Consider the following 288,358-nt stretch of genomic DNA (forward strand, 5'->3'; position numbering starts at 1 on the left):
TGCCGTTAAAGGCACAGCTACAGTGGCTGATTGAGAAGTTGGTAATCCTAATTTTGACATTCCAAATATGTTCCAAGGCTCCTGGCCTTGGTTACTGGAAACTGGTTAAAAGATTGAAAGGTAAAGTTCATGGAAAGGGTGGAGGCTATGGGTCCTGACCTCTGCATATGAGCTTGCTGCTGCTCTGCAGGCCCAGCTTTTTGACTCAAACTGTAGTACCCCATTTATAGATCTGGAAGTCAAATATTGAATATCCTGATATTAACGCCACTTTCAAAATGATGCAAACTGAAAAGCACATTCTGGAAATGGGAGAGGATGGAAGCAACCCATGTGCAGCACAACACATCCTATGCATATTTAGTCACAAAGAAATCCAACTGTGTTCAATGGGCTTGCTCACTAGAAAGTGTGTTTAGGATTACGGCCACAGTCCCCTATTGAACAGGACACAAACGTAAAAGCCTTTGGTTAATTAAAAAGTAAGGGTGACAGTATGATGTTCAAAATACTTGCGGTTTCTTTGTGGCAATGACTTAATGATATCTGAATTGTTAGGGTTGAGAGTAGACATGCCAACACACATGATTATGAGCACGTGTGTACATATGCCTGTAGTTCTTATGTGAACATACAGCATCAACAGGCACATGCACATACACACAGACATACACTGGGCCACTTCCTCTTGCCTTTTCCAATCCTTTTGATCTTTTCTCAGTGCTTCAATACACAGCTGTCATTTAGAGGGTTTTAAATGTCACTGTCAGTGCAGTGCCCTCCCAGATCTGGAGGAGATTAAGCAGCAAATACTGAATGTTAAGGATGACGTGTGCAGCGCACAGGCAAAGCAGCCCAAACTGTGCTATGCTTTGGAATTCTTTTATTAATTTTTTTAAAGCAAACCTTTTACGCTAACAGTCAGGAAGCTAATGTTATATGACGAGTTTCTACACTATTCTGGCTTCTTTCTGCATGGGTAGAATGCAGATGCCTATATCCAGGGGGGGAAAAAACCTTTCCAGATTTGAGAACATGGGCACATAGGGAAAAGTAGTCCTGTATTCGAGGGAAGAGGGCCAGGTTGATTTAAAGCAGAGATGGGCAACAACTTCTACAGTCTCAAAGGCTACTCTGTTCTCCAGACTGTGGTCTTAGGGGCTTGGCATGTCGGCTTCTTAATTAAGTTGGCACCACCTATCAGTAAGGGCTTCACCATTGAGTACATGTACTCAGGCCCAGTGTCACATACAAACATGTATATTTACACATTATATTCAAAATCCCAAATAGAAATGTAACCCAAAAAGTTTGGAATCTTCATTTCTTACAACTGGAAAACATTTTTGGTAGAGTCACCAGGGGACTGAAAAATTGCTTAGGGGGTTCAAGAAAGGGGGGGTATTTTCTGGAAAAGCTAGATGGATTTTACGTTCTTCATGGGTATTTTTGCCCTAATGTTGGAATAATCTTTGGATGACTGATCACGTTTTCACAGGGGATTTTAAGCAGCCCTATTTCTGACAGGCTGTCTATACTGAATTGTAAAGGGATGTGTGTATGTGTGGTGCTGATGGGTGAGAGCAAAGGCAGATCTAGAATGGTGCCCAGGGAGAAGCAGATCTGAAAAAGCAACAAACTATTATGCTCTTTTACAGAGGAAAAAGAAATAGAAGGACCATGAACCACTTGGCTGTTACAGCGTTTCCAATGTCAGGAAAAGTTCCAGCTTCAGATGTCATAGAAGAGTGGATACTCTACATAAACAGCAACCATTCATATGAGGCCAGATTTCTCCCTCATATGTTATGGGATGCATTGTAGGTATCCACTCAATCTGTATGTTTAAAACAGCCCCAAGAACCAGGAGAGCCCCTGGGTTTGTCCAAGCATTGCTGGATAGACTGGAAATAGATCAGCCTTCCATGTCCACCAGATATGTTGGGCTACAAATCCCATCATCCCCAATAAGCATTGTCAATGGGAGTTGTAGTCCAACGCATCTGGAGAGCATTAGGTTCTAATGGAGAAAGCTACATTAGACCACCTAGGAAGAGGTATATGTGGGCATGGAGTGGGCATGTAGACTACTTGGGGACCATTTTGGTGTGTTCAAAGACACAAAATGCAGAAAGCGAGTGGAGGAATCAGAGGTTATGAGAGGTACTCACTATCTATGTATCACTGGCATTGGATTGTGATTCAGATACCATTTCTTTTGATCCAAAAATACATGGGGAAATAAACATGCAAGGTAAGGTAAGGTCTTTTTAAAAAGAGAGGGAGAGGAAGGAATGATTTTATAACACAAGTAACTAGATAATGGTTGTATTACCCTCTCAAGGAGCAGACAGGAATGCAGAAAAAAAAAAAAAGAATGGAATAAATGGAGGGGGCAGTAAGTCAGGTCAGATTGTAAAGCGAGGCTCAGGAAGGCGACAGTTTGAACAGGTGACAGTTTGAAAAGGTTTACAAGGCAGAACAGGGAGGAAATCTGTACTGCAAACCATAGTCTAGGAAGACATCCTGTCCATGGTTTGTGAATTGGTGTGCTCTCTTTTGCTCTTCACTGCTTCATAATACAAACTACAGGAGGCAACTGGTTGGGAAGGCAGGTATAGCTATGGTGCAGGTGAGGAGGTATTGCTACTTCCCTGTCAGCAACAGGGTTTCCAAATAATGCTGATGAGTACAGGATCAGGACATGATTTTTATTGAAACTTAAGTGAGTGTGCTTTGTGTAGCTTGCTGAGGCCTGCAGATACAGGAGCAGGGTTCAGGGGGCTCAAGGCAGAGGGCCACCAACCAGAGAAGGGAGTAGGTCCAGCCCTACCGTTAGGCAGAGTGAGGCAGCTGGCTCTGGGAGGGAGGGGGGAGCAGCAGGGGTGCTGGAGAACAGAGCTGCATGTGCCAGGTGGCCTGTCCTGCACATTCGAAGCCAAACTGCTGCCGTGAGGTGCGGTGAAGGACACTGTCCCCTCATCACTCTATTAAAGTAAGACTCAACTGCCCATCCAAACAGCTTCTGTAAGTAGAATGGGGGCAGCTTGTTCTTCACTTCAGGCAGCCAAATGCCTCCTGACTGGCCTGGAAGAGCCACAGAGAAAGCTGCCACCCTCCTCTAGAGGTAGCCGCTAGCTGGTTCTATTGCCCAATCCAGGAGGAAGGGGTCATAGCTCAATGGTAGAGGACAGGTTCTGCATGCAGAAGGTGCCAAGTCTGAACCCTGGCATCTCCAGATAGAGTTGGAAAAAATCCTTCCTGAAACCCTGGAGAGCTGCTGCCAGTCAGTGTTGACTGCACTGGGCAATATGGACCCATGGTCTGACTTACTATAAGGCAGTTTCCTATGTTCCTATGAGGGAAGAAACAAAACATTTCTACTGTGGCAGCTCAGAACTATTTTTAAAGCTCTTCTTTAGTCACGGCTTGGTCGCAAGGAAGGGCCTCCTTACATGCATGAAGCAAGGGCGCCAGGAAATGGGCAAGGCTGGAGAACCACATATAAAAGGCAGAGGAGGGGGAGAAGCGGAGGAGGAAGGAGCGTGTAGCTTTGCCCAAGCAGAAAGGGAACCAGCAGTCAAGAAGGAGGTGGGAGGAGTAATTTTCTCCTTTCTCCAGCTGAAACCAAAAGTGCTTGCGCGCATGCGCGCGCGCACAAACACACACCACCACCTCCACCACCACACACACACCACCTCAGAACAGGTAACTTTACCCTGTTTGCTTACCCACCACCACTGCCGATGTGACCTTTGGTGTGTCCACCCCCAAGATAGAAGCCTGGGCAGGTGGGCGGGGGTTGGTGTGGTTATCTGAATATCTCCAGAGACAAACCTTCCCCTTCCAACCTTAGCATTTTGAACAGAATTACCATGCTGGGCCAAGGTATAAATGAGAAACAATCAAGGAACCGAAAGAGTTTCCAGAGTTAAAGACTGCAAGTGCAAGGTAGAGGAGCCACTGACATATTGCACCCCCACAGGGAGCAATTACTCCTGTCTAGCTAGGCCCTGACCATTTCTCATGGAGGGGCTCCGTTTTCCCTTCCATTATGGTGCAGCCAGGGAGGGGTAGAGATAAACCCCCCCCCCCCACACACACACACACACAAATAGAAGAGGCACAATCATCAGAGTGGCTAGGGAGCTGGGGTCACTCGGCATCATTCCCCATCAGAAGCAGAATCCGTTCAGCTCCCCAGCAAACCCCTAGTGAAAGGCAATCAGGCTCACCGCCGCCCAGCTAATTCTGAGGGTATAAAAGCAGTAATGAAATTCACGGCAGGATTAGCCTCTCCATCCAATGGGCCGGCGCAGCGGTGACATCGCTTGCTTCTCGCCCGAATGTAACACACCAATCTAATTTACGTCGTGTAGCGAGCGGGAATGAAATGTTCATAAAGAATGGCTGCATCTTGTCACCTTAACTGCGGCCCCGGGCTCTGAGGCATCTGTCAGGCAGAGGAGAGCCGAGAAAGCAGGGCCTGCTTTGTTGAGCAGGGGCCTAGAGAAGGGAGGGCAGGAATCTCTGCCCTTTATAGAACTACTAGGGGGTGAGTGGATGCAAAGATTCATCACAGGGGATGAAGAGGGGTGTATGGATGGACAGGCAAGTGAAAGGTGTCTGTGTATATGTCGGTACATGGAAATGGCCTCTTCTTTGCTAGCACATGTGATATGAGGGCAGGACAGTTCACACAACCACTAGGAATGTGGCCAGATGCTCCCCCTCCCCCACCTGACTGCATCATACTTATAGCAAACAAGTCATGTGAATCATTCATCATGATTTTGCACTCCACACCGACACTTGATAAGTTCCAAACATCTGGAAGATTTGAGCTGGCATGAAAAATGGTGCTTTGTGCTTGTGTCAAGTGATTCAGAAAACCTGCTTGCCATAACTGGGAAGTAAAAAAAGGCGGGCGGGGGGGGGGGGTGGAGAGATGTGCAGTAAAATAAAAGAGCCCAGACATGTGCAGAGTAAGTAGTCTTGTGAACTGGATGTGAGTCTGAATCACTGAGACAAGTCACAGAAGCTGATGTGGTGTGTGAATATGCGTAAATATTAAGTACTGTGTGTGTAATGTTCCAGTGCAAACCCAGAGAAACAACTAAGCACAGGAGGAGTAGGAGGAGTTGTTGTTGTTGCCTGGAGAAATGTGTTGTCCCCAACATTCCAAATATGGGAAATAGGTAACTACTTACCATCTCAGCACTGCTTTAAAAGGTAACTACTTAACTACTTTAAATAGGTAACTACTTACCATCTCAGCACTGCTTTAAAAGGTAACTACTTAACTACTTTAAATAGGTAACTACTTACCATCTCAGCACTGCTTTAAAAGGTAACTACTTAACTACTTTAAATAGGTAACTACTTACCATCTCAGCACTGCTTTAAAAGGTAACTACTTAACTACTTTAAATAGGTAACTACTTACCATCTCAGCACTGCTTTAAAAGGTAACTACTTAACTACTTTAAATAGGTAACTACTTACCATCTCAGCACTGCTTTAAAAGGTAACTACTTAACTACTTTAAATAGGTAACTACTTACCATCTCAGCACTGCTTTAAAAGGTAACTACTTAACTACTTTAAATAGGGAACTACTTACCATCTCAGCACTGCTTTAAAAGGTAACTACTTAACTACTTTAAATAGGGAACTACTTACCATCTCAGCACTGCTTTAAAAGGTAACTACTTAACTACTTTAAATAGGGAACTACTTACCATCTCAGCACTGCTTTAAAAGCTCTGCTCAAACTATGCAGGAAACTGACCACCTGTAGATTTTGGCTACTTGGCAAGACGGGCATTGCCACCCCCACTTGTCTGTGGGGGCATGGTAAAGTTTAGCTCAGAGGTTGGTAATCACCGGGGCTTGGAGGGTCTCATTGCCCCCCTGGCGTCCTGCGGAAGCCGCGGTCCTCCCCTGCTGCTGCCAAAGTGGCTGCAAGTTTTGTTTTCCAGCTGAATCAGGCTCCCAGCAGCCTGATCTGCCAAAAAGCTGTTTGGCAGACTCCTGGGAGCCCCACTTTCCAGAGAGAGAGCATGTGAGGGGAGCCATTCCCATGCGCCCCGTTTCTCTACAGAAACAGCAATTCTGCTGAGAAGCAGGGCATGAGGGAAGCACATGAGATGTGTTCAGACAGTGGCCAAGAGGTATGTGGTTGTCCATCTTCATCCTCTGACGATGTATAGTGGTGTAGTTTTTAGACTCCAGACTTAATGGTCTTATGGTGGAGGGAGGGTGCTCCTTAGATGGTATTACTTCGCTTACTTCAAAATGCGATAAGCCAGTGCTTTAGAGAGCTCTCTTGCTGCTGGAATGGGGCCCTGGAACAGTGGAGGCTGGTGGCTCTTATGTCAGTGGAGCAATCACTCTGCTCTGGGTTTCAGTCTAATGAGCCATTCAAAGTGCTGAAATCAGAACCACCACACTCCACTTTGTCTGCCCCAAAGTCCAGTCCTGATGAACCACCAACTGGGAAGGAATTTCCTCTAAGGAACAGTGGTGAACTACTCATCCCAAATCAGTGAGAAATAAGGGTGCCGTACTGGTACCACAAGTGAGGCAGGAGACAGCAGATATGGAACCTTGCATACACCAACCTGAAATCCTCTTTGGAATGAAGGCACAGTTTAACTTTTAAAAAACACACATACATAAATACATAAAATAAATAAATCTGTCTATTCCAGCAGGGCAGGAATGGGCTGTACTGGAGAACAGATACTAATGGAGCTGTGCATGTTAGTTATCAATTCTCAAACAGGCTCTAGCCCTCCATTGACAAAGATCTGTAAAAAAGACAAACTCCATGTTAGGCATAATTAGAAAAGGAATTGAGAATAAAACTACCAGTATCATACTGCCCCTATACAAATCTATGGTGCGGCCCCACTTGGAATACTGTGTCGAATTCTGGTCACCACACCTAAAAGAAAAATATTGCAGAGCTGGGAAAAGTGCAGAAAAGGGCAACTAAAATAATCAAGGGGCTGGAGCATCTCCCCTATGAGAGAAGGTTACAACAGCTGGGATTGTTTAGCTTGGAAAAAAGGAGGGTAAGGGGAGACATGATAGAGGTCTACAAAATTATGCATGGTGTGGAGAATGTGGAGAGGGAGACATTTTTTCCCTCTTTCAAAATACTAGAACCCGGGGTCATCCTATGAAGTTGATTGGTAGGAGATTCAGGACAGATAAAAGTACTTCTTCACACAGCACATAGTTAAACTATGGAATTCACTACCATAGGATGTAGTGATGGCCACCAATTTGGATGTCTTTAATCAGGGGCTGGACAAATTCCTGGAGGAAAAGGCTATCAATGGCTACTAGTCCTGATAACTATGTGCTACCTCCAGTACCAGAGGCAGTGAGCCTATATACACCAGTTGCTGGGGAACATGGGTGAGAGGGTGCTGTTGTGCTCATGCTTGAGGATTCCCGGCCAACAGCTGGTTGACCACTCTGTGTGAACAGAAGGCTGGACTAGATGGATCCTTGGTCTGATTCAGCATAGCTCTTCTTATGTCCTTATCTGTGAGGACACTACAATTGAATCACTTTTCATTCCAATGAAATATCCTTGTAGAGAGTTCACTTCCACAGTGGCATAATGGGACATGATGGGATTGCAGGAAGAAACATTTGCCTGCATTTTGTAGTACGTGTCATTCCCTGACTGTGTGCTTGCATTGTGGTCTGTGCATGTTGTGGATGTGTCTGCCTTTCCGGTTCTACCCTTTTGCCCTCTGGCTCACTCCTGCAGCCTCCAGTATATTTCCTTGCTGTTAATTTCCCCGGATCCAAATGGCTTGCAGCCTGCTGTGGGATGGGAGTTTCTCTTCCCTGACTCTTCAGTCAGAAAGTTTGCAGCAGTAAAATAGCCCTTCCCGTCGTGTTAGGAGTAATAGCATTTTGGTGTCCGGAGGCGAGTTGGCAAGACAACAATAAACTTTATTAAGAGCAGGAGATTAAATTCTGCGGTGCTTAATTGAAATAGCATGAGTGAGCTGAGAGGGGGTGGAGAAGGGTCCTGCTAAGTTCCTCTAAAAACCCTCACCCACCGCCTCATCACCTCCATGGGAGGCCAAGTTGCAAAACGCAAGTCTAAGAGAAGGCGATTGAGACATTCTATATGTCTAGTGGGTTTGGGCCTGTTGCGATAGCTTGTTGCCTGAATTATTAAATCCAGTGCAGTTCGTCGACAGGCAAATGTATACAGAAGGAAGACATACCCCTCAGGTGTCTCCTAGGGGCAGCTGCATCTCAATCCTGGTGGTTTCAGAACCTATGATTGCATATTTAAAGTGTTATAAACATTTTAATAGTAGCAAAGTGCTTTACAATTATTACTCCATTCATCCTCACAACATTAGTGTCAACACTGAGGCCCATTTTAGCCACTGCAAGTAAGGGGGCTAGATGCAGTGGAGGAGAAGGCTCCTGTACCTTTAAAATTTGTGTAGCAGCATAGGACATTTTGAGCAGACTTGGCTTTTCTCACCTCTGCACCACAACCTGCACCTGCCAACGTTCCCTCTTCTGCCCAGCCATTACATCTGATCTTCCCTCATAGCTGAATATTCCCCAAAGCCCTTTTCAATGATGATAACACATTATCCCTCCTGCATTTAACAGATTTTACCACTTAAAAAGAAATCTGAGTAGATGCAAGGCTGTATCCATGGGGGAGCCTGAGGGAGAGCAGCCCCCCTAAGGTATATTCCTTCCATTCCCCTTCCCTGAATTTTCAGCTGTCATTAAAAAGCAGAAGCCAGTTTCTAGCCCTCTTATTCTACAGAGGTATGAGGAAAAAATGTGCAGGTGCTATTCCACTGAACATCTCAATAGATTTGCTCCTGGCTTCTGGGTGTTTTTGCTGTTGTTTTTGAGCAGTGAGTGCAAAGTCACTGCCATAATTGATGGATACATGGCAATTATTGATTGATTGTATTAAAAGTTTTCATTAATTAATTCTAAACATATCAGACTACTTATATTTAGATGCCTGCTGTTCAAATTAATTTACACTGCCCTTCTCAGTGTACACAAGCCACTGACTAGGGCTGTGCTATATATGTGCTTTCCAGCAAATGTTGTATAGGGAAGAAATGCACAGCTTTCAAAGAATTAGAATAAAATAAAACTGAAGGGTCATGCAATGGCTGCAGGAAAGAGAACTTCGCTGCTATTTGCCTTTGCCTAACTGTGCAATCCTATGAAGGTTTTCTCAGAACTAAGTCCCACTGAGTTCAATGAGGCTCACACATAAGTAAATGTGTATAGGATTACAGCTTTTATTATTGAATTGTATAGTGAAGTGCATTCCCCTCAAAAAAACTTTTATTATTATTTGAATTCAGAAAAATACTTGCTACTGAAGTAGATTTTACTCTGGTGGGTGCAGTTATTTCTTTCTTCTTGATGTTTTTCCTTGATTTGTTTTTATTGGATGAGTTGTAATGTTTTAATTTTAAGTTTCTGATTTTATCTGTATTTTATTGTTAGCCACCTTGAACACTATTTTTAGTAAAAAGGCAGGGTATAAATCCAGTCATCAAATATTTGAATGATACACCTCAAATGGAAAACAATGAGCATATATATTGTACACAAAGTTGTGCAGAAAGGACCTAAATCTTCAATACTCCCATTTTTCAGACTGGAAACTGAGGTTGGAAGATTGATGCTGAACTGCAGAAGGTCATGTGAGGCAGACATTTATGTTTCATTTCTGTTCTGTTCACTTTTTAATTGGGCCTTCAGGATAGGACCGGATATATGCACATAAAATATGTTTTTTAAAAATAAAATAGGTCAGTCACTCCCTCAACTGTAAAGGACAATTGTCTCTATAGCTCTTTATGTAATAATAAGTACCTGAATTTTCTTATTTCCCTCTTCCTTTGCGTATCATACCTATTAGACCATAAGCCATTCTTTTAAATTGGCAGCCACCTTGAAAGCCAGCTTTCAGCACTGGAAGAAAGGTGGTATAATATAAAAGTAGTAAGTAAATAAATAAAATAATACCCCAACTGCCTGCCACATTTTGTTTGTTTTGGATTGTATTTGTCTTTGTTCTTCCAAGAGTGCCAGACCTGGATTGCAGGTCCTTCAGAGTGCAATCCTATGTGTGTTAAGACAGAAAAAAAGTCCTACAGCTCCCACCATTCCCCAGTCAGCATTGCTAGTTGGGGACTGTTGGGAGTTGTAGGACCTTTTTCTGTCTAAAAAGGCATCAGATTGTGCCCTTAGCAACAGAAACCATGTCTTTTATGTAAAGTTGTGTTACTAGCTCTTAGTTCTAGCCAACTCAGAAGGACAATGAATGCTGTTCAAACCTGAGTCTTCAACTGATATATTCCCATCCATCTGGACAACTGAATTAAGACTCACCATCATGGCTTTTCCTCCCTTCTGCTTCCAAATCCCTTTCCTTGTGTCGTCTATCTTTTTAGGTTGTGAGTCTGAGAGCAGTGATGGTCTGACTGTTGATTCTTGGAAGCACTCAGGGAGTCTTTTGGCTGAAAAGTGGGATATAAATGCTTTGAATAAATATCCGTGAGGTTTTGAGCCAAGGTTACCCAGACTCAAAGGCAAACTCTAGTTTCCACTAGACTCACCCTGACTCCCATTATTTTTTGAGGTTTCATTCCTCCGCCTCTGTTGTTCATCACAGCACATTTCTGACCTGGTAAATTTTCATCTGTCTCCTCTTTCCACAGTCTGGCACATCTCCTCCTCATTGCTTTTTGATGACACATCTTGTACAGCCCCTAATAAGTAGAGGAGGTGTTTTTACATTCTTGATGTCATTCCTACGCAATAGCAGCTTTGTGCCTGAAAAATTAGGTAGATGCTATAAGCTTGGATGTAGTATTTCAAATTAATTAATTACGCCTTCCATTAACAGTGAAATACATTTTAAAGCCAGGCTTTCTTGTGTTGCTTCATGTTAATAGATGAATGGACCATTTCATGTTTTTAAAAAATGCATTTCTGGTACATTTATTTTGCTTTTTAGCTTTCATGCATTTGCACAGTCAAAATTCTAAATTTCGCATGAGGATTACATCCACACTAGAAAAGTTATCTGTTGGAACTTTTTATTTCAGCAACTGAGTTTATTTCAAGTGTAAATTGTTTAAATTTTAAATGTAAGCCCTTCATCCTGAATTAGATGCAATTTGTTCCCAAACATGTTTACTGAGAACTAAGTTGCACAGAGTTTAATAGGACTTACTTCCTAGTAAGTAGGTCTAGGTGGACTATAACAGTATTTGGAAGTGGTTCCACACAGATCAGTAGGGAACTTATTCTCAAGTTATTCCTTCAGGATGAGGGTGTGTCACTTCCCATGTGGCCTTGTAAAGACCTGGATACACTCAGGTGAGTCGTCATGCCAATAGGTACATGAAGATACATCTAATTTTGATTTATTTTTTTAAAACCTCCACCACTAATTCTTTTTGCTGTGCAAGTGAGAGAAAAGCAAACCCATCACAGAAGCTAGAAGTCCCAGTAAGATAGACCTACCTTGCAAGAACAAGCAAATTCTGCTGCAGTTGCACCTGTTTCTGGGGTATTGTTGTTGTTCAGTCGCTCAGTCGTGTCCGACTCTTCGTGACCCCATGGACCATAGCACGCCAGGCCTTCCTGTCCTGCGCTCTCTCCCGGAGCGTGCTCAAGTTCATATTCATTGCATCCGTGATGCTATCTAGCCATCTCATCCTCTGTCGTCCCCTTCTCCTTTTGCCCTCAGTCCTTCCCAGCATCAGGGTCTTTTCCAGGGAGTTTTCTCTTCGCATTAGGTGGCCAAAATATTGGAGCTTCAGCTTCATTATCTGTCCTTCCAATGAGCACTCAGGGTTGATTTCCTTTAGGATGGGCTGATTTGACCTCCTTGCAGTCCAGGGGACTCGTAAGAGTCTTCTCCAGCACCACAGTTCGAAAGCATCAATTCTTCGGCACTCAGCCTTCCTTATAGTCCAGCTCTCACAGCCATACATTACTACTGGGAAAACCATAGCTTTGATTAGACGGACCTTTGTTGGCAAGGTGATGTCTCTGCTTCTTACTATGCTGTCTAGGTTGGCCATAGCTTTCCTCCCAAGGAGCAAGCGTCTTTTAATTTCATGGCTACAGTCACCGTCTGCGGTGATCTTGGAGCCCAAGAAAGTAAAATCTGTCACTGCTTCCATTTCTTCCCCTTCTATATGCCAGGAAGTGATGGGGCCAGATGCCATGATCTTCGTTTTTTTAATGTTGAGTTTCAAACCAGCTTTTGCACTCTCCTCTTTCACCCTCAACAAGAGGCTCTTGAGATCCTCTTCGCTTTCTGCCATTAGGGTGGTATCGTCTGCATATCGGAGGTTGTTGATAATTCTCCCAGCAATCTTAATTCCGACCTCTGATTCATCCAACCCGGCATTTCTCATGATGTACTCTGCATATAAGTTAAATAAGCAGGGTGACAATATGCAGCCTTGTCGTACTCCTTTCCCAATTTTGAACCAATCGGTTGTTCCATGTCTGGTTCTTACTGTTGCTTCTTGACCCTCGTACAGGTTTCTCAGGAGACAGGTAAGGTGGTCTGGTACTCCCATCACTTTAAGAATTTGCCACAGTTTGTTGTGATCCACACAATCAAAGGCTTTAGCATAGTCAATGAAACAGAAATAGACATTTTTCTGGAATTCTCTTGCTTTCTCCATGATGCAGCGAATGTTGGCGATTTGATCTCTAGTTCCTCTGCCTCTTCTAAACCCAGCTTGTACTTCCGGTAGTTCTCGGTTCACATACTGCTGAAGCCTAGCTTGTAGGATTTTGAGCATCACCTTGCTGGCATGTGAAATGAGCGCAATTGTGCGGTAGTTTGAACACTCTTTGGCGTTGCCCTTCTTTGGAATTGGAATGTAAACTGACCTTTTCCAGTCTTGTGGCCACTGTTGAGTGTTCCAGATTTGTTGGCATATTGAATGCAGCACTTTAACAGCATCATCTTTTAGGATTTTAAATAGCTCAGCTGGAATACTGTCATCTCCACTAGCTTTGTTGTTACTAATGCTTCCTAAGGCCCACTTGACTTCACTCTCCAGGATGTCCGGCTCAAGTTCAGTGACCGCACTATCATGGCTATCAGGGACATTCAGATCTTTCCTGTATAGTTCTTCTGTGTATTCTTGCCACCTCTTCTTAATCTCATCGGCTTCTGTTAGGTCCCTGCCTTCTTTGTCCTTTATCATGCCCGTCTTTGCACAAAACGTTCCCTTGAGATCTCCAATTTTCTTGAAGAGATCTCTAGTCTTTCCCATTCTGTTGTTTTCCTCGATTTCTTTGCATTGTTCATTTAAGAAGGCCTTCTTGTCTCTCCTTGCTATTCTCTGGAACTCTGCATTCAGTTGGGTATATCTTCCCCTTTCTCCCTTGCTTTTCGCTTCCCTTCTTTCCTCAGCTACTTGTAAAGCCTCATCAGACAGCCACTTTGCTTCCTTGCATTTCTTTTTCTTGGGGATGGATTTCGTTGCTGCCTCCTGAACAATGTTACGGACCTCCGTCCATAGTTCCTCAGGCACTCTGTCTATCAGGTCTAATCCCTGAAATCTATTCCTCACCTCCACTGTATATTCATCAGGGATATGATTTAGGTCATACCTGAATGGTTTAGTGGTTTTCCCGACGTTCTTCAATTTAAGCCGAAATTTTGCAATAAGAAGTTCATGATCTGAGCCACAGTCAGCTCCAGGTCTTGTTTTTACTGACTGTATGGAGCTTCTCCATCTTTGGCTGCAAAGGACATAATCAATCTGATTTCGATATTGACCATCTGGTGACGTCCATGTGTAGAGTCGCCTCTTGTGCTGTTGGAAAAGAGTGTTTGCTATGATCAGCATGTTCTCTCGGCAAAACTCTATTAGCTTTTGTCCTGCTTCATTTTGTACACCAAGGCCATGCCTGCCTGTTATCCCGGTGATTTCTTGACTTCCTACTTTAGCATTCCAATCCCCTATGATGAAGAGGACATCTTTTTTTGGTGTTAGTTCTAGAAGGTGTTGTAGTTCTTCATAGAACCGATCAACCTCAGCTTCTTCGGCCTCAGTGGTTGGGGCATAGACTTGAATTACTGTGATGTTGAATGGTTTGCCTTGGATTCGTACTGAGATCATTCTATCATTTTTAAGATTGTACCCCAGTACTGCTTTTCCCACCCTTTTGTTGACTATGAGTGCTACTCCATTTCTTCTAAGGGATTCTTGCCCACAATAGTAGATATGATGGTCACCTGAATTAAATTCGCCCATGCCTGTCCATTTTAGTTCGCTGATTCCCAAGATGTCGATGTTCAATCTTGCCATCTCATGTTTGACCACCTCCAGCTTACCTTGATTCATTGATCTGACATTCCAGGTTCCTAAACAATATTGTTCTTTACAGCATCGGATTTTCTTTTCACCATCAGACACATCCACAGCTGAGTGTCTTTTCGGGTTTGGTCCAGCCGCTTCACTCTTTCTGGCGCTACTTGGAAATACCCTCTGCTCTTCCCCAGTAGCATATTGGACACCTTCCGACCTGAGGGGCTCATCTTCCGGCATCATCTCTTTTAGCCTTGTGATACGTTCCATGGGGTTTTCTTGGCAAGAATACTGGAGTGGGTTGCCATTTCCTTCTCCAGTGGACCACATTTTGTCAGAACTCTCTGCCATGACCTGTCCGTCTTGGGTGGCCCTGCACGGCATAGCTTATGGCTTCACTGAGTTACGCAAGCCCCTTCGCCACAACAAGGCAGTGATCCATGAAGGGGTTCTGGGGTATAAGGGCTATTTAAAGCAGCCTGCTGCCACTAGCAGAGGGCCACTGCCTCTAGGTCACCACCAACGGGGAGTGTCCCTTTGCCTGGAGAATGAGTGTGGTCCCCTGTGGTACTAGGTTTCAGCCAGGTTTTGATAAGAGAGAAAAACCTGGGAGGGAACAGTGGGCTTCTCCACATGGGTCCTGTGATTGAGATTGGTTACTCATGGAAGTTTTTGGGTCCTTTATATGACGCCATCAATTCTCTCATGGTTTCCAACCATTTCCGCGGCTTAATTTGAAACAGAAATAATATGCTAATAAAAAGAAGCAGTTTGATTTGGTTTGAATTTGTCTGTGTAAAGAGGAAGTGGCACTATAACAACAGTGCCATCTAGTGGCTGTATAATGAAACATATAGAACTCACAGATAAAAGGGAAAGAGGGTCGAGGGAAGCGCATGTAAAGGGCCTATCTTAATCTCGCAAAGAATCCAGAAGCAGAAGCCCCGGTAAAATCGCAGGATAAAAAGCCTCTGTGTGGAGAAGCCCGGTGTCAAGGGATGTATTGGAGGAGGTAGCTTTTTTCCTCTCTGTTTCTGTAGGCTCCTGTGAGAGTGGAGTGGTAGATGGAAACTGAGGTTCAAAGTTAGGATGAGTTTTTCCCTCTGTCTGTTACTTGAAGCTTCTGTAAGAAGGGAGCTTGGGTTGGGAAAAAGGGAATCATATGCTCTTGTTAAGCAATGATAATGCTTAGGTTGCAATTGGATCTCTTCTTGGATCTTTGGGTTGTTGTTTTCTTGTTCTCTGCTCTCTGTCTTATTATTGCAGCCTTATGAATAGTGAGCCTTGCTAAGAAGTATGCCTTACGAAAGGGGATTTTTGGAGGTGGCCACCACAAGGATGGTGGGCAGAGCATGGAATGACAAAGGCAGGCATATTGGCCATTAAATGAGAACTGGGTATGACTGGGTGATGTTCTCCCTACCTTCCAGTTTGTCTGACTACTACCGGGGTGGGGGGATCTGCATGGAAACGGAATGAGAACCACTTTCTGGTTATATCCGGATTCTCTTGAAATTGCTTTGATCCGTCAGGGGCACACGACGCAGGAAAAGCGGAGTATACAGCACCTAGAAACTTGCTTTCACGGGTCACATGAAAGTGCTTCCCATTCCATCTGGGCAGAGTAGAACTGAACATCATCAACCCTATCAACCCTGCTCAGCGAATAAGAAAGATTTGTTCCCTGCCCCTGTCCATGCTCCCCCCTGTGTGTGTGTGTGTGAGGAGGAGGAGGCAGCTTTCCTCTAGAAACAAGAGTTTGGGGCTGGGGAAGCAGGGGCTAGCAGAGGGAGGCAACTCCAGCCATTTCCCTGCATGCAGAACATCTGTCCCTGGACTAGCTATTCATAATATGTTGTGCACAATAAAGAATACACAGACGGGAAGGCGAGGGGGTGGCCAGTGCTGGGAGCTCCGCGCACACTTTAGTTCTGTGCGGCTCAGTCCTATGTGTGTGTCTACTCAGAAGTAAACCTCACACCATTCAAAGGAGGCAGCGTGACCGTGTTTTGCAGCCGTGAAGTGTCATCCTGTGCCTTTTTACTTGGGAGCAAGTCCCACTGTATTCAGCAGGACTTACTGTCTGGGAAGAGCACAGAGGACTGCAGCCTTGCTCTGCCTGCATTCCCTTTCCATGGCCCTCCCACCCAATAAACTGCCTCTCCTCCTTGGTAAGAGGTGTGGCTCAGCAAATGAGAGAAGCTTGTTTCCCACTTCTGTCCAGGATCCTCCCCGCTACTGCACTCTGAAATAAGGCTACATACTGTGAATCAGAAAAGCAATTACTGTTCAGTTCTGAAGGCTAGAAACCCTTGAAGTGCCCCTCAGGGAATGAGAAAGGCTTCTTTCCCGCCCCTGTCCAGGCTCCCTCCTGCTACTGTGATCTGAAATAAAGCTACAGTCAGGGCCAGAAATATTGGAACAAGGATAACTGCTTTGGTAGTTGGCCTCTGTACACCATCACATTGAAGTTGAAAGGAAACACACCCAGATGAGAGTGAAGTCAGGACTTCCAGCTGTAATGCAAGGAGTGTGACAAAAGTGGGGCACTAAGCATTCAGGAAGTACAGCCAGTGGCATACACACACACCCATCATTGGTGGCTCATAAGTAATGGAACAAACCAACATCATGTCAAACTTCAGGATTGCCTTTAATACCTGGATAAAAATCCTTTGCAGTCAATGACTGCCTGAAGTCTGGAACCCATGGACATAACCAAATGCTGAGTTTCTTCCCTCAAGATGCTTTGCCAGGCCTTTACTGCAGCTGCCTGCAGCTGCTGCTTGTTTGTGGGTCTTTCTGCCTTCAGTCTTGTCTTCAGTAAGTGAAAAGCATGCTCTGCTGGGTTGAGATCAGGTGACTGACTTGGCCATTGAAGAACATCCCACTTCTTTGCCTTGAGAAACTCTTGGGTAGCTTCTGCTGTATGTTTTGGGTCATTATCCATCTGCAATATGAAGCGGCGCCCCATCGGTTTGGCAGCATTCAGCTGAATCTGAGCAGAAAGTATAGCCCTATACACTTCAGAATTCATCCTGCTGCTTTTCTCAGCAGTCAGGTCATCAATAAACACAAGTGACCCGGTTCCATTGGCAGCCATACATGCCCATGCCATAACACTGCCTCCACCATGTTTGACAGATGATGTGGTATGCTTTGGATCATGAGCTGTTCCTTTCCTTCTCCATACTTTTCTCTTCCCATCATTCTGGTACAAGTTAATCTTGGTTTCATCAGTCCAAAGAATCTTATTCCAGAACTGAGCAGGCTTTTTTAGGTGTTTGCTGGCAAAGGCTAATCTGGCCTGTCTGTTCTTGAGTGTTACCAGTGGTTTGCACCTTGTTGTGAAGCCTCTGTATTTACATTCATAAAGCTTTCTCTTGACTGTAGATGTTGACAATGACATGCCTACCTCCACAAGAGCATTCTGACCTGGCTAGATTTTGTGAAAGGATTCCTCTTCACCATGAGCAGAATTCTGTGGTCATCCACTTTAGTTGTCTTCTGTGGTCTTCCAGGCCTTTTGCTGTTGCTGAGCTTGCCAGTTAATTCCTTCTTTTTCAGGATGTTCCATACTGTTGTATTGGCCACTCCCACTGTTTTTGCTATCTCTCTGATGGGTTTATTTTGTTTCCTCAGCCTAATGATGGCCTCCTTCACTCACATGGACACCTCTTTGGACCTCATGTTGGGCGTTCCAGTGAACAGCTACCAAATGCAAATGCAACACTCAGAACCACCTCCAGGCCTTTTATCTGCTTGATTGGTCATGGAGGACCCAGGAAACAGGCCACACTTGGCCATGCAGCTGCTTCTCAGCCATTCATTCCATTACTTATGAGCCACCAACGATGGGTGTGTGTGTATGCCACTGGCTGTCCTTCCTGAATGGTTAGTGCCCCACTTTTGTCAAACCCCTTGAATTACAGCTGAAAGTCCTGACTTCGCTCCCATCTGGGTGTGTTTCCTTTCAACTTCAATGTGGTGGTGTACAAAGGCCAACTGCCAAAACAGTTATCCTTGTTCCAATATTTCTGGCCCTAAATGTACAAACTGTGAATTGGGAAAGCTACTACTGCGCAATTGTGAAGGCTAGAAACAGCGCTGTAGTGCTTTTATGAATTGGAAAGGTAGGCTAGTTATTCTGACTGGTGAGAACAACTACTTCGCTATCCTTACTCCTTGAAAATGCGCAACTGTGGTATTCTGAATGGGATACACAGTCTGCAGACTGTGCGCCCTACTGCCAATGGGGAAAAAGAGTGAATGGGGGGGCTGCCCCACCCCTTGACCACATCACTGCCATGTCACAGCCACGTCACAGAGGCACACCCAGGATTTAATGCAGGGGAACGGGACATGCTTCAGCGGAACCGCCTGGGAGCCACTTTAAGTAAAAAATACGGACTAAAAGAACTTTCTCAGAATGCAGTTTTGCAAGAGGGAAGCTGCTGGTTGACTGCAGATTGGCAACAGCATCATCTGTTGCAAACAACCCTGATGTGCTCTCCCTCTGCATTAAATTGGCCATGTGGATTGGCTCCTGATCTAAAGATGGTGCTCTTCAATACCAGGTCAGTAAATGGGAAGACTGTGGCCATCCAGGATTTGAACTTGGATGAGAGTACTACAGAGACTGGGTTGGAAGAAGCGAGTGTGGCAAATTTGTCCTGGCTCTGTCTATCAGACGCAGTCCTGTCCCTGCTGATGGAACCAGGAAGGCTTCTTGGTTTTCCAGGTAACTTGGGGCAATTAAGCAGCAGGGGCAATGAATAGAGCAGCCATGGAGGAAAATGCAGGGCAAAGCTGACCAGACACAGGTTATGCTGTGGCAATTATGGCAGCAAAGAAATTGTACTTTTCTGCGACCATTGCATCCTCACAGAGTCATTAAGTGGAGCTATTGCAAGATCTGAATTGTCTGTTACATCAAGGACTGGTGAAGTTGAGGAAGGAGACTTGGCTCCCCACTATGACATCTTTGCTAGACACCTTGCAGATAAAGTCACTTGCATCTGCTCTGACTTGGTTTCCATGACTGTAGCAGACACTACTTGATGTACCTTTGGCTCCTTTTTACCTTTTTTGCAATGGATACTTTCAATTTGTACAGGCTGAGGATATGGACATGATTCTCGCTACTGTGAGACCTAGCATGTGTGTGCTTGGCCCTTGCCATTCCTGGCTGATGAAGGAGCTCTTTGGACTATTGGTCAGAGTTTCTTCCACCACTGTTATAAACTTGGGCTGGTCCTTGAAAAGGGGCAATATCTTGCAATACATTCCTGCTTTTGAGTTGTTTACTGCTAGAGTATATTATTTTGGATGATGTGCTTTCTTTTGATGCAGCTGTTTAAGTCCCAGTCAGAAAGAAGCGTGATAACCCTAAGTGGGTCTTCTGATCCCTAGTTGTAACTTGTTTGAGACTGGGGCTCTGATGTCATTGGTTACTGAGCAATAGCATATTCTATACTCTGTACATGAAGTATGTACGAGCAATCCTATTGTTCTGTGTGCTGGGATACAGACCTGATCTATCAGGGACACAGAATGGTAAATGCATCTGTAGAGGAAAGGGTAATGCCACCCAGGTGGCTGTTTTGAAGCCATTGTTAAAGAAATCTTCTCTGGATGCCAGCTTATTGGATAATTTCCAACCAGTCTCCAGTTTGCTATCTGGGGGCAGGGGACTTGAGCATGTGGTGGCATCTTAGCTCCAATTGTTCTTGGATGAAATGGATTATATAGACCCATTTCTATCTGGCTTTAGGCCTGGGTTTGGGACTGAGACAGCTTTGGTGGCCCTGGTGGATAATCTATACCGGGAGCTAGATAGGGAGAGTATATACCCTTGACTTGCCTGCCCCTGCACTAAGGCTGTAACAGCTTCTTTGACAGATGGCTGTCGAAGTTATCTGACATAACTGACAGATATAGGTTGCCCATAGTAAACTTAGAACAAAGTAGTTGTTTACAAATGGGATTACCTTTCAAAACACACTCATATTCTTATATTAACAGTACATTTTACCAATATTTTACCTCAGACTTTGATTCGCCACAATGACCTTGAAAGCCCTAAATGGCTTAGGACCAGGATACCTTAGGGATGCCCTCCTCTCATACTCTGTGCCCTGAGTGCTGAAAGAGATGCCCTTTTCTATATCCTAACTATGGTGGAGGCTGAGTTAATGGGGATAAGAGAAAGGGCCTTCTTTGTGGCTGCACTTAAACTATGGAACACTCTGACCCAAGAGGTTCAGTCCCCCCCCCCCCCCGCTCCTTACGGTGTTTTGCCGGATGGCAAAAACCTTCCTATTTAGGCCAATTTGTTTTATTGGATTGAGGTTTTTATCCAGTACATTTTATCTGCTGTGCCTATCTCTGCTTTTATTATATTGTTTTCTGTGTGTGTGCTTGTAATTTTATTATTGTATTTTATGGTTGGGTTTAATTGTTTTAGCCGCCTTGAGTGGTGCGTAAGCACCAAAACAGTAGGATATAAATTCTTGTATAAATAAATAAAATTCTGGGATTTAACACAGCTGGGTCTTCTCTTGGTGGTATATATGTGTAGGATCTCTTATTTTTACATATCTTCAGACACAGATATGATTCATAAGGGAGCACTTGCATGATTACAACAATTAATGTGAGACATTGTCAAGCAATGTATGAGGATAGTACATGTATTAGAAAGCGAATCCCTTTCAACTCAACGGGATTTATTTCCAAGAAAAAATGCTTAGAATTGGGCTGTCAGTGTCCTTGTGCTGCCACAGTATTGTTAGTCCTCCACCTTGCTCCAGCACAGCTCTGATGTTGCATCTGTTCAAAGGACACAGATAGTGCTGTTACGACTTCTTGCATAGCTCAGAAGTGGGCGATGGACAAGCATGGGAGGGATGTAGGAATGGTGACATCCATAATGCCTGGATTGGGACTCTTTCTTGCAACAGTGCAACATGCAAAATATGAATATTAAAACACAATTCTGTTCTCAATCAATAGAACAAACATGCACAAGTGCCAACAATATGACAAATAGCAGTCACACAGTCCAAACGTATCACAGATGTGTCAAAGACACGTTAGATCTCCCCAAACAGGAGAGATGGTATCAGTTCCCAGAAAGTACTAGGGAAACACAAAAGGCTTGTGGCAAATGCATTAGTCACAACTCCTATAATTGTGCAGGGAAACCCAGCACACAGTGAACAATAGGATTGCTCGTACATACTTCATGTACAGAGTATAGAATATGCTATTGCTCAGTAGCCAATGACATCAGAGCCCCAGTCACAAAAAATTTGCAACTGGTGATCAGAAGACCCACTTAGGGTTACCACGTTTCTTTCTGACTGGGACTTAAACAGCTGCATCAAAAGAAAGCACGTCATCTAAAATAATACGCTCTAGCAGTAAACAACTCAAAAGCAGGAATGTATTGCAAGATATTGCCCCTTTTCAAGGACCAGCCCAAGTTTATAACAGTGGTGGAAGAAACTCTGACCAATAGTCCAAAGGGCATCAATAAATGACTTGTTTCAATCCTTGACATGCTTCAGAACTTTGAAGCAAATCAAGGATTGAATCCTAGACTGTGCCTCAGGAGCCCTATGCCCCCTTACCTGGGAATAAGCTCCACTGAACACAAGGGGGCATTCTTCCAAGAAAACATACACAAGATCAGGGTACACAACACATACCTGGTTTTGAGAATGTTGCTGCTCCTGCTGGAATATTATTTATATAGTAGCTTCAGTAGTAAAGAAGATGGACCTGCACTCAGTGGAAGGAGAGTGCATGAGCAGGTTGTGTCCTTCCCAGAGGCTGGCCTCTGTGGGAAACAGGATGCTGGATATATTGGATTTGGTTTTGGAAGAGTGGTGAGGAGTCAGGTGTGAACTTACACAGAGTCATATGCGGTGTCTAGTAGCATATGCATACTTATTTGGTAGAGTAGTTGGCAACTATTATGAAATTAGAGTTAGTTTGTATGGCTTTACAGTGAAGGTCAGCACTTTTTGCTACTAACAAAGTTAGATAATACACAGTAGCTGTCTTGAACAGTATGTACTTTTCTTGTTGATAAGAATGCTCCTTTCTCTGCTGTGAGAAACTTTATTTCCTGCCAAGAAATTAAGCCTCGCCCTTTCTCCTCCTTGCTGAAGGGAGGGAAGTGTGTGTGTGCCTGTGACAGTCTAACTTAGTGAAACAAGCCCTATAAAATCCTGGGCAAATTGGCCTCTTACCTCTTCTTGTCTGAGAGGAAAGATGTACCACCTGTTCAGATAAACATCCCCCCCCCACCCCCGGACAATGCCTGTTACTTCTAAGGAACCTGAGTAATTGCAACAGCGAGTTGAGGGGCATGTGTAAGCTTTTCTTTGCTTTTATTATCTTCATCCATTTTCCATCAATAACCTGGATCATTCTTTCACACAAATGGACTTGAGTCATATTGGTATCTTCGAATCTGTTTGGTGAGGGTCCTGAGTGGATCAGGCTCCAGATTTAAGACACTGGACTAGGCAGACCTTTTGTCTAATCCAGCAGGGGTCTTTTTGTGGACTTATGGAGGTTGTGGTAGGGATACAGGCACCCAAGGAGAGACAGTACACTCTGCTGTGGCACCCCAGTTGTGGCATGAGCTCCCTAGAGAGGTTAGCCTGGCTCCTACGCTGTACTCTTTCCTGCAGCAGGTGAAGGCCTTTTTATTTTCCCAGGAATTTTAGCATTCTAGTCTTTTAGCTCTGCTGTTTTAAACTTGTTACTGTATTTTAAATCTCTGCATTGCTGCTAGGTTTTATGCTGGTTGTACTTTTATACTGTAGTTTTAATGCTTTTATATTGTATATTGTTTTTATGCTGTACTTGTGGTTTTAATGTTGTGAACCGCCCCGAGAACTTCGGCTATTGGGTGGTATAGAAATGTAATAAATAAATAAATAAGTAAACAAACAAACAAACAAATAAAACACTCATCATAACCCCTTCCAGCTGCAAATAAACTGTCAGCGCTGTTATCATGCATCCCTTCTACAGCACCTAGAAGTCCTTCTGTAACTCCTTCCTGAGGGATGCCTGCCTTGACTCCTCTAATAGCTTTCCACTATAGGCAAAAACTTTTCTTTTTAGGGCCAGAAGATGATCAACTCTGCTTGTAGTTTTTACTCTGCTGTAGGGTTTTCAGTGACGATGTTTAATTCTGAAGCTGTCTCTGTCTGGCTCTTTTACTTAGTGGTCTTTTTATCGTTCATGTTTTATTTTGCTAGGTTTTTAACTTTGCTTTTAGTTGCAATGTTGTAATTTTTTTGATATAGTTGTTGTAATTGAATTGTTAGCTACTTTGGAATTTTAAAGGAAATATGGGATGCAAATGTTTTAAATATATAAATATCCTGAAAATATCTTCCCCCATCCACTTTTTCTTCTGTACTCAGCATGAGAAAGAGGGTCAAACCCAATACTTGAAGGTTGATTGGAAAATGAAAACTAACCGAAATCATAGAATTGGTCCCACCACAATGTATATCTTTTGTACACTGATTATAACCATTTTAACTCTGAAGAAAGTTCAATTGATTTCAGTAAGACTTATTCCCAACTTAGTGTGCATAGAGCTGCAACCCACATCCCCCAATCTCATATTTTTGGATCTGAAAAAAGGAACATCCCATGGCATCCCAACCTCCACCAGAGACCAAAAGATAGATGGAATTACTTTGTAGTTAGCCAGTATTTGCTGAGCAAACCCAGAATGGTAGTTAATATGTAAGCCAAGAGTATTTACAGGAGATCTCAGCGTCTGTAACTTAAAGCATTAGCGAAGCAAATTGGAATTGCCTTCTGGAGGCTGTTGTTATAAATTACAGGCCCAGCATCTGCCCACATCTGCAATGTCTAGACAGTTTGTATCAAAGACAAGAGTAAGTAAGGGGGTGAAATTGGATTGGGGAGAGGGGCTAGATCTGCCAGTTGATCACATACTCAAAACTACAACCTGACTCCCCATAGAACATTCACTTTCCATCTGAAATTAAGATCTCTCCCTGTTCTTGCCTGGTGAGATCTAAGTCATGTCCACCATCGCAGGTAGGTGCAGAGGAAGGTTAAGACTGGTCTCAGAGCCTGAAAAGTGATACTGAAATTTTTTGATCCAAACTGCTCAATGTAGGCCCCAACACAGTACCAGCCTCTACAATCTTCAGTCCTCAAGCACAGTCACGTTGCCCAGAATATCTACTCAGTTTTTGAAAAGCTCTCCCCATCAGAAGGTGCCACTGTCTCTTTTTCTTCCTCCTTCTCCTCCTATTACTAATATTATTGATTATTCTCTAATTATCTCAGGGTGGTGTATATTTTACCTACTATTCTGTGAGATAGGCTAGGGCAAGAGAGAATGACTAGCCCAGGGTCACAGCTGAGTGGGGATTTACCCAGAGCTATGCAGCCAAAGTCCAAAACTCCAGCCCAGACTTACCCAAAATGATGCCTACCAGCATGCCCAATGATGGGAGTTACAGTCCAACACATTTGGAGGGCACCAGGTTGGGGAAGGCCACTACACCACACAGGCTCTCAATATGCTCTCATCTGCTGCTACCTTCCCTTCTGCCTAACACTGCCACCTCCTTTCTCAACAGCTAGGCCAGCTCAGTATGGGATTAGCCACCTCTGTATGGCTCTTGGCTGATAGCTGAGGCTGTAGGAAGGTCATCCATTCATAGTTCAGCATCTTCAGAAGCACAGTGCCAAACGAAGTGACTGACATTTAGTTTCCAAGCATTTGTAAACACTTTGCTGGATTTTGATGAGGCCAGGCAAGTTTTAGTCCTTCCTTTCTTTCTCCTGGCCCCTGTACTTCATTCAGATCAAAGAGGCCAAGCCCAGTCAGTGAGTGAGAGGGAGAGACTATATTGTTTTAACAGTTCCTAGCACAAACCTTCTCATTTATATGTAAAGTAGCCATTAGTCATAGCTCCGTTCCCTCAGACTGCCTGATGTACAATCACATTTTGCAGTGGATGAATCTTTCCACACAGCTGCTCTGCTATGAATAATCCGTCACTGGGCCCATAAATCAGAAAAAAATCATGCACCTCCTTTGCCTGATCCTTACACAAAGTCATATATTTTACATGAGGACAAGCTAAATATTCATGAAGCTTTAAAAAGCCTCTTCTGGCTCTAAGGGACTTGTTGGGGTTGTTTTTGTGCTGTTGGACTGAGCTGGCATGCCCCCCACCCTGTGTGCTCCAGTTTAAAATAAAGCAAAGTATTTTACCCCTTTCTGCCATTTCCATCCCATTTTATCTGTTCCCATTTGTTTTTCCAAGTATTAAATACTGTGCAATATTTTTATATCCTATCAAAGTGTTACCCTATGTTGGACCCACACCCTCACTTGACACCTAGGGCCACCACCTGTTCTTTGCACCTGCTGTCCTTATTGGGTACCAGTCCTTCAATCCCAATATAAATATTTCTATACAATACTGCCCATTATCATTAACTCACAATGTAAAAAAAAAAGTGGCAAGTGAATGTAGAAAAAGTGTTAAATGTTAAAGCAGGGGTGTGGAACCTGAGGCCCAGAGACCAAATCTGGCCCCCCAGGGGTTCTTGAGTTGGTCACACACCCTTCCCTGGCCCCACCCATTTTCCCTCAACTACAGATCATTTGGGGGTTTCCAGGTTTTGTGCCGTTTTTCCCCATTCTTAAAGGTTGAAATGCCTCCCCTGAGGCTTACTTACTGGCAGCAAGAGCTTTCAGCTACAGTATGCTGGCATTTTTTGTATTTTGTGCTCTAGCCGTTTTACCTCCCCCCCCCCCAACTCTTTGCCTTCTGCCGTGCTCACCACTGGAATATAGCCCCCAAGAGCTTCTTCAAAACTGAATGTGGCCCTCAGGCAGAAATAGGTTCGTGACCCCTGTGTTAAAGTATCCTTTGTGGTGCATTGTGGGAGAGAAACATGGCTGCCCCCACTGTCTTACTTTATGGCAGTGGGAACTGCAGTATTTCCCTTCATGCACCATAAAGGAGGCAACATTGTGATATTTCAATGCATCCATATTCAGACGCGTTGTGGATGAAAATTGTCCTGTATTGGGGGAAGCCACCACAAATGACTGCTAAAACTGTACCCCTTCCTGAAAGTTCTTAGATTTAGCCTGCTGCCAAATGTGCAGAAAATGTCTCATTATCATGGTAGCTTGAGAATGAGGCTGTGAAAGTGAGGCACTTTCAGGTCAGCCCTAAATTTCCCTTTTCCTCTTCTCCCCTCCTGGGCTGAGCAAGCATTGGACATGGCAACCGTTCCTTATCTCTGGTCCTGGCATAATATGAGTATAGGATTACTCTGTAAATCCCTTTGACATCAAAGATTTAAACAGCTTAACTGTACTCGGAATTGCGGCTCTGGTTAATCTTCACACTGGAATAAATGGAACTTAAAAGTCCTTTATTTTGACTGTATAGTGCCCATGGAGTTTCACTGAGTTTCAAATGAGAGGGATGGATAGAAAGGTTTAAATCATAGTAATACCTAGCATTTATCTAGTACTTTTCAGGGTTCAAAGTGCCTCACATACATTATCTCAGTAATCTTTGCAACAACACTGAAATGCAGGTGTATGCGTGCATTCATAGGGCATGGGTGTCAAACATCTTCCAGCCCCAAGGCCAAATTCAATTCTGGAGAAGCTTTCCCATGTCACATTCCAGTGGTGGGTGGCGCAAAAGGGGCAGGAGCAAAGGAAAAGGGGGAGGGGGCAAATTACCAAAAATACCAGCTTATTTTAGCTGGAAGCTCTTACTGACAGTAACTAAGCCTTAGGAGAGGCATTTCAACCTTTTTAGAATGGGGAAAAAACTGTACAAAAGCCAAGAAACCACCAGATTATTGGTAGTCAGGGGAAAGGGGGTGGGGCCAGGAGAAGTGGGTGTGGCCATCTGGGGAGCCTTGGGGGGCTGGACTGGATCCCCAGGTGGGCCAGATTCGGCCCCTGGGGGTGACTTTGTGAGTGGTGTGCCTAAAGCCACCTAGTGAGTTTATTTGAACTAGGGACTTCCTGGGGTTTACAGCTCAACTGCTTAGCCTCTCCGTCTTCATTGTATTAGCTTTCAAGGATTCTAGGACAGGCAGATTTTGGAGATGGGGCTGTAAAAGCTCAACCAAAATGTATCAGACTGCAAGAGCTGTACAAAGTTGGCAATATAATTGAAAAATAGGATTCAAGGAGCTATGATAAAACTGAGCCACCTCCTTACACTCTGTTTTGCGCCTCCATTATCTATTCATGACACCAATATTTAAACTTTGAGGCCATCGTAATTTCATAACCTCCGTGCCATGAGAAGCCATTCAATCTTCTCCTTTTAACCCATTCTGTTTACACTTCTCCCTTAGTTTGCATTTTCTTCTTCTTTCTATTTCTTTATTTTGTTTCTTAGAAGTTACATGCCCACCCCCACCCCCACCCCTACTCAGATCACCCACATTATGAAATAATTTGCCTTCTTCGTAACTCACAAAGCCCTATATTTTATGTTTAGCACTGACTACATATGCACAATAATTAACTCTGCCCCCTCACTATAAGCATTGCAAGAAACTATCTTATTATCGAGTTCTTCCTCCTCACTCTACTCCCTTTATTTCTCATTTCAGTCTGGAAAGAATTGACCCAAGGAGCTGCCTATAAGGATGGTAATAAGTCTGAATGCATGCAGATGGTAGGTCTGCAAATTTAATTTAAAATTACCCTTATTATTATTTAAAATATTATAATTCAGGCAGTAATACCCAAAGGAACTCAAATGATGGAAGTTCCCCAATGTTTCCAGGGTTAATCTTACAATTTTCTGAAAGGTTCACTGTGACCAGACATGTAAAAACAGAAGGCAAAATGAGGTAGAGAAATACATATTGTAAGTTTTTTAATGAAAGAGCTACTTACTGATCCCCAAGTCTTCGCTTAAAATCAAGTGGGAACTGTTCCTTGTTGAATTAATTATTGCCAATGTCTATTAGTACTGAATGTACCCCAGGGATGACAATGGCCGATAAAGTTTTGGAGGCACTGAGTGATATCCTATTGCAAAAATTATCAAGATGATGACATTACATGGATTTCTCCTGGGATGATCATAGAAGTGCAAGGGTCGCCTTCTCTTTCAGCACTAAAATATAGGCTTCTCTTGAGTTGCCCAGATGATTGAAAAATGGATGGCTAAATTAACCATATGTTTATAATGAAGACATCTAGAAAGTTTCCCAGTGTACAAAGGCCTCTGTGCATGTGTAACCTCTGTGTGGGTCTCCTGTGGAGCTTATTTGGAATAAAACTTGTAATGATTTGAACTGAACATTCTTTAGTTAGAACCACACATAAAACATTATTGCAATTTCCCACTTATTGCCCACTACAGTTAAATCCACAAGTCATCTATTAACACAGGAACAATGCAACCAATAGTCCCTATTAGTCCAAAAAGAAAGATGCAATTCTTGCTTGCAAACTTTGAAGTCAGCCAGTCCAAATCTTCCTCTGGTTTACCAAGGTGCTGGACAATTCGGTTATTCCTCTTCATTCCAAATTAGTTCCAAATAACAGGCCAACAAGAGCAAATGGCAACTTACACATTGCAGCTTGAAGGTCATAGGCATTATACAAGGTGATAAGAGCCCATAATTATTATTCAGCTACTGAGCAGGATAAACTGACTCTTCCTTCTAGCTCTTCCCTGATTGATGACTCCACCCCTGCCAGGCTAAACCAACCAGTTCAGATTTCACATGCCCATATAAAATGCACACAATAGGTAACTGACACATTAAAAGAAAAAATTAACAAAGCTGCAGTCAGAAATAATACTCACCCAATCCCAGTGGTTTTAAAACCATATTCCTAGAACCCTGAGATCCTTTGGAGCTTGTGAGGAGTTTGTCAATGAGAAGATCAGAAATGGTGGACACACTAATCTGAGAAACAGCTTGCCTACTGCTGTGGAACTTCCCCTGCTATGCAAAAGAGCTGGGGAGCATTGAGTCTGTTGTAGGATGCACTCTCAGAGCTGGATCCAATGCTCACATGACAGGACTTCTCTGTCCTCCCCATGCATGCCCCAATCTGCTCTGGAGCATCCCACAACCTTCTGGAGCAGATCTGGGAGTGCGGGGGGGGGGGGTGGCTCACAGGAGGGAGGGGGAAATCCCTTCTGCCAGTGGTTCCCTCTCACTGGTGGAATGACACCCTTGGATGCAAGCCTCAGTTCACACTGGGTGACAGTAAGGCCCAACAAGCCTAGCCATTTTTTGACTTGAACTGAGAACAACCTGCAATGCGGCATGGGGTGTGTGTTCCTCTTGGCAGATGTTTAACATGGGAAGAGTTCCCTGAAGGTAGACAGTTTTAAAATCACTGAGCTGCTGTAAAATAGCTTAAAAATATGCCTTACAACTGTCAGGTTGCCCCTGTTGCCCACTGAATCCTCCAATAGCCAGAATCAACACTCAGACAAAAGGGCTGCTTTCCAAGGCTTTAATTCCATTTAACCCAATGAAGCTTGCAGATGCTAATTGCCTCAGACTCAGAGGAACTACAAAGGAACAGCCAACTAGGGGTTTCTAAAGGTTAGGATGTCAGTTGTTCTCCATTTGGGAAAAACACGGCAACTCTCTGAACTTAAGGGGTGGGAGGGGAAGTTCTCCCCCTCTCTCGTGGGGCCTCGGGGCACAGCTGTTGATGTTGAGCCAATTGGGCTGAGCATCTAAGCTCGGCTCCTGCAATTAATTAATTAATTATATTTATATCCCGCCTTTTTCCCAATACTGGGACTCAAGGCGGCCTTACAACGTTAAAACTTCTACAATTAAAACCTATGAATAGAAATATGAATACAACTGTACAAAAGTTAAAAATATAATTAAATCATCAATATTAAAATTGTAAAAACATTAAAACATTAAAAGACAACCACCACAACAAAAATATCCATACGTCACATTTTCACAGGTCCAGACTAGTTATCCCCAAAGGCCTGCTGGAACAAAAAAGTTTTTGCATGCCTACGAAAACATATCAAGGAGGGTGCCACTCTTGCCTCCCTGGGAAGGGAGTTCCAGAGCCTTGGGGCAGCCACCGAGAAGGCCCTCTCCTGCATTCCCACCAGGTGTGCCTGTGATGGTAGCAGGATGGTGAGAAGAGCTTCCCCTGAAGATCTTAGGGCACGAGTAGGCTCATAGGGGAGAATACGGTCTTTCAGATAACCTGGACCCGAGCTGTATAGGGTTTATAGGACATAACCAGCACTTTGAATTGTGCCTGGAAATGGACTAGGAGCCAGTGAAGCTGTTTTAACAGGGGAGTTGTATGCTTCCTGTAACCAGCCCCAGTCAGCAGACTGGCCGCGGCTCTTTGAACCAGCTGAAGTTTCCAAACACTCTTCTGAGGCAGCCCCACGTAGAGTGCATTACAGTAATCCAAATGGGATGTAACTAAGGCATGTGTCACTGTGGCCAAGTCAGACATCTCAAGGAACGGGCGCAGCTGGTGCACTAGCTTTAACTGTGCAGATGCACTCCTGGCCACCGCTGAAACCTGGGCATCCAGGCTCAGGGCTGAATCCAGAAGTATACCCAAGCTGCAAACCTGTGTCTTCAGGGGGAGTGTAACCCCATCTAGCACAAGCTGTATCCCTATTCCCTGATCTACCTTTCAACTGCCCAGGAGCAGCACTGTCTTGTCTGGATTAAGCTTCAATTTGTTTGGCCTCATCCAGTCCATTACTGCCGACAGACACCGGTTCAGCACCCCAACAGTTTCCTTGGAATTAGATGGAAAGGAAAAGTAGAGTTGGGTGTCATCAGCATACTGGTGACACCGAACCCCAAAACTCCAGACAACCTCCCCCAGTGGTTTCATGTATATGTTAAATAGCACGGGGGACAAAACAGAACCCTGAGGAACTCCACAAGCCAATGGCCAGGGAGTTGAACAGGAGTCCCCCAGCACCACCTTCTGGGTCCGCCCCTCCAAGAAGAAATGGAGCCACTGTAAAACAGTGCCTCCAAGTCCCATCCCAGCGAGGCGGCCCAGAAGGATATCATGGTCGATGGTATCGAAAGCCGCTGAGAGGTCCAGCAGAACCAACAGGGACACACTCCCCCTCCTGTCTAGTTCCCGGCGTAGCTCATCCACCAAGGTGACCAAACCTGTTTCTGTCCCATAACTGGGTCTGAAGCCAGATTGAAATGGATCTAGATAATCTGTCTCATCCAGGAATCTCGGGAGTTGGGAGGCCACCACGCGCTCCAATATCTTGCCCAGAAATGGAATATTAGAGACTGGCGGATAATTATCCAATATAGCGGGATTCAGGGAGGGCTTTTTTTTAACAAAGGTCTCACCACTGCCTCCTTCAAGCAGGCTGGAACTCTGCCTTGCCTAAGGGAGGCATTAACCACTCTCCTTACCCACTCGGCCAGTCCACCTCTGGCTGCTTTTATGAGCCAGGAAGGGCAAGGATCTAGAACACATGTGGTGGCTCTCACCTCTCCCAGGATCCTGTCCACATCTCAGGCTGTACAAATTGAAAAGTATCCAACAACATTGGACAAGCAGGGGCCAAAGTTACATCCACTGGGTCTGTAGCACCTATAGCGTCCAAGTCAGAGCGGATCCGAGCGATTTTGTCTGCAAAGTGCTGAGCAAATTGTTCACAGCGGGCTATCGAGGGGTTTAAATTATCCTCTTGCAGGCTAGCGTGTAAAAGACCCCTAACCACTCGAAACAGCTATGCTGGACGGCTCTTTGCAGACGCAATAGTGGCAGAAAAAAATATTTTCTTTGTGCCCGTATTGCCACAGAGTAGGCCTTCAAATAGGCTCTCGGCCGTGTTCAATCAGATTCACTCCGAGTTTTCTGCCAGCGTCGCTCCAGTCGTCTTCTCACTCATTTCATCACTGCCAGCTCCCTAGAAAACCAGGGTGCTGGTGCAGCTCCACTTCATCAGAGAGGACGCTCAGGAGCAATTGTGTCCATGGCCCTGGTCATTTCTCCATTTCAGAGACTGGCCAGGGCTTTGACAGAATTGCCTGCCAAGGCAACAGGAAAATCCCCAAGAGCCACCAGGAAACTATTCGGATCCATCAGCCTCCTGGGGTGGTCCATCTTAATCAGCCCTCCACCCCTGCAGAGGTTCCGAGTGCCAGCAAGTCTAAACCCCACCAGGTAGTGATCTGTCCATGACAATGGAACTATGGAGAGTTCCTCCACTCTCAGATCACTATCACCCCATCCAGCACAGAAAACGAGGTCCAGAGTGTGCCCAGCAGCATGGGTGGGGCCAGATACCTTCTGGGACAGATCCATGGTTGTCATGGTGGACATGAAGTCCTGAGCCGCTCCCAACAGGGCAGCCTCAGCATGGATGTTGAAATCCCCCAGCACAATAAGCCGAGGGGTCTCCAACACAAACCCCGAGACTACCCCGGCTAGCTCAGGAAGGGAGACTGTTGAGCAGCAGGGTGGATGGTACACCAACAGAATCCCTATTCTGTCTTGGGCACCCACCTGCAATCTCTCTCTTGTGCCTGCGCCTCATGTCTAAAAGCTCAAGTTGTCCCTCCCTTTCCATGCCTGGGTCACTGTCACTCCCAGGAATGTGAGCAGGGGGGGTTCCCCTTCCAGCTGCACCTCTGAAGTCTGAGAGAGTTCCTCTCCCATGAATTGTATCTCCTCCTCAGAATCTGAGCTGCCTTGGGACTCTATGGGCTCAGATACAACCCTGACAGCAACTTCCCTTTAGTCAATTAATTGGGATTCTCTGACAGGGAAAGCAAGAGGCTCCAGACATGCAGGCCTGTAACGGAAAATACTCTTGGTTTTGGCTGCCCAAAGATAAATATAGGGATAGATGATCTCTAAGGTTACCATGACCCAGAGCATGTCCCAGATCATGTAGGGCTTTTTAATTAAATTTTTATAATTTCACCCCAGAAATGAATTTATCATAAATCTTTCATGTCTGTTTATACAACACAGATTTTTCTGTTTCCCAGTCATTGCAGATGCGTCCCCAGATTAATCCAAGGATGCCTCTGTCTTGTCACAGATGTTCCATGTGATCATTTCAGCACTAGAATACCTTAATTGTTCCTGGCCAGACAGTTACAGCTGCTTCTAGATAGTGTGGCAGATATTCCACTCCTCTGGGGAAGCAGCAGGTGTTCCTACCTGGGGCCTGAAATTCTTAAGAGGACATTGAGAAGGAGGGAGCACTCAGTAAAGTTTTTGTGTAGTGTATGTGTCATAAGTAGGGATGGGAGAACATGTGATTTTTGTGAGCTCACTGAGGTTTCTCATTTCTCCTCGAAGCTCATTTTGCCTCATTCGCGTTCCCAAGCACAAGCATCCTTTCCTCCCCCTTTTCTTTTCAATTTGGGAAAAATGCACATTTTTGTTTGGGGAAAACATGCATTTCTTCCCATAGGCTAAAGGGTGAAAATGTGGATTTGGGAGGGAAATGTGCATGTGCGCACACTTGCACATGTACATTTTTGGAAGTGCACAGTTGCGCACTTTGGGACACAAACACAATGCTCAGGAAAATTTCCTGCTTGCATTCACATTCTGGGTTGACATATTCCTATTATTTTTGACTGGCACAAAATTCTCACATGGCTTTAGTAATAAGAAAAGCTTCTTCAGAGTTTTTTAAATCATGGTATCTTTACATAGCAATTTCTTAGTATTCAAAGTGCCTCATATACATTATGCAATTAACTTTATACTAATCAGTAACCAGTAAGGTAGATCAGTATTATTATTTCCATTATGCAGCTGGAAGACTGAGGCTGAGAGACAAGGGCTTGTCTAAGTGAGATCCAGTCAGACCCTTATGCATACTGTATAGTTAGGTGAATATAGCTCTCCCACAAATGTCTTTCTACTAGTGGAAGGGTTTCCATTGGGGTAGGGGTGGCAATTGGCAGCAGAACAATCCCATTTATGGGAAGGAGTGGGGAAGATGCAAAGGGTGATGAGGTCATGCTCTTAAACACTATGCTAGCTCTCAGTTAATTTAATTTTGCTAATACTAATTATTAGGACCAAAATGCCACAAAAGATTGTGCAAGCTTTTGAGTTCTCCACAAGTCTTCATCAGGATAGATGGTACAAAATGCAGAGGATGGGGGAAGAAGCAGAAAAGTCCAAAACTTAGACCAGATGTGAACTTGAAAGCTTGCACAATCTTTTGCAGCATTTTGGTTGCTCCTAATAAAGGCATTGCCCAACTGTGGATTTTGGATTTTTTTCCTCATGTGTGGCTATTTTTGTTTTTTTATATAAATTAACAATTGGTCTTCAAAAATAGTCCACTGCTACAAGGCTCATTAAAAAGATTGAGTCTTGGATTGACAAGGCCATATATTTTGAGGATCACAGTGATAATCACTTAAAACAGATTAACCACATTGTAAGAATTTTGGAAGGCGCTGTTATTTAACATTTTTATCCAACAGAGTGCATTAAAGTTTGTCTTGTTCATTGTCAGAACCTTTTGCAGTATTGTCATTCTTATTCTAATCTGGCAGATGGGCTGAGGGTGAAAGATAGGAACCTGCCCAAGGCCAGTCAATTAGTACATGCCTGTGCTGAGATTTGAATCCACATTCTTCAGATCAGTCTTCCTATCAGCTCCAGCTAGCATGGCCAAACATCTAGAGGGCACCAGGTTGGGGAAGTCTGCTCTAGATGCACCTGCCAGATGAAACAAAGCATGAAGTATGGGTACCTGCATTTGCATACATTCATCCCTTGTTCTCTTGCTCCTGCCATTCCTGATTGTTCAGTTACATGACTTTCCCTTCCTTCCCCCTCCTCTGTTGTTTCTCCCACTGTTGAAATTTAAATTGTAATCCCCTCAGGACAGGGACATGCATGTGTGTTTTTTATGCTGTTCTGTCAAGTGCCATCTACAATGCTAGTCCAAAATTAACAATAATACTAGTACTATCAATTAAAAACTCATACAAAATCCAGTATTCTGGATGGTCTCCTTCATGGATCACTGCCTTTTTGTGGCGAAGGGGCTTGCATAACTCAGTGAAGCCATAAGCTATGCCATGCATGGCCACCCAAGAAGGACAGGTCATGGCAGAGAGTTCTGACAAAATGTGGTCCACTGGAGAAGGAAATGGCAACCCACTCCAGTATTCCTGCCAAGAAAACCCCATGGAACGTATCACAAGGCTAAAAGATATGACGCCGGAAGATGAGCCCCTCAGGTCAGAAGGTGTCCAATATACTACTGGGGAAGAGCAGAGGTTATTTCCAAGTAGCGCCAGAAAGAGTGTAGCAGCTGGGCCAAAGCCGAAAGGACACTCAGCTGTGGATGTGTCTGGTGGTGAAAAGAAAGTCCGATGCTGTAAAGAACAATATTGTTTAGGAACCTGGAATGTCAGATCAATGAATCAAGGTAAGCTGGAGGTGGTCAAACATGACATCTTGGGAATCAGTGAACTAAAATGGACAAGCATGAGCGAATGTAATTCAGGTGACCACCATATCTACTACTGTGAGCAAGAATCCCTTAGAAGAAATGGAGTAGCACTCATAGTCAACAAAAGGGTGGGAAAAGCAGTACTGGGGTACAATCTGAAAAACGATAGAATGATCTCAGTACGAATACGAGGCAAACCATTCAACATCACAGTAATTCAAGTCTATGCCCCAACCACTGAGGCTGAAGAAACTGAGGGTGATCGGTTCTATGAAGACCTACAACACCTTCTAGAACTAACACCAAAAAAAGATGTCCATTTCATCATAGGGGCTTGAAATGCTAAAGTAGGAAGTCAAGAAATAACCGGGATAACAGGCAAGCATGGCCTTGGTTGTACAAAATGCGGCAGGACAAAGGCTAATAGAGCTTTGCCAAGAGAACACGCTGATCATAGCAAACACTCTTTTCCAACAGCACAAGAGGCGACTGTACACATGGACATCACCAGATAGTCAATATCGAAATCAGATTGATTGTGTCCTTTGCAGCCAAAGATGGAGAAGCTCTATACAGTCAGTCAAAACAAGACCTGGAGCAGACTGTGGCTCAGATCATGAACTTCTTATTGCAAAATTTCGGCTTAAATTGAAGAACGTAGGGAAAACCACTAAACCATTCAGGTATGACTTAAATCATATCCCTTATGAATATACAATGGAGGTAATGAATAGATTTAAGGGATTAGACCTGATAGACAGAGTGCCTGAGGAACTATGGACGGAGGTCCGTAACATTGTTCAGGAGGCAGCAACGAAATCCATCCCCAAGAAAAAGAAATGCAAGGAAGCAAAGTGGCTGTCTGATGAGCCTTTACAAGTAGCTGAGGAAAGAAGGGAAGCAAAAAGCAAGGGAGAAAGGGGAAGATATATCCACCTGAATGCAGATTTCCAGAGAATAGCAAGGAGAGACAAGAAGGCCTTCTTAAATGAACAATGCAAAGAAATCGAAGAAAACAATAGAATGGGAAAGACTAGAGATCTTTTCAAGAAAATCGGAGATCTCAAGGGAATATTTTGTGCAAAGACGGGCATAATACAGGGCAAAGAAGGCAGGGACCTGACAGAAGCAGATGAGATTAAGAAGAGGTGGCAAGAATACACAGAAGAACTATACAGGAAAGATCTTAATGTCCCTGATAGCCATGATAGTGCAGTCACTGAACTTGAGCCGGACATCCTAGAGAGTGAAGTCAAGTGGGCCTTAGGAAGCATTACTAACAACAAAGCTAGCGGAGATGACAGTATTCCAGCTGAGCTATTTAAAATCCTAAAAGATGATGCTGTTAAGTGCTGCACTCCATATGCCAACAAATTTGGAACACAAGACTGGAAAAGGTCAGTTTACATTCCAATTCCAAAGAAGGGCAACACCAAAGAGTGTTCAAACTACCATACAATTGCGCTCATTTCACATGCCAGCAAGGTGATGCTCAAAATCCTACAAGCTAGGCTTCAGCAGTATGTGAACCGAGAACTACCGCAAGTACAAGCTGGGTTTCGAAGAGGCAGAGGAACTAGAGATCAAATCGCCAACATTCGCTGGATCATGGAGAAAGCAAAAGAATTCCAGCAAAACGTCTATTGCTGCTTCCTTGACTACGCTAAAGCCTTTGACTGTATGGATCACAACAAACTGTGGCAAATTCTTAAAGTGATGGGAGTACCAGACCACCTTACCTGTCTCCTGAGAAACCTGTACAAGGGTCAAGAAGCAACTGTAAGAACCAGACATGGAACAACCGACTGGTTCAAAATTGGGAAAGGAGTAGGACAAGGCTGTATATTGTCGCCCGGCTTATTTAACTTATATGCAGAGTACATCATGAGAAAAACCGGGTTGGATGAATCACAGGTCAGAATTAAGATTGCCGGGAGAATTATCAACAACCTCAGATACGCAGACAATACCACCCTAATGGCAGAAAGCGAAGAGGATCTCAAGAGCCTCTTGCTGAGGGTGAAAGTGGAGAGTGCAAAAGCTGGTTTAAAACTCAACATGCCTTGCTCCTTGCAATCCTGAAAACAAAAAGTGCCATTTTTTCCTAGCTGGATGAATGCCATGATTTACTGAATGAGAATTTCAAAGGCACCAAACCCAAAAATGTTCTGAGGGGCTTAGGCTGGAATGCTAGTACACACATTTACCTGGAAGTAAGCCCAATTAACTGAATGGGACTTGCTTCTAGCATATATGTATAGGATTGTGCTGTTAGTCTCAGCTATCTCTGGTCTCGAGTGTTTAGCATCAAGTAATACGGTGCTTCAAAGGAACTGCCCAACATTTGTTAATTAATATGGGACATATTAATAAATGTGTTTTATAAATTTAAATATGTTTTGTGTTGTCTCAGTGTGTCACAAATTACTGATTATAAGAACATGGGCACAGGCAGGCTAAACATTTTTGTGGACTACATTTCTGTATGCTTATTTATAAAGTTGCCTTAGTTTATATGGGTTTACATGGCAATCCTCACGGGAAGCTCCAGACTTTGCGCCCCCCCCAGCAACATGCCCTTGGTGGGCCCCCATCTTCACTCTCATCACCCCTCCCACCCTACTCCTCTCTCCTGCAGTGAAGCACATCTTCCCAGCTGCACCACCCCGAGAGGTAGAGAAGGTCAGAGAGGGCAAGAGCTGCTCCTTCCAGCCGCCTCCACCAAGCTGGAGCAAGCAACTAAGCAGCAGTTGTTGTAGTTTATTCGTTCAGTCGCTTCCGACTCTTTGTGACTTCATAGACCAGCCCACGCCAGAGCTTCCTGTCAGCCGTCACCACAGCTTCCTGTCAGCTGTCAGCTCCCCCAAAGTTGAGTCCGTCACCTCCAGAATATCATCCATCCATCTTGCCCTTGGTCGGCCCCTCTTCCTTTTGCCTTCCAGTTTCCCTAGCATCAGCATCTTCTCCAGGGTATCCTGTCTTCTCATTATGTGGCCGAAGTACATCAGTTTTGCCTTTAATATCATTCCCTCAAGTGAGCAGTCTGGCTTTATTTTTCCTGGAGTATGGACTGGTTGGATCTTCTTGCAGTCCAAGGCACTCTCAGAATTTTCCTCCAACACCACAGTTCAAAAGCATCTATCTTCCTTTGCTCAGCCTTCCTTATGGTCCAGCTCTCGCAGCCATAGGTTACTATGGGGAATACCATTTGTTGTCAGTGTGATGTCTCAGCTCTTAACTATTTTATCAAGATTTGTCATTGCTGTCCTCCCAAGAAGTAAACGTCTTCTGATTTCCTGGCTGCAGTCAGCATCTGCAGTCATCTTTGCGCCTAGAAATACAAAGCCTGTCGCTGCCTCCACATTTTCTCCCTCTGTTGGTTGCCATAATCTTGTGGGGTTTTTTTTACGTTTAACTGCAACCCAGCTTTTGCACTTTCTTCTTTCACCTTTGTCATAAGGTTCCTCAGCTCCTCCTCGCTTTCAGCCATCAAAGTGGTATCATCTGCATCTCTGAGATTGTTAATGTTTCTTCCAGTGATTTTAATTCCAGCCTTGGATTCATCAAGCCCAGCACGTCGCATGAGGTGTTCTGTGTACAGGTAGGGTGAGAGTATACAACCCTGCCGTACTCCTTTCCCAATCTTAAACCACTCCGTTGTTCTGTGGTCTGTTCTTACTGTTGCTACTTGGTAGTTATACAGATTCCTCAGGAGGCAGACAAGATGACTTGGTATCCCCATACCACCAAGAACTTGCCACAGTTTGTTACAATCTACATAGTCAAAGGCTTTAGAATAGTCAATATAAAAAAATAGATGTTTTTCTGAACCTCGCTGGCTTTCTCCATTATCCAGCAGATATTGGCAATTTGGTCTCTAGTTCCTCTGTCTTTTCTAAACCCAGCTTGTATATCTGGCAATTCTCGTTCCATGAATTGCTGGGGTCTGCCTTGCAGGATCTTGAGCATTACCTTACTGGCATGTGAAATAAGTGCCGCTGTTCGATAGTTTGAACATTCTTTAGTGTTTCCCTTTTTTGGTATGGGGATGTAAGTTGATTGTGGCTACAAGTAACATCAGCTGCCATCTCTTCTCTCTCCCTGGAAGGCACAGCAGGCTGGATGTACCCTGCCATGCCATGGAGAGGGAGAGAGCTAATGAGCAAATGCAGCGACTCCTGCTCCTTGCAACTGCCTCTGTTGCTCATTTGTCCAAGTGGCCTGCAAGGAACCCTTATCTCTACTGTTGCACTGAGTGGTACATTAGTTGGCATTGGGAGCAGCAGGCCCCAATCCTCCGCACTGCACTACTCAGAGGGAAAGGGTGACTGAGCAGGTAAGAGCGCTGCAAGGAATAGATGGCAACCCTGTGCTACCCAGGAGAATGGTGACTGGTGGCAGAGGCTGCTCCTTGCCCCCATCTCTTGCTTGCTTGCCTGCAGAAGGCACAGCCACCTCCTCGCTCTAAGTGGCAGTGCTGGGTCCAATCACCACCACCTCTCAGCCGACAGGTGAGTAGAGGTGGCTACACTGCCACTTGTCTGCTTTGATGGGAGGGAGTGGAGGTGTTGCTTTTGCATCTTCATGGAGGATAAAACTATCAAATGGTTACTAGTCACGATGGCTATACATTAACTCTAGTACTGGAGGCCGTATGCCTCTCAATATCAGTTGCTTGGGAATATGAGTGGGAGGGTGCTATTGCATGCATGTCCGGCTTGCGGGCTTCCTATAGGCATCTGGTTGGCCTCTGCAGGAACAGAATGCTGGACTAGCTATGCCATTGGTTTGATCCAGCAGGGGTCTTCTTATGCCACTGCAGGCAGTGCTACAACACATTGAATCTCCACGTGAGGGGGCCCAAATCTTTAAGGGGGCCCTCCTACCAGCAGTCATGGGCATGTTGCTCTGTAGTGGGTTGGTGCTGGTGGGTCCTCCTGAGGTGCTTAAGCCTCAGCAGCTGTCAGAAAGGGCTAGCCTCAGCCTCTGACACCAGCATGAGTTATGTGTAGTATAGGGATGTACGAAAGTCACTTACCTGGTCCCGCAGCTCGCTTCGCGGTGGGGGGGAGGCGCTTTGGTTCTCCCCCCGAAGCTCAGGCCGGGGGGGGAGGCGCCCCTCCTCGCCCGGCCGAAATTCAGGCTGGGGAGAAGCGCCCCATATCCCCGGCCGCGAAATACAAAAGTAAATGTAAAAAACAAACAAACCACACACGTGATAGGCTACGTAACGATTTACGTAGCCTATCATGGCTAGATTTCCAAAGTCAGCCATGATAGGCTACGTAAATCGTTACGTAGCCTATCACGGGTGACTTTGGGGAAAAAAAAAAGCGTGTACGCAAATGGCGGCGCCCATGGGCGCCATTTGCGTTCCTTATTTGGGCCCGGATAGTCTACGTAAAGATTTACGTAGACTACGGCGAAAATAAGGACAACGCAAATAGCGTTGCCCTTATTTTAGCTGTAGTCTACGTAAATCTTTATGTAGACTACCCGGGCCCAAATAAGGAACGCAAATGGCGGCGCCCATGGGCGCCGCCATTTGCGTACATGCTTTTTTTTTTCCTAAGTCACCCGTGATAGGCTACGTAACGATTTAGACTTTGGAAATCTAGCCGTGATAGGCTACGTAAATCGTTACGTAGCCTATCACATGTGTGTGTGCTTTTTTTTTACTTTTACTTTGTAATGGCGGTGGCGGCAACCGGTCGGAAGACCAGCCGCCGCCCCCGCTCCCACCGAAACGCCGCCGGGACCTGCCACTGAGAGGGACATTTGAGGGAGGTAAGTCCCATCCTGGGGGGTGGGGGGGTGGCGGAGAATTTCACCACCAATTTCAGGGGGCCAAATGCGTTGGCATTCGGCCTCCCCGAGATTCGTGGAGAAATTCTCCGCCATCCCTAGTAGCGGAGCGGAGCCAGGGCTCACAAAGATGCAACCCTGGCACTTTTTATTAGCAGGGATGCTGATCTCATCTGCCCACACCCATATTCTATGTTCCCTCTGAACACAGCTGCCTCACAGTTGCTGGGGTGTGGGGGTGGGTGGGTTCTAATTTTCCCAGCAACAATATATTGTCCCCTGTTGTAATGCAAAGTATTTTGGGGTGCCTTGATCTTGAATGGGAAATTAAGACCCATTAGCTTTACAACAGACCTGCTCCTACTAGAGATGAAAACTGCTAGAACTGGTTTGTTGATATGGATCAACACAGCTGCCTGCATTTTTGGACTCTCCCTAGGGGCGTGGTTATGGAGATTACCTTAATGAGCACCTTCCAAATTTACCACTACACGACTGGTTACGTGCATATTTATATGATCCAGAAACCTGCAATTTTCCACGTCTAAAATCACGGCAACATCCGAATAAGCCCTAATATTCTTTTGGATAGCCAGCTACAAGCCTGAGCTTACGTTCCCGTACTAGCAGCTGCTGAGACTACTCCTTGCTTTGCCCGAAACTAAATAGCCCAGGGAGGCCCTGTTGGAAACTACGGCTTCCATCAGCCCTTTCTCCCTCAAGACAGGAGGAGCAGGAGTGAAACCCGCCGCGCCGCCCCGCCCCGCCCCTTAATCTAGCCCCACTCAACCTTTTCGAACATACTGCCGCTTTCCATCAGCCCCTACTCGCGCCGCTTCACGAGAGGCGACGGGCGCAGCGTCTCCCCTTTCGCAGGGTTTATTGGGAATTGTAGTCCGTTATGTCCTCTTGGACACTTCTCGGGAGAACGACCCGGGACTACATTTCCCATTTACCTGAGCCGGAGGAAAACGAAGGTTTCCCGTCTGACTCTGCGCCGGCTGCGGCCTTGCACTGAGGGAGAGAGAGGTGGGGGGTGGCCTAGGCCCCGGCTGATGCCCGGAGCTGGCGGGGGAACAGCAGCAGAGGCGGAGCGGGGGGGCTATGGACCCCGCCGAGGCGGTGGTGCAGGAGAAGGCCCTCAAGTTCATGGTGAGGAGGGAACGAGTGGCGAGGGGAACGGCCGGCGCGGGGCGGGGGGAGAGTTGGCGATGGCTGCTGCTGGTAGTTGTGCGAGGAGGAGGAGGAGGAGGAGGAGGGCGGGGGGATTACCGGGAGGGAAGCTGTGGCGAGAGGGAGAGACTGTGTGGGATCACCGGCCCCTCTGACAGCCCTAGGGTATCTGCGAGATGAGTTTAGGTAACTGGGAGGCATAGGTTTTGAGAGCTGAGGGTTCTGCGGCGTGGGGAGGAAAGTAGGGTAGGGAAGCCCTACATTTCCCGGTCGGTTGTTTCAGGACTCTCGAAAGTGTGCTCGTCTGTTACAGTGGGTTTGATTTGGAAAGAGGGGATGTCTTTTAAAACAAGGGAATTGGTACCTCTGGTGTGCGGCTTTATGATGAGGCTGGAAGGCCGGGTTTTTGAGGAGGAGCAGAACGATTTTGGTGCTTGGGAACACATCGAAGGAAGGCTGAAGAAGGCCTAAGTAGAAGGACTAATGGAAGAGGTGACGAGATTTAGGAAAGACTGGCATTTCTGAGAGGGGTGGTGGTAGGTGGACACCTAAATACAGTTAAAGAGGCATGTGTGTGTTTGTTTTCAAGGTGGAGCTTGGTAGCAAAGTTAACAATGGTATTGGGGATTCTTGAAGGATGCAGGTCTTTTCTTTGGGTCAGAGTAGTATACAGTGGGCTCCTGGGACATAGTGGGAAGGACCCAAAAAGCCTGCAGTTCCCAAAATGAACCATTCCATGGAGGCTTTTTGTTATGAAGGTAGAATGCTGAGATCTGTAATAACTGCTCTATTGGGCACTATAGAGTATTTGAAAAGTTATGTTGCACTATAGGTGGGCCTGTTTATGGGAGGGATTTCAAGCTAACTCTGTTGCCACTCTGTGCAATTGAAGGGTGACCAAGCATTACAATCTTAAGGCTGATAGGTTTATACTAAGGTTAGGTGATTGTTTGGCTGCACTTAAACAGTGTGAACTATTCTCTATAGCGAAGAATTCCCTTGTGTAAGTGATATATTTCCTTATTTTATTGTGGTGTCTTTTGATTACAAAGGCAGGAGCAAGTGCCTCTTCCACTCTGCATGGGTCAGGGTGTCTTTCCAGAGATCATTTACCCCCTGTAACCCCAATTAAGCCACATGGCCCAACTTGTCACCCTGGTCATGTCTTGTAACTGCAGGCATCTCTGAATAGAAACAGTAACACAAGGGTCAGAAAGGAAGTATGAGGTCATCAGACTGTCACAGGCCTAGGGGTTGGTAGCTAGCTAGAGTTTTACTGCTTTGTCAAGTTACAACACTGAGGATGGAAAACTAGAAAAAGTTCCAGCTAAGCTGTTTTTGCTATTAATATGCATGTGTGTACTGTCATAGTGTACACATGGTAAAAAGGTACCACATGGGGAATTTATTTGGAGAATTTATTCATTATTCAAATTTATATACCATTTCCCACGAAGTATCAAAGTGGTGAACATAAAATACAGTGGCATAAAACAATGATAAATATAACGATAAAAACAACACAATACAAATTAATCAGCAATAAAACCACACACTCTACTGTGTGCTACAAACCATAGCTGGTTGGGTCGCAATTCAGGGAAAGCCTGTGTAAAGAGATGAGTTTTAAGAAGACGCCTGAACATCAGAATTGTGGAGGCCTGTCTAATGTCAGTTGGTAAAATTTTCCAGAGAGTGGGTGCTGCAATGCTAAATGCCTTCCTGCAAGTGCTCCTGAGATGAACCTCAGGAGCATGTGGCACCCTCAGAAGTGCTCAGTAGTCTAGCACATGTGCATACATATTTTTTTGCTCTGTATAGCTTTTCCCCTTGGAGACCCATGGAGGTGGCCAACACCATATTGTACGATGCATTTGGGAAGACTGTGTATGTGGTCTCTCTCACAATTGTGTGCAAACCATCAACTCCAGGTAGAACTGAAACTTCTCCCTCTCAGTTGAACAATTGCTTGCCCCACATGAGCATCTGTAGGGCCACTCTACCTAACTGTTAGGTAGGCAGTCTAAGGGTGAAGCACAGGATATCAGCAGCTCCCATCATAGATGGGCCAGGAAACATTTTGTGCACATCTGTTCCTCAGTGAAATACTTCTTTTCTCTTAAGCTCTCTTAAGGGGGAGGAATTCAGCAAACCCTCTGAGATTTGAAACCCTAAGTGCAAGAATGTTTTTATATAAAAAGATGGCACAGTTCACAAGTGCCCACTGAATCAATTGCATTTGCTGTGGGAAGGAGGGACTTCTATGTGATCTGGCAGTATGTTGAAAAACTTCTGGGAGGAACTGGAGTTTCTGTGATTAATATAATTTTCTCTGCCATTTGTTCTAAAAATTAAAACTTTAAGTATTTTCTTATTTGTTGACAATAGTTGATCAATGTAATGATAAAACAAAAGTTAACTTAATTAATATTAAACTCATTTAACAAGCTTATTCTCCACACATAATTCCCTTTCCCCTTTTGGTCCTTGACAGGGAAGCATTTGGTTGCTCACCATAGAGACTCTCTGATCCATGCTATGCCACCATTGCAGTTCAGTGATGTGAGTTGCCACACGTGGCAGGCCTCACCAGTGGAACAGTGTTCATGTGATTGGATTTAAAGGGGCTGTGATGTGGCTGCTTGTTGCCTGATTCCACCTGTTGTTAACATTTGCTGCTAATAATCATTGGTAAAAGCACTACCAGAACTGCAGGCTGCAAAGGGTTAACTCCTCCAACAGAAGGCAAGGATAGCAGAATGTGATTTCCCATAGGGGTGGGAAAGGTTTCAGTTCCTTGTTTCTCCCTTCTACAAAAGAGAAGGCTCTCTTTGCTCTTCCCAAGTTCTAGCTGGGAGCACAGCCAATGTTTTCCTTGTTCCCCACAAACAGCAGACTTTTCCTTCTCTCCCTCATCCTAATGCTCCTATCTAAGTGGAGGATGAGGTTTTTTTTTCTTCTTCCTGTCCGTGCTGGATGCCTGTGAACACAAGAAGTGGTGATTGGGGCCACCCTGACCCTTCCCATCTCTCCCCCCCCTCTCCCCATTTACTTCTGATCATTGGGGAAGAAAAGCGTCAATGGTATTCCATTGGTGGAACAAAAAATCAGCAATCAAAGATGTTGTGACCACCTTTGCCAACCAACCACAGCAAGCAAGTGGAGGAGGGGGACATATTCCTCCAACTTTCAGCTTATGATATTGATTATAGTCCAGGCAATATGGAAAGAACAGGTGCAGACGGTGGCATATCCATGGACATCGTCTCAGTCAGCCACTGACTGGGACCACAAGTGATGGCATTCAGCGGGAATGTGTGAGTGTGTTGGGAGTACTCTTATTGTTTCCCCTGCCAATCCCCACTTCTCCCCAGGGCATTCCCACACAGTCTCCCAGGGCTCTGGGAACATAAATGCTTGACTTCTCTTTGGTGAATAAACCCCTTCTTACCAACCACCCCCAACTGTAGACCTGATGACACCTTTGAGTTGGCCCCTTTCAGAGGAGGAAGACAAGTTTGATTAATGCAGTCAAGATGCAGAAGAATCCCACTGAGAACTGGGAAGGGAGAAAGGGGAGCTACTTGAATGGGTTACTCCCCTTGCCCTCCCCAGTGCACTGGCTATTTAAATCTGACTGCTTCCCTGTCATCATCCTGTCCGAAGTGGTTCATTTAATTCAGTTGAGGAATACTGGGTCTGGTGACCCCCAGGGCACTAATCCTGATGTCAACCCCCAGGGATAATCTGAGGTGTTTTCCAAGGCTACTCAGAGATGTTAAGTGATATTCTCCAGAAGAAGTGGGATGATCCACCCAGAGGACCCAGCAATTGAATCCCCCAAAGTCTATATACTTCCCTCTGATATTACGGCCAGCCTAAAAATTACAGTTGATGCCCCAGGGGCTGCGCTAATATCTGTGTTGGTGCCCAAAAGTAGTGAGGAAGCTCTAGTGAATTCTGGAGAAAGGAAGAACAAACCCATTTTGTGTAGAATTCATCAGACATTATCAGATCTGTCATATTTGTCATGGCCAATTCCATCTTGGCAAGAGCTTCTGTGCTAGGGGCGTAATATTTGCTCCCTAAAGCTCCTTCAGGTGCCAAACACCTTAGGAAAGGAGGACTCAACAGGTCAGCCAGGGAGGCAGAATTCATTGGCCAACTCCTCCAAGAATCTCTTGAAGTTCTTGCAAAGACTATTGTATCTGTGCTTGTAGTCTATAAGAAGTTGTGGTTGAAACACTGGGATATTGACCAGAGATTAATTTCAAAACTCTTTGGTGAATTTCTTATTCAGTCCTGGTCAAAACCAAAGATTAAAAGATAGCCTTCTCTACTGCCCCCCAAAAGAAGGCAGCACAATAATAATAATAATAATAAATTCTTATTTTTGTCCCCTGACTATACTATTGAGTTGATTTCCTTTCCAAGAGACAAAGTTCTTTCCCGCCCACAGAGGTTTTGGTACCTGGAAGTACTTTTGGACACAGCCCCACAGAGGATCCAAGTGTCCTTGGAGAAACAAGGCAACATTCTGTCATCTACATGTGGAATCCTGGCAAACACACCTCACCAATACAAGAGTCTCAAGATGGGGTCAGCTGGCCCAAGGCCTGTGGTCCATTGAGGACATAGATCATCTGATCAGTTGGTTAGCTGAGGACAGCCAGACTTGCCTTCCAGGAATCTGACAGCATGCAAGTGGAGGCATGCTGTGTTCTTTCTTGAGCAGAGGAAAATCTCTTATGCACTGCAGTGGAATTTATCTGGGGCTTGCAGAACCATCTGGTGGGTAAGCTGAATTGGAAGATCTTGGACCTGGGCGAATGGGCTCCTCAAGCACAAAGGTTTTCCAGCTGCTCACCTTCCTGTGGAGTATGCTAATTTTTGACTTGTTTACAACTAAATTCAATGCCTAAACTGCTCATTTTTCTCTGGGTTCCAAGTACAGGACACAGATGCATTAATGCAACAGATGCATTATTGGTCAAGTGGCCACATGGGCTCCTCTATATTTTTCCTCCCATCCCTTTTCAAGCAGATGTTACACAAAGAGAGAGCCCTGCAGGCAGAAATAATAATAGTGGTTCCTTTCTGGGCAGGTAGAACAGATGCCATAGGCCACTGGGGTAAAACAATAACTTCCACCGATTTGTCATTGGCTGAAGATTCTCTCCCATAAGGTAGATAACAGAATTTGCTGTAGTCATGATTTCTTATGACACACAATAATTGTAACTTTGTCCCCTCCCATTGCATGCAGAGACCCACAAATGTTCTCGTACCTTCTGGGCGCTAACTCTCATGGAATGAGTTCAGTTCCAGCCTTTTGTAAAACTGACACTGCTCTTGGGAATATATGATCTCCTGAAAACATCCTAGTGACAGTCTCTTGTAATAAACTACTAACCAACAGGGTGAATTTAGTCAGCATGGATGAACTTCTTTTAGAATCTAAGGGCAGTAGCTGATGGTACACTATAGAAAATAACAGTGACCAAGGGCATCATTTGTCTGGAATAGCCCCACCAACACACTTTATGAACTTATACAGAAATTACTAAGAATTGTTGGGAAAAGAATATATCTTGTCTTGCCGAGGCCTCTGGTGTTGCTGCCACTTATTATGCAGGTTAAACATTTTAAGTTAACAGAAAAGGCTCTTTTTGGCCTTTCCGGATTGCCTTCCCAGTGTCTCATGGCCTTCAACAAACTGGGTCTACGTGAGCCACACTGCTCCCCAAATCACCCTCCAAATTTATTGCATGGCTCTAGTTCATTGGTATAAATAATAGGTCCATCTAGGTATTCCGTAGACTGGTAATGTTTGTTGCGAAGTGTTCGCTAGCAAATATGTTCACATAATCCTCAGCAATTACTGTAGGCCAACCTCCAATCTAAAGCACCTTAGATAACAGGGCTATATTTGTTCCTTATCTTGTCAGTGAAGGATATCCCATTTGAAGAGTTTCTCAGTGCTGGATTATGTAAAATGCAGCCGTATACATTTAGAATAATCTGTAATTTTGGGATATATGTTTCTTGAATAATGGGATATTTTTGTGAGTTGAAGGAAGGGAAGCTGGTGTTTGTGGTATAAGGGTTGATAGCTAGGTAAGTTATATTGGCCTACATTTTTAAGCTGCTGTGTTTAATGTGAGTTTAATGGAGATGTATTTTTAAAAATGACCATTGTGCACATTCATTGGACACTGTGAAGAATGTACAGAAATGAATAGCACCAACAGGGGATTTTGCATATTGGCCAACATGCATAGACTTTCCTGATCAGTATACATATTTTCCTCTTGGGGGCTATGCACATTCATTGTTCAGTGTGTATAATCACATGGTCCAACATGACTTGCATAACCTCCATAAAGACCAAACAGTGCATCCAATTCCATCCTTTTAATATGTGCACATTTTCCACAATGCCCAGTGAAAGTGCACCATAGCCAGTTTTCATGCATATTCTCTGTTCAACTTACATTAATTCCAACATACTCATTTTATGGCTGGCTGATCATGCATTTTATATGTCAGATTCATTTTTACATAATTCTGCCTTGTTTTCCCAAATTCCCTTTTAAAATTTCAACGTGCATTTAAGATATCTTATTCAGTTTAAAATATCCTCTGCATTCTCAATCAGTTGCTAAAGCTCTGGAAGTCTGAACAACAGGAGATGAATTAGAGGCAGGGCACTGTCTGATTCTGGGGTTCATGAACTGCTTATCTGGTCTAGTTCCGGGGTCCTTACATCTGTTAGTGCTGTTAGGAAAAATTGTGTATAGTTTTCTTTGTAGTGTACTGTTTACCTAACTTTGTAGAGATTATTTTAGATTTTTAAAATAGAAAGTATTATGTAAAAGACAAAGGCAATAAGAACTGGTTAAGCCAATGCACTTCAGCGTAGTGGTTTGGTGCCCCCTTCACTGTGTGACATTCTAAAATACGGCAGAAAAAAATCCTCCATCTTTTTCATATTATAAACACTAATGCCCAAATCGGGATCTTTCTTTCAGTGGGACTGTGAAAGGATTATGTGTATATCAGTTGCTTTAAAATATGTTGGTGTTGTTGTGTTTGCGTGTACAAATGATGGATGCTTGTCAACTTAGAACAGCAGCCTTCACTATGTGGGTTGTGAACACAGTCTGTGGGTTGCATGGTGTATACTACTGATATATAGCAATCAAATGTTCTGTTTTGAAGTCTTTAACTTAGAAAATCCACAAAACCTAAGATAATTCTCTAAATTGGCTTTGGACTCTGTTTCAGCCATTTGCAAGCATACTATGGATGAGTTTAATAAGCAATGTATATATTTGAATAAACTACTAAAATTGCAGATAACAGTCTTTAAAAACACGATAGAATAGCCTTGGCTGGGACTTTGATTAAATATCATCTAAACTACACTGCATATGCCTGCATCAAAAAAAAAGGTTTTTTTTTTCCCCTGAGTAGCTTCAAATGGTTCTGTTAAATGTAGGAATGTTCTGATGATTATCTTTTTAATTAAAATGAGAAATCTTTGTTTAAAGTGGCATTCTTTTTTTACGGCCTCTTACAGTCTCTGTAACAATCATTTCTTAAGTCTGAACGTTTTTAATTCCAGGAATCCATTTATATAAAACTATGTTTAGACTTAATTAAAGAACAATTTCTTACAAAGCTTGTAAATAGCCAGAAAAAAAGGGGACAAAAAATAAAACTGACATTCACACTTAACAAACTGATTCTTACAAGGTATGTAATATGCTATAAAAATACAATAAAGCCCCTTTTATAAGAGTTCATATTTTCTGATCCTTGTTTTCAAAGGTATTTAAGAAAGATATCAAGGTTCTTTGAAGCAACATCTGTTTTCATGAATGGACTACCAACCACTTCAGTTTCATCTAATTACCAGTGCATGGAGCTAAACCTTTTTAGTTTAGACTTCTAATTAAATACCTTTGCAACTCACTTCTAACTCTCCCCCCACTTTTCTTGTGATGCTTTTAATTTGGCATGTTTGAATGTCCTACTTTTTTGTGTGCAGAAAATTGATGCTGTGAGTATGGGAATGGGAAGCCACTGTGCCATCCCTCCTTTTCTCACCCAAATTATATGTACTTTCTGAACTTGAATTTTATAAGACATTATTCTAAAGCACTTTGGGAAAGTTAACTTTCAACAGAGATGAAAATCCTGAGCAGTTTTTGGCTGAATGATCTCTTTTTTGTATCTGCTATTGCTGAGTGTGCCTTCTCTTTTTTCCTCCAGATAGCGTCAGTAGAGGTGACTGTGCTAGTGCAAGTTACAGAATATGCCATGTTCTCTTGGCCCCACTTTCTTTCAGACAGGGAAAGCTAGAAAAATCTGGCAGTCTGAGCTGATCTTTAGTAAGTCAGCCGGGAGGCTAACATGTTGATCCTACAGATGTTGTATCTGTGAGCATGATTCAGTGAATTAAATTAGTAGCTTTGGGGGTCGGCATGTAACACACTTGTGCAATGGAAGTGAGGCAAGTCCATCCTGCCTATCAATTACTAATACTGCATGAGTAGGATTATGCCAGTGTAGCTTGCTCTGTGATGGTTTTTAGAATGGAATGCAAGTTGTCTTTGGTCTTTCCTAATTCTGACCCTCCTTGACCAATTTCTGCACTCAGTAATGGCTTTGAGCTCTGCCACTAAACTACATCTGACAGTGGTTGACCTACACTGTTGTGCTATCTTGACATCTATGAGTCAGCTCATAGAGTAGGTCAGCCTTCCCCACCTTGGTGCCCTCCAGATGTTTTGGAACTCAATTCCCATCAGTCCTACCTAGCATAGCCAGTGGTCAGGAATGCTGGGAGTTATAGTAAAAAACATCTGAAGGGAAAGGCTGGAGTAGATACAGCTTCATAAAGAGCCATTGAGCTAGCCTTGTAAATAAGGCCACAATAGGTATTAGTTCAGTTTTTTTACTAGCCTGCTTATTATCCATGAGAGGGGCTAGCAGATGGAGCCCTCCAGCCCTCCTTTGCCATCTCATATGAGTAAAAAGCAAGCCAGCAAACATTTTTGCAGGCTTGATTTCTATGCTATCCTGCACAGAAACCAGGGAGCTGCCAGAGGAAGGGATGTACTGCTTTGACTGTCCCTCCCTCCCTCTGGCAGCATGCAGCCTATTCACTTGCATATAATTCATTGTCATCTGTGATGGTAAAGTACAAGGCTGGCTTAAGCTATATAACAATTCTAAGCTGATCAAATAGGTTGCTTTGGCATAGTCAAGACATGCTGCGTTGAGCATGTAGTTCCGTCCATATAGACAACATCTGGCTTGTTCCTATGACCTTTTTGAAGGATACTATTTTACAGAGTAAAGCAGTCTTTTACTTGTTTAATGTTTTACTTCCAAGGGAATTCCAGACCTGTTTTCTAATTCATTATTCACCCCAAGCTTTTGGGAACTAGTGGGCTGTAAATATAAATGTAAACAGTTGGGTTAGAATAAATATCACACGCTTTTGCAGTTTGTTTTTCAAATACCTAATGAACATATGTTACTGTGTACTTAATAAAGAACAAAACAGTTTCTTTGGAAAGTCAACATAAACAGCCGCCTTGACCCATGTCCCTGTATGTGCTCTTGTACACATAGATCTCTTGTAGATATAATGGGTGTTGGTGGTCCTGTTTATTGCATGCATGCAAACTTTGCTCCCTCCATTGCAGTGGAAGGGAAGTTCTCCAGGGCAAGAGAGCTCCATAAATGATGAATCAATCCTTCTGTGCTGTCAAGAGATTACTGAAGTCATCAAGAGATGTGCACTTTGCACTAATTGATGCCATACCATTGATGTAGGTTATTAGCCGACCTGGGCTTTTAATGAGGAAGGGCGAGATAGAAATCAAATTTAAAAAAATGGCATGATAGCCTTTTTTCCTTTTATTTTTTTAAGAAAGGGGCAGTATGATTAAAATGTATACCCCTTTAAATCAGTGAATTTATATCAGTTAAGCAATGAGTGCTTTTGAGTCCTCATTATAGGTTGAGTCCTCATTATAGGTTTACAAACTTTCACTCTTCTTCAGTTACTTTAGGAGCAGTACAGGGTTCGTGCACTTCCAAGTTAACAGTGTTTTGTTTTAGCTTTTAGTTTTGTTTGCTTCATTAAATATATGCAATTAGTAAAAGCAAATGGTAAATTTGCTAACGCATCACTGAAGTATTAGTTTCATGGACTTAGAAAAGTGGAATTTGGTGCTCCATGCCCTCTCTCTTAGCATGTCTACTATAGGCTCTTGGAAGAATAGGTTGACCTTAATATTTGCTTTCCACTAAATCGCCACCTTGCAGCAGTTATTTTCTACTGTATAAAAAGTTTAATTTCACGCCCTGATTAGTGCTAGTATATGCAGGTGGATATTTATTTTATGTGGCTAAACTGGTCTTCCTTGGCAAATTACTCACCAGCCAGAAGCTCTAAAATTCCTCATGAGTAGTTAGTGCTAAATTATAGTTCTTGTTAGTAGAGTAAATCAAAACAATACTAGATGCTAACCTTTTGACTAGGTAAGGAGTTATGGGAAGATAGAGATAAGAGAAATGCAGTGCAAGGTTTGACTGGGGTGATGTGAAGGTAAGTGAGTTCTGTGTGTGTATGAATAAAAAGACTGGAACACAAAGTCTACATTTCTTAGATACCATGGCATAGATGCTGGGAGGTCAAAAACCCTTACCTGATGTTAAATGGCATGTGTGTGCTAGGAAACATTGCACATTAATTCCCAGGTTGTGGGAGGGAAATCATTTTGGGTTTTTTTTATGAGAAGCAGCAGATGTATGTGTGAGTCATTCATGATTGAATTGAAAACCTGTGGAAGAACTCTTCCAGTCTTTTATTCCTAGATGTCCCCATCGTAGCATTTTAGTTTACATCATTATGTTTTAAAATCACAATGTGTGTGCATGTTAGGAGGAGGATGAGGGGAGGATGCTTGTTATAGATTACTGCAGAGTTAACTTGCAGATATTAGTGTTATAAGCATCATGATGTTGTACTGTTGATGGAGCTGGTTTCTGGCCTCACTTGCAAGTGCTGTCATACTGACAGTATTTCCTTAGTTTTGTTAATCTTCTAATTTGTTGTCTAAATCTCTTTGCACACTATCTTTTCTTTTAATTGGGTCTTCCTTAAAACTGCTTCTTATGTGGTTTGCCTTTACATTTTCATTGCTCTCTGCTTATCTATAAGTACAGTTGATCCATGCCCTCTGTGGTAAAATAGACTTTGTAGGTCTTGATTCAAGCATTTGTTGAAGGCAATCCTTTCAAAATGTTTCTTGTAAACATTTCTGAACGCTTCAGATCTTAATATGGTGTCTTTCTAATGCATAACTTGCAGAACCAGGGCCCTTTTGATCTGTGTAGTATGAGAGACACTGTCCTAAACAATTTCTGGCCCATTGGTAGAGTTAAGATGCACCAGTTTCTGAAACCTTTAGTAAGTGAGAGTGATGGGACATTTCTAATCCTATAGATCAGGGTGAGTTGAGGCAGCTACCTTATGGGAGACTTGTGAGCCAGTTCTCACGATTTTGAAGACATGGGTCACACCTCTGTCGGCCACACCTGTGTAAATAAAGATATAGGAAAATGTAATGTGAGAAATCTATATAGAGTTTCCTTCAAAGACCCCATGAGAGAGAGAGGTGCAGCGCAGGATTTATATTTCAGCTGTGCAGGTCAGTCAATAGAAGGGTTCTTAGTGGTTGCCTATTTTCAAGCCAGAAGTAATTGACATTCCTGCATTACACTGAGATGTATTCAGATATTTTTCAGGACTGTTCCCATGATCGTACAAATCATGAGAAGTGTCTTCCAAACTGAAGCTCGATGTACAGCTTTCGGCAGTATTGGCAACTACCACCTGGCTACTATAACAGCTTAAAAAGAACGTGGATGCTATCCCTTCTTTGTAGACAGGGAAGAAGAATTATAGGAAGATGCCAATATTTACACAGAGCCATCCAGTAAATTGATAGTGGGAGTATGATTGTACTTGCTTTTCTACCATTCTTCTGTTCCTTTAAGAATGTTTTGGTTAATTTTACAATTGGCTGCCCACCTGTTATAACATTTTATCATTAAACAAAATTAATTTTAAAAATGGTCTGGAGCTGTCTCCTTTTAATGGGATCTGAGTTTCTTTAGTCCTATAATCTGCCTCATGAGGCTTGTCTGTCTTCTAGGAAGTGCAGCATTGCATCATTAAAATATCACCCCCTGCTGAGAGAAACATCAGTCCTATTCACTAAATGGAAATGTGGAAGCAGTGACAAGTGTTTCTAAAAACTGTATTAAAAATTCATTTATTCTTAGCTAAGCATTTAGCTAAGAATAAATGAATTTACCAAATAGGGGATTATAATAAATTACAGTGTTCTTGTTGTTAACAAATACGACTGTCTAAAGGACTGCATAAAAATAATAAATATTCTGCCGTCTCAGCAGTAGTTCTGGGGTACCAAAAGGGATTTGATTTCTGTCGTTTCAGAACTGAGTGGCTTGAAGCAGAGTAGCTGGATGGGAATAGGCATATACCCTTAAAGAATTATGTTATCAAGCTCACATTGCCATGCTAACATGGCATTGTTCACCTAAGGCAGGATATTTTTCATAATCTGTAGCCCCCTGACACTCATATGAATAATACTGGAGGCTTAATGCCAGCCACGTTTTTGTTGTTGGTGTTCTGTGTCCCATGCCAGTTTTGGCCCATAATTTTCCCAGCTGGCTTTATTTATCCTTTCTTATGAGAGTGGAGAGGCAGATATTTAAGAACCTTTCTTGCACAGAAAGCCTTATACTTGCTTGCTACTTAATTAGCACTTGTTTATGACATAGCCTCTGATTTGATTTTTAAAACAAATTGCACAGTAAAGAAGCTGATATTTAAACTGTATGGTAACCGCGGCTCCAGCTGTGATTCAAATATTGTAAGCCTTCAGGGGTTGTATTAGGCTTAGAAAATAGGAACTGAGGCCTGTAATTTAATGTCTGTCTTTCAAAGGCTGCATTTGGTGGTGGTGTTTTTTAGGGGAGAAAATAAATGCATTCCATAGAATTTAAAATATTGACTCATTCTGAGAAAACAGCCTTTTCAGACCTCACTAGAGACTACTCGGATCCATTAAGTTAACAATGGAAGAAGGGGTAAAGGAAAGTAATAAAGCAAAAAGTCAGTTAAAGATTGCAGGGGAAAGATGACCAGTATGAAATTGGAATGTGCTAAAGGCTTTAGTACATTGTGGGAGGCAGACTGTTGAGAAGGCAGCCCTAGAAGTAGGTAACATATTAAAAGCAGTGTTTGGGTTGCAGTGCATTACCGAATTGGAGTTTGACAAGTGTTAGGTTGGGTAATGCACTGAGTGGTAGTGGAGTTCCCACTTAATGGCGCTGGAGATTATACTTGCAAAACCTCTATGGAATGGTTGCATCCAGGTTTTTGTATACAACAAAAGCATTATGTTGGCTGTTGTTAGCACAAGTTCTCTGAAAGCTGACATGAGAGCTATACATATATGGCAAAGCTCACAAGCATGATCTGTATCATTAAAATATATGCTTGAGAGATTGTTGGCCAGGTTAACAGAGTTAGGATGACAGGATTTTAAAGCACCATCAGTGAGCAGAATGTGTCTTGGGTCAGAGCATCTCCTTTAAAATGGTTGCTTGGGACTTGGGTTCTAACGTAGCCCTGAAAATTTGCAAGTTGAAATAATGGAATGTGGTGTAAAATCTCTGTCCATTCACCCCACTTCCTTTAAGTGAAGTTAGTACTAGAAATGTGTGTTTTACTGTTTCCGTTGACAATGTAGCTATGGTACAGTCTCTCTAATGTATTTTTGATGCTTGTAAATATTTAGTGTACAAAAATATATATATCAAAAGTTAGAGTCAATGGTACATATTCTGAAACTATCAGCCTATGGGAAGGTAGTCAGCGTGAGCCAATATGGTGTAGTGGTTAGAGTGTTGGACTGGGGAGACCACTCAGTCATGAAACTTAGTGCGTGACATTGGGCCAGTCACTGACTCTCAGCCTAACCTAACTCACAGGGTTGTTGTGAGGATAAGCAGGGTCAGCCCTGGTTGGTACTTGGCTGGGAGACTGCCTGGGAATCAGGCTTCTTGCACTGAGCAGGGGGTTGGACTCGATGGTCTTGTAGGCCCTTTCCAATGCTATGACACCGTCTTGGGCTCCTTAGAGGAAAAGGCAATATATAAATGTAACAAATAAATAAAAATGAAGGTGGAATTTATTTAGTTTAAAATGTTCATCGAGCTGATATTATTTGTGGCTCTGTCATAATTGATGACTCTTGCATTCTGAGGAGCTGTGATGCTGTAGAATGCAGGGCAAAGCCTTTAAAATAAGAGCTGTCAGCTGCTGCTGCTGGGGCTGTGGCTCAGTGATAGATCACACGCTTTCCATGCAGAAGGTCCCAGGTTTAAACCCTGACATCTCCAGATAGAGCTTGAAACCCTGGAGAGCTGCTGCCAGTCAGTGTGGACAATACTGGGCTAGATGGACCAATGGTCTGACTCGGCGTAAGGCAGCTTCCGATGTTCCTATGTTAAGAGAACATAGCTATAATAAAGCGAATTATATAGTGCTTTTCTTAGGGGCTTAAAGCACTTCACATACATTAAATCAGAAACCCTCACAACTATCCTGTGAAGTAGGTCATGTTAATGATCCCCATATTACATATATGGATCTGAAGCTGGAAGAGTGCAGTCCACCAAGTGACTTTATGGCTGAGGTGACATTTGAAGGGAGCTTGGAGCTCATTCTCTAAAGCAGGGACTTTCAAATGTCTGTCTTCAGTGAATCTTTTTACCTTGGCCAGCCTGCTGCATAACCTCTGTGCATTGTAGAAGATTCTGGGGCATATTCCAGCATTTACAGTCAGTTCACATAGAGCAATAGCTAGACCTGTTGGGCTTTATTGTTGCCCTGCACAAGCTGAGAGTGTGCAAAAGTTGAGACTGGAACAAGCCTAATCCTCTGGTGGCTGTGCATTGCAGGGGAAGGTCACTAGATATGGGGAAAGCTGCTTTTTATGGACAGCCTTTTTCACAAAAAGGCTGTAAAGAATGGGAGTTGCCTCATCCCCACAGAGTTGCTTGTCCTCCCCCCACCCTTCCAGCATCTGATCAGGAAGAGTTCAGACTGTCTCACTGTGAGCTTGCCAAATGAAGCTGTATGTGGATAAAGTTAATTGGATGGACACGGCAGTCGCTTGTAACACAAGAGATTCCCCTTAAGTACCGTGCATGTAGCCACCCTAATCTAGGGTGTATTAATTCTAAAAAGTACTGGACTGACTTTGGTACCATGACATGTGCTGCAAATTGGAATTCCACATCCCGGAACCTGAAGAACATATTCAGCATTGCCAAATCTACTGCACAGCAGCTGGAACTTTCCTTCTATCCCAATTGTGAACAGGTTGTCTTGACATTAGATGGGCTGCACCAGATACTACAGTATTGAAAGCCCTGGCATTTTTTACCACTGTGGTATTTTTATGTTTCTTATCTCAACGTTGTTTTCTCTGCCAGTGCTCTTGTTCTTAGGGCTGTGTGTTAGTGGAGGATTTTGGAAGAAGTGGGTCCAGAGAATGACCTGAACGTGCCTCGTAGGTAATTGCGTGTAATATAGTTCAGTCCTGACCATAAGCAGGCCCAGGCTTCACAAGTCTCTGGGTAGGAGATTTCCAGGAAAACCCAAGTATGCTTCTTTGCTCTTTGGAAGAAGAATGGGATGCAAGTGTAACACAGAATTAGTAGAGTGAATTGGACAAGATGGTGATTTATCATTGAGGGTTTTCCAGGTCACACTCTGAATTGGCTCTTGCTATTCCTGGTAGTAAGCAGTAAGCTTGCTGTCATATGTTATTACGTAACTAAATTTGTGTTTTTGTCTGGCAGGTGTATCTTCACCCCATGTCTGTTTGCAGTATACTACACCTTAACTACAGAGCTGCTCTCACAGGTCTATAATAAGTGGGATGGTCATGGGTTGCATTCTTCTATCACCTGGCCTGGAAAAAATGTCAGAACACCTAAGTACTAGCATCAATCTTGCACAGGTCTGTCACAATATTCCCAATTCCTAGGTACAGGTATCGCATTTTAGGGCCCTGGGCAACTTGACCTTCAGCATTTTTTAAAAACAGCTACTAAGGGATTCTCAAACAGTCTTAATGGGCCTTTAAATTGGTTCTGTGAAAAGCAGAAGGCTGCTTCAGTGTGTCCTTTGTGAATGTAAATGGACAAGCAGTTCGCTGCTGAGTTTGTTATAATTATGATGACCTGGATCAGAACTTCAGTCCCAAATAAGACAAGACAAAAAGTATATTGGGAGGTTCTCATGTTTCCCTTAAAATTCCTGTCTATCTTTTTAAGGCTTTAAGAACTACAGTTCTATTGGTTGATTCTTTAGAGATGGTTACCTAAGTAGAGGCCTTTGTGAGTTGGACTAGATGTTCTTCATAATTCTTCTGTGCCTACAGTTCTATTATTCTAAGTTACCTGGAGTAATAAGCTACCTGCAGTTTCTCTGAGGAATCAATTATTATATGTGTGGCTGAGGATGTGTTTGGTGTTTGCTATCACCTGGGAAAAATGATTAGGTTAGCAAGGTCGCAATGTAAAAGGAGGTCTCTTATGTCTATTCTCTCCTAGCCCAGAATACACATGCCTAAAGATGGATTCCAACTTACATCTTCTGGATACCAAGCATGGCTAAAGCAGGTTGGACTGTATTACTGTTTCTCATCTCTTGTGAGAGTTTGCACCAGAATTTTGTGCTTGTTTCATTAGTAAAGTATACATAAAGTTCAACATCCCCATGGTGCTGTGTAATCAAATACCCACTACATCTATATATTTGTGTGTGTTGTACGTCTGCATGTTGTATGCATCTTCTCTTTGCACTTCTCATGAGTAAAAGTTCAAACAAGGATCATCAGAAGGGAGAGTGGGACAATGTGTAGAAAGATCTGCAGCAACAACTCAAATTGCTGAATTAAAATTAGCCTTCAAGTGTGAAGGTCTGTGGTAGTGGTAATAACGGGGAGGCCATTGGGTTAATACACAGGAGGCTTGCATCTAAAGCCTAATTCAGATTTGATTGGGTAAAACAAGTGTGGACATTTGCTCGCATCCCATAACAATCCTGCAGTTTGACACAATCTGACACTATTGGGAGTCCCTGCTCAGACGTGGTCTGGCGCTATATTACTTTGGTGATTATTAAAGGCCAAGCTTTAGATGTTTCGGCAGCCTAGCTCTAGCAATTGCTGTCAGCATCTCAAAACAAATCTGGTATAACAATTCTCCCCAAAGAATCTTGTTCTAAACTTTGCATGTATGACTCATGCACGTTCACGACATATATGTATCTTTGTCGGGAAAGGCAACATTCTCAAAGTAGAGATGTAAAGTTGCTCCATTGTAGGAATCTGGAATGATTCTCATGGCACTGAAAAATGAAATGCAGATAAGTTGCATCCTCTTGTTGTAGCAACTATGGTTGTGAAGGTAATGGTAGAATGCAAGTCTGTCTGGTCCTCTGAGCCTAATGAAACAAATGAATAAAGAACCCTTGGATTAAGTGAGAAGAAAGAAAATAATGAAACTGAAACGTCTTAGTTTTAAGTGGAAGGACAGAGCCTTGTATGGGAGTGGGGGATCTCAAGCCTATCCTGATTGGTTGAGTAATGTGTGTGCAAGCAGGAACAGCCGACAGAGCACCCATTTATTTTATGCACAAAATCTACTGGATTGTTATGGGGAGATCAGTCAAAGGATTGCGAGGTTCCTTCCTCTTAAGAAATTACCCTAGGAAACATTATATTAGGACCCAAGTGACATCTCCACACTGTTTCTAATGTACAAGGCTGTTTGCAATGAAAGCTCAGATGAGGGATGCCGCAACCTACTTCTATGCAATAGAAGGCAAGTTTATTGATCAGTAGGTTATGTTTTTCTTTTTCTGTTCCGGAGCTGGGCTAGCAGAACTGCTAAGAAATGGATTGTATTGTAAGTGGTTCAGTTTCTCTGTTTCCAAGGCTGCTTTTGCGCCTCCCACCTTAAATCAGTACAACTATACCTTAAGCTGCTCGTTAATGTTCATGTTAACTAAAGCACCCCGTCGCCTTTGCATTTGCTGACATAATCGCACAACCTGCCTGGGCAGTATTGTATTGATAGATATGAGTGGGTGGCATTGACTCTCCCTGTTCTCTATCAAGGTATGTTAGGAACTTATTCATTTCCATCCCTGTATGTAATACTTTGCCAATGTGGATGAATCAGCTGCTTGCCAAAAACTTAAACTTAGACATTTCCCCTTTAAAAATGTACTCCCTGTATACTGTGGATTCTGTGATAGTAAACATTTGTTAATATCTTAATAGTGCTTAATACAATGTTTAATGCACAGTTTAGAACTTAACATGTTATTTTCCTATTTCTTCCTTGGTGTTGAGCCAGCAGAGGCAGTGACTCATGTACTTTCACCAGGTATTAAATGCAATTTTACTGGGGGATTATTTTTCCATGTAGAGAGATAGTTACACCCTTAGGACTTGCACAGTGTTCTTGTATTGATTCAAAATGGGGGAGCAAATAGGGCTGAGCTGAAACTGAAGTATTTCAGGAACATTTTTAGTAGTGTTGAAATGTTCCCCTGCTCCTCCAACTATTTTTCAGCAGTGCCTGGAAAAATGTTCACCTATTCATGTTATGTTGCCTTCGCCTGTGTGCCCCTTTCTCCGAAAATTGGCTTTGTTTGCCTTCAGTGATGTTGTGATGTAGTCAAATATGTTTGGCTACACAGCATTTTGTTATCCTGTTCACAATCCCTGGTTGGTGGGATCACTCATGTGAATAATCCAGGAAGAAGAAAGAAGCAGTAACAAAGGGGAGGGTAAGGGAAACAGTGGCAACAAACAAGACTGAAAAGGGGTCAGTATTCTCACAATTAAATAATTTTTCTGGCTATATTTCTCTCCCCCCAACTGATGTTTTTGGCTCACAAATTGAAACTAGGAAATATTCAACACAGCCCTAGGAGAAAAAAAAAAAACTGTTGCTTGTAGCATTGGCTCTGGTAATTCAACTTCTAACACAGTTTTATTGCACTAGCAGCATTTACCAGGTTAAATGGTTATAGCACTAACATCAAGTGTTCAGGATAACAAAACCTGGGGCAGATTTGTAAGTGAATTGCTAAACTATGCACTGTGAATAACAGACTAGGTACATCACTCTCTACCTTTGAAAAGCTTAATTTTAAATGAAAAGAAATCATCCAACTTTGAGCCCCTTGGGTGATGTTTCAGCTCTAGAGTAGACTAAAGTTAGAATAATGTTAGATAGATGCATATTATTGTTTATTGTAATTCATCTCACAGTATAGAATTTATTAGCATTTATTTTGTAGCCTTGACTAATCTTTTAGCAGCTGAAAAACCTGGTTTGTGTGCAAACTCCAGTGTTGCCCCAGTAGACTCTTCCATTGGCAGTGGTGTTTCCCCTTTGTATTGTACACTATAGATTTGGGCCTGGCTTACAGAGAATGCATAAAGTGCCCTAGTAAAAGTGTATTCATGTGATCTTAAAGCAATTTAGCCTGAAGGGACATGAGGCAGCCAGCTTGCTGAAGCTATGTAGGTCTGGATCTGGGCAGTGCTTGGAGGGGAGACCACCTGAGAACCACATGTAGCCACCTTGAGTTCCATGATGGAAGAAAGGTGGGTATAAATGTATTAAAATAAATAAATACATACATTTATGTTACAGATAAGATGGAAGAAGATGGATTTCTGCAAGGCCGGACACATGCTGTAAATATCGATAAAACTGGCCATTTCTTAAAAAAACCAAGTACGCTAAATCTGCGTAAATTCAGCTATTTAAATTGGGGATGACAACTAAACCTGTCCAGGGTCACCTTTTTAATATCATTACCCTCTGCCCTTTATAGTGGGCTTTTACAGTCACACTTGCTGGGCTAGAGAAGAGAATGTTTGTGACCAGAGAGACATGTTAGCTGTGAGAAATAGCTTTCAAATAATGTTAAGGCATAATTTTTTCTCTGTTTCTTATGAGCACATCTTTTGAGAGAAATGAGCACCTTCTTATTACAACCTTGATCTTGATATAATCTTCTACCTTCAAAGCATTGTTTCAATCAGCCACTAACATACCATATCCAGGATGCTGGTATCATTTTTTCTGATGTCATTTTTTTTATAGATAGCTTCCAAAAGGAAAGGTTTGCTTATGTATTTTTAATAGGCAATACTACAGATGCCTGGTTTTGGCTTGTTTTTTTTCGCCTGCTCATTTAAGGATCTAATTTCTCAAGTTGAGTTCAGAAGTCACAGGCTCAATTCAGACATCATAACAAACTGTGCTTAAAGAACCTTAACTATGCTTTTCTGTGATGTCTGAATGGACAATTTGGCATTGACCAGCAAAACAGCATTTGAAACCATGGTTTGAAGTGGGTTCGCAAACCATGGTTTGTACCAACTATGGTTTGTCATGACGCCTGAATTGACAAATCTCAGTCACAGCCATTGCTGCACTTCCAGAGGCTGCTACACCATAGAAAAGGAAGTGAACTTATGAACCTGAGAGGATGGAGAATGAAATTAGGCTCTCAGCTTAAAACCATGGTTTTCTATTGTACGCTTGGAACTTCCTACTATGATTTGGGTTCTGAAGTACGGTTAATGCAAACCATGCTTTGAATGTGATGTGTATAAGCTCCTTATTGGCAGGCATTTCAACCTAAACCACATTTTACACAGACAGGCAATCTAAAGTAAAAATTGGGTGTGTAGCTTGTTGGATCCCAGCTAATGAAAAATGTAGGTTATAAAACTTCACAAACGAATAAAAAGTAACTATCATGTAATGTAACATTACTTCCTGAAATGACCATATTTTGGTAAATGAAGGCTAAGAAATACTTGGAATAGGCCAGCAATTTCATCCAAAGTGCTATGCCTATATTATCCCCCCACCCCCTCCACACACACATTTTGTGCGAATAGGCACTTAACAGCATTGGTTGCAAATAAATGTATAGAATTATAATAGGTGGAGATGGAGCAGACAAATAACCAATGAGGTTCCTGCTTCTTGCCGGTGTAGCATTATTCTGTGCAGTATATTTTCTAGAACATTAAAATTAGTCTGAAATAAATAGCTGAAAACTGCAGTCTTGCAGCAGAATTAAAGGCAACTTAAATGAAGAAAAAGGCAGTCAAAATGACATCCTCATTGCAGCCTCTCCTTTATCTAAACGGAATATTGTGATGTTTTTAGCCTTTGCCCTGTTTCAGTAGAACTTTGGCTCCTTAAAGAATCCCAGACTAAGAGAAGATTGTGCGCTAGAGTACTCTCAACAGTGTGTTTAATCAGGGAAAATCACCGTTTTCACTTTAAAGTTGTGAGGAAATGCACTACAAGGAAGTCTAGCTGAACTGACCAAATTTTTACACCCTGCCATCTCAGGCTGAAGTCTTGTCTAAAAAGCACTGAGAACATGGAGTTCTCAGAATTTAATAAGAATTCTCTGTCAGGCTTTAAGAATTCACCTGCAGCTGTGCTCCTTCTCTCTTTCGCTCTGTTGTGTTTCCCACTCTCACATTTTAGATTGTAAGCTCCTGGGGCAGGAACCTGTTTCTCGTCTCTTGCTTATGAAATTGTGAAGCTCCATGATGGCAGTCTTTGACCTGGTTTACACGTAACAACAAGCCACTGTGGGTTAATATACCCACAGGGCCTTTTAAGTAATAAAGTGGCATTAGCCGTTACAATGGACATGTTTCCCCCAACCTTCTAATTAGGGATGGGTGAATCTGTCAGTTTCGGTTCCATTCAGTTTCTCATTTTTTGGACCTTAAATTTGGTTCAGCTCAATCCTGCACCAGTGTACGAATTTTAACTTTTTAACAATTTCTATGTGTTTTTGTGCTCACTTCTCTTAATATATGCATTTTTATGTACATTTCCCCAAATTTATACATTTTTGTGCGCACTTTGCTAATGTATGCATTTTTGCAAATGATTTACCCTATAATAATGCACCTGAGTCTGAATTAAAACACGCACACAGGTAAATCCTTTTTTATAACACTTGTGTGTTATGTTCTCTGTTGTATACATTTTTTGTACACTTTTCCATAAAGTATGGATTTTTGTGTGCACTTACTGTGATGTTTGCATTTTTTTTGTGTAGAGAATTGCATTGCTAAAGTTGGGAAAGTGTGAATTTTGGTGTGCAACTCTGTTCCAGTTTGCTCATTAGTTTGGCAGATGCAAATTTTGTAAATTTGCATAATATGGATAATATAAAAATACGGATAGAAATAATTTCCTGCCCACCCTCTAATAGCCTTCAAAAATTATAGAAGTAATCATTTGGTCTAGATCTTTGTAATCTCTTTGCCAATTTTTTAATTGGGTAAGTTTCCAGAAATATATTGGTGTTTCTCGGGTATATATAACTCTGCTATAGCTGATAGGTCTGTTCTCACAATATACCTTTTTAAAAGGCAAATTATTTACACAATTCACTGGAATGGCTCTTGTGCCACTATTATTTGGTGTATGCTTCTACTTATGTTCTTAGTTTGCATAGTGTCCGTTGCACTAACTTAAAATCCAAGGAAGAATATGTTCATTGCAGAGTTTAGTACCGCATTTGGTGATGCCTCCTCCACAAATCTAAACTATTTGCTTTATTTTATCTCTGTATGACTAATTGTTCATTTAGCAAAATGATTCCTGGGTGGTGGCCTGATACCCACCAGAGCTTTCCAGAATCTTCACAGAGAATCACCAAACTGGTTGGAATTTGTTTGGACCCACTTTAATCTAGGTTCTCAATCAATGTAGGGACTCAGATTGCCAAAGGTGGTGGTTGTTTTTTAGGTGATGCTGGTGGACAACCTTCACCAGCCAGTGGTCAGGGGGACTGTGACCTTCTTGATTCTCTGTACCTCTCAGCAATGCTTGATACTACCAAATATGGTATCCTTCTGGGCTACCTGCCAGGACTGCCGTCAGTGTCACTACATTACTCTGGTTTACTCATTCCAGAAAGTGTTACTAAGAGTTTCTGTGGGGTAGTAATCTCCTATGCTCTATAACATCTACATAAAACCACTGGAAGAAGTTGTTTTGGGTTTTGTAATGCTGATGATGCTCAGCTTTATTTCTTTTTCTCCTTGAAACCCAGTGAGGGAATGGATGACCTGAGCAAGTACGTGGAGTTTGAGTTGGATGGGATGATGGCAAATAAACTGAAGCTCTGTCCAGATAAGATGTAATTGTTGATGGTAGCTGTTCTTGTTGACTTGGTGGTAGGAGAATGGCCTTTCGTGGACAAGGTAACACCCCCCTAAGGAGTGGATCAACAGTTGGGAGTTCTCCTAGACCAAGCATTCCTGACTCTCAGGTAGCATCTATGGATAAGAATTCCTTTTAACACTTTACCTGGATTGCAAATTGTTCCTGGGGCTCAGAGATCTTTTCACTGTAGTACATGCCAATAATTTCCAGATTGGACTAGTTGTGTAAAGCACTGCTTTTAAAGACTGTTCAAAAATTTCATTTGGTTCACAATATGGTGCTCAGGGTTTTAACAAAAACTGGGTGGGTGGAGAACATAATATAGGGGCTCAAAGCACTGCACTGGCATCAAGGTAGTGTGTGGGCACAATTCGAAGTGTTGTTTTTGTCAGTTGAAAACCCTAAATCGGGTAGCCAACCTGGCGCCTTCCAGATGTTTAGGACCACAACTCCCATCACCCCCAGCCAGCAGGCCCAATGGTCATGGATGGTGGGAGTTGTAGTCCAAAACATCTGGAGGGTTCCAGTTTGCATACCCCTGCCCTAAACAGAATAGGTTCAGGGTGGCAGAAATCATGGAAGGGAGAGGCCCTGTTCTAAATGCCTCTACCATCAGAGAGGCCAGGCAGGTAGCTACAAAGAATAGAACCTTTTCCAAGTGGTGTCCCCTCTGTGGAATGCCTTGCCATTTTTCAGAGGCTGGTGAAGATGCCTGTCTATGCACAGGCCTGTATAGTATGAAATGTTTGCTAGACAGTAGCTGCTGTTGCTTGATATATTTATTATTCATTCTTACTGTGTCTTATGTAAGCTACCTTGAGAACAAGCAGATTCCTAAGGGATGGAGGTGAAAGCCACACTGTTAAATTACCCAAAGTCTTTGAGCCACTTCTCATTCCACAAGGGGATAAAGTGACTAAGGAAATTTCAAAGGATTCAAGTATCTGAATGGAACTTAAACCATGCTGCACTGGAGCAAGAAGGAGGGGTAATGAAATGGTTAAATAATGTCTCGGAATAAGGAAGTGTGGGTCGGTTTTTTGACTCTGATGTTGGCTTGCTGGGTGACCTCCAGAAAAGCAATTAACCTTTATCCTTCTATAAAGGGAAAGGCAGTTATAATAATAATATAGGCACCCTGTTGGTACCACAAAGACCAGTATGGAATAAAAAGGAATTATTTGTAAAAAGACTAGATAGGAATACTCTTTTTCTGTTTAGCATTGTTCATTTACATTTTGGGAGCTGTATTTTATTAAAATGTACTCTGTGTTTTTTAACCAGTGAAGAGTTAAAAGCTGATCATGAGAAGGATCCCACATTACATCACAGAAGCTTTATAGAGTATAGACAATGTGTCTAGGGTGATGGTTATATAACATAAAGGGCCAAAATGAGTGTGTGATTTCTTGGTAAGGGCAAAGGAAACAGTAAAGCTGCACAATTCTGGTGGGTTCCATTGATAAAAAGTTTAAGAACACTGTCTTAGCTACCTGTTGATAAATTCCATTAAGAAAAAACTGTCCTTGTTTTCTGCACCAGATCCTATTTGCTTTCTCTGTACCCATATATTAACATTGCAGTTGGCTGCAAATCTGTCTCTTCTCAAGGTTCTGAAGTATCTCATTCTCGTAATTCTAGATATTTGCTTCTAAATCTCTTTATTTCCTGTCTAGATCTAACATTTTAAAGAAATATTTCCGAATTCTAACCACAACAGCGACCAGGCACCTGGGATTTTTTTTCAGGCCTGGTTACTTTTTATAGCATTACTCCTGTTAACACTGATGATACTGTAATTTGATTTTGTGTTCTCTTCAGATATAATTAACATTTCTTAAAACAGGAAAATCAGACACACCATATCATCCAGGTAACTAAAGAATTGACTCCGGTTATGCTGAAGGTTTAGACGATTTCCACCGTGCATTCAGCGTTATTTAATAACAAAGCGTCACCACTGTATTTTTACCCTTCTATTTTGGAGCTGTAATTTTAGGATCATTGACTTGTTGTTTGTGTTAAGGAATATCTTCTTCAGGTTTCCTAAATTGTACCATGTAAAGCTTTTATTTCTATATTTGTTTATTTGTTTGTTTATTTATTGTGATATTTCTGTTCCTCCTTTCTGAAGCAAACCAAGGTGATTTACAAAAAACACACGAGATAAAACATTCAAATAACAACATGACTTAATTCATTTTCATGTTATACAGATTCTAAGTTGTTGTTGTTGTTTATTCGGTCAGTCACTTCCGACTCTTCGTGACTTCATGGACCAGCCCACGCCAGAGCTTCCTGTCGGCCGTTGCCACCCCCAGCTCTTCCAAGGTCGAGTCCGTCACCTCCAGAATATCATCCCTCCATCTTGCCCTTAGTCGGCCCCTCTTCCTTTTGCCTTCCACTTTCCCTAGCATCAGCATCTTCTCCAGGGTATCCTGTCTTCTCATGATGTGGCCAAAGTACTTCAGTTTTGCCTTTAACATCCTTCCCTCCAGTGAGCAGTCTGGCCTTATTTCCTGGAGTATGGACTGGTTGGATCTTCTTGCAGTCCAAGGCACTCTCAGAATTTTCCTCCAGCACCACAGTTCAAAAGCATCTATCTTCCTTCGCTCAGCCTTCCTTATGGTCCAGCTCTCGCAGCCATAGGTTACTACAGGGAATACCATTGCTTTAACTATGCAGACCTTTGTTGTCAGTGTGATGTCTCTGCTCTTCACTATTTTATCAAGATTTGTCATTGCTCTCCTCCCAAGAAGTAAACGTCTTCTGATTTCCTGGCTGCAGTCAGCATCTGCAGTCATCTTTGTGCCTAGAAAGACTAAGTTTGTCACTGCCTCCACATTTTCTCCCTCTATTTGCCAGTTATCAATCAAGCTGGTTGCCATAATCTTGGTTTTTTTGAGGTTTAACTGCAACCCAGCTTTTGCGCTTTCTTCTTTCACCTTCGTCATAAGGTTCCTCAGCTCCTCCTTGCTTTCAGCCATCGAAGTGGTATCATCTGCATATCTGAGACTGTTAATGTTTCTTCCAACGATTTTAACTCCAGCCTTGGATTCATCAAGCCCAGCACATCGCATGATGTGTTCTGTGTACAGGTTGAATAGGTAGGGTGAGAGTATACAACCCTGCCGTACTCCTTTCCCAATCTTCAACCAGTCCGTTGTTCCGTGGTCTGTTCTTACCGTTGCTACTTGGTCATTATACAGATTCCTCAGGAGGCAGACAAGATGACTTGGTATCCCCATACCACCAGGAACTTGCCACAGTTTGTTATGATCCACATAGTCAAAGGCTTTAGAATAGCCAATAAAACAGAAATAGAGGTTTTTCTGAAACTCGCTGGCTTTCTCCATTATCCAGCAGATATTGTCAATTTGGTCTCTAGTTCCTCTGCCTTTTCTAAACCCAGCTTGTACATCTGGCAATTCTCGTTCCATGAATTGCTGGAGTCTACCTTGCAGGATCTTGAGCATTACCTTACTGGCATGTGAAATAAGTGCCACTGTTCAGTAGTTTGAACATTCTTTGGTGCTTCCCTTTTTTGGTATGGGGAAATAAGTTGATTTTTTCCAATCTGGTGGGCATTCTTGTGTTTTCCAAATTTGCTGGCATATGGCATGTATCACCTTGACAGCATCATCTTGCAAGATTTTAAACATAAGGCCCAATTCATCCTCACTGTTCAGGATGTCTGGCTCTGGCTCACTGACCAAGATTCTAAGTAGCATGCCTTTTTTTAATTGCACCTTTTTCACACTGTGGAATTGTGACTACAATCCTGCCTGCAAATTTACACATTTATCATTGTACTTAAAGCACAATCCTGTACCTGTTTATTCAGGAATAAGTCTCATGAGGCAGGTTTGCACAATTAGGGAAGGAAAATAAGACACTGTGACTCATTTTCCTGGTCTGTGTGTGCTGGTCACATGCTGCCTCGTTACCATAATTACCCTCGCCGGGCACTGTTTGTCATGTCTGAACCCAGCGAGGGTGGGTGGTGGCAGTGGTTTACAAACCACCCTGGAACCCTAGAACAAGCTGTAGATTCCAAGGTGGTTTGTAAACCACCCTCACTGGGTTTAGATGACAAAAGCCATGCCTGACAAAGATAATTATGCTAATTAGGCAGCATACATGCAGGGCAGGAAAATAAGTCACGTGGCTTATTTTCCTTCCCCAATTGTGCAAACCCAGTCACTGTGTTCAGTGGGATTTACTCCCTACTAAGTGTGTTTAGGATTGGATTACATAATTATATGTGTGTAATCGTTGTTCCTGTACAACTAAGGGGTGGATTATAGCCCACTGTTATAAAACAAGGTGCTCTTGAAAGGTAGGTGTGTGTGTGTGTGTGTGTGTGTGTGTCTTTGTTTCCCTGTGAAGCTTCACAAATGGGGACACAAGTCAGACCTCAGTATAATTTACTAAGGGCGCAATCCTAACTAGACAGGCGACTTGGAGGTGACTGCCTATCCAAAGCAAGACAGGAGAAGCATGGGACTATAACTCCCTCTGCGCCTTTCCTTCCCTGCTTTTTCTACTAGACAGCTGTTTTCCCTGCTTTTTCTGCTAGACAGCTGCTGGGGGGGGCGAGCGGGAGAGGAGGCTGCCGTACAACACATAGGATGTATTGTACATGCAGATCGGCTCTCCCTGCCCTGGAACGCCTCCAGCCCTGCCCCCTTTTAGCCCCTCCGTGCTCCTCTTCCGAGCGCGAGGATGGGGCTTCTCTGCACTGCCTCTGAGGCAGCGTAGAAGTGAGGGAGGTCAGTTTTCCGCAAACCAACCTTGGAGCGCGGGCTCCAAGGTCGGTGCCCGGAAAACAGCATATCCTATGGCCGTCTAGCCACTGTCTAGTGGCCATAGGATTGCTCCCTAGATGATATATTGAAACATCAGACACATAACAGAGATGCTGAAAGAATCCAGAATAATTACTAATTTGTTAAACTAAGACTGGCAGGTTAACTTTCTCTATCAAGACAAAGCCCTGTCATGGCTTATCTCCCCCTACCCCCACAGAGAGATGATAAAAAGAAAGAAAATTCAAGGTCAAGTTGTAGTATTATTAGAGTTTGGATAAGCAGTCTGGGCTCTATGTTTAGGAAAGTGAATAATAATAATATTTATTTATACTCCGCCTTTTTCCCAGTACTGGGACACAAGGTGGCTTACAAAAATTAAAACATATACAGTTAAAACATATGAAAATATACAAAAGTTAAAATATAAATTAAACAACAATTAAAATTATATTAAAACATTAAAACAGCATTTTAAAACAGCATTTTAGCAGCTTACCCCCAGGTTCCAACTACGTCCCAACACCCTGCTGGAACAAGAATGTTTTAGCCTGTCTCTGGAAACACATCAAAGAGGGAGCCATCCTAGCCTCCCTGGGAAGGGTGTTCCACAGTTGTGGGGCAGCCACTGAGAAGGCCTTCTCCCACGCTCCCACCAAACATGCCAGTGACAGTGGTGGGACTGAGAGAAGGGCCTCTGCAGAAGATCTCAGGACATGGGCGGGTTCATAAGGGAGGATACGGTCTTTCAGATAACCTGGACCGGAGCTGTATAGGGCTTTATAGGTCATAGGCAGCACTTTGAATTGTGTCCAGAAACAGACTGGAAGCCAGTGAGGCTGTTTTAACAAGGGAGTTCTATGCTCCCTGTAACCAGCCCCAGTCAACAGTCTGGCAGCAGCTCTTTGAACCAACTCCAGTTTCTGAACACTCTTCAAAGGTAGCCCCACGTAGAGCGCATTGCAGTAATCCAAACGGGATGTAACTAAGGCATGTGTCACTGTGGCCAGATCAGACATCTCCAGGGGCGGGCGCAGTTGGTGCACTAGTTTTAACTGTGCAGAAGCACTCCTGGCTACCACTGAAACCTGAGCATCCAGGCTTAGGGCTGAATCCAGGAGCACCCCCAAACTGCGGACGTGAGTCTTCAGGGGGAGTGTAACCCCATCCAACACAGGCTGAATCCCTATTCCCTCATCTGCCTTTTGACTGACCAGGAGCGCCTCTGTCTTGTCTGGATTAAGTTTCAATTTGTTCTCCCTCATCCAGTCCATTACTGATGCCAAACGCTGGTTAAGGACAGAAAGAGCATCCCTGGAATCTGGTGGAAAGGAGTGTTAGAGCTGGGCAGCATCAGCATATTGGTGGCACCAAATAAAGTGCTGGCAAAATAAATGTCAGGTGATATAATGCTGTTTAGGTCAGGCATTTTGCATGACTTTTTGTGTGGCAGGCAGAGTTCTTTAATGGTACCTGACAAAGAGAAAAGCCTGGATGTCATTAACATCATTTTGCATGTTATTGAGGTTAAAAAATAAACTGTACTTAATTGTGAGAAAATGTCTTGAATGCCACTATGGTGACTGAGAGAAACTTTTCCCTGGAACTCACAGTAAAAATGGAAATTACCATGAGTGGCGAATGGTAATGTCATATATATGCTACTGTGTTAGAATCAAAATGCATTGTGAATTTGGAACCTATCCCATTTAGGATGCTTCACTTCAGAGTGCAAACCAAGGTCGAAAGTGCTGCAGGAAGAAATATGTAGACTTCAGCATGAGAGAGGCTGGAAAATATTGGATTGTGTTCCTTAAAGGATGGAGGGGGAGAGTGAGCAAGCAAGAGGGCGAGAGAGGTGAGAAGGAGTCTGCAGAATGAGGTAGTACATTACCCAAAAGGAAAATGTAAAACTAAAGAGAGTGCACAGAGCAGATACTTCAGAATGAACCAAAGAGGCCACTGTTTAATTTAGAATGAAGTGCTGTAATATAAAGCAGTTCTTGAATTTTGTTGCATTCTGGACCACTGTTCTGGTTTTCTTGTTATTTGAGAAATCCACTTTTAGCTACCATGTCTGGGGTTACTAAAATGCTTTTAAATTAAAACTCCACTCCATTCTAATGCAAATGTATTCTATACTGCAATCAAAAGACTGAACTATTTGAATGAAAGGAAAGGTGAGGCATTACTAGGCTGTAGATAGGTAGTGCTCATGCTCCTTGTGCGGACTGGTTGTTAAAACAAACACATTAGATGAGGTAGCCACCCTGTCTTTGGACTCTACTATTTCTTACTGCAGGTGTTGTGGTATCACAAGATTGAATGCTCCTCCTTAGAAGAAAAAGAGTCCTACACATAGAAACCTAGATGTCAGTGAGAAGAGTTCTAGCCTAACCTTCTCTATCTTCTTCCAGTCTTCTATATGCCAGAATATATTTATTTTTATAGATACGTATGTTCAGACATGTGAGTCCCCCACCTTCATCCTGAAGTGGTATAGGCCAAAAACTTAGTTTCCACTTCATCTGTTATTTAAGAACTATCCTTCACTGAAATATTTTGTGACAACTGGGTCTTGCCCAGGCAATTCATTTGCTCCAAACTGGGATCAGCTGTTTGCTTTGTAGGATTCAGGATGGTGTCCTATGGTGATGGTGCACACCCTTTTGCTTGGAGTGTGGGACAGGGGAATGGAGACTTCATCTGCCTCTGCTCTTGGTTGTAGATGTTCTGGGATTTTTGGCACACCTTCCCTCCCCCCCACCCCTTCCCCAAATCTCCTTTTGCTTTCTAGAGGTTGATGCCTCTTTGGGTCCAAATGGTGCCAAGGAAAATGAAATAATTAATTAAATCAAATGGCAGGAACAGAGAACTGCTTGGTGTGGGGCAAGAGGACAGGAGGGGTAAATACCTTGTGGTGCCATTAACTTTCTTCCTTGGCAGGAAACTCCACACTCATTGCTGTTTGCATTCTTTGTTTTGCTTTAACTATATATATCTCTGTAGCTGAGCGGGGTGCAAGGAGGAGCTTTTGTCAGTCATTTCCCCAGTGATAAACAATGCAGTAGTTATTTGTGGAGCTGTCAATGCAGCCATGAGTATTTGAAGCATGCAGCTTGTCCAGTAGTTTTGAGTAGGGCCTATTGAGCTTTCTTGGCACTTGGGCAGTAAATGAAGGTGTCCTATTGGGTCACTTCTCTGATTTACACACTTGTGTTTCTATTGAAATACCAGAGGCCTTTTGTTTGAGTTTGTGAATAAGCTTCTTTCAGACACCAGTACCAGTTTAAAGCCTCTGCTTTCCTTGGGCAGAAAGCAAGAACAGGAATGGCATTTTCCCTCCCTATATGGTCTTTTAAAGACGATAAATGTTGCTTTCTTTAAACAAAAAAAGACAAGAAAAACCAACAACTATGGAGGTAAATATCAGTCTTGCTGCATACAATACATGACAAGAATTCTAAATGATTGTATCAAACCTGAGAGTTTACTATTAATTAGTTTACTACCACATTATCAGTGATACAATGGAGCAGTGTTACCCAGTTTACAGACACATGCATTTGTACTTACCATGGGCTTTCAGGCATTCCTGTGTAATTATTTCCAAGTAATGATCTGACTTATAAACTGTGGGTGTCTCACAGCATAGGCAGGATTCAGCTTTAAGGATTGCCCCACAGATTGTAACTGATTTGCATATGGATGTAAAATGTTTTTGTGTGTATCTATGTACATAGTGCTTTATAGACACAGGACAGGTCCCTACCCCAAAGGACTTGTATTCTAAAACTTAACACATGGGAGGTAACAGAGGAAGGAAAGGGAAATGGAGGCAAAGGTAAACAGAGGAAGCATATGCAATTATTACAGTTACACACACTTAGCATTGGTTACAGTAGGGTATTAGCAACAAAGAGTTCTTGCAGTATCTTAAAGTCTAACACAGGGTTGGAACCTCCAGCCTATGAAGCCTCCTTGTATTCCTCCAAGCCACATCCCCTGGAGGAACCTCTGCTGTTCTCCCTGATCAGAGACACTGGAAGGGATTCCTCTGCATACTGCTAGCATGGGGGAGCGAGGCATGGGGGAATCACAGACTGGCGATAATGACAGGGACGTGAGCAGTGAGGAACTTGGCTGGCACCGGGAGGAACTTCTCCTCCCAGCACCAGTTGAGTCTGTTCACATGCCACGCCCCTCCAAGTACTTGCCTACAATGTGCCTTCCCCCCCTGGGGAAGACACTGTGCAGGCAAAGCAGCCCCAACTCAGGCAATAGCTAGAGCACTCTTCCAGCTGCTGCCTCACTTTCCTAAGCTGGCACTTGCTTTTCTCCAGCTGGGGCTTTGTTTGGGGACCGGATGATGGCAGGGGCTTGATCATGGCGTATGGTCACGCTCCTTCATGCCATCTGGCCTGCTGGGTGGGTGAGGGGACATTGCCTTACCCCCACCCCAAAATGTTTCCCACTTTTGATCTAACAGATTTATTATGGCATAGTCTTACATGGACTAGATGACATTTCCTGAGATGTATTAAGTGTTATCCTCAGTTAACACGTAGGTGTAGTGAGAGAAATTGTGAACTGTGGGGCCAAATGGCAATGAAATTCAACAAGTACACACTATGAAAGTTCACTTATGTAAACTATTAGAACTCGTTCCAATACAGAAAAACTTCACAGGAAAGGAGGTTTTTGAGGAAGGAGTTGAAGTAAGGGGTAGGGGCCTTACAGAAGCAATCTGAGAGGCAATTCCAGATATCAGAGTTAGTAAGGGAGAAAGGGCAGGGTCATTTGAGGGAGCAAGAAACCTTCAGATGTCTGAGGGTGGTATAACTCAATGAGTAAAGGTAGGAAAGTGTTGGGATATAACAGCAGAGAGATGATGAAGGGCAGGGGCAATAGAGAGTTCCGAAAATAAGGACAAGAAGCTAGAACAGGTCCTGGGAGTGGTCAGGAGGCCAGTATAGGGATTTAAGTGATGTCCTGTCATCAGAGTGGTGAATAATTTTGGCAACAGAGTACTAGACAGATATGAGCGAATCAAGATGACAAAATGGAATCAAGGCAAGAGATGACCAGGCTGTGGACAGTTTTTTTGGTGAGGGTAAAGAGAGGAAAGGCCATATTTCCATGTAAAGGGAGAAGAAACATGACTCTTGCAATTGGCTGAAATGGGGGCAAGGGGCAAGAGGAATCAAAGAGAAAATCAAGGCTTCGTGCCTTTTTAACTGATTGGATGGTGATGTTGTCAGTAGATAAGGAGAATTAATGAGGAGGGAAGGACTTGGGAGGACAGATGAGAAGTTCACACTTGGATGAATTGAGCTTGAGATAATGACGAAACAAATATTAGAGAGGCTCTTCAATGGAGGATTGGATGGAGGAAGAACCTTCTGGGATAGAGAGGTAGAACTAGCTGTCATCAGCAAACGTATTGGTTAGGGGTGGGGGACATGGGGCCCTCCAGATTATGTTGGACTGCAGCTCCCATCAGCCAGCATAGCCAATGGCGAGGGGTGGTGGGAACTTCAGTCTAACAACATTTGGAGGGCCACACGTTCCCCATCCCTGATATAAGTAGTACTGAAAGCCACATATGTGATAAACTTACCCATGGATAGTGTATTTATAGAGAATAGTCAAGGGCCAAGAACAATGCCTAGAGAGACCCCAACAGAGAGGGAAAACAGAGGAAGAGTTTCTCTTTATAGAAATATTGAAAGAATGACTACACAGATAGGAAGAAAGCCAAGTGAGAACAGAATCATGGAGGGCAGTGATGGGCAGGTGTGTGTGTGTGTGTGTGTGTGTGTGTGTTTGTTGCCCACTTATAATGAATTTCATCTAAAGCTTATTCAGATGGCATTTGTCACCTTTTAAATGAAAAACTGCATACTGGCAAGTGTTAGGCTAGAGAGGAGAGGGGATGGGATGGGGAGAAGGCCTGGATCATGTCCTCCTAAGCAGAGGGCAGAAAACAGGTATGCAGCTGGGCACAGACCTGAGCCAATTGTTGCCCTTAGAAATTTCTTGCTTGTATTTCTGTTCCACTTAAAGGCACCCTTTGCCTATTATATGAAAGGGCTTCTCTTCCCTGTGACAAGGACAAGTTATCAAACAACTGCCATAATAACAACTGCTCCTTTGAAATTTTTACACATCTCTTTTCTTTCCCCCTTCTTTTGTTTAGATAAAAATGCTGCTGAGATGGAGATTGATTATGCAAGATCATAAGACAGTAATCTCTCAATTTTTATTATTATTTATTTATTTCTTTTCTATACCGCCCAATAGCCGAAGCTCTCTGGGCGGTTCACAAAAATTAAAACCAAACAACACACAATAAAACAATTTAAAATATATAGAACATTAAAACCACAATATAACAATACAACCACAGTAAAACCTAGCAGCAGTACAGGAGTTTAAAATACAGATTTAAACAGCAAAGATAAAAATTTAGAAAGCTAAAATGCTAAAATGCCTGGGAAAATAAAAAGGTCTTCACCTGGCCCCGAAAGGAGTACAATGTAGGCACCAGGCAAACCTCACTAGGGAGCTCATTCCAGAGCCGGGGTGCCACAACAGAAAAAGCCCTCCTCCTAATAGCCACCTGCCTCACTTCCTTTGGCAGGGGCTCACGGAGAAGGGCCGCTGATGATGATCTTAAGGTCTGGGCAGGCACATATGGGAGGAGGCGATCCTTCAGGTAACCTGGCCCCAAGCCGTTAAGGGCTTTAAATGTTAACACCAGCACTTTGAATCGGGCCCGGAAATTTCTTGTCTATCCAGCTGTGGGTCAGCATTTCATCAATTTGGCCAATAAATACTGCAGGGTTATTGTACTAAAATCCCTTCAGTGGTAAAATCAAGTTTATTTAACCTGCAATTGATTGAAAACTAGTGAAAACTAGATGCAACTTTAGAAGAAGTTCTGGTGGTCTTGCACAGGAGTGGATAGACTTGTGAGATCTACTTAATTTTTTTAGTAGAACATCAAGATCCACCAACTGGAGCCTGGTGCAAAAGACATACATTTAGGATTAAAGAATTTTGAGCCCAGGAATTTGTTTAGGTACCAGAACTGAATGGAGATCAGTCCTTTCACAAAATCTCCACTCCTTGGTACCCCCCCCCCCCCGTATTTAGGCTGGGAGAGAGTCATGTTGTTATTATTAAACAATTTAGATTCAGAAATCCTTATTGATCTATTGCAAATCACCCAGAGATCTACCAATAGATCCTAATCTACCATCTGCCCACATCTGAACTCTTGCATATCTTCAGACTGAATAGCAAGAAGAGAAATCTTGCTAATGAATATCTAAATGAGGCTGGCTGAACTACAGGGCTGCACCAGGTTCTTTTCAATCTCCTCACTAATTCAATCTTTTTTTCCCTTTCCTTTTGTATGCACTGTGACCTTTCTACCCTTCTGCTTATGCTGTATAACTCACTGCATGCTGAATAGTGACCGCATGAGAAAAGATAGCAGTAGAATTGGAGATTGCTTAGATCATGGCTGAAAGTATCAATCAATTAACTGGTGCTGTGAATGGATTCATTTGTGCTCCTTAGAAAAGTATGCCGTGTGTTGAGTGTAGATGGCATCTATGTGAATTTATTCAAGCAATTACTTTTGAGGCAGTTTTTCAAAGAGTACAGTTAGCAGAAACTAGTACCTTCATTAAATATAGTTTAAAATATTAACTGAGTTGAGATAGTTGACTGGTGTAGATGTAAAGCTGGTTATCACTTAGCCATGGTCAAGCAATCAGTATTGGGCTTTGGAATTTGTTCCCTTGCATAAGTCTGCAGAATCACAGAGTTGGAGAGGGCCTTCTAGGCCACTGAGTCATCCCATCCTTCCCCCACTGACCAGAACCCATAATATCTGGAGAAATATTAATCATGTTTACTGCTAACCAGGATTTGAAGCCAGTTCCTAATCCTGGTTAGGAATGAACTTTGGTTAGTGTTAACCATGGTTAATTTAGTTGTAGACATGAAAATGATTAGCTATGATTAAGACAGGTGGGGGAAGGCTAAGGTGAATTTGTACTAAAGAGAAGAGGAAGCACACAGTGGTTAAAGTATTGGCCCTATAAATACCTGCACTTTGTTAACTGGTTAAAAAGCAAGTAAATTTAATCCACGTAAACAGCTTTCCCTAACCTGATGGTGTCAAATGTTTAGGACACCAACTCCCATCAGCCCAAGCCAGCATGACCATTGGTCAAGAATGCTGGGAATTGTAGTCTAAAACATCTAGAGAGCACCAGGTTGAGGAAAGCTGCACTAAAAGCATTGAGTTGACTTCCTAGCATTGGAACAGTCTTGCAAACAACGGTATAAAATGTTGATGAGATATGTAATTGGCATAGTGTGTGGTGTGGTGTGTTTCCTCTCCCTCCCCCCTCCCCTCTTTCTGTTTTTCTAAGGGGAGCATACAGGTCAGTAATGTATGGGTGTGTGGAAGCTACTCCAGTCTCTTACAGTCAACTATAAATTTTCTGAGAACATAATGTCAGCCTCAGAAGTTCCTGTAATCTGTGCCATCCTGTTTCATACAGCCCCATCTCATAGTTGTCCTTTCTCTGCAGTGCTCTATGCCCCGGTCTCTGTGGCTGGGCTGCTCCAGCCTGGTGGACAGCATGCCCTCGCTGCGATGCCTCTATAACCCAGGGACTGGCGCACTCACAGCTTTCCAGGTACTCTCTCACTCTGTCTCTCTCTGGGTGTGTCTGCTGCTTGTGCTTGCTTTCATTAACTCTTATATTATTATTATTAGAATTATTACTATTATTTGCTCCATGGTTGTGCTTCCTTCATATCATTCAAACTATTAGATACCATTTTCATCTTGCACAGATGTAGAGTTGACCTCTAATGCAGAAAAATAATTGATTCAGGTGCAATTGGATACTTTTTGTTCAAGCCCAGCAAGAATGCTTGGCCAAAAAGGCAATACCAACCATCCTTTCAAACTTTGAACTGGATGTACTAATAGTAGCTGCCCTTGTTTTACTATTCTATATTTGGAGTGGGAGGTAGGGTATTTATTTGATGATTAAATTGGGACACCAGTATGCTGAGATTTGGTGCCTTGCATTTAATCCAGTTGAGCTTCTGCCTTGTTGCTGCTACTATGTGCTTGTTCTTTTCTCAGCTAGCCACATGAAAAAGTGGTAACATTGTGGAAGAAAATAGGGAGCAGGTAGAAAAAGGAAGAGGCATGAAGTGGTGTTTTAATTTCCGCCTTTTCTCTTCCCCTCCCCCAGTGAGTACTTCTGGGAGTGGGCTTTTGACCTCTTTGAGCCTGAGGCTCATGGGGGTCCTCACTAGAGCCCCCCAAAAGCCTATAATAGCAGTTTGACCTTTATTTTATTTGCATTTTATTATTCTGATAACTGCAGTTCTGAGCTTTATTTATAGCATTACTAAAACACTGAACAAATAGCTGACGAAGAGTGTGAACTTTGTATCAAGTTTTAAGATCCAGCCATTGATCTGGGCAGAGAAGTGGATTCTACAGATGGAGGCCAGGTTGTCCTGCTGGTTATGACATGTGTATGGCCTGGTTCACACGCAACAACAGCAGAGGTGTTTTGTTTTTTTTTTTAAACCCTGGGCTGTTGTGAACAAGCCGATGTGTTAATTCCCACTGCAGGGACTAGCAAGACAACCAGGGGCCTATGACTTGTTCACTCAGTCATTATCAGATAGATTAGAGTATAAGAGCAATGATTCCATTTTGTTAAAAATAATCCACTAACTGAATTGTCTTTGGTCCCAACCTATAAATAAAACCCACTTAGTACCTTTCTTTCTTGCTTATTTATTTCAAAGAATTTGAATCCTGCTTTCCTATCCAAAGATACTCAAAGTGGCTAACACAGGGCTGGTCCAAGATTTTTGCTGCCTGAGGCAAAGGACAAGATGGTGTGTCCTCCCACCTCCATTTTGCATGCAGAAACTGCCAGCCAGACTGACAATTGAATCTTTCTTACCGGGGGCAACAGGCTAGCTTTGGAGGTGCAAGGCAGGCCTTGTATGGTACACACAGTTCTGTCATCCAATACCTCACCGCCACTCCCTGCCCTCCAGCATCTGCCTGAGGCAGCCGCCTCAATCTGTTTAATGGTAGGGCCAGTCCTGTAACAATAGAATAAAATACACAATCTCATCAGATGTACTCTCTCACTAAAGCAACCCCCATAACAGAATAATAACATATTATACAAACAGCAACAGGATACTACCATGCATTGGTTTCAGAATCATACATTAAAACACAGTTTCAGATCAGCAGACATAAGTGCCAAAAAGGCAATGGAACAGCAGTTTTCACTACCTGCTGAAAGGCAAGCAGTGCTGGGAGTTAAGCTGACTTTCATCAGGAGAGTATTTCCACAACCACAGCACCACAACTGAAAAGGTTCTCTCTCTCCTACTCTCTTATGTCCAGTTCTGGGAACCCATATATAAGGGATGTGTTACACAGGTGATTCTGTTGGAATTTATTGGAATGTTGGCAGCCATTTTTTGTCTAGGGTTAAAAGCTCCCAGCCCAAGTCTTTTAGGGTTGAAGCTTTATGGACAGAGCCAGACAGACTGCAGGCAAAGAGCCTGCAGGACAAGGTGTGTTGTACATAAGAGCAAGCGTTTATTAAGTGAGATTCTCATGGAGAAACAAGAACTGCACATTTCCAGACTGACCATATTTATGTCCTGCTAGTGGGCTTTGACACTCATTGGAGTTCTACAAGGCTCTATGTGTCAGCGGCAGGTACGGCCTCATAGACATTTCTTTCTGCTCAAGACTGATAAATGAGTGTCCTCCTAGGTGAACAGTGTTTGTTACAGGGAACTGCCCATCCAAGAAGCCCATGTTAGAAAAGAATTGTGTGTGCAACTCATGAGTGATGGAAGTTTTTTTCCCCGCATTCATTGTTACAAAGCATTAAGTGAAGTTTTGTCTCTGAAAAACAGCCAATTTTGCCACATCATTGAACCACTTTTGCCAAAGTCCATGGCCTTCATTTATCTCAAGCCTTTTTAGTTATGCCATCTTTAATATTTAATTAATAGGGCAAAATGATATCCTGGTCTAAGTTCCACAATCCCAACTCGCCCTTTTGCAACCACTGAAATAGAGATGTGTGTGAAATAATATAATGGTGACTATTTAAGGTTAGCTATAAGGAGGATGTAGGAGAAGCTGAATGTAAGCAGTCGAGAAGGCCTGAGTGACTATATGCAGGCAGGCCCACAAGAAAAATAGGTGTGGTGTGTTGGGTCAGAACAATAAATAATCCTGTGGAAACAGCCGCCCAGGGTACCAGCATCTGGGGAAACCTCATGGAATAGCTGTTCCAACATGCTCCTGAGGTTCATGAATCATTGTGACAGTCAGCTGGATACATCCATAGGTTTGTGGCCAAGAATCTATGATTTGACTTAATTTTGAATCTGGCTTCTTGCCTTGAGTGATGTGAAAATAGTGCTGACGCATCTTAGATCATTCTACAGCAGTTCTGCTAGTTGAGCTAGTATTTGGAGTTGATGGACTCCGTAAGGTGCCCTCTCAGTCATTCAGGCATCTGGCACAACTTTAGAAGATAGAAGGAAGAGGATCCTTGTTCGTATTCAGAAATACAGGCTACATTTTAAAATTCTTCATATATTCCTGCTTTGATTTGCACAGACAGAGGGAATCCTAAGGTATTTTATGTCTCTGAATTTTAGTTTGGGAAAAGTGCTTGATAGCATATGAGAATTGCCTGTCCACTAAAACTGGTAATACATTTTTCTATAAGCAATTTTTGGATTGTTTGTTTTGCTGACAAAACTAGGGTATTTTTTTAATCTCCAAAGATGGCTTTTGCAAGCTAGGTGTGTATGCATTGTTTATAACAGCAGTATGTTCTGGTTAAGTAGAAAATCTGCTTATATAGAGTGGATATTAAGAAGCTACTGTCCACTTTGGAAAAACAGAGAGATTCTAGGCTGTAGCAAAACAGAACTACTGATAACACTTAAAACACAACTAATGACTGGTTGCTTCAAATCTCTGAAGAGGATGTTACTCCCACATGTCTTCTATCACAAGTATTGGTTAAATATACATCTGTTCACATATACTCGACAGATGTGGAAATGTAAGGATCTTGGGCAGTGGCATGGCATGCACACAGTTCAATTCGCTCAAGAAACGTAAGCGTAAAGAATATAAATTTTATTTTACCAAAAGTGATTATAGAAAGAAAGGATTGGTTAGATCACCACCCTTAGTTGTCGACCAGCAGCTTATTCCCTTATGGTTCCTAATAGCAGCAAAAGAGCAAGAGAATATGGAGGTGGAAAATTATGGTTTGCCAAATAAAGATTGGCGATGGGGCTTGGGTAATGGTAGAGCAGCACTTGGAGGCCTATATGCAGCAGCGTAAACAGGGAATACAGCAAGGATTAGAGCAGACAGCTATAAAGCAGCCTTCCCCAGCCTGGTGCTTCCTGGTTAGGAAAGGCTAGATTTAGAGCAATAGCAGGAGAAAGAGAGAGAAGGAAAGTCAGAGCACATATATTTATCTGTTTCAGAGGAGGGGGGAAACACAGGCCTTCACTTCCTGGTTATTCACCATTACTTGAAGATTCACCAAGGGCTGATCATTAATTCTCAATAGATTTTTCATCCCAGTCTAGAAAACAACAGCACATACTATGTAGAGAGAGGCTACAAATATGAGGACAAGGAACCGATGGTAGGCAAAGCCATTACAAGGAATCCCAGAACCCTAAACAGTGCAGAAGTCACTTGCAAAGTTAGAGCTTCAGTTGGAGGGCAGTGAAGTAAGGCTTCTCCGAAATCTTAACTAAACCAAAGAAAATAACAAACATGGAAAATAGGCAAGGGTACCGGGAAGAGGAGATAAGGGAGATATGCTTACTAGGTGGGGAGTGGACTGGACCCATATGAAACAGTGTACAAGCAGAGCACATTCGACCCAGCTCTGAAACTCCTGTGTCCACCAAGTTTAGATATTCTTCCTTTCCTTGCGAGAAGTCAGAAAGGTATGCACAGCTATTATGACAAATGGCTAGCATGCCTAGGAGACCCTGGGAAGATCACAAGTCAGTGCAACAGAGGATCTGTGTATGCTAGGTCCTGTAATCACATTGTGGGGCTGGACTCAAGGGTAGCTATAGCATACAAGCAAATGAGGTCATGACTCTGGGCATACTTGGGTTGGAGTCAAACAAAAAATTCAATAGCTTGGTTCCTGGAGCGAATGGAAACCTTCCTTAGATTCCTGGTTTTATTACTTTATTTAATTTGGGCTGGCCAGTCTAGTGGTGCCTTAACCCAGCCTTCCCAACCTGGTGCTCTCCAGATGTTTTGGACTACAGTGACCAGCATCCCTGATCATTGGCCAGGGTGGCTGTGGCTGTTGGGAGTTAAAGTCCAAAACTTTCAGAGGGCACTAGGTTGGGGAAGGCTGCTTTAATCTAATGATTAAAGCAGACAATCTGGAGGTGCAGACATTTCAGGACTGGAGGATATTTCCTGTCAGGGCTTCAGATTGGCTTGTTCAAGTCATCATAGGGACATAGGAAGGTGCCTTATACTGAGTCAGACCATTGGTCAATTTAGCCCAGTACTGTTGACATGACTGCCAGCAGTGACTCTCCAGGGTTTGAGGCAGGAGTTTTTCCAGCCCTACCTGGAGGTGCCAGGGACTGAACCTAGGACCTTCTGTATGCAAAGCATGTGCTCTACCACTGAGCTATGTCCCCTTTCTAAACATAGGAAGCTGCCTTATGCCAGGTCAGACTATTTGTCCCTCTAGCCGGTATTTTGTACCACCAGCAGCTCTTCATCCTCTTAGGCAGAGGTCTTTCACATCACCTAATACTTGATCCTTTTTTAAGTGGAGATGCCAGGGATTGACCTTGAGACTTTCTGTACATAAAGAGTGGGGTTACTGTGATGGTGACTTGGCAGCAAAGAAAGCATCTGCATATGTCTGGAGTTGTCATGCTTTGCATATTCATATGAGGGCACTTCCTATTAGTTCAGTTACAGTAGAGGTAGTATCTTCTGGCATCTTTTGTGCCTGGCTTACATGAGTCTCTTGCTCAAACAGCTCTCTGAAACAACGTAGATACTTTAAACAAGATGATAGGGTGATGCCCCAAAATAACGTGAGAAAGCCTTCATGACTGAACTTCTCCGTAACAGGGAGGTGAAATCCACAGAGCTCCTTGTGCTGTACTATCTGCAACACACTCTAGCAGTCTATTGAAAATGTAGACTAGAGGTTTTCCTTATGTCAAGAATTGATCCCAGTCTATGATTTTGTAGTTACTGCCCTCACTATGAGTAATGGGAACTCTACTCCCAGTGTAGAGCTATCTGCCATCCACATTGTAACCTTAATGTGGTACTTATTTATTTCATTTCTATGCTGCCCAATAGCCAAAGCTCTCTGGGCAGATCACAAAAATTAAAACCAAACGGCACACAATAAAACAATATAAAATATATAGAACATTAAAACCACAATATAACAATACAACCACAATACAATCTAGCAGCATTGCAGGAATTTAAAATACAGATTTAAAACAGCAAAGCTAAAAGTCTAGAAAGCTAAAATGCTAAAATGCCTGGGAAAATAAAAAGGTCTTTTCACCTGGCGCCGGAAGGAATACAGTGTAGGTGCCAGGCGAACTTAAAAGTTTTGAGTTAACATCCTGACTTATTCTTGAGTAAAAGGTGTGCTTTTACTTGGCAGAGGTGGGGTGGGTGCCATCTGCTAGAAATGCCTGAGGTGGAGTCTTGTTTCTCTTGTCTTAACTTGAATATGGGTAGTGGGCTGAAATGTGTTTGAGAGATTGAGGCTTCTTTATCTCCTCACCCCATCATACACAAGTTTATCTTGCTCTCTTAAACATATGGATTTTAAATACCTTAGCAAATTTTCTCTCATTAGGTTAGGCATTTTCCATAATAAGTTTGAAATACATGGAGAAGAATATCAATAGACTTTGCTTATAGCACTGAAGAAGATACAAACTCTGGGGCTACTTAGTCCCCGGTGACTGTCAAGTTATTTACTTTGTTGCCATAATGTTGTTGTTCAGTAGTTCAGTCGTGTCTGACTCTTCATGACCCCATGGACCATAGCACGCCAGGCCTTTCTGTCCTGCGCTCTCTCCCGGAGTGTGCTCAAGTCCATATTCATTGCATCGGTGATGCTATCTAGCCATCTCATCCTCTGCCGTCCCCTTCTCCTTTGGCCTTCAATCTTTCCCAGCATTTTTTCCAGTGAGTTTTCTCTTCGCATTAGGTGGCCAAAATATTTGAGCTTCAGTATCTGTCCTTCCAATGAGCAGTCAGGTTGATTGACTGATTTGACCTCCTTGCAGTCCAGGGGACTTGTAAGAGTCTTCTCCAGCACCGCAGTTCAAAAGCATCGATTCTTCAGCACTCAGCCTTCCTTATAGTCCAGCTCTCACAGCCATACGTTGCTACTGGGAAAACCATAGCTTTGATTATACGAACCTTTATCGGCTAGGTGATGTCTCTGCTTCTTACTATGCTGTCTAGGTTTGCCATAGCTTTCCTCCCAAGGAAGTATTGCCACAGTACTTGATTGAAAAATGCTGTTTTCAGAGCAGTGTTTACTATGTATCCTCCTGAAGAGCAAAGGAACCCTTTTCTCCTTTAATGAACTTGCTCTAGCAGTGAACATTCAAGTGGCAGTTTCCTGTTGCTTTCTCTTGTACATTTTTACAGTAAGAAAATAGCTGTTGACTTGGTAGTGTCACAGGCTAATCAGCATGGTCTGTTGTTTATATTTCTGGGGCTCCAATAATGGGGAAGCATCTTCTGAAGAAATTATTTAGTGAGTCAGCTGTTCCATTAGTACAGAATGTTTTCTGCCAATAATTGGAAGTAAGGTGTACTCAGCTGTTAGAAGATCCATTGGTACGTAGAAGGATTGGTTATATTTGTCTGAAACCCATACAGTATTGCCAACTCTGGTTCTGCTCCAGTGGTTTTGGTAAAGCACCTTCAGGTTATTTGCAGAGAGATTATAAAACCAAATCCTAATTTGGGGGGCTAGCAGCCAAAGCCCATGGCTTCAGCCCCCTAGCCGGTTTGTCCCCCATTTATGAATGTACTTAGGTGGCTCCCAACTGTTTACAAGACAGCAGAGGTGAGATCTTTGATTGACAAGTTAGAAATGCATTCGATCATTCCCTCTGCCAGTCTCTGGTTCATGCTGTTAAAAATGTCAGCTTCTCCAAGTTTGAATGGCAGCCTGAGGGCCTCCAAAGCTTTTTGTTTTCTGAGATGGAAACACAAATTGGATGTGTGCCTGAGCGCGCCATCCTGGGCTGTAATTTCATCTTTTAGCTAAGAACCACAAGGTACATGAACAAAGCACCCTGTAAACAATAATACTGGAGAAAAAAATAAACAAGGTCGTGTTTCTGGTACGTTGATCCACCCGTGTCCTGACCTCTATCACGTTGAACATCTCCTCTCTGATTGCTGCTCCCTCTGGCATTTCAATGAGAGGGAGAGGCTGACAAAAGGGGATTTACCAAGATTTAAAGTTGCAGTGGTGTTGCTCGTTCCTTGTATTGGCTATGAAATATTGAACTGCCATTGTGTGACACTCAGTTTTAAGCAATGGTCCTCATTTGAAAGAGATAGTGTTCAGCTGTGAGATTCTCTCTTTTCTTCTCCCTCCCCTCCAAAAAAACCCTCCCCACTCTGCCTCCCTCACTGATAAAGACTAAAAGTAGCAACTGTGAAGGGCAGATATGAAAAGAAATCAGCAGTTTGATATTCGCACCTAAACACATCTGTAGCGGATAAAGATTAGCTGTACAAGAATTTATAGACTAAAATAAGTGAATACATTGCCTGAGGGAATCTGTAGCTGAGATGGGTGTGCTATTCTATTTAAAGAATAAGAAAAAGGGGAAGGTTTAAATCCTGTATCTTCACCCTCTCTGAAATGCACTAGGCAGACATGTGACACACATGAAATATATGTTCCAAGCGAGTAGTTATTTAGCACTTCCATGACAAAATCAGAGATGTTACTTCCTGCCTGCCTTCCTGTTCAGTTTTCGCTTCTGCCTATATGACAATTGAACAAGTGCAAGAAATCCCATGGTGTCTGTTGGCATAACATATGGTATGACACAAGAAACACTGAGTTATAGAAAGTGTCCTATAACACCTGTGTTTGTGTTGAGGATGCTGAAAACGCAAAGGATCTTACAAAAACTGTTGTTCTCCCTTATTGCTGCACTGACCTTGACATTCTTTATACTTATAACCGAGAGTTCCACGTTTTCCATCATCCCATTGCAAGGAAAGCTTTTGTATAATTCACTCTTGCTAAGTTAATGGGTCTAAGGTTAGATAAACTGTTCTTTGGGATCAGGAGGGGACCATAATTGTCTCTGGCTCATCCAGTGTTTCAAAGAACACACCATATTATCAAAGTTGTTGTAAGGTATGTCTTTTTGAAATGTATAAATTAGTTGGAATGAATAGTCTCAAAGGATTTTACATACTCTTTTAACCTCTACCCCACCCTCCACTTAGCATGTCCCTGAAGGCATCTCACATGTTTAGCACTTGAACAGTAATGATACAAATTTGGCACTAAACTGATAAAAATGGGCCTGTTCTCTACCTCACTCAGGTATTATGTTGCCACATATGATAATCATTAAGGTACAGATGGATCAAAATCAATGGCTTCTCCAACAGCATAACCCCACCTTCAACTCTGCATTAATGCCAGTGTTATGTAATAGGCATTGTTCTTTCAGAGGAACTGTATTCCAAGGTCTTGCCAGTAGTGGACCCTGATCATCTTTTGCTAAAGGGGAACCTCCTATCTCCACCAAGTGTGGATTTTCTTCCTTTCCTTGCTAGAAGTCAGAAAGGTATGCATAGCTATTATGACAAATGACATATGTAGTGCCAACAGGATGGGATACAGGTACCCTTAAAGCTAGCTCCAAGTTCTTGAGGATTGTGAACATCTGCTTAGAGGTATTGCAAAGCTCCACGATGCACTAATTGAATTACTCTTTTTCTGGAGTTGCAGACTGCACTAATTGAATTAGAACCAGCTATTGTGCACTTGCATGTGCGTGTGTGTCTTTGAAATTAGCAAAACCAAAGCGGGGTGGGGGCGGGGGAAGGAAGAGACAGACATGAGGAGAAATCATGCGTACTGTGCTGCTCCCTAATGGTTGTTTGTGGTACTGTGTCACTGCCAGAAAGAGAGGATCTGGTCCTTAATTTTAAGAAGAATCAAGGTTAGTGATTCCAGCACAAGTTTTTAAATGACAGGCTTCAGTAATGAGAGAGCAGGTATTCATGACTGAACCAGTTATTGTTGTTTTTTAAACCTTGTCTATAAAATGTAGCCTCACAAAATATACTTTCTGAGGCAGTAGATTGTGTTACTTAGGCAAATATTTTCCCACTGAAATACTCACAGTTCCTTGTTTCATAGGAAGAAGTAGGCTTTGGCATGTGCCTTGTGGAAAGCTCCTGTTGAATACAGGTGTAGGCGAACCCCTGAGGACAGTCTGTGATGACTTTGCTAAAGACATTGCTTATAATGCAAGCATAGCTTTTGTTTTTCTCTTATGAAGCAGCAGCTAATTCAAATATTTAACTTTATCAAAATGTTCCAAGTTTGTGGTAAAACTTAAATCTTCTTGCCTTTTAAATGGGTGTTGGCCATAGTTTTAGTGAATCATAGAGAACAGACATTCTGTCTCATTCCAAACAAGTGCAGACAGATTTGGATGAAACAGTAGCTTTCATCTTGCAGCAGGGATTTAGGTGTCAACAGTCCACTTCATAGAATACTTCCCTGAGCTCATCAGCCTCCCAATATAGTTACATTTGTCCTATTAATAGGCTGTCATCTTCGAAGCTGTTGGTTTTGATATAAAAATAGCTAAATGTATGTATGCATTTACTTAAGACAATTGAGTAATTGCAGTGAGAAATGGGGAAACTGCTAATTCCCACAATGCTATTTCTTAGATTAATGGTTCTTGCAAAATAATTTCTCAAGGATCTAATAGAGGCATTGCAACAGTAAAGGTTCATTTCTAAAAGTTTTACATTTCCAAATATACTAGAATAATTTACTATTATTCTGAGTATCATAAGTATAAAGCAGGGGCGCACAACCTTTTTGGCCCTGAGGGTCACATTGGGTGGTACCAGTGGGGCCACACATACTTATACACTCACATATGCACATACACAAATGTGCATGTGTGAGGATACGCATACACACAAAAGACTGGGTTCCTCTTGCTAGGACTAGCAAGGGGAACCCTCTACAATCTCTGATGAGAGATTGGAGCTAAGGGAAGGAATCTTCTTGCTAGTGCTAGCTATGGATTCCCTTTCTAGCACTTGTGTGAAAAACCCCAAGTAGTGTCATGGTGATTTTTTGGGTGGTGGTGGGAGAGGGACTGATGGGCTGCCAGAAACTGCTTGGTGTGCTGGACTTTTTGCAGTTGTAGTATAATGCATTGTAGATCTACAACCCTTGTTGTGTTCGCCACTAGATTGGCAACTAAAAATGTGAAGTTGCATTTTTCCAAGCTGTTGTGAGGTAAAACAGTTGAAGTGGAGGTTATCCTGGTTTAGGTATTCGTTCAGGAGGAATTTTAGGCATTTATTATATGGGATGATTTAGGATTACAATAACTCTTCAGACCTGCAGTGGGCTTGTTCACATTCTAACCCTAAACACAATTACTTGAAAATAACTTCGACTCAGTTCAATAGAACTTTCTTTCTGCTGAAGTTTACCTAGGGCTGCAATACTAGACTTGATAGACTGGGCTGTACCACTTCAGACTGTACGTGGGGGCTCTCATGACTGTTCCTTCCTATCCCTTTACATAGGAAACAAGTATGTATGTTTGCAGTGGGGCTGTTTGCATGTAGCAATGGCAAACCGTGGGTTAATTAACCCACGATTTGCCACAGTGCGTACCGGGCAAGTTCCACAGCCTTTTTGAACCTACAGTTAGTAGTTAAGTTAACAGTGGGTTATTTAACCCATGATTAACCGATAGTGTCTGGGTTTGGATGTCACGTAGTAACCCCATATTGGCCTGATTGGGGGTTGAATATTTAAAATGCTGCAGAACGTGCCTGACACATGCCATGGCAAATTGTGGGTTAATCCACGAATTGCAGCCATCATGTACAAAATGGGTCTATGTGTGTGGTGGAATTTTTGTATGGGAGAGCATTCAATCATTTGAGCTGCACTTCCATTCTGAAGTGGTGCAACATAGTCACAGGCTTACCAGCTCAGTGAGAACTAGGCCCTCTTCATACTAACATGGGTGTAAACACCATTAAAATCAGCACAACTTGACTTCCAGATAAACATGTATAGAACTGTGTGATTAGAGAACTGCCAGACGTCTGTTTTAAAGCTGCAATTTTAGATGTATGGGATTCCCCCCCTCTTTAAATTTGAATACATTTCTGTTATCTTAATTTTCAGCATCCAAATGTTGTTTTAGGTGGATACAATTTTTTTCTTCACATGTTGTGTCAACAGCTATGGTCTTCAGGTTGCCGTATGCATAGGGCTTTGTGGAAGAGAACTCTCCTGAATGAACACCTGTGTGTCACTAAGCTGAAATGGCAATTTACCAAGCCCAAGTAATAGCAAGAAGCAGTTTTAAAAAGAAAGGGGTGGAGAGTTATTTGTAGTGTTATCCTTCAAGCATACAATTTTTTAAAGATCCTGTGGAACCACAGGTGAAATATGAGTTGTAAACTTGCAGCACCTTACTACTTTGTCATTTAGCAGAATAACAGATTAGCATTTGGCATAGGTATCCTTCATTAATTTCAGTAAAACATTATTTTCGTATGAGAACTCACTGCCTCCTGCTGGTTAGAGTTTATAGAAACTGGAGTCTTTTTTTCCCTTTTCCTTTTTGTAGCAAGTCCAAGTCGCCTTAATGCCTGTAGGGGAGTGTTAAGTTGTAAGTGGCAAAGAATCCATTTCATACACTGTGCAAAAGGCTTTTTAAAATAATCTATTTCTGAACCTAAATTGTCCTGGGACCAGCTCTTGATATAAAAATTCATAGAAACCTTTTTTTTCTTCCTGAGTGTGGTAACTCCTTGCCTTAGTGCTGTAGCGTTAGAATTCACATTGGCCAGGTTGTTCTGTAAATTAAACACTGACAGCTCCCCTCCGGGGAACAGCCAATGTATTTATGATGATGTGCTGATTACACAAAATACACTGCAAGCAGAAAACAGCTGCAGAGAACAAACCTCTTAAAAGAATACAATTACAAATAGCACCCTTAGTATTTCTAGTGGCGAGGGTAAAATACAGCATGTTAATGTAAGGGGTTTTTTTAATCTGGCTTTGCAAAAGATGGGAGATCTGAAGGGGAAAAAATCTTAAAGTACAATTCGATGTGCATGTAGTTCCAGTGCAGCTTGCATGTGTTACCTATTCCCAGTGGGTGTTTGTGTTTGTGTGTTGCCTGTGTCACACTTTTTCCTTTAGATTTCTAACTAGTCCAGGGTAGCTCCTAGATGAAGCTCAGTTATTGGTTCTGTACCTATTTTATGTGCCCTTGATTCCAGGTGGAGGTTAAAATGCCAGTGGTTGGTTTGTACAGTGGAGTATAGTTTAATTATAATTGCTGTTACCAGAGGCATTTGAAAGATCAAGGTGCCCTTTAACCTTGAGTTAAGATGATGGTGAATAGTGAATTGGCTGAGTAAATATTTAATCTCCCTGTGCCTTCCCCTATGACTGCTAGTAAGAGCAACTGTTGCAAAGGCAAAGTGCTCACCTAGATGGAACTATTGCTGGCCTTAGACATCTTGAGTTTTAGCTTTAGGGCAAAAAGAAGCCACCTCATGCTCTGGACTAGAACTAATTTTATTGCACATATGCGCATGCACAGATGAGATGCAGGAAAATGGCATCCACTCAGGAATTTTCTGTCTACAGGAGTGCTTTACATTGCCTCATTGTAGGACCTGTCTGAGCATTATTAATGTTCTGAGCACTCCACAAACTGACGCTGATAAGCAGTACATGAAATTGTACCACAAATAAGTATGTTCATATTTCTGAAATGGTTCTAGGACATAGCCAACTTTGTATCTGTTATGCTCTTTCCATCTCCTTCTCTTTTTTTGTATGTATGTGCACTGGCAATGTAACAAATATGTGCCTTCTACAGCAGCGGTCCCCAACCTTTTTGGCACCAGGGACTGGTCTTGTGGAAGACAATTTTTCCATGGACCGGGGTGGTGGTGGTTTCGCTGGCGGACTTCCGGCTGCTGGGACGCAAATGGTGTCCGCGTAGTGGACGCCATTTGCATCCCAGCGGCCGGAAGTCCGCCAGCGGCTGGAGCCGGCCGACAGCTCCAAAGATGTGGAGTGGAGCTGGCCGGGGCAGGCAAGGATTCTGGGGGCAGGGACGGATCACCTCCCCCCCCCCACGGACCCAAGGTAAGGGGGTTTTGCACACCCCTACTGCGGCCTGGTCGCTAACAGGCCACAGACTGGTACCGGTCCGCAGCCCGGGGGTGGGGGACCCCTGTTCTACAGGATTAATGAGTAAACAGGGCTATGTACCTGGTACAAGATTAACAAGTAAACAAGGCTAGGCCCATTCTGGACCCAGTTTTAGTCATGTGAAAAGGCACCCTGAGTTACTACTGACCAAGAATTTTAAAAGACTAACACCTATTGTGACATGAGGCTACAGCCTACTTCAGCTGCATAAAGCTCCCTGGCCACTGCATGCATCTGATCACATAGGCTGAAGCCTACAAAAGCTCATCTCACATTTCATTAGAGGCATTCAGTGTCCAGGAAGCTTTATGCATTTGAAGTAAGCTATAGCCTACAACAGCCTTTCCCAACCTGTTGCCCTCCAGATGTGTTGGACTACAACTCCCCGCACCCCCCAGCAAGTATGGCTGGTGGATGCTGGCAGTTGTAGTCCAACGTATCTGGAGGGCAACAGGTTGGGGAAGGCTGGCCTACAAAATTTATGCCACAGTAAATGTATGTATCCTTAAGGTGCTGCACAATTATTTTGTTATTTTCGTGGCAACCAACTAACTTGGCCACTTTTCTGGAATTTTCACATTTCAAGATGCTCAGCTGAAGCAGCCCTATGAAAGACTGTTACCATTCCTGAGAATGTTAAAGTTAAGAGATGATAGAATACGAAAAATAAACACATCTGAAAAGGGTGAGGCTGGTTCAGCTGAGGTTACCATGATGAAATGTCAAATCCACGGTGGAGATGAAACCTCCATCCAGGGGAGAGGGATCTCCTTGAAGTCCTCTCGGAAGTCACATGAGTCATTGATGAGTTGTTTAGCTGAATTAAGGTTCAGAGCAGGCTTCCCCAACCTGGTGTCCTCCAGATGTGTTAGACTACAACTCCCACCATCCCCAGCCAGCACATCTGGAAGGCACCAGGTTGTGGGAAGCTGGTGTAGTGACTCAAGATAAAACATTTCCAGAAATGTTGAAGCAGTGTACATTTGAGAGGGAAAAATAATGCCATAATGTGTTTTGCAAGTAAGAACGGGACATGATTCATGTATAACTTAGGTAGCACATTATTTACATTATTTAGGGTTTTTAAAAACTCAAACTATTACAGTCTGAGTGTTAAAGAGAGCTGCCAGCTCCTGCACTGTTACGGTACCTAAGTAAATGTTTTTGCCATTTAGAAAATAGAAAAAAATATTGAAAGTTGAAAATAAAAACCATCAACACTGTGATAAACAGAACAGAAGGTTATGCATATCCATTTTTAGAAACAGAATATAGACCTCAGCATCATCTTGCAGAAGTGAGGGAAAATCATGTTCATAGAGAAGTTCAGAAAATGAATACAATTAACAAACTATATTAAATTAATATTTAGTCAAATTTTAACAATATTGTTACAGCAATAGTACCAGATTTTTAGAAATAATGTATGATCACACAGCAAGAGTCATATTAACTGCAGACAAAATTAACCTCCATGAACAAGTGTGTCATTTAGACAAGAAATAATGGGTTGTATCCAATGGTAGCTTTGCTTTAGCAGAAAACACTTCTGCTCATGCAAACTGGGGCACCCAATTTTCTCCATTCCCCCCCCCTGCACCTACTGAAGCCCTAAGCCTCATATCCCATTCTGTTCCAGAGGATTCCCCCAATCCTCAGGAGCAGGTTGTTGTGGAGTGGATGGGTAAGTGGATAGGGAAGAAGACTGCAAAAATCAGGTGCTCCCACTCATGTAACTTGGAAATGCTTTCCGCTAAGACAAAGCTACCACTGGATACAAACAAATAGAAACAGTGACATAGCTCAAGTTTCTTCTCTAATTAGAATCCATTCCATGCAGGAAATATGCACAGCTTCTGATTATAAACCCATAGGAGTTTTGTCTGTTTTCAAATTGTCCAAATTGTAATTAGGCTGCCAAAAATTGGGTGGGGTAAATACAACTTCTTTTCCTGAATTTTTATGGGTCTTTATCTCTATTAAGGCTACACCACAGTGACTATAGCCCTGCTCCTTTCCCCCCTGATCTCAATAATGAGTTGTACATCCTTGCTAAAATCTGATCTGTTTTAAGACTGAGGTTTTCTCAAATTATTTGGCATGTGCCTTTTGATTTAATGCCAATGAAGACAAGAGGCATAAGTTCCCATCTCACCCAATATGTTAGTTGCTCATATGCGGGTGCTGTAAGATAATGAAGTGACTGTACTAAGGCGTAAGAGATTCTGCATCCTTGTTTCATTGTCAGACCATCATCTATAAAACTTTTGTTGAGCTCTATTTTTCTACTTGGAAATGTAGGGAAACATGCCTGAATTCCATAGCATGCATTTTTAAAAACATTCAACTAAGATATCAGTACTGTTGTGTTCTGATCAGAAATATTTCTGTCTCCCTGAAACAAAACCAAAAAACCCCTTGTTTTCCCATCTATGTATCTCAAGTGAGTTGTAATGAGCTCATATTGGTCTCTTCATTTTCCAAGACTATTTTGATCCTTCTGAGTTTGTCTTGCTCTGATATTTATCTCATGTGGCAAACTAAGAGTCTTGCATAATCACCCCACTTTAATCAATAGAATAATTGATAAACCAGCTAAGATTTAAACTGATTATCTCCCCAGTGGAACTCCCCAGGGGGTCTGGGGCTCTCTAAATTTTTGACGTGTGTTTTGCACCTTGTGTATGAAGTGTGGTTTGAATTATCTGTTTTTATTTGCTTAATGATGGGAGGGTGTTAAAGTCAAATGTTTAATTAACCCAGCAATGGGCTGCGCTGTCTCTTACACACACACCCAGCTGATTGAGATCTTTCACAGAGAATACTGAATAGGAAGGATAATGTGGCACTCAGACGGAAGATTGCTTTTTCAATCCATTTGCTGGGTCACTGCTTTGAACGTCTTATTGGATGAAAGGCATTCAGCCCAAGGGGAAAAAAAGCCCAGCATTTAAGTACATTTTGTTTCTCTCCTGGTCCCCTCCCCACCCAGAAGTTAACTAAAACAGATATGTTGTAGGTTTAATAGGCCATTCATGTCCAAGCAAGAGAGTGTGAATAGTGGCTTTCAATACACCCTGGCTTAAAGCTATACACTTTCCTTTAGAAACCAAAAATCTGAATGGCCTTGAGGTACAGGAACAAGAGCTGGGCACATATTCCTGCCTTCCATGTTGCAGTTGTGTGATGGATCCAAAGAGAGACTAACATTCCCTGTCCCAGTCAGTGAGGAAATGTCTGTTGCTTTTGGAGCCCTTACTGAATATATTCTGTTCTAAAGTCAGAGTTTTGTTAATTAAAAGCCCAATTTATAGGGAATGTATAAGGTGGGGTTTGCCACAGTGAAATGTTAGATGGATAAACATCAATTCCTAGTCCAGGAATTATACATTCTAAGTTGGCACCATTGTCCTACTCACATGGAATCTTGTTCCATGCTGGGTGAAGTATATTAGATTTTTCCATAACTATTATTTTTCTTTGGAGTTGTTCGTATGCTGCAGCCTGTGGAAAGGTATGTTCTGCAGTCACTTTGTGTATGTGTGTGAGCATGTGCAATCTTGTGTCTGCTTCCATAGTAATCTTTGCCACATCCTCCAAGCACAATTAATTAGTAGTCTGCTGTCTTGGTACCTGGGCATGGAAGTCATCTGTCCCCTTAACCTAGCCAAGCAACCTCCCTCGATCACTCCACAATGGAGTGTAGTGGAGGGTAGAGCAAAAGGTCTATTCTCTGATGATGTGAGGTGGCTTTCCCTGCAGTCCAGGTTTTTTCACCCTTAATAGCAAATCCTCCAGTAAGTCTTAAATTACTGTGGAATATTCCACACTATTCTAAAACTTCTCATGTGGTTGTAAAAGGATATGCATAAACCTGTCACGATAGATACTCTTCCGAGTGGGATAAGGGTTGAATTTTGCTGTGAAACAGTAGTATATGGGTTCTGCCCTTACTTTCAGCAGCAAAACTGATTTCTAGACTGTAAGCCACAAAAGGTTGTTCATAAATGAACCATGCTAGTTGATGGCCTGACTTCCGTATGTTTGGTGCAGAAAGAGGATAAATGTGGTTCAGTGGCAAAAAGGGATGAATGGGATTGTTGGAGGGAGGAGATAGGACCACCCCAAGTCTGTCACACCTTTTGGACCATAATAACTTGAGAAATGGGGGCGGGGTAGCAATAGTTGAAAGCCATAGAGTGAGTGTTTATGTTTTGGTACTGAGGACAGCATTTCATAAGCCAATTTTCTGGTGTGGTTCAGATAGAAAGGAACTGAGGTTGTGGGTCAGCCAGGAAACCCTCAAAAGGAACTTGCAGCATAGTGATCTGAAGAGCTGAGCCATCCAAGGGCAGTTATTTCCATCAGGAAGCCCTAAAACAGAGCTGATCCCAGAAGTACGGCGTACCAGGAGCTGGGCAAAGATGGACATTGAATTAGCAAAGGCTGCTTTGGGGCATCTGTGTTTGGGTCATGAAGTTCATGCACTTCCACCTCTCAGTTCTGCCCAGTTTTATGTTTGTGTCCTCATTCTTGCTGACAGAATTGCCCCAGCTTCAAAGAGTTGCCTTGGCTCAGGCGCATTATTGCCCATCGATCTGAAGGTGATCTTTTAGGAATGGGGGTGGGATTGGAACATAAGAGAGGGAAGCAGGTTTGTATTGGGAATGTGCTGTATGTTCCATAGTCATAAGAAACTAAAGATGGTACAAGATGTAGGCACTTAGCCAAAGGAATGCTGGATATGTTTTACAGGGGGAGAACAGGAGTCCACCTAATTTAATGTGCTGGATTTGACATCATGGTTCTGTTAGAGATACTGGAGTAGAAGTTAGAAAGTACTATTTGGGAGAGATGACACAGAATGTGTAGTGAAACTAGCCAACCTCATAATCCATTTATCAAGTGCCTGCAGTTCCCATGCAGATGAACCCATAATAAATACTGAGAAGAGAAAGTGAATCTGTGTCTAGAGAATTTTAATATATAAAAAGTTTTTAGAATTCCTTCCCAGATGCCTCTTGTTAGTGCTAGAAATACGTTTTTACACCCCTATTGGCATATCACTATAGGTTCATAACCTGGCTTTGTTTTTTTCCCACCAAGAGGGTGTTCTGGGAAACAACAGGAATGCAACTCAATTTAAACTTCATCAGTACTCAGAAAAGACTTGAATTACACTGGAGAGAGGAGAATGAAAGTGTCTAACTCTTATGTTGGAATCCAGCATTTTGAAAGTATTTTGTGCTCAAACAAAAAACATGAAAGTGAGCGAACAAGCAAATAATAGTTCCAATTGCATGTGTTCTGGCTCCCCCCCCTTTTATTTTTTCTTTTGATGTACTGCTGTTTCAAATTAAAACTAAGCCCACAAATTGGACTTTACACACTTTTGGCACATCAGCTGAAACTGGATTCAGCAGTGACGGATTTAAAGGGGAACTTGAAAGAATGGCACAGCAGGGGAGAAAATGTAAGTGTAGACAATAGGAAACTCAGGTTTAGATGGCAGCTTTACTTTTAGTCACCTTTCAAAAAAGTACAACCGTACTAACAAAACCATCTTAAAAAAATCCTTTGTTTGGTCTGGTGGTTTACCTATCATATGATTCTAAAACTTCATAGTAAATACACTTTCAGGTATAAAAAGGTCTAGAAAGCAAACAAAATTAAATATTTGAAAAGGATTCTAAAACACTGTTCATTTTGAAAACCCAAATATGACTTCTCAAGGTCCTTAAGATGTCTGTAGTTTTAATCTAACCTCTTGTTAGGAAAAATGAAGAAACAGCTCTGCCTAATGCAGATGTCTGAGATACAAAAATAACCATATGTCCTGATTAGGAGAAGCAAATCTTTGCTTAATATGTGGAAAATTATTTTCAAAGACTCTCTGGATATATACTTGGGTAAATAAGATGCTGCTGAAATGAATTTAAAAGGTCATTGGCTAGCTAGCTTGCAAGGTTTGAAAACTTGAATATTTTAAAATGTCCCACTTTTGTTTCCTTCTAAATTCCTAGAAAAGAAATATCAAACAGGACTTGCTTCCTGAAGAGACTATATTTATTACGCACCTTCTTGCTTACAAAATCATATTGTATTTTTTCTAGTTTCATCTGTAATTTGGATCCTTAGAATTTATCATTTCCACACACATGGAAACTTTTAGATACTCAAGTGTAGAATAATGAAGTCTTCCAATTATTTCACCTGCAGTCTTTTCAAGAAATGTAACAACTAGGTATGAACTAGAAGTGACTTGATTGACTGTGCTCTGGGTTTTTTTGTGAAGTTTTGATATCCTGCTCTATAACAGTGAAGCATGCTCATGTGGCATTTCTTAATATGCTTCAAAATAAGAAATAAATGGTATTGACTTCCTAAAATATCTGTGATTTCAATGTGGTAAGAAAAGCATTGTACAGTCAGTCTCTCTCTCTCTCTCTCTCTCTCTCTCTGTCTCACTTACACACACACACACACACACACACACACACCCCACCCTCAGATACTAATAGTTGATTTGGTTCTCAAAAGCTTGTCTTTAAAAGCTCATAAGTAAGATTCAATGAGCAGCTATATCCCTTCTTTAGTAGCTACCTCCTGTAACAGTGAATCAGATGGATAGGGAGAGCTGTAAAATTTGTTACATACCCATGCGCTCTCCTTAATTATAATGAAAACTGGAGCCAAATTAGTCTAAAGTATAAGCTTCTTACAAATAATGCCTTTATTTACATGAAGCCCCTTGTGTTGTTGTTGTTTATTCGGTCAGTCGCTTCTGACTCTTCGTGACTTCATGGACCAGCCCACGCCAGAGCTTCCTGTTGGCTAAGAAATACAGGAAGCATCTCAAGTTTTTTCAGTAATGTGTTTGAGTAATTTGTAAGCAGATTTTTTTTAGCAGAAATTTGGACACAGTTGCTGTGATTCATAACACCATGTCCTCCTTATTGGAGGATAATCCTCATTAGTAAAGCCACTCTGTATGGCTTGATTGAATCCTTTGGTTTGTTTCTATTTGACCTTGCCTCCTGATTCTTCTCTTCAAATCCCTAGCTTCGCAAAGACTGTGTTTTAATCATAAGTACTGAATTCCTCTTGGGATGGCAGAAGGAAGTCTACTAAATGGTTTAATTGGGTGTTGAGCCCATAAGTTTTGTAATGAAGTTTACATACTCTTTCACATAAGCTGTGTCAGTTTTCAGACTAGTACTTTTTGAAATAGCTGAGATTTATAAACTGCCGAATTGCATTTATGAAATCGGGATGCTGATGGTCCCTTTACAGTAGCAGGGCTCTTGGACTCATCTATCACTTACAAAGGTTATTGGAAAGGGACTATAGGAGTTTTACTCTCCTGCAACCATTAGACTGGCATTTATTTCCCTCTTCCTCTTTTAGCCATACTAGGGAAGAGTCACAGAGTAATTCAAATTAAATTTTCCAGCCCCCTCCTGCTCACCCTTTGTGCAGCCCCAGAAGGATGCTGAAATTCAACTTAGACACAACAGTCTCTCTCTTGGAAGATTGGGGACCCAAATTTGAGCCTATCAAAGTGTCTGGGATGTTGTGTTTGACCTTTAGATTGTCCTTGGGCTACTTATGAAATTAGTTGTGAACTGACTGCTGCTGCTGTGTCTCAGTTTTGTAGACCAGAAGTGTTCATGTCAAGCTATATTCAATTAATCCTTTCCAGTGCACTTCATTCCACCACCACCCCATATCCTTTTCTTTGAACTAATGTGTATCTATACGTGTTGGTTTGCATAAGTCCTACTTGTTTGCAAGAGATTTGTTTGTCACCAGGAGCTCTACTAAAATAGAGACTGCACATGACAAGACATTTGTAACAGGTTTTTGCCCACAAAAGTGGCATGTATTTTCCTTATTGGATGCTGGATTTAAAGTCAATAGCATGTTTTAAAGACCAGTTCTGCACAAATTCTGGCCTCTGGGATAATGACAAGTGTTTTGCCTGCATAAACAATATATATTTTTCCCTTTTGAGGTCCCCACACACCTAGTTTCCCTCAAGCTCATCATCTCTGTCAGGTTAATCAATAGGCACCGTATGGCAGAGGGTCAGTAATCAGTGTCATCATGCCTTTAAATCGTGTTGAAAATTTGCTTAAAGCCTGGGCCAATTAACATCGAGATGATGAATGGATGGGTAGATGGGAAGAGCCTTGTGCTTGGGGGCTTTGTGCAGAGGAGATGCTCAGCTGTTGAGCAGCCGACACCAGCGAATAAAATCAGCCATTCAAGTGAGCTCAGTCCACCCACTCTTAATGATAATGTCAATCTAGCAAAATATATACACATTGGAGTTGTCATGAGTTCATAAATCAAAGGAGTTTGTCAAAGGCATTCAGATTAACGAGGCAGCAGCAATAACAAGTCAAATTTGCATAGAGAATTGCCCGAATCTCAGTAAATTATGATCCTGTTTTTCATTTGATTATTTGCTAATGTCTCAAGAGGGAGAATGATTATATTAGCATGCAAAATCTACTCCAGAAGTAGGAATTGGAGGTACAGCCGACCAGCACACGATGACAATTAATCAGTTTCTGCATACTAGCATCAACGCACAAGGCCCAGAAATGAACTCCTTTTATTATTATTTCTCCTTGCTACCGATCCAAATGGTTCAGCTTGACAGCGACTTTATATTGCTTTAACAGTGTTCTGAATTGTGCCTGCAGGCAAGACATAGTTATGCAGCTATAACCAACCTATCCATCTGCCAACCAGATTGGAATTCTCCTATCCAAAGCTTCCATTAACCCCCACTGACAGCTCCAAACAGGATTAAGGATTTGAAAGCATAAAAAGGGCTCTCTTCATAGACATGGTTCTTCTCTTACACACAAACATGCACAGATAGACATTTGGAAAAAATGCTGCATCTGTATGGCTTTATAATTAGTGTTGGCAAGCACAGTCCCCTTCTCCTCCTACCATCAGAAAAAACCTAAGCACCTCCCCAGTTGGTGTGGTTATTGTGATCCCTGCTGTAAGATAAGAGGGAGTCTTAAAGGTGGTTCTCTTCAAATGATAGACTTTTGGAATGCTGCCATCCATCCATTACATCTGATTCCAGCATTTATTTGAATGGGTTCTGTGTGAGAAATTCTCAGTATCATAATTCAGATACTTCAGTGTAACTGCAGGGACTCTGAGGAATGGGTGGGTTTCATGTGGCATCAATATTAAGACATGGTGTATTGGGTGCTTGGGGTGGTTACATGCCATGCCAAGTGCATTCTGTTAATTACATGGTGAAGTCTTCTAACACAAATGAGATTTGTCAAGGATCTGTCATGATGGTTACTGTCTATGAATAGAGGTCTCAAAAGCATGCTTCCCTTATGTCCCCACTGGAAAACAGAAGCTGTCTTTACCTCACTGCTGATGGTTAAAATATTGCTTATCTATTGAGATAACACTGAAGATCTCAAATCCCATTCATATGTTTAGCTTTCCTGGAATTTTCTGGTGGTTTCTCATCTTTAATTCTGTAATCTGTTCTAGAATGGGGGTTAAAAGCATTGCACAAGATTTCCATGGAAAGAGTCTGTGGAAGCTCACATTTCCTTCCCACTTTCCTTATGGCTATGTTACATGTCCAAAACTTTTATGTAGCGGGCATTTTTCATCTGGGAGTTTTGTCTTCCATACCCCACCCACATCATCATTGTCTTCCTGTGAAGCATTTAGTGATCATGGGATAATTCCAAGCACTACCTGCTAACTGATACCATGTGGGTTGAGCTCAAGGTGTTGGGTTTCTGCTGCCAGTCTGAAAAAGTGCAAGATGTAGAGGACAATTAAAGGAGCACATACCATGAGGTAAATTGGTCTTAAAAAAGATTGGATGATTCATAGTAACCTGTGTTCCATAGATCAGGGGTAGGCAAAAGGTAGATTGGAATCTACTGGTAGATCTCTGGGTGACTTCTGGTAGATCAACAAGAGTTTCCAGCTCCTAATGTTTTAACAATAGCAACAACAAATTTACTTTTTCTACCTAAGTGAAGAAAGCTGAAATGAAGAAAACTTAAGAGTAACTCAGGATGTGCTCAGAGCACCCTGCTTTTTAGTTCTAAATGTATGTCTTTTGCAGCTGGCTCTGACTGGTGGATTTTGAGGTTTTAGTTTTTAAAAAAGTAGATCCAACTGAAGTCTTCATCTATGGCAGGGTGAGCAAATACATGCAAGATCTGCTTGAGAGAGAGATTCCTTATATTACAATATGAGCCTGCTTGCTGTTTCTTCCTTTAGTAAGCACATTTGTCAACGGAGAGCAGCCTCATTCAGTGGTAAAATTAAATTCATCGGCCTGGTTCGCGCACAACAGCAACCCAGGGTTGTTTAAAAAAAACAAACAAAAACCCTGGGTTTTCATGAACGAACCAGTTCCTGCAGCTTGATCATTTCCCTTTGGCTCTTTGAACCAGTGAGAGCAGCTAAACCACTAAGAGACCATCTGAACTCAGAACTCTTGCTTGTCTCTCCTCCAACAAGTGAGAGTTGGAACCCAGGGTTAAATCCAGGGTTTGTTTGGACTGGTCCAGTTAAGAGCTGTGTGGGTTTTCATCCACATCGGATGTCTTATTTCCTTGATGCACACTTTTTCCTTGCTGCTAGGTACTGTAGTCACCATGTTTGAATTTCATGCAAAGCACCCCTTTATGCAGATTAGAAGGCAATAACAGTTCCTAATTTTTGCTCTTAAGAACACATCTTCTTGCTGAAGCAGACATCCAGCCCTGGGCCCCAAAGAGAGCTGTGGGAACTCAAGGAACAGTTGAGGAGCGATACCTACCAGATGTACATATCTGTTGTACTTCTAAGATGCATAGGGGAGATAAAAGATGCCTACCATTGAGGAGATTCTTTTGGTCTATTGGAATCCAGCTCAAAACGACAGGTAGCATCAAAGATGTGAGTTCATGTTCTTTCTAGCTCAGGTCTTAACTTCATGCAAAAAGTGTGATTTTGTTCACTGGGTTTATAAATATCTTAAAAAACCACTGCACCACTGCAAATAAAGTCCAGCAATATACCATATTTTGTGTGTGGATGGCATTGTGACTGAGGATGGGTTACGTCAGCTCTTCAAACTGGTCCATTGTTGTTAAGCCCACATTGCTGGTAGGGGGAAGGAGTAGTGTAAGACACCACTATCATTTAGTCCACTGCTGTTATCCAGTCTGCTGGTGTGTTAGTTCTTTTTAGGGAAGTGTAGTTGCAGAGTTATGAAGTTAAGGATTATATAACAACGTAGGGGGAAGAAGAGAGATTTATGTTGCAGTTCTGTGCACACTTACCTGAGAATTGTATTGAATGGATAAGGACTTTTTTTCAAAGTAGACATGTATAGGATTGTGGTGTAAGGCTGCAGTCTTGTACACACTTACCTGGGACAAAGCCCCATAGAAATTGATAGCTGTTACTTCTGAGTAGAAGTATATAGTGTTGCACTGTTAATAAAGTTTCTTTGAGTTGTTGATCATGCAGAAGATAGAGGCATATGAGAACCTAGAGGAGGTCTTTTGTAAATTTTTAATATGAGCCATAGGAGTTGGTATCAGACTTCAGTAATTATCTTCCTCCCTAGGGTCTCTATAAGATAAATTTCCGAGTACTGGATGCATCTTGTCTCTGGTGGACATGCATGTAAATGTGTGCACACAAGGCACCATGCAATGCACAGATGGCCATTTTACACACTACAGAGGCTTCTTTTGAACTGTTAAAAATATTGTGTACAACAATTACATTTTTTCAAGTTGAACTAATTTTTTATTTTATTTTATTACATTTATAATGTTTTCCTCCATGAGTTAAAAGTCTCCTCATTTTGATCCTTGCAACAAACTTGAGAGGTAGTGACTGGCCGAAGGTCATTCAATGAGCCATGGGGGGAGGGGGGCATTGCTAGTCCACCTCAAGTAGGAAAATGTCTTAGGCCATCCCCACCCATGCATGTCATCTTCTCCTGTTCTTTTTGACTGTCATGTCTGAATGAGGCAGTCAGTGTCTTTTTCTGTAGTGTGCATGTGAGTTTCTATGTTTGTTTCCTCTGTCTGTGTGCTGTATACTGTAAAAGGGGATGTGATAAATGGGAACTTATTTTGTAGTTGTGTTCTCTACCTTGGACAAGGTATTAATCTTTTGCCTCCAAGAAAGCATGGAAGATGATTTCCACTAAGATATGTAGTTCGAAAGCAAGAAATTGCAAGTAGATAAATAGGTACCGCCTCGGCGGGAAAGGTAACAGCGTTCCGTGCACCTCGGTGTTCAGTCATGCTGGCCACATGACCATGGAAGTGTCTTCGGACAACTCTGGCTCTTCGGCTTAGAAACAGGGATGAGCACCGCACCCTAGAGTCGGACACGACTGGTTGGGGACACCTTTACCTTTTATGTAGTTTTAAAGAAGTGATTTTTGCATTGCAAAATAAAATAGCTTTCTTTGCCTGTGTTTGTGTACACACAACTGTTGTATGAGTTCAGTGTTGGGGGCGGAGTAGGGGACCCATTACAACCTACTAGCCCCAGAGCCCATCTTGGCTTTCATCCAGACCTGGGGATTGGCCATGGTGCAGATTATGTTTCAAAGATGTTCTAAAGCTTGTTGTCCACCTGAAAACAAAATTTCTAGTTTCTAAGCGATTGGTTCCAACTTTGCTGCTTCTTAAGGAGCATAATGTTTTCCAGTTTCTCAGCCTTTGCCAAGCGTAACTTAACTTGCTGACAAAAGTGCATGAGCAGCTCTCCTCTTTAATAGTCTGCTGTGTTGGTGCAGTAGAATGGGGCGACAGCAAGCTGTGAGCCACCATATGCACTTGGCAGTCATTGTCTGGTCTTTGTTCAGCCAACCTCTTAGTCTTGCCACCTATAAAGATAATGAATAAAACAAAGGCTTCAAATTAGCTGTTTAGTTTCAAGAAAGAAATTGGTAAACTTGAAGCATGTTGGGACAGGCAACATAAAGGCAGTAGAATTCCATGGCTTTTGGTAATGTGTTTAACCTGGAAGGAAGGCTAAGGAGTAAAGTAGAGGATAGAGTTCCAAAAATAAATTGTTTTTCTAGGTGCTGCCACTTGTAATATTCAGTTACCAACCTACTGTGTATCTACTTGCTTTGCATCCTTATGGCCTCACTTGTTTTTCTCATTCAGTATTTCCCCCATATTGTACTTGAGTTTGTCCTTTGTTGTCAGTTACCCTACTTCCTGTCTCAGATCCTTCCTTAGAAATGTACTCTGAAAGTAGAACAACCAAGACCATGGGTGGTAATGTGTGCTGTTGTCGGCCCCTTCCTATTCAGACTCCCTTCATGGTGGAAATGGGGATCTTTCTGTAAATATAACTCCTATGACATCTATTCAGAGTGTTACCAGCTCATCTCTGATTCCCAGAAATGGTGGTTCCTTGGACCCCCAGATATGTTCAGACTTCAAGTCCCACCATACCCAGCCAATAGGACCAGTGATTGCGTATAATGAGAGTTGTAGTCCGACATCCGGGGACTCAAGGCTGGGCTAAAATGTCTGAACGCTCATGGTGCAGTTCTACTAGTGAAGTAGCATGGGTCTAGCTCTGTGCACTACCCTAGTGGGAGACTATCTGAGAAACATATATAAGCCACTCTGATCATTTTCTAGGAAGAGTAGGAGTGCAACTAATACTAATGAACTGTGTACTGCCTCCCAACATTATTTAGATCAATCACACTTTCTGACGGGAGGATTTTGAGGGGAGTGGTGGGTGTGGTGACAATGACAGCATCATAGAAAGTGTCATAGAATTGGGAAAGGACCTCTGCCTGAGATCTTGGGGAGATGATACCAGTCAGAGTGGACAGTACGGAGCTAAAGGACCAGTGGTCTGACCCAGTATAAGATAGGTGCTCCTGTAGCATCATGGTAGCTAGTTGATGATCAAAGGTTACACTGAGCACATGAACAGGTTAACTAAATGAAAGTTTGTATTTATTTATTGTAACACCATCCTAATGCTAACAGTATACCACTAGTATTGTTATAACTTGTCAGGATGTATATCAACAATTACAGTAATTATTAGCAGTAGTATCACTACTGTGATGCACTGGGATGTGCTTAAGAAGCTATTTACTGTACAGCATGGGTGTCTGTTCGATTAAATGCAAGTCCAAAGCCTCATTGAGGGTGTGAAACTAGTAACACGGTTCCTTGGGTTCTGGCTCTGTATGTGTCCCATGATGAGAGAGAGTTGTCTTTCACCTCCCCATCATTGTTGCTTTCAAACATGTATCACTGTGGTATCCTTGCTAATGAATACAGAATAATATATTTCTGGTACCTGAATGTTTGGATTAGCTATAGGTCCTTCCAGTATAGGATGGCCACGTTGTAATAACAATTAGTTAAAAATGCATAGTCGTAATCTCAGTCTGTTAAAGCCTGGTATTGTCAGGCAGTAATAATTCCAGTGTATTGAACCCTGGTATTGTCAGGAGCCAACCACTTAGAGATATTTTAAGATACGGTCAGTGGTATATAAATCTATTAAACAAATAAATAAATCCCAATTTAGTTGTGTAGAAGAGTCAAGATCCAGCATTGTGAACTGCTAGATCACATGCTGGTAATACAACATTTCAGACTTTGCAGTATTTTGAAAGTTGTTTAATTCTATGGGCAACTGTCAATTATATCTGGGATCCATTTATAGTGCCAGACAGTCATTCTGACTGAACTACCCAAATGTGTGTCAGGCAAAACAAAAATTATGCACCACTCTTTAACAAGAAATTTAGTCTTAAAAAAAAGAGGGGAGTGAAATCTCCTAGATAATGCTGCTGGAAGTATCAGGATTTCCCCCCCTTTTTCTTTTTTTTTTTTTGCTTTCTCAGATCCATGTTGGAAAAAAAATAATACCTGAATTGATGTTTTCTCCCCCCCCCCCCGCACACCTCTGTCCTCTGCATAGAATTCCTCTGACAGAGAAGATTGTAGCAATGATGAGCCTCCCAGGAAGATCATTCCCGAGAAGAATGCACTCAGGCAGGTATGCAGTTGATTTAGGGCTGCAAGACCCACCCAGCCCCTTTACTTGAAATATCTAGAGAGATCTAGCCTCATTTGGAACCTAGAAAGATACAAAACATATAAAAACATTACTTTTCTCTTTCTTTTGTTAAAATATATTTTACTGGAAAAGTATGCATACTTTCAAGTTTTACAGCACTGTTTGGAAATGTACCCTCGGGGGCTGATTCATATTTTCTAGAGCAGCATGGGAGCTGCTACCCTGTGAATCCTATCCTGTTTTAGTAATGTCTTTAAAGAGGACTCTTGTGGGTCAATCAGATGATGTGGCTCGTCATGCTAATATCACCTGGTTATGGCATTCCCCAGTTATATGCTAACACAGACATTAATGTGTTCTGCAACCTGCTTGACTTGACCTCTTGGAGAATAGCAAGGAGAATAGCAAGAGAATAATACTGTCACCAGGCAAGAGTTTCACCCATTGACAACATTCCAGTATCACTCTGACAAGGGGGTGGTAGCTCTGAAGCACTGGAGGTTTGCAGGATCGGGACCAAATTTTATACACAGCCTCCCCCAGTTGGGAGGCACCCAATCCACCATCAAAACCCTGCGCAACTACTCACCAAGGAGCAAAAATCCTGAATGCACCAAAAAAGGGGGTGGTGGCTAGAAAGCCTTGAAGGTTTGCAGGATCAAGACAAAACTTCATACACAGCTGTAGCGCTCTTTCACTAAAGCGCTTATAGTACTACAGTGAAAAGATGCTATAACACTTTAGTGAATTAGTGAAAGAGTGCTACAGCTGGGTATGAAGTTTGGTCCTGATTCAGCAAACCTCCAAGGTTTTATAGCCACATACCCCCTTTTTTTGGTGTACCTGGGATTTTCGCTCCTTTGTGAGTGATCGCACAGGGCTTTGGCAGTGCTTCGGGTGCCTCTTGACTAGGGGAGGCTATGGATGAAACTTGGTCCTGATCCTGCAAACTTAAGGTGTTCCCAATTACGCATTTCCCCCATAGACACTACTGAAATAGCCCATGTAGGCGGTTTTCTTAACACAGAGAACGCCCGCAAGAGCAGAGTGGCAGCGATCTGAACCGCTCTTGCAGCACAACTCTAGGCGACCAAAATAACCCACTGTGCCCACCAGATGACCCACAGTGGGTTAAATGATCCCTACTACAGACCTTGGGTTATCACAGTGGGTTATTTTGAGGAAATAAGACATCGTGGATTAAAAAATCCCCGACAGATGACAGAATAATCCATGATGGATTATATAAACCATTGTGGGTTATTTAACCCATTGTGGGCTATTGTGTCATCCAAACCCAGTCACTGTGACAGGAGGAGTAAATAGTGAAAGCAATGTGCTCCTCTTTTGAAGAAAATAGTTATTCATTCTTCTAGGACAGATAGAATATATATTACGTTCTTCGCTCAAGAGAGGGCAGATTTGTTGCAAACCCAAAATCAAGATAGAAGAAAGGGGTGGATATTCTCTTTTTCATTTCCATTTTTTAAAACATCAGTATATTCTTCCTACCTTCCTCTGATTTAATAAGTTGACCCGAGAATCCTGAAGCAGTCCTTCACTTCCCACTTATTTTTTGTTTGCTGGCAGCTTCTACAACTTTTGTGGATGCTGAGCTTTGTCCTTTGTGCCAAGCACCAAGGGGTTTCCCTTCACTATCTTTTCTTGCTAACTAAAACCAGCTTTCATGGTGACCCACTAAACCCTGACGGTATTGTACAGTGAGCAGCATTTTATAAATTGGCCAAATAGGGTCGATTCAACATGGCATCTCTGTGCTGGAAAAGCAATGTGAGGAAAAAATATACATCAGGGTAGGCATTGTGGTGCCCATTGGCACCATTGAGCCCCCAGACACCTTCCTTGGTGCCCACCAAAGTGTTTTACCCCTCCCACTTAAAAATAAAAACAAAACCCTTTTCTTACTGGCAGCTGGGATCACTTCTTAGCAAACTGAGGGCCTCCAGTTGCTTTTATCTTCATTTTCCCTGAATATCTCTGGGCTACATGATGGGGCTCAAAGATGTTTTTAGGAAATGGCGTTGGTGGGTGGCTGCAGACTGATTCCCTCTGTAGTGTTTTCTCAGCTATCGAGAAAAAGGGGTGAAGAAAGAAAAAGGCACTGACAAATTTAGGTTCAAAGGAGTTGTGTAGTGTGCTGGGGCTCAAACCTCACCTCTGCCTTGTACTCAGTCTTTTGAGCAGGTTACTTTTTGTTTGCCACACCTCCCACATGTCAGCCATTTTGTGGTGGTGCCTATGGCAGTTTCTCAAATTGCCAGTTGTGCCCATGGGCCCAAAAAGGTTGCCTACCCCTTATGTACATGTTATAACTCACGAAGACCAGCATCAGTGTCTTACTGCAAATACGTGGGCCAAAGAATTGCTGCAAGTATTGCCTGTAGTATCTGTACATGCATGGGAGGTATATAGCATTGCTCATTATGTATTACAAAAATAAACATATTTCCCAACATGGAGATATAATATATGGTGACCTTTATTTTTACCATATTCCATTAATTCTTATGTAGAAGAGATCAGTAGAGTAAAAACAGTTTAAACCTATGAGAGGTTTAGAGAAGTAAATTTAAGACCTTATAAACAGCTATTATGTGGGGAAAGATTTGGGATAAAAACTGAAAATGGAGAGGTGCGTGTGTGAAGTCTTGGAAGACCATGACAAGAAGATAAAAGTTTTTGGCAACAATGTTTAAGCTAACAAACGAATTTTCTCACCGCTAAGTTATAAATTAATTTTAATAGGCTGATCCAGATGGTCCATTTGGAAAATGGATAGCTTGATCTGTTGAAAATTAAACTAAATTTATCTCTCTCATACTTCAAACTGAAGCTAGTGTGAAAAGAGTGCCCATTAAGTCCAGTGAATACAGATGGACCGGCAGGTCACACATGGGACTAATCTGATTCATTTTAAAAATAAATGTGTGAATGATTGAATCAGGCTCCTGGTTTGAGTCCTGTTGTGTGCATGTGTGCAGCCTTTTTCAAAGAGACTCTCAAATGCTTCAGTGCCTTTTTAACCTGTACGTTTCCATTTTAAATTCAATATTGTTGCCAAAAACTGTAATTAGTTTTCAGTGCCCATCATTTAGCATTGGATCCGAATGGTAGATTGATTAGGTTGGGCATTTGTTATTTTAAGGGCTTCGTCTCCATTTCTGAAGAGCAGGGGCTTAGGAGCTGAGAGAGAGAGAGAAAGCTCATCTTTAGAAACCAATGAGGGGGAAGCTCTCCAGGGACCTTTGAGCCTTTTGGCTTTGGGGTGTGTTAAACAGAGCCATGAATGAAGATTTGTAAATTTATTGCAGTGCCATCTGGGTTTCCCCCTTCTTTCTGCAGGAACCATATTATTGTTGGCTTGTATCTGTCTATTGTGGTGGTCTCTCCCCGGGAGCTTGCCCTGGTACTCCAAAGGAAAGTGATGAATAGCAAGGGTCAGCAGGCATAGGTCACAGGGCAGCTGTCCAGGGCTGCCCTGAACTTGATTACCCTACTGTCTTTTTAAAGAGATTGGTACAATACAGGTTGTTTCGAGAAAGCTTCTCTCCTTTGCTTAAATGGGGTAATAATGAAGTGCCTTTTTTGCTGTCAAGACTTGCTGTATAGAGCAAGTGGGTGGGGGGAGTCTCTGTGGAGAGGAAATCATGTCAAAAAGTGTCATGTGGGAAAGTGCTGACGACAGCAGGATTGCAGTGATGTGCATTGCACTTTTTGTTTTGAAGCGCAGATGGAATGAAAGCGAAGCAGCCATCACTATCTCCCTGTTACCAAGATGGTTCTCTTTCCCCCTTCCCCTTCCCACCCAGGCTCCACCCCCAGCATTTTCATGAACTCCTTCTTCTGCAGTTCAACACAGCAATTGTCAGGGATTTGGGAGGTCTTACAAGGCCTCTGACATTTTCTGGGAGTTGTATAAAAATTCCCCGAGTCCCAGCCATTGTGTGCTTACGAGTATATGCAGGCCATAGCAAGGGAGAGGCAAGACAGAAGGTACATCACCTCATAGTTACTGTAGAGTTGGATGTATATGTTTGAGTGAAGGGCAAGAATAAGCTTAGCATCTGTAGTTTGTATCAATACTTAAAATGTGTTAGAAAAACCTAACCCAGCATGAAGTTAAAAAAAAATGTGACCATAATTTGTGTGTGCTTTTTTCCTGTTGTTGTTGTTGTTGTTCAGTCGTTCAGTCGTGTCCGACTCTTCGTGACCCCATGGACCATAGCACGCCAGGCCTTCCTGTCCACCGCTCTCTCCCGGAGCGTGCTCAAGTTCATATTCATTGCATCGGTGATGCTATCTAGCCATCTCATCCTCTGCCGTCCCCTTCTCCTTTTGCCTTCAGTCTTTCCCAGCATCAGGGTCTTTTCCAGAGAGTTTTCTCTTCGCATTAGGTGGCCAACATATTTGAGCTTCAGCTTCAGTATCTGTCCTTCCAATGAGCACTCAGGGTTGATTTCCTTTAGGATGGACTGATTTGACCTCCTTGCAGTCCAGGGGACTCGTAAGAGTCTTCTCCAGCACCACAGTTCGAAAGCATCATTTCTTCGGCGCTCAGCCTTCCTTATAGTCCAGCTCTCACAGCCATACATTACTACCGGGAAAACCATAGCTTTGATTAGACGGACCTTTGTCGGCAAGATGATGTCTCTGCTTCTTACTATGCTGTCTAGGTTGGCCATAGCTTTCCTCCCAAGGAGCAAGCGTCTTTTAATTTCATGTCTACAGTCACCATCTGCGGTGATCTTGGAGCCCAAGAAAGTAAAATCTGTCACTGCTTCCATTTCTTCCCCTTCTATATGCCAGGAAGTGATAGGGCCAGATGCCATGATCTTAGTTTTCTTAATGTTGAGTTTCAAACCAGCTTTTGCACTCTCCTCTTTCACCCTCAACAAGAGGCTCTTTAGATCCTCTTTGCTTTCTGCCATTAGGGTGGTATCGTCTGCATATCGGAGGTTGTTGATAATTCTCCCAGCAATCTTAATTCCGACCTCTGATTCATCCAACCCGGCATTTCTCATGATGTACTCTGCATATAAGTTAAATAAGCAGGGTGACAATATGCAGCCTTGTCGTACTCCTTTCCCAATTTTGAACCACTCAGTTGTTCCATGTCTGGTTCTTACTGTTGCTTCTTGACCCTTGTACAGGTTTCTCAGGAGACAGGTAAGGTGGTCTGGTACTCCCATCACTTTAAGAATTTGCCACAGTTTGTTGTGATCCACACAATCAAAGGCTTTAGCATAGTCAATGAAGCAGAAATAGACATTTTTCTGGAATTCTCTTGCTTTCTCCATGATGCAGCGAATGTTGGCGATTTGATCTCTAGTTCCTCTGCCTCTTCGAAACCCAGCTTGTACTTCCGGTAGTTCTCAGTTCGCATACTGCTGAAGCCTAGCTTGTAGGATTTTGAGCATCACCTTGCTGGCATGTGAAATGAGCGCAATTGTGCAGTAGTTTGAACACTCTTTGGCATTGCCCTTCTTTGGAATTGGAATGTAAACTGACCTTTTCCAGTCTTGCGGCCATTGTTGAGTGTTCCAAATTTGTTGGCATATTGAATGCAGCACTTTAACAGCATCATCTTTTAGGATTTTAAATAGCTCAGCTGGAATACTGTCATCTCCACTAGCTTTGTTGTTACTAATGCTTCCTAAGGCCCACTTGACTTCACTCTCGAGGATGTCCGGCTCAAGTTCAGTGACTGCCCTATCATGGCTATCAGGGACATTCAGATCTTTCCTGTATAGTTCTTCTGTGTATTCTTTCCACCTCTTCTTAATCTCATCTGCTTCTCTTAGGTCCCTGCCTTCTTTGTCCTTTATCATGCCCGTCTTTGCACAAAACGTTCCCTTGAGATCTCCAATTTTCTTGAAGAGATCTCTAGTCTTTCCCATTCTGTTGTTTTCCTCGATTTCTTTGCATTGTTCATTTAAGAAGGCCTTCTTGTCTCTCCTTGCTATTCTCTGGAACTCTGCATTCAGTTGGATATATCTTCCCCTTTCTCCCTTGCTTTTCGCTTCCCTTCTTTCCTCAGCTACTTGTAAAGCCTCATCAGACAGCCACTTGGCTTTCTTGCATTTCTTTTTCTTCGGATGGATTGAGTTGCTGCCTCCTGAACAATGTTACGGACCTCCGTCCATAGTTCCTCAGGCACTCTGTCTATCAGGTCTAATCCCTTAAATCTATTCCTCACCTCCACGTATATTCATAAGGGATATGATTTAGGTCATACCTGAATGGTTTAGTGGTTTTCCCTACGTTCTTCAATTTAAGCTGAAATTTTGCTTTGATCAGCGTGTTCTCTTGGCAAAACTCTATTAGCTTTTGTCCTGCCTCATTTTGTACACCAAGGCCTTGCTTGCCTGTTATCCCGGTGATTTCTTGACTTCCTACTTTAGCATTCCAATCCCCTATGATGAAGAGGACATCTTTTTTTGGTGTTAGTTCTAGAAGGTGTTGTAGGTCTTCATAGAATCGATCAACCTCAGCTTCTTCGGCATCAGTGGTTGGGGCATAGACTTGAATTACTGTGATGTTGAATGGTTTGCCTTGGATTCGTACTGAGATCAAGCCCCTTCGCCACAACAAGGCAGTGATCCATAAAGGGGTTTTTTCCTGTTAGCAGTTACTATCTTCTGGAGTTTATTTCCTGTGTACCCAGGTTCAGGTATTATCCCAAACATTAGTTGAGCAGAAATCCAAGACTGTGGGCAGAGATGTTGTCTTGTCCATAAAAACCCATTGGTTTGCTCCCCCCACACACACACTGCTTTAATGCTAATCGGGTCTGTCAGATGTGCTGCATTTCTGCGTTCTTCTATAAATGACGTAAATTGCTAATGTTGTCTATTCTTCTGACCTTTTGTTTTCGTGTCCACTTACAGCCCAGTGAACGTGGGTAGCGATAAATAAAGCTCTGAACAGGACTCTCAACTCTTTGAAAACAGCATGTTGCCATCTCCCTAGTTATATTTCTTTTAAGTGTTTACGTGTATGCTGAATTCTTTCCTCTTGTGTGGCTGGAACCCTGGGGCCTCAGAGCCATGAGAGAGGCCAAGAAGTTAACAAAGTAGCTGTCCCCTTGTTAGCTTGTTCCTTTCTTTAGAAAAAGAAAAAGCTCCACAAGATGAAACCCATCTGGCTTAGGGCATTACATTTTCCTCCCCCATGCACCTCTATAGATGAAGAGTTTCACCTGCAGTGAGGGTTTACATTGATTAGGGAGGGTGCAGTAATTCAACTCTGGCCATCTACTTTAGTGATACTTTGCAGTCTTTAAAGGTGCTGACCCATTGAGTTAAACTGTCAAGAGGAGGATAAAAAAGGAGCTTCGTCCCAGGAGGTAACAGCTGCCAGGTTTTCAACACCTTGTGCACTGCTGGAGAAATGTCACCAATTGTCAATGGGAAGAAAAATGACTGACTTGGCTGCCATCTTCCCTTTTTAATAACTAGCTTTATAAAATGAGGGATTTAAACCTCTGAAGATCAGCGAGTACAAGGCAGGCTGTCATTGGGAGGAAGAAAATCCAGAGGATTTTAAGAAGATGTTACAGATTTATCCCTGGGGGCTGGGTAGAGGAGGAGAAAGGTTCTGTCAGCCCAATAGGTTAAGATGCCCTTTGAATAATGAGGCATAGGTGTAAAAGTTTGCTACAGCCACACACAGCCAACATTAGCTAATCTACTTTTTAAAGTGTGTGTTGGGGGGGAGGGGAGCTAGATTCATAAGCCAGTGAACTGAGAGAAAACATACTGTATTTCTGCTCTTTGGAGGACAATTTGTTTTCAAGCTGCTACCAGATGGCTAAATACCATGACATTTCTCTTTTGTTTGGGGTTGTTTTTTGGTGGTTGTTTCAGTTTTTGTTTTACAAGCAATTCAGTTCTCATTGCTTTTGTCAATATTGCTTCACTGAATAACTTCCAGGGATGGGTTGCAATGGGGGAAGAACAGGACAGAAAGTGGCATTGCCCCTTTTTCTTTAGTTTGATAAGGAAGGGCAAACAAAATGTTAAGATAATGAAGTCTTGGAAATGGGCTGAGTATGTCCTCTCTGCCCCCCCCCCCGCGTTTGTTTTTAGGTTAGTAATTTTAATTGTACTGAGTAATTAGAAGGTACATACAGCCAAGGGAGCATTGTTATGGAAATTGCTCAGGAAAACCCATTCCCTATCTACCATTGCCATGTGCTGAGACAATTCTTCCCTCTAGTGGCAAAATTAGGGACTCTGTCTCCACAGTAGGCAAGGTGTAATTGCAATATGACAAACTGAGCTTTAGGGACATTTCTGTAACTGTTCTTGGTTTTGGCTTGCCTTGCCAATGTTTTGTCTTACTGCCTTCCTGCAGAGATCTTTCTCCTTCCCCACAAGCATTCTGAGCTATGGAGACTAGAAATGTAGCCTTAAATTTAGAAATACTAATCACAGTGGATTCTGGGTAATGCTTTGCAGCTTGACTTAATTCTCATCTTCCTTTTTTAATTACCTATTTATAAAAACGCTTTTAAATTTGCAGGCATTATTTAATACTTTTGGAAGAAGCACCTCATTGGAAATAAATAAATAAAATGCCTTTTTAAAAGTAGTCTGTGAGAAAGGCCTTAAGGGTAATTAGTGGAGGTCTCCTACGGCCCCATAAGTGAGATGAAAGCGATCTTTCTGAATCTGCAGGAGTGATTTGTTTATATAACTTCCCACTTCCACTGAATTCTTTAGAGTCTAATAACTATTTTCTTACCATTTGGCAATTGGTGCTTTGCTACAAAAGCCCTTGTTTGAGCAATGAAAGAAAGAGTTTAATAATCTTGTCTCTGGAAATGACTTGGGAAGGCTGTGCTGTTGGATTTGTTATGTTTTTATTACAATATTTCTCTGATAAATCATGTGATTATTGACTGGTGGGGGAAGAAATCTTATTGAACACTTAGGTCGCTGCACCTATTAAAAAGTGCTTCTGTGTTCAGAGTTTGAAGCATTGCCAGAGGAATGGCTTCTTACTTAGTCCATACAATTGCAAAAGGCAGCCATTGTTTTACATTGGGGCAGGGAATGTATGGCCCTCCAGATATTGTTGGACTGCATCTTCCATCAGACCTAGCCAGAATAGCCAATAGTGAAGGATGCTGGGAGTTGCAGTCCAACATCTGGAGAGCACCCCCCCCCCCGGTTTAGATAGAAATCTTGGAAGCCCTCAAGAGACTCAAAGGATGTTACTCTTTGACAGTTAGGCCCACTTCACAGTGGTATTAAAAGGTTCATAACAACACCAGCCTGGGCCTGGCCACTGCATATACCTTCAGCAGGGAATTGCAGCTAATTCTCATTCTGTATTTGTCATGATCATACTTTTATATTTTTAGGTGTACACCTAAATGTAATGTGTGAGGAGGCCTTTGAGATGCTTGGGAATCCAAAAGATGCAAAGTGAAATCTGGATGGCAATGCAAAATTTGCTTTCTTGATAAATCAGTTTAAAAGAGAAGGGAGGGTTCAATCCTTGCCACAGAGAGAATGTTGGCCAAGCATGTTAATAGTTTTTACTGAAAACTTAAATCAGAGTAGAAAGATTCACTTCATAGTTTCCTGTTCTTTTCTGTGTTTCTTAGTCCCTCCCTCCTTTTTGTTTATTACTCCAGGCCAAAATAGTCTGATTCCCCCCACCTCTGCAATAGCGTAACCACAGATTATGAACATTCATATAAATTTTACAAGTTGTGTAATTTTGAGTGGTAGTGCAGACTTTGTCCTTTTTTCCCTTAGCTGTGTCCTAGTATGCAGGTGGCAGTTTGAATCTTGGTCTGGAGATGGATACAGCTTTGCACCTCCCAGTTCCTCTCCTTGCATTCCTGCTCCTGACATGATTTGAAGCAGCTGTATGTTTGTAGATATTCTTTTCCATTAGTGTGTGTTTTGCTATAGGCTGCTTAACGCTCTTCTCAAACAGCTTTTGCAAGGTTAAAGGAATGCAGCCTGGTAACAAGTTTGTGTCATTTTAAATATATACCTTCCAGTAAATAAGGAGGAGCCTAGCAATCAATCCCTTTTAGTGTGTTATATGTTTCACCTGACAACTAAACCCTCTATTGATTAGCCATTACTTTGTTAGATAATCCTGTGTCATTGAAGCCACTGTAAAAATTAAACTCTTTAAAATGTTTTACCCTAGCAGCGGTGTGAAAATTGAAAACTTGTTCAGAATTATAGCCAGCTTTCACCAAAAGGGTAGTTTTCAACAAACTGGTTTATGCTTGCATTCTTTATATGCAGTATAAAACGGTATTAAAGCACTCCAACGCAAAACTATTTGCCTCTGGCATAGAATCCGGCTGCCATTTCAAACAGTGCTTCCCATGGCCTAGAAATGGCCTCTCCTGGTGATTGGGGAGGAGATGCTTCAACAGTTCACAATTCTGAACTAGAATTGAATCAGAAATGTTATAGCCAAAACATGGAATTTGGACTTCTCCTGTAGGATGATCAAGAGCGTGACCAACCATTGTGAATCCCACAGAAAAGGAAATGGCCAGTTAGAATATTAAACTCATTTACTCAGGACTGCAGGGCTTTGATGATTAATAATCAGTACCTTTTAATCTGTTAAAAGCTGCTCCCTTACTAATTGGGCAGCAGATTTTGTGGAAATATTTTAACATATTTTTAAAAATACATTTTGGCTAGCAGGTAGGAGAGGCATTCCCCCTAATCTTTCACATAGACAAGAGTGCCCCTTCTTGGTGCCTACTGCAACATATATAGGCATGATCTAAGAATAAATTTTTTTTCTTCAGAACCATTGATTGGGCAATCAAGCAATGACTGATTACTCACTCAATCATGAGGAAAGAGGAAATGGCAAAGTTGGAATATTAAACTCTTACTCAGAACTGCAGTGTTTAGGTTGGGGGTGGGCAACACTCAGCCCATGAGCCGCATGCGCCCCCTGTTGCGCACCCCCCCCATTAATTTCTGTTTTTTAAAAAATGGCATGTGTGGAACACCAAAAGGGTCAAAATTGGCTTGTAAACAAGCTAATTTTGACCCTTTTCTCACTCTGTATTTCCACTTAAAATAATCCGTTAGTAGGAGATAGTAAAAACTTCTTCCCAAGACCCCAGAGAGTCACTGCCAGGCAGAGTAGACAATACTGGGCAAGATGGACAAATAGTCTGACCTGTTATAAGACAGCTTCCTAAATGTTCAACCAGGACTATAAATGCTTCAGAGAGAATTTGGTGCAAATTTGTTTTCATATAAAAACTAGTTTCAGGTCTTTCCTTGCGGGGGAAGGTTTGAAAATAACTGAATGCTGAGAAATCAGGCTGGCAACTGTCAGTCCCTTCATAGCTTCTTATAGCCCTACAAATGCTCCTGTGTCCCTCTGTTCCTAATTTACCTGCAGAATTCAGAAGCTAGGTTGCTCAGTGGAGCTTCCTAATATGTCTCCTGTGCTAAAAACTTTGCACTGGCTTCCAGTTAGCTACTGAGCTGTATTCAAAGTGTTATTTCTGGTTTATAAGGTCTGGACCAGGTTGTCTGAGAAACAACCTTCTCCCATATAGGTTGCCCAGGTCTGTACATTCTGGGGGTGGGGTGGGGGAAGCCTTGCTTACCATACCATGGCCTACTGATATTTGTTTGGCTCTAGCGCGGAGAAGGGCCTTCTCTGTTGTGGCATGTTGTGGAATTCCACCATGTCGAATGATTTCCCCATTGATGTCAGGCAGGCTCCACATGTGGAGAGTTTCTGCCAACAACTTAAAGACATATTTGTTTGCCTGGGCATTTCCCTGACCGTTAGCTTTGCCAGCTACCCTTACTTATTTTAATGAGATATTTTATTGTTTTATTACTGTTTTATTGATTGATTTGTGATATTTTATCTTGTGAATCACTTTGGGATTAAACAAAATGAACAGAAGTTTAGACGTTTTGTGAAATAAGATAATAAATAAATATGACAAAATGTACAAGTTTATTAAACATGCTAAAGAAACACAAAATACTGACAAAATAAATTCCAAAGTTTCAAATATATATAAAAATACAATGGGTATAAAATGCACCATAGAGTAAGGCACTTTATAATTCCGAAGAGATCAGATCATTCTTCCGCCAACCACAATCTTAATTTTGTGAGTTGGGGCTATTTGGGGTAGAATATTGCAACCCCCCATCCCACCCCGAATAGCACAACAGATTATGAAAGTTCATACAAATATGAATTTGTGGACAGTGCCATTCATGAGCTGATTTCTGGATTATTGTCCCTTAGCAAGATAACCATTTTAAGTATAATGGATGCACTGGACATTTTGGTTCAGTGCAAAGAGTAAACTGTTTCTAACTTACAAATAAAGGCAGCTCCCCCTAAAGAGCTAAGATGAGGCTGTTCTACTCTTTTGTGACCAAATCCATGGCTACATCAATGTTTCAGACAGAGTTTTGGGTTTCTCAAATTTTATCATTGTGGCGCCACCCTACATTAAGAAAGCAATTGTTCAAGCTTCCTCAACTATCATTAAGCCCACAGCAACAACAACAGCAACAACAGATTTGTGTGGCAGTGCTTTTTATTGTTCGAAAGGAAATGAGAAGTCAGGTCTACTGTGGGATGTTCTTCCACGAGTTGTGAGTTTGGCTCCTTTCCTTTCAACAGACAGGTTAAAATATGTTTGATCATTGTTGCGGTTGGGTTTTGTTGTTTGATGGGGGCCAGAGCAGGGAGGGAGGTGCTGTTTATTTTTTGCAGTTTTGTTTTTACTTAGATTTGTATTTTAATTGTTTTTATATTAAGTTTTCTGTAAACCACCTTGAAATCTTTTTGAAGTGAAAAGTGGTATACAAATTTAGTAAATAATAGCTTAGATCCCCTGGGAAAATGAAAACCTTCTGGAAAATAGAGGTTTTTGCACTGGCACTGAGCATGAATACACAAGCTGTGATGGTTGATGAAGGTGCGTGTGCTTCTGCAAAAAAGAAAAGCATGAGTCTGGGCCTGCCTGCTTTAAACCACTGCTTTAGAGTTTGTGGGGAGTGGCACTCATGTTTTCTACCACTACTGCTTTTGATTAAATAGTTGTCTTAAAAAAAAAAATCCATAGTGCTATTCCTACAGGATGTATCTCCCTTAGGATGCAGTCCTATGCATGTTTAGACAGGAAAAAAGGCCCAGAATGCTGGAAGTTACAGGACCTTTTCTGTCTAAACATGCTCAGGATTGTGTCTTTAAATATCTAAAATAGACACTCTGCTTTCATTTGAAAGAGATGGTGGACATCTCCTCTGGACCACAAATGAGCACTTTTTTGTATCTTGTAGAACAAGAGTGGGCAGATCTCCAGATGTTTTGGATTTCAACTCCAAGAAGCCCCTGCCAGTATGACCAATGGTCAGGAATGCTAGGAGTTGAAATACAAAACGTTTGGAGCTTTACTTTCTACCCACCCCTGCCCTAGAACACTTCAATCAACAAAGCACAATTGCTCTGGCAGGTGGAGTGCCATGTCCCTATTGTGTATATGAAGGCCTTGAGTAGGGCAGAAAATGAAAGGGTATTCTGTGCGCCAGACTTCTTTGAGATAAAGGTTGTATCCAACTGTGTTTGTCCTCCAGCAGAATGGGCAGTCCTGATGGAAAAGATTCCCACCTCTGTGCCCTCCAAATCTGCTCCAAGTGGAGAAGATTGGGGGGGGGGACGACAGTGCAAGGGAGAGGAAGGGGAACCTAAACTTGACCTCACTCCTTTCTTCCTGCCATGTTCTTCCATTCAGGCTTCCCTATCCCAGTCCTGGTCTTGCCCTCCCTTCTTTCACATTTCCATTCTATCACGGAAATATGGGGTAACAGGTGAACAAAAAATTAGCTACTTTGGGAGACAATTCTTTTTCTTTGCCTTTCCTTTGGATTCTTAATTAAGATTTCAAATGTGCAAATATTTCTTTTCATGGTGCTTGAAATGTACGGCTCTTGATTGAAATAATACAAAACCCTTGAAGGGAGACATGCCCATCATGCACGATACATCTATATGGCTATATAATGTAAGCCTCTTTCTGTTTTTTAAGTAGTAGTGCGGGAATACAGTTAGCTGCACTAATTACATGAAATACCTTAGAACAAACAAAATTACTTTATCCAAAACTGCTTTCCCCCCCTCTTCACAGACCTATAACAGCTGTGCCAGACTCTACTTAAACCAGGAAACAGTATGCTTAGGGAACACGGCTATGAAGACTGAAAGCTGCGTGGCCAAAGTAAGTAAAGCTACTACTATCATTCTTCCACTAGCTCAATAAATGGCAAGTTCTGTCTTCTGTGGAAAGGGCAGCCTTCCCCAATTGGGGTGCACTGGCTGGGGATGGTGGAACTTGTAGTCCAACACATCTGGAGGGTGCCAGGTAGGAGAAGGCTGCCATGGGGTCATATGTGGCCCTCACTATAGTCTTTAATTTGTGATGCATCTGTTTATGTATTAATCTTAGGAATCTCTGCTGTTTCTCTCCGTCATTAGTTTCTGAAATTGAAACAAGCTTTGAAATAAGTTGTTGAAAAGCTTAGAAAAAAGGAAGGAAGTTTAACAGTCCAATTTTGGTTTTTAAATATAATTTGTAGGCCCACTAGGCAAAATATATGCTCCTGTCAGGGTGGACACTGAGCCCATAGAATCCCAGAGTAGTTCTGCTTCTGAGGAAGAGGAGTCGCTCCTGGGAGAGGAGCGTGCTCCTCTTTCCCAGGGCCAACAGCTGACGGAGATTCCTCCCACCAGCATTCCTAGCTTAGATAGCAGTCCTGAGAGTGACAGAGCGCGGGAAGCAGACTAGATGGACGCGCGACGCCGACGCAGAGAGCGGCGCCAAATGGAGGGCGTAGAAAGGAGGCGTAGTGCCCGGTTGGCGCGCAAACAACAGTTGCGCCCAGAGGATCCAAGGGAAAAGGGGAGGGATTCTCCCTAGTCCTTAAGTTCAGGGGTCTGCCAGTAATTCCCTTTCAAACAGGGACCAACTGTTCCAACGTAGGGCATAGGTACTCTGCTGTTCATATCTAGTTGCTAACAGTAGAGTTGTTAAGTTGTACAAGAGGAATAAAGCTTTGAAAAGAATCCATTTGTCTGTGTCTGGACTTGGCTACTGGATTATTTATTTATTTATTTATTTATTTATTAAATTTATTAATCGCCCATCTGACTGGTCACCCAGCCACTCTGGGCGATGTACAACCCACCATAAAACAATTTAAAACAATAAAATTTTACCATATATATATTTTTTTAAATACCCTAACCCACCCCAAATGCCTGCCTGAACAACCACGTTTTTAATGCACGACGGAAGCTCATTAAAGAGGGGGCATGACGGAGTTCCCTAGGGAGGGAGTTCCACAGAGTGGGGGCCACCACAGAGAAGGCCCTCTCCCTCGTCCCCACCAGTCTAGCTGTCCTGGCTGATGGGACAGAGAGAAGGCCATCTGAGGCTGATCTTGTTAAGCGGCCTGTCTGGTGTTGCTGGAGGCGCTCCTTAAGATAGGCTGGGCCGGAACCATATAGGTTTTAAAGGTCAAAACCAACACCTTGAATTTGGCCCGGAAAACAACTGGTAACCAGTGCAACTCCTTCAGCACTGGAGTGATGTGATCTCGCCGGCGGCTGCCTTTAATCACGCGAGCCGCTGCGTTCTGTACCAGCTGCAGCTTCCGAACCGTCTTCAAGGGTAACCCCACGTAGAGCGCATTACAGTAGTATAAACGAGAGGAGACCAGGGCATGTACTACCGATGGGAGCAGATGGTCGGGAAGGAAAGGGCGCAGCCGCCGTATCAGATGGAGTTGATACAGCGCTGTCCAGCTCACAGCTGACACCTGAGCCTCCATGGACAGCTGGGAGTCCAAAATGACCCCCAGGCTGCGGACCTGATCTTTCAAGGGTAGCCGTACCCCATTCAACACCAGGTCAACATCCCCCAGCCTCCTCTTGTCTCCCACCAAAAGTACCTCGGTCTTGTCAGGGTTCAGCTTCAGCTTATTCCTCCCCATCCAGCCACTCACCGTCTCCAGACATTTGGACAGGGATTCTACGGCCAACCTTGGTGAAGATTTGAATGAGAGGTAGAGCTGCGTGTCATCCGCATATTGATGACACTGCACCCCAAACCTCCTGATGATAGCCCCCAGTGGCTTCACATAGATGTTAAATAGCATCGGGGAGAGGATGGAACCCTGTGGCACCCCACAAGTAAGTGGCCACGGGTCCGAAACCTCCTCTCCCAGTGTTACCCTCTGGTACCTGCCGGAGAGGAAGGACCGGAACCACCGCAATACAGTGTCTCCAATGCCCAACCCCTCCAGGCGGTCCAGGAGGATACCGTGGTCAACGGTATCAAAAGCCGCTGAGAGGTCGAGGAGAACAAGGAAGGAGCATTCACCCCTATCCAGAGCCCTCCTCATATCATCCACCAAGGCGACCAAGGCCGTTTCTGTCCCATGCCCAGGCCTGAAGCCCGACTGAAATGGGTCTAGATAATCAGTTTCTTCCAAGTGTGCCTTCAACTGCACCGCCACCACCCGCTCAATCACCTTGCCCAAAAATGGCAGATTTGAGACTGGGCGAAAGTTGTTCAGAACTTGAAGATCCAAGGAGGGCTTCTTTAAGAGCGGTCTTATCACTGCCTCCTTGAGGGCTGATGGCATCACTCCCTCCTCAAGGGAGGTGTTCACCACTGCCTTGATCCCCTCACCCAGTCTCTCTCTGCAGCTCATAATGAGCCAAGATGGGCAAGGATCAAGTAAGCAGGTGGTCGGCCTTACAGATGAAAGCACCTTGTCCACTTCATCAGGAGGAAGAAGCTGGAACCGATCCCACAAAACCAGTTTGCCACAGGCCGCCTCTTGCCTGTGATCTCAATTAGACTGAGAAAGGCCTCCAAGGAGCCCTTGACAGCTCCCTGTCCACTTGGTATGACTTAGCAATGGCCGTATTAATATGAGAAATGCATGCTTCAACTCTTGCCCCTCCAACTGTTGATTTTTTTTTTAATGCTCTCATCTTTGAAACAAGTTGTCCCCCTTGCTTTCAACAGAGAGAAGCATTAGAGTGGGTATTCAGACTGTTGGACCAGCACCCTGCTTCATTTCCTAAGGCAAAGTTTGAATTTTAGCCCGTGTTTATTTTGAGGATGAGGTACGCTAAACAGTGAGGATATGATACCCTTATACCCCCTCTGCTGGCCACTATCTGGAGTCGCACAATAAGAGCGTGGGTTCCCATACTCATTGCAGTATGGAGACTTTTGTCAGTAGGATGGAGAGACAGTGGTGAAGAAGCCTCTGATTTTAAAACAAAGCACTTGCCAAGGGATGGCAAATCCGGAATGTTCCTTTTTATATTGCCACATCAAAAGAAGCATTCTCAGGGAAATGTGCATCCTGTCTTAGCTCTCCCTGCAACTAAATATAACTCCTATAAAACAAGAACCGTGTCTAAGGGATTGTGAATGACTGGAAAACATTCCAGCCACGATGCAGTGTGTATAAAAAGGGCATGTTTAGCCTTGCTTAAGCTTCATGTTTCCATTGGAAGGAAGTTCAGGATAGCCCTGCAGGACAGATCAGTGCATGCAGCCATCTGTTAGCAAAACCAGCTGGTGCTTTTGTAGCACCTCTTCTCCCCCGCCTCCCTTCCCACCTCCAACAAAATGGTTGGTAGGAAAATTAGCACCCTCTACTTACACCTCATTCTGTGGAATTTCTTCGTGCAATTCCCATTTTCCAGAGTATGCAATTAAATCTATGACACCATATACAAGACTGCTTTCTTAGGCGTAACTTGAATTTTAAAAATATACTACTTGCAGATGACAATGCTGTGCAAATTTTCTCCACCTTTTAAAACTGGCCATTGCACAGAACATACATACAGGTCTCCATAAAGGGCGTCAGTCTGCACCATGTATAATGGACCATTTATGTCAGGTGCCAGGTTGTGAGCAGCCTGGGCCATGGCTCATTGTTCCTAGGTCTGCAGGAAGCCTGTTTAACCCTCAAGAGAACATAATTTGCCCTAAAACGAAATAGGTGTCTTAGTTTGGATTTTGTAGTATGTGCATAACAGCATGATGGAAGGCTGAGCTGTGGACCCACAACCCCTATACAATTGTGCCCACCCTTGTATGCTGTTGCACAGTTTGTAATTAAGGATGACAGCAACTTCAGTGTGTGCGCTGGGTACATCACAGCTAGGCTTCAGCTAGGTGATTGCAGCTTAGGCTGCAGCATGTAAAGCACAAGTGGTGGGTCTATTGCAATAGGACTAGGGGTAGCATTGACTAGGCTGAAGTCTCTACAGCCCCTATTCCATGTGATGTTGGGGGTCCAGTGGAGCTGTTAAGATGTGATGATATGGGATCAGAGTTTGAGCTCATATCTTTAGAGGAGGTGGAGGTCACTTAAGTGTCTTTTCCCTTATGCTCTGAAAAATATGGATACATGTCTAGGTCCTCCTGTGGCAGACAGGAGGCCTAAGAGTGTAGCTTCTAACATGAAATACAACTTCTTAGTTGAGTAGCATTTTATGTGATTTTTTTTTGTCAGAGTGTTATAGAATTTACTCTCCTGCTTTATTTTTCTATAAATGGGGATTTAATTGCCACTGTATAGCCCCCTTCTTGGAAAACCACTTTGAGTTCTTGGTTTGTAGTTCTCCCCCTGAGATTATGAAATGGCTTGTCAGGGTTTTCCCAGGATGCAGCTCCTCCAGTGCTAAGCTTTTGTTCTGTTTAGAGCTCATTGGTTTGACCAGAACTTACATGTGGCTGGCAGGAAAGCATGAGGGAGACGCACTTACTAAAAGTAGTTTGTAACATCTTTAATTAAAGGTGTGCCCTCAAAATGTTTGCCCACAAAAATTAGAACTCTGTTAATTTCCCCTGGGATCTTGACAAACATCTATGAGAAGAAAGCCAGAGACCAAAAAAAAAAAAAAATTAGGTAATGAATCCTGGTCTCAGATAAAAGACATGTTCCTTCCAAGCACAGCTCCTCCAGGCTGTTTATTCTTGGGCACATGTTTTGCATATTTATAGGTTGGTGAGGTTTTGTTGTTCATTTGTTTGCAAGGGGGTTGCACTTTTGTAGGAAATAAATATTTCTTTTGATGGTGTATGTAGCAGAACTGTGTCACTGGCTCAAAACCATTCTGCTCTTGAAATCAGAGTTTACTTAGGGTGTGGTCTGCCACATAGCTTGAACTCTAAATAAACTACTTTGCACAAATACCAGTAGTGTAGCAGCTGTGAATATGCAAACAGACTCAGTGCTTCACAGGTGAAAGGCATTCTCCTGTGTGAAATGTGGTGGGTGTAAATTGAGACTTAAAGCTTTTGTGGGCCTCCCTTTGTACCAGGGAAGCTGTTCTGTTTTATAATCCTGAATATCACTGTGCCTTTCCCTGAAATAGAAATTCAAAACTGACCCAAATAAATGCATTTTCATAAATGGTGTAGTTAACGTGAGGCACTCATTGCAGCAGGAAGATTCTACTGAGATATGAAGAACAATTGAATTGCTGTAGGACTGGTAAGAATCCACAAACCCAATCTGCCCAATCTTGTGAAAGGGATATAAAACCTTGGATGGGTTTTGAGCCAGCCTCTTAGCAGTTAACATCCATCTGCCAACTGCAGCAGTCTTTTATTTAGCATGTCAAGAGCACTGAAGTTTTGTCACCATCAGACACTTACGCAGATTAGGCATTTGAGCCAATCCGATGTTTCCTGAGATTCTAGGACAATTGAGAAATAGGGATGCATTTCAGGTTGTGGAGTCATGTGTCTTTTTCAGAGGATCCTTTGATTTGATATCACTTATAAAGACTGAAAATGTAGCTACTTAAGTATATTTCACTATCTTTATTCAGCGCTTTAAAAAGGCATGTTCAGTTGTTCCATCCAGTTCCAGTGCTCCCATTACAGATGGGTGGCCTCTCCTGGGACTGGCGCAAGTTGCTTAGATAAGACATCCTCACAACTCTTACTGGAGCTCAAGGACAACCAAGGTGTTATTTTAAAGAGGCTTATTGAAAGTCAGCCAAGCGAGCAGCTGTTCTGTTATTTTGTAAGCTTGGCTGTCCAAGCCAAGCTTACAAAAGCTTGGTATTGCATTGGTGATTGTAGGAACTAAACTGTCCAGTAGAATGATGCATAGCTAAAAAATACTGTTAGTGCAGTCCCCACCCTCCACTCTACCTCACCCCCTTGTTTTGAGGTGCAGAACACCTAGAGAGGGATGGAAAGTTCCAGAATCCTGAGGCAGATAGAGCTGTCATCTCCATATCAGCCAAGACATGGGTGGGTCGAATGTTCCTTATCATTGAATTGGGGGGCGGGGGGTCACTGCTTCTTCATTTCCTCGATCATCCCATTGTGATTTGGGAAGAAATGCTTTGTTCCAGTGTTATTTCCCTGAGTTGTTTTAAGAAGAGTCAGAGATGCCTTGTTCTGTCCCTCTTTCTCATGCCAAGTGTTGCATTAGCACCCTCATCCACAGATCTTTGAACCTGTGCAGCAGTCTTCATGCATGTGAGAGCATGTAAGGATCTCTGCATACTCTGCTATGAGCAGATGGTTGGTTGGCAGTGCAGGACAGCTTGAAGAGAAGGTAGATTAAGTTAGAAGGGGTCCCAAATGTAAAAAGTTTGAGAAACACTGTGTTGGTGACTCTGGGATCAAGGCCCTTGGATGTGCACATAAAGTTTACCATGACCAACCCTACCCCTATTGGGGATCTCCCTGGAGCAGGGTAGACAGCAACCTGATACCCTTCACATATTTTGGGTCACAACTCCCGTCAGCCCCAGCCACCATGGCCAATGGCCAGGGATTATGGGAGTTGTAGTCCAAAGTATATGGAGTACATCAGGTTGCCTGCTCTTGCCCTGGAGGCATCCTGGCAATACTTTTCTGCAGTGAAATACTATTTATGTATTGTGACCTTTCTATATTCAATACTGTTTCTCGCCGCTCTTTCTTTCTGGGTCTAGTAGAGTCTGCATTTTGCTCAGGTTCATGTTTCCTTTGTAATGATGGTTGAACAAACTGCTAATACTGCCTTCCAGGAATTGTTGCAATTCTGTCATGGTGATGCTATGCTCAGAATTGGTTTTTGAGTTGTGGAATTAGAATCCAATTTCATGTGCACACCCCTCTCCTTCTGAATAGGAATAACAATAAGTAAGTATCTTTTGAGTGAGAGTACACATTTGTTAAATGGAAATAAAAGGCGTTAACTAATGAAGACATGGCATGAGGTTTACTTAATATTCACAGTGTTCTGCCAACATAATTAAAATCCTCAAAGTGTTAGACGTTTCAGTCTTTTTTACAATGGCCAAAATCTTATCATGAGGTTAAAGGTAAAGGTGTCCCCAACCAGTCGTGTCCGACTCTAGGGTGCTCATCCCCGTTTCTAAGCTGAAGAGCCAGGTTAGGTGGCCTTAATTTGGAATATTTTGCATTTTCTCAGCCACCCCTCCCTTCTCCCCCAGCCCCAACCTACTTGTCAGAGTTATTTGCAATGGGATTGAAGCAAGAATGTGCGAGTTACCCCCTCCTTTCACCCTTCCCACATTCTCCAGATTTTGATAGAAGACTTGGTTTATTTATTTCCAAAATTATATCCGCAGGAAACAAGCCGTTTAAATTCAGATTATGCTGAATCAAAATGGTGCTGGTATGAGAAGCAACGTGCTGTTTTATGAGCATGGAGTCCCTTTTCTCATAACTGATTGATAGTAAATATTTTCCTGAAGAGTTATTGCTAGCCATGAACAGTGCAACTGTTTCACTGTTTTTTTTCCCCTCGTAGTACTTGCTGTACCAGCCATTGTCTGTAATTAAGATCTGCAATTCACAATGCAGACGTTTGCACTTCCTCTGGGTCTGAGCTATTTATAAGGTATTTCAGCTGTTCAGAGTTTCTTTTGAGTGTTAAACTACGTGTTAACAGGCATCTTTAGTCTCTGATATGCACACATTGTATATCATCTGCCTTTATTTTAGCGCCCTTCCATCTTGGAAGCTAACTACTTTACATGTTGGATTTATCATGAATTCAGTAAAGATAGGACTTTTTTTTTTTTTTTTTAGCAATCTTGCGTAACTCCAGAAACCATTGCACCCTCCATCAGTTTTCAACCAAGGACCTCTTAAATGCTCTACAGATATAAACCCATTCTTGATGTTTATATTGAATTAATGTTTATATTGAATTAATGGATAGGGAAGCACAAGACTGGGCATGGTAAATCTTTCAAGCTTATAGGACTTTAAGTAGGTACCAGAAATATTAAGGATTTAGCCCACCCCACCCAGCCCCACTTTACTCCTCATGAACATCTATCTGTGAACCTCTTGACATATGAATTTTTTGTGGATTAGTGCAGGGGGAAGTGCACATAGTCTTATGTATGACCATCACACAAATTTCTATTTTACTGCATATGCTTGGAAGCAAACATAATGGAAAGGATGTTTTTTATACATGTTTCAATGGTAACATACCATTCTGATCTTCTGAATACAATGTTGGCCATTGACCTTGAAGATCTGGATTTAAATTGCAGCTCAGTAGTGGAATCACTGAATAACAGCAGATGAGTTAGGCTTTTTTAGTTTTCCCATCTGTGAAGTGGGAAGGATAATGGCGCACTTCATGGGATGGTAGTGAAAATTCACTTTCTGGATGCAATGCAATCAAGCTGAAACATGGAAGTGCCCTTTATAGATAGGAGCCCAATGTATTGTAGGAACATCACCAGGCCTAGATATCTAAGTGAAGCATTTTGAAAGTGAACCCCCTTTCTGGCCTTACTGGCCCTTTTCGCTAAGTTAAGAGTGAGTTTATGTAGGCCTGGATCAGCATAGAAAAGCTCTGGTGTCTTTGTCCCTTGCAGGGGTAATAATGAAAAGCCAGTTCACCAGGCATGTACTGCAGCATTGCCCACTGATGCATGCCGGATCACCCGCGCACAGGGATCACGTGACCACTCCAAAAGTCAAACGATCAATTCGCCTCGTTTTGGCTCTGTAGTTAATGCACAAACAGTGCGATCTGCAGGGCTGTAATTGCATTGTTAGGGCCAAGGAACAAGCCTGTGCCTTTTCAGCAGACAGCTGGCAGGGAGAGAGGCATGTTGTTAGGAAAGAGAGAGGCAAGGCAAATAAAATTACTGCTAACGCTCAGAGATCGGCAGGAGTCCTACTTGCCTAATCTTACCGGTGGGAGCAAGCGGCTGTTGTAATCCAATTATAGCAGCATAAGCAATTTGTTAGACACTCCGCATAATGTAACAATTTCCCAATAAACTCTGACTTGTAATAACGTCGGCAAGAGCCCACATAAATCTGCCCGAATGGTGGGGGCTGGAGCATTCGGCTGGGGGCTTGTAATTCGTGCCATCAGCACGTTTCTCCGACTGTGGCATGGTGCACCATTTTCCATGCAGGAATTCTGTGGAGCAAAGCCTGGCAAAGCCTCTCCAAAGAAGAGGCCGCTGGGAGGGGAGGGGCCAAACAGTACAGAGAACCGCACTGTTCTGATCTATCCAGAATGGCAGAAAAACCCAACCTGGAAAATGGCTGTTTAAAAAGAAATGAGTTAAAGGCAACAAAGAACATTGTGGAATATCATTCCTTTCTTATTTCTTAAAATTAAAGAATATTGGTTGACAAGTCAGTTTTCTCTGCTCTACTAAAGGCATTGTAACAATGACATGAGACTCCACTCTGAACAAGTCAACACTGTCCAAGACAGAGAGGTTGATTTTAAGGGTATCCCCCAGTTCTTTTCTTCATTGATTGTGGCTGTGCATAGATCTGGAACCACTAACTCTGAATTTTCCATGTTGGATTTAACTTTTTTTTTATCTCGTGTTGTGCATCCCCACTGTTCTGCCCAGGGCTCTGCAAAGAGCTAATTGAATTTAGGTATTTGTGTAGAATTCGTCTGCCATGCCCTGTCTGTCACAGTGAGAACAAGACTGTTACTGAAATTGATATGCTAGGCATATAAGAATTTTTGTTTTTGCTTCTGCACCAGTACTTCATTTAATCATTTGGCCATGGAAGCTAGTGAGTCATGGTACAGAACACTAGTTTCTGTCAGATTATAGCAGCACAGCACTTTGCTGCAGAACTCTGGTTTCCTCTAACCTCTGAGAATGTCCGTTTCCATGTATCTTTGAGGCATCAGGTAGCTGCAGAAGGTCCTGGTTGAACTTGCTCCTTTATTGATCAAGTGAAACTGTCTTGTCTTTTGACCTTCAGAGAATCTGCAGACTCCTGGGTACTCAGAACAAAATGTCTGACCTTGGGAGCAACTGCTGAGAACATAGAACATTATTGATGCGCCCTCCGTTCCCTGTTACGCTGGAATACTGCTTAATATGACATTTTGTGTCGCAGGAGTGTGGGCTGTGTGGTGGCGGCGGTTTTGCTTTGTTATATTGACTCTCATATTTCAATTTTAAGGAGTAGCTGGGTGAAATTTGGACAAAAGGTCATATAAACAGCCCTCAGGTTTGTGTGCAGATACACATCCAGGTTTGGTATATCGTCTTTTCTTGTGTCCAAACTGAAACATTTTCATTGTTCCTAATCTGCTGTACACATCAAGATGCCAATTAACTGAGTCAGGGTAGCAAGCTTTCTGCTGCTCCTGGAATTAGTCTAATAAATATTCCCTTTCAGCTGAAGCTTCTTCCTTTCTGTTTCAAAAAAGAAAAAAGCTATCTTAGTTTGCTGGAGCTACACATCAATAAGCTGCAGTGCCCTAATAAAGCCACTCAGTGTCTAGGTTTAACTAATGACTGATTTTCATGGCTTTGACAGTGAGCTGTGTGCGTTATTTTCTCCTGATATTGTAAAAATAATGAGAGCAAATTAGAACAATCAGTTTACACAGATAGCTCCTGATTGGAGGTGATAGGCAATATGGCATCAGGTAATCCATCTTCGGACTCCTGTCACATTAACTTCAACCACATGGAAAAGATCAGGCGGAGCAAACGGAGATCCTGCCCAATCGGAACACTGAAATTAATGAGAAGAGCATTGTTCTGTGATCAACCTTTTAATTAGCAAGACGGGAGACAGAGGGAGTGATGACGCCGGCAGCACAGCTGCGCAGTGACAGGCATGCCTCTTGCAGAGGGGGAGGAAAAAGCATGCGTTTTAAATTACCCTGCTCTGTGCACTTTGCTCACCAGCAGCGTAGTTTCATTTTGAACCCTTTTCTCAAGAGCTCTGCAAACAATGCCTGCATTCACTATAGAATACTGTAAACCAGGCCCTTCCTGACATGCACATCAGCATCCGTTCCTGTTGTAGGTCACTTAGGTGAAATGTGCTTTGTTTTTAAAGGGGTTTTCCCCCTATATTTCACATCTGAACTGGAGAGGTAGTTATACTGTAGTAGTCTGGCCCATGTTGCCTTTTGCTTTTCAGCAGCTGTTTATAGTAAGTCTTTGATTCAAAGGAGTGACAAACCATTTGTTTGTGTCAAATCTTGGGGTGGGTGGGTGGAGGGAGTGGACTGTGGCACTGTATTATTGTCTAACCTGCTGACTAAGTTGTGCCTTTTCTCACTACAATTGTCTTTGCTTTCCAGCATTAAAGGGTGTCACATAAATATAGGCTCTGGGTGAAAAGTTCAGCTTTGTGTAGTATGCAGAGGAGCCTTTCATACATTGAAGTTAATAACTTCCTGTCCCAAGGCCTCCTTTACAGTGATGTTTGAAGGAGGCAGAAAGTGCACAGGACAATAATGAGGGATTGGGGTTGCTGAAGAGGAGAAAAGCAAGGGAACATTTAATATGCCCAAGAACTCAAACTAAGAACCTCTCTAATTAAGCATTAAGGCAGTTCTCGGGAATCCCCAGCATATTTTTGCTTTTTCTGTTTCTGCTAACATTACCCATTCTCTTTCTGTATTGGGATTCCAAATGACACAAAAGCAATGCTTGTTTTTTTCTTCCAGCATCTGTGCTAATTGTGAACAATGAACTGAAACATTATGCAACATTGAAAATGTCTCCGTGCCTCTGTTGGTTTGTACACAAACACACATTTGAGTTGTTGAATATTGTAAGGTACCTGGCTCTACTGATTTAAAAGTTAAACCCCTCCCCCACAAAGTCCATAGAAGCCTATCAGTTGTGTAATCAGGTTGGCTTGTTGTTGTTGTTGCTTTAATGTGCAACTGCATTCTCCTTATGCAGGATACCATTACAAAATGCTATTCATAAAATTGGCGACCTTCAAAAGATTAAAGAATACCAATGTATTCTTAAAATTGCCCTGGTAGAGACCTACATCAAATAATAACTAGATTCTTTTCCAGTTGCCACAGAGGAACTTTTTAAAACAGTATTTTTGAGGGGCAGGAAATGTGTAACTCTAAAACACAAACTATTAATCACTAAATTCTTTGCAAGGAGATTTACCCATGGGCTGTGACTAAATAAGAATGTTTCAGTTCACAGATAACTTTATTTTGAAGAAGTTATGAGCAGAGACAATAAATGTGTATTGGAATACATCAGCTCTTGACATCTCCAAGTCGGTGTTGGGTTTCCATAATGGAATATGATTGGAGGGCATTATTATTTGTTTTGTGACCACTTTAGAGGCTGCATGGGGAAGGCACCTGTTTCCATATACAGAACTTGGAGCATGTGTTTTTTCCACATGTATTAGGACATTTTACATCTGTGTTATCATTTGGCCCAATTTGAGTTTTGGAAGCATTGTTCTTTAAGAGACCCAACATGGCCACTGGGCCAACATGTATCCCATGTGTGGGACTGTAAAGAGTCTCTGAAAGAATAACTGCTCTTTTCAGGGCAAGTAATTTATTGTTGTTAGAGGATGTATTGAAGCTGAAGGATTCATAATTCACCTACATCATCAACCATGATTATTTCCACGCCAGTTCTGTTTGGCACCAGTGGAAACACATCCTCTTCCCCACCACAATTTGCATTTGAGAAGGGAAGAATTTCTGTAGTTCTCCATTGAACAGCAGAAGACTATATTTCTGTGCGTAGTTAATGATCTGGAAGATTTGTTTGATTCTTATGGTTTGCTGTTCTGATTTTAATTTTAGGTACCTTTCTTCCTTTCATTAATTTCTGCTCCATGATATTTATATTTGCTACACAAATGCACCAATTAGGCAGGAAAGCAAAATCCTTCTTGCTCACCAAAAATATGTGGCTGAAAGAACAGACACAGCATTCTTTCTAGGTGGGAAGCAGGGAACTGCCAGCTTAATCTATTACAGAACGGTCTAATCGATTTCATCTCTTCTCCCCCCACCTCCTCACATGATTCGCTTTTTGTATAAAATCATTCTGAGTTAACATTTCTCCCTGTTTTGTCTCAGTCTAGAAATGTGATTTTGTAAGTTTCCAAAGCAGTTCTATGATGATAATAAAATAGTAATTCTAGTTATATATTCAAGTCAGGAAATTCAAGGTTTAATATTTAGGTGGATTGTTTAACCTTGCCCTGTAGAATAATGTATTGTTCTTAAGGCTAGTGACTTTGAGTGGCTACACACAAATAGTGGTTGCTTGTATAAACTGCCCTGCTTGATTGCTGCCACCATGTGATGAACTGTTAATCTGGAGCAAATTCAATGTATAGAAAAGCCTAGCAAAACATTCCACTAAAAATGACCTAATTTGTTATTGGTATGTTGTAGTAAGGCTTTTCCTATGCAGTAAGTCACTCCAGACAAATGTCTTACTACCCAGGGTCAAACTCCACATAGTGCATTTTAAAGTGGACACCATGCCACTGCTTTGAAATTGTTTCAGTTTTGAGAAATGAGTTTACAGCCTTCTTTGATTTTAGTTCTTCCATGATTCTTGTATTTGCTGATTTTTCTTGAGCAACTATGATTTTGAATCAATAATATATGATATCTGCAGTATTTGCTGTTGCTCTGCCTTTCTACCTAATTGGGGGACCATAAGGCAGTTAATAATCACATATTCTTAGCTTATCCTCCCACACATTCTTAGAACACATGACTCATGCATTGTTTAGAACAGGATGGGAACCCCTTTCAGCCCAAGAATAAAATTCAGTTTCAAAGAAGCTCTTGGGGGCTGCATTCCAGTGGTGGGTGGAGCCAAAGGCAAAAAGGGCAGGGCCAAAAATACAACAGCTGCCAGCATATTGTAGCTTAAAGACTGTACTTACTACGTACTTAGGAGAGACATTTCACCCTTTTAGTATGGAGAAAACACTGCGCAAAAGCAAGAAACCACCAAACAATTGGTGGTTGGGGGAAGGAGGTGGGGGCATGGCCTTCTTGGAAAATCCAAAGAGCCAGATTGGGATCTGTGGAGGGCCAGATTTGGCCTCCTGGCCTGAGGTTCCCCACCCCTAGTTTAGAGTTACCCTTTAGTGGAAGGATTGCAAAATGTTCTTAAACCAGAAAAGCAAAAGCAAGAAGAAAAGTCACTTTTTTTCTTTAAAAGTCAACTTGTAAAGTCATCTTTGAAAGTTGCTTTTCCCTCCCATTTCACATCATCATGCACAGATACCATGGAGGCTGTGAGTCTTAAAAGGGCTGCTTCACAACAGTAGGCGATCTTGATAGCTTCAACATATAAGCACAACAGGGTGAGTTTAGCAGCTTCATTTCTTAATTTCTTGCTTTTGTAGGTTTGAATCAGCCCCATAGTATGTTAATAAAGAGGAAGGAAGGAGTTCAATTTATACTGGTCATTAAGGATCCCTTGGTGCTTATCGCAAGAGTGAGGTTATTAACCCTGATGTTCTTCTGGCCAAATTCAACTCTGATGATTACATTCTGCGACCTAAATTACTTTTGTAGTTTCCACTAGAGAAATTGACTTTTGTAGTTTCTCCTGGAGAGAATGACTTCTACTTCTTAAAATCTTCTCTCTAACAAAGTGATTGTGTTACGCCTTAGAAGTGGCTGCACCTTAGTTGAAGTGGCATTGTTCTTGACCATTTATGCAGCACTTTCTGTATGTTTTATCATTTCTATCGCTCTTGTTTTTACGACAGTCCAGTATATTAGACTGCTAAAATTACAGTCTTTACTGATGGAGAACTGTACCAAGATCACCCACTGAGTTCATGCTGAAGTGGAACCCAGATGTCACAGATCCTCACAGTACACTACATTGGTTTTTAAAGACCTTATATAATCCATAGATCATTCAGTTCTAAAGATGTTTGATTAAGAAATTGCTGATTGATTACTCAATTTCATTCAAATAAAAGTTCATATCACCAGGTTATCAGGGTAGGTGCCTTTTTGAGGATAGTGAAGGAATTCTGAGATCTCAGTTTAGTAAACAAATGGTACTACATATGGTTAGAGAAGAAAGCTATCTAAAATATTTTCATTTTCTTCCCCTTTTACAGTTATACACAAGAACCAAAATAACCTCAGAAAAGAGGTGTGACCTTAATTCAGTGCCACTGATCTTAATATTTGCCTTCATTGATTAAAAGTGGACCATACTCATGTTGTTTATTAATCTGTCTATTAATAGATAATTGAAAGGAAAACATCAAAAAAAGTTTGGCTTTTAAAAAGCTGACAGTCAAATGTGAAAGAAACTGGCCATGCTAATTTTTTTAAATGGCCAAGGGTAGGGAGGAGGCTATATGGCTACCTTTTGATACCTTGATAAAATAATTATTTCCAAACAGTGATGTCTTTAAAATGAGTATCTCTGCAGCTCCTCTGAATACTACTTAATAAGTATTTTATTATTGTAATAGGCACTTAAGAAGCTGTGATAGGTTTTTCTATTGTTGTCTCACACGTGCAATCTGAGTTGCTACAAGATACATTGCAGTATAAGTGCTAGGCAGTTGCTGCCATCATTTCTATAGGCTTTTTGTTATACATGGCTGCTTGCATTATCTGGTGACCACTGTTCTGGATTGAGAACTTTCATGTGGAAACCATGATACTAAGGGCTGAACTGAATGAGTTGCTATTCACACAGTTAGCAACTGCATGAGTGCCTTTAAAACAAGGAAATAGCAGGTACTGGGTGGACAGTCTGGATTGGGACCCTAGTGGGGGGATGGACTTTAACCCCTTGCCCCTGTTCTGGTCCCGATTTGCATCACCCCTCCTCTGCTCCTACTATTTGTGTTGGGAGAGTGGTTTCCAGTGGTGCAAATGGGAGCTTTTTTCCTATGTAAATAATAGGCCTTGAGGGAGGATTGATCTGGGCAGAGCGGGGAGGGAGGGAGGGTTAGATCTCCATACCTCCTGTCCTGCCAGGGTCCTGATCTGGATCAGACCCCTTGTGCCTGCTATTTACTTGTTAAAAGCCACTCACACAATTGCTAATTGCATGAATGGCATCTTGCCTAGTTTGGCTCTCCAAGGCAAAAATCTTTTATTTGAAGCCATGAGAAGCCTTCATCTAAGACACTTCCCCCTCAAAGAATCGGGAGCTTGATTCCTTTGCTCTTGATTTCACTTTTTTGAACAGCATGATGATTGCAGCAAAAGTTTAACATTGCAAGTTGCAGATGGTTTAGAAACTTTTTTTTTATTAGACAAAAAACAAGAGTTACGAGAGCATTTTTTAGTGTTTCTCCAAAAATCTGTAGAAGTTTGGTTAAAACATAAGAAGAGTCATGCTGGATCAGACCAAAGATCCATCTAGTCCAGCATTCTGTTCATAGAATGGCCAAACAGCCGCCTGTAGGTTCTTCAGTTACCTGCATTATATCAGAACAACACTGTGTTGCTTTCAGCTGAAAGGATATAACTCCTTTACTTTACAGTGATGTTGAAAGAATGCATTGCTATGTAACTTGTCATTGTTTTATCATCCTCATATATTAAATACAGCCTTACTTTGGTAAATAAAAATACCTCCTCTTTCCTCAACATTCCACACATGTGCAGCACCAAGAAACCTCTCGTGTCTTGTCTTAGTATTTCTGAAAATTGCAATCCCATGTTCCTACCAGTTCTGTGCCCCTTCATGGATCACTGCCTTGTTGTGGCGAAGGGGCTTGCATAACTCAGTGAAGCCATAAGCTATGCCGTGCAGGGCCACCCAAGAAGGACAGGTCATGGCGGAGAGTTCTGACAAAATGTGGTCCACTGGAGAAGGAAATGGCAACCCACTCCAGTATTCTTGCCAAGAAAACCCCATGGAACGTATCACAAGGCTAAAAGATATGACTCCAGAAGATGAGCCCCTTGAGTCGGAAGGTGTCCAATATACTACTGGGGAAGAGCAGAGGGTATTTCCAAGTAGCGCCAGAAAGAGCGAAGCAGCTGGGCCAAAGCCGAAAGGACACTCAGCTGTGGATGTGTCTGGTGGTGAAAAGAAAATCCGATGCTGTAAAGAACAATATTGTTTAGGAACCTGGAATGTCAGATCAATGAATCAAGGTAAGCTGGAGGTGGTCAAACATGAGATGGCAAGATTGAACATCGACATCTTGGGAATCAGCGAACTAAAATGGACAAGCATGGGTGAATTTAATGCAGGTGACCATCATATCTACTACTGTGGGCAAGAATCCCTCAGAAGAAATGGAGTAGCGCTCATAATAAAAGGGTGGGAAAAGCAGTACTGGGGTACAATCTCAAAAACGATAGAATGATCTCAGTACAAATCCAAGGTAAACCATTCAACATCACAGTCATTCAAGTCTGTGCCCCAACCACTGAGGCCGAAGAAGCTGAGGTTGATCGGTTCTGTGAAGACCTACAACACCTTCTAGAACTAACACCAAAAAAGATATCCTTTTCATCATAGGGGATTGGAATGCTAAAGTAGGAAGTCAAGACATCACCGGGATAACAGGCAAGCATGGCCTTGGGGTACAAAATGAAGCAGGACAAAGGCTAATAGAGCTTTGCCAAGAGAACACGCTGATCATAGCAAACACTGTTTCCCAACAGCACAAGAGGCGACTCTACACATGGACATCACCAGATGGTCAATATCAAAATCAGATTGATTATGTCCTTTGCAGCCAAAGATGGAGAAGCTCTATACAGTCAGTCAAAACAAGACCTGGAGCTGACTGTGGCTCAGATCATGAGCTTCTTATTGCAAAATTTCGGCTTAAATTGAAGAACGTAGGGAAAACCCACTAAACCATTCAGGTATGACCTAAATCATATCCCTTATGAATATACAGTGGAGGTAAGGAATAGATTTAAGGGATTAGACCTGATAGACAGAGTGCCTGAGGAACTATGGACGGAGGTCCGTAACATTGTTCAGGAGGCAGCAACTCAATCCATCCCAAAGAAAAAGAAATGCAAGAAAGCAAAGTGGCTGACTGATGGGGCTTTACAAGTAGCTGAGGAAAGAAGGGAAGCGAAAAGCAAGGGAGAAAGGGGAAATTATATCCACCTGAATGCAGATTTCCAGAGAATAGCAAGGAGAGACAAGAAGGCCTTCTTAAATGAACAGTGCAAAGAAATCAAGGAAAACAACAGAATGGGAAAGACTAGAGATCTCTTCAAGAAAATCGGAGATCTCAAGGGAACATTTTGTGCAAAGACGGGCATGGTAAAGGACAAAGAAGGCAGGGACCTAACAGAAGCAGATGAGATTAAGAAGAGGTGGAAAGAATACACAGAAGAACTATACAGGAAAGATCTTAATGTCCCTGATAGCCATGATAGTGCGGTCACTGAACTTGAGCCAGACATCCTCGAGAGTGAAGTCAAGTGGGCCTTAGGAAGCATTACTAACAACAAAGCTAGCGGAGATGACAGTATTCCAGCTGAGCTATTTAAAATCCTAAAAGATGATGCTGTTAAAGTGCTGCACTCAATATGCCAACAAATCTGGAACACTCAACAGTGGCCACAAGACTGGAAAAGGTCAGTTTACATTCCAATTCCAAAGAAGGGCAATGCCAAAGAGTGTTCAAACTACCGTACAATTGCGCTCATTTCACATGCCAGCAAGGTTACGCTCAAAATCCTACAAGCTAGGCTTCAGCAGTATGTGAACCGAGAACTACCGGAAGTACAAGCTGGGTTTCAAAGAGGCAGAGGAACTAGAGATCAAATCGCCAACATTCGCTGCATCATGGAGAAAGCATGAGAATTCCAGAAAAATGTCTATTTCTACTTCATTGACTACGCTAAAGCCTTTGATTGTGTGGATCACAACAAACTGTGGCAAATTCTTAAAGAGATGGGAGTACCAGACCACCTTACCTGTCTCCTGAGAAACCTGTACGAGGGTCAAGAAGCAACAGTAAGAACCAGACATGGAACAACCGATTCGTTCAAAATTGGGAAAGGAGTATGACAAGGCTGCATATTGTCGCCCTGCTTATTTAACTTATATGCAGTGTACATCATGAGAAACACCGGGTTGGATGAATCACAGGTCGGAATTAAGATTGCCGGGAGAATGATCAACAACCTCGGATACGCAGATGATACCACCCTAATGGCAGAAAGCGAAGAGGATCTAAAGAGCCTCTTGTTGAGGGTGAAAGTGGAGAGTGCAAAAGCTGGTTTGAAACTCAACATTAAGAAAACGAAGATCATGGCATCTGGCCCCATCACTTCCTGGCATATAGAAGGGGAAGAAATGGCAGCAGTGACAGATTTTATTTTCTTGGGCTCCAAGATCACCGCAGATGGTGACTGTAGCCAAGAAATTAAAAGACGCTTGCTCCTTGGGAGGAAAGCTATGGCAAACCTAGACAGCATAGTAAGAAGCAGAGACATCACCTTGCCGACAAAGGTCAGTCTAATCAGAGCTATGGTTTTCCCAGTAGTAACGTATGGCTGTGAGAGCTGGACTATAAGGAAGGCTGAGCACCAAAGAATCGATGCTTTCGAACTGTGGTGCTGGAGAAGACTCTTACAAGTCCCCTGGACTGCAAGGAGGTCAAATCAGTCCATCCTAAAGGAAATCACCACTGACTGCTCATTGGAAGGACAGACACTGAAGCTGAAGCTCCAATATTTTGGCCACCTAATGCGAAGAGAAATCTCCCTGGAAAAGACCCTGATGCTGGGAAAGATTGAAGGCAAAAGTTGAAGGGGACAGCAGAGGATGAGATGGCTAGATAGCATCACTGATGCAATGAATATGAGCCTGAGCACACTCCGGGAGAGAGCGGAGGACAGGAAGGCCTGGCGTGCGAACAGCAACAACCAGTTCTGTGAGAACAAATTTGCTTTGTAGATTTTAAATGTTCCTGTTCATCAGTGATCTGCCTATCACAAGGTAAAATAAAGCCCCCTTTATCAATGCCAGCATCACTGAAACTTAGTTAATGACTAAAATATTTCACTCTTAATTCTCCTGACCTTAGGATTCCTGTTGATTCCTCTGATTGCCTGTGTGCTTGGACTGAACACTCCTGTATAACATTAATTTAGGCGATATAAAAATGAAAAATATCTCAATTAGCAGTGACACCACAAAAAAGTTAGATTGTTAATTGAGTGGAGCTTGTAATTCCTTAGCAGAGCTGACTGGTAAACCTTCCTTATAATGCTTTGATAGTAGGTAATAAAAATGTTGCTTAATTAATGCCAGTGTGAGTTCTTTTTGAAGCTTTAGATTTTACAAAACTGAGTAAAATGAGTAAATCAAAGAACTGAACCAGAATGCTTCGCTGTACTGTCAATTTAAGGCTGTCACTTCCATTCAAAATCATGATTTATATTCCTCAATATTGATTAGGCAGGATACATCTGAATGCCGTGTTCAGAAAAAACATGCAATTAAACCTCACAGTAAGTTAATGCATCATAGCCTGTGATTTGGTTTTCTAAATTGTCTTGTATCTCAAGCAAAATGTGGGAATTGGTTCACAGGGAACATTTATACTAAACCATAACGTAAGACAGACTTTCCCAACCTGATGCCCTCCAGATGCGTTGGTCTACAATTTCCATCATCCCCAGCCAGCATAGCCAGTGGGATGAGTTGTAGATGGTGGAAGTTGTAGTCGTAGAATCATAGAATAGAATCATAGAATAGTAGAGTTGGAAGGAGCCTATAAGACCATCAGGTCCAACCCCCTGCTCAATGCAGGAATCTAAGTCAAAGCATCCCTGACAGACGGCTGTCCAGCCTCATCTTGAATGCCTCCAGTGTGGGAGAGCCCACCACCTCCCTAGGTAATTGGTTCCATTGTTGTATTGCTCTAACAGTCAGGAAGTTTTTCCTGATGTTCAGCCAGAATCTGGCTTCCTGTCACTTGAGCCCATTATTCTGTGTCCTGCACTCTGGGATGATCAAGAAGAGATCCTGGCCTTCTTCTCTGTGACAGCCTTTCAAGTCCTTGAAGAGTGCTATCATCTCTCCCCTCAGTCTTCTATTCTCAAGGCTAAACATGCCCAGTTCTTTCAGTCTCTCTTCGTAGGACTTTGTTTCCAGTCCCCTGATCATCTTCGTTGCCCTCCTCTGAACCCTCTCCAGCTTGTCTGCATCCTTCTTAAAGTGTGGTGCCCAGAACTGCCTAGTCCAACACATCTGGAGGGCATCAGGTTGGGGAAGGCTGACATAAAATGATCAACCCTACATCTTTAAAACAGTTGAGTTGGGCTTCCTACTCATTTAATATTTGTTTGAGGAAAACGCTGTGTGTTTATAAATGGGGAGGGGTGCCTTATTAGGTCAACCTGATGTCCTGTCTGGCTCAGTATTCTTCTAGATTCTTCACCAACAAAGTACAGTAATACAGTAATCCACTGATCACTTGCAGTTTTTACTACATTGGATTTTATGATACCTTAGCAAGGGACTACAGCTTAAGACAGACTTTTAAATACCACAGGCAATCATGTGATCAACTGAGTAACTATCACCTCCAGATGACCAGGCAGCAAAGCTTTATAACAGTTGGCTCTTCTTTTTCTTTTAGATCACATGTGACTAGCATGTAAGTGTGGGCAAGTGGACTCCTTAACATGGGGGGTGGGGCTAGTAACATTAATGCACCTGTTTGCAAGGGTGGCTTAAAAGAGTGCAAGTCAGTATCTGCCCATTAATTTGTCTTGTCCTTTTTTAAAACCCATATGGTGGTTTGCAAGGTCCAAACATCAGTGGTGAGTGTGTGAAAAATATTTCCATTTTATTTCAAACGCTTTTAGATAAAAAAAATTCATGGGGATCCCAGCTTCCCCACGTGCATTTATCCATACAGAGGACTGAAACTAGCTGAGTGGGAAGAGCAGGGTGAGTTTTGTGGTCTTTTGCAGTGACTTCATCTGTGAGCTGTATGAGAAAACAGGTACAATCCTGCAGTTCTCTCTGTTTCATCTTAGTCATGCCCCCAACTACTATCCTCCAAATCTCCCCCTTTAAAGCTAATTTATAGAGAACAGGTCTGCAGGCCAAGACTGTGTGGAATCATCTGGGACACAGGGCTGGAGCCCTTGGGCACGCTTCTAGTTTCATATTAAGTACTGTGGAAGGAAGTTTTCATTGTTTTCAGTGCAGCGCCTCCTGGAAGGCTTGGCTTTAGCTGCTATTTTCAGTCACTTGTCCTCTCACAGATCAAGTTCTGAGAGGCGTGAAAAAAATAAAGAAAAATGTAATTGTGGTTATCCTAACACAACCTATTGTACTTATCACTTTCTCTCTGTCTCTAGATGGCAGAAATATTAATCATTAACTTAAAAAAAACTCAGCAAAGTTTGGAAATCCCCTGGTGGTTAAATATCGAACTTGCTGTGATAAGTAAGGTAACTTTACTAAAGTGCTGCCTCTCTAGGGCACTTCTCTGAACTCCAGGAATCTGTTAGCTGCTTTCATATTGGAATTGATTTTAAGACAGCTGTCAGAATGTATCGTGTCTGAATGTATCGTGTCTATCAGGAAGAATCATGGAACTTCAGCAATGAAAAACACAGCGCCATTTGCTTTTAGAGTTCCGGTCTTAGTTGTTCAAAGGTCTAGAAGATTGGCTGGCTTTATTTTAGTAACACATTCAGGTAGATCCTTATGCAGGAAGCCATTTCGATTTAAAGGGCTTGGAGCTATTAGTACTGGTTCTCTATATGACCAATGCTATTGTTCCAACTGACTAAGGAGTGGGGACATTTTTTATTATACAGTGCCCATAAGACTACAGAAATAAAGTACTAGAGAAGTCCCTGCTGTGATTTTACGGTCAAAGATTAGGCATGAGGGAGATGGGGGGAGAGCAATGACAGAAAAAGAAGAGGCAAGGTCACATATCAAGATCATGAGTTAAACATATGCAATATAAGTTAAACATATGCAATAACAAGAGTTAGGGCAGGAAGAGAATGGTTTAAAAAAGGTGTTGCAAAATATGTGTGAGGGGGGAGTTTAAAGGCCCCTAGTATGGGTGCTTTAGAATGGAATTCCTAGGTATAGGGCAGAACAATGGAAAATATGATAGCTAAATTATTATTACTACTACTACTACTACTACTACACTGGAATAAGTCTGGATGGTAGATTTAGTAAGTGTGAAGGTCTTGAAGACAGATGAGGTGACAGCTTAGAACCAGAAAATTTACTTGAATGGCAGTGTAGAATGGCTCTCCAGGAACACCTAATTACTTTGAATGAGTTCAGATCTCCAGGGTCAGATGAACAGCATCCTAGAGTAATAAAGGAACTGGCAGAAGAAAGAACTCTCCGAACCACTGTCTGTTATTTTTGAGAAATCATGGAGGACGGGTGAAGTGCCAGATGACTGGAGAAGGGCTAATGTTGTCTCTGTCTCAGGAAGCCAGATTCCGGCTGAACATCAGGAAAAACTTCCTGACTGTTAGAGCAATGTGAGAATGGAACCAACTACCTAGGTAGGTGGTGGGCTCTCCCACACTGGAGGCATTCAAGATGAAGCTGGACAGCCATCTGTCAGGGATGCTTTGACTTAGATTCCTGCATTGAGCAGGGGGTTGGACCTGATGGTCTTATAGGCCCCTTCCAACCCTATTATTCTATGATTCTGTGATTCTAGAGCTGTCTCTTCTTCCCCTTTTGTAGGGCTTTGCATGTGGAAAAGGGAAAAGTCCAGAATGACTAGTCCTTAGTCCATACTTAATAGGGAAGAGGGATAGAAGAGTCTCTTCTACCATTTTGAGGTGAGGTAGATCTAACTATCCTATGATTATATATTAATTGGGAGATTTACATCATAGATAACTCCCACCCTCCTTCTGAAATTGACAGTCCCAAGTTATTTTGACATTACTGGGTGGATAACACAAAACTATTCTCTGCTGAGGTCAAGTTAGCATATGTTTTGCTGCTGGTGCTTGGAGGTTACCTGTTTCTGTCCACATACCTAATGCTAGATAAAAGTGCTGACACGTTAACATTGTTTAATACATCTTGTATGGATTTCAGGAATGTGCAAATGTTCAAATTGTACAGAATTTCTGGAATAATGCTGGGATGGATGCTTAGAGAGCAGTTTGACCAAAAGGCAGAATTACGATGTAAAAATCCTTCAAAATAATAGTTTTGATTTTTATCAGCAGGCTAGATGATTATACATGGGTAGAGTTCTTGCAATATGTTGCCCTATGCTGTTGATCAGGAATGGACAACTAACTTTGCATACACCATTATTATGACTGGTGGTATAAGGAAGCATCTTCTTTTATGAATCTAAGGGTCTGTGTACATCTAGAAGCCACAGAATTAAAGTAGTTAATGCTTTTAGTTACCATGGGAGTCTAACTGGGGGGAGCACTGGGATATAAAAATCATTTGTACAAAAGCAGCCCCTTTTGTCTCATCAACAAGTTAAAGATGCCTACCCTCAAATGAAAAGAAAGCTTCTTCCATTAGATTATTTAATTAAGGGGTACCTCAGGTGCAGTCTGAAAGAGATGGCATGTTTGGGACAAGTGGAACCATGATAGTACAAGAAGGAGACTTATGTCAGGAGTGATACAGCTTTCTCTAATGCCAGTTCCCTTCTTTGTCTCTCAAACTATGCTGGCATCTTCAGCGGTGGATAATGCTACTCAAGGATGTCTTAATTGTGTTAGGGATTGCTCTTGTTTTTTGTAGTTGATTAAAAGAGGACATGGCCTTCACAACTGAGAAACACCCACAGTTTGAGGGCTGGTTCACATGGTCAGTTTTGTCTCCCTGCAGTTTTCCTTGAGGATCCCCCTGCAATGAGTTCACATGGAGGATGTCTCATGTGAACTAGGATCTCCACGAATACGGCAGCTACTTCCCAGAGGCAAGTTCTGCATCCACAATAATGGGAATTGTCCCGAGAGGCAGAGACTGTATCCATGGAGATAATACATCTTATATAGGGCATTCTCCACATAATTAAGTTACTTTGTGGGGAGGAGGAATTTCATGGAGACAGATCTGACTGTGTGCACCTACTTTGTAAACTGGACGCATTCCTGGGCTTCCATCCCTGACTCTTCAGTTGTTTGTTGCTTTGTGTATGACGGATAATCTGTTCCTTTGTTTAAAAGGGCATTCACTGACAACCTCTATTTAAAGCAGCTTATTCTCCAGGTTTTTATTTAGTCATTTAAACTACCTATGTTCCTCCCCGCATGGTTCTTATCACTAGAACATGATTCCATTTCAGTTCAACCTTTGTAGATGAACTTGAAGTTAAAAGTTGGTGCAATCTCTCCAATTCTTCCTTTCCAACATTGCAGAAATTTTGTTTCAGTGGTTTCACCAGCTTTTAAAATCTAAATGGGAGACCTATATCAAAGGGAAGTTATACAGTAAGAGTCACCAGATTCCAGACAGTTAAACTTTATTAGTCTGTTTGAAACATAGAGTAGTGCCTCTTAAAAGAATAGTTTTTCTTCTCTTCTCCTCCTCCTCCTCCTCCTGTTTACTGTTTAGCAATAGTCTGGACCTGTGAGAATATGATGGATTGATACTATTGTTTATATTGTTCTTGGCTTTTTAAAATTCTAACATTTTATACAGTTTTAATATTATTATTTTTTAATCTTTTTATTTAAAAAAAAAACAAAACAACAACATAAACACATAATAGACATACAGTAAAATATCTCTTACGATTATAAGGTATCTACCTTTGGCTCCACCTACACAACAAATATTTTGGCCACCTAATGCGAAGAGAAAACTCTCTGGAAAAGACCCTGATGCTGGGAAAGACTGAAGGCAAAAGGAGAAGGGGACGGCAGAGGATGAGATGGCTAGATAACATCACTGATGCAATGAATATGGACTTGAGCACACTGTGGGAGAGAACGCAGTACAGGAAGGCCTGGCGTGCTATGGTCCATGGGGTCACGAAGAGTCGGACACGACTGAACGACTGAACAACAACACAACAAATGCTCATTATTATTCTCTAATTCTTATCTTGGTTGTATATCATACATTGAGTTCACAGACATTATATTATTTCTCTCCTAATTTTAATATTATTGATGATTTAATTATATTTTAAACTTTTGTATATTTCTATTTATATATTTTAACTGTACACGTTTTTAATGTTGTAAAGCATCCTTGAGTCCCAGTATTGGGGAAAAGGCAAGATATACATAAAATAATAATAACAACAGCAACAACAGCAGCAATGTGGAAGAGACACTGCTGTCCTGTGGCAGGCAGGCATTTTCATTAGATGCTGGAGAAACTCGCTACTGTTCTTGAACAATATGTAGCCCACTGCATAGTGCAACAAAGATTAGGGCGCAATCCCTGTTCAGACAGAAAAAAAAAGTCCTACAACTCCCAGCATTCCCCAGCCAGCATGAATGGGAGCTGTAGGATTTTAATTTGTCTAAACATGGATTTTGCCCCTAGTCTCTAATGTGATGACTCAAAACCCCTGAAGGAAGTGTTTTGGCCAGAGACATTTTAAGCAGCTCATGGACTTTTGATAGAATCACATGACTTCTGGCTTGTTTAAAAAATAATGAGTGTTACTGGTGTATTTCAAGGTACACCTCTGAATATATTACAGCAAAGATTTTTTGATGATGAGCGAACAAGACAAGAAATGTAATTTGTCCTTCAGCTCTCTATTTTTCTAAATCAACATAACAAAAAGGGTTTTGTGTTCTGATCCAAATATTCCCATTTAAGGGTTCAGGTTACTGGAGAATAAGTCTGCAACCCTATACACGCTTACCTGAGGTAAGCTCTGTTAAACTCAGTGGGACTTACTTCCAAGTAAACATTATAGGATTGTACTGAAAATAGTGCTGAACCAAGATGCTCATCCCTTCCTTAGGGCAGCCCTATCTTGCATTCCTAGCTTTGTGCAGTCTATCACACTCAGTTTCTACCTGAGCAAAATTCTAGGTTGGGCGTGTGTGTGTGTGAGTGAAAGTAAATTGTTGTAAAGCAGGTTGATTTTGAGAAATAAGGTATTTGAATTTTGCAGAAGTTGGCATTGACAAAAAGACTGAGTTAGTCATGGGCATGATACAGAGGATTTCTGTTTTTTCCACAAACATGTGGGCTAGAAACTTGCTTTTTTGAAAAAAAAAAAATTCACATTGCCCAGCTCTTTCTAGCCATGCCCCTATCATTTAAAGCAGGGGTGGGCAATTTGTCCTCCAGGTGTTTTGGCCAACAACTCCCATCATACTTCACTATTGGTTATGCTAGCTAGGGCTGATGGGAGTTGTAGGCCAAAACATCTGGAGGACGTCAAGTTGCCTATCCCTGGTTTAAAGCAACCAGAGCTGCTGCTCGTTTCAGCATAATTCCACAAGTCTTTCATTGAGATGCATCTTTTGTCAACTTTCTTGCTGCATAATTAGAAGCCACATGCGGGCACAGAATAACTGGGTCTTTTGGTATAGGGAGTGAGGTTAACATCAGTGTCTTTCTGTATTTACTTTTTGAAATAAATAGTAATCAAGTCTTTGGCATCCTTTCACTGTGGTTGTTTTGACATTTTTAGGTGATTTACTTCTAAGTTGCACTAGATTTTTAGAACTTTCAGTGAGCTCACAATATGGAAAGGGTGATTCAGCACTGGTTGAGCAGGCCCTTCATCAATTAACCTCCTGGAATAAATTTCCACAAGCGGGGCTGTTAGGGGGAGGTAGACAGAAATTTGTAGCTTCCAGTCTGAGCTTCAGAAATAAAAGTAAATGGACTTGAAAAGCTAGTGTTGTTACTTTGAGTCTGTCAGCTCATATTTTAGCAAGACAAATTAACGCAGTAAAGGCATGAATCAAGAGCATCTTTTTGGCCTAAACCTTTTAAGTTATGGGAGTGATACCATTAAGGAGTTGATTCTGTTAACACTGAGTAGTGTGTTCAGACTACAGTACTAATAATGGCTCTCAAGCTCTGTCCCAGTAAGCCCCCCCCCCCCGCCCGTTGAAAGTAAAACTTTCAGGCATCCTTGGGTATAGTAGGAAGGTCCAAGGGATGAGTACTTCCTTTAAAATTGTGTGTGTGTGTGTGTGTTTAACACATGCTTAACTCTGGAGTTGAATAGATAAAAGGGAGAAGATAGCAGGGTCACACCAACCCTTACATTGTATTAAGGATCCTTCAAAAAACCTGTAGACAAAAAAAAAAAGATGCTATTGACAAAGGGAAGGCTACACTGAGATAACACTATCATTCTGGCTTCTGACATTTAAGAGACAGAGGCCAGAAAAGGGGAAAATGGTTGTTATTTCGATATAAAATGGTTCCCAGCATTCCTCTCCATCTCTCTCTGATATGCTCTTAAAAGTCACTTCCCAAGATTCTGTCACTCTAGCACCACAGCAAGAAATAAAGCTCAAGATGGCAGACTGGTTTCAAATGATACTGAAGCACAATACTAATATATTTAAAGTCTACACTCAGAATCTCTTAAAACTGAATCCATGCCCTACTGTCAAATACATTGGGTGTGATCCAGGCAAAATTAAGTACTTCTAAGTCTCATGGTTTCAGTGGGAGATACTTAAGCAACATATTTTTCTCTCTCACTGAAATGGGAGATACTTAAGCAACATATTTTTTTCTCTCACTGAAATGGGGCTTAATTGTTGTGAATCAATCACCCAGAGAGCTTTGGCTATTGGATGGTGGTTGTTCAGTCATTAAGTCGTGTCCGACTCTTCGTGACCCCATGGACCATAGCACACCAGGCCTTCCTGTCCTCCACTCTCTCCCGGAGTGTGTTCAAATTCGTATTCATTGCATCGGTGATGCTATCTAGCCATCTCATCCTCTGTCGTCCCCTTCTCCTTTTGCCTTCAATCTTTCTCAGCATTGGGGTCTTTTCCAGGGAGTTTTCTCTTCACATTAGGTGGCCAAAATATTTGAGCTTCAGCTTCAGTATCTGTCCTTCCAATGAGCACTCAGGGTTGATTTCCTTTAGGATTGACTGATTTGACCTCCTTGCAGTCCAGGGGACTCTTAAGAGTCTTCTCTAGCACCACAGTTCGAAAGCATCAATTCTTTGGTGCTCAGCCTTCCTTATAGTCCAGCTCTCATTGGATGGTATAGAAATATAATAAATAAATACAATAATGTTGGCAGGATCATGCCCATTCTCTTCTGTATAAAAGAATGACCAGAAATGTGACTTCTGAAGTCAAGCATTATAAAACTCATGTACTGTTCAAGTAATAAACATTTACTTTAACATGTTTAGCGGCATGAACATTTTAGTCTCCCTGTGATGAAGAAATACTGTTTTACCCAGCAACAATGAGCTGTTGCTTCATGAAAGGTCTGGGAACTTAGTTGTCAAGTAAGTGAACTTACTTCGTGTCCTTACAGGTGCATAGAGAAAACCAAATAGATGCTTTGAATTTTACAGCTGCTCCTTTAAGCAGATATAAATTCTATCGTTAAAAAAGCATATGGGCTGCATGACCAGAGGTTTTGGGTTATACTCCTGAGTAGTTTAAAGTTGTGATGAGTGGAGGCCCCTTCCTGCTCCTGTTTTTCAATTCAGAATTGGGTTTGACAAACCAAGCTTTTGAACATTTTATTTTAAGGAAAATAACTTGGTTAATTCCATATCTGTACTGAATCTGGCTCCATGATGACAGTGAGGTCTTAATCCCTCCTCCACAACCCTTTTAGTTGGGTGTGGCTGCTGCTCAGGAAGGTGTTTCCTTCTTCACTGCCCCCACCTGAAGTACGGCTAGAGCAATGTCCCTGGCAGTGCTGCCATAGCAGCATTTCAAGTGCTGGGGAGAGAAGAAGAGGGGGTGAGAAAGACTTCCCTCCCTCTCTGCCACAGTGAGGTAAGTGAAGGGGTGGGAGAAGGGGTTCTTTTCTGGCTTTGGTTACAATTCTAGCCAGTGAGAACTCTTGGGGACAGGGTGGGTGTGGAGAATGGCCGTATTGGGAATACTGGTGTGCTTTACAAGCATGTCAAATCCATATTCCAAACTGGAGCATTGCGAAATTCAGTGACATCAGTAGTATAAAGCTTCCACTTAGGTGCAAACAGATACATTTTGTTTGTTATAGTAATTAATCAGTATGTGAACTTGTTCAGGAAAAGTATGAATTAGAAAACTGAAACTTGTGTCCTTTTAAATCAATGATTTAAATCACCTTGACTTAAATCAGTTCACCTTGCAGATGAGGCTATGCAGTTTAAGCAAGGGGTTTGTGGATAGGGGCTGGCTCAACTCTCAGTAGCTCCCATCGAATAGGATGGGGCAAAATAAACAGGCTGCCCTATGAGACACAACTGAGAGGGGGCAAACCTGCTTTCCACATCCAGATCCTGGGATCACCAGATGCACCACAGTGCTGTACCTGTTGGTATGTTTTAACTTTCTCCTTTATAATTGAGTGACTGCCACATATTCCTACAGGGAAAAGAAAGTGCTGCACCCCACCCCAAGATGATTTCAGTCTATGAGCCCTTGCTGCAGCCCTATTTCCACTGGCAATTTGCTAAATGTAGTCAATCATGTTGCTTCCTGCTTCTCTTTCAGGTGAACGGTGTTAGATTATCTAATGTGAGGTTAGATTACCCCATGAGGTAAGATAGGCTGTGAGTGAGTGACTTTCCAAGGTCTTCCAGTGAGAGAGACAGACAGACAGATAGACACATCGTTCCCCCACCCCAGCCCCTAATATTGTGAACTATCCTATCTGCTTCCATCTGATACTGGTCATATTGTAAGTGTACATGAAAGGCCTTAGCCTCTGGTATTTCCAGCTAGCATGACTTGTCCACATCAAAATTCCGGCCCCCATATCTTGCTTCACTTCAAATTGCCCCCTATAGGTTAAACAACTTGTTTTAAATAAGGCCAGCTAACTGCTTGGTGCTGTTGAACATTGGTTGCTAAACCACAAAGCAATGTTAAGGAAGTGGATTTGACTGCAAGTTCTCTTTTCAATATTGTCTCCTCAGTCTTCCTGCCCTCGCATGCTCTCTTCTTTCTTTCTTTCTTTCTTTCTTTCTTTCTTTCTTTCTTTCTTGTTTTGCCATTGCTTTGGTAATGTCCCCCAACACCTTTTATGTTTCCAGCAAAGTTTGAACAGTACACAGAAAATTAACTGCCTGGAGTCTTTTAAATATAAGTAACACACACCCAATAATAAGCTGTTCGTTGGGTGTTTGTTTCTGTTTTGTTGGTGTGTAGGGTTTTTTTGTTTTTTTGCTGCCTGCAAAGGAACATAAACACAGCACTCATTTCTGGCAGGTTTTTACTGTCAGAGTTTCTCCTATTATATTTATCTTACAATTTGCCAGGGGGTGAAGTTATTAAGTTTTAGCAGCAGCCATCGATCAAGTTCACAAGTTAACACGATAAAGGCTCTGTGCCGCTCCGATCCGGGAAAATGATGATCCTCACTCGGTAATTAACTAAATGAGAAAGTTAAATCTTACTTGAGAGCTGGGAGAGATGCAAGAGAGGTGTTTGTCAGTTTCTCAGTGGAAATTAGAAGCAGTTTTTTTGCAATTCCCTAAGCTGCTGCTCTGTCATATTTTACATAAGCACTGGGAAAACGTCTTGTAATTAGTGCTGTCATGGAGGTGTTTTTTTTTGCTGAAGGATGTTGGAATAATTCATTAGATTATCAAGAAAGGCTTGTGTCCTGAAATGATTAGCACAGTGAAATTTAAACCATTAACGATAACAAGTTTAGAGCTTGCTGCAGTGCAGAGGCACCCGGGGTATGTCTGTGCCTATTTCAATCATTTCTTATAATTAAACATTATGTCCTCTCTCCCCCTCCCCCCTCCCCCAATTCCCTTCACTTGGGTCCAACCAAAAATTCTGTTAAGGTGGCTCTGTAAAGATCAGCATGTTTACCAGCGAGGAACAGCAGCAGCTCTGGATGAAAAATGCAGGGGAGGGTTGGTTGATTCTTTCTGACCCTGATAGTGACATTGAGGGCAGAAGACTGCCGAAGCCGTAACTGGTTCTCAAAGCTAGCACTGGGTGCTGTCTGCTTGCCAGTGGTGATGGTGGTAGTACTGCTTAGCATATGTATAGATTACTATTCCACACTGGTGTCATATGAGAACCTTACAAGAGGGTGCCATCGCCTGATCACCTGGGTCACAGTCCTGCTGCCCTTTCATGTGTGTACAATCTTGTAGTTGCTGGTGTGTGTGAAAGGCGTATGTGGATACAGGCCTGACTTTGCCTAGTTAAATGCTGTGGCTGCAGAACTGAGTAGAAAACGGGAGATGGAAGATGATTGTAATCAAATAGTGTGGAATGGGGAGGTGTGTGATTGGGGCCATAGTTCAGCACTGGAGCACATGTTCTGCATGTGGAAAGTTCCAGGTTCAATCCTTGGCATCTCTAGTTAAAAAGATCAGGAAGCAGGTGCTGAGAAGGAGACCTGGGAGAGCCATTGACAGTCAGAGTAGACAGTACTGGGCTAGTTAGACCAATGGTCTGGCTCCATATAAGGCAGCATAATATATTCATTGTCAAACCCATGCACTCCCATCCCACAGATGCAAGTCTGAAGTGTGTACTGAGTGTTTGTTCATGGGATACATGTTACTGCATGGTTCTCTTGCCAAGAGATAACTAGCAAAAGTAGTTTTCCATAGTGATACACCTCTGCATTACATAAAGCCCTTGCAAATTCCTATGAAATATGTTAAAACACATACTATTTTCATTATTGGTGTCTACTCAAAGCCCCAGCAGAGCAATGGTTACACAGAGCTTTCCTGCTGTGAAAAAACCCCCTTACTTTAACTGTGAGCCTACTACATTTATTTATTTAACAATATTTATTAATCTCTTACATTAAAATAAATTTCTAAGCAATGTACAAAACAATACTGTATAAGTCCATAATAAAGTACTGCATATTATTACTGTATACCATGTTATATCATAGTTCGGATTCTTTTTTTTCTTATTTGTCTTTCTTTTCTGCACTGTTTATTCTGAGATTAGATTTCATATATGGTTTTTGCTAAAGTGGTTGGCCACAGTTTCTTCCTGTTCATTTTTTGCTTATCCAGTAAAATATCTCTTGTACAATTTATCTCTTAGTATGTAGTGTAGGTTTAAGCTGCCTACAGATAACTTGCATTACAGCAATTCCCATTATACCTCCTACACATCCTGTAGCCATAACAGGGGAAGCATTTGGTCTTAACCCTTCCCACTAAGTGCTGGCTAATAGCCAGCTGATGCAGCTATTCGCCACAATTGGGCAACCCTGTTAAGCTCATGGAAATGCTTGCGTACATCCAGCAAAGCTTTAATACATATTTGTCACCGCCCAAGTGGCATTTGAAGCTTTCCTGAATTTAAAAAAATGCTGTGTATAATGCAGGGGACTGTTTTTGTGTATCCAAGGAAAAGTCACACACTACTGTGGACCTTGAGCAGTGTCCAATAAGCCAAGGGTTGTATCTTTTATTGTATATTAATCATAGCTTATGATGTAGAGTTGGAAAATCATTGTGAATTTTACCGCTAGGAAAGCCAGTTCTTTTTATCTTAGCCTCACCTTCACTGTACATATAATATGGTGTCCACATTAACTACTCTGTACCTAAAGGATCTTGCAATAGACAGCTCAGCAGAAACATCTTGTGTCCTCTTTGAGATCAATAGAATGCCCTTGTGTTCAGGACTGTTCAATTTATCTCCGGAAGGCATCCCTGAGAGACTTCAGCAACACAAAGCTGCATTTTGTGAAGTCATCTTCTAATAAGCTGGACAGAATAGTCCACTGCAAAATGCTGCTCCTAGTTCTATGTGTTTATCTTGCATTAGAAATTAAAGCAAGGAAGTAGTAAGCAAAGGGCTGCATTTGGAGTAACCAACTTATGGAAGTTTTACTAATATGAGATGTCTGTACTGCTGATAGATTATGGTGGTCTTTGCTGCTGAGGCAGATGATCCATCACCCTCATCACAGTGTTCCAAATGTTCAAGTTGACAGTTACAGTGCACTTACATGCCATGCTTCTGAGGCACAAACTATACGTGATGGCAACAAACTCACTTCTTGAAACGGGTCTGCCCCATTCATCTGTAAAGTGAGGGGAAGACCATATGGGTGCACACACAGAGAGTGCTGAAGTTGCTGTCCTTACTGTACTTACCCATGCAGTCCATCCGTCTACTCTGGTAAGCCCAGGTGGAAGAAACCATTGGCCAAGGGCATGGGATAGAGGCTAGTAAGAGGCCACCACCTCTGAGCAGCTCTCCAGCCATCCCCCACCTCCACTGCTGCCAGCAGTGACAAATGACACCTATCAGTGTGATCATGGAGTCCCTTCCCCCTCTGGCATCACTTGGGAGCAGCTGCCTCTTGCATCTGCACCACCACCCCAACTTGGGGAGAGGAACTAGGGGTGGGGTTGTAGGTGAGGGAACGTTCAGCATTCCTACCCCATGCTCAATTGGCCATTTAGATTTCATCCACCATCTTCTCCTTTTACGCGTGAATGGGCACATCTGCTTTTAAAAGCATAGGTTTGCCGTTATTGCATGTAGTGGGTATGTTAAGTGTATGCCCGTACTGCGGCAGTTAGTTTCTAATACTAGTATAAGTTGAAGAGATTTGCTTAGATTTGGGGGTGGTTAGTCATCAATAGGTTTCTCAGAAACCCAATCAGTTCTACTGCTGCTAGTTATAAGTTTTCTTCCTGCCTGCTTCAAAAAGAAATAACTAAATTCTTGTCTTTTTGTTGTTTTTTGCTTGACTTCAACAGATGCTTAAAATATTTTTAACTGAATGCATTAGAGAAGGGAAAAAGCTGTGCTTTACAGCTTTTGTAGAGATTAAAGGACAGGCAGTGAAGTTTATACATATAGGGGTAGAGATGATTTTTTGTAGCCATAAAGAGTTATACTGCCTAGAAATTACATAGCACCTTCCATAAACTGAGGCAGAGAGGGTTGAAATGACTTGCCCAGAGCTTCAAACTGAACAGCCTGTAACCAAATGGGGTATTTCCAGTTGCAGATCTCTCTTTGAATCACTACCCCCCTCTCCCCCCCCCCAAGTGTAATTATGATCTCTGTTCATTCACTCATTCTTAATACTGAGTAGAGTATGCTGCAGTTTAATTGGTGAGTTTGATTTGAGATCATACAGGAAACTGCACATGGGGCAAGGAGGAGGAGCAAAATAAGCACAGAAATGGAAGAGGGAGTCTACGTGAAGACCAAGGTTTACTCACATTACTTTGTGAACAAATGTTCAAAAATTGTGATCCTGAGGAAGTCCCTACACGTAGAGGGCATTTCATGATTTCTTAGTGGCAAACCTCTGCTAGCTGTTTTGACTTGTTCACATGTTCTGTAGAACTGCCTATCGGAGGTATCAACCCCAAATTTTGGTTGGTCCTAATAAAGATATTGCCTAACTGTGGATTTTGGATTCCCCCACACCCATGGAGCAGCACAGCTATCTTTGTGTTGTTGTTGTTGTTGTTTTTATAACCCTGCTATTGTTTACCTGATTGCTTATCCTGGGATTAGAATAAGAAATTGAGCCAAGAACCCCCTTTGTTGCCAGAATTTGTATGTTGGGGAGTGGATCAATATCACAGTTGGCACATGAACCAAACAATGCAAAACTGGCCCTTGCCCTAGAAAGCTTATCACTTAAAGGCTGTATCTGGATAGAGTCCCCAGTTCCTCAAATTAGAGCTATTTTAGCTTTTTCTGATCTTTAGATCAGTGTCTAGATTGTGCTTCAACCCATTGGTCCACATGACTGACAGGGACCAAAACAAGGCCAGCACAGGTAATGAAGTTCTCATAGTGAACATGGGAGTGCCCCAGTGGGGAGAAATGTATCTGTTTCCCAGGAGCCTTGCACTGTTTCTAGGACTTTTATCAGATCCCTCAGACTGCACATATGAACAATGCTACATAATAACATATGGGGGAGAACCATTTTCCCTCCCATATAACATCCCTGTGAATTAAACTATGACTGGGTTCGGATGACACACCTCAGCTCATCATGGATTGGTGCCATGGTGCTCATGGGCATCACATTCAATATGCAACCCCCATTCGGGTATTGTCATATTGTGTGAACCAGCCAGCCTGCGTCATGTAAGGGTTAAACAAAAAGAAAGATCATGGGTTATGCAAGGGTTATTTAACCCTCACATAGCCCATGCTTGCTGTGTTTGCATGACACAACAACACTCAAGCAGGGTTTGCATATTCATAATGGCAGCCACAAGCACTGCCGCCTCACCGTGGATTAAAAAAATAACCCACACTGGGCTGTTATGTTGTGTGAGCAGCCCCTATATGATGATGGAGTGTCATGCTCAAGGGTATTGGTGACAGGATTATACTGGCTGTTGGGAGGAGTTCTGTGAAAGGCGATGGCTGGCAAAAGGGACAAGTGGATTTTCCACCCATTCCAAGCAGGCACATATGGGAGCAGGTAGTTCTACCCTCATTCCAACATTTTAAAGGTCAAGACTAGCATTCTGATATTCACCCCCAAACAGATTAGGAGCTAAAGTAAATTTAAGTATAGATGTAATAGAGGTGATTCCTGGTTAACAGCCTAGCTGTTATAAAGGATGTTATAAAGCATAGATAACCATGGTAAGGTTATTCCTTCCCAAGAGAGCCCAGTTGGGGTATCAGCCAGAGATGGATAATGTCTCTCTAGGCTACAAGTGCAACTTGAGCATCCAGGAGCATCCTGAAGCTGAAAACCTGATATTTGATGGGGACTGCAGCTCCATCTAGAACAGGTCAATTCACCTAACAATATATCCATCTTGCTTGGATCCAGTTCTAGTTTATTAACCCTTAACCATTTCATTACTGACTCAAGACACCTGTTCAGAACATCCACTGCCTCACCTGGATTAGTTGGGGGGAAAAAGTAGAGTTGGGTGTCATCTGCATATTGATGACGCCTCACTCCAAATCCTTGGATGATCTCTCATAGTGGTTTCATGTTTATGTTAAACAGCATGGAAGACAAGATTAAGCACTGCAGAAGTAAAAGTCCACATGGTCTGACTTCCTGGAAGTGATCTGTTGATTAGGAATGTAACCCTGGAACAGATGCAGAACAGATGCCTTCCCCTCTCAGTCATGACAGATGATCTAGAAAGGATACCATGGCTGGTTTTCTCCTTGCTGTGATGTTCTTCCTGAGAGGCAGGGAGTGCAATGTCCCACTCGCCAGTTCCCCCGGGACTGCAGGACTGAAGGAAAGTACACTCTGGCCTATTCATCAGCAATACTGGTTTCAGATTTTGGGGTCACTTGGGAAAGGTGTTTCAGTTCCTCCTCCCCACCACTGTTGCCACTATTTGTTTGATTGCTTATTCCTTTTAGACCAATTTGACCACCTCCCAGAGGGAGAAGACAAGGCATGCAGAGGCCACTGCTCTTTGTTGCTCCTCTCATTGCTTGCTTGCTTACTTGGTTTTGAGAGGGCAGGCAAACAGGCAGCAAGAGCATGGAGGATGAGTAGCAGCACCATGGCCCTCAGCAGGTTCCAGTGATGCTTATCTCTGATGCCAGCCCAGTCTGCTGAGAGATCCATGAAAATCAACAGGGCCGTGCTCCCCCATCTGTCTTATGGCTGAGGTTGTCAACCAAAATGAACAAGGTAGTTTCAGATTCTAAACTGGGTCAAAAGTCAAATCACATTATCCAGGAATGCCATGGGGTTGGAAGGTCACCACAATCTACTCAAGCACTTTGCCTAGAGAATGCAAAGAAGAATAGTGATCAGTTTATAGATGGACAAAGAGGGCTTGTTTTCCTTGGGCCCAAGGACAGCTTCTTTAGGCGTGGCCTTACAACCACCTCCTTTAAGGTGGGTAGGACCATCCCCTCCTTATTTTGCTAAAAGTAGAGCAATGCATAACACTGAAATGCACAACAACAAATCCATAGATTACTTTGATTAAAAAATCTCCTTCATATTTAGTCCACCGTGTATTATGGAAAAGCAAATAGATTGATTGAAACATGTTGGATTCCTATGAATTCCAATAATTTAAAGGATAACTTTAATTGAGCTATCTGGATTTAAGATCTGTTCTCAATCCACATCAGGTAGTTGCCTGGGGTTGTAGACTTGGAACATGCCAACCTCTCTTATCTAGCATTTCAGCATGGAAGCGGATCGGAAATTAACTGAGTTTGGTGATTATCATCCCAGGATGGCTGATACTATAGACTGGTCCATAGACTGGTCCTCTAAGGAGGGTCATCTTTGTGTGCCAGATAATAACACTGCTTCTTGTGCAGGTCACTGATTTGACTCACGTGTATTCACACTTTAAAGGCACATGTTTCTGAGAGAGGAGTAGATAAAAAGGCAAAAGGCGATGATTTTAAGAACAGGTTGGATGAAGACAGCCTGCTGTAAGATTGGCTGTGCAGCAAATGAAATGGGAAATGAAATGAGGTCAGGCTTATAAAATACACCATTTATCAACTATCTAAATCTTAATCCAGCGTTTCATTGGTTTTCTGTTCTGCAAACGGCTGAACTGCTGTGAAAACAGCCACGGAATCCCTCCAGGCCAGTGTTCAATAGAGTCCAACCTTCGTGCTTTAATGCTAGGCTATCACCAGCAACATTTGTGCATGGAGAAACCCAGCACTTCTACACCAAGGAACTAGGTTACATCATTTTCATAAAGACTATGAGGCCTCGACTGAGACACACAGAGAATCCAGTTTTGTTATGGTGTTTCTTGGTTTGCCAGCCAAACATTTTGCTTGTCGGTCAATTGCTGAAGTTACATAAGCAATCCAGTCATAGGTGTGCTTATTCTGCATAGTGTAGAATCTGCATACTACACATAGTGTATGTGTAGTATGCAGATACTGATAGAATATGTGGAAATACATAATATCTCTTTTCATTCACACACCTCTCTATCCCTTATATTTGATTTGGAATAATGTAGAAAAACCATAGTGTTTGCATAAGACTGACACCCAGGGGTAAGGGCAAGCCTGGAGCTTCTAGTTGTCAAGGTGCAGACTTTTACACATCAAGGACCCTGAACTTTGTGTCAATCTGTTGTTCTTTCCACACTCAGCCATGAAAGACTTATTGTTTGGTACATCCATCCAAATGCTGCAGTTAGGGTTGGGTCCCAGTTGTAGTACAGGGGACTGCATGATCCTGTGAGCTGCATGCAGCCTTAGTGCAGTGGCTTGCAGGATCAGGCTGTTGGTAGATCCCCCCCCCCCCGTTTTTATCCCTGCACATCGCTGTACTGTTCTTTTATGGACTATTGCTATTATGTCTATTAACAAATGTGAAGTATCTGAACTTCTGATTACCCTAATGTCTTGGAAGTCTCCAGGGCATGGAGGTATACAAGCGTGTCCTGCCTAGATATATTTCACTTTATTCTTTTGCTGAAAGAAAAGTCTGAAACAAAAAATGCTAAACTACCTTTAACTGCTAGCATGGGAACAACATTTGTTGGCAGTTCACTTTGTTGAGGATATGGGATGTCCTCATAGTAACAAGAAACACACTTAAATCTAGTTGGGTTTTTTTAAAATCACAAACATTTGAATAGGTCCTGTTCCTTGTGAGTAGAGCAGGGGAGGTTCATAGTTTTTGTCTGTTGCTCAAATTCTTTTCAGTAGCCAGCTTCATGGTGAGCATCTAACACTATAAAACTATAAAGCCATAAACAAATAGCTTTATAAAATACCATTTAAATTATACTATACAGGTGGGCCCTACATTTATAATGTTTGAATTAGCCATGCACAGTGCTGAACAGCAGCAGTGGGCAGTTTTTTCCTCTTCTATCTCTCACGTATTTTCTATTAATTTTAGCAGCAGTCCATTGTGGCAATAAAGCAAATATTTTAGAAGAGAAGTGTTGGAAAGGCACGCAAGTACTGTGCACTAAAGTAGTTGATAATAGTGAAATGGGAACCTAGCAGCAGTTTAATCTCTATAATATACAATTAAGACCTGGATGAATGTGCTTTTCCTATCACCCGGGTAGGCACATATGTAACATATTGTCTTCTAAGGATGTCAAATTCTCCGCCTTGAAAAATTCATTTTATACATTTTTTCTTTTCTTCCATAGACAAAACTTGCCAATGGCACTTCAAGCATGATAGTGCCCAAGCAAAGGAAGCTATCTGCAAGCTATGAAAAGGAAAAGGAGCTCTGTATCAAGTATTTTGAGCAGTGGTCAGAGTCCGACCAAGTGGAGTTTGTGGAACATCTCATCTCCCAGATGTGTCACTATCAGCATGGGCACATCAATTCATACCTCAAGCCTATGTTACAGAGGGACTTCATCACAGCACTGCCAGGTATTCTAGTGGGATCACAGGAGAAGATCACACTGAAAGTTCTGGTATTTCCCTCCAGAATTTTAAGTTACATTAACTAAGTCTAATTCAGTTACATTGCAGAAGGCCTTTCATAATTAACAGGTGCTTCTACTAGACCGCCAAGCTGCAAGTGGGGTTCCAGAACCATTGAATTAGAAAACGTTACTGGTAGTTAAGACCTAGTTTTGCCTCTATATCTTCCTGTGTACAATTTGTGATATTATATGAATAATCTGCTTTCTGAATTTGAAGAGATCTAAGTTAGAAGTTGCAGCAACATTGTCATCCCCGATCATATGAAGAATTATCTTAGGGGTTCTTTGTCCAGTATTAGTCTTCACGTTGTTGGAAAATATGAATTCTAGAAGTGAACGAAGGAAAACATTAAGTGTTTACTTATGGAAACATTTGTGATTCTGTATAAAATAAAAGCACCATAGCAGGCATGGAGAACATGTGGGCCCTCAGATGTTGTTGGACTATTGGCTATGCTGGCTAAGGCTGATCTGAGTTGCAGTCCACCAACATCTGGAGGGCCACATGTTCCCCATCCCTGCACTATAGGATCCTTCCTATTATTTTAATATGTATGTGGATTTCATAAATTCACTGAGCTCACTATTTTTTGAAACAAAAGCCTAATTTACAAAGTGGTCGTTGGATGTTATTGTCGAGTAACCTCTTTGCAGGAGACCACGTGGCATTCTTTCAGTGTAGCCTATCCTTAGAGTTATATAGTGTCTAGCTTTTTAAGTTTTATTTTATTTTTCTTTCCAAGCAGTTTTTAGTATCCAGTTTCTCTCTCTCTCTCTCACACACACACACACGCACACACATGTTAACAAGTCCCCATTATGTTTCTCATGCCAGTTTCTGAAAAGCTTTTAGCAAAACTTAAAAAAAAAAAATTAGGCTTCAAAAAAGCATGTGTGGTCAGCAGGTTGTTGCTTTCTTACCTTGTCATAGCTCTCAAATAGCCTTCTTCTCTAGCAGGACATTCTGTGTCAGGTGTCCCAGAAAGGAATAATAATTTGGAGATATTTTTGCTTGTGATAAGATTTATGCTCTCAAATTTTTCCTGGGTGAGCTTGTGGCATTGAATCAGTTGCCTTTCAATTAACATGGGGCAAATTCCAGATACAGAATTTGTGCTTTTGGATCCTACAGTTGAGAGGAGATCATCAAGGCCTATAGATATAACATTAGGTTCAGCCTTAATAGAGGCTTCAGGGTGAGATTAACTGAAGGAGAAGTCCTTCTTGGCATCTACAAGTGACAGGTGACTCTTCTCATTCAAAATTGTGTTGCCAAAGAAAGATACTGTGCAGAGGATCGCCATTGTCCTGTTGTGCAACCATGCTGTAGTGTACCTGTTCACTACTGCAGTTTCCTCTGCAGTAGTGATTTGCCTGGCATTTTGTGCTTTTACTTTAGCTTTAGCGTACTGAGGGATCAAATTCCAATGTATTAACCCCATATTGTGTTTAAATACACCCTTCAATAGCCCTTTGTGTTAAAGAAATAACCCATATTTAATTCAGCTTTTAAATTTTTTCTCACTTTTTTTCTTTTGAGCAAGGTCTCTCTTGCTTACCAAGTGGTGTTACACTACTTGATTTCACTGGTTTGTCTTTTCATTTTAAGAAGCACTTCTCCATATCTTAGGAATGTCAGAGTTGAGAGATTTATTTCTTAAAAGTTACTTTCCCCCCAAATTTATGCTTTGATGAATTTGTCCAGAGACCATAGAAGAAAGGAATAAAAATGACTTTGATGCTGAGAAGCTCATTATGTCGTCCTTAGCTTGTCTGTCATCAGCAGCAAGGACTGGGCACATGGTGTCCTACATAAACCCTGATAAGAATCATCTGATAGGCACCTCATTGTGTATGTGTCCACTTAAGTGTAGACATGTGACCTCAGATGGCACAAAATGCATTTACTACTTCCTACGCTCAGCCTCTACTGCCGGACAAATGAAGCTCAGTCTTTGGGGGCAGCTGTAACAAAAGCAGGAAATGAAGCATTTGATCTCGCTCCGGATGTGTGGTAGCTTTTTACCTGGAGAGAAAGACGTTGGCTGCAATGCTAATCTGGCATGTTTGCCTGTTTTCCCAAGTGAAACTGGGGGAGGATAGACTTGACCAAGCAGCTATACTACCTTTGCAAATAGACTGGACAATAACCTGCCCACTCAAAAAATCCAGTAGCTCATGTTTACTAGATGCCATAAAAAGTTATGAATTGCTCACAATTTCCACTGATGATGCCCCTACTCTTGACAGCAGCATTTCCCCAATTCAAAGGAGCCTACTCCCTCCTCTAAATCTTGCAAAAGCTCTTTTGTCTCTGTCCATGTACCTCATATAGCCAGCATCATACACTCAGTTTACATCTAGGCCTTCTATATGCCCATTCCTTGTTACTGAAAATCATATATGGAAAGTATGTGATAATTTATGAGCAGTTGGTTCAGTTTAGATAATAGCCTCAAGAATCCAGTATTTCCCAACACATGTTGAAAGGGCCATAGTGTAATGGCAGCGCACATACTTTCCATGCAGAGGTCCCCGATTCGGTCTCCAGCATCTCCAGGTAAGACTGGGAAAGAGCCCTGTCTGAAACACTGGAGAGCCATTGCCAGTTACTGTAGACCAGGGGTGGACAATCTGTGGCCCTCCAGATGTTTTGGCCTTTAACTCCCATCAACCCTAGCCAACATAACCAATGATAAAGGAGGATAGGAGTTGTAGGCCAGAACATCTGGAGGGCCACAAGTTGCCCATCCTTGGGGTAGGTAGTACTAGCCTTGAAGGACCAATAGTCTGACTTGGTGTAAGGCAGCGTCCTATATTCCTAAAACTCTATATTCCTATGACCCCCCTCTCACATTTTTATAAATGAGAAACTGACCTTGTATGTCTTGTAACTGGTCTCTGTCCTATTGTTAGCTCTGTCATCCCCTGCTTCTCTTTGCTCATTAGTTCCAAGCATTCCAGGCAGCCACTTTTCACCTCTAGCTGGTGAAGCATAGATCTCCATCTCTTTCCCTTCAGACGGTTTCCTTTCACTACAGTTGGGTTTGGAGCAGGGTCCAAGTATGGCTACAAAAATGCCTTTTTAGTGATTATTTGTAGCAGAGTAGATGCATTTGCAGATATTACACAGTGGTGCTTTTAGGACTGTCTCTGATCTTCTCATAGAAAGTGTTTTTAAAAATAAATGCTGAAATTTTAACACATCTGTTTTGTAATATAGACAAAACTTCGTGTTGCTTGTACTAACACAGCATTTGCCCATTTACATATCTGTCCAAATTTAGCTGTCAGAGATGCCCTTCCCCTGACTGCCTCCATATCTCTTCTGCATTACAAGAGCAACCAAGTGAGGCTTTATTAATGAAACATTTTAGAGGCCTCTTATTCTTCAGAGGCCTCTGCATATGTTAGGCTTGAGTGGAAGGCAGTAAGTTAATAGAGGAATCCATTCAGTTCAAGCAGCACAGAGTGAATCCCATATCTGCTTATGGGATATTAATCAGCTTATTACTGCAGTGCCCCTTTTATATTTTAGTCAATGTCGTCTTTTTCTTTTCTTCCTTCAGCAGTATTGAGGCACTCACAGGCTGTTCTAATTGCCATGCTGGAAAATGTTTGTTCTACCTGGCAAAATAAATCACATCAGTAAAATTGGGTTTTTTTACTTCCTCTTCTTTGTGCAGGGAGTTTCACCACACATCTGTGCATGAATACACATACGCCCGCACACACAGACGTCCACGCACGCACAAAAATCCCAGGTACCACTTCCTTCAGGCTGCACATTAGGAATATATACGTATTCTATTCTTCATTGCATCAAAGGAGCTCCTGTATTAGCAAAAAGAAGCTTCTGAGCCATTGGAATGCAAGAACAGCTGTAGTAACAAAATGAGAAATGGTCCTAATATAGCAAGATTTGGGGGGATGCATCATCAAGAGAAAAAAAGCCTTCCATAGAACATCCCCCTAGTGCTAAAACCCATAGAAATAGATTGGAATGACTTCCTGGATTCTTTATCATCTTTAATGCTTTGCTGTTTCTCATCCAAAAGAAGATGCTGGTTTCTGAACTTCACAAGAGACTGTTTTCTGCCCAATCATCCCAGCTCTGTAATACAGGGAAGGGAACGAGCAATGATGGCGATGAAAACATGTTCTTAATAGTTGTGGGCACCTGATGAGCTCCCTGGTGCTCACTGACTGCCTTTACTTTTCTTCCAGCTCGAGGTCTCGATCACATTGCAGAGAATATCCTGTCGTACCTGGATGCCAAGTCTTTGTGTGCTGTTGAGCTGGTGTGCAAGGAGTGGTACCGGGTGACGTCTGATGGCATGCTGTGGAAGAAGCTGATTGAGAGGATGGTCCGGACAGATTCATTGTGGAGGGGTTTGGCAGAGCGGAGAGGATGGTGAGAGCATCATATATGCATCTTTTCCCCTGCTCAGTATAAACCACTGGCTCACCTCACTAGGTGCCAGTGATTTATAATGACTTACAGTGGTATGATCACTAGTTTGACCATTCATTTTGCCTGAAAATTGTCTTTTAAATTCCGTCATATATTCCTCATTTTCTCTGTGACTGTTCTGTGAGAATATATATTCTCTAACTCCACAGGTGATTTCAGAAGCCTTCAGGAGTTTGTTCCACCCCTTGATCAGGAAGCAGGGTCCAGTAATTTAATTGCTCCTTCAAATGGAGGGTCTTTCTGCCCCCCTGCCCACCCACCCACCCACATTTAGTGGCAGATTGTAGGAATGTAGTGAAGCTCCTAAGAGCTCACCATTTAAAAACAAAACAAAACCCGAAACACTGCCTTTCCTCACTTGGCACAGCTTAGTCAGCATTTGGATTTTTCACCATTGAAAACACCCGGACATCCAGCAGCAGCAACACCTCCCTATTCCCTCAGGGACAACTGGCTGCAAGCAAGACACACTGCTGCATCTTTTCATTCCTCTTGTCTGCCCGCCCAACACTGCTGTGCCACAGTGTACAGTCTAATATCTTCCCCTTCACACAAGGCAGGCAGGAGCCAATGTTGGAGTCCTGCTTGCTCTTAGAATCCCACTTCATACAGGATGGCAGTGTTTCAGACATCAAAGGATACAGCAGCAGATGCCACTTTGGGGAGAGACAATGGGTCTCTTCGCATGAACCAACAGTCCACTATGGCTTATTTAAGCCGTGGTGAGCTACGGCATGTGCCAGCAGCCATTTTGAATATTCAAGCCATGACTGCAGCTTGTTGTGTTGTCTGAATCTGGCAGGGGTGGGTTGTGCAAGGGTTAAACAACATGGCTTGTTTTAAGGTCATGTGAGTGTTTCTTAACCCTTGCACAATCCACCCCTGCCAGGTTCGGACAACACAACAACCCTCAAGTCATGGCTTGACTTTTCAGGGTGGCACCCGTAGGCACCATGGCTCGTTGTAGCTTAAATAAGCTACAACAAACTGCAGCGATCATGCTGACCCACCCAGTCAGTGACTCTCAGGCCTGGTTCACATGTTCATCATAGCTTAAGCCACAGTGGCTTGTTTAAACTGTGGCGTGTGCAGGTGTATGCCGGGCACCATTTGCCTAATTACCCATCCAGGTGCAGCTTGACATGTCGTCTGAACCCAGGTGGCATGGCTTGTTGGAGGGAGAAACAACCCTGAAATAACCCACAGGCTGTTGTTCGGTTATTTGATGGGCGTTTTGCTCTCCAACAAGCCATGCCGCCCAAGTCTGGAAGATATAACAAGCTGCACCTGGACGGGTAACTAGGCAAATGGTGCCTGGTGTGCATCGTGGCTTGTTTAAACCACAGTGATCGTGAGAACTGGGTTACAGAGTCTGTAACGTGGCTGCCCAGCTCTGTATTGGCAGCACCTAATTAGAAGAAGAGGGAGTGAGTAAAATGCCTTCCCCCAAATTCCATCCCCATTGTTGCCAAAACTTCAGTGGGAGCAAGCCCACAGGCATATCATATTTGGTTAAAGCATCAATTCTGGACTCTGGCAAGGTCTTAAACCCAGGAAGTGAGGTCGTTAACTGTTCCCTATCCCTCTCTCCAAGCAGATCAGAGGCATCACTCACTTCTCTTATTAGAGAGGAGAGTGCGTTATCTGACAAAGAGATCAAGTAGGTAACAACCAGGACCATTTGCTCCCTGCCGAGGTGTTCCGTGTCTTATTAGCCAAGACCTACCACACCTTGCAGCTGTCTGAGGGCAAGATGGGGTGGGGGGCGAGCAGACATTCATGGCAATACAGGGGGAAAGACAGTTTTTCCACGAGGACTCCAAGAGCCAAAGGCAGTGCTTTTATTCCACACCAGATGGAAATTAGTGGAATAATCCTCTCAGAGGGAGATCATTGCACAGAATGATCATTCTGTGCAATTTACAATAAGCTGTATGCCCTTCCAGAAAGCATTGTGGGACGCTTTCAGGCCCCTTAAGTTGATGACCCTTCTTCCACTATTTTCCCAGTGGATGGGGAAGGGAGCCCTAGTGATAAAAGAGTGGAAACTGCCTTTCATCAAGATGTTGAGACTACAACAGCAGCTTTCTGAGCTTCTGTGACTGACTCAATTTTTGCCTGGGCAGTATACCTATGATCAGAAGAGCTTGCTATTACTGAGCTGATATCTAATCAACCGAAGAACAGAGTAAGGAAGATCTCCCTCACCGCTCTGCTCCTGGCACCTTTCTCATTAGATACAGTTCAACTTGAATCCAGGGTTTTTATTATGTATGTCATAATAAAAGAGACCTTCAGCTATAGGGCTGTTTATAAAATGAGTGAGTGAGTGAGTGAACGAATGAACGAACGAACAAATGAACCATGGTTCCACTTGAGGCCCCTTCAAAGAATATTGCTACCATTTTAGGGCCTGACAGCCCAACATACTCCTTTCCAGTTAGATCTTCTGGGTTAAATACATCTTCCCTTAGATTGGTGGCTGTCTCCACAATGCATTTCACAGGGAATGAGCTTACCCATTTCAGCCAGAGTCCGGATCACTGCAGCTGCCAGCTTGTTCAAATGGGGGTCTCACATATACATTCACTTGGCACAGGACACTTCAGAGGCCAAGAGAAACATCAGTTGGCTGGAATTCAGAACTCTGTTTTCCTTCCAAGACCAAATTCAAACGGCCATGTCCTTGTCAGGATGGATATGTCTGTAAAGGCATGTGTGAACAGATAAGGGAGAACGTACTCAACATCACTTCATCTGGAATGGAGTGCCATAATTTATTGGGCACAATTGCATCCATTGTTCATCAAGGTGAAGCATCTCACAGTTGCAACTAGCATGCCAGCAGATGGTTCATCGGGCCATCACTACTGGAGACAGAATGAATTCTTAATCCCAATATATTCCAGAAGTTAGTTCAGTGATTTTGAAAGCCAGAAAATGCTCAGGTGCCAGGATTCATTTCAAGACATTCTTGCCTGAAAGCAGAGGGCAGAAATGCCTAAAGAGTCACCATGGCCAATAAGGTCTCCTATATGCACTCCCTCTAATCCCCATTAAGTGGATACAAAATCAGAGAACACACATTATACTGTGATAGCACCACATTGGCCAAGAAGGCTGTGGGTTCCAGAACTCATGAAGATGTCCCAGACTCCTATGGCACGGCTCAATGCTGCACCCTTATCCAGAAAGTTTCCAACTGACAACCTAGAGGATGAAAGGCAAGGATTATGGCAAACAGGATATTCAGGAGGTGTCCTAAAAACATTGCTATTTTCAAGGAGAATCTCCAGCAAACACATGTATTTAAAATGTTGAAAACCTATTTTTGCTGTACCACAGAATCTGGCAGGAAACCAGATTCGAGAAATTCAGATTATCCTACATTTCCTGAAAGCTGGCCTTTCAAAAAACTTAAGCATTACCACATGTAAGAGACAGGTTGCAGACACTCAACAGTGTCTTGGGATGCCAGGGATCTGAGTCTGAATCTAACAGTCCTCATGTTCATAGATTTCTAAAAAGGGCAGCCCTCCTTCATCCTCCAGTGGTCCACAGGTTTCCCACTTGGAATTTAAATTGCATCTTCATGGCTCAGAGAAGGGTTCTCTTTGAATCAATGGCCACATGTTCTCCTAGGAATTTTGCACTAAAGACAGTTTTCCTATTCCAGCAACATCAGCTAGAAAGGTTTCTGAAGGTTAGAGGACCCTTTCCTCTAACCTTCAACTTAATGGTTTCCACACTGACAAAGTACTTCTCCACACTGATCCCTTGTTTATCCCTAAGATGAATGCGGTATTCCACAGCTCATGGGAAGTTTTCCTCCCAACCTTTTGTCGTAAGCCGGTGCACCAACTGGAAAGAATGTGGCATAAGCTGGGTGTTTGGAGGGCTCTCCAGTTTTACTTGGATAAAACTGCAACCAGTTTGTACTTTGTCCAGCAATTGACACCTTTTCCCCTGCAGATGTGGCATGTGGGAGAAGGGTGGTTGCAGGAAGTTCTTGCTCCATGAACTCTTGATTGCTGGGCACCCACCCTGGGGTGGTACTGCTCTTATACATGTCAAGGGCTTCTAGAATGCCCTCTGGAGTCAGGGAAGAAAAGAAAATTATCATGTATTCCTGCACTTCCAAAATGTATCCCATCCACCACTATTGTGAGTGAGACCTGTGCATGTTAAGCTCCTGCCTTCACAGTGTATGTGGGAGTGGTAGGTAAGGATCCCTAGGGATATTTCTTACTGTCCTGCTCTTGTCTCAGTTTTCTCTCTTGGTGCATTATGTTGAAGAGTTTTATCAGTCATAGGGTTGAGGGATTCTGCAAGGGTGGGAGGAGGGCCCCTGCCCTTGAAGGAGCAACTAACTGATTGGACCCTGCCTCCTAATCAAGGGGAGGTGCCTAATCCAAAGATAAAGTCCATTCAATTATCATATTCACCTTAGAAAGCCTTACATATCAGTGGCAGCTGGTGGCCCATCTGTACCTCCTGCTCCCTACCAAAAACATAAATTCACATTTTCATGGCCCCATTTTGAATGCTTGACCTATCCTGCACCTCAGGAATGTCCAGATTTTGCATCTCAGGGTGCGTGGACATTAGTATTTGAGCTCTTTCCAGTTAGAATGCTCGGTCCTGTTAACAGTATAAAGACTATGGGGAAAGAGTTGAATGTGCATGCTCAGAAAACTCTGGGACATATCTTTCTGCCCCACCACTGCCTGTTAATCAAATTGGCTGAACCCAAAATAACCTCTAGCTTGGTCAGCACTGGTTCAGAAGGGCTTGTTCAGAACAAATGCACCCCAGGACTTTCTGAGCATGTTTCAAATTACAGTTCTCAGTCCGTATTGTTCAAAACGATACTCAAAATAAGATGCAGAAGCTGTCAATATTTTCTGGATGATGCGTTGTGTCTACAGCCAACATCAGCTAGCGTGAGATGCACTATTCCTCCTTCCCATTACTAGGAACAGTCTGTGATATATGCCTAAGAGACAGTAGTTCTATAAAGACTAGGTAACCGTCCAGAAGTCAAACACAGGGGTGTTTTCCATATAATAGGTCACTTTGTTTTTCTCAGCAGATTCTTTCAATTGGAGATCCATTTAATCTTCAGTCATATGCCCAGAATACAGACCACTGTTGATAATTACTGACAAATTCAGATAGAATAGTTAATCAAATAGAATAGTCTTTCTATTATGCACCAAATTTACTGGAGTCTAAAGCTGCTCTGTTAACATTTCATTAGTTCCTTCCCTTTCTAGGGTAATCCCCAAAATACATAATTTTCTGTTCAAGGGGCCTCTGTAGTAAAATGTTGGTGAGATAATTTGGTATGAATATTTCATAAACAAGACAAAAGTGACAGCTAAGGCATTTTAGCTGCTATTAAATTTATTTATTTTTTGAAAAATAATAAGGCCACGAACTTGGAAGTGCGAATTCTATTAAGAGCTTTGCCACTAGGAGTATGTTATAGTTTAGTAGATTATGAGGACAAATAACGTGTTTGAAATGTTTTTAAATCTTCTAAAATATTTGAAATGCAACTCTGTGTGTAGTATTGATTACTAGACGTACTCCAAATTGCTTTTTCCATGGTAGCATTAACCTCAAACAAGGCATAGTCACCAGTTTCTGCATCTTCAGAACCTAGAGTAAGCAATATATGGTCCAGTTTAAGAAATCAACTGTGATCTTGGTAGGTTATAGTTAACGCATCAAACAGCATATTGGCAAAACACATGGGTGGTAATGGGAATGCTTTGTTTCTAACACCTTCAGGTGCTAACAGAAATTTCTTTTCTAGAGTTCTCTTCCCTGGCATAGGTAAATGTTACTCTTTCCCAGACCTTAGAAAGTGGGTTATGAGTTGCTTATTGTATGTTCTCAAACTAACAGTTCAGCATCTGAGCTCTTTTTGATTCTCAGTAGGGACAAAAACTATTGCAACGGCAAGAGCACCTCTGCATACTGGGGTTGCTGAGCTACATGCACAGTTGAGAGTAGGTTTGCAAAACCTGATATGCTGATAGGGAAGGCATCAAAGCTGAGATATTTTAAAGCCTGGCGGACTGTCAGAGCTTAAGTTTTCCACAAATGTATGTTTGAAATGTTTTTAAATCACATGGTCCCCTCCCCTTCGTCTCTATTTTTATTCATAATTTTATTGATTTGTCTTCTGTGGATCTAACAAGATTGATTCATTACAGTTACAAAAGAGCAATCAAATAATACTATAGTCTGTAGGGTCCCCTCCCACCAAAACAACAGTACATTAGTAACAGGCTGTCAAAAATCCATAATACAAGGTATCATATTTCAATATGATACCTTATAGATGTGTTGCTGATAAAACACCTGGTAATCTAGCCAAGTACTTTATTTACCAAAGTGTTTCTAGAATTCCAGGAAATCTCAACATGTATTTTTCAGAAGTTTTTGCATTGTAATAGAGCTTCTGATACTACTATATAATGCAATCTTAGAAACCATATTTTTAATGGATTCCTTAAAAAAAACCCTCTCCCTGTTCTTTAATCTGGTGTAACCATACAAGGTTCAGATCACTCATTAGCTTCAAGGTTTATGGCTAGAGAGAGATACATAGAAAACAACCTGTCAAAAGTATTGTTGTAATGTGACGGTGAAACGGAGATCTGGCCTAGGCTAAACGCCATGTCTCAGATGCCAGGATTATACTCGGAGGCATTTGTGCCCTTCTCTGCTTCACAAGGAATGTTTCCAGGCAGAAGAGTGGTTAGTATGCCCATGGTGGGGTTTACTAGCTTCTGCACAGTGTTTGGTGGCTCTTTAACTTTAGGATGAAAAATATGAAAAAATTTACACAGTAGGAAGTGATTTCCATTCACTGGGTCCCCAGCAACCAGACTAAGTTGAGGAAGAAGCCAATACCGCTTGCCAGAAGCACCAGTAAAAGGTGCTTGTTGATACTATGAATAGCTTAATGCTTTTTAGTCCTTCATATTTTTTTTAATGTCTTCATGTGTTTTAAGATTTTTGTGCTGCTGCTGACTTTGACTTTGGTTTTTATTCTAGTTTTATTGTGTGTTTTTTTTAAGTTTTTGTATTAGGTTTTATTGTGTTACTGTATTCTGTGGGTTTTCTGTGTGTGTTTTGTGAATTGCCCAGAGAACTTTGGCTATTGGGTGAAATACAAATGTAATAAAATAAATAAACAATCACATTGTGGGGAACTTGCTGGTCACTGAGATGCTGTCCTATCACCACTCCCCTTTTAAGGATCCTTACCTATCTGTCCCCACTTGTAACTGTGAAAGTTGTACTGGTCCCTTTTAAAACACAAAAAGAGCCTAAGTTTAACTTCGGTACCTACTAGTCTGTGAATCTGCCACATCTCTAAAGGCAATAGTATTCGAGAGTGGGGTATAGCATCTCTTCTAAATCTGGTCTAGACAGCCTTTTCCATCTACCCAGCAATAAGAGCACTAGAAGTCAATCTTACAAATCCATGTACAAAATAGCCAGGCCAGACAGCTGTATGAGCAATCTTTCTTTCTTTCTTTCTTTCTTTCTTTCTTTCTTTCTTTCTTTCTTTTAGGGGACAATATCTTTTTAAAAACAAGCCTCCTGATGGGATAGCACCACCCAACTCCTTCTACAGAGCACTTTATCCCAAAATCATACAGGATATAGAGGTAAGAACCAGAAAAGGTCATGTAGGTGATGGCCAGTTTGGGGGCAAATCTTTCATTTGAGGTCCTTAGGATTGCTATGAATGTCCTACACATATAGCAGCCAGTTGTGGCTTCCTACTGCATGTACACAGAATGACAGAAAAATGTGGATCCTTTTATGTGACTGTGTAAACACATTTTTCCTGGAAGTTCTATCCCTGTTACAAACAATCATATATTAATCTGCTTTTAAGACACTTAGGTGTCATAAATGCCAGATTCATTTATAGTTGGTCTCCCCTTCATTGAAGGGGAAAGGGTGTTCAGATACTTTGGTGATAGGGACTGAGTTTGACTGTCTTGTTGGTTCATAGAAAAATGAAAATATATTATCTAGTACAACTTTATAATCTTGATTGAAATTTCATTTTGCTATAAATCCTAACCATTTTACTTTGAAGCTTATAGTTAACTAAATATGTAAACTTTTCCATAGAAGTAGTATCTCATAGTGCTTAATTTGTGATCAGGAGTTGTCAGACTTTCTCACAGTGGGTCTTCCCAAGTGAAACAACTGTTTAAACTTCTTAGGACCAGAGCAAGACAGGCTGCTTATTTGGCAATGTCCACTGTTGCCTTAATTCTGGACAAGTTCTTCCAAAGAAAGGGGGAGCACTAGGGCCAAATGGACTGATAGCATGTGTGGGGCAAAAATGGGGGGGGGCAGAGAAGATCTTTTCTATTGAACTGACAAGATTTGACAGTCAAGACAAGAGGAAATAAAATATAATTTAGAGTGGATAAGGGTCAATTGGCATTCTGCCTTTCTGGCCCAATCAGTGCAGGGGGGAAGGCTCAGAAGTCAAGTTTCCTTTGACAATTGCCCATGTATTCTTAGATAAGCCTTCCTCCCATTGTTGAGACACGATATTCTAGACAGCTGGAGCTTTTGCCTTCTTAGTAACAACTAGAATCATAAAAGGGTTTGAAACATTATGGAAGCTAGAGACTGGGAAAGGGGGAGGAGCAGGCTGTCCCTCCTCCTCCTAGCACACTCCAAAACTGTCTAATGATAAATGGTTTCAGCATTAGAGCTGCTCCTGTTGTCCCAGGAGTCTCAGGCTTTATTGTTGCAAAATTTCCATGATGTTTGTTCCACACTTTAAAATTGTTTTTCTCCCCCAGACGATAGAATCAAACTGGCGGTGTGGAAGGCACAGCTTACAGCGAATCCACTGCCGGAGTGAGACAAGCAAAGGGGTTTATTGTTTACAATATGATGATCAAAAGATAGTGAGTGGCCTCCGAGACAATACCATCAAGGTGAGAGCTCTCCAGTGAGCAATAATGGAACACAACATCCAGCCCCCCCAAAGAATGCAGGTGTGCACAATGCAGGAGAGAATCAGGAAGGGATGAGGTTAATCCTTTTTTTATCCCTCCCCATTCCACCCCCCACTCCCAAGTTTGACTTTGAAATACATTGGTTTTCCTCTGTCTCTTCCAAACAAGGAGGATAAATCTATATTATCTGCTTCATTTTCTTGCACTCTGTTCATTGCTAGCCGTGTTATTGGTCCTTCAGTAATTAAAGTCTTCCTGTTCCCTAATGAGAAGAGTAAACACGATGTTCATATTAAAAACAGAGATATTAAGGATAGTTTATATTGCTCCAAAGTGCCTGTGGAATACAAAGTGCATTGTGTGCCACTTAAAGAAGTTTTGCTCTCCGTAGTAAATAAAATTCTGTGATGTAGAAAACAAAAGAGCCAGTCTAGCAATACAGTCCGTTTACCTTGTACCCCTTTGCCTTCCTAGATCTGGGACAAGAATACACTAGAATGCAAGAGGATTCTGACCGGACACACAGGGTCAGTTCTTTGCCTCCAGTACGATGAGCGGGTGATCATCACTGGATCATCGGATTCCACTGTCAGGTAGCTATTTTATTTATTTATTTCTTGAAAATATATATATCCCAGTTTTTCTAACAAATATGGGCCTCCAAGGCAATCTACAATATAATTAAAAGAATCAGTTACAGTGGGGGGAAACTAAAAGCAGAGAATCCAATCAGCAGCCAACAAGCAAAAAACCCCCCACAAATGGAAATAGCTCACCAACTATGTGCCATCAAAAGCTTTGGTGTAAATAGGAAAGCTTTTAATCGATGCCATAAAAGTTATCAGTGTAGGAACTTGATGAAAAACACTTGCGGGGGGGGGGGGGGCTTTTAAAATCTGGGCACCATCACAGAGCTTTTGTCCTCCGTCGCTAGCTACCTCACCTCTGAAAGTGAAGGCACCCAAAGCAGGGCTTCATAAGTTCTTGTGGGAGTAGGTGATCCTTAAGATACCCTAGTCCCACGCCATTAAAGTCTTTAAATATCAAAACCAGCATTTTTAATTTTTCCTGGAAACAAACTGGTAGCCAGTGCAGCTCTTTAAGTTCTGGTGCAGTATGATCTCATCTGTAAGTCCCACTTAATAACCCAGCAGATGTATTCTGAGTTACATTGAAGTATCCAAACACTATTCATAAGCATCCTCATGTGTAATGCATTGCAGTAACCTTACTTGGACATTGTCAAAGCACAGAAGTGATATGCCTATCTGTTTCTGTTTCACGTGACCGTGGAAATGGCTTTCTCTGTGCAACCTCTGTCTGTGCAACCCATCTCCTCTTCAGTAGCCCCTAATACACACTAGCAAATAGTATTATCTACATATTGGAGATGTGTGTGGTGGTGGGGAAGCTGAGAGAAAAGTATTTTGCAAAAAGCCTCCTAGTGAGTTCATGGCTGAGTTGAGATTTGAACTGGAGGACTACATGGCTCACAGTCAGGGCCACTCTGCAACTTCAGCACTCAAGAAGAGGATGAATTTGCTTTTCAAGCCTAGTCAAACTCCACCCTCAAAACAGAGGTGATCAAAGGCATGCAAAACAATAGGAAAGCAGTTTTCTCAAAGTTTTTGTAAACAAAAAAAAAGCTTTCGGAGTCAGCAACTTAAATCCTAAATTTCAGGGTTAGCAACACACACGCGTGCGTGCGTGCGTGTGTGTGTGTGTGTGTGTGTAAATATAAATAAACTGTCCTTGGGGAAAAAATAACTGTCAGCATGTTCTCTGGATTGTACAGATTCTGCTTACATAAAATATCCAGTTAAAACCTGTTTAGTTTAACAGGGCTATAAAAAATGTTTTGAATTCCTTGGTGCCAACCAGGACTATGTTCTTTTAGACACTAGCAGGACTAAAGAAATATTTCAAATCTTGGGTGCTTTTACAACATTTTGAATCACTTGTACAACCCAGAACCTAGGATTTCTCTGTGGCCTAGAATAAAAAACAAGAGGTTAAAAGAGCAGAATATTTGGCTCAGTGGCATTCCGCATCTCCTGCAAAAAACAAACAAAACCCAAACACAATTCTGTGTTAAGACTAAATTATCTTTTTTTTTGAGGCTTTGCTGGATTAAGAGTGTGTTAATATGGATTTATCAAAAGCAAAAGACATGAAATGTACTGAGGAAGTGCCTGAGTTGGAAAGTAGGGATGGAATTCAGAGCACAGAAGCTCCTGCCCTTTTGCAACATTTGCCCATGTTCTTCTCTGCAGCCATGATTTTTAAAATTAAGGTGGAAGCTCTCAGGAAACTAAATTCAGTAGCCAAGTTCAGATTCTGCATTACACCCACAAGCACAGAAGCTCAGCACCTGAAGCAGTCCTCGTTCCTCAAATTCCAGTTCTCATAGAATCATAGAATGGTAGGGTTGGAAGGGGCCTACAAGACCATCAAGTACAACCCCCTGCTCAATGCAGGAATCCAAGTCAGAGCATCCCTGACAGATGGCTGTCCAGCCTCATCTTGAATGCCTCCAGTGTGGGAGAGCCCACTACCTCCCTAGGTAATTGGTTCCATTGTCGTATTGCTCTAACACTCAGGAAGTTTCTCCTGATGTTCAGCCGGAATCTGGCTTCCTGTAACTTGAGCCCATTATTCCGTGTCCTGCATTCAGGGATAATAGAGAAGAGATCCTGGCCTTCGTCTTTGAGACAGCCTTTCAAGTACTTGAAGAGTGCTATCATCTCTCCCCTCAGTCTTCTCTTCTCAAGGCTAAACATGCCCAGTTCTTTCAGTCTCTCTTCGTAGGACTTTGCTTCCAGTCCCCTGATCACCTTTGTTGCCCTCCTCTGAACCCTCTCCAGCTTGTCTGCATCCTTCTTAAAGTGCGGTGCCCAGAACTGGACACAGTACTTCAGATGAGGCCTGATCAGTGCTGAGTAGAGGGGAACTATACGGGATCTGTAAGCTATGCTTCTATTAATGCAGTCCAAAAGAGCATTTGCCTTTTCTGCAGCCACATCACATTGCTGGCTCATATTCAGCTTGTGATCGACAACAATTCCAAGATCCTCCTTGCTTGTAGTGTTGTTGAGCCACGTATCCCCCATCTTGTAACTGTGCATTTGGTTTCTTTTTCCTAGGTGCAGAACTTGGCATTTATCCCTATTACATGTCATTCTGTTGTTTTCTGCCCAGCGCTCCAGTCTGTCAAAATCACTTTGAATTTTGTTTCTTTCTTCCAAAGTATTAGCTATCCCGGCCAATTTTGTGTCATCTGCAAATTTGATCAGCATTCCCTGCACCTCCTCCTCCAAGTCATTAATAAAAATGTTGAAGAGCACTGGGCCCAGGACTGAGCCCTGCAGTACCCCGCTCGTTACTTCTCCCCAGTAACATCTCCCCAGCTCACCACCTATTAAATGGGGGGGGGGGGCTTCTTGCCTCTTTGGTCATTATCACATTAACTGTATTGCAACCTTTTTATTTGCTGGACTGTGTAACTAAGGACTCAATCCTATGGCCGCTAGTCAGTGGCTAGACAGCCATAGGATAGGTCAGTTCCTGGGTACTGACCTTGGAGTCTGCATTCTGAGGTTGGTTCCCTGAGGGGAAGATCCCCGCTGCGCTTCTCCTGCCCTGCACTGAATAGGTGGTTGCCTCTGAGTTCAGAGGCGGCTGCCTGTCCCAATAGGATTGTGCCCTAACCTGAGTAATTCCAGAGGAAGATAGTTTGATTCAAATTGCAGCTCAGCCATAGATTCACTGTGTGACATTGTGCAAACTACATAGTGTCGTATTCATGGTTCCCCATCTTTAACATGGATATAAGAATGTCTTACCTCACAAAGTTGCTGGGAGAAAGAATCATCTTTTTAATTGAAAGCCTTTTTTCATATCAAAAGTGCTATTTAAATCAATACTCCCAAATTAATCTTATAGGATGGGCTTTTAAAGAGGTTTTTTTGCAGTTTATATACTGACAAAATGCCCCCCCCTTTAGTGCACCCAGGTATCAGACCCTTTGTTTGCTATTGTTGTTGTTCAGTCGTTCAGTCGTGTCCGACTCTTCGTAACCCCATGGACCATAGCACACCAGGCCTTCCTGTCCTGTGCTCTCTCCCAGAGCGTGCTCAAGTCCATTTGTTTACTATAGGAAACTAATAATCTCTCTCTCCCTCTCCCCCCACCCCCGCTTTCTGTTTTATCACAAATTCTAGAGTATGGGATGTAAATACGGGTGAGATGCTAAACACACTGATCCATCATTGTGAAGCGGTACTGCACCTGCGCTTTAATAACGGCATGATGGTGACATGCTCCAAAGACCGTTCCATTGCCGTGTGGGACATGGCCTCCCCAACAGACATCACCTTACGAAGGGTTCTGGTTGGACACCGGGCAGCTGTCAATGTGGTAGACTTCGATGACAAGTACATTGTGTCGGCGTCAGGTGATAGAACTATAAAGGTGCAAAGCTTGAAGTCATGTTGGCTTTGGACTTTTAATCGATTGCATTTATTATATCTGGCTTTCTCCAAGGAGCTCAAGGTGGCATACAAGGTGGCGTACTCTTGCCCCCACCCCACTTTATTCACACAACCACCCTATGAGGTAGGTTAGGCTGGGAGTGACTAGCCCAAGGTCACCCTGTGAGCTTCATGTCTGGTTGTGGATTTGATCCACAGTAACCACTGCACCATACTGGCTCCTATTAACAGTATATGGCTCACTCATACAAATACCTGTCCATGTGCATTACTTCCAGAATAATCCATTTCCCTCTGTGTGTCTCTCTTACAGGTATGGAACACTAGTACCTGTGAGTTTGTGCGTACTTTAAATGGCCACAAGCGAGGCATTGCGTGTCTACAGTACAGAGATAGACTAGTAGTGAGCGGTTCATCAGATAATACAATCAGGTGAGAAGTACAACACTTTCACCATGACTAACTCCCCTGCTCCAGCAGCTTTAAAAAGAGGGGGAGAGTGTTATATGTTAATATGTATTTGTGTGTAACACCTGCTTTGGTGCATGTACTCTCTCCCTCCCCACCTCCCTGAATGTATTGAACTGAAATTGTACTATTTCAGAATGCAGATGAAGGACCACACTTCTGAATGCTCTCCTGCAACCCACCCACCCCACCCACGCAAAAACTGCAAGTTGAAAAAAACAAAACGAAAAACCTAGCACAGGGAGAGTCCTGTTTTAGAACCTTTGATCTAGATGCGCAGGGGGCGGGTTTGTGCAGGAAGTTGTTTTTTAGTGTGGGTAGGGGAATATTAAGAAATGGCATCCCTCCCCTGAAATTTGAAGTGGTATAGTCTGCTCTGCCACTTCAGGATTCTGCTGCATATGTAGACCAGGCCTGAGTGTTCCTACATGAGGTGTAGAAATGAGAAGGTGTACTTTGCACCTAAAAATTTCTTGAGACCCCAAAATCTGAGCTCAGAAGGAATTCTATTTATCTATTTGTTTAATTCCTGTAGTATAATTAAATTAAACATTTGAGATTTTGCAGAGATGTTTTTGGAAGAATAAGTGTAGGGAACCAAGGAAGGAGAACAGTGCAAGAAATGGGGAAGGTACTTAGGTTCAAGGGCAGGGAACCATGAACCAATGGACAGGGAGATATCTGACAATTCGAAGTCTTGTCCCAAGGCCGGCTGGCCTTAATTTTTGGCAGACACTGTCCACCAATGTTTATGCTTTTCCCCCCATCTGCCAGGGCCAGACATTTATCTTATTGCTCAGCTTCATATGATTTTCAAGAGCCCAAATTATTTACAACTGTTCCCTATATATTTAAAATGATCACAGCCCTGAAATCAGGCTGTGGAGTCTCCTTCTCAAGGGAGGTTAGGTTCACTCCCTCTCTGCTGTCCTTCTGCCAGCAGGCAAAGACAACTTTATTTAAGAAGGCCTTTAGTCTGTAAGAGGGTTGGTTGGGTGCTGTTTTGTTAATAATGATGTATTCCCCCTGGAATTGTTATGTTTTTATTGTATTTTAATTTATTGTTTTATTGTTTTAATCAATTTTGTTTCTGTAAGCCATCTTGAGTGCCATTTTTTGGTTAAAAGGTGGGGTACATATAAAATAAAGAAATCAGAGTTATAGGAAATGGGGGTTCAAAAATGCTTCTGTTGTTGTCTCAGTTTTTCATGGTTCAGAACTCCAGAACCATCAATGAGCAAAGCTAATCTAACCATTATTAGGATATGTAGTTTTGAGTTATATAAATCTTTTTTCTGTTTTTTTAAGTGCAGCTGCTGTTTAGATTTCCTTGTTTTCTGTGAGCACTAAAAGCCACCAATAAAGATTGACTAATTTCTCAAAGTGTAATATGTGAGTTTCTATGGACTGTTATATAGGATGCTCCCCTTCATGGTCTGGGTATCTACTTAAAGAGTTGGATTTGCAATTAGAGGCTTTTACTCTAGTACTGAAATCGTGCTGCGATCTTGCCAACCCAGTTTTTCTCATGGTGCTTGGCTTTAGGCACCATTTGAAACAGATGGCCTGGACTCTTCAAGGTTTCTTGCTCTCCCTTGGCCAGAAATGGGCCAAGCATTAATCCATTCCATAATACAAAGGATTTTTGAGATGCCATTCAAATGATGACAGTTGGATGGGATCTGACAGCTTGTAGAAAGGGAGGCCTGATAAACATAACTGGAAGCCATTGATTGGTCAGCTTTAAAGAAGTAGGAAGCAGTGCTGTCCTATATTCCGCCCATAATTTAAAGGCAGTCTTAATCTTTTTAAGTGAACTATAACAATCAATTACCTCTACATTCAATCACAAGCTGCTTCCCAGTCCAGTCCTCTTGCCAATGTAAATATTAGTGCTCTTGCGCAAAGGGTTTAATCCATTCATGTGCTTTTCTTTCCCCCAAGGAATATAGTTTCAGCCCAATGCTTGTCATACTCCGAAGTCAAATGTGTCTTCCAGGTGTTGCACTTTGAGCACCAGCCTCAATGGGAAACTTGGTGACAACATTGTTCAAAACGTAGCTTAACAGCGATTTAAAAAGCAGGCAAAGTTGCCACTACCAGGCTACAGCTGTAAACTTTAGTGCAGAGATTTTAAAATTTGGGAAGGGATCCCTTGTAATTGGACCAACAGCCGTCACTCCAGTGAATGGTATTGTGTTTCCCCTTCTGTTGTATGTAATTCTCTGGGTCCAAGGTCAAATATACCAAACTACTGAGTGTCCAAATAAAGATACAAAACAAAGAAACAAATCCTTTCATTAAGGGACTTTAGAGGCTGGTAATTGACTAGTGTAGCTTTAGAGAAAGCTAGTTACTGAAGGTAATTGGAGTAACATGAGTAATGAAAACAAACAGATCAGAGTGCTGCCACAGACAATTTAAATGAGAGACATGGGGTATTGGAACGGGACAGTTGAAGCTATTAACCAATTATCACCTTCCCTCACCAGATGCATCCTATTTAACGGCTTGTAAAGATCAAAGGATTTGTAAATAGCACCATAGCTTGGCTTGAAGACAGACACATTTTGGGGGGTTGCCCTCACGGTATGATTAAAGAAAAGGCTGATCAAAGCAACCATGTTTTGAGAGAAAATTGAGTTTATCTAATGTCATGAACTTGGTCCAGTGCTCCACTGTAGCAAAGAACCTGTCTGCCACTTCTCTTAAAACAACAACAAATTAACAAGGCAAGCCTTACAGGTGTAACATTTGCACAAGCCTGAATAGTAATCCAAGCAGGAAACAGTTAAAACTTTGCAGAGCTTACGAAAGCAACCACAGTACCACACATACTAATAACCAAGAAATATAAATGTCAATATGGTAATAAATTTAAAGAGGAATACAATTACTTTTATGCTTACACTGAATAAAACCCTTGTGCTAGAATTTTGCAGCAGTTGGCAACATATCATCAGAATCCAGGTTGGGCGCAAGTTGATACCAAAGTTCTGAATAGCGATTCCAGAAAGTCTACAAGTTGGCCTTGTAGGCTTTCTGGAATCGCTATTCAGAACTTTGGTATGAAGTGACTGTTTCTCCCATCCCTCTCTTGTTCTTTGAATGTAGATTGAAAACCTTCTGAGCACAGACTGCATAACTTCAGTGTTCCTTACAGCCCAGCAAAACAGCAACACCAGTCAGCATCAGAAATTTATAACTTTATTTATTTATTTATTTATTAAATTTCTTAATTGCTCATCCAGCTGGTCACCCAGCCACTCTGGGCGATGTACAATAATACAAACAGTGTAAAAACAATAAAATTACACATTAAAACATCAAAACACAAATTAGAGGTCAAGGAGAAGAAAATATTATTTTGTTTGGTGCTGAAAGCTATACAGTGAAGTAGCTTGGAGGGGCCTCCTTGGGAATGTGGGGCGAGTTCCAAAAATCTACTACCACCACAAAATTGACTCTTCTGCCTACACTGATTTCCTGTGGATGTGGGACTCTAGTCTCAGTGAATGGCAAGGGTGTGAGAAGGAGAATAACTTGCATACATTCTAGGGTATAGGATTGAAGGTCATGGCACTAGATCCCCTCCTTATGGAAGAGCAACACACAGATAAGCATAAGGCCAGAGACTTTAGATGTTATAAGTAAAGTAGGGCTGATCTGAAGGTGCCTCACTGTCTTGGGATGTGAAGATGATGAGGCACTTTCTGTGCATTAGGGGGTGGGCTAAAGAACTTATGACTCTCTGGAGCAGGGGACAAGCAGGCGACTAACAGTTTTAGCAATCTGTGAGTCAGTGGCAGACGTGTCTTTGTTTTTTACGTTTTTTTCTTTTTAAAAGAGGTTTACTGCTGTGGAAAAGTGGTGACGGCCATCTCCCCTGATTTGCTGCCATTTTCACCTTCATGAGGAAGGATGTTGTGTCATGGTGTAGTACCCTTTACAATGCATTGTGAGGGGGAAAGATGGCTGCTTGCACTGCTGTACAGTAAGGCAGTGCAGGCAGCCATGTCCCCCCCGCCCCCAAACACACAGAGTTCATCATAAAAGACACTACATATTGACATAGCATTTTTCCTCAGATGCATTGCAAGCGAGAATGGCTCCAGATTAGGAGACAGGGGATATCACCACTACCACTTTTCCATGGCAGCAAAACCTGTTTCTAAAAAATGTATAAAAACAAAGTGAAGCCGCTGCCTCTGACTCACAGCTAAAATTGTGAGTCCCCCACCCTCAAAAATGCTCTAGATGCCTTGAGAACATCTTTGCCCACTTGGGCTCACAGACATACACACTTTTCACTCCCCCCACACCTCGACAGTTGTGCTGAAAATGTTCTTATTCTGAAGACTTCAACTTGATGGGTAGATATGGAGTAAATATTACCAATTTCTTATAGAAAGAGTCCTACAATTCACAAAACCATGGAAGTAAGATTTTCAGTTTATACAGCCATTGACTTCATGGGTCATAAAATGTGTAACAACTGCCTTTTTATCCGTAGGTCATAAAGTTTGTAACACCACCTGTTCCCCTGGGGCAACCTTGCAACAGTGCTGCAGGCTCCAATTACAAATTCCGTAATTCTGGATTCCTGTCAAGTCACTAGTTTACATTGACCAGCAATAGCTTTGTCAAACTTGTCATGCTGGCAACAAGTCAACATTATAATGAAATACGATTTGGCAGGTATTAAATCAGAGGTGCAGAAATAGGTTTTTTTGCTGGGGGTGGGGGACAGCACGGGTTGCCTTCCACTGATTTCACCACCCCATCCCCTGTGGGAAATTTTTTCTCCAGGCTGGGAGAAGCACGGAGTTCTGTGTCTCCCAGCATGGCGAAAGCAACTTGGCTGACACCGGGAGGAGCAATGCCCTGCAAAGCTACTTGGTTCATGCTGGAAAAAGTGGCTGCACTTCCCAAGGTGGATCAAATCCCCACTGCCTGCATCCTTGCTGTTATCTGCAATCTGAGATCAAAGATAACAGCAGGGATACTCTCCAGGAGCCAGAGCTCCCTGGAGGAACCCCAGGAGGCTCCATGGGCCAGATTGGAGAGCCCAGCAAGCCAGATTAGGTCCACAGGCCAGACATTCTACACTCCTGTATTAAAAAGAGGTCTGTATACAACACAAAGCTTGTATGGAGAAAGCACTTACTAAGCTGCATTGCACCCAAATTTATTAGGGCTTTATAGTTGAACAACAAGCATCTGTATTTGGGCAGAGAAACAAACTTGCAGTCATTGCACCTGGCAGTGTAATATGTTCTTTGCTTCCTGTTCCAACCACAATGAACAGCTGTATTTTTTGCTAGCTAAAGGGTTTGAACAATCTCCCCACATATAATGCAGTATAGTAATCAATCTGAGAAATTACCAAGGCATGATTGACAGTGGCAGGTTTTTTCTGAGAAGCTGCCATTTCAGGTACAACTGAAAAAAGACAGGAAATCAGAAGCTGCCTTATACGGAGTCAAACCATGGGTACACCTAGCCCAGTATTGTTGACACTGACTGGCAGTGGCTCTCAGGCATGAGTTTTTCCTGTCCTACCTGGAGATGCTGGGAATCAGACCACTGACCATACAACCCATGTGCTTTACCACTGAGCTATGTATGGCCTCTTCCCATTCTGGCAACCACCTAAGTCTTTCTCCAGTAGCAAAGCCACCTCCTGGTAAGAGTGTAATCTTTTTTTAAAAAGCAGGTAATCTTATTTCAAGTTCATGTGGGCCAATATCACCATTTTATCTAGATTCAGCTATAGATTATTGTCCCTCATCTAGCCCTAACAGCATTTAGGCAGTGATTCATGGACATCACTGCTACTCTTAGATTTGCTGGAAATGAAAAATAGTAGGATTTCCCATTAAAAATTGGAGTTTTCTGGGTGCAAAATATGGATTTAAGAGGAAAGTGAGGGATGCAGAGTCCTCCAACACCTGTCTAAATAGGCAGGTTCAATTTGCAATTTGTATTTCCAATATAGAATTGTAAAACAATTACATAACGACAATTCCTTGTCTTGTCTTCTTCCAGGTTATGGGATATTGAGTGTGGGGCATGCTTGCGGGTCCTGGAAGGCCACGAGGAGCTGGTGAGATGCATTCGCTTTGATAGCAAGAGGATAGTCAGCGGAGCCTATGATGGGTGAGAATTTAGTGATAGAAAACAGACATTTACTCTCTCTCTCTCTCTCTCTCTCTCCTGACTTCTGCCTTGAAGGACAGAAAAAATTCTTCCTATATTCATACCGGACTAGTCGGCATCTCCCTGGCACCAGGAGAGCTGGGTAGGAATGGCTTATAACAGAGTCAATCATTGTGGGAAACTAGTCCAATAATGATCAAACTTGATTTTCCATAAATGTTACTTTTGTGCTATGTATCTTATCTTACTACCATTGTAAACAGTGCTTACAGCAGATGATCACATTATTATTTCCAGGTCCATAGGGAACTAATTTTTCCCTTAAATCTTTAGGTATAACGTTCTGCTTTCAGTGCCTTTCTATCCTAGAAAGAAGGTGCCCTTATTATGGGCTGTACTGTCATCTTAAGGGTGCAAGCACCTTAGAGCAGACTGAACACCTTTGTTCAGACTGTTCAGATTCTTAGCAGAAAAATGAGCATTGGATGCTGTGATTTGTTTAGAAGCTTAGGAAGCTCTTCCACTTCAACAGAGGCTCCCAGTTTTGCAGTCATGTAATCATTTCCAGGGCATGTTTCTCCTTTGATTCCAGACCTCTGGATTTTTCCTTTAAGGCAAGCTTGCCTTTGACCTACTTGCTTCGTTTCTTCCTGCTTACCCTGAGCTTTTGTGCCCATCAAATGCTTACTTCCAGAACTGCTGATGAAATCCTGGTTCAACTTTATTACAGCCTCTCAGCCCAGAACCAGCTGTCATCACGAAGGGCTGGCTAACTTGCCGTTCCGCCACAAGTTGTCTTCTGAAATTATAGGTCCTTAACACCTGCTGTAAAATGCTGTCACAATCTCATTTTGTTCTGAGGACCAGTTATCCGTGTAGATGCATTGCTGTGGACCACATGCACCTCTCCTATGCCCCTCCTACCCAATATTGAAAGACTGAATCTCACACAGTAGAAGTATTCTTCTTTCTAAAAGCTGTCTGGGCAGTTCACAACAAGCATCCAGATGTTTGCTTCTGGATCACAGGGAGAGAGAAAAAAAGGGTTTGTTTTCAGTGTGGAGGAGACTGAGTTGCAGTATGATGCAAAAGACTGATAGGATATTGGGAATAAAACAGCATGAGCACAACACATCCAAGAGGCTATGTAAGATTTTTTTTGCCTTCACTTTGTTTTATTTTATTTATTTATTCTATTTCTATGCCACCCAATAGCCAAAGCTCTCTGGGTGGGTCACAACAATTAAAACAATAAAATACAACATGCTAAAATAGAATATACAGTTTTAAGGTTTAAACTACAGTATGAAATAAAAACCAAAATAAAACCTAGCAGCAGTACAAAGATTTAAAATACAGTAACAGATTTAAAACAACAAAAACTGAAAGACTAAAATGCCTGAGAAAATAAGAAAGTCTTCACCTGGTGCCAAAAAATGCACAGCATTGGCACCAGATGAGTCTCTCTGGGAAGCTCATCCAACAACTGGGTGCCACCGGGGTTATGTTGAGCATAACTTCTGAAGCGGAAAGCCTCCTGTACTTGTGGATGCTCCTCATGTGAATGAGAACCCTGATTTTGCAGGGCCCTAAATCATGTGGAAGCCTCCATGAGTACAGGACCACCACCCCTTCCCAGCTTTAGAGGTTATGCAGAACACGGTGATGGTGGTGGTGAGAGGAATGGTGTGACTTCAGGAGCGTAGTTAAACATGCAGCCCTGCTGCCCCTTTTCACCATGATTTCCTTGTTGTCATGAGTAACACATAAATAGGAGTAATGTAAAGTCAGTATCTTTTCTCAGTGCACTAGTATCCACACGTATGTATACTATCCCCTATTATTTCCACTCTTGTGCTTTCAGACTAGCATAAATCAGAAAATTTCACATTATTATGTTCCCACCCACTGCGTGAATTAAAAGACACTCACCCCACCACTGCCTTTCCCTTTCTCTGCCCTCATTATTTTGGAGCAAGGAGAAGGATTCAGAATGGAGCTTACTGAGGAGGCAGCTATCTCTGGTGGGCTGAGAGACAGTAACTTAGTGAAAACCACCCATTGGCTGGGTAGAGATTTGAATGTGGATTTTCCCACAACTATGTCTTGATGGTGCTGGCCTGGATTTATGCCTGAACATTTTCTCGATGGCAGATGACACAAGAGTAGTATACGGAGAGTGAAGAAGCACGAGGTTTCTAGGTGGCCTCTCTGAATGTCTGCAGCATAATAGATTAAGGAGTGAGGTTTTAATAGCAGCTCAGTTGCCTGCCCAATACAACACTTGGAATCAGGATAGTGCTACTGTCTTCCTCTTTGCCCTTCTGTTCCAACAGGAACTGACTAGGACCAGTGGATCAGGCATTAATATTTCTCAGATCAAACAAGGGCTGTGGTTTGACATATTTGATCACACCCCACCATATTGCTCTCCACAGATTTTTTGTCATCTGTCTCAGTCATTGCTGAGACACCAGTTTTAGTCCGATTCTTCTTTCTCTTTTTTGTCATCAGGAAAATTAAAGTGTGGGATCTGGTGGCTGCCTTAGACCCTCGTGCCCCTGCTGGAACCCTCTGCCTGCGCACTCTTGTGGTAAGAGCTTTCAATTGATTGGGGACATGAGGTGAAATTTGTTCCAGTATTAATGTGTCATGCAATCTCATCTGGTTTGGCAAATAACAGTTACAGTGCAATATGCCCCTCCTCAGTCACTCCATCAAATCCAGATCCATTAAAGGGCTCACAACCATTTAGAGCACAATTTCCCTCTTCTGCAAAGAAGGCAAAATGCTGCTTTGGTTGTCTTTTTATAGAAGTACCATATGCAAAATGAGAGAGGTCATAATATTGCACTGCTTGGCTGTATCTAGAATTTGTCATCACGTGTTTCAAAAGGATACACAAAGTAGAGAAGATACAAAGCACAAAGACAGCAATGGTGGCATCAGGCAGTTGGCAGGGACTTCTGTACCAAAAAGACAGCTATCTATTTGGGCTTGCCTTCTCCAGGATGAGTTTGTCCTCACACATCCATTGTTGTAGGGACACAAACCTGCTTTTTCCAAACCCACCTGCATGGTACAGGCTAATTCAGCAGCTTCTGCCTGACATTCCCTAAATACATTTTGTGCTTCTTCATAGAGAACATAGGCCTCCCTTCATAGGCAAGTGGGGAAAAAAAGCCATCTTGTTTTGCCTTTCTGATCCTAGAAGCCCAAATGTGGGAAGCAGTGTAGAATTCATTAAACATTAATGAGGCACTAGGGCAGTCAGTGTCCATTACCCCTGAGTGACCACATTCACACTTGAGCTGAGACTGGGTTGTGAATCCTGCTGCTCATGGCTAAGCCACCAATGTAAACAACCCCTAAGATTCCACTGCCTCATTAAAGTTGTCTCATACTCTTACCCCAAAAAAGGGTGGGCAAAAAACATTTACGTTTTAGGAGCCTGCAAAACTGGGAAAATATCCTGTTTGCTGTTTTTCCGCTTCTCCTCCGTGTCTGAAATTAAACCTGACTGCGTGATGAATGTAGCATAGATCATGCTGTTTTATGCACAGTTTTTAGGGCAGTAGAGAAAAGTCTGTACATCAAAATACTCATTGCTCATAAGAACATAAGAAATGTCCTGCTGTGTATGACCAAGACTCCATCCAGTTTAGCACCCTGTTTCCAACACTGGCCAGCCAGGTGGCTAAAGGAAGTCCACAAGCAGAGCACGAAGGCAACCATCATTTGTTCCTAGCCTTGGGTATTGAGGGGTGTATTGCTTCTGAACATGGAATATAAACTTTTTCTTGAGTTTACATAGCATTCCTTTAGAAGTACTTTGTTAGTTAAATAAAAGGGCTGTTTGTTTGAGGGATGGCATATTTATAGGCAGTTCTTATGTTTCTGCAATCAGAAATGTTAGATGCTAAGAGGCAGCAAATGTAGAAGTTAGCATAGTCATTCATGGTGCTTCTAATTCTTTCTAATGTATTTCATTCACAAAAAGTGAATGTTTGGGAACTTTTAGCAGGACATGAGTTGTGGAAAGAGAGAAGACAAATGGGGTGGTCTGGGTATTACATGTGGGGAAAGTGGTGGCAGTAGCCTGTGGGAGCATGGCAAGGGACAACGAGAATTCAGGACACAGATGCAGAGTGATGTCCTTCTGTCTGACTGTTGCAAGGCCATCTCACATTTCTGGAGCTTCTTAAGATACTGCCAACATATTTTTCAACATTCTTCTTCATTGTGTGTGGGTTGGAAATTTGCTCTTTTTAAAAAATAAAAACTCTGATTCTTAGATTTCTCAACACTTTATCAAGTGTTAAAGCATGAGGGTGGATGCTGTGCTGTGATTGCAAACATGCAGTTGGTGTCAGGAGGTTCAGGTAGAGCCACTGGAAGGAAAATGCTGCGGATAGAAATAACCAGTTCATGGACCAACTGCTTTTCAAAAACATATGAATCATTTTAACTTCCTACGCTGTGAATAGAGAATAAATATAAAATCTGATTTACTCCAGCAACTCCAGAAAAAATAATCTAAATTTGGCTTCTCTCTTTCCCCCATCCAGGAGCACTCTGGCAGAGTTTTCCGGCTCCAGTTTGATGAATTTCAAATTGTCAGTAGCTCACATGATGACACCATCCTTATCTGGGACTTCCTGAATGATCCAGCTACTCAAGCAGAATCTAACCGCTCCCCCTCCAGAACATATACTTACATCTCCAGATAAATAGCACTACACTGTACCTCACACTTGCACAGGTAAAAATAAAGGAACCCTTGGAGGCAGCAGGAAGGCTGCATCGTGGAGAGGCAAGAAGTGTAAAGAGCCAGGTAGTTTACAGTATCCTGAGGAGCTGGGAGTCATTCTTATTCAATAACTGAGAGTATCCCCTGACAGCTTAACAGCTGGCCCCAAATGAGACTACAGGGCCATCCTCTCACCAGTTCTTCCATCCAGTCATCTAGTTTCTCATCTGTAAGGTCAGTGAGCACTAATTGCAAATCCAACTGTAAGGTCAGTGAGCAACACACACAAACAGTTTAGCAGTCTACTAGCCAACTAGCTGGAAAGCTGTGAGTTAAGATATACCCTAAAATGAAGTTTTCCCCTTCTTAAGTGCAAGCCAGGTGCAGACAAATCACACCAGGCTGGCTGCTCTTTTGGAGCATGGAAAATGGATTCTGAGTGGTTTCCAGGACCAGATCCCTGCATCCTTCCACTCTAAGCTTGCTTTGGTGAATTTTTTCTCCAGATGGAAAGGTCTGTGAGCGCTAAAAGCCACCAATAAAGATTGACTAATTTCTCAAAGTGCAATACGTGAAAGAGTTTCTATGGACTGTTATATAGGATGCTATAGTCTAAAGCCTGTTGCTTTAGTTTATTCACAACCAAAAATAGTTGTTAATCAGAATTCATATTTGGAAGGGATGAGGGGGGTTCACAATGTCCCAAACTAAATCAATAAGTCCGCAGAGTATTGGGGGATGATAACATACTGGTATATAGAGGAGTGGGATAAATTAGTGCCATTTGGCCTATTCACAGGTCACATTCAATGCACCTACAATCTCTATACAGTGTGCACATGGTTGTTGATCTGTACACATGTATACACAGAGTGTACATGTGTTCTTACAGGGATTTCTGGATTATATCCTAGCATCCTTTTGCCCATCAAAGGGCATTTCTTCACCTAGAAGAATATGTGACCAATACTGTAACCCTTACATTGCTCCTGCAGTTTTCTAGGTTCTTGATTAACAAACAGTCAAAATAAGGAATTTGGGGATCTGGAGTAAATGTGTGTGTTGTGTTTTCATTCAAGCACTTATTCATAAACTTACTGCTGCTTACACTGAAAGAAGTCCTAGTATATTCAATGGGCTTGCATAGGATTGTCCCCTTGGAATAGTTACTAGTTCTACCTGTACTATTATAAATATAAGTAGTCCAGTTGAGAAGAGTCTTAGTATTTTATCTGCTCACCAAAAATACTAGTATGAAACTTTGAAAATTGAATAAAAATGTTAATGGAAGTAAAAAATGTTAGCTGACAAGGATTTTTTAACGAGGAGTGGGAAGCAGGAGGAACTAATAGAAACAATTCAGATAAGTATACAATTCTCTAAACAAAAGCAAACAAAAAATAGAAGAGGATGGAGTCCAATAAATCAGTTATCCACTAGTGAGCAATTAGGGTCTCTCAGGCCTGTCTGCTGCTACACAACTCTGGGCTGGAATGCAGCTGTAGGCCTCAGCCCATCACTCTCTGGCTGAAGCGCTGCTGCTGGATGAAATGCTGTGTGAGAGCAAACGGCTGCACTTCTCGCCTTTGCTCTTCTCTGATCGTGCTTTTTATTTATTCCTCCTGTGGTCTCTCCAGTCTCTTTCCTCTCTCGAATCTTCCACTCTACTCAGAATCACCTCATTTTTAAAACTCCTCAGAATGTCCTATGGCAATCAGAGCTAAAGGACTGTACTCCAGGCATACGTTGCACAGGGTTACATAAAGTTATCACTCGTTCATCAGTTCACAAAACTATATGTGCATTTATTCACCATGTGTACAGTTGTATGCATGATCCATACCTTAGATTAAATAGGATTCTAGTATGTGTGCACAAATCAAGTATGAACACACCAAGAGAGATTCTTACAACCATCTGAACATGCAGTGTGAATGCACGTTCATTGTAATGTGTGGACAGTCCTTTTGAACTGAAACAAGAAAAATGAACCTGCACTTGTAAAGAATAAGCCAGGAAGTTGAGTTTGTGAAGGTGCATTCCTTAAACTGAGACAGTATTGGTGGGGGCGGGGGGGGGGGACATGTTTTGCATTAATCTTGGACAGAGCTCCTTCATCTTTCATCCAATTTGGCAAGGAGGGAGTAATTTTTTCCAGATTTCACTAAACATAATGGATATTAGCCAACATTTGAAAATTGTTCAGAGAATGGGAAATCCTGCAAAGAATGTAGAGGTGAACAACTGCTTCTGCTTCAGCTGGAGAGCATGCCAGAGTTTGCAGCATATGCTACATCTGTCTGTTTGCCTAGACGTATCCACTTCGAATGTCTAGAATTTTCCATAGTTGCTTTTTGCAAGTTCACAAAGTTCCATTTGCAAATATATGGCTGACAGATAGTTTTGTCTTGTCTTTTCTTTTTCTCCAGGACTCATTGAAGCTGCGGTATTTAAATTATCTGCCAATGTCAGGGCAAAAGAATTATCCACCTAACAGTTATTACTGAAGAGAGAGGCTCTCAGACATACTTCTGGAACCAAGTTGGCATGTGGTTGATCTCGACAAGGTCTTCTCAGCACAGCTGACTGCTTTGAGTGCTGCTATATCAGAAGATTTCTTTTATCTTTCCTGAATGACTGATGTGTTACACCTCCCCTCATCATAGTCTTCTCTCCCACACCCATCTCCTCTCTTGTCCTGAGTGCAAGACGTCCTATAAATATATTTAATATGTTGCCAGAATTTCTTGCTTTGCTCTTAAGCAGAAAAAAATGTTGCCACCATTCATTCAACTGGGAGAATCACCTTTTGATGTGTTGGTAGGAGGTGAACAGCAGGCTGATGCCTCTACCTTTCAGGACTTATATAAATGGCACCTCTACTTAGTTGTGGAAGGACCCTGGACTTTAGAGAAGGGCCAAATTTAATGCCAAATGAAGGCCCTGGTGGCCAGAAACCAGTTAAGTGATCATGATGGAAGTCTAAACAATTTCAACTAAGCCCTTTGCAGTTATTCAGTTGTATGAAATGTTGGTGTGGCAGATGCCAGTAAGTGAAAGGTTACGCTTTTTTCCTGCCAAAGTCTAATATTGTTTAAGAGTGGAGGCTTATTGGTGCTGACGTCAAGTTCATGGTTGTATGGTCAATATTTTACTGTCAAAAAGATGTGGTGAGAACAGATTTCCCCTTTCTCCTGCTTTCCTCCCCTCTTGGTGCAGTATGGCACCTGTACTCCTTATCCCAAGCAAGAGTATGACATCAAAATCAGAAACCACCATCGTTGGTCTCCATCAGTAGGGAATGAATGACATGGTAATTCAGACTTAGCGGCTAGCCTGATTGTATCATTGTTCATGAGCTGACATTTATGCATTTTCATCATATTTGGTTGGAAGGGAACTACTAAAGGAATGGGAGGTTATGATGACTCCACATGTCAGCCCACCAGCTGTAAGGCGAATTTGTAGGGGATGGGAGAATAGTGGAAAAGAAAAGTGGAGGGACGTTGTCTAAGAGCACAGAAGACCAAAAGCAAACCTGTCCTATGGTACTACATAGCTGCCAACACACTGGGAAACACTTCACATAACCTCCATCACCTAGGGAGAATATCAGAGCCCTTGTCTCCAATACAGAGAGATTAGGAGGTTGGCAAAGATTTTTTTAAAGTTGGAATGTAGGAAACAAGAGTTTCACTTTATGTTGCTAGGTAGGCAGGTTCCCTTTGTGGCCTGTCTCTTCTTTATTTGCTTAGGAGTATGAATTGCCCCAGTATTAGTCCATGATGATTTTTGACATTTGCCATGGCAAGCTCTGTTGGTCAGAAGTTGATGGGAACTAAGAAAAATTGGGCAGCTGGTCCTGTCCACATGGTTCTCAACACTGGTTTAAAGGGATGTGACTGCCTTATCCATGGATTTTCAGCCTACGTATAATCTAGGCCCATATTAGCACCAAAGGCATAGTTAGAGGTGTTTGTTCTCAGGTGCCGGGGAGGAATCATGCTGATCTGTCTTTTTTGTGTGTGTGTCTTGAACAGAGGCCCTTCAGAGATCAGAAAGTTTTGCCTTACACACTAGTTTGCATAACAAGAGAATGAGAGGCAGATTGTCACATATTAACTCTTCATTATGTTTAGAGACTCACTGTTGCCCTTAACACTGTGTAATCACTATTCTCTTGGGTCCCTTGCCTACAAGGTTTGCAATGTTGGCTGTATATAAGACTGTAGATCTGCAAAAGCTGGAGCATCAACAGGTTATTCTCATTTCCTTGCTTTCAGGTAGAGCTGTGAGATCAGCATTTTCTTTCCTGAATGGTGTGCGTGTCTTTTTGTGTGTGTGTTTGGCAGTGGCTCTGTTGAACACATGGGGCTCTGTCAAACACATGTTTTTGTTTTGTTTTCCTGAGTTATGAGGAGTTGGAGATCAGATGAGAAATTGCTGGTGCAACCCTTCTTTGACAGTCATGGTCCTGCTCTTACCTGCTGCTGTTCCCAAACATTTCAAAGCATTGGTGTGTGTTTGTTTTCTAAACAGACATGGTACTGGACAATTAATCATAATGTGTAAAACATATTCTCAAGGGGAAAGTAGTGAGATTTGCCTGTACACCATTTCAAAAGAAGAAGTTGAAATGGTGCTTTTCTGATGAATGAAGATCCATCATGCCTTTACAAAAGAGCCTACTGCAAAAGAGAGATCTCCCCTCTCCAACTTCTGCCCCACTCAAGTTGCATGATCTTGAAGGGAATGCGGAAATTTTTACAACTTTCTGTCTACTGCATCTCCAGCTGTTTACTGTTTAGCAGGGGTTTGGTGTTCAATGGAAGAGGAAGGCTCTAAATCTTCTACCTTGTCATCTCTCTACATAGATGTTTCATGGATTGACTGGATAGGTAATTCCCAAATGGATCTGAAATGATAGTTGGAAAGGGAATTTTTATTATAATGTTTCTGAAAAAGGGGTTGAGCTCTAGCATCTTGCTGTGGAATGAAATGCTAACTTGGAATTACTAATCACAAAAAGCCTTTCCTTCACTCTCTGCAGAGCTCTGCAGGCAGGTATTCGCAGGGGGAAAAGCAGCACACAGCTGGCTCTTAGCCATAGCAGAGATCCCTTCTATAAAAATTTGCAGTAGGTTGGTTGATTACTTTAGAATATGTGAGCTTGGTATGGGCAGATAACTGAGTATGTAGCATAGGATTCCCCTGCAGTAACGCTGAGCCATTTTCATTGTTCCTGATTAATCGTCAGGGCAAGTTGAACACCTTGATAATTATTTTAAAGCATTATGCTTGTTTATGAAATTAGAAGGGAGGGACATCCCACTGCTGCACAAAAAAGAGAAAGCCTTCTATTTCAACTTCATAAAAGAAAAAGGTTTCATATGTGTGTTGCCCTTATTTGAGTTCAAATATATGAATCTGCCTATTTGAGCCTATGTGAGTGACACCTCTCAAAATGAGGCCTTCTGGTCCTGTGGGTTTCCTTCCTTCCAGGTCCAGTTCAAACATGTCTGGGACTTAGCAGTGTTACCAAGAGAAATGGCTGTTCATGTGCTCTTTTCTGCTTTGCTACATACCAGGAAGAAGATACTTACCTGCAGGAGGGTAGGAGAAAAATGTAGTGGTTTCCAGTAATAAAGGCTTATCCAGGTTGCATGCTTCCCGTTTAGTGTGTCCTCCTGGATTTGGGAAGGAAGAACTGGAGAAGTTCCAAGTTGCACAAGACATTTCCATGGTCCCTAAGCAGCCTGTGTGATGCATTTTGACAAGCTGAGTGGTGCCCTGATTCATTCCCCTCCCCTTTAGTTCATTTTCCGGAAACAGGAAACCTTTCAAATAATATCCCTTTCGCCTTATGTTGTACTCTGGATGAACCTATCGAGCTGGGAGTGAGTCAACAATGGTCATGGAAGCACAATTCACACTGTAGGCCAACTTGACCCAAGCAGCCTCCACTTGGGTTTAAATGCTGCATGCTGGGAACTACATGTTCTGGAAGCAACACTTCTGTATTATAAGACACTCTTTGCTTCCTTCTGATCTATACCACAGCTCCTGGAATAAAGCATGGGTGCAGCCCATCCTTTATAAGGCCCCCAGTGACAATGCAGTTAGGTCATCCTCCATCTGCTTTTCAGAGTCAAGAGCTCTCTTCAAGGCTCTGCAGCAGCTTTCCTTGTGAGTATAGTTGTAAGTTGGACCAATGTCCTAGGTCTGCAGAATGCAATTGGGCTGTAGCTCAGTTGTATTTAGATCCTCTAAAGTAACAGTAATCATACCTGGATTTGTCATGGTTTGTTAGTAACCTTTCAGTGATGCGAAGTATGCTCGGGAAGGGGTCCTTTAACAACTCCATACCAGTCCTATCATTGGATCATAACGAGACATCCCACCCTATTTAGAAGCGGTTACGTGGCTCATGCCTCTAGAGCTCCTGCAGATTCTCTGATCTGAAGTTGCCTTTCCAGATGCAGAAATATTTGCCCTGGAGTACTACACAGCTTTTCTGGAGAAAAACAAGTCGTCTGTTCTGCAGGTCTACTTATGTGCATAGAAAACTCAAAATTCACTACTCACAATAAATGATGCAAATCAGTAAAATGTACCCAGGTTTGCTTAATTTGTATTAATTTGCATGCTTTGTTCTTGCACAATATTCAGACATTGGGCGAGGAGTGGTGGCCTGGCAAGAGGCAACAAATGGCTTTGAGGGGCTGTATGGGTGAGAGCAAAACTGCGGGCAGTGAATGTGGGCTACAGAAATCAAAGCTCTATTCTTTGACCAGAACATTTCACAGTGATTCCTGCATGCTTCCAAATGTGTTTTCATGATAATGTGGGCTCAAAACGTACTTTTCAAATAGGGAAGCTGAGATTCTCAGGAATCTAATACACATATATCAATATTGCACATGCAAAATTGGAGAAAACATGCCCTGAATATAATACTCTTTCAGATGCTTTATCAGAAAGGTACAGGGAACCTTTTTTCTAAAATGCTTCTAAATGCCCTATTTTTATTTTCTACGTGCCACTTTGTAATCCTACTGTCTTTATTGGTTAACAAACAGCTTTGATCTCCTTAGCTTTGTGGAATGGTCACAATTTTTCAATTAATCAAATTAGGATTTTTGAGCAGGGAAAAAGAAAGGAGCTGTTGGTCCATACACCAGGGAATGCTGCTCAAAATATAATAGTGGACCTTATTGTGTCTTCACCAACAAAATAATTGCCCATTCTGTTCTTGTATAACACAGTTGAGGGGGGGTGCAACTTCAAAATCTGGCAAAATAGAATTGGCTGTGATGACAATTTCTCTAATAGCTTGTTCCTTTAAAAGTAAACACCCAGGCCAATACATGCCTGTTGCAACTGCAAGAAGATCAGAGATTTGTGGGCACAGGAGGTTAGAACAAAAGCATATGATCGTATTTGTAACTGCGCTCGTTGTTCTCTAGATTCTATTGACCGCGTTGGAATTTTTGTGATTATGTTTTGGTGATGTGTAGCTAATGTACTAATGTTCACTTGAGCTGGGGTCATGGTAATAAGTGTGTTTTTTAAAGAATATTTTAACTGTTGAGAAGATAACTTAAAGACAAATATAAGGTTAGGCTGTGAATATACTAAGTGTTTTTATTTCTTTATTCTTAAATGAAAGGCTTGTTTCCCAGGCACTGTGGCAATGAGTTAACTAGTGCAATATGGCAACATCATCTAATTAAGTGTGTTGACTGTCATTCATTCACACTGGGACAGCTTATTCATAAAACTGGAATATTTTGTAAAGACTTCCATTATTACTGATGGGCTCTTGCTAGAGCACTGTAAAATTATTGGAATGCATGACAGCAAAGGCAGTGTAATTCTAAAAAGAGAAAATGATATTTACTAAATGGATCATACAGGATATTTGTGTGAACAATCATAACTTTGCTTTAGAAGCTACTAGAAATACAACTATTTAAAGTAATATTGTAGATCCAAAAAATACAAGATTCAGAATGATTCAGGTTATACCTTCTTATTAGATTCTCTGTTGCATCAGCTTCACAGTATTCAGCTCTGGTCCAACTTTTCCCAATAGGTTTATTTTTTGTCTGTTATACCCAGTTCAGTTTTCCCAACCTCATTCTTGCCTGGATTCATGTGCTTCACCACCTGACAGCTTGCTGTTCTAGCAGCTTGTTTAGTCCATTGAAATGGAACTTTGTGAACCTTACATGTGAATTTCCTCATTATTAACTAACATGCCATGTGTATGCAGCAAAACAATGTAGTAGGTGGCTTGAATTTGTCTCACTTCAACAGAAGTAAGGAAAGAATATACCACTCTCCATGGCCAGAAACATCCTTTGGCTTCTGCTTGCTCTCCTCTTCTTCAATCTTGCATAAGACTAGCATGTGATGCAGTGTGGTTTGGCTGCCCCTGTGCTATGAGTTTCAGTATACCTTCCTACTGCGCTTTCTTCAGGACTTTCCTGGGTGAAATAAATAAATAAATAAATAAATAAATGCAGTGATGAGAAATGCTTTAGGGACCTTGGAGGCACACTTACCAGGAGCAGTTCTTTGAGTATGTATGACCTGTTTTCCTTATCACAACATCCATATCCAACTCTGGGAAAATCTGTGTGAATTCTGCAGGGATTTATAACTTACTTCACAAGGAAGGAAAAGGTGATGTATGGTAGAGAAGCAAAACCAAGAGCTAAAAGTAGAGAGTGGAGAAATGTCTGCATTCCAATTAGAAGAAATCAAACTCCCGCCGTTACTGGAGAGCAGGGTTAGCCACTGAGACATTTTCCAGAACCCACAGGGTTCTTCATGTGGTCCTCAGTCTCTCTCTCCATCTCTCTCTCTCTCTCTCAGACTTACACACACACACACACACGTATGTGCGTGTGTGTGTGTATGCGTGTCTTAGCTAGGCAGCTCATCAATTGTGAAACCTTTCAAAACACTACAGGCTTAGAGAGTGTCTCTTCCCCCATCCTCCTCCCACACCCAGGCCAGCTAAGGCCACATAAAAAAGAGCATGGGCACATCTTGCGTCAGTCTTCCCCAACTTGGTGCTCATCAAATGTATTGGACTACAACTCCCAGAATCCCCCAGCCAGCTGTTCAGGGCAGTGGAATCCAATGTATCTGGAGGGGACCAAGTTGGGGAAGGCTGTCTTACACCACAGGGTTATTTGTCCCAATTTGTGTCTTGGAAAAACCACCAGGCCCCTCATAGCGCACTGCCTGCTGCTTTCTCTCTTTGCTTTTTCACCTACTAATACACTGATGGGCACCTCTCCACTAGGTTTCCAGTTCAGTGTGGATATTCCTGTTTGCCTGAATGCTTTTCTGGGTTGTATCTGCATCTCATGACTTGGTTCCTCTGCCTTGAGGAAAGGGACTTGGCAAAATTGAGCACTATATTCTGGGCAGTTACCTACCGAGGTGGTCCTCCACTTCACTCACATGGCATCCCAAGATGCTGTTTTAAGGATCAGTGAAAAGATGTCGTAAGTCCTCATACTGCTGTTGCTCAGGACACCTATCACAACAGTATGAATCACATCTTGACATTACACATGTACTAGGCTATGGGATACCCTCATTTTTATTGTGTACCTTTGACGTGCTATAAATGTGGAGGGCATTTTTCAGTAAGCCCAAGTTGTCTTGCTCTTGACAGCCTTCCGAATATGTTCTGGAAAACCCATGGGCACACATCTCAGGTGACTTTGCAGCATGATGCACATCCATTACTGAGATCATGTCACAGCAGTGCATGTGCACAACAAGTTTATGGACTCTATGGGTCCCACAGTACATTACAGGCTGCTTTCCTCAGTGATGCTGAGAATGGCCTGCATGGAATGGGTTGGGATTATGCTACACAACAGGAGAGGAAGGGAGCAGCTGGAGGCCATGGACAATAGCCTCCTTAAAAGTGGCTGTTGTAATACAAATCATGCATATGACCCTGGCTTTGTGTAGTGATGCAATCTGTAGAGATGCAGGGGCTGGTGATCAAACTTCCACACTAGAAATGGTGGCTATAATGCTGGAACACAACATTATTTCCAAGCACACAATACTGATTACTGTAATGTAATGCCATGATGTTGGGGAAAATTTTAGATTAGAAAACAAGTGCCTCTTGTGAAATTGGCCAAAGTTGCAAGAACCTTGCAGTCTGGGAATTGGGAGGTATTGTGCATAAGGATGCTGGGGCTGGAACAGCAGTCAGTTACTGGTGTGGGACTGTAGAGAAGCAGGATAGTTTGTTCATGCCCACATGTTGGTATACCAAGTACCTACAATAGCTGGAGGTGCTACAAGTTGGTTTTGTGAGACAGAAAGCCATATTCCGGCCTGGCAGGATTCTCAGAATTTTGCACAATCTCCCTCCACTACTTTGTGAGAGAACAAAACTCTTCTTTCATGACTGGAGTGAAGAAACTCAGTCTTGGGAAGGGTTGGCTGCACAGTGTAGAGAAAGAATTGTTGCTGTGAGTTTTCAGTCTTCTGCCTGGTTTGCTGCTCTGGGAAGTCAAATGGCTGACCCAGCCTCCATTTCCCCACAGAAGGAAGCTTCTGTCTTGAACCACAGAATGAATGACTGTGGCCTCTTTTTTACCCATCTTGAAGCCCTCTTCCTGTTCTTGCCAGCCCAACTCTTTTCCAGCACTACAGGTCTCAATTTCCCTCTACAGTACTAGCTCCCCTGCCACCCCAGTATAAGTGCCAGTTGTGAGGAGCAGAAATCACCTTTCCCCTGTCACACTGTCCTCAGTGCCAAAACATGACTTGGACAATCATCAAGCAAGTCTTCATTAAAGGAGCCAAAGCTAACCCATTTTATTCCATGCACAACAATCCCATGTAATACGGGAAATGTGAGAACTGGTTTTCTTCTGAAATGAAGCTAATGCTGCTACCTGAATACAGAGTGACTTGCCCTGCAGGAAATATGGTTTTAAAGGCCTAAAGTCGGACAGAAGAGCTCCATTGTAGAATATTTGTATAACTGCCAAATCTCCTACAGTTCTTACAAGAAAGTGTCACAGGACTTGGAACTAATGCAAACATCATGCTGAGAGTTGATACTGGGATGTTAAGCATCAGGAAATGTGCCAGAGATCTCCTGAGGTGATCCTTTTATGTAAGAAAAGATTCCGTTCTTTCTTGTTGCTAATTAAGCCCAATTGTATCACTGGTACTAGGCCTCTTCAGAACTTCACCAAACGTATATTAAATGCATGGAGAATTTGGGGCGGGGGGGGGAGCAGGACCACCAGATCCCTGCTATCTCCCCACTTCACACATTCAGTGTGTATGGGCCAGGTTCAAGATGTTTTCCTGTTTGAGGCAGAGCATCAAATGGCACCCGCCCCACAAGTCAAGGTGCTTAGTGCCCAAAGCCAGCCAAGTTATTTTGGCACTTGAAGTGGAAAATCCCACAAGCACATCTTCCCCCTCCCTGGCAGTAAAAATACAACAATAAGTAACTAATAATTCAGCTGCCTAAGGTGGCCGCCTCACTCTGCCTAATGGTAGGACCAGCAGTGCTAACACGGTCTGAAGAAGGCTACTGTCTCCCTCTCGGGAATTATTCATTCCTGCTTGATTGACTTCCAGGGCTGACTGGTGTCATTTTGGCAGTGGTACTAGAGGCCCCATGGCTTTTGTTCTGGATGGTTTTAATGTCCACGCCAAGCCCCTCCCCCACCAGGTGGAGCTCGTGCATTCATGGCCACCATGACAACTATGGGCCTGTCTTGGCTTATACCTGGTACCATTCATGACATACACTGGATTTGGTGTTTTATGTGGGATGGAAAGTGGAATGGGTGTGGAGGAGCTTGAGGCTGTTTCTTTGTCATGGACAAATCACAGCCTGGTAGGGTTTAGGTTTGCTGGTACTCCTAGCCTTTGCAAAAGAGAGCTATTTGCATGATCTGACCTCAAAGGCTAAAGACTAAATAGGGGGTGGGGAGAGAACCACATATGAGGGTAATAAGTGCCTGTGATTGAAAAAAGTACAATTGGACAGGTTAAATCCAAGTTGGGTGAGCAGACCCTTGCTCTCCCCCCCACACACACACCCCTCAAAATCTGCTTGAGAGGGTCCCCCAACCTTCCAGACCAGGTTTGTGGGGGACACAGGGGGCTGCAGCAAGGAGGAAAACCTATTCCGCCAGCCGGTTCTGTTCCACTGGCAGATGGCCAGCACTGGATCCAACCCCCTGAATCTTTTCAAACCCTGTTTGCTAGTTCTCAAAAGTCACATGTAAATAAGCAGCCTGATCATACCCAGGTAAATGTCAACCAGGTTGCTCTGAATACCAGACTTGAAGAAGGACACTTCTGTGTACTAAAGTGTTAGTATTTTACAGTTAAAAAACAGCACTGTAAGGGCAGCAGCCCTCAGCGCTATAGAGAACCTGGAGAATGGATAAAGCTTTGGGGATTTGGCAGCAGGGACATTATTCAGATAAATGTATTGAGCAGGGGTAGGGAGCAGAAGATTTGAAAGAGGTGTATTTACTGGGGTCCATCAGGTCCATGTTATGATAGGCCGAGGCCAGCCCAGAGTCTTCCAGGATCTTGGCATAAGCCATTACTGATAATGCTGGCATTTGTCAGGGCCTAGGGACCTCTAGGCAGGCCTAGTGCAATGGAGAATCATTCCAGATCCAGAAAGATCTACCAAGTAATTTGCTGAGCCCCTTGCTTCAACGAAGTTCTCTGGTGAATTCCATGCAGCCAGAACTCCACACCCATTCCAGATCTGGGTTCCTCTTCATTTTAGCAGCAATGGTTGTTTTGGCTGCATGCATGTGCAGAGGCACAGCACAAAGGGGAGGAGGTGCACCAAACAGACACATGCTCAGCCTCCATCTATCTATGCAAATGCTGGAAAAGGGGAAAGCATGACAAGATTACATAAATCAGACTTGTAAGGCCTCCTGCAGCTTTTAATCAAGCCCTGCTGGTGGAATGTGAGTTTGATACTCCAGTTCTGTAGGATTACTTCAGCTCCACAGTGGTCCTTACTTTCATTTGCTTCTAACTTAGCTGCCAGTGCCCCACCCCCGACATCATCCAAGCATATGGAGGGTTAATAGTGGAAGGTCCTAGCAGCTCCAAATTCTTACTGATATATCTATTTCTCAAATAGGCAAAGCGAATCACATTAACTATCATGTGATTGCATGCTCCCTCTTAAGGGCTTAACTAAGAGAGCTTTTCATCCACCTCTCGCATCTTTACCACCCCCTCCCTTTCCTGGCTTTGCCCCATTGCCAGTGGCTTTTTCTGCCTGTCAGTCATTTGGCAAAGCCTCGGACAGGGGAGCGGGCCCCGTCTCTCCCTCGCTTGGATCTCTCTGAAGAACTTTGTGCTACTTCGTTTTTGGCACTCTCAGGTTTCACCCCTCTCCTGGACGGTCCTGTTCACCATGGGTCAAGGAGTTGAGCAAGCAGATTGCCACTAGGCTATTTCACTTCTCTTTGCCAAGCCTGCATCATTTTGTCTGGACATAAAGCAGAGGGGTACCTTGCCCAGATGGACAGCAACCCTTTTTTCTTCCACAGGGCCATCACTGGGGTAAGTCATTTTTACAGCCTTCAGATGCCACAGAGGTATCTCCCTTGAGTGTGCCCTGCTGCTGTGCCAGGCATTCCTCAAGGGATTATCTAGGATTTTAATTGCACCTGACTTGAGAAGGCTAGCCAAGGCTATGTTCCCAGCTGCTGTGGTCTGGGCTGTGTGAAGTGACAGTTTCCTGATCTCCTGGGTAGGGGAGTTGCTTGCTGGCCTAAGGAATCTGAGGCAAAAGGGGGGGGGCACTCAGCCCAGGTGGACTTTTCTAAGTCTTGTATCTCAAGAGGTTTCCATCTCTAGATGCCACTGGGTTGAGAGGAGGCTGTACACTGGAAATGGTGTTGGCTAGGTCTTTTGGAACAGCTTTCCCTTCCATATTTTTTTTACTTCAACTCCCATCAGCCCCAGCCAGCATAACTAATGGTCAGGAATTCTGTGAATTGTCATCCAAAACATCTGGAGGGGACCAGGCTAGAGGAGGCTGCTTTAGAAAATAATGCTTCAGCCATGGTGCTTTCCAAACCGCATCTCACTCTGTTGCATGCTTCAGCTTCTCTGTTTATGGCTTAATTGTGGCTACTCATTCTGGTTCCAAGTTTGTCACCCAGCTTTCCTGTTTGCCATCTGGCTGTGTAGTTTCCTTTTGTTGTCTTTAGGTTTTCTGGGCAGTGGATTCCTTTTAATTTGCATATATTATAAAGGGTAAGGAATTGCCCTAAGGCAGTGGCGCACAACTCACAGTCTGTGGGCCTCATACAGCCCCCAGATGCAGGTTGTGTGACCCCTGTGCTCCCCCCCCCACCCACTGCCACAGAATTCCTTGCTCCCTGCTACTGCCACCAATCAGCATCACTGCTTCTATGGCATTAATGATGGCACAAAAGCAGCTATGCTCATCAGGGAACATAGGAAGCTGCCTTATACTGAATTGCACCAGTGGTCCATCTAGCTCGGTATTGTCAAATCCTTCTGGCAGTGGCTTCAGCCAGGAGTTTTACCTGCCCTACCAGGAGATGTCAGGGATCAAACTTGGAACCTTCTGTTTGTAAAGCATGAGCTCTGTCACTGAGCCATGGCCCTTCCCCTAAAGCCTCTTCCTCCCACAGTGACCCTGCAGCAGCTGGTATTTGCTGCTTTTGCACTGCTCATGGTGGCGCGAAAGCAGCAATGCTGGTCAGGGTTGCTGGGAGAAGGAGGAAGCTTTAGGCCTTAAGCTAATGTATGATGGCTGGCCTTGCCCCCCCATTAGGAGAATTTTCCTCCATGATTGTCTTCCAAAGGATAAGTACTAGGCTCCCAAGAGTCTCTTAAGCTAGCCCAGAGAGGCAGAACAGGGAGGGTAAAAGTTGGACCAGTTCCAGTTTAGAAACTGGGTTCCATTTAGCCTGGAATGTTGATATGACCTGATTATGGGGCTTGGATTGTCCATCTCCCATTGCTTAGGGAGCAGTACTGAATGCTCTGCCTGTACATCCTGTTAAGGGACACAGGACACTGGCATCTTGCTGTCCCTTACAGGACCTGACATAGCCACAGTGAAGTAACCTAGGAGCGGGAGCATGAGAGTGGACACACACACACACACCCTTGCAAACTTCCCCGAATGCCTTGGCCCCATCCCTACCAGGCTGTCCTCCTTTCTCGTAGGCACAAAGAGGGATCCATAGAGTGACCTGGCTTGAATGGATATTGAACGCTGTCCATCCATCCAGGCCTAGAAAAGAAAGAGGCCTGGTTGCCAATAGGTTTCTCAGCCAAAGTGACATTTTGCCCTCCAGCTAGAAGCCAATACAAGATTCCAGCCATCTCTTCCTCTTATTTCTATAGGCAGCTTGATTATTCTATTTAAAGTAAAGCTGCAGCCATCTGCCTGATCTATTTTGGATAAGCTAAGCTAGGGAATCCCCTCCAGTTATTCCTGTATATATCAAAATATATTTCACCAACCCAACTCTGTATGAAGAGATTCCGGTCTGAAGCTGTAGAGATGTGAATACTGGGGAATTCATCCCTTTCCCAGGGTAAAAAGGTAAAGGTGTCCCCAACCAGTCGTGTCCGACTCTAGGGTGTGGTGCTCATCTCCATTTCTAAGCCGAAGAGCCGGCGCTGTCCAAAGACGCTTCTGTGGTCATGTGGCTGGCATGACTGAACACCGAGGTGCACGGAACGCTGTTACCTTTCCCGCTGAAGCGGTACTATTTATCTACTTGCAATTTCTTGCTTTCGAACTGCTAGGTTGGCAGAAGCTGGGACTGAAGACGGGAGCTCACTCTGTCACGCAGCACTCGGGTCTCAAACTGCTGTCCTGCCAACCTTCCGGTCTGCAGTTCAGCATCTTAACCACTAAGCGCCTCTTATAATTCACTGGGTATTTCTGTCCTTAGGGAAATGTTAAGCCTAATTTCCAAAGCAAAGTTCTCCAGCTTTAACTTCTTGACTTTGGGATCTCCCTCCTCTCTATTAAAGAGCCCCTCTGAGTCCCTATGGTTTTTTCCATATAAACATTGGGCTTCTTTTGTATTGCCTTAGCCAAAGTATCTAAATTTTTGCTGTAAAAGTTCCATTCCAGCTGCTACTATGATTGTTTTCAGTTAAGCTTCCTGCATACCAGTGGTAGTTATTTTGGTTTCTACTAACATGTGTTTTGTATTGCCCAAATTAACATAATCCAACATCTAAAAATGTTTCTCTATACGCTATCTGACAAATGTTTCTCTATACGCTATCTGACAAATGCTAAGTTTGCCCCACTGGTTAACTGCCCTCTCTTCCTTGCACCCACACAAGTTATTTTGTCTCACCTGAAATGTATTTAAGAATTTCCAGATGTATTAATTCATTTGCATGCTATTTTTGGGTTAATGCTGTTCTGTTTTTCCTGCATAAAGTTCAGGCCTGTGCCCCTTAAGACTCTCTATTTATTTACTGTTTACATTATTTAAATATCACCTTTCCAATGGATTTCCCAGTACTTAGATATTGGGTCCTGGTCCTATGTTTGAACTCACTGGTGGATTGCATGGGGTGACCAAACCTACATTTATTCCAGTTTAAGATGGAAGTACTGCTGGGTACCAGATGATCTGGCAATAGGTGTATAGGGTATTTTGGATATGGTTCCCCTCCACTTTAAGAGTGAGGTTAACAGCTTTGGGGTGGTCTTGGATGTGTCCATGGCCAGGGAGGCTTTTTACTAGCTTTTACTGTTACATCAGCTGAGTCCTTTCCCGGGGAAGATGGACATGGCCACAATCAATCATACCCAAATAACATCCAGAATAGATTACTGCAAAGCACTCTATGTGCAGCTGCCTTTGAAGAGATCAACTCCAGTTGATCCAAAATACAGTTGTCAGAATATTGATTGGAGCTCACTAGATATAGCACATAGCTCTGGTTGTTTCAACTGCATTGGTCCAATTCAAGGAGTTGTTTTTGACCTTTTAAAGCCTCATTTTGAGGCCCGACTTCATTTCCCCTTGCCATCTGAAGTTTGATGGTGGGCATGCAAGAGGGAGCCTTTTTAGTCATGGTATCCCAGTTGTTGGAATGCCCTTCTCAGGAAGGCCTGCCTGGTCCCATCACTATTTGCCTTCTGTCATGTGGTGAAACCATGGCTTTTCCAGATATCCTTTGGAGATAACATAAGGTAAATAATTGTAGGGTTAGGGCTAGGGTTGCTGCTGCTGCTGCTGCTGCTGGTGTGTGTGTATTGTTTGCTGCTGCACCTTTCTTAGGTTGTGTTGGTAGTTTTGCTACCTTATTTAATTTTGTATAATGTATTTTTATAGTTTAATCTGCTTTTGATGCCTATTGTTGGCTTCCTTGGATATGTTTTGTGATAGAAAGTCAAGTCTAAAAATATTTTAATGGATGAATTATTCTTTTAAGATGCTGGGTGATTCAGTGGATAAATCCTTGTGTTAAAATGTGAATGTTAAGCACCCCTTTCTTATCAGTCCCCAGATAATTGCTTATGCATTCTTCCCATCAAGACTTAAATACGTGGTGTTGTAATCGTGTCACAAACTAGGACTATATTCACCATGATACCTAAGGTGTGGCTAGCTTCCATTTTCTTTAGGGCCCAAATTCTAACCATACTGGCAAAGCAGTTGTATATGCATACAGAACTATATTTATTTCCCTTTGTGGATCAGTTTCTGTACTCTCCCTTTTCTGCAAGCTAACTGTGGACCCATTGCCTTTAATTACTATGAATTGGCCTAAAAGATTTTCCCCATTGTATGTGAAATGAGCTTGCAGAGGTAGCAACTGATATGTACCCCTCCTGCAACCACTGCATTAATTTCCATGAATAGGAGACCCTCATATTAACAAACATCTATTTGCTTTTGCATGCATGCCTTGTGATCCCGGTTTCCTTAAAATATATCATTTCCCCATCCCCTAATTGCCATATTGTTTCTTGGATTTAGCACTCAGTGCATACCCATGTTTCACTGCTTTGCTGTGTTTCATGCTACTGATAGTCAGATACTTTTGTTTTTGTCATACCTCCCATTTCCAATTAGGATTTGGACAATTGGAGCGGTGGCAGATTACTACCTGGTTTTCTGAGGGATATAAGGGAACCTGCTGTGGGGCAACTGTAGGAGGTTAGTAAAGAAGAGCCCCTTTTGGCCCACAGCAACCTTAAGTTTAGGTGTCAGTGCAAAACAGCAAGGGCTTGCTAGGTGGTTTGCTGGAGGATACCACCATTATATTGGGGGGGGGGTAATACAAAGGTGTCCTTACCAGAGGATGTCTTGAGGCATGGCGGAGACATGGGGTTTGTTAGCACCATGTACATAGACAGCAGCATCTAGCATGGGTTTCTGAAAATGTGGCCTGCTTTGGACATTGTCTGGAGCTCTGCACCTCCATGGTACCAAAGTAATAACGCACAGGCTATCTACACACTAAAGGTTCTGGGTCACCCTCTCCCATACAGCAGATGCTAGTATCCTTCACCGAACTGCCTCTAAGCCACCACTGGCGTGAAAGGTAGTTAGCTAACTTTTATACTTTGTTAAAAGTCACTTCAGGACTGGTTCTGCTTACAAGAAGTGTGTGTGTGTGTGTGTGTGTGTGTGTGAGAGAGAGAGAGAGAGAGAGAGAGATGCATTCTCACAGTTGTACAGCTAGGGCTGGACCATGGAGCCAAAGAGCTTCTCTACACAAGCGATTTATTGCACACTCATGATTGGTCATTCATGGAAGTTTGTGGGTCCTTTACACTACATCGTCAACCTCCAGGATGTCTCCCGCGCGTTTTCCCCCTTTATTCCCCCTTCATCCCACTTTCAAAAAGATTGGAGATAAGCTGTAATAGAAGGAAATGGCGTGATGTCGGCAGTGTGTAAAGGTGACATTCAGCCACTAGATGGTGCTGTTTCATTGAATATATAGAGCATGACAAGACGGGAAGTTTTAAATTCCAAATCGCATGTTGCCATCTAAAGGAGCCCATGATAAATCCAGAAAGACTCCGGAAGAAGAAATCCCTGGTAAGGATGCAGGACTTTTGCTTAATGTAGAGAAGCCCAATGTCCAGGGCCCTGCAGCCCAGGGGCCCTTCAAATGACCACTCAGAAAGTGGCAGGTGATCAGGGCAACAGAAGCAAGCTCCATTTTATACCTGCACTGATGCTGGTGCTATCATTTAAGCGAGGTTAAAATGCAAAACTGTGCATGCTCAGAAGATTTTTTTCAAAATCAGAGTTGCCAAACAGAAATGTAAAAGCTGTTGGGCAGCATGCTGGTTGGGCAGGGAGAAGAGAAACGTGAGTTGTGTGCTTCGCAGCTGAAGCAATAGAGCATGGCCATCTAAAGCCTCCCCCTGCCCCCGATCATTAAGTCCAGGGTCTAAAATGACCTAGTTGAACCACTGTGTTCTCATCAACTTCTCTTAAAGGGCTGTGTAAATTCTTCTGTAGATCTTACTGAGCTCAAATCCCTTAACACTGGAGCAAACTTAGTTGTGACCAGACTTGTTTCGTGCTGGCCTGCAAGTTGCTTCAGTTTTCCAATCCTCTAAGCATCCTTGCAGCTGCTCATCTGTCGCCTTTGGAATTTTTCAGCACTATTTTGAACCACTGACATAGGTTGCTTCACCAATGTAGAGAATCTAGGGCAACTCTTGAAGATAAAATGAGACGTTTGGGATGTCTCATGATCCATTTCCATCTCCTCCTTGTCTGACATGCATTTTGTCTCTCCCAGCACCTCACCTTCCCACTGCTTGCTGTCACCCTCCTGTCATCATTTGGATCCTCCATGCTCTATGGCTTCAATCTGGCTGTGGTGAACTCTCCAGCAGCGGTAAGATTGGGATGGGAAATGATGCGTTGCACACCCGCCATCCTGGCTTCTTCTAAAACACACACACACACCTCTGTTGGTAGAAGAGGTCCTCTTCCCACTTCCTGGACTGAAACGCCATGGTGAAGTGAGCCTCTTTTTTTCCTCCCCAGTATCTCACGTTGGTTGACACCCTCCAATCCAGACTTCATGAGGCTTCCGCTGTGGTTAACTCTGATAATGGTGGATGTGGAGTTAAAGCTTTGACAACTTTCTCCCCATGCTGAACCTTTCTCCTTTGCAGCACATCAAAGCCTTCTATAATGCAACGTGGTACCGGCGTTATGGCCAGGGCCTGGCCCCAGGGCCCCTCACACTCATGTACTCGCTGACAGTCTCAGTCTTTGCCCTGGGAGGCTTGATGGGATCCTTTCCCGTGGGAATGCTGGTAACCCACTATGGAAGGTAAGAGCAATGGCAACAAGGCAGTAATTCTCCAAGTCTGAGCGTGGCAGCAGAGATGTGCCGATAGATTCATCACACTGCTGAGCATTATGCCATGTGTAGAATGTGGGGGAAAACAAGTGGGGCTTCCTCAGGGCCTCAGCAGAGTTTGGCACCTGCTGAGGCCCACACCACAACAGGGGCCTCACTGCCAACCCCAAGGCTAGATGTCAGTGTCAGGTATCCACTCCATTTACGGCTGCATTTACCTTAAACTAAGAATTTATGGCCACAGATGGCATACTGGATGTCATTTGCGTCCACAGTCAATACCCCTCAGCCAGCGATACAGCATGGCAGCCATATCGCTGGTGCTCGGGAGCCAGAGGATCTGGCCAAAGAGGATTCCGCAGGGAGGCAAGTGCTCCGTTCCGCCACGGACTCTGGGGAGTCGGATTCTTTAGAATCCGGCCTCATTGGGGTCCCCGGCGGAATTCTCCGCCATCCCTAGTTGAGGCTACTTGCTAAATCTTAACTCTACCATAAAAATGATTCCCATATGCTCTAGCAAACAACCCTTTCAGTTTAAGCTCCAGATATTGCAATAATCCTGCCAACTCTAAGGTTGCTCAGTGATCTACATCCTATTTGGCAAGTCAGCCTATCTCCAATTTACATGTGTTAGGACAGCCTTTCCCCAACCCAGTGCCATCCAGATGTGTTGGGCAACAGCTCCCATTATCCCCAGCCAGCATGATCATTGACCATCTAGAACATGACAGGTCAGCAGAGCACACATAAGGGAGCTCCACCAACCTGTCCCAGTCAAGAAATGGGCATTCCCACTTGTTTCAGGACCTCCTCTGGGAAGTGCTAAATCTCTGTTGCTCAAGTGGTGCGTCCCACTGGCATAACAGAATTGGTGGGACCCAGCACTCACACAACAGAATCTGCCAGGCACAAGAGAATCAGCGGGGGCGTAAGCACCCTGTTTGATTCCACCCTTTGATTTTCCTGAACCACATTGGGAGCTTAATTTGGTTAAAAGGTGATATGCAAATAATGGAAATATGTAAATGCAGTTGGGTCATCTAGGATAAACTTATTGCCATGACTGATCCACTCCTTTTGCCTTCCTCTTGACTTATGTCTTGGATTCAGCTGAGTTGAGGCTACTTGCCAGATATCAACTCTACAATAAGAACAATTCCCATATGCTCTAACAAGCAGTTTAAGCTCCGGACATCACAATAATCCAGCCAACAGGGATGTTGATCAGTGAACTAAACACATCTGGAGGGCACCAGGATGGGGAAGGATGTGTTTGGATATCGTAAAGCCATTCTAGTGGGACTCACAAAGGAGGAGGAATGCCATGCTCTGTTAAGGGAAAGGAAGGGAGGGGTTGCTGTGCTATGACAGTTTTGGGGATGCAAATTCAGTATTGTGCTGTACTGGAAAACAGAGTGTTCGGGGGACTGAGGGAGGAGAAAACAACATGGTAGGCTTTGGAACTTTCTGAAATTAAAACTTCTACAATCCCTACCAGGAATAGTACCTTGGTACGTAGCAACTTCCTGGTCCTCCTGGCTGGCATGTTAATGGGGTTCAGTCGGTACTTGGAATCACCTGAATTGGTCATCTTCGGACGTTTCATCACCGGCATTCACTCTGGTAGGAGACGCCACTCTGCTCAGCCTTTCCCTTTCATCTTTGTGTGTGGTCTAGGTGAAGCAGTGTCAGGTATCAGATTGCACCACTACTTAGTTCTCACAAACAATAGACGAGGTTGTAAACCTGTTTCCAGATTGTATCCTTTGGACCGCAAGTGGAGGTTTATCCTGGGCAGGTTTACTCAGAAGCAAGTCTTCTTGAGTTCAATAGGATGCAAAAATATTGAGCAGGCTAGGAAGCAACGCTTTTCATTTCCCCCTCCCTCCCAGCCTCTAACCTCACTATTTATCCCCTCTACCACCACCTCTTGACTAGTCCGGCCCCCACAGCAGCCATTATGTGACTATCTACATCCTCCATGGGAACCATTTTGTGCCCACAGCAGTTTCTCAAACTCCCAAATGTACCCATGCGTCCAAATAGGTTGGGGATCCTTGGTCTTGTCATTGCTGTCTCTTTTGCTAATGAAGTTCCTTATTTTTCCTACCAGGGATCTGTCTCAGTGTGGTGCCCATGTACCTGGGAGAAATTGCCCCTAAGAACCTTCGTGGATTTCTGGGCCTTGTACCAAGCATTTTCATCTGTCTGGGGGTCTTCTCTGCCCAAGTTCTGGGCCTGCCGGAGCTGCTGGGGGAGGTGAATGCTTGTGCCCCCACCCTCTGCCTGGAATGGGTCAGGACATCGTAAGAAGTGCCAGTCTAGGGGTGCCATTTTCTATCACGAAGCCTTCTCCTACCAGTTTAGAAGAGGCAGGTGGACTTTGCCTTCTTAAACCCAAATATGCTGTTATGTGCTCCCCACTTCTCCGAGCGGAGAAAAGTTCCTGCGTCAATGCTTATTACCCAGGTTTTGTTCCCTTTGGGAGGAGAGATGGCCAGAGACTTAAAGCATTTCTATGATATGTGAGTTTATTTACAAATATACAGCTTGACTGTGGATGGAGTAGATGGTCCATCGCTCCTACAAATAGCAAATCACTGCTCACACATCAGATCTCCAGAGAGGGACACCTGGGCATACCCATGTGCTTTCAGCTAGGGGTGAGAGACTCAGCAAGGTTGACATTTGTCAAGATTCTGCTGTTTTAATCTCTGATCTCATTTGGTTCATTCCCAAATGTGAGCTTTTATTTTTATTTTTTTGAATTAAAAAAGTGTGCATTTTTAAAGTACACACCCAAAATGCACACTTTCCCTCAGAGACAAAAGCATAAAAATGTGCATTTTTTAAAAAAAAAGAAGAAGTGCAGTTTTTGAACACGAATGCAAGTTTGGGAACTTGCAAGCTATTCCAGAAAATTACACATCCATTCACAAATTTGGGGTAAAAACAAAGCCAAATGAAATGTTCACTCATCCCTACTTACAGCTCCTAGCCCTTTCTCACTCTTTCCAAACTGTAGATTCTCTGTCTCCCTGCCCCCATAAGTTCATCACACACACACACACACTTTAGACAGTCAGCCCCGTAGTTGGGGGCGGGGCGGGGTGGACACAAGTCATCTTCACCAAAATGGCTCTCATCCTCCAGAGGGGTATTCAACTATTTCCTATCCATTCTGGACCATTTACCTCTAATTTCCCTAACAAAAGATGTGTCTGACCATTGAAGAACTTGAAGCAGTCACTCAGCACCCCCTTAACCCTCTCTTCTCCAAATCCCAAACTCTTTTGCAGCAATCAGAAAGCAAACCCATGCCGCTGCTGTAAGAATCTGCACTAACCATTCTATAAGATAAAAAGTCTCTGCCATCGAGGGAAAAGGAACCAACATCAAGGATCATGTTGAAGACAGTGGGGAGGAACAGATTTGGGGTAGGAGGGAGGAGTTCACTGTTAGGGTCACCCTCTTCTCTACCCATGCACACACCCACACACCCAGTCAATAATTTTGTCACACCCAAATAGCCACCATTCATTTCCTTGTTTGTGTTTTGAAATGTTTCCCCTTCCAGTTTCTGTAGTTTGGCCTTCAGGTCTAGGTTTCCCAAGACAGTCAGGGAGAAAAGGAAGGCGGAAAAAGGGGAGGAAGGACAAAAGGCTATAGAAAAGGAGTCGTTTAATACACAAAGTCTCTTGTGTTTCAAGCCTGTGTGTGCTCCTCTTTGCCAGGAGCAAGCTCCCCCAAATCCCTCCCACTCTCTTTCTAGGATGCCTACTGGCCTCTCTTCCTCTCTGTGGTGGTGGTTCCTGCCTTCCTGCAGCTGTTGCTGCTACCCTGGTTTCCCGAAAGCCCCCGCTACCTGTTTATTGAAAAGAATAATGTCCATGGAGCTACCAATGGTGAGTGGGGCGCCCCCTGCTGCTTGCCTCCCAGCAGTGATGGACAAGGTTTGGTCTGGGACACACCTGCCCTTCCCATGCCCAGATCCAGGAATGAGTCAGGCCCCACCTTCTCCTACTCACTCCAAACTTTCAGCAGAGTAGATCAGGATAAGAAGCCAGTTTCATATGGCCAGCGCTGATGCCCTGCTGGTTTAAAAAAAGCCAAACAAACAAGAAAAACACCCAGCAGCACCTGCTTTCTTCACTCAAATATCTCAGTTTGGCATAGAGAACCAGAGGTGGTATTGAAGTTGCATTGAAAGGTGTCCTGACTTGAGATGAGAATCTGAGCCAATCCTTCTCCTTGTCATTGGGCAATATTGTGGAAAATGGGCCAGTTTAGTTCTTGATTCATTCAAATGGAATTCTCACCCATCCCTATCCAGAGGTCTTTATTTGTACTAGTGGCTTGATGGGAAGATGCCCTTCCCTTGATCAGGGCTGGCCAGCGTCTGTAGTTCTAGAGGCCCCTCTTCTCTCCAGAGTAGCCCAGGAATGGTCTTTCTGGCTCAATAATAAAACTGGCACCATCTAGCAGGAAGGGATTCACAGTTATGGGGCACGCATACTTAACCACAGAATTAGGTGCAGATCTGTACATTTACATATTACATCCAAAATCCAAAAGAGAGAGATAACATTACAACGTGGGATCTTTGCATCTTACCACTTGAAAATATCTTTGGTATGGCCCTCAGGGGGCAGAAAGCTTTGCTTTGGAGGCTACATGCAGCCCTTGAGTTGTCAGTTGTCCCAGAATATTCTCGTCCAACTCACCCTTACAGCACTGCGCTGGTTCCTTGGCGAATACAATGTGCAGGATGTGATTGAAGAGATGCAGGAGGAGAAGTGTTCACTTGCCTCTGTGGAGACTGTGTCTGTGTTGCATCTGCTATTGGATCGCTCCGTGCGATGGCAAGTGCTCTCTGTTGTGGTGATCAATATGGGCATGCAGCTCTGCGGAACTGATGCGGTAAGGGCTGTTGGGCTGAGTCCTCTGCCCCAGGATCATCAGCAATGCCTCTTTTTGCTCCCCGTCTTTTACCTCCTACATCAGGGGTGGGAACTTTGTTGCCTTCCAGATGTTGGACTTAGGGATGTCTGTTGCTGGGGAATCTGGTTCTTTTTTTGTTCGATGGACTTCCACGGCAAGTATGACTCAATTTGCATCTGCGGGCCAAGCTGTGGGCTTTGCCCCAAACTCCAGAAACTTTTTTGCACATTTGGGTTTTTTTCCCCCCAAAATGTGTGCTAATTATGGACAAATTTGCACATATTATGGACAAATTTGTGCAAATTGAGCTGTAATTTGTGCAATTGAGCCATAATTTGTGGAAAATGTTCAGAAATTTGTGCAAATAGCAGAACCTTCCCCCCAAATGCACAAATGTCTCAGAAAATCTGCTGACTGGCCTGACTAGCTGCAGATTGAGTCAATTCACAGCAGGAGCAGAAATAAAGTCTAGAGGGCTGAGCCTAGGAAAACGCGTTGAATTCCACCTCCCAAATGGATTTCTCTGACATCCCTAGTTGGACTGCAGCATCCATCAGCCCTAGCCAGCATAGCCAAAAGCAAGAGATGATGGGATTTGCAGTCCAACACACCTGGAAGGCCACAAGTTGCCCATCCCTGTCCTGAATCTTCAAGCTCAATGATGTTCCTACCTTGCTGTTCCATTCCTCTGTTTAAATCTGTAGTTGTATTCCTCATCTGAGCTGTCAGAAGGAAAGAGGAACAACTGGGGTAGGTTATGCTCATCACAAAATATATTAATTGTGTCTTACATCAGGAATTTAGAATGTTAAAATGGTATCATTCATTTTCCCAATAACCCTGTGTGGTAGATCACGAATTTTTCAAGTGGGGTACAGGACAAGGAAACAGTGACATGCCCACTGCTTATTTTGCTTTGAACTCAGACCCTCACACTGTATTTATTAGAACCCACTGTTTGTGCTGAGAGAGTAGGCAGAAATAATCTATGGGGGCTTACAGTCAGACAGACACTCAGACAGACAAAGTCTGCATCAGTTCCATAAGTCTCCTGATTTCCAGTAGAGCTGTCCCCTTCCCAAGTGATATGAAGAGTTACCCTGATGTGGAGACAATACAAACCAAGCCTACTGCTGCTCATGACTTCTCCTCTTCATTGACAGATCTGGTTTTACACAAATGCCATTTTTGAGAATGCCGGCATCCCTGACCCAGAGATACCCTACACTACGGTGGGCACTGGTGCAATTGAGGTTGTTGCTGGCTTGATAGGCGTAAGTGTGTAAAGTTCTGGTTGGGGTGTGCCTTGTCCTTAAGGGGGCATTGTTCTTATGCCCTCAGTTGGGCTAGGGGAATACACTTGTATGAGCTTTTTATGAGATGGGGCAGTCATCTCCTACCACACGATCAGGACTTTCCGATGATTAGGACACACCTGTGGTTCCCTCAGGCTGCTCTCCACCATTCTTCAGCAGGGTGGAGAGGGCCCACAACTGAGCAAGGCTGCTGTGCCTCTGAACATCTAGGCTTAATGTTTACCTATTTGCACCAATCAAACAAGGGGCATTCTGGGTTTGTTAATCCATCTGGATACATGGGGTGCATTGGTGTCTGTGTGAATGGCTAGAGGATGGCTGGATGCAGGCATGTGGTGTGTGCCTGGTGTGAGAGAGAGAGAGAGAGATCGAGCATGTGTCTGTGGGTGATGATCCGGGGAGGGGAGAAAGACAGTATGACTGTGGATCCAGAGTGAGAGAGAAAAAGAGAGAGGCAGGAATTACTTGGCTGGCAGAAGGGGTGAGGAGAAAAAGAGTTTACGTGCTATAAAAACAGGTTTCTGTTGGCCCTGAAAACTGTTGTTTAGTGTGCTGGGACTCAGGCCCCACCGCTGCTGCTCAGTCTTTGGGGCAGGTCACTTGTCCTTTGTGACTAGCCATGCCTCCCGTGGCAGGTATTTTGTGGTGGTACCCAGAGTGGTTTCTCAGATTGCCCATGGGCCCAAAAAGATTGCCTATCCCTGATCTAGGACAGAATGAGATAAGAGAGTAGCTGTGAAACGAGGAGCCCACTCCATCTTTGCTCTGTTTCTCTCTCCGTGTTTTTAGGCCAAAGTGACCTCCACTGGGCAGAAAGGATTAGTTCTGGGTTAGGGGGAGTCTAGAAAGCAATGGATTGGTTATAGCAGAGAAACCTGGATGAGAGCCAGAGAGGATTCTAGGATCAAAACCCATCAGCTGAAGGCATGGACAAATTGAATCATGCACCAAAAAGCCTAAAAATTGTAAGTTAAGTTGCCCATCTTAATTTCTGCATCATGTAAGCAGTAAATGCATATTGTGCTAATTTAGAATTTAGCTTCCATACATCCATGCTTTCCCTTGGTCCTCCAGTCCCAATGCTCTACTTCTGTAGGTTGTGAGGAATACTGGAGCTTGGGTCAGTAAGTGTTACATCAGTTTTTTATAAGATACATGTTGTTAGGTTCTGGAGAGCTTATATTACGCTGCAGAGCACAATTAAGATGGCCACTTATGCATCTCCAAAAAAGAGGAAATGCATCACCCAAAAAGAGGACACCAATTTGTATAGCGTTTGTGTATGCTTATATTTATAGATGCAAATTTAGAAATAATTACTATGATTTTAATAGAAATACAATACTTCACACCCTAGCAGGTGGGAAACCGACTAGGGTGACATGCTGTGTCTGCTCAGCCTGCCATCCAGATGCTAAGGGTTGATGGGTGGGCTGGTCACACAGTTCACAGCAGTTGTGAGTTTCATGGAGAATAAGAAATTGTGTGTGTGTGTGTGTGTGTGTGTGTGTAAAAATGTATAAACTGGATGCGCTACTGGTGGCCATTTGTTTTGTTGTGGAGTGCTGTCATGCGCGTCACATCGCCTACGTATCGGCTTATTCGAATAAGAAGTAAGCAACTGGTTCTTTCACAGTGAAGTGCCTGTGGGGTTCCATGTTGTCACTGCCTGGTCCTAGCACTCTCCACTCTGCTCCGCTCCCCTCCCCTCCCCTTGCCTTGCCCAGCATGCCAGCCAGAAGAAAGTTGTTCATTTGCCCTCAACACTCACTAGATGTACTGAGCCAGTAGTTGTCCTTTCCTTCCAGCCCTAGCTATGTCTCTTCTGCGCTGCTCCTGCAGAGTGAGTGGTGGCAGTGCATCAGACATGGCAAAGGGAGAATGAAAAAAGACCGCTTAGAAGGGCTTCCCAGCTGTGTCTCGTCCTCCCCTGGAGGAAGGTTCAAAGGAGTGAGGAGGAAAAGGCAGCAAGCAGGATGATTGGCAGAGGGGAGCTTGGTTCTGTGTGTTTCTTCCTCAAGTGGGTAACCTGTGAAGCAGCCCTTAGGCTGCGATCCAGTACACACTTACTTGGGAGTATGCCAGTGGGACTCACTTAAACACAGTGGAACCTTCTTCTGAGTGGACATGCATAGGATTGTGCTGTTAGAACTATTCTCTACATTTAAAGGAAAGACATGCACAGGAGTGGGGTGTTTCTGTCATGATTCGGGGGTGGGGGTGGAATAGGAGAACCAATCTCAGCATTATCTCATAAATTCAAGGATCCAGTCACAGTGCAGAGTTAGTCACAGACTGCTTCTCTCCCCGCCCCCTGGTGTCTTGTACATAAGGGATGGGCAGAAGGTAGATCTCTAGACGTTTTGGACTTCAGCCCCCAGCATACTAGCAGGGACTTCAGGGAGTTGAAGTCCAAAACATCTGGAGATCTACATTCTGCCCACCCCTGATGTACATTACTCCTTCCCTTTCTCTCAGTAAAAAGGGTAATCAGTGGCATCTCCTATCTGTGTAGAGTGACTCATCAGTAACACCAAAGGACAGAAGTAATTTATTAAGTAAACAGCTTGTTTCCCACTACTGGAAGCCATTTGTAGCCCTGAGAATTTGGCTTGGGAGATGATTCAAATGGACTCTCAGAATTATTGTTAATAGCCCATAGGTTTGCATGGACTACAGATAGGTAGAACAATGGCTTTTGAGAGGTGCATTTAACTATACCAGTAGATAACCTACAGATTTGCTGGGCACATCCAATGTGGAATTTTTGTTTGCTTGCTCTTGTTAGAAGTATACATCACATAAAAGTCCTGTACCTAATGCATCTTGAGGCTACCTTCTTGTCACAGGGGTGTTCTCTCCAGCTGTCACCATCCCTTTGATTCCAAATTTCAGCATGGCTGGGACAACTTTCTAGCCGGATATCACCCAGGGCTGTCAATGCCGGACCTGTGCCTCTCCCTGTTGCACAAACGCATAGCTCTCCCACCCACAAACCGCCTTTGCTGCCCATCAGCAATGCCTAACTCCGGCAAGCTCATCGCTCCATCAGCCTGATTGCTCCTGAGTGCCGACAAAAACGGCCCCCAATGGATGCACTGAGGTTGGTTATAAAATTACAGGCATTTGTTCTGCTGTCAGCAGCTTTCCTGCCTTGGCCTCTTTCTGGCAGCTTCTCCCCCCCCCCCACCATCCTGGCAAACACGGACTCCTGGATCCCAGGACACCTCCTCCTTTCTTCTCTCAGCCCCCAATCCTCTCCCACAGCTAGAATAGGGCCAGGGTCCTGCCTCCTAGGCCAAATGTAATCTGCTAGACTCCATTCCTCTTCCAGGCATGGAGATCCACAGCTGCTTGTGTGTGAGCCCCCTTTCCATCAGTTTTAATCAAGCAGGCCCCTCTCTTCTCCCAGAACTGAGCCAAGGTGTTCTGCTTCTCAGCACCACCTGCCCCCTAGTGTACTAGGTGAAAGGCCCTTCCCAAAGCTAGAAATAAAACCAAGAACCTACACTCCTATTAGAAATAGGAATATATAATTCAGAAGAGTTGGTGTTTCCATTATTCCCTCACTAGACCCCATTCTCTTCCTAGCTCTGGAGACCAAACCCAGAATTTTTAGAGGTCAGCATTCCAGCCCCATTACATGGGCCGTGCAATGAGGTGTCCTGCTTTAGTGCACTCTCACTTTAGCTGATGTCTCTCTGTGCAGTAGTATTGTGTCTGCTACCCAATAAACCTGCCTGCATCTCTCTGTGTCTACAAAGAGACACACATAAGAGACACACAGCAGTGTAGTGGCAAATTTTGAAGTGGAGGCACTCATCATGACGGTCCCTGTAGCCACACCCCCAAAGAGAGTCCATAAATCCAGGCAGCTGTGTTGATCCATTTCAACAAACCAGTTCTAGCAGTTTTCCTCTCTATCAGGAGCAGGTCTTTTGTAAAGCTGTTGGGTCTTAATGGTCCATTCAAGACCAAGAGACTCTAATATACTTTGCTTTACAACAGGGAACAATATATTGTTGGTGGAAAAATTCATTCACCCTCCCCCTTCCCCCAGGTACTGTGAGGATTGCAACTAAGCTCAGAGGGAATAGGGAATTCTGAGGAGGGTGGCAGATGATATCAGAGTCCCTGGAAATCAAAAAGTGCTGGTGCTGCATCCCTGTGAACCCTGGCCTTCCAGTACACCACTGGAGAGACACACATGCAGACAGCTAATGTCCCCTCTACTAAAGCACTTTTCTTTTATAGTGCTTCACCATTGACAAGCTGGGACGTCGCCCTCTCATTGTAATTGGTTTCTCCTTCATGGGCATTTGCTGCATAGGCATCACCCTGTCCCTGGTGCTACAGGTAAGAACATCCCCATGCACATGGCTACACCTGTGGACCTGGGTTAATAACAAAATCTTTGCAGTACCACTCCAGAAGATTTGATTTCGTGCATCAGTTCAGGCTGTGGTTGTGGCGGGGGGGGGGGTGTCCTCAGGAGCCTAGTAGGTGAAATTAGTGCAAATGTTGATGTGACTTCGCCTACTGAAGAGAGGATGAAAGAGAATCCTACCATCTCTGCAATACTGATGAAAATATGTGAAGATGAAACCGAAGAGCATCAGGCGAGTTATGGAGCAGGAGGGGAGACTGGAGAAGCTCAGAGCTGGGATACCCAAGTGCTGTGCATCACTAGCTGGAACTGTGCTGCCCAGCTAAACAAGGAGAACTGGATTGAGATAGCTAGCAGTTTGCAGACTGCAGCAGTAGGGTGCAGATCTGGTGTAGTGGTGGAATCTGGGAGTTGGGAGTAAGAGAAAAGTACCCATTTGTACATTGTGCTAACTCTTTCAACAACCTCCTGTCCTCCTGCAGGCAACTGTGACCTGGATGCGTTATGTCAGTGTGGCGTGTGTCATTGGGATCATCGCAGGATTCTGCATGGGACCAGGTGGGTTCCTAGTGCCAGTAGGAGGTATCCAAGGAATACCAGGATGACAAAGCTGCTATTCAAGCTTATTGGGCCCCAGCAGAAGCCTGCAGGGCCTGAGACCACAGAGGTCTGGACTGAAGGCCTCCAGCCCTTCTGTGGTTGAAGATCCCAAGAGCAGGAGCATGAAGGACTGGTTTTGAGAAGTGAGCTCATAAAATGCAGAATAATTTGGGCTCTTGAGTTGACGAAATGAGTGATGGTGAGTTTTCTTCTTGTGAATGTCCTTGCTGTTTTTGTTTTTGTTAGACCCACTTGAAGTCATTATGAGAATATGGAGTTGACTGTGGGAGTTTTGAACATCCAGAAAATCATGGTCCGCAGCAGGACAGTGGCAGGGAGCTGAACCTATAAGTCACCTGTCATACTCTAAAAGTGGTCATATGCAGTGGAGGCTGGTGGCTGTGGTGTCAGTGGGACGGTAAATCCACCCCGAGTTTTGGTCAGAACCAGTCAGAATTCTAAAGGAGTGTCACACCTTGGATAGCTCCTTTAGAGTTCTGACTGAAACCCGGAGCAAATTCACTGCCCCACTGACATCGGAGCCACCAGCCTCCACAGGTGATATGTGAATCGCCTGTCAGAGTTCTGAAGTGCTTCTGCTCTTTTACTTTGGGTTGCAGGGCCAATTCCTCTGCTTGCTGCTGCTAACGAAGAGGCGAAAGCACAGCACTCTAAATATGATGGACGAGGTGGCTGCTGGTTTACCCAATTGATGTATTAGTGCAGCCGCCAACAGATCCATAAGTCATTGTCGGCCCAGAATTTATTCGCTGTAATTACATCTTTAATTAGGATTTTAATGGCTCATTGTTCACAAACAATGATGAATCTGACTTTTAAAATAAAAATATCTCTCTTCCCACTCTGGGTGATCTGTGAGCAATGCTCAATCAAGGTTTTTTTTCCCCTTAACATTCCTTCAATGGATTTTAAAAATTATTTTTAGGAAGCTGTTCTATATACTCCTGAAAGAAAGATGTGCTGCTTAGATTGCCACAGGATAAAGAGAGCAGATCTTGGAGCACTAAGGAAAATAGTATTGTTAGTTTAAATGTTCCTATTCCGTAGGCACAGGGCTTGGGTCCTGTGCAGAGTAGCTGCTTCCGTTAAAGAAGTCTCCATTCTTAGCATCATGTTATTATCCTATTGTGGTAGTATCCTATTGTGCCCATGAACTCGCAGGAGTGACTGCTTGCGCAGTGGGGCTTTTATGCTTCTAAAAATAAGCCAAAACAAGTAGAAATGCTCATTTCCAAAATGGGGCAAGTCAGCAGAACTCAGAAGCTCCACTAATCTGTCCTGATATGCAAACAAGCAGAAGTGCTCGTTTCTGGGGTTAGTTTTGGAAGCGCTAAAGCCCCATCAAGCAAGTGGCCATTCTTGTCAGTGCAGTGGCTCTGCTGGTGGTGGTGCAGCCTCTGGACCCTGGAGCTGAGCTGAACTGGGGAGCAGTTTGGTGAACAACTTTCATGGCCTTTGTAAAGCACCCCACCCCATTTTCAACAATTGGAGGGGTGCTCAAAAAGGTGCGGAAGGGTTAGTGGACAGGGGAAGAGGGACCATGTCCATGTTGCCTCAGCAACTAGGCTGACAATCCTGTTTTGCTGTGCTGCAATAAAGTTACATTGCCGTCAGCATTAGTTGCACCAGAATGTGCACTGGAATATGCATTCAAGCGCACATCCTTCTGGGAGCACAATAGTGCAGAGAGACAAGGTCCAGCTGGTATGCATTCGAATGAACATTCAAGTGGGGATATTGTCTATCCATCTTGAATTGATCTCAGTGGGATGTGTGCATGAATAAACATTCCAGTCCTGGTGTACCAAGGGCTCGATTGGTGCAATGCTGCTTCATTCATTTAACCTTTCTGATGTCACCATGTAGCCAAATCTGATTTGTTCTGTGACATCATCACCTTTACAGCAGCATCTGTGATTGGCTGGGATCACATAACTGAATTTATCTATGTCTAAAATTTGTGGGAGAGGGAATGGTGGCAAAGCAGCAAGAGATTGCCTGTACACGGGTGTGTAAAAGTGGACCTTGGGGGGCTTGGGGAATGCTTCTTGCACCCTTTTAATGTATACTTTTTGCCTTGAGAATATTTGAGGCAAAGATTTGGCACAGCTCTACCTGACCGGCTTTTTGCCTGCACGGGTCCTGTTCCAGTTTTTCCCTGCACAGGGCAATGATATATAAATGTCCCCTCTTGTGCCAACCATGTTTTTCTAATCCTGCTGTAAATCACAGTCTTTGGGAAATCCTAATATTTTTCCAGTTGCTTCTTCCAACACACACTGAACCATCCCTAAAGAGTTACTTTCAGGGTCCAGTTCTGTTAGTATCCTGGCAGCCTGGCCCCACTGATAGGGACTCAAACTAAAAGCCCAGCTTGGCCTTTCTGGTTCTGAGTACTGCCTTTCTCTTACAGCTGGGGTCCCATTTTTGATGACAGCCGAACTCTTCAAGCAGTCACATCGGCCATCTGCATACATTGTGGGTGGCTCCCTCAACTGGCTCTCGAACTTCACCATTGGGTTTGTGTTTCCCTTTCTGCAGGTAATACTGGCACTGAGCGGGTGGTACAGTCCAGGGGCCAAATCTGGCCCACCTGGGGTCTCAATTCACCTCTTTGGGGTTCCCCAGATGGCCTCACACCCTTTCCCTTCTCCCCACACCCTTTTCCCTGACCACCAACCATGTGGAAGTTTCCCAGCTTTTGTGTAGTTTTTCCCCATTCTGAAAGGATGAAATGCTTCTCCCAAGGCTTACTTACTGGCAGTAAGCTACAATAGGTGGGAATTTTTTGTGTTTTGGCCCTGCCCCCTTTGCCCCACCCACCACTGGGATGCAGCCCTTGAGAGCTTCTCCGCAATGGAATTTGGCCCTCTGGCGGAAAGAGGTTCAATACCCCTTTCTGTCAGGAATGAATCTGAGCATGTGGAGATGTCTGGCAGCTCAGATTCAGAATGGGAACAGCCAGAACAGGGGGAGGCAACCTTCCTAGTGAGCCCAGATATGGAGAGACTTTCTTCCCAGGACCTTGACACCCAATTGGCACAGGCTGAACAGCTCCCCCATTCCTCCACCATGAGAATGCACGTTTAGAAGGAGGGGGGCCAAGGGCGTGACTTGAGGGACGAAAAGTTAGGAGCAGAGCTAAGATGCTCTGCCAGGTTGGCCACTCGTGGAAGCCAACATAGTAGGGAGCCACCCTAAAGGAGGGGCAACCCTGTGAAGCTAGTCTGGATGTGAAGTTCATGCCCAGGCTGCTGGCAACTTCTCTAACTTCCACTTCTCCTCTATTGATATTCATAGATGTGTGGATTAGCTGGTTCATTGCAGTCGGAGAGTTTCCTAGAATTTGCATTTGTAATGAAGCTAGTCATTAACCAATAAAGTAGTGTTAGCCTGGAGCTTTGCTTCCTGGAGTGTCTTGATTGCGAAGGAAGAGGATGGAGGAACGTGACACTGTCCAACAGGGATAAAGATTCTCATGCCATGTGGTGTTATTATAGAAGCCTCTACGACGGTAGTAGTAGTCTGCCAGGGCATAGTATGCATATTGGTCCTTGTGTTTGGCTCCTTCTAGCAAACAAGAGGGCTGAATGCTGTATCTCCTACATGACCTAGGAAGAAACTATCATTAACAGTAGGGGAGAGAGCTCCACAGGTACTGCATAGCTGAATGAAGCCTTTTCCAACCTGGTGAGCTCCAGGTGTTTTGGAGCACAACTCCCAGTGTTCCTGGCCATTGGCCATGCTGGCTGGGGCTGATGGGAGCTGGAGTCTAACACTTGGAGGGTGCCAGGGCACGTACCGATGACAAAGGTGGGGATGTCCACATGGTAGCAGCCCAGTTAGTACTGAAGCAAATGATGAGGGAGACAGCACTGAAGGGGGGGGGGGGCGTCTTTCCAGACCAGATACTGTAACTTGTACTGAGCTTCTAAGGGAGCACAAAGACCAGCTAGTGATCCTCAAATTACAGGGCAGAGAACTTGCAGCAAAACCCGGCTGGTCTTGACAGATGATTCCCTAATCAGATCACAAGGATGTACCAAACAGCAAACCAATTCCACCAAGCAGCATGTTTTGTAACTGACATTCACTGCCTCAAGACATGAAATCATTATGTTCTAAAAGTGCCGGGCTGTCTCTCATATAAGCAGTGCTAGGAGGCCACACTGGAGGAGGGGAAGGTCCCAGGTTTCCTGTTGCAGGGCCAGAAAAGGGTGCTGTACTCACCAGGGGAGCACTGCTATATGGTAAAGGGGTGTGTGTGTGTGTGTGTGTGTGTGCGCGCGCGCACGTGTGTGTGTGTGTAAAACTATGCCAATTCATGTCAGTCATAGAATATGAGCTTTCTGGGTCTACATTTGAGGACTATGTGATCTAGCTTGGTAAATCCCTCTGACTGCCTGAGGGAAATGTATCAAGAGGAAGGGGGAAAGTCTGTAGCTCAGTGGTAGAGCCCATGCTTTGCACACAAAAGGTACCACGTTCAATCCCCAGCATCTCCAGGTGGGGCTGGGAAAGACCCTTGACAAAAACACTGGAGAGCCACTGTCAACACAGTAGCTGGATGGACCAATGGTGTAAGGCAACATCCTGTGTTCCTACGAGGCCATGGATAGGGGGTTGTGAAGGCCAGGACTGGTACCTGAGATAATGGGGTCTGCTGCCGGGGTGGTGGAATTCTAAATACTCAAAATGCTGGTAGTTATTTTTTATTCCATTGGACCAACTGAATGTATGAGGACTGAGGAAAGCCTATGCGTGTCTTGACTCTACTCTGTTTCCATTCTCAGATGTCAGCTGGTGTCTTCTGCTATCTGGTCTTCTGTGGCATCTGCTTTTTGGTCGCATTGTATGTCTATGTCATCATCCCTGAAACCAAAAACAAGACATTTATGGAAATTAGCCACATGTTTGCCTCTCGCCACACCTTCCTCTCTAGCTTGCCAGACTTTGTCAAGATGACCAAGTTCAATGGGTATGGTGCCCTGGAGAACAGCTCCCTGGAATTCTCTGAGTCAGGATCCAACCTTCTGTGATGCTCCCCTGTTCACTATTTTGGGAGGCCATTCCAACTAGGAAGCCACCTTGGTGAGCTTTCTTCTGTCATTGGGCAAAAAGGGATGATAATATTGATTCTCTTCCTTTAGCTCCTTTCTTGCTGCCTGGCCAACAATACAAAGAGGGACTGGAGAAAACTTTGGGAAGAAGCATCTGATTTCAGACCCAAAGAGTCTGTCTCTGCCCCCCACCCCACCCCCAGCACTTGTGGGGCTCTTCAATTTCAACTCCTTACTTCCTCCTCCCCTGCCTTTCCCTGAGGGCTGGGAATCAAAAGAACTGTGTGACAACTATTTTCAGGAAACTCAGTCATCCTCTTTCCCATAAGACATTTATTTCATATTATTTCATTTATTATGGTTCTATACTGCCCAATAGCCAAAGGTCTCTGTGTGGTTTACAAAAATTAAAGCCTTCCAAATACAGTATAAAAACTATTTACATACAAACATAAACAGAGGAGCAGATATGAGATCTTAATGATATAGGGCGGGATACAAATGTTATCAATCAATCAATCAATCCACCCATCCATCCATCCATCCATCCATCCATCTATCCATCCATCCAAAACAAATTTAGAATGTTTTAGGGAGATCTGTTGGCCTGCTTCCAGATTTCTGTGGCCTGCAGCTATGCCCACATGATTGACAACAAGAAGGCACCCATGCGGTACTGCAACCAAACAGACATTAGAACGATGCTGGTAGACCAACATAGCACCTCTTTTGTAAGAGTGCCATGATATGTATACATCTCATGTGCAACTGTGCCCAACTTGCCCTAAAAGGCAAGGTAGAAAGAAATAAAATTAAAAAATAAAATAAATGCCCACTCAGCCATGGAATTACCTCCTAAAAAGACAAAAGCAATACAGTCCTGGGGTGTTCCATTCAACAACATTCAGGCATTCATAGGAAAACTCCACACCAAATAGGCCGCAACGTCGGTCCATACACAGCAGCAGCAAATACCACAAACAGCATGAACAGGTTGCAGCAACAACACATTTCCATCTACACCCATCTGCAGTGAGACTGCAAAGCCAAGATAAAAATCACATGCACAAAGACACACAGTAGCTACAGGGAGAAACAACACAGCTACACATACACATACAGAAGCACTCCAGGTATGTACGTGGAGCAAGAATGTGGTAGACCTTTGCACATCTTGTCTGCTGGGTGACAACAATGTATCATCTGTAGTTCAATGGTAGAGCCTGAGATTTGCATGCAAAAGGTCCCAAGTGCGGTCCTAGGCTTCTCCAGGTAGAGCTGGAGGAAAAAAAAAACCCATTGTAGGTAGTCATGAGCTGGAGCAGTTAACTGACTCAGTATACAACAACTCCATGTGTTCCTAAGCCCTGCCTGAATGACCAGCTTTACCATTGCAAGGAGACAAACAACAGATCTAAAACATGGAAGTTTGCAGACCAGATTTGTATGGTCCAATTTTAACAATACAGAATCGCTGGCATTCATACAGAACAGTGCAGCAACATACAGCATTGGTCTTCAATAAATGGTTCATGACCCACAACTGGGTTGCCACTCAACCTAAGATGGGTTGCACTCATTCCTGGTATAAGGCAGCAGTTCTGCTGCTGTCATTAAAATAAAATAAAGTGAGGTCCTGGCTGTGTGTCTCAGTGTGGGAAAGAGTGTGAAGGGAAGGAAATAAAATATATAAGAAACAAGGGAAGGGACTCAGAGCTCTGTTGACACCATTGTTCTTGGAGCTTACCCATCCTGCCTTGCTGCCTCTTCTCTGAGCTTGTGCACTATTTTCTTAGTGCTTCATCACCTCGAACTGTGGAGCAGGCACTATTATAGAAGAGAAAAGGGGGGCGGGGGCAGGGACGGGAATATCTTCTGTCTGTCATCATCTGACTGCAGAGGTATGGCAAAATAGGTGGGTCCAATGAATTCGTCTCTGTTGGAATTTTCTGTATGAAAAAATACTGTTTTCCAACTCCTAAGGGTTATGATAGGATGATTCCTGACATTATGACCTTCCCACTCTTTGGCACATGAGGGATCAGGTTATTTGAAGGAGCATCGCACCCATATGAACCTGCCTGAGCATTGCCTCAGAGGCCCTGCTCCTGGCCCCACCATGAGAACAAGTAGATTGGCAGACATGAATGACAGGCCTTCTCAATAGTGGCCCCAGGTTTGTGGAGCTCCCTCCCTATGGAAATGCATATGGCTCCTACTTCACTGGCTTTTAAATGGAACCTGAACACTTTTTTTATTTCAAACAGCTTTTTAGTATATTGTGGTGGTGCTATGTATTGTTTTAACAGCTGCTATTTTAATGTCATAATATTTTAGTGGGAGGGGGTTAGTTTTACATTGTTGTTTTATATTTGATGTACTGATTTGATGTATTATGGTTTTGATGTAAGCCAGCTTGGAAGGGTTTTACCCTGAAAGACAGGCATGTAAATCTTTTAAATAAATAAATCACCAACGTAGGTTTCACATTATAGGTATTTAAACACAGATTTAAGCTTCGCATGTGCAAACACCCAAAGCCACTGGGCAAATACATTTTGAATTTTATGGAGGAAAAAAGCAATGTGGAGAAAGGTTCTCCTAAGATGCTATTTGTTCACGCTGACTGAAAGATTTTGCAGTGAGTAACCACTAGATGTCCCTGTTGGTCAGTAATCTCAAGTGGATGCTTGGCTTGCACGGCTGTATAAATCTGAAAATTTAGGCTGGAATCCTACTTTATTACCCACCAGGAAGCAAAAGCTGTTGAACTCATTGGGACTATAAACTTCTGAGTAAACATGTTTAGGATCAGGCCATCAGAATGTCTGCTGATTTAGAGAGGGAGGCTTTGCTGGAATCCCAAGTGTTTAATTCCAAGGCTGTTGTCCAACTTTGCCAGATGCTACTGCTGGCTATGCTTCTGGGCAGTCACGTCAGAGATCTGATGGGATTGTCCATGGCCTGTGGGACAGAATAGCACCCCTTGTGGCCATACTTACATGCTGTTGCAATCTGACTGGATCTGGGCAAATTTGGCATAAGGCCATGATTTGGCCACACCTGTACTCTTGCAGCTATAATTGTTACTTAGAGCCACAACCTCAATCCTGAGAAAGTTGGGACTATGGATTTGTCCCATGGATTTCAACACAGCCCTTACATGTTTCTTCGGAGTGTGGCTCACGTCAGCAAGCATCTCCTTTCAGTCCTCTGGTGTCACATGCTTTGGGTTATTTTGAGCTTTGGCTCACTTCAGTATTTGCTGTTTAACCATTTGCATGACTCAAAAAGATCCATCTAAACTAGTAGCTTGCCTGTTTCTGGAAGCAAAACAGGTAGGAGCAAGAACATTTCTCTCTCTACTCAGGTTTAATGCTCCATGAGATTACTGCGTCCCCACGCTCCTGCCTGCCTGCAGCAATGCCGACACTGCGGGTGTGCATTGGGAATGACACCATGACCTGCAGTAAGTTTAGGCAATGACAGACAGTCTGAGGTCTGATGATTGTGTCTGCATCTTTTGCCAGGCTGTCAGGTGACCCCATCATGCTTGTGACTGACTTATGGTACATAAGAAGAGCCCTGCTGGATCAGACCAAGAGTCCATCTAGTTCAGCATTCTGTTCATGCAGTGGCCAACCAGCTGCCCAGGGAAAACCCACAAGCAGGACATGAGTGCAGCAGCACCCTCCTGCCCATGTTCCCCAGCAACTGGTGTACATAGGCGCACTGCCTCTGATTACTGGATGTAGCATAGAGGCATCAGGACTAATAGCTATTGATAGCCTTCTCCAGGAATTTGTCTAACTCCTTTTTAAAGCCATCCAAATTGGTGGCCATCACTACATCTTGTGGTAGTGAATTCTATATGCACTGTGTGAAGAAGTGCTTCCTTTTATCTGTCCTGAATCTCCCACCAATCGGATTCATGGGATGACCCCAGGTACCAGCATTATGAGAGAAGTAGAAAAATATCTCCCTATCCACTTTCTCCACACCCTGCATAATTTTGTACACCTCTATCATGTCTCCCCTTACTTGCCTTTTTTCTGAGCTAAACAATCCTTGCTATTGTAATCTTCCCTCATAGGGGAGTTGCTCCAGCCCCTTGATCATTTTAGCTGCCCTTTTCTGCCCTTTTTCCAATTCTACAATATCTTTTTTTTAGCTGCGGTTACCAGAACTGTACACAGTATTTGAAGTGTGGTCGCACCATAGATTTGTATGAAAGCAGTTGACAGTTTTATTGACAGTTTTATTCTCAACTCCCTTCCTAATTATACCTAACATGGAATTTGCCTTTTTTACAGCGGCCACACACTCGGTTGATATTTTCATCGAGCTGTCCACCACAACCCCAAGATCTCTTTCTTGGTCAGTCACTGCTCGCTCAGATTGCTTCAAGTTATGCTTGAAGTTGGAATTTTTTGCCCCAACATGCATCACGTTACACTTGCTTACATTGAACCACATTTGCCATTTGGATGCCCATTCTCCCAGTTTGAAGAGATCCTTTTGGAGCTCCTCACAGTCCCTTTTTGTTTTAACTACCCTAAATAATTTGGTGTCTTCAGTGAACTTGGCCATTTCACTGCTCACTCCTAATTACAGATCAAGCAATTTTTAAAATAAAATAAAAATAAATTATGAACAAGTTGAAAAGCATTGGTCCCAATACAGATCCCTGTGGGACCCTGTTATTTACATCCCTCCATCGGGAGAATTTACCATTTCTTCCTACTCTCTGCTTTCTGTTCTTTAACCAGTTACTGATCCATAAGAGGACCTCTCTTATTTCATGACTGCTAAGTTTGCTCAGGAGGGACTTTGTCAAAGCCTTTTGGAAGTCCAAATAAACAATGTCTACCAGATCACTCCTGTCTACATGTTTATTGACACTCTCAAAGAACTCTAAAAGGTTAGTGAGACAGGACTTTCCTTTGTAGAAGCCATGTTGATTCTTTTTCAGCAGGACTTGCCCTTCTATATGCTTACTATTTTATCTTTAACAATATTTTCAACCCATTTACCTGGAACTGTCATTAAGCTAACTGGTACCATAGCCAGTGGTGTAGTAGAGTAAGGGCTCACAGGATTGAAGCACTGGGGCTTTTTGATTAGCAGGGAAAATGACATCATCTGCCCAATCCTCGCAGGCTTTCTTGTTTCCTCTGAACATAGCTGAAATCCTCACAATAGGTGGGGAAGAAATGGATTTTCCCAGCAGTAATATATTGTTGTGAGCCATCCCTGTTATAATGCAAAGTGTTGTGGGATGGCTTGGTCTTGAAGGGGCAATTAAAACCCGTTAGATTTACAGAAGAGCAGCTCCAGGTGGAGATGAAAACTGTGAGAACTGGTTTTCTCAGCTGCCTGCATTTTTGGACTCTCCTTGGGGGCAGGGCTATGGGTACTACCATAATGAGCCCCTGCACTTCCACATTTACCACTTAACAAAACCAACCATAACTACCTCTTATAAGAATTGCTTTATTGTTTTGGGTCAAGTTCTGACATGTTCGACTTACATAGATGCAGTATGTATGACAATCTTGACATGCCTCTAGGATTCGACTGTGGATGAGATGGGGAAGGAGGACATTTATGTTTGTAACAGAAATGGGTTGCCACACTTCAGAGCCAGGTACTTGGAGAATGCCACAGGCTACACTGGGATCCAGACAGGTTGTCTGGTTCCTATCTATATTGATTCAGAAAGTAGACCAAGATCTTCTCCTGTTGCATACTTCCCTGATGATCTGCCCCCCTCCCATAGAGTGTCATCATTTGAAGAGGAAGGGGTGGGGCAAAAGGGGTGTGACACCCACCCTCAAATCCTCTGTTCACCACTGAGCCAAGCGGTAAATATGTGCAACATTATGTATGTATAATGGAGTGTAAATAATCCCAAAAAGTGCCTTGTAAATAGACTCCAAGTTTATCCTTTATTAATGAGCCGCTGAGCATCCTGCTGCTTTAGAGCAGCAAGGCTTTCATAATATCAAACCCTAAATTACACTTGGTGTCTCTCATTCCCAGCAAACGAGAATCATTTCAGGCCTCTTTGCTGCCTGTATTTATTTATTCATTTATTGATTTTTGCCAGAGTGAGCCCAGCATTCTCTGTGCTGCCGTTTAGTAATACTGAAGCCCCTGTGAACTGGAACTCTGCCCCCAAATCAAGGACAATCAAAGATGCTAAGGGGGAAGTGGAGTTGGCTGCTTCCCTTCCAGTCCCTCGTTCCCTGTCCTATGTTTACTAGATCTTGTTGTTGTTGTTGTTGTTCAGTCGTTCAGTCGTGTCCGACTCTTCGTGACCCCATGGAGCATAGCACGCCAGGCCTTCCTGTCCTGCGCTCTCTCCCGGAGCGTACTCAAGTCCATATTCATTGCATCAGTGATGCTATCTAGCCATCTCATCCTCGGCCGTCCCCTTCTCCTTTTGCCTTCAGTCTTTCCCAGCATCAGGGTCTTTTCCAGAGAGTTTTCTCTTCACATTAGGTGGCCAAAATATTTCAGCTTCAGCTTCAGTATCTGTCCTTCCAATGAGCACTCAGGGTTGACTTCCTTTAGGATTGACTGATTTGACCTCCTTGCAGTCCAGGGGACTCGTAAGAGTCTTCTCCATTACTAGATCTTAGGCTGTGCTTATACTTTCTGTTGATGCAGGCGGAAGTGGGAGGCAAAGACCTAAGAGACCTAGTACTTCAGTCTTGATTTTTAATCTGTTGGAGGCTAACTCTGTACCAACTCCAGGCTTTGCACAGTTGCTTTGCTCTGTAGTGGTGGGTCCAGAAACTTGCAGGGCCGTCTACAGCAGAGGTAGGCATCTCGCTGCCCTTCAGATGTTTTGGACCATAACTCCCATAATCCCTGACCATTGGCCGTGCTGCCTGGGCTGATGGGAGTTGTAGACCTGTAGAGTTACAATTAAATTCTACATCAAGCTGGAATTTGACAAAAATTCGAAATTGGAATGTAATGTTTTGAAATTTGAACATTTTCAATTCTGCCTTGGAAATTTCACATGAAGACTTTTAAACATGGAAAGACTTGTAGATTTTTAAAGCAATAACATTAATTATTAACTTGTAAAATTCAGTGTATTTACACTATGATATTAAATCCCAAGAATCTATAATTAGTAATATTGGGAGGGGGAAAAAACCACATTCGGCAAGTGAATTAAGAAAATTTCCTAATTCAGTCCCCCTCCCCGCCTCTATGGTCCCAATCCTCTATCTGTATTATCTGCAATTATGATTGAAGTTGAGATTTCTGTGCTTAGAAAAGAACAAAACAGAATATCTAGACTCTCTGATCAAAACAAGATATATTAGTCCTCTGCCCCAAAGCGCGCGCACGCACACACACACACACCATTATTTGCTGTAATTTTTCAGTCCATGTCCAGCATCCACAGTCCAAAGTCCAAACTGAACAGAGAAAATAAAAGACTCAGTTTTTTCAGATATTCGGTGGTGGGGGGTTGTCACTTTCATATCATAGAATCATAGAATAGAAGAGTTGGAAGGGGCCTATCAGACCATTGAGTCCAACCCCCTGCTCAATGCAGGAATCCAAGTCAAAGCATCCCTGACAGATGGCTGTCCAGCTTCATTTTGAATGCCTCCAGTGTGGGAGAGCCCACCACCTCCCTAGGCAATTGGTTCCAGTGTCATATTGCTCTAACAGTCAGGAAGTTTTTCCTGATGTTCAGCCAGAATCTGGCTTCCTGTAACTTGAGCCCATTATTCTGTGTCCTGCACTCTGGGATGATAGAGAAGAGATCCTGGCCTTCCTCTCTGGGACAACCTTCCAAGTACTTGAAGAGCACTATCCTATCTCCCCTCAGTCTTCTCTTCTCAAGGCTAAACATGCCCAGTTCTTTCAGTCTGTCTTCATAGGGCTTTGTTTCCAGTCCCCTGATCATCTTCGTTGCCCTCCTCTGAACCCTCTCCATCTTGTCTGCATCCTTCTTCAAGTGTGGTGCCCAGAACTGGACACAGTACTCCAGATGAGGCCTAACCAGTGCTGAGTAGAGGGGAACTAGTACTTCCCGGGATTTGGAAGCTATGCTTCTATTAATGCAGCCCAAAAGAGCATTTGCCTTTTTTGCAGCCACATCACATTGTTGGCTCATATTCAGCTTGTGATCTACAACAATTCCAAGATCCTTCTTGCTTGTACTGTTGTTGAGCCAAGTTATTTACTTGCTTACTTACTTACTTACAATATTTATATACTGCTCCTCATCAGAAGATTTTGGAGCGGTGAACAACATGATAAAATAATAAAACAATGGTTAAAAGAGTTAAAACATTTTTGTTTAAAAGACAAACCCCAACAAAGTGGAGTTTAACAAACCATGGCTGGTCATGCAAGGAAGGCCTCTTGAAAGAACAACATCTTCAGGAAGCACCGGAAGGAACACAATGTTGGCGCCTGCCTGACCTCTAAGGTAGGGAATTCCACAGGAAGGGGACCACCACACTGAAGGCTCTTTTCCTGGTGGACTCCAACCGGGCCATGGGTCCATGTGGAACTGCCAGGAACATGCCCTCTGATGACCTCAGTGACCTGGCAGGTTGGTAAGGAAGGAGGCGCTCTCTCAGGTATCCTGGTCCCAAGTTGTTTAGGGCTTTGTACACTAGTACTAATACCTTAAACCTGGCCCAGTAGCAAATAGGCAGCCGGTGCAGTTACCTCAGCAAAGGAGTTACATGCTGAAAAGGGGCAGCTCCCACCAACAGCCAAGCTGCTGCATTCTGCACTAGCTCCAGCTTCCGGACCAGCCTTAAGGGCAGCCCCACATAGAGTGCATTACAGTAATCCAGTCTTGAGGTTACTAATACCCGTACCACCGTGGTCAAGTAACCCCCATCTTGTAACTGTGAATTTGGTTTCTTTTTCCTAGGTTCATAACTTGGCATTTATCCCTAGTAAATTTCATTCTGTTGTTTTCTGCCCAGCGCTCCAGTCCTGCCCAATCTTGTGTCATCTGCAAATCTGATCAGCATTCCCTGCACCTCCACCTCCAAGTCATTAATAAAAATGTTGAAAAGCACTGGGCCCAGGACTGCACCCTGTGGTACCCCGCTCGTTACTTCTCCCCAGTTTGAGAAGATCCCATTGATATGCACTCTTTGAGTCAGATTCTGTAGCCAACTGTGGATCCACCTGATCGTTGTTTCATCTAGCCCACTTTGAGCTAGTTGCTCATCAGGATATCATGGGGCACTTGTCGAAAGCTTTGCTGAAGTCGAAATATATTAAGTCCACAGCATTCCCACGGTCCACAAGGGAGGTTGCTTGATCCAAAAATTAGATCAGATATGAGAAACTGAAATTGATTTTGAGCCTTTATGTGCAATTTTTGTTAAATGCCTGATTATTGTTCTGTGGAAGAGAAAGTGGAACAGCAGGATTTGTAATACAAATGAGCATTTTGGCCTATACATGTTTACATTTGTATTACATTCCATATTCATTGAGATGATACTCCCTTGGAGCCTGGCCCTACCATTAGGTAAGGTGGCCATGTGTCCTACTTACAGAGTATACATGGTCACATATCTGAAGGGCTGTCAGAGGACAATCCTGCATTTGAAGGTATCCTCTATTTAAGGCCAATTGAAAGATGAAGAACCTCAACAAGGGAGAGCAAGGACCCTGAAGTTGCCTATCAGCACTTAGCATCTAGACAGCAGATTACATAGGCACGCAGGTCACCTGGGACATCTTCCCTGCTATGATAAGATATAGTGTATTTCTAGTTAAATTCTAATTATTTCTACATTTGTGTATACATATACATTCACATGTGCAAATGTTATGCAAATGTTTTCTCTTAGCCCTCTTTTTTTCATGATGAATTTCATCTTTTTTGGGGCAATGTGTAAGTGGCCACCCTACCATTAGGCCCAGTGAGGTGACCACCTCAGGCAGCTGATTTTGAGTGTTCTGAAATTTAATATTGTTGTATTGTATTTTTACTGCCAGGAAAGAGTAGAGGCACTTACAGGATTTTCTGCTTCAAGTTCTAAAATATCTGACTGGCCTTAAGGCCTGGCGTGCTATGGTCCATGGAGTCACGAAGAGTCGGACACGACTTAACAACTCAACAGCAACAACAACAACAACAAAGATGCACTTTGCTTGGGGGTTCGGCGGGGGGGCATTAACTGCTCTGCCTCAGGCAACAAAATCTTTCAGCATTAGACAAGGTACCTCAATGTCAGGCACTACCCCTTTCAGAAAAAGAGATATTCTAATACCTCCATTTACTTCCTTGTTCTGTGTAATATGTAGAATCATTCACAGTCAAGGATTTTGAGAAACAAGGCTGTCCTTCTGTCCTGTTGGCAACAAAGGGCAGCTCTGACAGTGGCAATGAGCACTAACCTCTTTGCCTAAAAGTTTAGGCCCTAAAGTTTAGGCAGTGGCCTTAACGGTTTAGGCCCTGAGCTCAATATTCCAGCTAAGTAGTTGATGAAGATGGTGATGATGATGTCCATGTCCATAATGGAATTCAAAGCAATATACACACATTTTCCAGGCAGTCTCTCATCAAAGGACTGACCAGAGGAAGACAACCTTCAGTAAAGTTGCTACATCATATGCCTTTAAGACTAGGCCCTGGGACCTCCATTAATATGTGACAAGAGAGGTGTTCAATCACTCCTTGAATATGGAGAGGGGGGAATAGAGTTGTACCCTGAGCTCACACCCTACCCCACCCCACCCCACGCATGCACCCACATAGGAAAGGGCTCCATGTACATAGTGCTCCACCCCAGAAGGCGGGGGACCTGGCTTCCCCCTCTCGCAGAGGAGCTTCCTGTGCATGCCCTAGTATGCAAATACAGCCCTTTCCCATGCCATCCGAACGCACAGATAGTGGGAGAAGAGTTTCCCCAGCAACGGCAGGGCTGCAGTGCTAGCAGTGGCTACTAGCCATAATCACTATATATTACCTCCAGTACTGGAGGCAGTATGGCTGTATACCAGTTGCTGGGGAACACGATCGGGAGGGTGCTATTGCACTCTTGTCCTGCTTGCAGGCTTCTCATAAGCATCTGGTTGGCCACTGGGAGAACAGGAAGTTGAACTAGAAAGGCCTTTGGTCTGATCCAGCACAGCTGTTCTCATCAGTGGCAGGGGACAGGGTTAGCCCAAACTGATTCCCAAGTCTGCTCTTTCATCCTTTCAATGAACGTGTGTGTGTGGGGGGGTGTTCCTATGAACCTGTTTCATGTGTGGACTTGTGCGGAGGGCAGGGTAAGAGATGGTCTCTACTTATGGTTGTGACTGTCTGCAAAAAACAGCAGGAGGTTGAAATAACCCCTTCTGCCATCTAAAATCCTAGTGATCAAAGGTTGCACGCATGCTTCTCACATTTTAAACACGTAATTTATATCCCACCTTTCTTTTTCTGTATGTATTTGACACCTTATTCATATCTATACAAACCAAGCAAGTGCTGTAACGCATCACACATAAAAGGTGTCAAGCAGTGAATGAGCTTAACCATTTCCCTTGATTAAATATTAGTATTTATTTTTATTTGGTTAGACTATTGTGAAATTTAATAACAAATTATCTGTTTAAGTAAAAAACTTTTCCTCTTTACAGCAACAAAGATTAAATGGAGGTCAACACAATCGCAGGGGTCACTTGATTCCACATGGCCTCGATTCTAGGGCCTAAAACCCGAGTCTGAATGGAGTCTTTCGCCACTCAATTGTTTCTGAATGTTCCCAACAATAATGCCATCTGAACACTGCCATGTACTCATCACTGAAGACTGTGAATCAAAACCTCAGAATACCTCTTTCAGGCATTCTAGAATGGAGTAAGTATGCTTACCCTGAGACAGAAATGGGGATGATGCTTTGGTAAGCAAGAGATAAAAAGCTGGACCTCATAAAATGTGCCTCAGCCACTGTTTTATTTTAATAAGCGCTTCTAGGTCAGGCTGTTTCTTACTTGGTTTCAGGCTAGCTTTGTTTGTGACTTTTGCTACATCGATGCTAGGCAGGCGATATAAACCAGGAGCCAGAGGAAGTCCCATCCAGGCTGGCTAGGTGGATATGTATTCCAAGAAAGTATGGAACCTTTCCATTTCTGAGTCATTACTCGTGAGCTCTCTCATAGATCTTGTAATGTTGTAGAGCGGGCTGGGGGATTATGGGAGTTGTAGTCCAACACATCTGGAAGGCACCAGGTTGGGGAAGGCTGCTGTGGAGAAGTTTTCTCCAAGCCAGTTGATGGGCAGAGGCCGAAGGCACCTTCCCCAGGACATCCTTAGGGTGGAAGAAGGTGTATATTTACCTAGTGATCTCTTGCTGCTCCCCCAAGGTTGTGTACCAGGCAGACAACACTAAAAGGATTTATGGCTATACCAAGCTGCCTCTCGGAGCTCAGTCATGTAGGAGATGTCCCATTATATGGGCAGTTGACTTTAATAGTCATTGTGTGCTTAAAGCACAGCAAAACAACAGTGGGGGGAAGAATCCCCACTCCACTTAGACGGCCCTTCCCCCTCCCCCCAAGCCCTGCTAGTCTATTTGCACAGTAAATTAAAAATATGAATCACTCCTCTGTACTGCCTCCCCAAACACTCATCCTGTCAGGCTCTGGGTTGTCTTCATTTGTATTACCTTAATTTAATGTTAATTATGTTCTTCATTTACAAAGAACAAGCATTTACACTCCCCATCTGGGGATACGCCGTACTTACCGTCTCCACGGATTTGGTGTGGGGAAGGGAGAGGGGGGTGGACTCGTTAGCACACCGTGCAAGGTAGAGGAGGGGACTATGGATGCTTCCCTCACCGCTCTGCAGCTCTCCCCCTCCTCTTATACCACAAATGGACTTTCCTGATGAGAAGCACAATTACCTTTCAATTTATGAATTGGCGTGTTACCCTGTCTCTTAAACTGAATTGTGAAGATCAGACAGTCAATGAGAAAAGATGGATTGATTATTCTTGGAAAGGTGGGCTAGGTTAGGCCCTGTGGTCAAGAACAGGTTTCAGTTTGAAAACTTGGGGAAACAAACACAACTGTTGAGATGATAATTTAAGGGCTGACTGCCAAGCAGAAAGTTTGGTCTGGCTGTGCCACATCCATCGAAGGGGGGAAATGCACAGCAGTGTTTCACTTTTATACATTATTATGCAAATCTAACATTTTTCCTCTCTATTACCAAAGGTCATGCTATAGCCTCCACAGAGAGACCACCAAAAATCACTTCCATGTGGTTGTATTGCACACATTCTGTAATGCTTGGGAGCTGTTTTCCATGTGGTTTGGCCTACTTGTCTGCAGAATCTCTATCCTGGTGCAAGAGGCCACCAGGATTACGGGATGCAGGTATAGAGGAATGCCATACAGTTAAATCAAACATTTGGAAACCGCTTTCATGTGCTACCAAATATCATAAGGGGGCCATGATGGCTGAATTGGCCTGAGGGCCAGTTCAAACATATGGGAAAGGCACATTGCAAAGGCCTACCAAGATCATACCAGGGCAAGAAATGAGATAGAGAGACTCAATAAATAAATAAAATGTCTGCCCTCAACTATATGTTTGCAGGCTTAGTGATGCACATTCAAATGATGTGGTGATGTCCCAGAACACCTCCATGACTATTGGTACATCTGTGAATATGCCATATTTGTGACAAATCTTCACTAGAAATTACAGTTTACTTAAGAGTGAATTTGGATTGATGTTGTGATTTCATTGGGTTAGATCCAGACTTAGTCATACATACTAACTTTCCCATTGATTTTAATGGGTCTCCTCTAACTACATTTGGATCCAACCTGTGTTATTTCCAAATTCTGATCCCAAAATACTGGGAGCCTTTCCTGAATCTGCAGTAAAATAAAAATAGAAAATGCACAAAAACATCCCTTGTCAACTATTTACTCTTTATGAGTTTTATATTACTTTTATTACTACATGATACATTTAATTCATGCACCTTGCTACTGGCATAATATGCCCTTTATTATCCAGTGTCCCTCCGTTTTGCATACATTTTCATCCCAGACTCCTGCTGCTTCAAACAGTTATCCTAATTTAGAAGAGACCTCTCTGGAGGTTAGCAGGGCTCTGCCCCAGAGCGCCAAGGGTTCAGTATCCTGTTTCCAGCAGTGAACAGCCAGAATGAATACCAGTTATTGGGGTGAGAGGGGAAATTATGCCCTTCTTGTGGGTTGTCCAGAAGCATCTGGCTGTTCACTGCTAGAACTAGGATGCTGCTTCTGAACATTTAGCCATCATTTATAACTAATAAGTGTTGACATATAAATTCAGGGAGGGTAGATCTAATTCCCTCTGAAACTCATCTAAGTCAATGACTGTCTTCACATCTTATGGTAGAGAATTCCATTATGTAATGGTGCAGCATGTGAAGAAGTACTTCCTTTAGTTTGTCCCGAATCCACTGCTCATTAATTTCATTGGAAGCCCGCAATTTCTAATTCAGCCTTCCCCAGCCTGGTGCCCTCCAGATGTTTTGGACTACAACTGCCATCATACATGGCCATTGGCCATGTTGTCCGTGTCTGATGGGAATTGTAATCCAAAAACACCTGGAGGACACCAGGTGGTGGAAGTATAAAATATTCTAGTATTATAAGGGAGAGAAAAAAATATCTCTGGCCACTTTTCTCACACCATACACGATTTTATAAACCTCTATCGTGTTCTCCCTTACCCATGATTTTTCTAAACAAAAAAGCCCCAAACCTTTCCCTTGTAGGAAAAGTGCCCCAACCCTTGGATCATTTTGGCTTCCACTTTCTGCACATTTTCTAGCTATGATGAAGGAGAACTAAAACTATGCACAGCACTCCAAGTGCTGCCAAATCATCCTTCCCCAACTTGGTGCCCTCCAGATATGTGGGACTACAACACACATCACTCCCATCCAACATAGCCAATGACCATGCTGGCTGGGGATGATGTAGTCCCACACAGCTGGAGGGCACCAGGTTGGGGGAGACTGCATCATACCATAGTTTTATATAATACTCTAATGATAGTGTCTGTTTTATATTCAGTCCTATGTGTAATAATCCCAAACGTGGAAATTTTCCTCCCCACACCCTTTTTGTTTTTTAATCTGAATTGACACCTTCATTGAGCAGACTGAGAAGATCTCTAAACGACCTCTCCATCCTGGGAAACAAAATAGGAAGTGACAGTCAATGTAAGTAAGAGGAAAATCGTATGATTATGCCATTATGGCAACAACTTACTAGTTATATATGAGTTAGAGAAGACAGAGAGATGCATAAACACAACAATAGGCAGTGCAATCCTATTGCCGGGCCATGGAGAGATCCTAAGACAAGTGAACCGCCTCATTCAATGCCATGTTGGGCTCATACTAGCAGGGAGGGAGGGAGGAGCAGCATTTTCCTCCATTTCTTTCCATTAAAAAAATCCCTTCGTAGAATCATAGAGTTGGAAGGGGCCTACGAGACCATTGAGTCCAACCCCCTGCTCAATGCAGGTCCATTGCAACCAATGGAAAGGAAATTATATATAATAGCTCCAGGGCTAGTGTACATTTCCCCCTGTGGAGAGGGCATGTCTGGGGATGGGGAGGGCTTTTGACTCTGTGGATCCAAACCCTATGTGGTGATCCACACACAACACATCCCTGATCTGCCCCCTTTTTACCTCTTCCAGTGTCAGAGCCCTGACATCAGAGAGGAAAGTGCTGCAGAGGTTTCAGGGGGGCTGGAAGGGGACATCTGTGGTTGGATCTCGCCCTCTGAAACTGGACTTCTCTCTTCGGCCTCAGAGGAGGAGATCTAAACTATCCTATGGTCCCTTGGATGCCCTCCCTGACACTACAGGATTGCAGCCTTAGGCTGCAGTCCTATAGCCACTTACCTGGAAGTAAGCTCCATTGAACTCAGTGGGAATAATTTATGAGTAGACATGCATGGAATTGTGCTGTTACGCGGAATTTCAAAATCTCTCTTAATTTTTTGTATACTAGAGTGCATTCTCCAAAAGATGAGCATTTGAAATGTTGTGTTTGTTATATTTTAATTATATTTATGATTATGTATATGAATGTTTAATGGGGCCGCAGTGGCTTAGTGGTTAAGACGCTGAACTGCAGACTGGAAGGTCAGCAGGACAGCAGTTCGAGACCCGAGTGCTGCGTGACGGAGTGAGCTCCCATCTTCAGTCCCAGCTTCTGCCAACCTAGCAGTTCGAAAGCAAGAAATTGCAAGTAGATAAATAGGTACCGCCTCGGCGGGAAAGGTAACAGCGTTCCGTGCACCTCGGTGTTCAGTCATGCTGGCCACATGACCACGGAAGCGTCTTCGGACAGCGCTGGCTCTTCGGCTTAGAAACGGGGATGAGCACCGCACCCTAGAGTCGGACACGACTGGTTGGGGACACCTTTACCTTTACCTTTTTATATGAATGTTTACATGGAATTACTTGAATTTATGAAGATTTTGATATTAAGTAATTTTTAATTAATACTTTAAAGAAAATCAAATCAAAATTAAATTTTAAAAAGTGTAAACTGATACACTTTGGGACATCACATTCTAATCATATATACGTACACTGATGAAGTCTGAACTAGTATCGAGAGAGAGATTTGGGCTCATGGATCTCCTGCCTAACAAGTAGTTTTCATCATCATCATTATCATCATCATTATTGGTATTATTAGTATTTAATAAATTTATATCCCACCTTTCAGGCTGCCCTCACAAGGCAACTTATAGCAAATGAAGAAAAATCTCAAAAATATTTTAGGAACAAGACATTAAAATGGAAACCAATTTAAAAACAGCAGGAGCTAAAATATCAAGCTAGTAAAATTTTCACTGAGAAGCAGAGCAGAATAAAACTGCTTTTAAGGTCTGCTTGAAGGATTCCAAAGGATATTGCTGTTTTTATTGCTGTTTTTATTTTGTTCTTACTGTTTTATTGAGTTTTATTGCTCTTAATATTGTATCGGTTTGATGTGTTTTATTGTTATATGGGTTCCGCCATAAAAGGCAACTAAGAAATATTTTAAATAAAGAGGGGGACATGCATACCTCCTGAGAGAGGGAATCCCACAGTGGAGGGGCCACTGCAAAGAAAGCCCTGTCCTTGGTGCCAGCCAGCCTGATATTTCTTAATGGTGGGACAAAGAGTAGGGCTTCTGAAGCCCATCTTATGGCCCAGGCAGGTTCATATGGGTGCAGGCAATCCTTTGAATAAACTGAGCCCAAACTCCTTAGGGCTTCAAGGATCAAAACCAATACTTTAAACTGATCCCAGAAGTGATTAGACAGCCAATGTAACTGGTGCAGAATAAGTGCAACATGAAGATAAGAAAATAAACTTTTGGTGGGAGACAAGAGGAGGCTGGGGGATGTTGACCTGGTGTTGAATGGTGTACGGCTACCCTTGAAAGATCAGGTCCGCAGCCTGGGGGTCATTTTGGACTCCCAGCTGTCAATGGAGGCTCAGGTGTCTGCTGTGAGCCGGACAGCGCTGTATCAACTCCATCTGATACGGCGGCTGCACCCCTTCCTTCCCGACCATCTGCTCCCATCGGTAGTACATGCCCTGGTCTCCTCTCATTTAGACTACTGTAATGTGCTCTATGTTGGGTTACCCTTGAAGACGGTTCAGAAGCTGCAGCTGGTACAGAACACGGCGGCTCGCCTGATTAAAGGCAGCCGCCGGCGAGATCACATCACTCCAGTGCTGAAGGAGTTGCACTGGTTACCAGTTGTTTTCCGGGCCAAATTCAAGGTGTTGGTTTTGACCTTTAAAACCTATATGGTTCCGGCCCAGCCTATCTTAAGGAGTGCCTCCAGCAACACCAGACAGGCCGCTTAACAAGATCAGCCTCGGATGGCCTTCTCTCTGTCCCATCAGCCAGGACAGCTAGACTGGTGGGGACGAGGGAGAGGGCCTTTTCTGTGGTGGCCCCCACTCTGTGGAACTCCCTCCCTAGGGAACTCAGCCATGCCCCATCTTTAATGAGCTTCCGCCGTGCATTAAAAATGTGGTTGTTCAGGCAGGCATTTGGGGTGGGTTAGGGTATTTTAGAAAATGTTTTTATTGTAGAATGTTATTGTTTTAAACTGTTTTATTATACATTGTACATCGCCCAGAGTGGCTGGGTGACCAGCCAGATGGGTGATTAATAAATATAATAATAATAATAATAATAATAATAATAAACATCAGGAAATAAGAGCCATGATGGATCAGACCAAGGTCCATCTAGTCCAGCATTCTGTTCACACAGTGGCCAACCAGCTGCCTGTGGGAAGCCCACAAGTAGGACAAGAGCACCCTACCACCCATGTTCCCCAGCAACTGATGTACATAGGCATACTGCCTCTGATACTGAGGTACGTAGAATATAGCAATCAGGATTAGTAGCCATCAATAGCCTTCTCCTCCAGGAATTTGTCCAGTCCCTTTTCAAAGCTATTCAAATTGGTGGCCATCACTTCATTTTGTGGTAGTGAATCCCATAGTTTAACTATGTGCTGTGTGAAGAAGAGCTTCCTTTGATCTGTCCTGAATGTCCCACCAATCAGCTTCATGGGATGACTCCAGGTTCTAGTATTATGAGGGGGGAGGGGAAATGTCTCCTCATCCACTTTCTCCACACCATGCATAATTTTGTACACCTCTATCATTTCTCCCCTTACTCACCATTTTTCTAAGCTAACAATCCCAGATGTTGTAGAAGAGTTGCTCCAGCCCCTTAATCATTTTAATTGCACCTTTTCTGCCCCTTTTCCAACTCTACAGTATCCTTTTTTAGGTGGGGTGACCAGAACTGTACACAGTTTTCCAAGTGTGGTCGCTCCACAGATTTGTAAAAGGGCAGTATGATATTGGCGGTTTTATTTTCAATTCATTTTCTGATGTCACCTAACATGGATTTTGCCTTTTTCACACTGGGTCGACATTTTCATCGAGCTATCCACCACAACCTCAAGATTTTTTTCTTGGTCAGTCACTGCTACCTCAGTTCTCATCAGCATATACGTGAAGTTGGGATTTTTTTTGCCCCAACATGCATCGCTTTATACGTGCTTAGATGGAACGACATTCATCATTTGAATGCCCATTTTCCCAGTTTGGAGAGATTCTTTTGGAGCTCCTCACAGCCCCTTTTTATTTTTAACCACCCTAAATAATTTTGTTCTAGTGACCCTAATGGTGTCGTCAGCAAAATTGCCCCCCTCACTGCTCACTCCTGATTCCAGATCATTTATGAACAAGTTGAAAAGTATTGGTCCAAATACAGATCCCTGTGGGACCCCACTATTTACGTCACTCCATTGGGAAAATTTACCATTTATTCCTACTCCCTGCTTTATTTTATGTAACCAGTTACTGATTCATAAGAGGAATTATCCCCTTATTCCATGACTTCTAAGTTTGCTCAGGAGCTTTTGGTGAGGGACTTTATCAAACGCCTTTGGGAAGTTTAAGAAAACAATGTCTACTGGATCACTCCTGTCTACATGTTTATTGACACTTTCAAAGAACTCCAAAAGGTTAGTGAGACAGGACTTACCTATGCAGAAGCCATGTTGATTCTTTTTCAGCAGGGCTTGGCCTTCTATATGCCTACTAATTTTATCTTTAATAATGCTTTCAACCAATTAACCCAGAACAAATGTTAAGCTAACTGGCCTGAAATTTCCCAGATCCCCTTTGGATCCCTTTTTAAAAATTGCTGTTACATTGGCCATTCTCCTCACTGGAACAGAGGCTGGTCTTATGGACATGTTACATATTTTTGTTAGAAGAACAGCAATTTCACTTTTGAATTCTTTAAGAACTCTAGGATGGGTACGATCTGGGCATGGTTATTTATTAACCTTCAGTTTGTCAATAAGGTTGAGAACTTCATCTTTTGTCACCACTATTTGCCTCAGTTCCTCAGACTCCCTGAAAACATCAGTTCAGGCACAAGTATCTGTCCCATATCTTCTGCAGTGAAGACAGATGAAAAGAATTAATTCAAGTGGTTTCCTGCATCTGACATATTTAAATTCTTTATTGTTGGTCTTGATATATGTGCGATAAGCTCCTCAAAATGATTTTTTGCATCTCTTATTGTCTGCTTGCATCATCTTTGCACACATTTGTGCTCCCTGTTGTTCTCATTTGGGGAAGACTTCAGTTGCCTGGCCCTCACAAGCATCCTGCTGCTGCATTGTGCACCCTGGGCCCAAGCATCATTACAAACGTGCAACACATATACCACAATCCTATGTCATACAAATAATCTCATGAGTTATATTTATAGCCAGACATGACAGTATAGAGTGTGAGTGTGTGTGTGTGTGTGTGTGTACACTAGACCGGGGGGGGGGCAACATGCAGCCCATGGGCTGCATACAGCACCATCTGTCCCGCACTGTGGCCCCCACTATCCCCCCAATTGTAAAAAAAATCTGTTTTTTTAATGGCATCTGGAGAGGCCATTTTGACTCTCTCTTTTTTTAGCCTTTTAGTGCTCCATAGCTACTACAAATCACCAAAAGGGTCAAAATTAGCTTGCAAACAAGCTAATTTTGATTATTTTGGCACTCCGTAGCTGCTCTGGATACCATTTTTATTTTTTTCTGCACCCTGGGGAGGAGGTGCAGCCCATGCAGGGATGGGAGTGTGTGGGGGACAAAAATGGCCCCCAGACCTCCTGACAGAACTTTTCTTTCTCTGCTCAAATGTTGCTTCAACAAATATCACAAGATCTAGATAATAGGTATGCAGTTACAGGGAAATAAGTTCCCATAAATATCCTCAAGTGTGATCTACAATTTAGCTCAATTCCCATGTCCCTCATGGTAAAGGCGTTGCACTCTGGGCTAGAGGGGGCTGGATCTCCAGCAGTGTCTTCCCCCCCCCGCCCCCCATGCTTGGGTCCTGTCTGCACTAACTTCCATGCTGTTTTTAAAGGCAGCCCTGCACAAAGTGTTACTGTAGTCTAATCCGAATATAACCAGAGTGTGTTTAACAGAAGCTAGTTTCACTTTCTTCAGATAGGGTTGCAGGTGGTGAACCAGCATAAACTGCTAAAATGACTCCTGGCTACCAAAGCCACCTCCATAGACAGGGCCAGATCCAGGAGAACCCCCAAACTGCATACCTGGCTAAACTGGTTGCAAACCTCCATCTAGATCAGTGCTCTTCCTGAGCAACAGTACCTCTGTCTTTTCAACTTCCTGTTTTGCTTGTTTACCCCCATCCATCTCATAACTGCCTCCAGACATCTGTTCAGGATTTCCACTGCCTCCCTGGGATTAGTAGATGGAAATGAAAGGTAGTGCTGTGTGTGTCATCCGCATATTGATGACAGATCAACCTAAACCTTCAGATGAATTCTCCCAGGGGCTTCATGTAGATGATACAAAGCACAGGGGACATGTTTGAGCCCTGTGTCACCCCAAGGACCAGCACCCATGAGTTGGAACAGAAGTCCCGCAGAACCATCTTCTAGGCCTGCCTCTCCAGAGGACCAGAGCCACTATAACACCATGCCCCCAAGCCCCACTATGGAGCGGTGGTCCAGAAGGATGCTATGTCTACTGGTACTGCAAACTGCTGAGGCCCCAGAGAACCAGCAGGTTTGCACTCTCCCTGTTCATTCCCTGGCACAGGTCACCCACCAGAGCAACCAAGGCAGTTTCCATCCTGAGACAAGGTCAAAAGCCAAACTGGAACAGATCCAAATAATCAGCATCATCCAAGACTGTCTGGATGATGCTGATTATTAGTTACCTGGAAGCTTAGTGCACATTACCTGCTAGGATTTGCACTGCATGGCTTAATCTTCAGTCAGTGGACTTGGTCTAAAAAGGGGGCTTATAAATATTAAATAAATAAATAAATAAAAGTTCAGCACCCCCATGGGCATGTAGCTTTGCCACTAAAGGACATAAATTCAAATATAACATTGCAGAGTTTTTATAACCTAGAAAGATATCCAGACCATTTTAGCTAATCACAACCACAAGCTAAGAGGAACATTGGTAAAATAGAGAGTTAAATGTGCTATCAAGATGACACATGAGAAGATAATTTTAAAATATGCTGTGGCACTTTAAATTCTAGTGATTTTATTGTGGCACGAGCTGTGTGTACATTTCTCTAATGCAGGGAAAAGCAACCTGCTGCCCTCTGGATGTTTTGGACTACAACTCTCATAATTCCTGACCATTGGCCATGCTGGCTGGGGTTGATGGGAGTTGTAGTCCAAAACATATGGAGGGCACTAGGTTGCCTGCCCTTACTCTAACACATAATCCAATGGGCTTCCTGCACTGTACACTATTTTCCTCAACTATGGCAAGAGAAAACAATTGCTCATTGTTTCCAGCTAGTCTTGATTGGGTCCCAGTTAAGCCAGCCTATGCTATTCTGCAGCCTCTGATATCTTCTGCAAGTCTCTAAAATGGTCATGGGCTTGCTATATAGATAGAAGTATGAATAAATGTTTTGAGGAGATCTGAGTTATGCAGAATGGTTATGCAGAAATAGCACTGTGCCAAATTTTTCAGTCTATTTATTTCGACCATTCATTGGGTGGAGGGGCAAAAAGAAATTGCACTTGAAAATTGTGGGAAGGGGCGAGAATTTTGGAGACATTTCTCAGTGTGCTGGGCATCAGTGCTTAGCTTGTTGTAAGGTGGTGGCTGAGAGGTTTGTGGGTGCTTTTTATTTTACTGTTTTTACCCAGTTCTGTCCTTGTAGCCTCTCTGGTTGGTTGAGTTTTCTGAAAGCTCCCTAGAGGACTTAACCAGTGCCTGAAAGCTGAGCAAAGACTTCTTATTCTTATTCTTATTCTAATACTTATTTTTCTTGTTGTGAAAAGGACTTTTAATAACAACAAAGCAAAACCAAAAATGCCTCTCTCCACTTTCAGGTACTCAGCGGGCAACAGCACTGGAAAGTCCCAAGGGAGGACATCCTGGCTAAGTCCCCTAGGGGTCTTTTCAGAAAGCTCAAACAGCCAGAGAGGCTGCAAGGACAGAACTGGGTAAAAACGGTAAAATAAAGAGCACACATAACCCCCCTCAGCCATCTCCTTACAGTAAGGTATGCCCTGAAGCCCTGCACCCTGCGAAATTTCTCTGCAATTCTCAGTATCCCTGCGAAAGAGGCAGAAAAACGACTGCCTCTTTCGCAGGGAAATGATGAAGTTGCGAATGGGGAGGTGGGATTTCGGCACAGCACTGGATGCGATTCTAGTGTTTCAAGGCGATATTTGCAGAGTGCTGATATGAAGCAGGGTTTAGCTACCCAAGCACTTGTAGGGAGTAGAGTGGCCACTTGTGAATCACCAAAAAGGGGACAGCTATTTGCATAAAATTTGCATGTGCTAATTTGCATATATAGATGCAAATTTTGGAATACGTATTATAATTTAAAGAGAAAAAAGAGAAAGACAGGACATCTCGCCATGGTGGGGAAGACTGTGACCTGGTGGCCCATGTGCCTGACTGCTCCAGGTGCTGCTGATGGGCAACTTCAAGGCCATCCTCTCTCTCCCACCTACTCTACCAGCTTGGGCCTCCCACCTCATTCAAAGCCCTTGCATATCCAGCCAGTTTTAAGGAGACTCTGATCTCCCTCCCTCCCTCCCTCCCTCCCTCCCTCAAAGCTCAACTTTAAATTACAAGTTACCGGCCATTTGTACTCATTGAAATGACTGAAATGGATTAGTGTATGCAAAGAAGCAGGAGCCTGTACTTTATTATTGCACCAGATGACAGAACTGGCAGGAGAGAGTAGAAGACTGCACTGTGCCCATTTGCAACAGGAAGGTTTTTTCTGTGACAAACGATCCCTTCTCAAACCTTGGCAGCTCTGCCGTTGCCCCTCAGCACCTCTGGCTCTATTCTGTGAGCCAGAGCTTTACATACCTCTCACGTACCCCTGCTTTTCAGAGATATGGCTGATTTGAGCCTATTTTATCAAGTTTGCCCCTGTCCTTTGTTTACCCTAAATCTGGGGTCTCCAGTGTGGTGCCCACCAGGCTCCCTGGCCCTCTTCATTTTAATTTTATTTCTTAAGATTTTTTAATTCTGTTTTGAATTGGGAGGCTGGCATGCTGCAAAGGGAAGGGCTGCTCTTCAACACCTTCAAAACAATGGTTTTGTGTTTTGGAGCCTCTGCCTCATATTTAGGTTCTTGGACAGGTTACTCTGCTTTTAATCTCACCCGTTTGCCCCTTGGGAAATGTGTTTTGTGACCAGCCATGCTCAACATGGTAGCCAATATATGAATGCGCAAGCCCCTCCCCATGGTAGCCATTTTGTGGGAGCACCCACAATACTCTCCCAAAATCGCAAATGTGCCTGCCAATCCAAAAAGGTTGGGGACCTTTGCCCTAAATTCATCTGCATTTGCTTCTATCTAATAAGCTTTAGATGGTGCCCACCAAAGTAATAATGAATGGGTCTGTTTTCAGATGCTTTCCCCACTCAGGGCTAACAGGATAAGGGGAAAGCACACCAGTTCCAGTTAGTCAAAAAGTTTGACCGGTAAGTAAAAATTAATGGTTTGGAAAGTAGGAAAGGCCTAATTTCCTTACAGCCATATCTCCCAATGCTAGACGCCATCATAGTGCACCTCATTTCAAGGTACTTTTCCCCCCGGCTGTTCCCAATGGTGACAGCTCTCCCCCTCCCCCTCCTCATTTTAGGGCAGCCTTTCCCAGCCCCAGCAAGGCCAGTGAGTGATGTTTGAAGTTGTAGTCTAACACATCTGGAGGGCACCAGGTTGGGGAAGGCTGTTTCATAGGATTGTGTAGCACTTTTCCTGACTTCTTGAAGAGCTTCACATTTACGATCTCAGTAGTCCTAACAGTTACGACTATTGTTAGGACTACTAACCCAATAAAACATGACAATATCATTATTCCCCAATAAAACCCAATAAAACAGCCCAATAAAACAGGACAATATCATTATTCCCATATTGCAGGTATGGGGGTGGGGGCTGAATCTGAGAGGGGGGCTTCTTTTAAGGCCACCCAGTGAATGAGCTGAGATCTGCACCAGGGCGTCAACTGCATTGTTTATAGCTCTTGTACAGCAGCTCTGCATCTCTCCTCTGTGCCAAAACAGCCATTCATCCTGCCCTGCAACCCTTGCACTGCCCTCGTCCATCCCTTGTTTACAATTCCTCCATTAAATTACCAGTCATACCTTTTAATACAAGCTTTGTAACTCAAACTCACTTTGCTTTTGCCTGAGATGATGTTTAGATCCCAGCCTTCCTCAACCTGGTGCCCTCCAGGTGTGTAGGACTATAACTCCCATGATCCCCCAGCCAGTTGTAGTCCAACACACCTGGAGAGTGCCAGGTTGGGGAAGACTGCTATATCCTAGCTCAGAGGTCCTTTTGATCTGGACTCACCTCAACCCTCATTTGTAGCCTCCAGTTGGCTTTCTGGGGTTGAGTAGAGCCATGGTTGCCAAATATCTGGCACTAGGATGTCTGTGAATGACCGACAGTAATGTGACTGAGGAGCAAACACACTCCAGGGGAGGAGTGGAGACTAGACACACATGCACTTGCATGCTTACGTACACACGCCTCTCCCTCCCTCCCTCGCTTATTAACAGTGACCTTCTTACTCACCATGCTCTGGATTCCCCAGTCCCAAATAGCTTTTAAATGCACTTCACGATCCAAGCTGGTGCCTGTTAATAGGGGACATGCAGCCACATGCTGGCATGCATACCCGCAGACGGTGTCACACTTGCCGTGGCACACACAAGCAGGCACCGTGCACACATCTGCACATCCACCCTAACATTTTAATTAATGACAATGGTGCTTTTCTCTCTCTCGTCCTCTCCTCAGTGCTTTAATGTGTGTCCGTGGCTCGCCCGGTCCCCACAGCCATGGAAATATTAGCTTGACGGATGTGCTGTGTCGCTGGTGCTCCCTCGACGGGCCTGGCTGTCAGCTCGCCGATGATGACATTAACACAGGCAGAAAGTGATGACAAATGCCCGTTATCAGCGAACGAGGCCTGTGACAAATCGAACGCCGCCTCGCGAGCAGCCCCATTACGCTGTAATAAAAAAAGATGGATGGGTTGGCATGCCGGGGCCTGGTGCTAATGCGATTTCGCCTGGTCTCGGAGGGTTCCAATTAAGGCAGAAAAGAGAGAGTGAGGAGGAAACCCAGAAAGCTCCTACACACGCAGACACGTGCGCGCACGTGCACACACACACACGTGCTCAGCCACCCCCTGTCAACACTGCACTAATCGAGTCAGATCACCTTGAAGGAGCAGGATCAGACACACACACACAGGCTGGAGAGATTCCCAGTTCCAGGTGGGGTTCTGAACGGGAGGGTGCAGTGGGAAGCTAAGAGGCAGCACCATGGACAGAAGGATGGCACAGATGGGCCTGGGAAATGTGTTTGTCTACTATCCCCCTGCCTCAGCCCTGTTCTGGCAGCTCTCACTGCATCTGGCTGGCTCTGTCTCCATCAGGTGAACGGCTTAATCAAATCATCGTCTCCACTGCCCATAGCAATGGGGGGCAGGGGGGCAGCGGTTCCTTTCTCAGGGAAGTGTGACCTCCAGGAGGTGCTTCACTGTTATGCTGGGAGAGGAGGGAGCGATGAAAGATCATGCCCTGAGATCTGTGGGAGAAATAGTCCAACATGGGGTGGTGGAGAGAGAAAAGGGCATCTAGACCTAGCTGATCACTGGGAGAATGTATGTATGCCTGTCCCTTTACCGTTCAGAAACAGGCTAATCCTGTTTCTGCACATTCTGACCCCCTCTGTTAAAAGAATGAAGATCAGATGTTTACCGGTTACATTCTTTACAATCATAATCCCAGCTGTGTGTTTAAAGCAGAAAACCGACCCTTTGTGTTGCCATATATTAAGGTTTTGAACCCTCCAGAGTGGTCTAGTCAGAAATTATTAGCATTCAGACACACGCAGGAATATGTTCAAGGTGATGGTAAAGTGTGGTTTGGCCACTGTCTGCCTGTCATGACTTAAATACCGTTATTCATTTAATAGCACCTTGTGTCCTGGGCATTCACTGTACAGGACACAGATAGAATCTGCATTAGGTAGTAGCTTTGTTCTACATATCGTTGAGTATTAGCTATTTTTTTCCATTCTACCTGATGAAGAAATTCTAAGAACTGCCAAGCTTTTTATCCTTTAATAACTCCAAAAGAAGTTGGCTCAGCAAAAAAACCAATAACAACAACCCTCACCTATTTCTTGAAAGCGAGGACCAAACGATGTGAAGTGGGAGGTCTGTGATTGAGATTTGCTGTGTTTATGGTTTTAAAAATAGCTATGGGAGGGGTTATTGGATCAGAACTGCAGCATGGGGGGGGTGCGTGCTTGCACACACACACACACACACACACACACACAGGGTTTTAACCCTTTCCTCCGTATGCCACAGGCCCTTGCTACCCTGGGGAGCTGCTCCCAGTCAGTGTCGACAATACTGGGCTAGATGGACCCATGGTCTGATCTCAGTAAAAAGCAGCTTCCTATGTTCCTATAATCCTATGTTCCACTTTCTGATTAAAATCACATGCCCCTGAAACTGTTATTTGCCCCTTGGGGAAAAATATACAGGCACCAACATGATAAAACAGTCTAAGCAAAAGCAAATGGAACCCCAACCCAAGGAGACAGATGTATGTGTTTAATGCTGGTTGTTTATCTCCCCGGCAGTTCACCATTTGTATTTATGTTTTTACTATGTAATTGTGTCAAACTATATATGAAAAGTGCTCCAAGAACCTTCTCCATGGAAGAATGGGATACAAGTATATTAAATAAAAATAGATAAGGAGGTTTTAATCTAAATTTTATTTATTTATTTATATTTAAACTGTGGTTGGAAGGGTTAAGCCAAAGGTATCGCAGAAAAGGTGGGTTCTTAAGGACGGTTGTGAAGGAAGAGACAGAGGTCGGCATAAGGGAAAGCAAGTGAGAATGAACAGAGAACAGAAGACCTAAGAGTAGTAGATCCGGAGGAGCAAAGGTCACTAGCAGGGATGTAATGGCGAAAAAGAGCAGAAATATAGGCTGGGATAATGCTATGGTGAGCTCTAAAGGTGACGACAGGGAGTTACTACTGAAAGGAGGAAGGGAAGGAGAAGCCAGAGCAGAGGAGGGGGCAGCATGTCCACCAGCCTTCCCCAGCCTGGCACCCTCCAGATGTTTGGGACTACAACTCCCAGCATTCCTGATAATCGGCCATGCTGGCTGAGATGATGGGAGTTGATGCCCAAAACATCTGGAAGGCACCAGGTTAGGGAAAGCTAGAATATCAGAAGAAGAGCCCTGCTGGATCAGACCAAGGGTCTATCTAGTCCAGCATTCTGTTCACCCAGATGACGAGGAATCTTTCCAAGGCTTTATTCCTTTATTACTTAATGACTCTTACAGATACTAATCACTAGCGACTAAGCAAGGAACTGCACTGGGGTAGATAGCAGGGAAGCCTAAGCTCCAGGTAAGGCAGTTGGTCCCCGTTTGAAGGAGAAGCGCGGGGAGACTCTGAACTTATGGGCTATGGAGAGATTCTCCCTCTTACCCTTGGGTGCTCAGGACGCAACCGTTGTTTTAGCGCCAAACAAGCAGAGCACCTCCTCTTGGCGCCCTCCATCTGGCGCCGCTCCCTGCATCTGCGCCGAGCGTCCAGCAAGGCCCCATCCCCCGCTCTCTCGCTGCCAGGGTCACTATCTCTCTCAGGAATGCTGGCAGGAGGAATCTCTCCCTGCCGCTGTGTCTGTGAGAGATGAGCAAGCTCCTCTCCCACGGATTGCTGTTCTTCCTCAGAATCAGAACTGCTCTGATTGTGGGCTCAGTTTCCACCCTGACAGTGTGTGCCCTTGAGAGGTACATGCCTACCCATCATTCCAAAATGGTGGCTGGAGCAAAGTTGGTCCTGGACCTTCTGCTCCCCCGAGACCCCCTGGCCCTTGGCCACTGACTCCAAAGCGAGAAGATACTAAAGTGCGAAGGTGTGCAAAGTGTGGTTCAAGTAATGAGCAGACTTCCCTGTGCCTCTGTAACTGCGCAGCCTCTGAGGAAAGGGGAGGAGTGAAGGGGCACCACAGAGCAACACAAGCACTAGGCACGCCTACTGCATGCCTACTACAAAATGCGAAGTTGGTTCGGGGAAGGGACAGACAGCTCACAACTGCGGGAAACCTGCAGCAAACCTAAAACATCGCAAAACGTATCTTTGGAAATCCGCATTTTCTGGATGAAAACCACAGTTAGGCTGCGAAGTGGCGACTATGTCACGTGTCCCAAAGGACCTCAAATTGCAGTGGCCCCAGAGTAAATGGCTCGGGTAGATGGGGCCCAGGTTTCTGAGCACACTTGGGGAAGGAGGGGGAGAAGAGGCTACAAATGGGAGGAGAGCTCACAGTGCTAGCCCAAGATATTTTGCCACTTGAAGTGGAGCCCAAATAATGGAGTCCCATTCCTGACCCCCACCACTTGCTAGGCTGTAGGAAACATTTTACTGCATCACATGTAGTTTGAGCCTAAAGGGTTAAGACACAGGCTTCCTAGAGTAGGTTAGTTTTGAGAAACAATTTGAAGGAAGAGAGAGAAAAGTATTATTTCCTCATGTAAACAAAATTCCAATGTAAAACAGTAAATAAATTTCACACAATAAATCACAGATGTTATTTGGCGCTTCTGACCGAGCAGATCAATATGCTCTCTGTCAAGATACATCTGCATTAGCGACCTGATTTCCAGCTTTATGTTTAATAATTAAAATGATGTGACTAATGACCTATAATGGTATTGTGGCTGAGACAAAACCCCTTGATGTTCTACTCATTTTTCCTCAGTGAGATGTGAATGGCTGTCCACAATATGGCAGATTAAAAGGCTACAACCCTATGTGCGTAAGAAATATCCCCGAGGTGGCTGAAATGGCAGTGCCCGATTCATTGTTCTATTTCTATGTGACCTTGACATATGTGCGTAGACTCCTCGGGGCATGCTCAGGACTTCTTTGCCTCTGTGACAACTGGAGGCCTATACAGACTTCCATTTTGTATTGGCCTCAAGACAGGAGCTCGGTGTCTTGGAAGCAGTTGGAATGGCCTTATTGTTGGAGCTTGGTGTCGGGCACTGCGAGATCTAGATGCAGCTGCCCTATGTGGTGAACGACTGAACTGCAATAGCAGCTTCTCAGTGAAGTACTTTCAGGCTCTGGGCTGACTCTGCCCACCCAGGCTGGCCATTGGATCCTTCCGGACAGGAAGGAATGTAAGAGGACTTCCTGTTCCAGTTGAGCCTTGCATGAGCAGCAAGGGCTTCCTGTGCTGTAATGTGTGCCTGTATCTTTGTTCTTTGGTCCTTCTGACCTCCAGCTTGCTCCTGGGTTTCTCCTTCAGTCCTGGTTCCTACGGCTCCTGGTTCCCGAGTCTTGGCTCGTGTCACACTGCTGCCCAAGGCCCAGCCCTGTTGCTAGGCTAATCTTTCTGAGGACACAGGTACCCTGCCGTCTTAGACCTCTGCTGAGTGGTGAACCAGTTACAATGGTCCTCAGTCCAAAGGTTGATTAAGTAAAGAATTCACCAGATATTCTGTTGTTGGTTTGGTGGAACGAGGAAGTAGCAAGTCAACCTTGCCCATTGATCAGACAGTATTGCCCTCCTTTGTTTACCAGCACAGGTTTCCCTAACTTACAGGATCAAACAAGAGCACAGGTGATTATAGTGCCAGTGATAATAACAGTGAACCAAACTTAGCGTGCAATCCTATGCATGTTTAGACAGAAAAGAGTCCTACAACTCCCAGCATTCCCCTGCCAGCTAAATATGCACAGGATTGCAACCTAAGATGGTTTTTAGAGGACTGTTCTGTGTCAATGGCACAGAATTCTCCTCTGCTCCCAACACACCTCTAAATTGCTATTCACCAGAGTTGTTCTGGGATGGGTGTTACCATATGGTCTGGTGAACCCAGGCTGAGGCATCACCAGTTTCCTGTCATGATTTTGGCATCAGTTTGCAGATGAAGTTGTTAATATTCAGCAGCTGACTTGGAAACCACTCATTTTAATGCATAGCCAGGATGTAATGTATCAGAATTCTTATCTTGTCCGTTTGCATCCATTTCAATTGATGTCACTCATCTTCAACTGCTGTTAATTAGCTTATTATTGTTAATGAGCCTCTGCAGATATTTATTGCATTATGCCTCTATTAGTATTAAACATGTGAAACTATGTTTAAACTTTACATTCAGTATTCAGCATCTTTTTATATGCCTTCATCCCGCTGTGTTACATCTTCGATTAAGTGAACATTGAAATAAAACACATAATCCATACGAACTGCAGTGCCTCAGAGTTTTTCAGGTTAGTTCCTCTTCCCTAGGCATGATAAGCTGTGGGATCATGTAGGATTGAAACTTTTCCCCTTTTATTTTGATACCCAAGATCCTGATTGTGACTTCAGATGTCCACTATATTTGAAGCTTATTTTGACTATTTGGATTAGAAGTATTTTACATCACTGAAAAATGTCCTGAGTAATCTTCCTTCCTTCCTTCCTTCCTGGCTTTTTATGTCTAAAGAGCAATGGTCTAGCTGGTAAACCTTAATACCTGAGAAATTTATACTGGCTGAAAGAATTCTTCCTGATGTTATTTGATTCATCTGCATTCAATAATTCATTGTGATTCATCTTTTCTGCAAAATTGACATGTAGGATGGTCCCATGTGAACTTATTTGTAAGTCAGGTGGCTCCAGTCCAAAGAAAGTTCGATGGGACTTAAGCATGACTCTGGATTGAGAGCAGTAATTCTAAATAGCAAGCAGGTTTTGGGGGAGTTTCTTACCACAAACTGTGCACCAGTTTCGTTGGTGCTGTTTCCAGAGAGGTCTTTCCAGAAGAGTGGTTTTGTTAGTCTGTTGCAGTAAAAATTCTTTAACTCTTGAGCCTCTTCAGATTTACCAGGAATATGTAGGGTTTGTGACCCCATGGAGTAAAAGTGCCCAGTGAAAGTAAGTTCACATAAATTCAACAGCTGTTTAAACCACACCCTATTTGGAGTTCAATGTATGGTAAAAGACAGTAGAAGTTACAGGGTGGCTTGAGATGTGATAAAAAGAAAGCAGAAGAGTTACATAGAAGTAAAATAACAAAATGCAATTTCTAGTTCACCACTGAGGGCCAAACTAAATATGTGAAATCCATGAATGCATTTCACTGATAGCAGCTATGGCAGGAGGGGAATTAACTTGTGCCTAATTGTAATCCTGGGCCTAAGATTTTACCAGCCTACCAAGAAGATACCCATCTTGAAGTCCTCCTTGCATGTCACCAACCTCTAATGAAGGACCTGCCTGTGGAGAAAAGCTTGAGAGTAAAATGCCTGTCTCTTTAAAAATCCAGTGTACCTGCTGCAATACCCTAGCTTTCCTGTGACACTGCAGACTACCGGTTATATCTCAAGCCCCTTCTAGGTACACAGGCTGGAATATTTCCCCTCTAATGAGTCCTGTCAGCCAGGAATAAATAGGAAATCTCTCCTAGCTCACATCTCTTACTTCCAGCTACCTGGGTTACTGAAAAGTCTTAATGGCCCGTCTCCCTATGTGTACAAGCTGAACTTGCTTATCTAAAGAACTCAGGATAGCATGCAAGCTTGCCTTTTCCCTGAGGAAGAAGGAGGCTTGAAAAAATTGGTCCCTGATGGCATGGTCCACCCCAGTGCAGGCCCTGGGATGGATTGTGCCCAGGAACACACTGATAGTCCCAGTGCATGCAAAATGGAGCACAGCTTGAATTGAACAAGAATGGTGTGTTTTGTGATTGCTAATGTTAATACGGGGATTTCTTCCCCAATAGCAAACACAGGCAAAACTTCCCCCAAAGGTGTTGAGAAGTTGTTTTTATGCATGTAAGTGGGTATTTAGCAAGAGATGAGATTTATGGGTGAGGGCCTGGGCTATAACAGAGCATGGTTTTCTGCCAGAAGTTAGCGGAACAACATCAACAAGGTGAGCTCCACCCACTTAGGCAGAAAGTGCTTTCTGACCAGAGCTGTCAAGGAAACAAGATTGGGTAATAGTGGTGTAGTCTAGCCAGGGCACGTAGGGTGCAAGCCTCAGGATATTTTGATTAATAGGGATGATGATGTCACCTGTCACCCTATTCAGCTTTTCCTGTTCCCTCTGAGCTTAACTGCACTCCTTACAGTAGCTGGGGGTGGGGGAGAGTGGCAATGGATTTGTTGTGAGAGCTATCCCTCTTGTAATACAAAGTATATTGGGGTGACTTGGTTTTGGATGAGTAATTAGTACATCATTCTAGCAGGCAGAGTACAAGAGCAAAGGCTGTTCTTTCCCTTCTTCCCTCTTACTCATTTACCGTCGTCACAGCGTACTCATAGCTGGTTGAGATGGGAAGCCCCATTTGTTTGCGTCTTTTGGCCTAGGAGGGAGAAGGGATTGCAGGTAACACATGGGTGGTATAGTTGCTTTTCCTCCTGAAGCCAGGAGTGAGTTATTTTATTTAGCTACTGCTGTTTTATTTTATAGCTCAGTGCTGCAATAGCTAGCTGCTATTTTATTTATTTTTATTATTATATTGCTGTTTTTGCTATAATATGTAATGCTGCTTTGGGAAAGCTCTTTTATTTTATTTTCTTTTCTTTTGAAGGGCATGATACAAATGCTTACAATAAATAAAGAATACATAAAGAAAAACTGACGGAAGAGCCTGGGTGAACGGTGGGTCACTCAGCCGTTGTCCACAGGCCAGCTCTACCCCCATAGGCCTCCAGTTGCTTACCATTTTGCCATGGTATGTGTGGTATATGGACTTGAGCACACTCTGGGAGAGAGCAGAGGACAGGAAGGCCTGGCGTGCTATGGTCCATGGAGTCACGAAGAGTCGGACACGACTTAACGACTGAACAACAACAACATGTGTGGTATATTCAAAAGTTATGACCCTACTGTCATCTGAGTTAAAGACCATGTTCCAAAACCTTCAGCTCAATTGTGGCAATGCAGTATACAATACTCAGTGAATAAATGCATATGATTTTGGCATGGGTGAAACTGAATGAGCAGAAGTGGCATGTTTTGTATGCATACCCAGTGGGGCAGCCAGGTAATTTTAGACCCTGGACTTCGTGATGTTATGGGGGACCCATTAGACAGCCATGTTGATTACTTCAGTTGTGAAGCACACAACTAACATTTATTTTCTCCCCTCCCTGCCATTCCATAATTCACAACTGCTTCTACAATCCTGATATGTTAGAGAAAAAACCTAACACGAAACAAAAATCTGTTTGCCAATCCTAATATATATATATATATATATATATATATATATATGAAATGCTCTGAGCATTTGCAGTTTTACATTTTAAGCTCACTTAAATGATAGAACTATCATAACTACAGGAATAAAATGGATTTTGTTTCTACTGCATTGATACTAATCACAGTTGCTTGGGAATAAGCTTCTTTCCTTTTTTGTAGAAATGGATGATGCCTTTAAATGTAAAAATAATAAAATGACCATCCATAACCATGTTCATGCCCAATTGTTTGCCTCTAGAGTTTGCCTAACTCTAAAATTGTTAAAGATAAGAAGAGAGGGTGCTGCAGTGAGCAGCATCAGCCCTGGTGGGTCCTGGCATGTCCATGCCAGCCCAGGTCCTGACTCAGGTCCTGTTGCCACTGCCCCATCACCTGCTGCTCTCTAGATGGTCATGGGGGGTGGGGTGGGGCCTGGATCTTGGCCTTGAGGTCTAGCCCTAGCTGCACTGGTGCACCCCCTACACTCTTCTATAATCTCAAATGCGACTAAGGGATCTCCCTCTACTTCTACCAAATGTACATACCGACCTCCAGCTCTAACACAGAGATATTCCCAAATGAGATTAAATAGCAGCCAATGGAACTGGATTTTAACAAACAGAACCATTTAATGGGACATGGAGGCCAGCATAGTTTGGAACTAACAAAACCTCTGGCTCAGCTCTAGTTGCATGTGAACAAGCTGTTGACAGGCAACTTTGCTTTTATACATGAGCATGTGAGTAGGAATGCACGTTTGAATGCAGATCAGTATGTGGCATCCCATTCAAAGCAATGCACCATGGATAGATTGCATCATCACAGTTACAGTATCCTCAACTGCAATCTTTATGTCTTTTGCATGGGATGACTTATCACATTAATCTTCCAGCAGCACAGCTATATTGAAAAATAACTAATACTGTTCAAAGTTTGTCTTCATTCCATGTCTGAGTTTGTTTAGGATGTTGTAAGTTATGGTTCCACCAAGTTTCTGCTTGTATCACAAAAGGAACGATTCTAATTGTGTTGGTATATAAGATATAATCTCCACTAAGAGAACAGGACTCTTTTAGAGCAAGAAAGTGTCAAGGAAGCATCGTTTTGATCTTTTTATTTTTATGAGTTTGCTCTGTTGCTAGCTAGGAAGTGCTCGCAACGTGTTTTAGCCTTCCAGAAATGACTTCATGCCATTAATTACACATAAAACTTACTCCTCCCTTCATCAGCCTCACTTTCTGTCCCAAAATATTCCACCTCACTCCTCCCTTCCCCTCTCATCTCTACTGGATTCATCCCGTCATCACTCCCAAGTGTGTGACCACCACTCCTTCCATGAAGAGGAGGGAAGCCCTGTTCAGTCCAAGGGTCACTTCATAAGAGAGATTTTTGTAATATTGGAATACAAAAGGTATGTGTGTCGTGTCAGGTGTGCAGTGCACACACGTGTTTTTTTGGTTTTGTTTTGGTGCTTATCACTGTTCAGATACAAATTACCTGAGGCCTGATCATGTCCTTAGCAAAGCTTGTATGTATTTTAAGCACCAGAATGTGCCTAGGGGACAAGCACTAAAGAATACATGTGTGCATATTTCATATCTGAGACAACATGCATGTATGTCTAGATGGGTATCACATCTTGGCCCCAAAGCATCTCATATGAACCCCTTACCCTAGGTACTGCAGGGAGGTCAGCTAGAACTAGACCACTGTTGCTGGGATCAGCAGCAAGAAGCGCTGTTCCTGCAGGAACATGCAAGATGTGTGGATGCACCCACATTGCTGATCTTCACACACAGCCAGTTGCATACAGGCTGGGACATTAATTTGGGGGTAGGGGGAAGAGAGGTCAAAAGAAGATGCATTCTGAACATGGGTTGCCTAGAGATGCAGTTTTGTTGCAGGTGCAGAGGGTGTGAGAGATGAGTGCAGTTCATTGCACTTGATTGTTATGTGAAAAGGGATTGAATCCTGGGAGGTGGCGGGGGGTCAAAAAAGGAAGGATCTATTATCTTGTGAATGTAATAGCTCTGCTGTCAAAAACTGGGGTGAGGTTGAGGATCTAGTCTAAACAAAATATGCTCATATCCTTTATTTCTGAAATGAGAGCACATCTGCCCAGGACACAGATCCTATAATCCTAATCTGGCACTCTGCTACTAAATTAGAAATATGGGGTATATCTCTAAACCACAGACATAAACTGGTTCAATTATCATTCCTTCTTCCCAGGAGAAGAACTGCTCTAGTTCTGTGAGTGGGACTAGGGCCAAGATGCACTGGCATTGCATTATTTAAATGCTTTTTTCTTTTTTTTTAAAGAAGAAAACAGTTTATCTGGCCCTGGGCTAGAGTTGGCCAACTAGCAAGCTGCAAAGTGGTGTTAGCCATCTCCTGCGAATGGTTACCATGTCTCTGTTCTTGGCTGTCACATCAAATTGAAAGTACCTTAAAGGACGATGCAAGGATGGAAGTGCCTTTTGATGTCTTCTTTAACCAGCTCCAGCTAGAGCAGGAGTGCCTTGCCTTCCTTCCTTTCTCACATCATCCACTACACCAAGTGCACAAAAAGAGCTGCCAGGTTCAAAGACAGGGCAGGATACCAGCAAGGCACTTCTCACTAGAGCAGGCAAGAAGAGGACCTCAAAGCCACCCTTGCATCTTCTTTCTTTGTCCTCAGAGCCACGGAAGGCAGCCTAGAACCAGTATGCCAATGGCCGGCAAACCTGGCAAAGAGATTATGGCCAAGAAGGGTGTGTACCTCCCAGTTTAGGAATCTGACTATCCCTGCCTTTGGCTAAATCAATGGTAGGTAACATGGTACCTGTGGCCATCATTGCACCCCACAGACGGTTATTTTGTGGCCGCCAAGGTGCCCTACCCCTCCCACTCAAAAAGAGTGTGTGAGGTTTTTCATGTGCTTGCAGAGAGGAGGAGAAGGGAGGCACATGGATGGATGCATGCATGCGTGCATGATGGATGCACAGTAGGGCAACCATGTGTCCTCTTTTACAGAAGGCTGTCCTCTGTTTGAAGGCATTCTCGGTTTAAATGGCTGTCCAGTCCAAGCTCTCCTTCACGAGAGGCTTTTATCGTGCACCTGTGGCGGGTCACTCATGGAAGTTTGCGGGTCCTTTTCATGACAACGTCAACTTCCAGTGCACATCCAACGGGTTTGAACTTTATCCTGCTTTTTAAAATATCAGAGATAATTCACTATTTACATGTAGATCTGCTTTAACGGCTGTGTGTAATTGTGCAGTTGGGCTATAACCACAGCCTAGGAAGAAGAAGCCATTGAGCTGGAGCAGGAAATTCACAACTCCCCTCCCCCTCCCGCCCCTCCTCCAGTGTGTCTGCCTGTTGACCTGGGCTGGGAGGAGAGTTTCCTTGGCTGGGCTAGCAGAGGCTCAAAGCAAGCGCAGAGCTGGTGGGAGAGGAAGAAGAAGATGGCGACCCCCCCATGTAAACAACTGACAGTGATGAAGCCCTGTGCTACTTTGCAGAGAGAAAAAGAGAGAGAGAGAGACTTGGATCTGTCGGGAGACCCACTGATTCGCATTTCACTCTCTTGTTCTCTGCCCCTAGGCTGCAGAGAACGTGCAGTACGTATCGGTATGTGTAAAGAACTGATCTTTAATCCCACATAGGAACAGGAAGCAGGAGCCCCGGTAAGTTGCAGAATGAGAAGCTTGGTGTGCTGAAGCCCCAAGTCTCACTTAAAGATAAAGAACCATCAGAAGGAAGAGCTGGGCTTTGAAGATGCCGATCAACAGCGCCTGGGCAGCAGATGGAGCAAGGTATACAGGTCACCTGGTTACAGTCTTCCCCACGATAGTGAGAAGAACTGCCTTTCTATTAAAATATAATAATTATTTCTAAATTTGTATCTATAACTGTGGCAAATTCTGAAAGTGATGGGAGTACCAGACCACCTTACCTGTCTCCTGAGAAACCTGTACGAGGGTCAAGAAGCAACAGTGAGAACCAGACATGGAACAACCGATTGGTTCAAAATTGGGAAAGGAGTACGACAAGGCTGCATATTGTCACCCTGCTTATTTAACTTATATGCAGAGTACATCATGAGAAATGCTGGGTTGGATGAATCAGAGGTCGGAATTAAGATTGCCGGGAGAATTATCAACAACCTCCGATATGCAGACGATACCACCCTAATGGCAGAAAGCGAAGAGGATCTCAAGAGCCTCTTGTTGAGGGTGAAAGAGGAGAGTGCAAAAGCTGGTTTGAAACTCAACATTAAAAAAACTAAGATCATGGCATCTGGCCCCATCACTTCCTGGCATATAGAAGGGGAAGAAATGGAAGCAGTGACAGATTTTACTTTCTTGGGCTCCAAGATCACCGCAGACGGTGACTGTAGCCATGAAATTAAAAGACGCTTGCTCCTTGGGAGGAAAGCTATGGCCAACCTAGACAGCATAGTAAGAAGCAGAGACATCACCTTGCCGACAAAGGTCCATCTAATCAAAGCTATGGTTTTCCCAGTAGTAATGTATGGCTGTGAGAGCTGGACTATAAGGAAGGCTGAGCGCCGAAGAATTGATGCTTTCGAACTGTGGTGCTGGAGAAGACTCTTACGAGTCCCCTGGACTGCAAGGAGGTCAAATCAGTGCATCCTAAAGGAAATCAACCCTGAGTGCTCATTGGAAGGACAGATAATGAAGCTGAAGCTCCAATATTTTGGCCACCTAATGCGAAGAGAAAACTCCCTGGAAAAGACCCTGATGCTGGGAAAGACTGAAGGCAAAAGGAGAAGGGGACGGCAGAGGATGAGATGGCTAGATAGCATCACGGATGCAATGAATATGAACTTGAGCACACTCCGGGAGAGAGCGCAGGACAGGAAGGCCTGGCGTGCTATGGTCTATGGGGTCACGAAGAGTCGGACACGACTGAACGACTGAACAACAACAACAACATGTTTATTTGTCCTTTGTGATTAGCCATACCTCCTATCTCAGCCATTTTGTAGTGGTGCCCAGGACAGTTTCTCCAATTGCCAAATGTGCCTGTGGGGCCCACAAAGGTTGCCTGACCCTGGGCTAAACAAATCCCTGAGTTTGCTAGATTATCCATACTTCCTTGCCTTGAAACTGTGAGATGCAGTGTGGAGAGAAGAGGGAGGCAAATGTATTAATCTCAGCCTGTGTGTGATGGTTCCTCCCTGTTGCCTCAACCTGGCTCTGATCAAAAGAATGGCCCTGGATGTTCTATAATAAGGAACATTAAATAGTAACTGGGATTTGCTGTCACAATGGCAAGGACGGGTGGCTGACATTTCTGCTAGTTTGGCATTGCCTGGTCCTCTAGTTCCCTCTGGTGGCCACTAAAGCTGCATGGAATTTCTCTTTGGCATCAACCACAGGCCAAGATTGCTTTCAATCCTCTGCAAGGATTAAAAAGTACTTCTCAGCATTCATTTCTGGGTGGCGGGGAGGGGGCAGAAATCCACTTCAGCTGTCTGTGGAGGCAAGAACCTCGGGGCTGGATCTCATTCTTCCAGGGACTGGTCAGCATCTATGCTGAGGAGAGCCAGCTGATGAAGCTAATAATGTTAATTTAGTGCAGCGCAGAATAGTCACTAAAGGACTGTGAATCTGAAAGTTCTTGGTTCGGTTCTTGCTTCAGCCAGGAACCCATTGGATGCTGCTTCCCCTCCCTTCCCACACAGTGGTGCAGTTAAGGCTGGAGTCTGGGGCCAAATCAAGGGCCTTGCAGCCCAGGTAGGTGGGGAAAATGACCATGCAGAGAGCAGCAGGCGATGTAGAGGACAATTCTCCATCTGAAGCACTGCCAGAGGACAGTGCTGTGTTCGAATGTGTTCTCTGTTTGGTGTGCTGCCCAGTCCAAGTCCAGTTTAAAGTCAAAGAACCATAGGAAGAGGAGAGCAGCAGGAGCCTTGAAGTTGTCCATCAGCACCCAACTTGCACGTGGACAGCAGACTAAACCAGCACACAGGTCACTTGGCCCCTCTATGGTGAGATGTATTGTGTCTCTGTTTAAAGTATAGTAATTCTATCTATCTATCTATCTATCTATCTATCTATCTATCTATCTATCTATCTATCTATCTGCATATAAATTAGTGTAAACAAATGTTATGCAAATTGGTGTCTTCTTTTTTAGTGATGCATTTCCTCTTTCACCCTCATCACTTTAGCTCCCTAAGGGGATAAGGGCATCAGCGCAGCAGAAGGAAACGCCATTTTAAAACCAGAGTTGGTAAACAGTTTTGTTGTTGTTATAACGTATGAGGAATGTAGATACAGTTGTAATGCATGGAATGGTGGTTGGGTGGGGGGAAGAGAAATATTAGTTGTGTGCTTCAGAACTGAAGTAATTGTGGTTTTAATGTTCTATATATTTTAAATTGTTTTATTGTGTGTTGTTTGGTTTTAGTTTTTGTGAACCGCCCAGAGAGCTTCGGCTATTGGGCGGTATAGAAATGAAATAAATAAATAAATAAATAAGTAATACACGCGGCCATCTAAAGGTGGTGGTGGAGGAGGATAAGATCATTAAGTCCAAGGTCAACAATTGCCTAGCTGCACCACTGCCCCAATGTGAGGGTGGCCATATTGACTTTGTCACCCTTCCAAATGGGGTGGGGGTGGGGGAGCTGATGGCTGTTTGGGTGCTCTCTATAGAATCATAATCTTGCAGCTGCGTTCATTCAGTTGCATGGCCACTGACACTGGTAGAGAGGAAGTGTTAAGACTGTAGGCCTGCACAGCTTGAGGAGGGCCCGCCAAGCTGCATGCAGAGCTGCCTCCACCTTCTGGTTTTGCTGCCAACCTGAGACTGCAAAAACAGGGCAGTGCCAAGCACCTGGCAGGCCACAAGTATGGCCAGTGGGTGGGATGAATTAGGCATGGAGGGTCACCAGATATGCAGGCCAGCATGTGACATTACATACTCTTTAGCAATGGCCAAGAGGGCAAATAACATGGAGTAGACTGGCCATGTACCTTTGTGATTCTACACATCATGTATTCCCACATGCAATGGAAGCCTCCATCTTTTATTGGCAGGGCGAGGCAACATTAGGGCTCCTAGGCATATGTTTTGCAAAGTGTGGCTAAGGATTTACAAAAGAGAACAGCTTAAATAACTTAAAAGAGCCGAGCACTCAAGGGCCTGTCTGAATAAATAGGCTTTCACAGCCCATCTAGAAGTGGGAAGAGAAGGAGTCCATCCCTTCTCCCCAGGCAAAGTGTTCCAGAGTTTTTGCCGCCACCACCACCACCACCACCAAAAAGGTCCTGTCCCTTGTGTCCCCCATCCCCCAACCCACCCCCACACCACTGTATTTGGATTGGTGACATGACAGAAAGTAGAGTCTCCAAAGCCAATTTTAACACTCGGGCAGCCTCATGTGAAAGAAAGTGGTCCTTGAGGTAACCTGGTCCCAAGTTATTAAGGGCTTTATAGGTCTATACCAGCACTTTTAAATTCAGCCCAGAAACAAATAGGTAGCTAGTGCATTTTGTATAAGATTGCCACAATATTTTCCACTCACTGGGTTCCAGCCAACATGCCAGCAGTTGCTTTTTGTACTAACTGCAGGGTCTTAACTGCCAAAAATAGAAAGCATTGCTATTATCCAATCTAAGGCATGAGTAACAGAAACCAAGTTTTTTTTTTTCGTGGAAAGGCCACAACTGGTGAATCAACCACAACTGTTAAAAAGTGCTCCTGGCTTCTGCTTCACCTAAATATCCAGGGAAAGCATCCAGTGCAGGAGTACCCCCAACCTGTGTCCATCCAGAACACACTGTACATCTACACCCAGGTCATTGAACCCCCAACCAATGGTGCATCTGTCTTGCCTGGATTAGGTTTCAGTTTGTTCACCCCCACCCCATCCACTCCTGGGATGTCCCAAACATCAATTTTGCTTCTCTGCTGCCTCCCTAGGATCATAAGATGGAAATGAATGTTAGATCTTTGTGTCATCAACAAACTTATAATGTTTCAGCCTCACTGAACACTTTCATGTAAATATGAAATAGTGTAGGATGCAAGATGGATCATTATGGAACCCCAAAGGGCAAAGATCCAGTCTCCCACCTTCGCTGTCTAGGACTGACCCTCCATAAACAATGGAAAAACAGCCCCTTGCAGTCCCAAGGTGACCCAGAAGGATACCATAGTCAGTGGTGCTGAATACTGCTGAGAGGGTCAGGAAAACCAACAGGGCCACCCTTATCCTCCTGGCACAGGACATCTACCAGGATAATCAAGGTGGTTTCAGTCCCAAAACTGGTCCGGATGCCCCACTGGGATGGATCCAAGTAATCAGTATCATCCAGGAGTACCTGGAGCTGAAATGTACCTTCCCTTGATGCAGAGTGATAGTTGTTTGTATTGCATTTGTCAAGAGTGGATTTCTTCAGGAGCGGTTGCACTGCACCTTTTTTTATGGTGACATGAACGGCACCTTCTCTCAGGGAAGCTTTGGCCACCTCCAAGATTCCTATGTTGAGCCCTGATTTTCTAAGAACAAAATGAACTTAAATCCACACTAGAGGCATTCAAGAGGAAGCTGGACAGCCACCTGTCAGGGATTCTTTGACTCGGATTCCTGCATTGAGCAGTGGGTTGGACTCGATGGTCTTAGAGGCTCCTTCCAACCCTACTATTCTATGATTCTATGAATAAGGAAGCATTACATTAAACAAGGGTAACATTAAGTTTAAATCAATCCATCTGTTATGACTCGGTAGTGGATATGTCTTTCATTAAACAAATAATTGCTGTTGATTCACCAGTCCTTCCCCCCAAAATCTCATATGTTCTTTCAGATCAAATATTTTCCAATAGATTTGGGGTTATTTTTACAGGCAGCCATAAATACAGTGGAATAATGGAGCAGAGGCATCAATTTATGAACTCTGAAGAGAAATGGGATGAAAGAGCACTCAGCCTTTACCTTTTTTTTATTGATGGTTGTGTGTCCTTCTAGATATGGACACCCAGTAATAACATTGGACACAGACAGACACTCACACAGGCAGCAGATGCATAAAGCTGTTCGGCTTTATTATTGAGCCATATCCTAAATAGTTGAATTATACCCCAGTAACAGATTTGCTATGAGACGGGGGAACCATTGGAAATATTGCTGCAACCATCATCAGCGCCCGCACCGTAGGCCCCATTTCCTGTGATGACAAAGTGCTGAGTTATTGTCTTGACTAGAGAGGCAGCGAGTTTGTAAACTCTGCTGTTTGTGCCACTTTCCCAGCAAAATGAAAAATCATTGATCACTAGGTAGGTACAACTGTCAGAGCCAAGAATGGAAAGTGGAAGGGCCAGAAAGACAGAGGAAAGCGATATTGGGCACTGGCCAGATTCCAGAGAAGCTAAGCGGCCAAATGGGATGCAGGGCTAAAGTGTTAAGTCTCCCTGGCAGACACCAAGGAAATGAAATTCCAGCCATAGGCCCCCCCCCCCAACTTGCTGCTCATTAGTTTAGAGGGAAGGAGCTTGACAGTGTGTGGCGCACCTCTGCAAGGTTATCTTGCGACTTGGTATGCACTGTTGACTACTGCAGGACCAAACGGCGTCTTGTTTATATGCTTCACACAGCTCAGGCTGTTGGGCATGGGCACTTAGCTTCGTATTCTTAGTTTGGTTCCTCCTGCTGCCCCAGAAATAACAAAGGGGTTGTTGCGGGGTAGCCAAAAAGCGAAGCTTATTGCATGTGGCTGGGAATGCGGGGACAGGCAGGGTACAGCATCTGAGAGGCATCGTGCAGAATAAGGGGCATGCATGAGGACAAATATGGCATCAGGCAGGAGAGGTGTTTGCATGGCTGGGGATGATGTTGGTTGCCTAGATCAGCCTTCCCCAATCTGGTGGCCTCCAGACAGGGATGTCAGAGAAATCTGTAACAGAACCAAATGAGTTTGGATTTTCATGAATCTGACCCACAGATTCTGCAGCACACTGGCTTTTCCCCTGTTGGGTGGATTCTGCTGACTTGCAGGTTAGTTTTCTATCTTTCCCAAATTTTGCATAAATTTCGCCATAGGAAAATATGCAAAATAAAAAAACCTGGCCAAAAATGCACGTTTCCCCATAGGCTAAAAGATGAAAATGCGCGTTTCAGGGAATTTGCACATTTTCACACATGCAAAATTTCCCAATTGTGCATTTGCGCAAATACAAATTTGTGCAGATTCATAAACAAAAAAACCCAGATTCCATTGATGGGTAGATGATGGAACAAAAGGAGCCTGAGAATCCACAAAACACAGATGGAGCAGATTTTATACAATCCGTACATCCATACCTCCAGATGTGTTGGACGACAACCCCTGCTATCTCCAACAGCATGGGGATGATGGGAGTTGTAGTCAACAAATCTGGAAGGCATCTAGTTGAGGAAGGCTGGTTTACAAAGTTTAACAACTTTACCAATAGCTGGCTTGATCATGGTTGTTAATGCTGGTGGAAGGGCCAATGTGGCCATACAAAAGTGGAGGGGGCACACTGTGAGAGCATGACTGGGGAGGGGAATAACCGGATACACCCAGAAGGGAAGCTGCACAAGCTTGAGAAGTGTTATTGACATTGGTGGAGACTAGAGGGCTGTGTGGACCTTCTTGGGCCTTTTTAGTGGTGGCACCCCAGTTGCAGAATGAGTGTCCTAGAGAGGCTCATCTGGCGCCTACATTGTGGTCTTTGCGATGCCAGGTGAAGACTTCTGTCTTTAACCAGGCTTTTTAGTTCTTCCATGTTATTGTTAGGTGTGTGTTTTTCGATCTTTCCCTGCTGGTGGTTTTTACTGTGGTTTTACTCTGTTTTTAACTTTTAAAGTTTTTATATCATGGTTTATCATGTTGCATTTTAGGGTTTTAATTTTTGTTAACTGTTGAGAGAGCTTTGGCTTTTGGGTAGTATAGAAGTAATAATAAATAAAATAAAGTAAATATGTAAAAGTAACACTACAATACAATACAATAAATGTGGCTCAGAACCATACCTTTGGTGCCTAGCAGGTTCTCTGTGCCTTCCCTTAGTATCCCAGCATTATACTGCTTCTCTGTGACAATCAACAGAAAAACAAGCAGGGTGGGATGGAGTTAGAAAAAGAGCTCCCTGTTTCTAATTGGGGGAGGGGCCGGGTAGTCATCAGGCCCCTCATTTTACCCCCTTTTCTACTACAGCTCTCTGAAATCCTCACTGTGACCCACTATGTGCTCCCTAATGTTTGTTTTATTGCCAGGGCATGCCTTCCCAGATGGCCACACTTAGATCAGCGCGCGCACACACACACACACACACACACACACACACACACACGTTACCTTGGGTTGCCATGTTACCCTGTAGCAAGCCCATTGTATCGTTGCCACTCCCTACATCCATGGGTTGCCATGTTACCCTGTAGCAAGCCCATTGTATCGTTGCCACTCCCTACATCCATTGGATCAATTTGTACCTTGTCCCCAGGTCCCTTGCAGTCACCTGGGGACAGCTGTCACCCATCTAGCTTGTACCTCATAACAATTCACTTTTTTTTCTTTCTGGCATTTGCTTTGATCTCAAGGTCAAACTATGGTGATCACAAGATCAAATTAAGGACCACTTAATAATGCCATTGTGCACATCTTTGGGCCATCACTGCAGCATAGGCCACTGAAATCAAATAAATGCCTGGGGGATAAAAAAAGAGAATTGCTGTGAGATATCAAGCTAGATAGGCTGAAGCTATCAAGGCTTTCGCTCACATCAGAGGTCCTTCTCCATGTCCCCCTGCTGTCGGAGGTCCAGTGGATGATACAATACTTGACCAAAAACAGGGAGGACACCAAGTAGCCAAAAACCAAAAGTGACACAAAAACACAAAAGTGCCAAAAAGACTGCTGGAGGAAACAATCCTAGATCTTGCAAAAAAACATGACCTTAAAAAAATGGTCCTAGATCTTGCAAAACACCATTACCTTTTTGCCTGCTTATTTTGTGGCACAAAATAAACAGGCGCTTTTGTGTGATTTTTCTTCACACAAGACATGGCCTTTTTGTTTGTGGCACTACCTTGGGGCCCCTGTTTGGACTGAAAGGTAGGTTATACATATTTTAATGAATGAATGTAATGCAAGCCAGTATTTCTTTCTATACAACTTTTCAGACCAAAGGCTGACAGTCACTGACAGAGGTTTGTTAAAGAGCACATGAAATGCCCATAGGAAGTTTCTTCCAATGCTACACGCTATATGGTACACATATTAAGCTGCCCATGCCATCACATCTACAACATAATCTGGAAATCCTACTCTGCATGACTTTTTTTTTTTAAGGTCATTTTTGTGTGTCTATGCAAGATCTAGGTCCATCTCCTCCAGCACCCTTTTTGGCACAGATTAATCTGGCGAAGAAGAAGAACATAAGAGCCATGCTGGAACAGCTCAAGGATCCATCTAGGCCAGCATTCTGTTCACACAGCGGCCAAACAGCTGTTGACTGGGAACCCAGAAGCAGGACACAAGTGCAACAGCACCCTCCCACCCATGTTCCCCAGCAACTGGTGTATGTTGGCATACTGCCTATGATACTGGAGGTAGCACATAGCCATCAGGACTAGCAGCCATTGATAGCCTTCTCCTCCAGGAATTTGTCTAACCCCCTTTCAAAGCCATCCAAGTTGGTGGCCATCACTACATCTTGTGGTAGCAAATTCCATAATTTAACTGTGCCCTGTGTGAAGAAATGCTTCCTTTTATCTGTCCTGAATCTCCCACCAACCAGCTTCATGGGATGACCCCGGATTCTAGTATTGTGAGAGAGGGAGAAAAAAGTCTCCCTATCCACATTCTCCACACCATGCATAATTTTGTACACCTTTATCATGTCTCCCCTTACCCTCTTTTTTCCCAAGCTAAGCTGAGCATAAAAGTTGATGGGTCTTTTTCTGATTATCCAGCACTTGGCAATCAGAACTATGTTATCTCTGAAGGTTTAATTCAGCTATCGTGGCTAATGGCCATTTATTAGGTACATCCTTTCAAGAATTTACCTAATCCTTCAATTTTGTCTCATCTAAGCTAGTACCCATCACCACATTTTGGGCTAGGAGATACTCTATAACAGGGGTGCTTAATTGCAGAGGGTTGGAGGGCTGCATTGGACCCCTAGAACCCTCTGGGGACTGCACTACTCCCCCGTTGCAGCCACCACCACTCTGAAGTGGCTACGCCGCAACCAGAAGTGGCCGCACGGCGGCATTCCCAGTGATTCTGCTCGGAAACAAGGCGTGTGGGGAGCATGCACTTTGTTTCCCAGGAGAATTGGCCCCCCCCGCCCATTTTGTGGACTGGGGGGAGAGTGGTTCTTCACTGAAAAAAGGTGCATGCCCCCCATGCACCTTGTGCACCAGCAGAATCGCTGGGACTCTGGTGGCACAGCAGTGCCGGGGGCCGGTCACCGAGACAGGAGGTCTGGTGAGGGCTGCACAACTCCCCTTGGAGGGCCACATGTGGCTCATGGGCCACATCTTGCCCACCCCTGCTCTATAATATTGCAATCACAATGTACTTATGGGTATCTTTCTAATAACATTGGACACAATGCACCCAAGGTTAAGCATTTTCAAGTTGCTTTATAGCACAGTCCTGCACATGTTTACACAGAAGAAAGTCCCACTATATTCAGTGGGGCTTACTCTTACGTAACTGTGCATAGGATTTATGCATTGATTTAATCATTGATTTAATGAGCAATGTTAAACACATTTACTCAGAGGGTAAGTCCCACTGTGTTCAATGAGGTTTACATCCAAGTAAGTAGCATAGGATAGCAACCAATTATTTTATTTAATAATTAAAATAAGGAAAACTGTGGCTGGAGTGTGCCCTTTGCAGCCACAGTTAAATAAACTGTGGCTGAGTGTGCCTCTTGTTCTTATTTTAATTATCAAATATGCTAGAAGACAGTTCCCTAATACCTAATGGTCATTATGGTGCCCTGATCTACACAGGAAGCTCAGTTTTCAAACTGGGTATAGCAAACAAAATCCAATATTATGCATCTCACCTTTATTAATACTTTTTTTTTGCATACATGCTATTGTTCTTTACTGTTTTCATAATGTCTTCACTCCCCTCCCCAATTCCCAAACCATACTTTTGAAATTGGAGAAAGCCTGTCCAGATGTATCATTCTGCTCTCACATAATAAATGTTATGCATACTATTGACAAAGAATTATGAACTGCTGGCAGTCCTAACCCTAACCTAGTTCCATGTCCTTACATCATACAAGCAACTGATGGAGAGACCATAGCTTAGTTTCATGCAGATACTTTGCATGGAGAAGACCCCAGTTCATCCCTGCTTAAAAGGATCAGGCAGCAGGAGATGTGGAATTCTTCTGCCTGAGCCCCTGGAGAGCGGCTGCCAGTCAGAATAGACAGAACAAGGCCAGATCAGGGGTGGGGAACCTCTGTTCCTCCAGATGTTGTTGAACTCCAGTTCCCATCAGCCCCAGCCAGCATGGCCAATGGTTAGAGATGATGGGTACTGTAGATGAACAACAACAGGAGGGTGACAGGTTCCCCACTCCTGGGCTAAACCGGTAAATAGTCTGACCTGGTAAAAAAGCCACTCCCTATATTCCTATAAAGAGGTTGTTTCATGAGCAGCATTCCACAAACAGGTGCCCTCCAAATGTTGTTGGACTATAACCCCCATCATCCCCAGTCAGCATGGCCAGTGGGGTAATAGGAGCTGTAGGCCAAGACATCTGGAGGGCATCAGGTTGGGAAAGGCTGTTTTAAGGACTAGAGCAGGAGTTGGGAACCCACACCCTCCAAATGTTGTTGGACTACAACTCCCATCATCTCTGACCATTGGTGACATTGGCTGGGGCTGATGGGAGCTGGAGTCTGACAACATCTGCAGTGACCCAGGTTCCCTGCTGCTGGTCAATAGGTAAATACCATTCATCAAGCAATTCCCGAATCTCATTGCTCAGTTCTTAGCCCTTGCCCATTGGGGACGCCAGGCCTTTGGGAGTATCCCTGGCATTGTGGGAAATATAAAGTTCCTAGGGGGTTGGTCCCCTTCCTGCCTGCCCATTCCAGCCCTGGCTTCATGGTTCCTGGCTACCTTCAGAGAGTTGTCTCCGAGTCCCACATACTAGCTCAGATTTTAATTACAAGTGCTCCGATAGGCAGAAGAGATGGCATCCACTGGTTTTGCATGTTAATGAGGGTGCTTAATATTCATGAGTCAATATTTTAAGGCGGCGAATGGCTGTGCAGTAGGTGCACATATGAATGGGAGTTTATCATGATTAGGCAAATCAGGAGGGAGAGTAAGCGGCAGGGGAAGGGAAGATGGATTTCTCCAATAAAATTAACTAAGGCCGCCACGGCATGCTGCTCCCCCCTTCTCCTTCCCGTGCGCTTTGCTGAGCTCTCTCTTTCCTCAAATTTATGAGGCCAATTACAGAGATGAGCTTGGAAGTTTCTGGGAACTTTACTAAGTGCAAACGGCGCTCCCCGCTGTTCCCATCAAATTAATTAACCGAGCGCTATTGATGGCTGTCCGGCTCCGGCGAGAGACTTCACTGCGGGGAAGTGACGGCTTCGGATTCATGGGGAACGGTGCCGTTTGGAAGCAGAACGGTCCTGGAGGGTGCGGTTGCACTCGTCTCCTGCTTGCGGGCTTCCCACAGCCATCTGCTTGGCCACTGTGCAAACAGCATGCCGGGAGGGAGACCTTTGATCTGAGCCAGCATAGCTCCACTTCCGTCCTTATGGCTCATGCCGCTGTCGGGAGCCTGCATAAGATGACGGTGGCTCGGCACGCGAGCAGCAGCCCAGAGTACAGGAACCATGAATAGCTGTGTCAGCCCTGAGGGATGGTGGGGCCAGCCCTGCAGAGCCTACAGTCAGTCTGAAGGCCAGGGTGACCAGGTGTCCTACTTGGTAGGTGACGGTCTTCTGTCTGACTTGCTGTCAGAGGACAGTCCTCTGTTTGAAGGCATCCTCTATTGGATGGGCTGCCCAATCCAAGACTGGTTTAAACCAAAGAACCCTAAGGAGGGAGAGCGGGAGCCTTGAAGTTGCCCAACGGTGACCGCAGACTGAAGAGGCACACAGGTCACTTGGTCACAGTCTTCCCCACTAGGGTGAGATGTATTGCATTTCTATTTAAACTATAGCAATTACTTCTACATTTGCATCTACCCATATAAATTAGCATATGCATATGCTATGCAAATTTGGTGTCCTCTTTTCCCCTTGTTTTTGGTGATGCATGTCCTCCTTTTTGGTTATGGTAGGTAGGTGGATGGACGGACGGACAGACAGACTTTTAGAGTAGGAGAACTTAAGACGCAAGTAACAAAATCTACTGATGAATGTGTAGAGGGAAAGGAGCAGCAGTGTTCTTTGGGATGAGAGCCCTAGGAATTGTTAATCCACCCCAGGAAGCTCCAATTCCCATTTCCTTGGGCTTCTTCTCCCATTAATCTGCTGAGACATTTAGCTGAATTTTAATTTTCAGGATCATCAGACTCACAGTCTATAAGCAGGAGTAGGAGCTTCCCAGAAAAGAACAACCCAGCATCAGAGGCCACCTAATGAGCTCCGTCTTAAGTTTCTGAATACTCTCACAGAGAGGTGTTGCTTGTACATGCTCCAAAGATCAGTCAAGCAGAATTACCACCACCCCAGTTTCATACTTTTCCACTTGGGAATGGTGGTGGAGGTACAAAATCAGCACTGGCTGGCATCCAGACATGTATGACCTGGCTCAGAACTGCCGGGGGGGGGGGGACAGGGGCACTTTGCCCTGCAACCCTGCTAAGCAAGGCCTCAGCTCCTGTGTTCTCCTGGCCCCTTCCCTGCCACATGGCTCACCAGAACCGCCCCCCCCCACACACATCTAAGGGCCATTGTAGGGTGCAGCGGCAGGGGCCCCAATCTCACATCTGCCCCAGCCCCATAAATCCCAAGCCCCATTCAGGAAGATAAGGCTATCCATGGCTACTAATCATGATGTCTATATATTACTCCCAGCATTAGAGGTGGTATGCCTCCAAATACCTGTTGCTGCAGAACATGGGTGGGAGGAAGATGCTATTGCACTCATGTCCCACTTGTGGGCTTCCCACGGGCAGCTGGTTGGCCACCGTGGGAACAGAATGCTGGACTAGATGGACCTTGATCTGATCCAACATGGCTCCTCTTAGGTTCTTGTGTCACCCTCTGGATGCCCCTAGTCTGGTGACCTATCCTCATCACTCTCCTAGAGTTGACCCAAATTAATATCTTCACTGATGCCCCAACAGCTGAGTACTAGAGCCATCTACCTCAGGGGAAGGAAACCCTTTGGATCTGTGGGCACATTTGGCAATTTGAGATGCTGTCCTGGGTGCTACCAATGGCTGCCATGGGAGGCTAATCACAAAGGACAAGTAAGCTTCCCAAAAGACTGAGTAGAAGGCAGAGGTGGGGTCTGGGCCCCAACACACTAAACAACTCCTTTGAACCCAAAGCTAGTAAGAAAGTCTGTTAATCTGTTTTAAAAATAATTTTAAAAGTGCGAGGGAGGGCACACCTTGGAGGGCGCCAGGAAAGATGTTTGGCTGGCACCATGTTGACTACTGCTGTGCTACCTCCTTACTTCTTACTGATGTCTCCTTTGCGGAGAGATCCACAGCCTTTGTGGACTATTGAAGAGAAAGACCACAGGCCGCCATCGTCATGAGCCACCAGCACTTCTTCCCTATGTCTCAAAGCCAATACCATCTGTCTTCCAAAATGCCTTGCTATTTGTCTCTGGTTTATGGATGATGACAAGGGGCAGGGAATCTGAGGTCTATAGTCATGCACTGAACATGAGTCAAAGAGGCAACGCTGCTACCAGAAAGGCAAATGCTATTTGTAGGATGCATTGGAAACAAATTATTGGAAGCTGAGGAAGTAATACCACTGCTTTGTAGCACTATGCCCTCAAATGGGGTGGGGTGGGGGGGACACATGCAGTTTCGATAGTCATGTTGTGAATGGGTATTGACACACTAGAATGAATTCACAGGCCAAACACAATATGATACAAAATGTGGGGAGAGGCTGAAAAGTATATTCATTGTAGACAAAGGCAGATTAAGTTGGAAGTGGAACACGTTTTTAAATACTTGCATGCTGTTCTCAAGCAGAGGGAGTACAACTGTTTTCCATTGCAACAGAAGAAAGAACAAAAGACAATGAGTTTATGGTGCAGCAATATGAAGTAAGGGAATTTCAGATAATAAAACAGTACTAAACAACTTGCCTAGGGAAGCTGTGAGATCTCCTCATGGGGAAGGGCTTAAAAAGTGATGACCAGGAGTGGTCTTGGAATTCCTGTGTTACAGCAGTGTTACAGACCTGGTCACTGATAGAGATCCTTCAGACTAGGTTTCCATAGGAACACAGAAAAATGCAGAATGGGGTCCTCACACAGAATTCAGCTGAGAATCTCAGCTTTATTTTTTAAAAAACCCAACAAGCAAGTCTCTAGTCCTTATGGCCTTGATGATATGTTTGAAAACATGTGGGGTACTAAATAAGACTTAAAGTGGTCAAGTACAAGGTTTCAGGGCCTGTGCAGGTTCTTGTCCTTGCCCCTCCCTGCCCCTCCATAGAAAAACCAGAACGAATCATGCAAAATAAAAATTGTCAGATGTTCTCCAAAATAAATTGTGCAATTTTATTTATTCATTTATTTACTGTACTTTTAAACTGCCCAATAATTTAAGTTCTCTGGGTGGTGCACAATATATTAAAAACAAAGTACAAACATTAAAACAAAATAAAAACAGTGCAGAATAAAACCAGCAGCAAAGAATAAAACCATTACAGCATCATAACACAAAATTAAAACCAGCAGCAGAATAAAGGCACTAACAACAGTTCTTAAAATGCCTGGGGAAATAAAAGGGTCTTCACTTGGTGCTGGAAAGACCACAATGTAGTCACCAGGCGAACCTCTCTGGAGAGAGCATTCCCCAGACAGGGTTCCACCACAGAAAAGGCCCTCTCTCTTGTAGCCACTTGCCTTGCCTCATTTAGCAGGGGCATCTGGAGGAGGGTGTCAGTCGATGATCTTCATGTCTGGGTAGGTAAATATGGGAGGAGACATTCCTTTAGGTAACCTCACCCTAAGCCATTTAGGGCTTTAAAGGTTAAAGCCAGCACTTTGAACAACATTTTTTGTTGGTGTTGCTCAAATTTTATAGGCCCATATAGGTCACAGAATCCAGCTTTTCTTGGCACTGAACTTGGGTGGCTTTGGTACAGGATGCTAATATTTTTCATGCGCTCCAAAGATTCTAGGCACATGCAGGAGAGGACTCTTGCAGACTGTCCAGGCCCCCTAATCAAGGGCATGTTTGGCTTCATAGAGTGTTTGGCTATGATCAAGTCTATCCTGATAGTTTCTAATATATTTCTTCATCCTACTCCAGCAAGCATTCCAGGTCAACTGGTTGTGCGTCCTACTGCCCAGGGTGTGCCCTCTATTTAAAGAGCTGTCAGAGGACATTTTTTTTATTTGAAGGCATTCTCTATTTGAAGGGCTGTTGAGCCCAAGCCTGGTTGAAAGTGAAGGTGCCATAAGAAGGGAGAGCAGCAGGGGCCTTGCCGCCCATCCACGGCGAGCGCCTGGCCAGCAGACTAAGCAGCTACACAAGTCACTTGGCCCCACTATGGTGAGATGCACTGTGTTTCTATTTAAAGTATAGTAATTATTTCTAAATGTGCACTAGAGGATGTAAAGTGAAGTAATAATGGGCCCTCCCTACCTTACCCGTGAAACCTGAAGGGCAATTACCTAGTTGTAAAATCATTGCCAGGTAGTTGACAAGATTTGACTGCTCAATGGACCAATTTCTCTCAAATCTGTTCAGGCATAGAAGTAGGATTCAGTCCCAGGGAGACCAAAGACAGAAAAGGTTTTAAAACTAAAAGTGTAGCTTTAGCCAAGCTCAAAGTGGGCCCACTGTCCCAGAGCAGCCCGTGTGACCTTTAACCCTCTCCAGTCGCCTTCAGCTGAAAGCTTGCTCACACTTGCTGAGGTGCATACTTTCCTCAGCTGCGTTTTCTGGGACTTCACGCTAGCCGCACGCACTGCCTTCGGAGCTCGGCCCTCTTACCTTAATTGGCTACAAAAGGAGTTGGGGAGAACCAGCCCCAGGTATCTGTTTAGGGAGAGTTTGGAAGGCCCCCACTCAGCTCCGCAAGAGAACCACACTAACAAAATGTTGAGGAAAATGGTAAGCAGCCAGGTATTTAGAACTAGCGAACGACCTGGCTCACCCAGGTTGGAATAGCCCACATTTTGATATAGCAAGCCCATTAAGCAAACTTGCACAACTGTCAAGGTTGGGCACATTGTCCCTGCCCCATCTGAGTGAATCCATGGCCACTGGCACCCCTACGCATGGCCCCTGCCATGGTACACTCCTCTTGCCCCCTGAGGGATGGATCTGTCCACTCCCTTCCCCTGGGGGGCTGCACCACAGCAGGAGGAAGCACGGAGGGGTATAACTCTGTCCCTCCATCTACTCATCTCTCTGGGTTCAGACTGTATGGACTGGAAAGCTATGTGCTGATGAGAGAACTCTGCCCCTAGTGGCTGAACATGTTACTGCAGGCTACAACTACATGGATGCATTTACATTAATTAAAATTAATGAATGCATTTTAAAAAGAAAATAATCCTGCAGTCTACACCCCTAGGGTTGCTTTAGTAAGCCTGCCAAGTTTCAGGTGTCTAGGTTTCATGGGTTTGGTGCTATGGTGCTGACAGACAGGCAGACGGACAGACAGCTATCCTCTTCTATTATTATAAATTCACTCTTTTCTATTAAGTTAATTTTAATTTGTCCTCTCATTATTTCTCTCATTGGTTGCTGTAACATTTTTCTTGCTTGTCTTCCCACTACTACCATGAAGTCTTTGCCTTGAAAACTTCCATTTTAAAATATATTTTCTGCTCATCATTTATCTAGATGGTTTGTACCTGTACAGCAAAGATTTGAAAGAAGAAGAGGATAGATACAGAACAGCATAAAGGCATTTGAAAGTAAGTACAAGAATCCTAAAATGAAGAAAGGAACCCAGTGAAGAGAACACTATGAAAGTGTAATATGATCTGAATGCTGAGTGGAGAAGATTCCTTAAAATTAGATCGTGTGTTTTAATATTTGCATATATTGAGATCAATGCTGAAGATTCTGAACAGCCAAAAAGGGCAGCGCCATGTAGCCTTGTATGAACGCAGGACAGCTGCTAGGTCTGAGTCTGAAAGAAACATCTACAGTCTTTTCACCAGTTATAACTGGTAAAGGAAGTACAGTCAGGGCCAGAAATATTGGAACAAGGATAACTGTTTTGGCAGTTGGCCTCTGTACACCACCACATTGAAGTTGAAAGGAAACACACCCAGATGGGAGCGAAGTCAGGACTTTCAGCTGTAATTCAAGAGGTGTGACAAAAGTGGGGCACTAACCATTCAGGAAGGACAGCCAGTGGCATACACACACACCCATTGTTGGTGGCCCATAAGTAATGGAACAAACCAACATCATTTCAAACTTAAGGATCACCTTTAATACCTGGATGAAAATCCTTTGCAGTCAATGACTGCCTGAAGTCTGGAACCCATGGACATGACCAAATGCTGAGTTTCCTCCCTCGAGATGCTTTGCCAGGCCTTTACTGCAGCTGCCTTCAGCTGCTGCTTGTTTGTGGGTCTTTCTGCCTTCAGTCTTGTTTTCAGTAAGTAAAAAGCATGCTCCATTGGGTTGAGATCAGGTGACTGACTTGGCCATTGAAGAACATTCCACTTCTTTGTCTTGAGAAACTCTTGGGTAGCTTTTGCTGTATGTTTTGGGTCATTATCCATCTGCAATATGAAGCGGCATCCTATCAGTTTGGCAGCATTCGGCCAAATCTGAGCAGAAAGTATAGCCCTATACACTTCAGAATTCATCCTGCTGCTTTGATCAGCAGTCAGGTCATCAATAAACACCAGTGACCCGGCTCCATTGGCAGCCATACATGCCCATGCCATAATACTGCCTCCATCATGTTTGACAGATGATGTGGTATGCTTTGGATCATGAGCTGTTCCTTTCCTTCTCCATACTTTTCTCTTCCCATCATTCTGGTACAAGTTAATCTTGGTTTCATCAGTCCAAAGAATCTTATTCTAGAACTGGGCAGGCCTTTTTAGGTGTTTGCTGGCAAAGGCTAATCTGGCCTTTTCGGTTCTTGAGCGTTACCAGTGGTTTGCACCTTGTTGTGAAGCCTCTGTATTTACATTCATAAAGCCGTCTCTTGACTGTAGATGTTGACAATGACATGCCTACCTCGGCAAGAGCATTCTTGACCTGGCCAGGTGTTGTGAAAGGATTCCTCTTCACCATGAGCAGAATGCTGCGGTCATCCACTTCAGTTGTCTTCCGTGGTCTTCCAGGCCTTTTGCTGTTGCTGAGCTTGCCAGTTAATTCCTTCTTTTTCAGGATGTTCCAAACTGTTGTGTTGGCCACTCCCACTGTTTTTGCTATCTCTCTGATGGGTTTATTTTGTTTCCTCAGCCTAATGATGGCCTCCTTCACTCGCATGGACACCTCTGTGGACCTCATGTTGGGAGTTCCAGTGAACAGCTACCAAATGCAAATGCAACACTCAGAACCACCTCCAGGCCTTTTATCTGCTTGATTGGTCATGGGGTGCCCAGGAAACAGGCCACACCTGGCCATGTAGCTGCTTGTCAGCCATTCGTTCCATTACTTATGAGCCACCAATGATGGGGTGTGTGTGTATGCCACTGGCTGTCCTTCCTGAATGGTTAGTGCCCCACTTTTGTCAAACTCCTTGAATTACAGCTGAAAGTCCTGACTTCGCTCCCATCTGGGTGTGTTTCCTTTCAACTGCAATGTGGTGGTGTACAGAGGCCAACTGCCAAAACAGTTATCCTTGTTCCGATATTTCTGGCCCTGACTATATTTCTGTCAACAACCACAAGAACCAGGATTGTATTGTTTGTTTGTTTGTTTGTTTTAAATATTTTTATCCTGCCTTTCAAGGTGATGCCTCCTGAAGGCAGTTTGCAAGGTAACATTTTTAAAGAACAAAATATAAAATATGAGTAACTGAAACAGCAACATAAAATCTCCAGGGCCGGATCCACATTTAGGTGTGTGAAACTGGGCTAGCAGAAGGAGACTGCCCTGCAGCCTCCTCCCCATGGCTGCCTCTCCTGCTCCCTGAAAATGCTCTGCGGAAGGCCAGGGGACCCTGCTGAATGGTGTGAGCTGAGGTGCAGAGCAGAGGGAGGATCTCCCAAAATCAGGCAGGGGGCCTTCTGAGAGTAGAGGTGTCCACAGAAGGCAGATCCTGGAGCCAGTCTCTGATGTATGAAATAAAGATGGGCACGTTGTTGCTTATTCGGTCAGTCGCTTCCAACTCTTCGTGACTTCATGGACCAGCCCACGCCAGAGCTTCCTGTCGGCCATCGCCACCCCCAGCACCCCCAAGGTCAAGTCCGTCACCTCCAGAATATCATCCATCCACCTTGCCCTTGGTCAGCCCCTCTTCCTTTTGCCTTCCACTTTCCCTAACATCAGCATCTTCTCCAGGGTATCCTTTCTTCTCATGATGTGGCCAAAGTACTTCAGTTTTGCCTTTAATATCCTTCCCTCCAGTGAGCAGTCTGGCTTTATTTCCTGGAGTATGGACTGGTTTGATCTTCTTGCAGTCCAAGGCACTCTCAGAATTTTCCTCCAGCACCACAGTTCAAAAGCATCTATCTTCCTTGGCTCAGCCTTCCTTATGGTCCAGCTCTCGCAGCCATAGGTTACTATGGGGAATACCATTGCTTTAACTATGTGGACCTTTGTTGTCAGTGTGATGTCTCTGCTCTTCACTATTTTATCAAGATTTGTCATTGCTGTCCTCCCAAGAAGTAAACGTCTTCTGATTTCCTGGCTGCAGTCAGCGTCTGCAGTAATCTTTGCGCCTAGAAAGACAAAGTCTGTCACTGCCTCCATGTTTTTTCCCTCTATTTACCAGTTATCAATCAAGCTGGTTGCCATAATCTTGGTTTTTTTGAGGTTTAACTGCAATCCATTCATTTAAAAGCAGACTGGAACAT

General features: G+C 43.3%; 2 protein-coding genes across 15 annotated transcripts; both read left to right on the forward strand.

Moving 5' to 3' along the window:
- The first annotated feature begins 22,576 nt into the window (after positions 1-22,576).
- BTRC (beta-transducin repeat containing E3 ubiquitin protein ligase) lies at positions 22,577-206,547 on the forward strand. Of its 14 annotated transcripts, XR_014789518.1 has the most exons (17): positions 42,973-59,025; positions 59,621-59,689; positions 79,731-79,838; positions 108,765-108,842; positions 123,055-123,144; positions 163,408-163,639; positions 167,923-168,109; positions 175,764-175,860; positions 177,025-177,162; positions 177,658-177,776; positions 181,404-181,653; positions 181,987-182,105; positions 186,655-186,839; positions 188,190-188,300; positions 190,815-190,893; positions 192,869-193,062; positions 195,480-206,547. XR_014789518.1 is itself a non-coding variant. In XM_084846512.1 (16 exons), exons 1-15 carry the CDS (start codon positions 22,759-22,761, stop codon positions 193,028-193,030), a joined length of 1,839 nt encoding a protein of 612 aa, XP_084702638.1. In that variant the 5' UTR covers positions 22,640-22,758; the 3' UTR covers positions 193,031-193,062; positions 195,480-206,547. The 14 variants fall into 14 exon arrangements, 13 of the variants coding, with proteins under 13 accessions (XP_084702647.1, XP_084702638.1, XP_084702642.1 ...); XM_084846512.1 differs by lacking the exons at positions 42,973-59,025; positions 59,621-59,689; positions 186,655-186,839 and adding exons at positions 22,640-22,762; positions 28,062-28,126; XM_084846511.1 differs by lacking the exons at positions 42,973-59,025; positions 186,655-186,839 and adding an exon at positions 42,699-42,856.
- Positions 206,547-232,252, forward strand: LOC146351100 (solute carrier family 2, facilitated glucose transporter member 9-like). Its single transcript, XM_084846526.1, has 12 exons — positions 206,547-206,664; positions 212,887-212,985; positions 213,269-213,429; positions 214,958-215,082; positions 215,573-215,718; positions 217,232-217,364; positions 218,192-218,379; positions 219,564-219,674; positions 223,971-224,072; positions 224,586-224,661; positions 227,138-227,265; positions 229,518-232,252. The coding sequence occupies exons 1-12, from the start codon at positions 206,623-206,625 to the stop codon at positions 229,761-229,763; spliced, it is 1,557 nt and encodes a 518-aa protein (XP_084702652.1). The 5' UTR covers positions 206,547-206,622; the 3' UTR covers positions 229,764-232,252.
- The last annotated feature ends 56,106 nt before the right edge of the window (positions 232,253-288,358 follow it).

Source organism: Heloderma suspectum, chromosome 3 (assembly GCF_057233095.1).
Source record: "Heloderma suspectum isolate Gila_16-S chromosome 3, 16-S_ref, whole genome shotgun sequence".
Classification (NCBI taxonomy): domain Eukaryota; kingdom Metazoa; phylum Chordata; class Lepidosauria; order Squamata; family Helodermatidae; genus Heloderma; species Heloderma suspectum.

Coding starts and splice junctions, on each gene's coding strand:
- BTRC (XM_084846511.1), top strand. CDS start 42,809: ATGGACCCCGCCGAGGCGGTGGTGCAGGAGAAGGCCCTCAAGTTCATG. Junction 163,640..167,922: donor CTTCATCACAGCACTGCCAG/GTATTCTAGTGG, acceptor CTTTTCTTCCAG/CTCGAGGTCTCGATCACATT. Junction 190,894..192,868: donor TCTGCCTGCGCACTCTTGTG/GTAAGAGCTTTC, acceptor TCCCCCATCCAG/GAGCACTCTGGCAGAGTTTT.
- LOC146351100 (XM_084846526.1), top strand. CDS start 206,623: ATGGACAGCAACCCTTTTTTCTTCCACAGGGCCATCACTGGG. Junction 217,365..218,191: donor TGTCCATGGAGCTACCAATG/GTGAGTGGGGCG, acceptor TCACCCTTACAG/CACTGCGCTGGTTCCTTGGC. Junction 218,380..219,563: donor AGCTCTGCGGAACTGATGCG/GTAAGGGCTGTT, acceptor CTTCATTGACAG/ATCTGGTTTTACACAAATGC.